This window comes from Ranitomeya variabilis, chromosome 6 (assembly GCF_051348905.1).
Source record: "Ranitomeya variabilis isolate aRanVar5 chromosome 6, aRanVar5.hap1, whole genome shotgun sequence".
Classification (NCBI taxonomy): domain Eukaryota; kingdom Metazoa; phylum Chordata; class Amphibia; order Anura; family Dendrobatidae; genus Ranitomeya; species Ranitomeya variabilis.
In genome coordinates, this window is record NC_135237.1 from 475,970,618 (window position 1) to 476,258,975 (window position 288,358).

At 42.3% G+C, this 288,358-nt stretch overlaps 1 protein-coding gene and 1 pseudogene across 2 annotated transcripts; one reads left to right on the forward strand and one right to left on the reverse strand.

Moving 5' to 3' along the window:
- Positions 1-39,776: 39,776 nt before the first annotated feature.
- On the reverse strand, positions 39,777-211,572 carry EYA1 (EYA transcriptional coactivator and phosphatase 1). 2 transcript variants are annotated; one of them, XM_077270648.1, is made up of 18 exons: positions 211,175-211,572; positions 206,086-206,143; positions 204,126-204,253; positions 174,811-174,888; positions 168,853-168,919; positions 167,895-168,037; positions 166,061-166,183; positions 157,808-157,890; positions 157,161-157,347; positions 130,726-130,865; positions 130,166-130,249; positions 104,184-104,273; positions 49,834-49,892; positions 46,559-46,719; positions 45,180-45,294; positions 44,948-45,069; positions 44,171-44,271; positions 39,777-41,856 (listed from the first exon to the last, which is right to left on the reverse strand). In XM_077270648.1, the coding sequence occupies exons 3-18, from the start codon at positions 204,247-204,249 to the stop codon at positions 41,776-41,778; spliced, it is 1,758 nt and encodes a 585-aa protein (XP_077126763.1). In that variant the 5' UTR covers positions 204,250-204,253; positions 206,086-206,143; positions 211,175-211,572; the 3' UTR covers positions 39,777-41,775. The 2 variants fall into 2 exon arrangements, with proteins under 2 accessions (XP_077126763.1, XP_077126761.1); XM_077270646.1 differs by having other exon boundaries at positions 167,895-168,040.
- On the forward strand, positions 53,969-55,355 carry LOC143781309 (ribosome biogenesis protein NOP53 pseudogene; annotated as a pseudogene).
- Positions 211,573-288,358: the final 76,786 nt, after the last annotated feature.

The window sequence follows — 288,358 nt, forward strand, 5'->3', positions numbered from 1 at the left end:
ATGGCTGCCAATCATAAAAATCCGCTAAAAAACCCGCTATAAAAGTAAATCAAACCCCCCTTCATCACCCCCTTAGTTAGGGAAAAAAAAAAAAAAATTAAAAATGTATTTATTTCCATTTTCCCATTAGGGCTAGGGTTAGGGTTAGGGTTAAGGCTAGGGTTAGGGTTAGGGCTAGGGTTAGGGCTAGGGTTAGGGTTAGGGTTAGGGTTAGGGCTAGGGTTAGGGTTAAGGTTGGGGCTAGGGTTAAGGCTACAGTTAGGGTTGGGCAAAAGTTAGGGTTAGGGTTGGGGCTAAAGTTAGGGTTAGGCTTTGGATTACATTTACGGTTGGGAATAGGGTTGGGATTAGGGTTAGGGGTGTGTCTGGGTTAGAGGTGTGGTTAGGGTTACCGTTGGGATTAGGTTTAGGGGTGTGTTTGGATTAGGGTTTCACTTATAATTGGGGGGTTTCCACTTTTTAGGCACATCAGGGGCTCTCCAAACGCGACATGGCGTCCGATCTCAATTCCAGCCAATTCTGCGTTGAAAAAGTAAAACAGTGCTCCTTCCCTTCCGAGCTCTCCCGTGCACCCAAACAGGGGTTTACCCCAACATATGGGGTATCAGCGTACTCAGAACACTGTTATGGACCTGGTGGTTAGGAGCACCCGAAATGACCTGATGGTTAAAATGGAAAACCTGGGACAAGCTCTGAGGAAGTGGTAACTCTACTGACCGCAATCCCTAATCCTATCACACACAGTAGAAATAGCCGTGGAGCATGCCTAACTCTCCCTAGACGCCTCTTCACAGCCTAAGAGCTAACTACCAATAAAGATAGAAATAGCAGCCTACAACCTTGCCTCAGAGAAATTCCCCAAAGTAAAGGTAGGCCCCCACAAATATTGACTGTGAGTTAAGAGGGAAGTAACAAACACAGGAATGAAACAGATTTTAGCAAAGGAGGCCGAATCTTCGCTAGAAAGACAGAGGATAGGAAAGGGAACTATGCGGTCAGTAGGGTTGAGCGAAACGGGTCGTTCATTTTCAAAAGTCGCCGACTTTTGGCAAAGTCGGGTTTCATGAAACCCGATCCGACCCCTGTGCGTGGTCGGCCATGCGGTACGCGACTTTCGCGCCAAAGTCGCGTTTCAATGACGCGAAAAGCGCCATTTCTCAGCCAATGAAGGTGAACGCAGAGTGTGGGCAGCGTGATGACATAGGTCCTGGTCCCCACCATCTTAGAGAAGGGCATTGCAGTGATTGGCTTGCTTTCTGCAGCGTCACAGGGGCTATAAAGGGGCGTTCCCGCCGACCGCCATCTTACTGCTGATGATCTGAGCGTAGGGAGAGGTTGCTGCCGCTTCTTCAGAAGCAGGGAAAGTGATAGGCAGGGTACATAAAGCTGCAAACCGCTTGTGCTGTAGCGATTTCCACTGTCCAACACCACCTTTTGTTTGCAGGGACAGTGGAAGCTACATTTTTTTTTCCTCAGAGCTGTCGCTCATTGGGCTGCCCTAGAAGGCTCCCTGACCCTGATAGCTGCATTGCTGTGCCTGTGTGTGTACGACGCTGTGCAAACCAACTGCTTTTTTCAAAGCACAAATCCTCTTGTTCCTTCCTTTCTGCACAGCTATCTTTTTTGTTTGTCCACACTTTTTATTTAATTTGTGCATCAGTCCACTCCTTATTGCTGCCTGCCATACCTGGCTGAGATTACTGCAGGGAGATAGTAATTGTAGGACAGTCCCTATTTTTATTTTTTTTTTGTGGGAGATTAAGATTGGCATTTCTGCTAGAGTGCCATCCCTGTGTGTGCCATCTCTCACTCAGTGGGCCATAGAAAGCCTATTAATTTTTTTGCTTGATTTGGGTACTAAAATCTACCTGAAAAAAAAATCACTACATCAATCAGTGGGAGAAAAATATTGGCCTCAGGGCTTGTGTGCCACTCCTGACTCCTGTGTGTGCCATCTCTCACTCAGTGGGCCATAGAAAGCCTATTAATTTTTTTGCTTGATTTGGGTTCTAAAATCTACCTGAAAAAAAATCACTACATCAATCAGTGGGAGAAAAATATTGGCCTCAGGGCTTGTGTGCCACTCCTGACTCCTGTGTGTGCCATCTCTCACTCAGTGGGCCATAGAAAGCCTTTTTTTTAATTATTTGGTTTCTAAAGTCTCCCTGAAAAAAAAAAAAATTCAAACAGTGGGAGATTAATATTGCCCTTTCTGCTTGTGTGCCAGTCTTGACTCCTGGGTGTGCCATCTCTCTCTCTCAAATTGTGGGCCATAGAAAGCCTATTAATCTTTTTGCTTGATTTGGGTTCTAAAATCTACCTGAAATAAAATCACTACATCAATCAGTGGGAGAAAAATATTGGCCTCAGGGCTTGTGTGCCACTCCTGACTCCTGTGTGTGCCATCTCTCACTCAGTGGGCCATAGAAAGCCTATTAATTTTTTTGCTTGATTTGGGTTCTAAAATCTACCTGAAATAAAATCACTACATCAATCAGTGGGAGAAAAATATTGGCCTCAGGGCTTGTGTGCCACTCCTGACTCCTGTGTGTGCCATCTGTCACTCAGTGGGCCATAGAAAGCCTATTAATTTTTTTGCTTGATTTGGGTACTAAAATCTACCTGAAAAAAAAAAAAATTCAAACAGTGGGAGATTAATATTGCCCTTTCTGCTTGTGTGCCAGTCTTGACTCCTGGGTGTGCCATCTCTCTCTCTCAAATTGTGGGCCATAGAAAGCCTATTAATTTTTTTGCTTGATTTGGGTTCTAAAATCTACCTGAAATAAAATCACTACATCAATCAGTGGGAGAAAAATATTGGCCTCAGGGCTTGTGTGCCACTCCTGACTCCTGTGTGTGCCATCTCTCACTCAGTGGGCCATAGAAAGCCTATTAATTTTTTTGCTTGATTTGGGTTCTAAAATCTACCTGAAATAAAATCACTACATCAATCAGTGGGAGAAAAATATTGGCCTCAGGGCTTGTGTGCCACTCCTGACTCCTGTGTGTGCCATCTCTCACTCAGTGGGCCATAGAAAGCCTATTAATTTTTTTGCTTGATTTGGGTTCTAAAATCTACCTGAAATAAAATCACTACATCAATCAGTGGGAGAAAAATTTTGGCCTCAGGGCTTGTGTGCCACTCCTGACTCCTGTGTGTGCCGTCTCTCACTCAGTGGGCCATAGAAAGCCTATCAATTTTTTTGCTTGATTTGGGTACTAAAATCTACCTGAAAAAAAAAAAAAATTCAAACAGTGGGAGATTAATATTGCCCTTTCTGCTTGTGTGCCAGTCTTGACACCTGGGTGTGCCATCTCTCTCTCTCAAATTGTGGGCCATAGAAAGCCTATTAATTTTTTTGCTTGATTTGGGTTCTAAAATCTACCTGAAATAAAATCACTACATCTATCAGTGGGAGACAAATATTGGCCTCAGGGCTTGTGTGCCACTCCTGACTCCTGTGTGTGCCATCTCTCACTCAGTGGGCCATAGAAAGCCTATTATTTTTTTTGCTTGATTTGGGTTCTAAAATCTACCTGAAATAAAATCACTACATCAATCAGTGGGAGAAAAATATTGGCCTCAGGGCTTGTGTGCCACTCCTCACTCCTGTGTGTGCCATCTCTCACTCAGTGGGCCATAGAAAGCCTATTAACATTTTTGCTTGATTTGGGTTCTAAAATCTACCTGAAATAAAATCACTACATCAATCAGTGGGAGAAAAATATTGGCCTCAGGGCTTGTGTGCCACTCCTGACTCCTGTGTGTGCCATCTCTCACTCAGTGGGCCATAGAAAGCCTATTCATTTTTTTGCTTGATTTGGGTTCTAAAATCTACCTGAAATAAAATCACTACATCAATCAGTGGGAGAAAAATATTGGCCTCAGGGCTTGTGTGCCACTCCTGACTCCTGTGTGTGCCATCTCTCACTCAGTGGGCCATAGAAAGCCTATTAATTTTTTTGCTTGATTTGGGTACTAAAATCTACCTGAAAAAAAAAAATTCAAACAGTGGGAGATTATTATTGCCCTTTCTGCTTGTTTGCCACTCTTGACTCCTGGGTGTGCTATCTCTCTCTCTCAAATTGTGGGCCATAGAAAGCCTATTAATTTTTTTGCTTGATTTGGGTTCTAAAATCTAACTGAAATAAAATCACTACATCAATCAGTGGGAGAAAAATATTGGCCTCAGGGCTTGTGTGCCACTCCTGACTCCTGTGTGTGCCGTCTCTCACTCAGTGGGCCATAGAAAGCCTATTAATTTTTTTGCTTGATTTGGGTACTAAAATCTACCTGAAAAAAAAAAAATATTCAAACAGTGGGAAATTAATATTGCCCTTTCTGCTTGTGTGCCAGTCTTGACTCCTGGGTGTGCCATCTCTCTCTCTCAAATTGTGGGCCATAGAAAGCCTATTAATTTTTTTGCTTGATTTGGGTTCTAAAATCTACCTGAAATAAAATCACTACATCAATCAGTGGGAGACAAATATTGGCCTCAGGGCTTGTGTGCCACTCCTGACTCCTGTGTGTGCCATCTCTCACTCAGTGGGCCATAGAAAGCCTATTAATTTTTTTGCTTGATTTGGGTTCTAAAATCTACCTGAAATAAAATCACCACATCAATCAGTGGGAGAAAAATATTGGCCTCAGGGCTTGTGTGCCACTCCTGACTCCTGTGTGTGCCATCTCTCACTCAGTGGGCCATAGAAAGCCTATTAATTTTTTTGCTTGATTTGGGTTCTAAAATCTACCTGAAATAAAATCACTACATCAATCAGTGGGAGAAAAATTTTGGCCTCAGGGCTTGTGTGCCACTCCTGACTCCTGTGTGTGCCGTCTCTCACTCAGTGGGCCATAGAAAGCCTATTAATTTTTTTGCTTGATTTGGGTACTAAAATCTACCTGAAAAAAAAAAAAAAAATTCAAACAGTGGGAGATTAATATTGCCCTTTCTGCTTGTGTGCCAGTCTTGACACCTGGGTGTGCCATCTCTCTCTCAAATTGTGGGCCATAGAAAGCCTATTAATTTTTTTGCTTGATTTGGGTTCTAAAATCTACCTGAAATAAAATCACTACATCTATCAGTGGGAGACAAATATTGGCCTCAGGGCTTGTGTGCCACTCCTGACTCCTGTGTGTGCCATCTCTCACTCAGTGGGCCATAGAAAGCCTATTAATTTTTTTGCTTGATTTGGGTTCTAAAATCTACCTGAAATAAAATCACTACATCAATCAGTGGGAGAAAAATATTGGCCTCAGGGCTTGTGTGCCACTCCTCACTCCTGTGTGTGCCATCTCTCACTCAGTGGGCCATAGAAAGCCTATTAATATTTTTGCTTGATTTGGGTTCTAAAATCTACCTGAAATAAAATCACTACATCAATCAGTGGGAGAAAAATATTGGCCTCAGGGCTTGTGTGCCACTCCTGACTCCTGTGTGTGCCATCTCTCACTCAGTGGGCCATAGAAAGCCTATTCATTTTTTTGCTTGATTTGGGTTCTAAAATCTACCTGAAATAAAATCACTACATCAATCAGTGGGAGAAAAATATTGGCCTCAGGGCTTGTGTGCCACTCCTGACTCCTGTGTGTGCCATCTCTCACTCAGTGGGCCATAGAAAGCCTATTCATTTTTTTGCTTGATTTGGGTTCTAAAATCTACCTGAAATAAAATCACTACATCAATCAGTGGGAGAAAAATATTGGCCTCAGGGCTTGTGTGCCACTCCTGACTCCTGTGTGTGCCATCTCTCACTCAGTGGGCCATAGAAAGCCTATTAATTTTTTTGCTTGATTTGGGTACTAAAATCTACCTGAAAAAAAAAAATTCAAACAGTGGGAGATTATTATTGCCCTTTCTGCTTGTTTGCCACTCTTGACTCCTGGGTGTGCTATCTCTCTCTCTCAAATTGTGGGCCATAGAAAGCCTATTAATTTTTTTGCTTGATTTGGGTTCTAAAATCTTCCTGAAATAAAATCACTACATCAATCAGTGGGAGAAAAATATTGGCCTCAGGGCTTGTGTGCCACTCCTGACTCCTGTGTGTGCCGTCTCTCACTCAGTGGGCCATAGAAAGCCTATTAATTTTTTTGCTTGATTTGGGTACTAAAATCTACCTGAAAAAAAAAAAATATTCAAACAGTGGGAAATTAATATTGCCCTTTCTGCTTGTGTGCCAGTCTTGACTCCTGGGTGTGCCATCTCTCTCTCTCAAATTGTGGGCCATAGAAAGCCTATTAATTTTTTTGCTTGATTTGGGTTCTAAAATCTACCTGAAATAAAATCACTACATCAATCAGTGGGAGACAAATATTGGCCTCAGGGCTTGTGTGCCACTCCTGACTCCTGTGTGTGCCATCTCTCACTCAGTGGGCCATAGAAAGCCTCTTATTTTTTTTTGCTTGATTTGGGTTCTAAAATCTACCTGAAATAAAATCACTACATCAATCAGTCGGAGAAAAATATTGGCCTCAGGGCTTGTGTGCCACTCCTGACTCCTGTGTGTGCCATCTCTCACTCAGTGGGCCATAGAAAGCCTATTAATTTTTTTTGCTTGATTTGGGTACTAAAATCTACCTGAAAAAAAAAAAAATTCAAACAGTGGGAGATTAATATTGCCCTTTCTGCTTGTGTGCCAGTTTTGACTCCTGGGTGTGCCATCTCTCTCTCTCAAATTGTGGGCCATAGAAAGCCTATTATTTTTTTGCTTGATTTGGATTCTAAAATCTACCTGAAATAAAATCACTACATCAATCAGTGGGAGAAAAATATTGGCCTCAGGGCTTGTGTGCCACTCCTGACTCCTGTGTGTGCCATCTCTCACTCAGTGGGCTGTTGTGAATTTGGATTCTGGGCTCCCCCGGTGGCTACTGGTGGAATTGAACTTGTGACATCATCTTCCCTGTTCACCTGTTCTGATTAGATCTGGGTGTCGCTATATAACCTGGCTTCTCTGTTAGATGCTTGCCGGTCAACAATGTTATCAGAAGCCTCTCTGTGCTTGTTCCTGCTCCCAGACATCTACTAGATAAGTTGGACATTCGTCCATGTTTTGTTTTTGTATTTTGGTTCCAGTTCACAGCTGCAGTTTCGTTACTGTGTCTGGAAAGCTCTTGTTGATCAGGAATTGCCACTCTGGTATTATGAGTTAATGCCAGAGTCCTAAAGTAATTTCTGGATGTGTTTTGTTAGGGTTTTCTACTGACCATGAAAGTATGCTTTCTGTCTTCTGCTATCTAGAAAGCGGACCTCAAATTTGCTAAAACTATTTTCCTGCTGCGTTTGTTGTTTCATCTCATATCACCGCCAATATATGTGGGGGGCCTCTGTCTCCTTTTTGGGTATTCCTCTAGAGGTGAGTCAGGTCTTATATTTCCCTCTGCTAGCATTATTTAGTTCTCCGGCCGGCGCTGGGCATATAGGGATAAAAAGTAGGACATGCTACCTGGCTACTTCTAGATGATGCGGTAGGTTTAGTTCATGGTCAGTACAGTTACATCTTCCAAGAGCTTGTTCCTATAGAGGCTTATGCTAGTTCTCTGGCCATGGAGATCATGACAGTTTGACCGGCCCACTAAAGGGTTAAAATCCTTGGCTGAGAAAGGAGAGAAATAAGAAGTCTGCTGAAAATTTTTTTTTTTTTTTTTCTCTAGTAGTTAGTGTGCTCTTAATTGGATCACTTGCCAGTCTGTCTATGCTGCAGTCTTTCTTTTTTTTCTCTCTCCTTCTAATCTCTGAATGGCTCTATGTTCACCTGTCTATAATGGATCTACAGAGTGTAACTGCAGGTTTGAATAATCTCGCCACGAAAGTACAAAGTTTGCAAGATTTTATTATTCATGCTCCGGTATCAGAGCCGAGAATTCCTTTGCCGGAATTCTTCTCAGGGAATAGATCTAGCTTTCAGAATTTTAGAAATAATTGTAAGTTATTTTTGTCCCTGAAATCTCGTTCTGCTGGAGACCCTGCACAGCAGGTTGGGATTGTGATTTCCTTGCTCCGCGGCGACCCTCAAGATTGGGCTTTTGCATTGGCACCAGGGGATCCTGCGTTGCGCAATGTGGATGCGTTTTTTCTGGCCTTGGGCTTGCTGTATGAGGAACCTCATTTGGAACTTCAGGCAGAAAAAACTTTGATGTCCCTATCGCAGGGGCAAGATGAAGCTGAAATTTACTGCCAAAAATTCCGTAAATGGTCTGTGCTTACTCAGTGGAATGAGTGTGCCTTGGCGGCTACTTTCAGAGAGGGTCTTTCTGATGCCATTAAGGATGTTATGGTGGGGTTCCCTGTGCCTGCAAGTCTGAATGAGTCCATGACAATGGCCATTCAGATCGATAGGCGTCTGCGGGAGCGCAAACCAGTGCACCATCTGGCGGTGTCCACTGAGAAGACGCCAGAAAACATGCAGTGTGATAGAATTCTGTCCAGAAGCGAGCGGCAGAATTTTAGACGGAAAAATGGGTTGTGTTTCTATTGTGGGGATTCTACTCATGTTATATCAGCGTGCTTTAAGCGTACTAAGAAGCTTGATAAATCCGTTCCCATTGGCACTTTACAGTCTAGGTTTGTTTTGTCTGTGACCCTGATTTGCTCTTTGTCATCTATTACTACGGACGCCTATGTCGACTCTGGCGCCGCTTTGAGTCTTATGGATTGGTCCTTTGCCAATCGTTGTGGGTATGATTTAGAGCCTTTGGAGACTCTTATTCCTCTGAAGGGGATTGACTCCACCCCATTGGCTAATAATAAACCACAATACTGGACACAAGTTACTATGTGTATTAATCCGGATCACCAGGAGACTATTCGTTTTCTGGTCCTGTATAATCTACATGATGATTTGGTGCTGGGATTGCCATGGCTGCAGTCTCACAACCCAGTCCTTGACTGGAGAGCTATGTCTGTGTTGAGCTGGGGATGTAAGGGGACTCATGGGGACGTACCTTTGGTGTCCATTTCATCATCTATTCCCTCTGAAATCCCTGAGTTCCTGTCTGATTATCGTGACGTCTTTGAAGAACCCAAGCTGGGTTCACTACCTCCGCACCGTGAGTGCGATTGTGCTATAGATTTAATTCCGGGTAGTAAATACCCAAAGGGTCGTTTATTTAATCTGTCTGTGCCTGAACATACTGCTATGCGAGAATATATAAAGGAGTCCTTGGAAAAGGGACATATTCGTCCATCGTCATCTCCCTTAGGAGCCGGTTTTTTCTTTGTGTCAAAAAAAGACGGCTCTTTGAGACCATGTATTGATTATCGGCTTTTGAATAAAATCACGGTTAAATATCAATACCCATTGCCGTTGCTGACTGATTTGTTTGCTCGCATAAAGGGGGCCAAGTGGTTCTCTAAGATTGATCTCCGTGGGGCGTATAATTTGGTGCGGATCAGGCAGGGGGATGAGTGGAAAACCGCTTTTAATACGCCCGAGGGCCACTTTGAGTATTTGGTGATGCCTTTTGGTCTTTCTAATGCCCCTTCAGTCTTCCAGTCCTTTATGCATGATATTTTCCGCGATTTTTTGGATAAATTTATGATAGTGTATCTGGATGATATTCTGATTTTTTCGGATGATTGGGACTCTCATGTCCGGCAAGTTAAGAGGGTTTTTCAGGTTTTGCGGTCTAATTCTCTGTGTGTCAAGGGTTCTAAGTGCGTTTTTGGGGTTCAGAGAATTTCCTTTTTGGGATATATTTTTTCTCCCTCTTCCATTGAGATGGATCCTGTCAAGGTTCAAGCTATTTGTGATTGGACGCAGCCCTCTTCTCTTAAAAGTCTTCAGAAATTTTTGGGCTTTGCCAACTTTTATCGTCGATTTATTTCTGGTTCTTCGGATATCGTTAAGCCATTGACCGATTTGACTAGACAGGGTGCTGATGTTGCTAATTGGTCCCCTGATGCTGTGGAGGCCTTTCAGGAGCTTAAGCGCCGTTTTTCTTCTGCCCCTGTGTTGCGTCAGCCTGATGTGACTCTTCCTTTTCAGGTTGAGGTCGACGCTTCTGAGATCGGGGCTGGGGCAGTGTTGTCGCAGAAAAGTTCTGACTGCGCCGTGATGAGGCCTTGTGCCTTCTTTTCCCGTAAATTTTCGCCCGCTGAGCGGAATTATGATGTTGGGAATCGGGAGCTTTTGGCCATGAAGTGGGCGTTTGAGGAGTGGCGCCATTGGCTCGAGGGGGCCAGACATCAGGTGGTGGTATTGACTGACCACAAAAATTTGATCTATCTTGAGACCGCCAGGCGCCTGAATCCTAGACAGGCGCGCTGGTCATTATTTTTCTCTCGGTTTAATTTTGTGGTATCGTACCTACCGGGTTCTAAGAATGTTAAGGCGGATGCCCTTTCTAGGAGTTTTGAGCCTGATTCACCCGGCAACTCTGACCCCACAGGTATTCTTAAGGAGGGAGTTATCTTGTCAGCCGTTTCTCCAGACCTGCGGCGGGCCTTGCAGGAGTTTCAGGCGGATAGACCGGATCGTTGTCCGCCTGATAGGTTGTTTGTTCCTGATGATTGGACCAGTAGAGTCATCTCTGAGGTACATTCTTCTGCATTGGCAGGTCATCCTGGAATTTTTGGTACCAGGGATTTGGTGGCAAGATCCTTCTGGTGGCCTTCCCTGTCACGAGATGTGCGAGGCTTTGTGCAGTCTTGTGACGTTTGTGCTCGGGCCAAGCCTTGTTGTTCTCGGGCTAGTGGATTATTGTTGCCCTTGCCTATTCCTAAGAGGCCTTGGACGCACATCTCGATGGATTTTATTTCAGATCTGCCTGTTTCTCAGAAGATGTCTGTCATCTGGGTGGTGTGTGACCGTTTTTCTAAGATGGTCCATTTGGTTCCCCTGCCCAAATTGCCTTCTTCTTCCGAGTTGGTGCCCCTGTTTTTTCAAAATGTTGTTCGTTTGCATGGTATTCCTGAGAATATCGTTTCTGACAGAGGAACCCAATTTGTGTCTAGATTTTGGCGGGCATTCTGTGCTAGGATGGGCATAGATTTGTCTTTTTCGTCTGCTTTTCACCCTCAGACTAATGGCCAGACCGAGCGGACTAATCAGACCCTGGAGACATATCTGAGGTGTTTTGTGTCTGCTGACCAGGATGATTGGGTTGCTTTTTTGCCATTGGCGGAGTTCGCCCTCAATAATCGGGCCAGCTCTGCCACTTTGGTGTCCCCGTTTTTCTGTAATTCGGGGTTCCACCCTCGATTTTCCTCCGGTCAGATGGAATCCTCGGATTGTCCTGGAGTGGATGCGGTGGTGGAGAGATTGCATCATATCTGGGGGCAGGTGATGGACAATTTAAAGTTGTCCCAGGAGAAGACTCAGCTTTTTGCCAACCGTCACCGTCGTGTTGGTCCTCGGCTTTGTGTTGGAGATTTGGTGTGGTTGTCTTCTCGTTTTGTCCCTATGAGGGTCTCATCTCCTAAGTTTAAGCCTCGGTTCATCGGTCCGTATAAAATATTGGAGATTCTTAACCCTGTTTCCTTCCGTTTGGACCTCCCTGCATCCTTTTCTATTCATAACGTTTTTCATCGGTCGTTATTGCGCAGGTATGAGGCACCGGTTGTGCCTTCCGTTGAGCCTCCTGCTCCGGTGTTGGTTGAGGGTGAGTTGGAGTACGTTGTGGAAAAAATCCTAGACTCCCGTGTTTCCAGACGGAGACTCCAGTATCTGGTCAAGTGGAAGGGATACGGCCAGGAGGATAATTCTTGGGTCACTGCATCTGATGTTCATGCCTCTGATCTGGTTCGTGCCTTTCATAGGGCCCATCCTGATCGCCCTGGTGGTTCTGGTGAGGGTTCGGTGCCCCCTCCTTGAGGGGGGGGTACTGTTGTGAATTTGGATTCTGGGCTCCCCCGGTGGCTACTGGTGGAATTGAACTTGTGACATCATCTTCCCTGTTCACCTGTTCTGATTAGATCTGGGTGTCGCTATATAACCTGGCTTCTCTGTTAGATGCTTGCCGGTCAACAATGTTATCAGAAGCCTCTCTGTGCTTGTTCCTGCTCCCAGACATCTACTAGATAAGTTGGACATTCGTCCATGTTTTGTTTTTGTATTTTGGTTCCAGTTCACAGCTGCAGTTTCGTTACTGTGTCTGGAAAGCTCTTGTTGATCAGGAATTGCCACTCTGGTATTATGAGTTAATGCCAGAGTCCTAAAGTAATTTCTGGATGTGTTTTGTTAGGGTTTTCTACTGACCATGAAAGTATGCTTTCTGTCTTCTGCTATCTAGAAAGCGGACCTCAAATTTGCTAAAACTATTTTCCTGCTGCGTTTGTTGTTTCATCTCATATCACCGCCAATATATGTGGGGGGCCTCTGTCTCCTTTTTGGGTATTCCTCTAGAGGTGAGTCAGGTCTTATATTTCCCTCTGCTAGCATTATTTAGTTCTCCGGCCGGCGCTGGGCATATAGGGATAAAAAGTAGGACATGCTACCTGGCTACTTCTAGATGATGCGGTAGGTTTAGTTCATGGTCAGTACAGTTACATCTTCCAAGAGCTTGTTCCTATAGAGGCTTATGCTAGTTCTCTGGCCATGGAGATCATGACAGTGGGCCATAGAAAGCCTATTAATTTTTTTGCTTGATTTGGGTTCTAAAATCTACCTGAAATAAAATCGCTACATCAATCAGTGGGAGAAAAATATTGGCCTCAGGGCTTGTGTGCCACTCCTGACTCCTGTGTGTGCCATCTCTCACTCAGTGGGCCATAGAAAGCCTATTAATTTTTTGCTTGATTTGGGTACTAAAATCTACCTGAAAAAAAAAAAAAATTCAAACAGTGGGAGATTATTATTGCCCTTTCTGCTTGTTTGCCAGTCTTGACTCCTGGGTGTGCCATCTCTCTCTCTCAAATTGTGGGCCATAGAAAGCCTATTAATTTTTTTGCTTGATTTGTGTTCTAAAATCTACCTGAAATAAAATCACTACATCAATCAGTGGGAGAAAAATATTGGACTCAGGGCTTGTGTGCCACTCCTGACTCCTGTGTGTGCCATCTCTCACTCAGTGGGCCATAGAAAGCCTATTAATTTTTTTGCTTGATTTGGGTTCTAAAATCTACCTGAAATAAAATCACTACATCAATCAGTGGGAGAAAAATATTGGCCTCAGGGCTTGTGTGCCACTCATGACTCCTGTGTGTGCCATCTCTCACTCAGTGGGCCATAGAAAGCCTATTAATTTTTTTGCTTGATTTGGGTTCTAAAATCTACCTGAAATAAAATCACTACATCAATCAGTGGGAGAAAAATATTGGCCTCAGGGCTTGTGTGCCACTCCTGACTCCTGTGTGTGCCATCTCTCACTCAGTGGGCCATAGAAAGCCTATTAATTTTTTTGCTTGATTTGGGTTCTAAAATCTACCTGAAATAAAATCGCTACATCAATCAGTGGGAGAAAAATATTGGCCTCAGGGCTTGTGTGCCACTCCTGACTCCTGTGTGTGCCGTCTCTCACTCAGTGGGCCATAGAAAGCCTATTAATTTTTTTGCTTGATTTGGGTACTAAAATCTACCTGAAAAAAAAAAAAAATTCAAACAGTGGGAGATTAATATTGCCCTTTCTGCTTGTGTGCCAGGCTTGACTCCTGGGTGTGCCATCTCTCTCTCTCAAATTGTGGGCCATAGAAAGCCTATTATTTTTTTGCTTGATTTGGGTTCTAAAATCTACCTGAAATAAAATCACTACATCAATCAGTGGGAGAAAAATATTGGCCTCAGGGCTTGTGTGCCACTCCTGACTCCTGTGTGTGCCATCTCTCACTCAGTGGGCCATAGAAAGCCTATTAATTTTTTTGCTTGATTTGGGTTCTAAAATCTACCTGAAATAAAATCGCTACATCAATCAGTGGGAGAAAAATATTGGCCTCAGGGCTTGTGTGCCACTCCTGACTCCTGTGTGTGCCATCTCTCACTCAGTGGGCCATAGAAAGCCTATTAATTTTTTGCTTGATTTGGGTACTAAAATCTACCTGAAAAAAAAAAAAATTCAAACAGTGGGAGATTATTATTGCCCTTTCTGCTTGTTTGCCAGTCTTGACTCCTGGGTGTGCCATCTCTCTCTCTCAAATTGTGGGCCATAGAAAGCCTATTAATTTTTTTGCTTGATTTGGGTTCTAAAATCTACCTGAAATAAAATCACTACATCAATCAGTGGGAGAAAAATATTGGACTCAGGGCTTGTGTGCCACTCCTGACTCCTGTGTGTGCCATCTCTCACTCAGTGGGCCATAGAAAGCCTATTAATTTTTTTGCTTGATTTGGGTTCTAAAATCTACCTGAAATAAAATCACTACATCAATCAGTGGGAGAAAAATATTGGCCTCAGGGCTTGTGTGCCACTCATGACTCCTGTGTGTGCCATCTCTCACTCAGTGGGCCATAGAAAGCCTATTAATTTTTTTGCTTGATTTGGGTTCTAAAATCTACCTGAAATAAAATCGCTACATCAATCAGTGGGAGAAAAATATTGGCCTCAGGGCTTGTGTGCCACTCCTGACTCCTGTGTGTGCCATCTCTCACTCAGTGGGCCATAGAAAGCCTATTAATTTTTTTGCTTGATTTGGGTTCTAAAATCTACCTGAAATAAAATCGCTACATCAATCAGTGGGAGAAAAATATTGGCCTCAGGGCTTGTGTGCCACTCCTGACTCCTGTGTGTGCCATCTCTCACTCAGTGGGCCATAGAAAGCCTATTAATTTTTTTGCTTGATTTGGGTTCTAAAATCTACCTGAAATAAAATCGCTACATCAATCAGTGGGAGAAAAATATTGGCCTCAGGGCTTGTGTGCCACTCCTGACTCCTGTGTGTGCCATCTCTCACTCAGTGGGCCATAGAAAGCCTATTAATTTTTTTGCTTGATTTGGGTACTAAAATCTACCTGAAAAAAAAAAAATTCAAACAGTGGGAGATTATTATTGCCCTTTCTGCTTGTTTGCCAGTCTTGACTCCTGGGTGTGCCATCTCTCTCTCAAATTGTGGGCCATAGAAAGCCTATTAATTTTTTTGCTTGATTTGTGTTCTAAAATCTACCTGAAATAAAATCACTACATCAATCAGTGGGAGAAAAATATTGGACTCAGGGCTTGTGTGCCACTCCTGACTCCTGTGTGTGCCATCTCTCACTCAGTGGGCCATAGAAAGCCTATTAATTTTTTTGCTTGATTTGGGTTCTAAAATCTACCTGAAATAAAATCACTACATCAATCAGTGGGAGAAAAATATTGGCCTCAGGGCTTGTGTGCCACTCATGACTCCTGTGTGTGCCATCTCTCACTCAGTGGGCCATAGAAAGCCTATTAATTTTTTTTGCTTGATTTGGGTTCTAAAATCTACCTGAAATAAAATCACTACATCAATCAGTGGGAGAAAAATATTGGCCTCAGGGCTTGTGTGCCACTCCTGACTCCTGTGTGTGCCATCTCTCACTCAGTGGGCCATAGAAAGCCTATTAATTTTTTTCCTTGATTTGGGTTCTAAAATCTACCTGAAATAAAATCGCTACATCAATCAGTGGGAGAAAAATATTGGCCTCAGGGCTTGTGTGCCACTCCTGACTCCTGTGTGTGCCATCTCTCACTCAGTGGGCCATAGAAAGCCTATTAATTTTTTTGCTTGATTTGGGTACTAAAATCTACCTGAAAAAAAAAAAAAATTCAAACCGTGGGAGATTATTATTGCCCTTTCTGCTTGTTTGCCAGTCTTGACTCCTGGGTGTGCCATCTCTCTCTCTCAAATTGTGGGCCATAGAAAGCCTATTAATTTTTTTGCTTGATTTGGGTTCTAAAATCTACGTGAAATAAAATCACTACATCAATCAGTGGGAGAAAAATATTGGCCTCAGGGCTTGTGTGCCACTCCTGACTCCTGTGTGTGCCATCTCTCACTCAGTGGGCCATAGAAAGCCTATTAATTTTTTTGCTTGATTTGGGTTCTAAAATCTACCTGAAATAAAATCACTACATCAATCAGTGGGAGAAAAATATTGGCCTCAGGGCTTGTGTGCCACTCCTGACTCCTGTGTGTGCCATCTCTCACTCAGTGGGCCATAGAAAGCCTATTAATTTTTTTGCTTGATTTGGGTACTAAAATCTACCTGAAAAAAAAAAATATTCAAACAGTGGGAGATTATTATTGCCCTTTCTGCTTGTTTGCCAGTCTTGACTCCTGGGTGTGCCATCTCTCTCTCTCAAATTGTGGGCCATAGAAAGCCTATTAATTTTTTTGCTTGATTTGGGTTCTAAAATCTACCTGAAATAAAATCACTACATCAATCAGTGGGAGAAAAATATTGGCCTCAGGGCTTGTGTGCCACTCATGACTCCTGTGTGTGCCATCTCTCACTCAGTGGGCCATAGAAAGCCTATTAATTTTTTTTGCTTGATTTGGGTTCTAAAATCTACCTGAAATAAAATCACTACATCAATCAGTGGGAGAAAAATATTGGCCTCAGGGCTTGTGTGCCACTCCTGACTCCTGTGTGTGCCATCTCTCACTCAGTGGGCCATAGAAAGCCTATTAATTTTTTTCCTTGATTTGGGTTCTAAAATCTACCTGAAATAAAATCGCTACATCAATCAGTGGGAGAAAAATATTGGCCTCAGGGCTTGTGTGCCACTCCTGACTCCTGTGTGTGCCATCTCTCACTCAGTGGGCCATAGAAAGCCTATTAATTTTTTTGCTTGATTTGGGTACTAAAATCTACCTGAAAAAAAAAAAAAATTCAAACCGTGGGAGATTATTATTGCCCTTTCTGCTTGTTTGCCAGTCTTGACTCCTGGGTGTGCCATCTCTCTCTCTCAAATTGTGGGCCATAGAAAGCCTATTAATTTTTTTGCTTGATTTGGGTTCTAAAATCTACGTGAAATAAAATCACTACATCAATCAGTGGGAGAAAAATATTGGCCTCAGGGCTTGTGTGCCACTCCTGACTCCTGTGTGTGCCATCTCTCACTCAGTGGGCCATAGAAAGCCTATTAATTTTTTTGCTTGATTTGGGTTCTAAAATCTACCTGAAATAAAATCACTACATCAATCAGTGGGAGAAAAATATTGGCCTCAGGGCTTGTGTGCCACTCCTGACTCCTGTGTGTGCCATCTCTCACTCAGTGGGCCATAGAAAGCCTATTAATTTTTTTCCTTGATTTGGGTTCTAAAATCTACCTGAAATAAAATCACTACATCAATCAGTGGGAGAAAAATATTGGCCTCAGGGCTTGTGTGCCACTCCTGACTCCTGTGTGTGCCATCTCACACTCAGTGGACCATGGAAAGCCTATTAATTTTTTTGCTTGATTTGGGTACTAAAATCTACCTGAAAAAAAAAAAAATTCAAACAGTGGGAGATTAATATTGCCCTTTCTGCTTGTGTGCCAGTCTTGACTCCTGGATGTGCCATCTCTCTCTCTCAAATTGTGGGCCATAGAAAGCCTATTAATTTTTTTGCTTGATTTGGGTTCTAAAATCTACCTGAAATAAAATCACTACATCAATCAGTGGGAGAAAAATATAGGCCTCAGGGCTTGTGTGCCACTCCTGACTCCTGTGTGTGCCATCTCTCACTCAGTGGGCCATAGAAAGCCTATTAATTTTTTTGCTTGATTTGGGTACTAAAATCTACCTGAAAAAAAAAAAAAATTCAAACAGTGGGAGATTATTATTGCCCTTTCTGCTTGTTTGCCAGTCTTGACTCCTGGGTGTGCCATCTCTCTCTCTCAAATTGTGGGCCATAGAAAGCCTATTAATTTTTTTGCTTGATTTGGGTTCTAAAATCTACCTGAAATAAAATCACTACATCAATCAGTGGGAGAAAAATATTGGCCTCAGGGCTTGTGTGCCACTCCTGACTCCTGTGTGTGCCATCTCTCACTCAGTGGGCCATAGAAAGCCTATTAATTTTTTTGCTTGATTTGGGTACTAAAATCTACCTGAAAAAAAAAAATTCAAACAGTGGGAGATTATTATTGCCCTTTCTGCTTGTTTGCCAGTCTTGACTCCTGGGTGTGCCATCTCTCTCTCTCAAATTGTGGGCCATAGAAAGCCTATTAATTTTTTTGCTTGATTTAGGTTCTAAAATCTACCTGAAATAAAATCACTACATCAATCAGTGGGAGAAAAATATTGGACTCAGGGCTTGTGTGCCACTCCTGACTCCTGTGTGTGCCATCTCTCACTCAGTGGGCAATAGAAAGCCTATTAATTTTTTTGCTTGATTTGGGTTCTAAAATCTACCTGAAATAAAATCACTACATCAATCAGTGGGAGAAAAATATTGGCCTCAGGGCTTGTGCGCCACTCCTGACTCCTGTGTGTGCCATCTCTCACTCAGTGGGCCATAGAAAGCCTATTATTTTTTTTTGCTTGATTTGGGTTCTAAAATCTACCTGAAATAAAATCACTACATCAATCAGTGGGAGAAAAATATTGGCCTCAGGGCTTGTGTGCCACTCCTGACTCCTGTGTGTGCCATCTCTCACTCAGTGGGCCATAGAAAGCCTATAAAAATTTTTTGCTTGATTTGGGTACTAAAATCTACCTGAAAAAAAAAAAAATTCAAACAGTGGGAGATTATTATTGCCCTTTCTGCTTGTTTGCCAGTCTTGACTCCTGGGTGTGCCATCTCTCTCTCTCAAATTGTGGGCCATAGAAAGCCTATTCATTTTTTTTGCTTGATTTGGGTTCTAAAATCTACCTGAAATAAAATCACTACATCAATCAGTGGGAGAAAAATATTGGCCTCAGGGCTTGTGTGCCACTCCTGACTCCTGTGTGTGCCATCTCTCACTCAGTGGGCCATAGAAAGCCTATTAATTTTTTTGCTTGATTTGGGTTCTAAAATCTACCTGAAATAAAATCACTACATCAATCAGTGGGAGAAAAATATTGGCCTCAGGGCTTGTGTGTCACTCCTGACTCCTGTGTGTGCCATCTCTCACTCAGTGGACCATGGAAAGCCTATTAATTTTTTTGCTTGATTTGGGTACTAAAATCTACCTGAAAAAAAAAAAAAAATTCAAACAGTGGGAGATTAATATTGCCCTTTCTGCTTGTGTGCCAGTCTTGACTCCTGGATGTGCCATCTCTCTCTCAAATTGTGGGCCATAGAAAGCCTATTAATTTTTTTGCTTGATTTGGGTTCTAAAATCTACCTGAAATAAAATCACTACATCATTCAGTGGGAGAAAAATATTGGACTCAGGGCTTGTGTTCCACTCCTGACTCCTGTGTGTGCCATCTCTCACTCAGTGGGCAATAGAAAGCCTATTAATTTTTTTGCTTGATTTGGGTTCTAAAATCTACCTGAAATAAAATCACTACATCAATCAGTGGGAGAAAAATATTGGCCTCAGGGCTTGTGTGCCACTCCTGACTCCTGTGTGTTCCATCTCTCACTCAGTGGGCCATAGAAAGCCTATTATTTTTTTTTGCTTGATTTGGGTTCTAAAATCTACCTGAAATAAAATCACTACATCAATCAGTGGGAGAAAAATATTGGCCTCAGGGCTTGTGTGCCACTCCTGACTCCTGTGTGTGCCATCTCTCACTCAGTGGGCCATAGAAAGCCTATAAAATATTTTTGCTTGATTTGGGTACTAAAATCTACCTGAAAAAAAAAAAATTCAAATAGTGGGAGATTATTATTGCCCTTTCTGCTTGTTTGCCAGTCTTGACTCCTGGGTGTGCCATCTCTCTCTCTCAAATTGTGGGCCATAGAAAGCCTATTCATTTTTTTTGCTTGATTTGGGTTCTAAAATCTACCTGAAATAAAATCACTACATCAATCAGTGGGAGAAAAATATTGGCCTCAGGGCTTGTGTGCCACTCCTGACTCCTGTGTGTGCCATCTCTCACTCAGTGGGCCATAGAAAGCCTATTAATTTTTTTGCTTGATTTGGGTTCTAAAATCTACCTGAAATAAAATCACTACATCAATCAGTGGGAGAAAAATATTGGCCTCAGGGCTTGTGTGTCACTCCTGACTCCTGTGTGTGCCATCTCTCACTCAGTGGACCATGGAAAGCCTATTAATTTTTTTGCTTGATTTGGGTACTAAAATCTACCTGAAAAAAAAATAAAAATTCAAACAGTGGGAGATTAATATTGCCCTTTCTGCTTGTGTGCCTGTCTTGACTCCTGGATGTGCCATCTCCCTCTCTCAAATTGTGGGCCATAGAAAGCCTATTAATTTTTTTGCTTGATTTGGGTTCTAAAATCTACCTGAAATAAAATCACTACATCAATCAGTGGGAGAAAAATATTGGCCTCAGGGCTTGTGTGCCACTCCTGACTCCTGTGTGTGCCATCTCTCACTCAGTGGGCCATAGAAAGCCTATTCATTTTTTTGCTTGATTTGGGTTCTAAAATCTACCTGAAATAAAATCACTACATCAATCAGTGGGAGAAAAATATTGGCCTCAGGGCTTGTGTGCCACTCCTGACTCCTGTGTGTGCCATCTCTCACTCAGTGGGCCATAGAAAGCCTATTAATTTTTTTTCTTGATTTGGGTACTAAAATCTACCTGAAGAAAAAAAAATTCAAACAGTGGGAGATTATTATTGCCCTTTCTGCTTGTTTGCCAGTCTTGACTCCTGGGTGTGCCATCTCTCTCTCTCAAATTTTGGGCCATAGAAAGCCTATTAATTTTTTTGCTTGATTTGGGTTCTAAAATCTACCTGAAATAAAATCACTACATCAATCAGTGGGAGAAAAATATTGGCCTCAGGGCTTGTGTGCCACTCCTGACTCCTGTGTGTGCCATCTCTCACTCAGTGGGCCATAGAAAGCCTATTAATTTTTTTGCTTGATTTGGGTTCTAAAATCTACCTGAAATAAAATCACTACATCAATCAGTGGGAGAAAAATATTGGCCTCAGGGCTTGTGTGCCACTCCTGACTACTGTGTGTGCCATCTCTCACTCAGTGGGCCATAGAAAGCCTATTAATTTTTTTGCTTGATTTGGGTACTAAAATCTACCTGAAAAAAAAAAAAATTCAAACAGTGGGAGATTAATATTGCCCTTTCTGCTTGTGTGCCAGTCTTGACTCCTGGGTGTGCCATCTCTCTCTCTCAAATTGTGGGCCATAGAAAGCCTATTAATTTTTTTGCTTGATTTGGGTTCTAAAATCTACCTGAAATAAAATCACTACATCAATCAGTGGGAGAAAAATATTGGCCTCAGGGCTTGTGTGCCACTCCTGACTCCTGTGTGTGCCATCTCTCACTCAGTGGGCCATAGAAAGCCTATTAATTTTTTTGCTTGATTTGGGTTCTAAAATCTACCTGAAATAAAATCACTACATCAATCAGTGGGAGAAAAATATTGGCCTCAGGGCTTGTGTGCCACTCCTGACTCCTGTGTGTGCCATCTCTCACTCAGTGGGCCATTGAAAGCCTATTAATTTTTTTGCTTGATTTGGGTTCTAAAATCTACCTGAAATAAAATTACTACATCAATCAGTGGGAGAAAAATATTGGCCTCAGGGCTTGTGTGCCACTCCTGACTCCTGTGTGTGCCATCTCTCACTCAGTGGGCCATAGAAAGCCTATTAATATTTTTGCTTGATTTGGGTTCTAAAATCTACCTGAAATAAAAACACTACATCAATCAGTGTGAGAAAAATATTGACCTCAGGGATTGTGTGCCACTCCTGACTCCTGTGTGTGCCATCTCTCACTCAGTGGGCCATAGAAAGCCTATTAATTTTTTTGCTTGATTTGGGTTCTAAAATCTACCTGAAATAAAATCACTACATCAATCAGTGGGAGAAAAATATTGGCCTCAGGGCTTGTGTGCCACTCCTGACTCCTGTGTGTGCCATCTCTCACTCAGTGGGCCATAGAAAGCCTATTAATTTTTTTGCTTGATTTGGGTTCTAAAATCTACCTGAAATAAAATCACTACATCAATCAGTGGGGGAAAAATATTGGCCTCAGGGCTTGTGTGCCACTCCTGACTCCTGTGTGTGCCATCTCTCACTCAGTGGGCCATAGAAAGCCTATTAATTTTTTTGCTTGATTTGGGTTCTAAAATCTACCTGAAATAAAATCACTACATCAATCAGTGGGAGAAAAATATTGGCCTCAGGGCTTGTGTGCCACTCCTGACTCCTGTGTGTGCCATCTCTCACTCAGTGGGCCATATAAAGCCTATTAATTTTTTTGCTTGATTTGGGTTCTAAAATCTACCTGAAATAAAATCACTACATCAATCAGTGGGAGAAAAATATTGGCCTCAGGGCTTGTGTGCCACTCCTGACTCCTGTGTGTGCCATCTCTCACTCAGTGGGCCATAGAAAGCCTATTAATTTTTTTGCTTGATTTGGGTTCTAAAATCTACCTGAAATATAATCACTACATCAATCAGTGGGAGAAAAATATTGGCCTCAGGGCTTGTGTGCCACTCCTGACTCCTGTGTGTGCCATCTCTCACTCAGTGGGCCATAGAAAGCCTATTAATTTTTTTGCTTGATTTGGGTTCTAAAATCTACCTGAAATAAAATCACTACATCAATCAGTGGGAGAAAAATATTGGCCTCAGGGCTTGTGTGCCACTCCTGACTCCTGTGTGTGCCATCTCTCACTCAGTGGGCCATAGAAAGCCTATTAATTTTTTTGCTTGATTTGGGTTCTAAAATCTACCTGAAATAAAATCACTACATCAATCAGTGGGAGAAAAATATTGGCCTCAGGGCTTGTGTGCCACTCCTGACTCCTGTGTGTGCCATCTCTCACTCAGTGGGCCATAGAAAGCCTATTAATTTTTTTGCTTGATTTGGGTTCTAAAATCTACCTGAAATAAAATCACTACATCAATCAGTGGGAGAAAAATATTGGCCTCAGGGCTTGTGTGCCACTCCTGACTCCTGTGTGTGCCATCTCTCACTCAGTGGGCCATAAAAAGCCTATTAATTTTTTTGCTTGATTTGGGTTCTAAAATCTACCTGAAATAAAATCACTACATCAATCAGTGGGAGAAAAATATTGGCCTCAGGGCTTGTGTGCCACTCCTGACTCCTGTGTGTGCCATCTCTCACTCAGTGGGCCATAGAAAGCCTTTTTTATTATTATTATTTGGTTTCTAAAGTCTCCCTGAAAAAAAAAAAAATAGGTGGGAGATTAATATTGACATTTGTGCTTGAGTGACAGTCCTGCGTGTGTGGCATCTCTGTGATTTGGTGCCACAGAAAACAGAGTGTGTAACATTGGGCCTGATTTTCCTTGTGGTCTCACCAACCTGTAAAGGGATATTGAAATCAGACTGAAGTTATAGCTCACCGTGTAAGTTGTTTGACAGCAACAAATAAAGTTACTTTGGTTAAGTTTTTAAAACAATGAGGAAGTCTTGTGCAAGAAGTCGTGGCCGTGGGCGTTCATTGTCAGCTGGTAATGATGGTAGTGTTAGTGGAGCATCAGGTGGTCGTGGGGATAAAAATATTCCACCTAAGTCAGGAGCTGTGGAGCCAGGTTCGTTGTCTGGCTACACAAGGCCTCGAACGCTCTCTTTTCTGGGAGTAGGAAAACCGCTTTTAAAGCCGGAGCAGCAACAGCAAGTTTTGGCTTACCTTGCAGACTCAGCCTCTAGCTCTTTTGCCTCCTCTTCTGAAACTGGTAAATGTAAAAACAGCGCGTCGCTTGTGGATGTTCACGGTCAGGGACAAGTCGCTTCCTTGTCCTCTTCAGCAAAAACAACAACAAGAGAGAAGGATGCAGCAGGCGACACAACGGGTTACTCCATGGAGCTCTTTACACATACCGTCCCTGGCTTAGAAAGTGAAACACTTAACAGGCCATGCCCATTACAAGTAGATTCTGACATGGAGTGCACTGATGCACAGCCACAGCCAGAGTACTATGCTGCTCCTTTGACTCAGACCACAACATTGCCCTCTCAGGGTACTGATCCACAATCAGACCCTGATGAGACTATGTTGCCCCGCCACGAACGCTATACCACCGACCGACACGGTGACACAGACGAAGTTGCACACGAGCTCGAAGAGGAGGTTATAGATGACCCAGTTGTTGATCCCGATTGGCAGCCATTGGGGGAACAGGGTGCAGGTGGCAGTAGTTCAGAAGCGGAGGTGGAGGAGGGGCCGCAGCAGGCATCAACATCGCAACAGGTTCCATCTGCCGGTCCCGTATCTGGGCCAAAACGCATGTCAAAGCCAAAACCTGTTGGAGGACAGCGTGGCCATCCGGTTAAAGCTCAGTCTGCAATCCCTGAAAAGGGATCCGATGCTAGGAAGAGTGCAGTCTGGCATTTTTTTAAACAACATCCAATTGATCAGCGCAAAGTCATCTGTCAAAAATGTTCAACTAGCTTAAGCAGAGGTCAGAATCTGAAAAGTCTCAATACTAGTTGCATGCATAGACACTTAACCACCATGCATTTTCAAGCCTGGAGTAACTACCAAACGTCCCTTAAGGTTGTAGCACCCTCGGCCAATGAAGCTAGTCAGCAACGCAACATCCCTTCCGTCACTGTAAGGCCACCATTTTCCGCACCACCGGCAGTATCTGTGCAGGTTTCTTTGCCAGCCAAAAGCAGTCAGGGTCAGGGAATCACCAGTTTTGTAGGAGGAAATATTGCATCTAGGGCACCGGCGGAAACAATACCGTCTCCAAACGTCTCTCAGTCTGCCATGTCCACCGGCACACCCGAAAGTTCCACGATCTCCATCTCTCCAGTCCAGCTCACCCTACATGAGACTCTGGTTAGAAAAAGGAAGTACTTATCCTCGCATCCGCGTACACAGGATTTTAACGCCCACATAGCTAGACTAATCTCATTAGAGATGATGCCCTACCGGTTAGTTGAAAGCGAAGCTTTCAAAGCCCTGATGGAGTACGCTGAACCACGATACGAGCTACCCAGTCGACACTTTTTTTCCAGAAAAGCCATCCCAGCCCTGCACCAGCATGTTAAACAGCGCATCATCCATGCACTCAGGCAATGTGTGAGTACAAAGGTGCACCTGACTATAGATGCATGGACCAGTAGGCATGGCCAGGGACGTTATGTGTCCATCACGGCACACTGGGTGAATGTGGTGGATGCAGGGTCCACAGGGGACATCAATTTCGGGACAGTTGTGCCTAGCCCACGGTCTAGGAAACAGTTGGCTGTAGGCGTTCGCACCCCCTCCTCCTCCTCCTCGTCCTCCTGCAGAAGCTACAGCTCTTCCACAGACCGCAGTCAGCCAACCACTCCATCGGCAGATGACACTGTTGCATACCAGTTGTCCCATTATGGGCCAGCTACTGGCAAGCGTCAGCAGGCTGTATTGGCTATGAAGTGTTTGGGCGACAACAGACTCACCGCGGAAGTTCTGTCCGAGTTCTTGCAACAAGAAACGCAGTCGTGGCTGGGCACAGTAGATCTTGAGGCAGGCAAGGTAGTGAGTGATAACGGAAGGAATTTCATGGCTGCCATCTCCCTTTCCCAACTGAAACACATTCCTTGCCTGGCTCACACCTTAAACCTGGTGGTGCAGTGCTTATTGAAAACTTATCCTGGGTTCTCCGACCTGCTCCTCAAAGTGCGTGGACTTTGCTCACATATCCGACGTTCGCCTGTACACTCCAGCCGTATGCAGACCTATCAGCGGTCTTTGAACCTTCCTCAGCATCGCCTAATCATAGACATTGCAACAAGGTGGAACTCAACACTGCACATGCTTCAGAGACTGTGCCAACACAGGCGGGCTGTTATGTTTTTGTGGGAGGATACACATACACGGGCAGGCAGTAGGATGGCAGACATGGAGTTGTCAGGTGTGCAGTGGTCGAAGATACAAGACATGTGTCAAGTCCTTCAGTGTTTTGAGGAATGCACATGGCTGTTTAGTGCAGACAACGCCATAATAAGCATGAGCATCCCCCTAATGTGTCTGCTGATGCAAAGTTTGACGCACATAAAGGATCAGGCGTCTGCACCAGAGGAAGAGGAAAGCCTTGATGACAGTCAGCCATTGTCTGGTCAGGGCAGTGTACAGGACGAGGTAGCGGGCGAAGAGGAGGTGGAGGATAAGGAGGATGATGGGGATGAGTATATTTTTAATGCGGAAGCTTTCCCGGGGGCACTGGAAATTGGTTGCGTGGCAAGGTCGGGTTCTGGTTTTTTGAGGGACACAAGTGACGTAGATTTGCCTGAAACTGCCCCTCAACCAATCACAACCGTAGATTTGACAACTGGAACTTTGGCCCACATGGCGGATTATGCCTTACGTATCCTAAAAAGGGACACACGCATTACGAAAATGATGAACGATGACGATTACTGGTTGGCCTGCCTCCTTGATCCACGCTATAAAGGCAAATTGCAAAATATTATGCCACATGAGAACTTGGAACTAATATTAGCAACCAAACAATCAACTCTTGTTGACCGTTTGCTTCAGGCATTCCCAGCACACAGCGCACGTGATCGTTCTCACACGAGCTCCAGGGGGCAGCAGACTAGGAGTGTTAGGGGTGCACAGATCAGAAGTGGCGTTGGACAGAGGGGTTTTCTGACCAGGTTGTGGAGTGATTTTGCTATGACCGCAGACAGGACAGGTACTGCTGCATCAATTGAAAGTGACAGGAGACAACATTTGTCCAGTATGGTTACTAACTATTTTTCATCCCTTATCAATGTTCTCCCTCAACCGTCATTCCCATTTGATTACTGGGCATCAAAATTAGACACCTGGCCAGAATTGGCAGAATATGCATTGCAGGAGCTTGCTTGCCCGGCAGCAAGTGTCCTATCAGAAAGAGTATTCAGTGCTGCAGGTTCAATATTAACCGAAAAAAGGACTCGTCTGGCTACCCAAAATGTTGATGATCTAACATTCATTAAAATGAACCACAATTGGATTTCGAAATCTTTTGCCCCACCTTGCCCGGCCGACACCTAGCTTTCCTATGAAAAGCTCTTGCCTGTGGACTACTGTGAATTACTTTTCTAATGTCTAATTTGCTGCAGCTTATTGTCCAGCATACGACATGTTTACACCTCCCTAAATGGCCAAAGTCCCCACACGGGGCCGTGGTATCGCGACTTGGCGCAAGCACCCATGAGACTGCTGTTTGTCTGAAGAGGTGGGTGTGCTCGCTTTTGGTCGACGGCATTGCTACTGGGTCCCTCATAGTACAATAAAGTGTCTCTGGCGGTGGTGGTGCACACCCAACGTCAGACACACTGTTGTAACATGAGGGGCCCTGGGCCTGTACCGCCGGCCACAAGAGAGTTCACCCACCCCCAGGTCAAACATTGCTCTACCACTTCCACAGTTATCTCTCACACTTCCACCAATGTTTAGTCTATGCGCTGATATCCTTCCATACCTGCCACTGACAATACCATTGTGTTGACATGTATGATGGTACTTAACATAGTCAGGGGCAGTGTCCTCTATTTACCACAGTAAATACTTTGCGCTAAATTAGTAGGTCTGAATGCAGAGGATCCCACCCCTGAACCTAATGATTGCACCCTTTAGTGTTTTTGTTTTGTTTTAATGCGAGACATTCACATTTATTTGTTGTTTTGGACTACTAACTGGCAGACACTCATTACAATCGGCCTCCGTTGACCAGACCACTGCTGCCCGTGTACCCCTGGAACCAATTATAAAGTGCCTACAGCCAGCCCATTTTAGTATGTTAGGCCTTGGAAGCCTGTCTGTGGTCCCTCCTTCCACTAGGCCTCCACTCACCTGACCACTGCTGCCCGTGTACCCCTGGAACCAATTTTAAAGTGCCTACAGCCAGCCCATTTTAGTATGTTAGGCCTTGGAAGCCTGTCTGCGGTCCCTCCTTCCACTAGGCCTCCACTCACCTGACCACTGCTGCCCGTGTACCCCTGGAACCAATTATAAAGTGCCTACAGCCAGCCCATTTTAGTATGTTAGGCCTTGGAAGCCTGTCTGCGGTCCCTCCTTCCACTAGGCCTCCACTCACCTGACCACTGCTGCCCGTGTACCCCGGAACCAATTTTACAGTGCATAGAGCCTATTTTTTTATTTTATTTAATATTAATAAAGCCATGATGGACTACGCTGTACCACGCTATGAGCTACCCAGTTGACAATTCTTTTGCGAGAAAAGCCATCCCACCCCTCCACCAGCATCTTAAAGACCACATTGTCCTTTCATTCTGTCAATCTGTGAGTCCAAAGGTACACCTGACAACAGACACATGGAGCGGTAGGCATGGCCACGGAAGGTTACGTGTCCTTTGTGGCGCAATGGGTTAATGTATTGGATGCATGGTCCACACAGGGGACAGCCTGGTAAGTCTGTCTGCAGTCCCTAATTCAAGTTGTCCTCAAATGAATAAAGCTGAGCTTCTACCTTCTGGCTCTGATTAAGCTTTTTTTTTTTTTTAATTGCTGGATGGGGCCTAATACCTCTGTTTGCTGCTCCCTGGTGTTTGTCCTCAACTGAATAAAGCTGAGCTTCTACCTTCTGTCTCTCATTAAGTGCTGTTTTTTAAAAGATTGGTGGTTCCGGCCTACTAACGGTGTCTGCCCCTGCCTGGTGTTGTCCTCAACTGAATAAAGCTGAGCTTCTACCTTCTGGCTCTCATTAAGTGCTGTTTTTTAAAAGATTGGTGGTTCCGGCCTACTAACGGTGTCTGCCCCTGCCTGGTGTTGTCCTCAACTGAATAAAGCTGAGCTTCTACCTTCTGGCTCTCATTAAGTGCTGTTTTTTAAAAGATTGGTGGTTCCGGCCTACTAACGGGGTCTGCCCCTGCCTGGTGTTGTCCTCAACTGAATAAAGCTGAGCTTCTACCTTCTGGCTCTCATTAAGTGCTGTTTTTTAAAAGATTGGTGGTTCCGGCCTACTAACGGTGTCTGCCCCTGCCTGGTGTTGTCCTCAACTGAATAAAGCTGAGCTTCTACCTTCTGGCTCTCATTAAGTGCTGTTTTTTAAAAGATTGGTGGTTCCGGCCTACTAATGGTGTCTGCCCCTGCCTGGTGTTGTCCTCAACTGAATAAAGCTGTGCTTCAACCTTCTGGCTCTCATTAAGTGCTGTGTTTTTAAAAATTGGTGGTTAGGGCCTACTAACGGTGTCTGCCCCTCCCTGGTGTTGCCCTCAACTGAATACAGCTGAGCTTCTACCTTCTGGCTTTCGGCCTATAGTATCAGATATTAAACTGCATTTGGCCTACTAGTGTGGTTGGGCCCTTAAAACAGTGTCTGCTGCTCTTGGGTTTGCTACTCCACTGAACAAAGCAGTGCCGCCTGTTTAGTCCTGTTACCAATTTTGAACGGCATTTAGCCTACTTTATTCTTTGGCCCTATATCTGTTTCCTCCTCATCCTGCCCATTGCCCAGCCACTGCTAGATGAGTCTGCTGGTGGGAGGCGCCCCCGCCGTGCAAACACACCGCTGTACTTTGAGGGGCCCTGTGCCAGTGCCAATGCCAACGAGTGGGCCCCCCTGCTTGCTTAGGATCACAGCACTTGCAAACTTGACATACTTACCTCTCACTGCTCCACCGCCGTGACGTAGTCCACGTTTCCTGTGCCCACTAAAACCTTGAACCAGCCCTACCCCCCACAACTTTTGCCAAATGACCCCCAATTTCCAATGCCCAACTATTATTATAAAGTTAATTAAGATTGACAAGCTTCAGAAACAAGAATGGATGTTTTTGGCATTAAAATGGGCACTGTAGGTGGTTTCCTGGCCTCCACTCACTGCCGACTATGCTTCCCCATTGACTTGCATTGGGTTTCGTGTTTCGGTCGATCCCCGACTTTTAGCGATAGTCGGCCGACTGCACTCGACTCGACTCTGGACAAAGTCGGGTTTCACAAAACCCGACTCGACCTTAAAAAAATGAAAGTCGCTCAACCCTAGCGGTCAGTATAAAAAACTACAAAAACCACCCAGAGTGTGCAAAAAGACCTCCACACCAACTCACGGTGTGGAGGTGCAGCTCTGCACACCCAGAGCTTCCAGCTAGCAAGGAAATATCATAATAGCAAGCTGGAAAAAAAACATAGCATGTACTGAGAAATATATTCAAAAACCAATGAACAGCAAATGGACTAGCAAGGACTTAGCTTCTGCTGGAGTAGACAGGTCATCAGAGAAATCCAAGAGAGATCTGAACCAGTACTGAGACATTGACAGCTGGCATGGACTAACGACCTGGGCAGAGTTAAATAGGGAAGCCAGCAGCAGCAATAAACGAGGGCAGCTGAGAAAGCCAACCTCAAAGATCAGCAGTTCCACTCAAAGCCACCAGAGGGTGTCCAAGGACAGAACTCACCAAAGTACCATTCACGACCACAGGAGGGAGCCCGAGAATGGAATTCACAACAGAACACATTGGAGAACAACTTTTGGGGTCCAATTTCTCCTGTTACCCTTGGGAAAATACAAAACTGGGGGCTAAAAAATAATTTTTGGGGAAAAAAAAATATTTTTTATTTGCATGGCTCTGCGTTATAAACTGTAGTGAAACACTTGGGGGTTCAAAGCTCTCACAACACATCTAGATGAGTTCCTTAGGGGGTCTACTTTCCAAAATGGTGTCACGTGTGAGGGGTTTCTACTGTTTAGGTACATTAGGGGCTCTGCAAACGCAATGTGACGCCTGCAGAAAATTCCATCTAAGTCTGCATTCCAAATGGCGCTCCTTCCCTTCCGAGCCCTCCCATGCACCCAAACGGTGGTTCCCCCCACATATGGGGTATCAGCATACTCAGGAGAAATTGGACCCCAAAATTTGTTGTCCAATTTGTCCTGTTACCCTCGGGAAAATACAAAACTGGGGGCTAAAAAATAATTTTTGTGGGAAAAAATTTTTGTTTCATTTTTACGGCTCTGCATTATAAACTTCTGTGAAGCACTTGGTGGGTCAAAGTGCTCACCACTAGGGTTGAGCGACTTTTATTTTTATAGGATCGGGTCGGGTTTCACGAAACCCGACTTTCTCAAAAGTCGGGTCGAGTGAAATCGGCCGATCCTATAAAAAAGTCGGGGTCGGGGTTGGCCGAAACACAAAACCCAATGCAGTGCAATGGGATACTATGGTTCCCAGGGTCTGAAGGAGAGGAAACTCTCCTTCAGGCCCTGGGATCCATATTAATGTGTAAAATAAAGAATTAAAGTAAAAAATATTGATATACTCACCTCTCCGACGCAGCCTGGACCTTACCGCTGGTAACCGGCAGCCTTCTTTGCTTAAAATGAGCGCGTTCAGGGCCTTCCATGACGTCACGGCTTCTGATTGGTCGCGGCCGCCCATGTGACCGCCACGCAACCAATCACAAGCCGTGACGTAATTCTCAGGTCCTAAATTCCTAATTCTAGGAATTTAGGACCTGAGAATTACGTCACGGCTTGTGATTGGTCGCGTGGCGGTCACATGGGTGGCCTCGACCAATCACAAGCCGTGACGTCATCTAAGGCCCTGAACGCACTCATTCTTAGGAAGGAAGGCTGCCGGAAAGAAGCCGAGGGTGAGTATATTCCTATTAGGTATATACTCACCCTCGGACGCGCCCTGCTTCTTTCCGGCAGCCTTCCTTCTTAAGAATGAGCGCGTTCAGGGCCTTAGATGACGTCACGGCTTGTGATTGGTCGCGGCCGCCCATGTGACCACCACGCGACCAATCACAAGCTGTGACGTAATTCTCAGGTCCTAAATTCCTAGAATTAGGAATTTAGGACCTGAGAATTACGTCACGGCTTGTGATTGGTCGCGTGGCGGTCACATGGGCAGCCGCGACCAATCAGAAGCCATGATGTCATGGAAGGCCCTGAACGCGCTCATTTTAAGCAAAGAAGGCTGCCGGTTTCCAGCGGCGATGTCCAGGGGCCTCCGGAGAGGTGAGTATATCAATATTTTTTATTTTAATTCTTTATTTTACACTTAAATGTGGATTCCGATACCGATTTCCGATATCGCAAACATATCGGAACTCGGTATCGGAATTCCGATACCAGATTCAGAAGATCGCCGACCTCATGGCCGACCCCACACAGGGGTCGGGTCGGGTTTCATGAAACCCGACTTTGCCAAAAGTCGGCGACTTCTGAAAATGGCCGACCCGTTTCGCTCAACCCTACTCACCACACATCTAGATAAGTTCCTTAGGGGGTCTACTTTCCAAAATGGTGTCACTTGTGGGGGGTTTCAATGTTTAGGCACATCAGTGGCTCTCCAAACGCAACATGGCATCCCATCTCAATTCCTGTCAATTTTGCATTGAAAAGTCAAACGGTGCTCCTTCCCTTCCAAGCTCTCCCATGCACCCAAACAGTGGTTTACCCCCACATATGGGGTATCAGCGTACTCAGGACAAATTGGACAACAACTTTTGGGGTCCAATTTCTTCTCTTACCCTTGGGAAAATAAAAAATTGGGGGCAAAATATAATTTTTGTGAAAAAATATGATTTTTTATTTTTACGGTTCTGCATTATAAACTTCTGTGAAGCACTTGGTGGGTCAAAGTGCTCACCACACCTCTAGATAAGTTCCTTAGGGGGGTCTACTTTCCAAAATGGTGTCACTTGTGGGGGGTTTCAATGTTTAGACACATCAGGGGCTCTCCAAATGCAACATGGCGTCCCATCTCAATTCCAGGCAATTTTGCATTGAAAAGTCAAATGGCGCTCCTTCGCTTCCGAGCACTGTCATGCGCCCAAACAGTGGTTTACCCCCACATATGGGGTATCGGCATACTCAGGATAAATTGTACAACATCTTTTGGGGTCCATTTTCTCCTGTTACCCTTGGTAAAATAAAACAAATTGGAGCTGAAGTAAATTTTGTGTGAAAAAAAGTTAAATGTTCATTTAAATTTAAACATTCCAAAAATTCCAGTGAAACACCTGAAGGGTTAATAAACTTTTTGAATGTGGTTTTGAGCACCTTGAGGGGTGCAGTTTTTAGAATGGTGTCACACTTGGTTATTTTCTATCATATAGACCCCTCAAAACTACTTCAAATGAGATGTGATCCCTAAAAAAAAATGGTGTTGTAAAAATGAGAAATGCTGGTCAACTTTTAACCCTTATAACTCCATAACAAAAAAAAAATTGTGGTTCCAAAATTGTGCTGATGTAAAGTAGACATGTGGGAAATGTTACTTATTAAATATTTTGTGTGACATATCACTGTGATTTAATTGCATAAAAATTTAAAGTTGGAAAATTGCGAAATTTTCAAAATTTTCGCCAAATTTCCATTTTTTTCACAAATAAACGCAGGTAATATCAAATAAATTTTACCACTATCATGAAGTACAATATGTCATGAGAAAACAATGTCAGAATCACCAGGATCTGTTGAAGCATTCCACAGTTATAACCTCAAAGGGACAGTGGTCAGAATTGTAAAAATTGGCCTGGTCATTAACGTGCAAACCACCCTTGGGGGTGAAGGGGTTAATATGCAAATGAAGCGGAATAGCTAATGTGGATCTGAATTCTCTGTTGCTCCAGCTTTATACCTCATCTAGTGCTACCTCCTCTTGCTTAACTGACAGCCTCAATGCAGTGTGACTTCAGGTAAATGAGCTGTCATTCAGGCAGGAGTAGGTGGCAATGGAAGAGTATAGAGCTGGAATGACAGTCTTTAGATTGATAAATAGCTCTTTATTCTCATTTACATATAAATTTAAGTGCTTATTTCTCAGTAATGGAGGAAGAGACCAGTTATTTAAAAGTATTGCTTGACTTGTTTTTGAAAGAAGTAGATGAACATATAAATAGTTTTAAGAGGTTAAATTCTGTGGACAGATTCCCTTTAAGCAATGCAAAAATGTGCCTAAAAAGCTTGACAAAAGTGGGTGTGACTCGAGTTCCCAATTCTTTCAATAGAAAACTACTTTGGACTATGTAGCTCCACTTTAACGCCTTCACCCCCAAGCCTGTTATCACCTTCATGACCAGGCCAAATTTTACTATTCTGATCAGCGTCACTTAGTGAATGTCAACAAATTCCACTGATTCTGAGAATGTTTTTTGTGACATACTGTACTTCATGATAGTGGTAAAATTTCTTCCATATGAGTTGGATTTACTCGTAGAAATAACAGAAATCTGGCGAAAAGTTGGAAAATGTTGCAATTTTCTAATTTTTAATTCGTATGCCCTCAAATCAGATAGATATGTCATGCAAAATAGTTTATAAATAATATTTACCACATGTCTACTATATATCAGCACAATTTTTTATGTTATAGGGGTTAAAAGTTGACCAGCGATTCTAAATTTTCCAGCAAAATTTACAGAATTATATTTTAGGGACTGCCTCACATTTGAAGTGACTTTGAGGGGTCTCTATGACAGATATGACAGAAACACCCAAAAGTTACACCATTCTAAAAACTGCACCCCTCAAGGTGCTCAAAGCCACATTTAAGAAATGTATTAACCCTTCAGGTGCTTCACAGGAATTAATGGAATGTTATAGAAAAAAATGAATATTTAACTTTTTTCACTAAAATTTTACTTTAGACCCGATTTTTTTTTTTTTTTCTCAAAGGGAACAAAAAAAATAGTCTCTAAAAGTTGTTATGCAATTTCTTCTGAGCATGTCGATACCCAATATGTGTGGGGAAACCACTATTTGGGCGCACAGCAAGTCTCTGAAGGGAAGGAGCACCACAAAAATGATCATACAGCCACCATTTTTTATTTTCACTAGAGTAACAGGAAAAATTGGACTGCAAAAGTTGTTGTACAATTTCTCATCAGTATGCTGATACCCATATGTGGGGAAAAAACACTGTTTGGGCACAGGACAGAGCTCGGAATGAAAGGAGCAGTGATTGAATTTTTCAATGCAAAATTGGCTAAAATTGAGAGCGGACACCATGTTGCATTTGGAGAGCCCTTAATATGCCTAAACAAGGAAAAAACCACAAGTGACCCCATTTTGGAAACTAGATTCCCCAAGGAATTTATCTAAATGTGTGATGAGCACTTTGAACCCCCAGGTGCTTCACAAAAAATTATAATGTTGAGTTGTGAAAATAAAAAAATAACTTTTTTCCACAAAAATGATGTTTTAGCCCCAATTTTTAATAGTCACAACATGAGAAAATGGATCCCCAAATCTCTTGGTCAATTTATCGGGAGTATGGTGATACACCATATGTGGCGGAAAACCACTGTTTAGGCACATGTCAGGGCTCGGAAGGGCAGAAGCGAAGTTTTGGAGTGTAGAGTTCGACGGCATGGTCTTTGGGCATCATGTCGCTTTTGGAGAGACCCGGATGTGCCTAAAAAGTGGAAACAACCACAAGTGACCCTATTTTAGAAATTAGAGCCCTCAAAGAATTTATCTAAATGTGTGGTCAGTACCTTGAACCTCCAGGTTCTTTACAAAAAATGATAATGTTGTGAAAATAAAAAAATACATTGTTTTCCAACAAAAATGATCTTTTAGCCCAACAATGTTTTATTTTCACAAAGGTAATAGGAGAAAATGGACCCACACATCTATTGTGCAATTACTCATAAGTATGCTTTATACCCCATAAGTGGTGGAAAACCATGGTAGGGCATGGAAGGGAAGGAGTGATGTTTTGGAATGCAGACTTTGATGTAATTGTCTGCAGGTGTCATGTTGTGTTTGGAGAGCCACTGATGGGCCAAAACAATGGAATCCCCCCACTAGTGACCCTATATTGGAATTGATTGATTGTTTTCCTGGTATGTGAATTTTTTAATGTGGTGGCACATGTGAATTATGTCAGTTTGACATATGTGAGTAGTGTAGAGTGCATCAGGTTGGCAAATGAGTTGTGTGGTGTACATCATGTTGGCATATATGCATTGTGGTAAATCAGAAATAAATTTATTAGTCCACAGATGAGTGGTAGACTCTGAAACAGTCTTTCATCCAGAGACCAGGTTTGTCAGGGCAGGTTTTACACTGAAAAATGGTGTCCTTTTGTATCTCCCTTCTGTAACAAGCTTTGCACCTTTTTTGCGTCTTTCCTCTCTTTCCAGTTTCAGAGACATCACCAGGGAAATGTTGCCCTGGTACAACACAGGCACTTTCAGTTCTGGAACTACTGGGGAGTACTCATTCCTGACTGTCTAATATTAGGGCCTTGATCACTACTTCCTGGAACTGAAGGAAGGTGAAAATCATGATAGCACAAAATCATTGTTCATTGCCATCAGTACGATGTGCACGGCCAGCTTCTTGTTCCACACCTTGTTTTTTCTCATAGCACTGTACAGCTGGAGGACATGATCAGAGAGATCTCCTTCCCCCATATTCTTCTTGTACCCCAGTACACAGAGTTAAAAGGAGAGAAAAATATCAAAATATCAGCTCACCTTCTCAATGGATACCACACAAGGAAACCTGCAGTGCTGATGTTAGGAAACCATTTGTAGAAAATAGAAAAATATCCAGAGTGTTGAATAAAATTCAGAAGTCTTTATTGAAGAATTAAAGTTGCACTAGTGTACATGGGCAGTAAAAATGTGCAAATCTAGCATATGCATTTTGGAATTTAATCCTTATTCGTTGCATATCCAAAGGAGCTCTGCTCAAGTCCAGTATGCAGAGGGGTTTGTGGACATGGCAGAGCTCCTCATACAGTGGTGGGGTGCTGCCATCACCATGTATGGTGGTCCTTGTACTTGACCACCAGCATGTTGTTGCTACATTGGGCTCTGCTCTCACCCTTTCTGAGCAGCTGCCCAACTATTGTGATGGGAGACCTCTCTTAGTGTTGCAAACAGTAGAGAGAGACTTGAACAGTGGGATGCTGGTATAAAATAGATGATAACCTTGATCCAGCAGTGGTTGCACTAAATACCTCACAATTTTCCCACTCACTCCCAGGACAGGGGGGCATGCAGAGGGTACAATCTGTTTGTCCTTCCTTTCATAAACTCTAAACCTGTGGATGTATCGTGAGATACTCTCACACAGCTTATAGAGTTTAATTTTGTATCTGGCCCTCCTGCTGGGCAGGTAATGCTGGAATATGAACCTCCCCTTAAAAATGGATTAGGGACGCCACCCCCATATTCCCTGCTTAGTCATGGTGGTTGCATGATTGACATGACATATACATATTGCATTGAGGACTTTCCAACCATGAAGTATATATTCTGCAAATGTCGGGAAGGGGTTAAGGGATCTTGAAGATGACCGTAGTTTTAGTCCGTGTGCGGCCTGATAAAACATTGGCTCTCACTTCGACCAAAGTTACCAATGGACCAATACTGTGGCCAACATGTCTGATTTTCTTCCTCAGATAGACTCTATCTGAGGAAAATATTGCGGTATCTCCAATTTGGATCTGATATATTCGGATCGCTCATGACTGATGAGGGCATGGAAAAAATCCGACTAAACTCGGATGTCATCCAAATGTGGTCCAATTTTCATAGGCTGACAGAATGGAGAAGGAAAATTGTATTTTTTCCCATCTTCTCCTCATGCGGGAAAATTGAATCACATTATGATCAAACTATAAACAGAGTGTGATCAGACTGTGACTAGCATAATCAGACAGATTTTTTCAGCCCACAGAAAATATGGTCATGTGAACCTAGTCTAAGACCTTTTTTTAGTTAAGTTAGTGATGTATGCAGCAAGTTTTTAATAATTCCCGAATATTGGAAATAAATTGTACTTTATGAATTATTATTAGTTTTCATAGTTTTAATTAGACAACTATATTCAAATAAATACAAAATATATAATTTCATTCACACAAAAAAATAAATAGCATAATTCCTTAATTGTAGTCTTCTGATTTTATTTAAAATGATTCACTCTTTTCCAAAGTTTCTAATTTTTTTCATTGTTTTCCAGAATTAAAAATAACAAAAGTAATACAATAATAATTACAATAGGTACATGTAAAAATAAAATTAAGCACAATTTAATTATTATTTCACAAATTAAATTTAATTAATTTAACACAAAATTGAATTGAGAAGAAAAAAAACCTGTACATATCTGTGGGTACAACATGCTATTTTTATACAATACAGCTCAAATATTCATTGCTATTTAAACTGTTAAAAAATATAATAATCCCTGTGTATTTTTATTAAGAAAAAGATGCAATGTGATTGTAAGATCCAAAGTCACTAATTCTAGCAGCAGTGTGAGTTTATAGTTTAGGAGGATTTGTCATATTTGTCAATGTAGAGAATCAATTCATATACAACAATTTTCAGGTAGATCTCAAGCAGGTAAATGGAGTTTAAGAAAAATCTCTTTAAAAAAATGTCAACCTGATACAGTGGTATTTTATACATTTATTTATTCTTCCATGGAACAATGTGTCAAAGACACATGTGCTTGAAATTTAGTAGATAGACTTTTTTTGTTTGTTTTGTTTAGAGTCACCAAAATTAAGCTCTTAGGCCATGTGCACACGTTCAGGATTGTTAGCGTTTTTTTCGCGTTTTTTTCGCTATAAAAACGTGATAAAAACGCGAAAAAAACGCTAACATATGCCTCCTATTATTTACAAGGTATTCCGCATTTTTTGTGCAAATGTTGCGATTTTTTCCGCGAAAAAATCGCATAGCGGAAAAAAAAGCAACATGTTCATTAAAAATGCGGAATTGCGGGGATTCCGCACACCTAGGGGTCCATTGATCTGCTTACTTCCCGCACGGGGCTGTGCCCACGATGCGGGAAGTAAGCAGATTATGTGCGGTTGGTACCCAGGGTGGAGGAGAGGAAACTCTCCTCCACGCACTGGGCACCATATAATTGGTAAAAAAATAAGAAATAAAATAAAAAACAGTCCTATACTCACCCTCGATGTCCGGCGCTGTGTTCCCGCCTCTGTGCTGCACGCTGGCTGGTTCCTGTAGCTGGTGTGCGCTGAAGGACCTCGCCGAATGACGTCACTGTCCTGTGATTGGTCGTGAGCGGTCATGTGACCGCTCACGTGACCGGACCGTGACGTCACGGAAGGTCCTGTGCGCACACGCCAGCTAGAGAAAGAGGAACGGACGCCGCTGAGGAGATGTCTGGGTGAGTATAAGCATTTTTTTATTTTTTTTATTATTTTTAACATTCTATCTTTTACTATAGATGCTGCATAAGCTGCATCTATAGTAAAAAGTTGGTCACACTTGTCAAACGCTATGTTTGACAAGTGTGACCAACCTGTCAGTCAGTTTTCCAAGCGATGCTACAGATCGCTTGGAAAACTTTAGCATTCTGCAAGCTAATTACGCTTGCAGAATGCTAAAAAAACGCGAAAAAAACGGAAAAAAAACGCAAAAAAAAAAATGCGGATTTCTTGCAGAAAATTTCAGGTTTTCTTCAGGAATTTTCTGCAAGAAATCCGCAACGTGTGCACATACCCTTAGGTTTCCAGATGATTTAACAATGCTAAGTTATTGCTATTCTAATTTGGTATTCATTAGCACCCACTGTATGTAAAACAGCACATTTCTTTTACTGATTGGTCCAAAAGGATCACCTGACCTACGCTTTTGCTGCAGTACATTACAAGTAGAGTAAATTGGGCCAAGGTGAATATGCTGTCTTATATTCAGTATGTGCTAAAGTCAAGGTGAGGTCTGATAGACCCATGAATAAATGGAATAGAGGTGAACATGTGTGACCACTAGTTGTATAGACAATGAGTGAAGCAGCGGTCACAAATGCTAGTTACCATTCCATTACATAGGGGACTTAGTGATCTTCATTCTCATGAATGGTGAGGGACCGAGCAGTCAGACCCCTCAGCATTCATGTATCTATCACCTACTCTGTGTGTGTGTGTGTGTGTATATATATATATATATATATATATATATATATATATATATTATTGGATGCTGTGTTTGACGCATACCTCCACCTTGAAACTTAAAAATGACTATACATTTGTCAAGCATAGTCAGTCTACCTGGTGCCCTGTGCTTGACTTCTGCTGCCTACTTCACTCAGATCAGCTTTCCATTAATTCTGCCTCCAAGATTGCGATGGTCAATGGCACAGGGAACACAGTGGTAAATCTAAACCATGCATTTCCTGATTTTCCTATCCCTTAGCACAGGGAAGTTTTTGAAAGGAGACATAGTTTAGACTTGTCACTGCCCTCTCCTTGCTATTGCTTCAGTCATTTTAGATGCAGGAGAAATGGAACATTTGTCTGAGCTGAGGGACAGAAGGAGCCATTAGAGTGTGCCAGGTACGGACACTAGCTATAGGTGAGAAATGTATTGTTATGTTACGGAGTCAGACTAGGGTCACTTTAATAGGAACCTGTCATGTAAGAAAAGCAATTAACCTGCACATGTGGGGTTAATCTGCATGCTAAAAGCATTCTGAAGCTGCCTGGCACCTGTACGGTGAGCCACTCTACCAGGATGAAATTATCTTTATTCCTCCTGGCAGCCTTGGGCTTTCAGTGATAAGGGTGGGCCGGCATGGCTTTAGTCACCACTTAGTGCATAGTGAGTGGAGGCTGCAACTACATCCCAGCACTACTGACAGTTGGCTCAGCAGTGCATCAGTACATTACCTGCTGTCAGTCAGTGCAGAGGGTGCGGTTACAACCATCACTCAATAAAGCCACGCTGGCCTGCCCCTATGACTGAAAGCCCGAGGCTGCCAAGGAGAATAAAGTTAATTTCCTCTCAGCAGCGGGACACCAGGCAGTAGCAAAACACTATTAACCTGCAGATTAACCCCATATCTGCTGGTTAATTGCGATTTTTTTTTTTTACATGACAGGTTCCCTTTAAAGCTTCCCCTTTTGTATAACTTCATAACTGATTAATCTGTTGTATATGTTATTATAGATTACTTCATTGATTCTGTGATTGTGCAGTGACAAATAACTATTGCTGTGGTTTGAAGAATTGAACCGTTTCATATAACTCAAAAAATAAAACTTTGTAAGATGTTATTGACACTTGACATCCAATATTTGGTCTTAACAAATGTAACTAAAAAAAACCTTTATCTACATATTTATAGCTAACACTTTGATAAGGCACTGCACAACAGTTTGTACACACGCCGTCCTGCGCATCTCATATACCGAGGCTTTGCTATCTCAACAATATTTACCTAAACGATATGTAAAAGAATCCATTATTACAAATTTACACACAAAAATCTCTCTGTACATAATTGTAATTTGATCTACATATTTCTATTTTAAATTACAGTATACATATTTTAGATCAAACATAGGTAACCTATTGATTACCTGATTGAGCAAAAGCAGTCCCAGAAACCTCGGCTGCAATTCAAAGTTTCCCGACAGCAAGACATCCTAGATTTCCTACCTCTACTTTTGCCTTTTTTGTCCAAAGTAGTTTCTGAGTCACAAAGATGGGTCTTTACTATTACCTTTGTTCTTCTATATCTCTGTACGTCAATCTGAAGTGTCCATCCATAAATAAGACGTAGAAACTTTCTAGGGCACTACACTAAAAAACATTAGCATAGCTGTTTAATGTGCAGTAAAACCTGCCATTCCACAATCAACTTTCCTTACGTGGAAATCATGAAGCCTATAAAGTTGTTTGTAATGTCTTATTTTCCATATTCTTCACAGGTATGAACCCATTATTTTGCCTGTGGAGCTATAGTGAAAGCTCGTGTTCTTTCATTTATTAGGTTTTTTTCATTTAAAGTCATATTGCTTAAATTATCAGCAGTGTATCAAACAGAAAATATGCGCTTCCGGTTGAAATTCCAGATCAACAATGTTGCACAGGGACACCGGAACATATGTTTCATGTAACCCATCAGCAGGGTTTGTTTGTCTTCGGAAACAAAGTGCTGTTTTCCTGCTACAAGTATTCAAGTTCCAATGCATGGTGTAGTGCCATTAAATCTGAGTGGCTTGTTATTCTCCAGAATGGCATCGAATGCTGAAACAATAACAAACACAGAATTAAAATTTCATCATGGGGCAAACTTTTTTATTTTGAAAAAATGAGTCTCCAATTTTCCTGAAAATGCAACTACCAAGCTAATCTATGATATAATCAACATGCAGCCTTTTACTTACCTAGGCCAAAATGTAAAATGAACCCCAACTCCCTTTTAAAACATGTAGGAATTGGATAAATATTTGCTAAATTACTGCCCCCTGAGAATCTTATCTTGCTTTGATGATAGAGCAAACCTAAATTAAGTCCAGGTTCAAATCACGTTTTAGCAATATGTCAGTGGCTCCATCTAGGCTTCCACCAGAAACCGTAAAAAACAGAATTCAAGTGGATCCACTAATGGAACCATCGAGTTAATGAAGCAGATGAAATCACCTAGTAGTTTATTTGATCTCACTCTCAGCAGCATCGACTTTTTTCAGGTAGGCACAAAAACGTTGTTGCCCATGCTTTTATGCCCACTTCAAAAAGACTGACACTATCAAAAGAGAAGTCAGATAGAGCACAAAGTGACTCTGTCTGCTTCATTAAACTCAATGGCCTCATCAGCAGATTTACCCAAATCCCATTTTTAGGGCTTTATTTGGAAGGCCTGACGGTGCCACTGACATATGGCTAAATTATGATCTGAGCAAAGCCAAATATAGAGAAGTGTCCTTTGGAGGTTTGTATTTAGATGGGAGGATCAATATACACAAAACGTGATAGCTAAAAAACACATCTATAGTTTTCTAAATGTAAAAACAGTTAAAGCCCCTTGGCATATCCAGACATATTTGCATGAAAAGTTCTAACCTTGTGGGGAGATGACTGGTATAGAAAGAATTGAAAATCTGTCACATGAAATCTATTTAGGCTAAGAGAATAGTCTTCTCAAAGAGGTGGCCTTTTGAAAATGTTTCTCTGAGTTTTGTAATAGAATCATTATAGAGAGCAGCACTGTATATTTCCCTGCTATATCCTCTGTATAAAATCTTAGGTCTTGTGTGTTGTAGCAGAAGGATACAATGCTGACAGATGTTTTAGATTTATAAGGGTGTCCCTTGGGTTTTCATTGTAGATGTGATTATTTTAGTATATAAAAAAACTCTTGAATAAAAGTGGAATAAGGAAGTTAAAAGGGGTTTTCAAGCTTGTTTAAAAAACCTACAGTGGTAAGTCATTGACATAAAAGAAGATATACTCATCCCTAGAATCAGCTTCCCATTGGAGTCCTGCTATTCCAATAATTTCTGCCAGACAGGAAGTGATGATCTTTAAACCATCAGTACACTGAGCCTGCAGCCAATCAGTGGCCAAAGTTGTCATGTCATGTGACTGGAGGTTGCTACACCATAGTTATTGGTCTGGCGGATACTATCAGAACAACATAGAAGTGGGGGAATAGGTGGAAGTGGGTGAGTATAACTTCTTTGCAGTTTATTGAACAAACCTAAAACCCCTTTAAAGAGTATCTAAGCTTTACTGATTTTAATAATTGTGTCCCACATCTAAAGTTAATAAAATTCAAATTCACTACACCAGTCAATTTGGTTTGTTTTTTTTTCTGGTTAAAATTAACCCTAAAGTGGCCTGTACATTTCTGCCTTTCCTCAGTCTACTTGCTTTGATTCAGTGTGCTCACTCTCTAGCAAGGTACTGCATTCACGATTAATCTGCTGTCGCATGCCTCCCCCAAGCCTTCAGTGTTCCTCTTTTTTGCTGTGTCAGCATTTCTTATTGCTCCTATGGTCCCCGCAAGAGAGGACTAACACAACAAATGCCACACAGCAACTAGAGTGTAACCCTTAATGGCCCTCGGGAAGCATGGTACAACAGAAGTCAAAATGCAGAAGACCAAATGAGTGCACTCCTATAGGTCCGCCCGCTCCAAATAGAGACTGTACTCTCAGTACACAAAGACACAGAATGGATAATGAATAAAAACAACTCAGGCCAGACAAGTAGCATGGGGTATAGAAGGGGTTTAGAGGCCACTTTAGAGTAAATTTTGACCTAGGAAGGAAGACAAATTGGCTAATGAAGTGAACTGGAAACTTAACTAACTTTACATGTTGGATACAATTATTTGTTTGTTTGTTTTTAAATCAAAGTTTAGGTACTCTTTAAACATTTTTTTGTTTTTCGTATAGTTTACTTATCCCCTCTAATAATGTATATAATATAAACGCATTATAAATTGCATACCCTTTTATAAAGAAAAACAACAAAAATGTTTTTTTTCTCTTGCTATATCATGTACAAACATGAAATACTCCTAAATGTAGTAACAACATATCATATTCTTAGTTACCTTTTTGGCTCCTTGCTCTTCCTCTACACCATCTCCAACTACAACATATACTACTTTTCTTCCAAACCTCTGAACTATCCTTTCAAAGCAGCTTTCTTTACCTGTGAAAAATAAAAATAAAAGAAATGTTATAAAAAACAACATCAAATATGTTCATCATCCAATTTATTAAATTAGAAATATATATACGATATTTACTTTAAAAATGTGTTATGAGTATCTGTAATCTACAAAATAACTTTGTAATTGTAATTTGCTTCAGTTCATTACAATGTTCAATATCTAGGTTTTCTATTAATAAATAAAAACTGCAAAAATCAAAGGCAAAGACAGCCGTGAAAAATAAATTATTAATTTTTCTGTGTTTGAATTATTAACTGTAAAGATTAGGATATCTTTACACATAATGGATTGCTGTGGAAATTTTTTCTGGAGTTCTCCAAAATTCCACAAGGTCAATTTTCACCAAAGTTCACTATGTAAAACAGCAGGATGAAAAAAGTGATGTCGTGTCCGTGTGTCGTGATGTCATGCCTTATGATGCCCTGAATAATTTTTGGGATAAATCATATTTAGAGTAATATAAAAAGTGGAGTATATAGTGATATTAGCTGTATTGTTAGAGATTATTTATTTATATCATTATTTAGTAAATAGTAATTCAGTATATTTGGAAAATCAATTAACTTTCAATATAAATTATATCTCTCTGTACCGCTGTGCTCCAATGAGCTCGCACAGAGTAAATACGTGCATCGTACTTTATATTGTACTCACCGATTTTAGTTGCACTATAGATATTTTCTATTGGAAACACAACTCCTAATCCATATAACAAGACTTTCGCTAGTGCTGGTATAAGTTGAGTAGTTGTGACTAGTATATTTACACAGTTTGTCCTATAAGACAGTAAACACAGCAAATGAATCATTATATTTAATTTAAAAAAAATCATATGTATCAAGCACATTTCTCACTTGGTTATGTGTATTTAGCAAAAGAAAGTTACCTGGAGTGAATTAATGTAAGGGCTTTCAGTGCAAGAGTTAACCATGAGTCTGTCAGAGCTTCAATTTCAGCCCTTAGCTGTAACCAGGCTTCCCTTTTAGCCGGGCCAAGCAAACCTGTGAATAGGCAAAGAATTCGGTTTATGCATCATTACAATTTTTCCTATTCATTTAAAATTAACATACAATGAAAAGGACTGTAGGAAAAATCTGTAAGAAAAAAATGCTTAGCTTTTATTTAAAGGGAGAGGTTGTCCCATCAGAGAAAAAAGCCCTGTGTTTGTTTGTAATATTATGGCATATGGACACTGCTTTGCTGATTTCTGCTGTCCATGTATCGCATGGATAGCTATTCAACCAAATGGCTATCAATGTTATACTATAAGGGCCCCCAAAATTTGCTTAATGCAAGAAATCTTAGGAATCATACCCAAAGCGATTATCTGGACTATTGAGTAACTATCGGATTAAAGCGAGTGTCTGTTATTAGACAACCCATTTATTTCACTTCAATTCACTGAAAAGTTGTATATATTATATCATTTTGAGAAAAAAATTGGACAGTAGCCATAGTGTTGTGGAATGAAGGTATCTTCTAATTCAGACATGAATACGCAAGTCTAAGGGTGGCCATGCACATTAAAGGGGAACTTAACAGCTGATACTTGCTGCCTGTGGATCAGGCAGCATGTGTCAGACACTAGCTGCATGATTTCAGCCATATACTATATGTTTAACTCTCAAACGCAACAGGATATCAGAAAAAAACATACATTAATAACCACCAGGGGCAGAAAAACATGGGAGACTAGTCGAACATGCAGGTCCCTGCTGGCTTCTCTCCGCCTACTGCTCTTGAGTGATAGGTCTCTCCATATACAGACATTCAGGGAGAGACCTATCACTCCTCCAGGAGAAGCTGCCAGGGACCAGTCCATCTAGTCTCGTGTGCAGCTCGGTCTCTGGCAATGATTAAACTATTCTTTTCTCTGAAATGTTGCAGCATTTGAAATCGAGCAGACTGTGTCTGAAACATGCTGCCTGTAGATGTTCCCTTTAAATACAAATGGATTCATGGTTCAGCTCTAAACAAATAATCATCTGGTGAAAACTCGAGAGATAAATTACAATATTTCCAAGACACCAAAGTAGTTGTTACTTTTCTATATTGTCCAGAGGGCATAATGAATCAACATTTCAGCTGATAAAAGGCCTTTTTCAAGCCAAAACAAGTGACAAATAAAGTCGATGGGAAGCTGTCCCAAAAAAAGCAAAAAGCACCAAGATTGTGGTATGGTGTAAAGGATAAATTATATTTTTGAGAATGTTCTTATCATGAAAAAAGTTAACTCTTTCAGATGTTGACAATCTATGAACTTACCTCCAACATTATTTTTATAGGTGTTGTAGATTTCTTTTACTCTTCTATAACGAAAAGCTAATTTTCTCATCCAGTCTACACCACCGCGGACCCCAGTTGCAAGGCAAAGGTTTGCACTAGTTGCCGCTGCTGGAAAGCCATCTGTCCCGAAGTTATATGTGCTATATTAGTGGAAAGATTAACTTGTTAAAGATGAGATAGGAAATATTTACACAGTATTTTGGATACTAATATATCACAAAAAGTTTACACAACACAAAAATTGGGCAAAAATGTTGCTTTTTGTCGTTTTTAGTCTAGTTTTGTTGCCTAAGTGGGTGCAACTCTTGGGAAACGAGGAATGGTAAAGCCCACCTGAAAAATTCATCAACAATTTGACATAACTTATGGTAGTAATTAGTGATGAGCGAATTTACTCATTACTCGAGATTTCCCGAGCATGCTCGTCCTCCGAGTATTTGTAAATGCTCGGAGATTTAGTTTTCCTTGCAGCAGCTGAATGATTTACATCTGTTAGCCAGCATAAGTACATGTGGGGTTCCCTAGCAACCAGGCAACCCCCACATGTACTTATGCTGGCTAGTAGCTGTAAATCATTCAGCTGCGGAGATGAAAACTAAATCTCAGAGCACTTACAAATACTCGGAGGACACGCGAGCGTACTCGGGAAATCTCGAGTAACGAGTATATTCGCTCATCACTAGTAGTAATGTTACTTCAATCCTTGACTGGAATAACATTTTTGTTTGGAAGCTCACGCCAGTTTTAAGATGCCAGTAGCAGTAGGGTTCCTTTATCAATAATGTCTTACCCAAATTGGTTATGTGGAAACAAAATCTTAACTTCTATAAGACTATCTGGTGACATGATGCCATTGGCAAATTAAACAGACAACTATCACTATCAATTAAGACTGACTCTCGTGAAAATTTTAATTGAGCAAAAATTAGAGTACCCACTAAGATGTGGGGGTGCCAATATTAGCCAGTCAGATATCCTAATATCATGGATATTAGATTAAAGCAAACCTGTAATCTTAGGTACATTTTCAGAATAAGTTGTCTTAGATGTACATGAGGAATAACATTGTTTCTAGCCTTTATATAACTTGTATCCTATAGTTTTCCCCTCTACAGTCTTTCTCTCTCTTTTTCAGTTCTCTACAGACTATTGGGTGGAGATTAAAAGCTATATTGTCTTCCATACAACGTACGCAGTAGCAAAGAGATTCTTGCTCTTCTTTCTCTGTTTAAGACACGTCCTGAATTAGTAGAAGCAATATAAAGCATATCATACAGTTGTACTGTGCTGTGTGGATGTGAATCCTGCTCTGGGATAAGCTAAATCACTCACTAACTGCAGCAAAATTCTCTCTGACTGTCTTCTCACTATGCTCCTTATTTATCCTCCCCTGCTTTCCTTTCCATAGGCTGTAATATCTAGTTGTAGCTGTTTGCTTAACCAACATGAATTTTAGCTGTTTTTTCAGAGTGAATGATGACTTCAGAATTCAGAGAGATAGAGAATAAGTGGATAAAGAAGCAGATTTCACGGATAAGATATATTATATTTTTACTTTTGGTTTTTACTACTGATTTAGGCAAAGCTTTCTGAAACATTTACTATCAACCACTATGTGGTAAATAGTATATGAGATCATTTTCACCATACAATGTTAATTGTCAGATAAGAGACATGGCTTGAAATAATATGTATGTACAGCATATTAACCCCTTACCGACATCCGCCGTATATGCATTGCGCGAGTCGATTTCAAATGTATGTAACCGGCAGGTAATGGCTGTGTGCTACAGTCAGGACCTGCCTCTTACCATTGTGGGTGGTATGAGGCACCGCCTGGGATTGTTAACATGTTAAATGCTGCTGTCAAACTGGCATCGGCATACACAACATGCCGGCTGGGGGGCAAGTCATTTAATGCGATCATCGGCGTTCCTGTGAAGTGATCACCTGTCGCTGATGCATTACTATGGAAGCAGATGGTCTGGTGAAGACCTCCGTGCTTGTCTTTAAGGAGCTTGAAACCCAGTCTGTGGCCAGACTGTTTTTTAAAACATACAGCAATACTAAAGCGTTGCTGTATTTAGCGCAAGAGATCAGAGGGCCAGAGGTTCAAGTCCCCCAAAGGGACTAACAAGAGCAATGAAAAGTTAAAAAAAAGTTTTAAAAAATAAGAAAATAAATAAAAAAAATGAAAAAAAAGTTGAAATCATCTACCTTTTCCACCATTAAAAATAAAGACAATAAAATTAAAAAAACACATATGTGGTATCACTGCATCCAGAAAAGGTTAACAAAAAATATAAGCATAATTAACCCAACCATAAACAGAAAAAAATTCAAGAACACCAAAAGAATGTTGCTTTTTTGTTGCTGCAATACTATAAAAAATGCTCTAAGAAGCTATCAAAATGTCATATCTAGCCAAAGATGGTATCAATAAATACGTTCCAACACCATGCAAAAAATAAGTCATCACAGCTCCATCGACCGAAAAACGGAAAGGTAATGAGTCTCTGAAAATGACCACACAACCCCAAAAATATAAAAAAATTTCAGCACCAAAATAATAAAAAAAACTTGACATGCTTGAAATCGCCATAACCGTACTGATGAGCAGAATCTTATTGCAGGGTCATTTTCATCACAAAATATATGCCGTGTAAACAATTCTCAAAAGCAATGTCAGAACTGATTTTTTTTTCACAATTTCACATCACTTGGAATTTTTTCCCGTTTTTCAGTACATTATGTGTTAAAATGAATGGAGTCATTAAAAAGTACAACTTGTTCTGTAAAAATTAAGATCTCAAAAATTTCTGTGGACAGAAGACGAAAAAAGTTATGGCTCTGGGAATAAGGGGTGGAAAAAAATGCAAAAATGCAAAAACTGAAAAAGACCACGTTGGTCAGGGGTCAAACAATAGAATATGCAGACATTGGTCAGTCATTGACTACAGTATTTGTTACTATGTATCTTTCATCTAGGAGAATATAGCAGTGACTTTAGCCAATCTTCATAAATTAGGCCTCATGAGAAATTGTTAACCCAATCCGTACTTTGTATAATTTCATTAGAAAAATGAACCCTTAGCATCTGACGCTATGGACAACACCCCCACTAACTTTAATGTCTACTAAAGGGGGGATCTGAATACACAACACAAACTATTTTAAGACATTGTAATCACTAGTTAGATTTTCTGATAATGATCATAGTGGGACCTCAATTTATTCCAAAAATTTAAACGCACCTTAGATCTTGTCCATTGTCATCTGATGATACATCATCTATATGAACTTGGTCACATTCCTGCAGAAAGACAGATATATTGAATATTTATTGTGTCTGCCACTTAAAACAAATAAGTAGACAATTAATAACTTCATCCTGAAATGTTATTGCATGTCTTTTAAAGCAGTAGGTGGTGGTCTTGTAAAATATCCACTTTATGCTTTAAGTGCCTTCCAAAACGTTAGCTGTCATTACTTTTTACTGACCTCCAACTCATTCTCAATATTTACTAAGCTGCTAAGAACAATTAGTATATGCACTTCATAACGGTCTCCTTACTTTTTAAGGTACTTTAAATATCGTACTGTTTAAAGCTGACACAGCCAGTACTTAGCTTAACTGAAACCAGACATTTTCAGTAATGTAACATGCTACAAAAATTAAACCCGATGGAAACCGCCAATGAAATTATGACCTCTGATTGCTGTTGAGCCACACACTAACACAGCCTGGGGCCAATGTTTCTGAACAGTGTACACCAAAAAATCTGTTACTAGTTTTCCATTTATTTGAGACTTGTGAGTTTTATTTATTTTGCCTTGGTTAAAAAGAAAAAAAAAATAAGAGTGTTCAGATTCTGAAAATATGAAATTCGAAAGGAGCAGATCAGACATACTTTTTTTTTTTTTAGGTTTAAAGGTATTTGCTACTTGTGCTGCCTACACAAAGGAGCCTTGTTACTAACCTTTTTAAAATAGAAAGTACGTGAATTATAATTAGAGCAATTTACTGGAAGAAATTCTCATTAATTTGTACTAAGGTTCACATGATTGAATAAAAGCTCATAGGCGCGATCATTAAGGTGTTTACAAGTCCTCAGCCAAATACTTCTATTACACAGCTCCTTACAGTGCACGCTGAACGTGAATTTGGGGTTTTGCGATCCAATGCTATTGTGGAATGACTGACAATAAAACCTTATGCTGACATTCCACATACAGGAAACCAAGGAATGCTTAGCATCCAGGCATACCGAGAGAGCCAACAATCGCAAATGACACACTCAATTCTCAAATATCACAATGGCTTAGAGAACAAAAATCTCACATTGATCGGAGTTTAATATCAGTTATCATGCTTGTAGAATACTTTTCTCTTATTAAAATATGTAACAAACCAGCTAATGAGCACCAAGCTATGACTTGCTTACTTTGGACACATCATACAAAAAGAACAATCACTAGAGAAGGACATCATGGTCAGAAGAATAGAAGGAGCAAGGATAAGAAGTCCCTCAACAGATGTTTTTTTTTTTAATTGTTTCATTTTCTATGCAGCAAATGGAGTGTGATTTGAACTTTTGCATCTTTTTTCATATTTTTAGAAACTTTTTTCTAAATTTTTGCTGTACTTGTTAGTCCCCTCACAGACATGTCATGGGCAAACCGATGGGGGTATGGAATGATAAGCACCCCTGACGGCGCATGTAAAATGCCAATATCAGAAATTTGACAGCAGCACTTAACAGGTTAACAGCCTCAGGTGAAGCTCCAGTCCACCTGAAACTGTCAGCCATCATCAGCTAATGGAGATGCGGGCTTGGCTTGCGAGCCTGAATCAAAGGCAGGGACACGACACATGATATAACTGTCCTCATGGACCCCAATGTAAATCCTCAACAGGGTTTCCAAATATCACAGAACATTAATAGTAATGGCCTTTTAATATTGGACACAGCGACCTTTTGTGCCCCTTAGGTTTCAGAGCCCGAATGTGGTTGCAACCTCTGCACCTTCCATAGTTACGCTCCAGGATCTAACTGTACAATAACTGCTCATTAAATGATGCACCGAGGCACCTAGCTACTAAATTTCACTGTGAGCGGAACCATGAACTTTTGGTATCTCACTCTTCAAGTCGGGATTCCACAGACATGACTTTTGCTACAAACTCAGGTCACTTAGCCTGGAATTAGAACATTTTTGTTGATAAGTCATATTTAGTAAAATCATCTGTCTATAGCTGACCATTGTTTTCAAAAATAACATGGGCAGCCACAGACAGGAGATAGGTACTCTGTAAGTAAATTATTTCCAGAAATTTTTATTTACACATTACTTTACAGCAAGTTCCCAAAACCCAGTTTTATGGAACTAAACTTACATTATAATAAACAATATGGTTATCTGAGGGAATTCAAGTACTTTATCTCTGATTTGGAAGTTTAAAAGTGCCCTTAATGGTCATGTATGTCCCAAAACATCATTTTAAGAGATATATTTATTTTTTTTTTAAAAAAGAACACATTAGACAATTGATGTAGTTTTATATAAAAATTGAAAAAAATAGCTACCAATCTGTTCCACTAAATCCAGCCTTGAAATACTTTATTTATTTTTTTTCATTTATTCTTAATTTTCAAAAGCCAAGGTTGGATTAGACTCTTTTTTTATGTTCCTTATGAACCTGCTCAAGATCATCAAACATTATGATGATGTTCACTCTCTAGTAGAAGGGTAATGTTAATATTTAAGCCGCTCTTCTCTTTTACTAGGTACAGGAAGAAATGGAAAAAAGTTTTTGGCTATCCTGCCATTGTATGGTAGCATATTATCCTATATAAAAGGGAAGTAACAAATGGGTAGAGGTACGAAGAATAATAAATGCATTTTATTTACCAGAAAATACACACAATAAAAATACACTAAAACTAAAAACTCTGTGATCCATATTAATGTGTAAAATAAAGAATTAAAATAAAAAATATTGATATACTCACCTCTCCGACGCAGCCTGGACCTTACCGCTGTGAACCGGCAGCCTTCTTTGCTTAAAATGAGCGCGTTCAGTACCTTCCATGACGTCACGGCTTCTGATTGGTCGCGTGCCGCTCATGTGACCGCCACGCTACCAATCAGAAGCCGTGACGTCATCCCTCAGGTCCTAAATTCCTAGAAGGGAATTTAGGACCTGAGGGATGACGTCGCGGCTTGTGATTGGTCGCGTGGCGGTCACATGGGCGGCACGCGACCAATCAGAAGCCGTGACATCGTGGAAGGTGCTGAACGCGCTCATTTTAAGCAAAGAAGGCTGCCGGTTACTACCAGGGCGCGTCCGAGGGTGAGTATATCCCTATTTTTTATTTTAATTCTTTATTTTTTACATGGATATGGATCCCAGGGCCTGAAGGAGAGTTTCCTCTCCTTCAGACCCTGGGAACCATACACTGGGAACTTCCGATTCCGATTCCCGATACCACAAAAGTATCGGATCTCGGTATCGGAATTCCGATACAGCAAATATCGGACGATACCCGATACTTGCGATATCGGAATGCTCAACACTACACACAGCACCAGGGTACCGGTAAAGTAACCACACAAATGATGGTATGTAATAATAGATAAATCAGACAACAAAAAATAAGTAACAAGCACTCACAGATAAAGTGCTATGTGCATAGGAAGGTCAGAATCACAGGGAAACTCTCATATATTGGTGATCACAAAGGTAAAAATGTATATATTCAATGCTTAGTCATATTGGGAGAGTTCCCAGAATGTAGCAAAGGGCAATATCACTGCAACCACAGAGTCCATAGTAAATTCACCTTGTCATAATATCTGTAAGAAATACATATAGAGGTCCCTAGGAGTAGCAGGACTCAAAACAGACCTATAAGCATTACCTGATGCTGGGAGGTGACAGACCCCTTTGCGCATTTTGCATCCGTTTCTTCGGGGGAGAAACACTCGTTGGGGTCTTTCACCTCCCAGAATCAGATAATACTTATTAATCTATTTTGTGTCCTGATACTCCTAGTGACCTCTACATGCTTTTCTTACAGATATCATGACAGGGTGAATTTAATATGGACTTTGTGTTTGTTGCAGTGATATTACACTTTGCTACATTCTGGGAACTCTCCCAATATGACTAAGCATTGCATATATATGTGATCCTGACCCTCCTATGCACATATCACTTTATCTGTGAGTGCTTGCTATTTATTGCTGGTTGTCTGATTTATCTGTTTTTATATACCATCATTTGTGTGGTTATAATACCGGTACCCTGGTGCTGTGTGTACTCTTGACACTTCTTGTTTTTAGTCTTTTAATTCCAAGACTAATGTTTAGTCTTTTAATTCCAAGATGGCGGAAGCCACAAGGCAAGATAGCGGCATGGGGCAGTACTCAGATTTTTGGGGGTTCACTCCTTTTTCCAAGAGCGGGGAGAAGAAGGACGGACCGAAGAGGAAGAATGTGAACAGGAACAAGAAGAAGAACTGGAAGAAGCACAGCGATGTCCGCAACGTGGAGGAATTCTTGGATGACGTGCGGCTGCAGGAGAGGACGGTCAGGGGTTTGCTATCGGAAAGGCCAACAAAAATCTGTTCTTTGTGGACAACGGCAAAAAGAAGAGAGGCCCTAGAACTGATCCCGAAAGGCTGAAGAGACGCACCAAACCTTTAAGGATTGACCTCAATCTACAACCAGAATCCAAAGTACCTTCACCTAAAGACATTTTATCTCACCAGGTGCCCAATGGACGGAAGCTGAAAAGGAAACGGGAGTGTGAGGGGACGCTAGAGAAGAAGGGCATTCTGCCGCATACGGACAGACTTCTCCTGGCCCAACTGGACAGACCTAGCCCAGAACACGTGGACGAGGCCAACAATAACCCAGGCAGAGGCTTCTATGACCTGTGGGGAGAGAGGAATTCCTTGAATTCTGCATCTCAAGGTAAAGACCCCTGGTATTTGGAACAGACCAATAATAGTCATGTGAAGTGTCCGGACAGACTGAACAAAAAGCCGTCTGAGCTTCCAGGCATTGAAATTGCTGCTGCCGGGGCCTCCTATAACCCGACCTACGAATCGCACAAGGATCTGATGCTGAAGGCTCACGAGGTCGAAGTGAAGAAGCTGAAGAAGGCAAGAAAGCTGTCGAGGAAGCTGAAATTTCCCACCCAGGATAAAGCTCCCACCCAGGAAATCCAGTTACGGGAGCTGTGTGAGGGGCTAGTGGAGGAGTCTGAAGACAACAATCCTACAGGGGATGAAGGGGAACTCGAGGAGCAGAAGGCAACATCCCTACATCAGAGGAAAATGAAACCACAATCCTGAAAGCCATACAAGATCCCGAGAAAGCCGAGCATCTTTGGCGGCAGAGTTTGTTCCAGCTGAAATCCATCCAGACGTCTCTGAAGTCCAGAGAAGAGGAACTGGTGAATCGCAAGAAGCTGTGTGGGGAGAAGCAGAAAGCCAAAGCCTTACAGCCCAAGAGGCTCGGCCGTCTGAAGTATCAGGAACCAGACATAGATGTCCTGCTGAGCGAAGAGCTGACCGATTCCCTGAGGAGACTGAAGCTGGAGGGGAGCGTTACCAAAGACAGGTTTAAGAGTTTCCAGAAGAGAAACCTCATTGAACCAAAGGAGTGTGCAAAATTCAAGATAAAGTTGAAGGTGAAATACGTGGAGAAACGTGCATTCAGAGAAATCTCGGCCTAATGTGGACAGGAGCGTCTCACCCCGGACTGCATCCTCGGGGGGGCTTTCATCTGGACAGACCCCCACAGTCTCCAGTCACTTCAGCCAGCTCCTTGTTTTTAGTGTATTTTTATTGTGCATATTGTCTGGTTAATAAAGTACATTTTTATTATTTATTCCTCTATGCATTTATTGCTTCACTTTTATATAGGATATTATACTATTGGAAGTGCGTAATATAGCTGACCATTTATATTGGGTTACATTGTATGGTAGCATATGAAAGCTTGAACCAACACCAGCAGAGATGGATGACTTTATTATTTTCTAGGGGATATTCTCTATTTTATGTATGTAATGTTGTAAGAAATTATAATATTTTTTTCCTGGAGACTTTATTCATGTTTAGGTACATAGAAATCCCATTCACTAATATTAATAACACTGAAGTCAAAACAAAGAGCCACCTACAATTGTCAGATTTCTTTCAACCATGACATCAACAACACTAAGCTCATTCTTACTACACTTTTGTTCTCGTATCCATTAATACAGAATAGATATTTAGCTTGCATTTAGTTTGCCTTCTGTGTACAATAACTATCACTTTATAACATAGGGTTTGACTTCTTTACAGAAACAGTGAGTTCAGACTCAAGTGTTTCCCAAAAGTAGCATGAAATGTCTACAAATATTGAATCAAAATGTGAACATAAAATACAAAATTTAAATATTGCTTCAAAGATTTTACAAGCAGATATTTTGTATTACCAACGCCTTCCGAATATTTTGCTTTTTTCAGTAGATTTTAAGATAGGGGGAGGGAGGTTGGAGTTGAAGAAAAACTCAAACCAGCTGTTCTGTAACCGAATTAAACAGTGACCCTCAACCTCACTTTTAAAACATCTATTTTCCAGCCACCCTTCTCTCAGCGAGCAGCAAGACCCAAGGAGGAAAAAACTTTGACCCTATAACCTTTTACTCCTCTCTTGAGGTCAGCTGTTCTAGATAAGGGAAAAAAGGATGATGAGGCCTAAACGAAAGCTGAAAAGGTAGATTGTGAATAAATTACTGGTGGCAGTGTGTCCGAAGACTTCTGAAATATACTTAACATACATTTTTTACATTTTTTCATAAACAGTTTAGTTCTGTTTTATTAATTTATTCTGGTTCATATTTGTATCAAATAGCTGTATTAGTGAATGCAAGGGCCCAGTCATCGGTGATAATGTTCAGCAGAAACAGAATTGGTCAACTTATCTATTTATGGTGGAATAATTTAAATTCTGTAACCACACCTTTTGTGCCAGATAAAATCACTCATTAACATATGGATTATTCAATTTTAGATCTAAGATTGCTCTCATACTTTGCCTAAGGAAGAGGGATATAAGAAGTCTCAAAAGTTTGCTTTTGTAGCATCATTTGTAGCCATTAAAAAATATCATAACTACAAGGCTATCTTGTTTTTGCCACTGAAAGCATTCTTTTTTCAACTGGGTACCAAACCCTTTTTTTCTTTTAACCCAATTTTAGATCTATAATGGGGTTCCCGTGGTGGGTGCATCTGTGCCCACCAATTACTGTAATTAAAGACTCTTAAGGAAACAGCAGTCTCTTAAAATGGTCTTCTTTAGTGAAGGAATCTCTATATAGAGACACTAATAGTTCCTTTAGATGAGCAAACAATCCACAAAGAAGCACTAAAAGGAAACCTTGTTTAAGATTATACACCCATCTAAACAAGCACTACTCTGACAAACCAGTAAAAGTGCCAGATTTATTGTATTAAATTGTTTAGGCCAGCAAAAAACATATTATTATTGGTAGCACATTGTGCAATGTTACCAGAAGGTGTGCTGCCAATTACATGATGCTCTAGGGGGACAGAATAATCATTTAAAGGCACCCATACACCTTAGGGTACCGTCACACAGTACCATTTTGATCGCTACGACGGTACGATTCATGACGTTCTAGCGATATCGTTACGATATCGCAGTGTCTGACACGCAGCAGCGATCAGGGATCCTGCTGAGAATCGTACGTCGTAGCAGATCGTATGGAACTTTCTTTCGTCGCTTGATCACCCGCTGTCATCGCTGGATCGTTGTGTGTGACAGCGATCCAGCGATGCGTTCGCTTGTAACCAGGGTAAACATCGGGTAACTAAGCGCAGGGCCGCGCTTAGTAACCCGATGTTTACCGTGGTTACCAGCGTAAACGTAAAAAAAACAAACAGTACATACTTACATTCCGCTGTCTGTCCTCCGGCGTCTCAGCTTCTCTGCAGTGTGAGCGCCGGCCAGCCAGAAAGCGAGCACAGCGGTGACGTCTGACGTCACCGCTCTGCTTTCCGGCCGCTGTGCTTACACAGTGGAGAGAAGCAGAACGCCGGGGACAGACACCGGAATGTAAGTATGTACTGTTTGTTTTTTTTACATTTACGCTGGTAACCAGGGTAAACATCGGGTTACTAAGCGCGGCCCTGCGCTTAGTTACCCGATGTTTACCCTGGTTACCGGGGACTTCGGCATCGCTCCAGCGCCGTGATTGCAACGTGTGACCGCAGTCTACGACGCTGGAGCGATAATCATACGATCGCTGCGACGTCACGGATCGTGCCGTCGTAGCGATTAAAATGGTACTGTGTGACGGTACCCTTAGACTAATGTTGACTGAACACTCTGATTTTGACAGGCTCAGCCAATGATCTAATGTGTATGGTGGCGCCAGCCAACTGATAGTCGGAAGAAATGTCAATTGGACATATCTGATTTCAAATTGCCATTTACATTGTTCTCCAGCAGGCTAAAGTATTAGTTGGTGGCATAGTCATAGAGAACAAAGGAGCGCTCGGCCAAGCAGGCGCTCCTGTGTACGGGAGAGTCGGCTGAAGGCAGCCATCCAGTATGTATGGCCAGCCTTAGCCATTATTCTGTCCTCATCATTGTTCATCACTCGGTGTAACTAGATTCGTAAACTAGTGACTTCCTAAAAAGTCAAAAGGGAACCAATCATGTCAAAAACTGCTCTTAAGTTGCAGATATGTGGTTAATATGCAGATTCATGGGCGTACCCTCCGTGGGGCAGGGGAGGAAGCGCCCCCCTAGAAGCAGGGGCACGCAGCTTTCATGATGAGGCCACCTGTTTTTCCTGACACTGGCCTTTTAAATCTTCGGGCATGGGGCTTTACAGGTGCGCGTGCTCGCTCAGGCATCAGTGAGTCAGTGGCCGGGTGCCCTGCACATAGGGGTTAAGAACGCCTAACATTGAAGATCAGGATGTTCTTTGTGGGTGGAGAGAGAGCGCTCTGCTTTCCCCATCTCCCGCCCCATGCTGCAGCGTGTCGCTGAACGTATCAGGATCAGGTCAGGCATCCGGAGGAGCTCCTAGTACCTGCGCGCTCCTGAGGCAATTGCTGTTATTCCAATCTATTCAGTCAGTGACGTCACGCTAGGTCTGGGTGAGTGAGTGAGTGAGTGAGTGAGTGAGAGTGCAATACTCCAGACTCGAGCCACTCTCAGAAGAGACACATTTAAATTACAATACATCCAGCACCTGGTCCTCTAATGCTTACAGGTGCTGAGCTGGGGCCTGGGCTGGGCTGATGTATATACAGGTGCTGTGGGCTGGCTGTGGCTGGGCTGATGTATGTGTATACAGGGGCTGGGGGCTGGCTGGGCTGATGTATATACAGGGGCTGGGGCAGGCTGGGCTGATGTATATAAAGGGGCTGGGAGCTGGCTGGGCTGATGTATATACAGGGGCTGGGGGCTGGCTGTGGCTGGGCTGATGTATATACAGGGGCTGGGGGCTGGCTGGGGCTGGGCTGATGTATATACAGGTGGTGCTGGACTCAGTAGGCTGGGGCTGGTGATGATATATACAGGTGGTGCTAGGTTCAGTGGGCTAGGGCTGGTGATGATATATATATAGGTGATGGGCTCCGTGGGCTAGGGTTGATGATGATGTATATACAGGTATGTTGCTCATTATTCTGTATGGAGTAATATATGGGGCTCATTATATTGTATGGAGCACTATATGGTACCCAAATTCTGTGTGAAGCAATATATGGGGCTGAATATACTTTATGGAGCAATATATGGGGCATGTTATTCTGTATGGAGCACTATGCTGTACCCACAATACTGTATGAAGAACTATGTGGTGCCCAGAATACTGTATGGAGCAATATATGGAGCTCATTATACTGTATGGAGCACTATGTGGTGCCCAGAATACTGTATGGAGGACTATACTGTCTGATTTATGACCTATTGTAGAATGTATAATAGTTATCACTCATGTAATGTATGGGGGGACTGTGTATGAGATGGGAGCCCTATGTGGGGATGTATATGTGTTTGTGGGGGGGTACCGTTTTGAAGTTCACCTCAGGCAGCAGTGTGGCTAGGTTCACCCCCGCCTATAAGCAAAAAAATAATATTATTATTCTTCCTGTGCTTTATAGTTACCTTGCAGTGCTCCCCTGGTGACCACCGGTGTCTTCTGATCCCCCTGAGCTGGGGCCGCAGCGAGTGCGGGCTCTAGGACCTGGAAGCACCATGTGACCGGTGACGTCGCCTGGTGCTGTTTAAGGTCCTGTGCCAGGTGCTACGGTGCCGGGATGAGGAGCGATCATTGTGGGAACCCAGAGAGCGAGGTGAGTAAAAAGCACGACCATGGCTTGCCCCCCACCCTAGTTTTGATCCTGGGTACGCCCATGTGCAGGTTCACAGAATTCTAAAGCTGTGTGGCCACCGCACTGAAAGCCTGGAGAAAATTAAATATATTTCTCTTGGCAGCCTTAGGCTTTTATTTATAGAGGTGCAGCCAGCATGGCCAAAATCTGTACATCTAAGTGCACATAAGGGCAAAATTTCAGAGAATCAGTTTTACATACTGCGTCAAAGGGGTTGTCTAATGAAGATGTTCCATGCCCATATGCCCCCTTTAGGTCACACAGAAATAATAAAGAAGCATATTCCAAAAAATCATAACGGAGAGCCAATCTGTATGAGTAGCTCCCATTTTCACGGGCTTTGGCTGTCCATGTATTACATGGATGCTTATTTATCTAAATGGCCACTAGTTAACACTACATTTCTCCTGCTTTTGACTCTGCAGAGAAAATACCTGCCAAGAAGTTTCTGTAGCAAAAGTCGCTCTTGCTGTGTGTGGCTGTACATGGCGTGAACCATTGATTGCCTACGTGGCTGCATTTTGAAAGTTGTTTCCCTAACATTATTACTGGAAAGGGACTAGAGATGGGATTGTAATGGTGGTCTAGGGTGTCAGACAAAATCAATTATTGCCACTTTCAAAAATATTTTTTTTTATGTAGCTAGTACTAATGACTTATAGAACTGCAAATTAATTCTCAAATAATTTGACATTGTATTTACATAATTTGCAAAAACTTTACTCATATGGCAATTAGCTTCCAATCTGTCATCTTCAAATTGGGCACAATGTAACAATTCCTTTGAAATATTTATTTCTTTCTAATATTATTATTAAATAATGAATCTTTATGTAGCGCACCATAGAATAAATGGAGTTATAATAATAAATAATAATAATAATAATAATGATCTTTTCCATTTGCCATATTTCCATCACTATCATAAAAAAGTGACCATGTACTGATTACTGTTCAACTGAGTGGTAAGACAGTAATAAAACATGTATGGTCCAGCAGGAAATATTACATGGCCTGATTTTAGTAAAGATATAACTTGCCAGTACATTACAATTAGGTAGCAACCTTTGCTTAAGGGAGATTTCTTGGCATATGGGTACTCTGACTGCCTCTGAGATGTTAAGATATCATTCAGCCAGTTGACATTCCCCCATTGCCATTGAAGATAACTCTGCACATATTTACCTTTAACTACTGTGTGACCTCCTTATCTCTTAGCTGATAATGAGGCTATTATGGAAATTTCCTGATTTGCTTCCTATTGTGAAGGTGCTGCCACTTGTGTTTGCTCACAGTGAGATACTGAAGAATCTCAAGCAGCTCTGATTGTCAACAGCTTGCAATTTTCAATTAGCGGACACAGCTCATTGAGATCTGGTTAAATGTTTAGGGAGGAGGGCTGAGATATTTCTTGAGGTGATGATGGCAATTTCTTCCATATCTATGGTGCATTGCTAGAGTATATGCCTGGAAAATCTACTTACAAATAGATTGTTGAACTTGATATGCCTATAGTCAATAATGGGCAAATGTCAAAAAGGTGACCATTTTGCATATTCTTTTCCACAGGCAGGAGAGGGTCCCTGAGCAAAGAATATAGATACGGGCCCCCTACCCTCTTACAAGTTAAATCAATGGTATGTCCGTTCTTGCTTTGCCGAGATCATGCAACCTCCATGGTATTGAGCTACGCACTCTTCTCAATGCAACTATTTGCAAAACATAATAAACACATTGGCAATATACAGTATATATCTAATGTCGTAATTGTTATATATGTATAGCCAAACATAATTTTTTTTTGCATTAAAGCAAAATTTATTCAGAATTGCAAAGAATATTGCTACTGGTCTATGTCTGAGAATATGCTACAATAATTATTCAAATAAATGCAAAATTAACAATACGTCTTTCTAGCTGGGAAAATGAGTATTGCGAATGGAATTTTTTTTTTCAATCCAAATACAATCATCCCCCCTAACAAAGAAAAAATATTAAAATAAGTTATTAGGAAAAATTTGCTAAAACTGGTATTTTATACACTCCTAAAAGGGTTAATTCATCAGGATGTGCAGAATTATTAAATGTATAATGGCTGCTGCTGGGTATTACTGCAGAGCAGCAGCTATTTGAGATCTCAGGAGCCGAGATCTCTAGAGCCAAGATCTCAATCTGCGGTGGCCATTTTACCGAAGCTCACCACAGTGAAAAGGATAGAAAGCACAGGGACTCACAAAATTTCTTAAGGCCGAAGCCCGCCAAACACCCCCATCCTCCCAATCCGGTGACAACATAGCATCAACCCACCCCTGCGCGGTCGCCAACTACCTGCAGCAGCACCCCTGCTTCCTGGTACCCCGCTCCTGGCTCTACTATAGCTAATCCCCTCTCCGGTAAGCTACATTTAGTTTATAAGATGCAATCCCATTTTACCCCATAGTCTGAGGGAAATAAAGTGTATCTTATAATCTGAAAAATACGGTATTTATTTAAAATATGACACAGATTGAATAGCGAAAAAATAGGAGCTGTTCTGCAGGACCTGGCTATTGCCACTACATATTGTATGGTGCAGCTCTGCTCTGTGTTTATATCCCAGTGATGCTGAAGCTGGTAATAGACGATTGGTGGGGGCACCAGGTGTCGGTCCCCACCGATCTGATATTGATGACCCTTCTTAAGGATAGTTTAGCAATACATTTTGACCAGACAACCCCTTTAAATAAAGTGCACTGGAGTAAGATGCACATAGTTTATTAAAATGCACCGAAAAATAACATCTACCTCATAATTTTGGCTAATACAGTATCTGATGAAAATAATGTAAAAAGTTCAGACAGGGAAAGGCACTATATCTTTCCACTAAGGGTACCGTCACACAGTGGCATTTTCATCGCTACGACGGCACGATTCGTGACGTTCTAGCGATATAGTTACGATCTCGCAGTGTCTGACATGCAGCAGCGATCAGGGACCCTGCTGAGAATCGTACGTCGTAGCAGATCGTTTGAAACTTTCTTTCGTCGCTGGATCTCCCGCTGTCATCGCTGGATCGTTGTGTGTGACAGCGATCCAGCGATGCGTTCGCTGGTAACCAGGGTAAACATCAGGTTACTAAGCGCAGGGCCGCGCTTAGTAACCCGATGTTTACCGTGGTTACCAGCGTAAAAGTAAAAAAAAAAAACCGTACATACTCACCATCTGATGTCCTTCAGGTCCCTTGCTGTCTGCTTCCCGCTCTGACTGACTGCCGGCCGGAAAGTGAGAGCAGATCACAGCGGTGACGTCACCGCTGCACTCTGCTCTCACTGTACGGCGGCACTCAGTCAGAGCGGGAAGCAGACGGCAAGGGACCTGACGGACATCAGATGGTGAGTATGTGCGGGTTTTTTTTTTACTTTTACGCTGGTAACCACGGTAAACATCGGGTTACTAAGCGCGGCCCTGCGCTTAGTAACCCGATGTTTACCCTGGTTACCAGCGAACCTCGGCATCGTTGGTCGCTGGAGAGCGGTCTGTGTGACAGCTCCCCAGCGACCACACAACGACTTACCAATGATCACGGCCAGGTCGTATCGCAGGTCGAGATCATTGGTAAATCGTATAGTGAGACTGTACCCTAAGATCTATAAAGTCAAATGTCAAGACCAGAGCATTTTAACAAAAAGCAAGTTTTGCCAAATGGGAAGCGCATAAAAATATTCCGATTTGTACTGCCACTATTCATGGTTTTTAAAAAATCCCCCTGATTATCCCTGATGGCCAGTTAAAAAAAGTCCCCCAGTTAAAATACAAAGAGACAGGAGAAGCTTCTGCACAAAAACTACAACATCAGTTGTGGAATGTCAGGATTTTGGTCAGTCACATACCATAGTACTTAACCGTAAGGAAATTGCTTTTTTTTTTCCATCATCTGCATAAAGAACACAAAAATGTTTTTTGATAAATAACTTCAAGCCTAGATAAAGCTATCCTATAGTTAGAGCTTTTTTGTTAAATGGTTACAGATGAAGGTTTTTATGTGATGTTTTTATGTCTTTATTTTACTATGGGTTTAGGGAGTGATTATGAATGTTGACCTAGAGAGGCACAAATTCCAACAATGATTGTGTGTTAAGGTGAAAATATAACACCGTTTATGATGTAAAAACAAGTTCTATGAAAGGGCTTAACAGCGTTACGATCCTCTAAGTATTATTATTATGGCAAAAATAACACACTTCCACATTTGCTCAGAATTCCCAGTTTATCGTGAGAAAACTAACACCGTCGCGAAGCTTAATTGTTTCAATGCTGAATTCTGAAGGGTAAAGCAGAAAGAAAATTCCCTCTAGAAGCTGCAATTTTCGTTTTCTTTTTACATCAGCGAGCCCATTGAGACGTGCTGGAAACAGGCCAGCATACAGGAAATGATCAGTGCATTCTCTGTTCTCTTCATATCTGTCATTAGGCAATTACTTCAACTCCTTCCTCGTCCGTGTTGAATAATAAAAATCCCTGGCTGTATCTGTGAGAACCTGCATTACATTAAAATGTTCAAACTTCTGTTTTTATAATGTTTGCTTGCCATCTAAAAGTATTAAGAGAAATATATATTCTGCACCTTAGCTTTTCGAAATTACTAGCCAGTGCGATAAATAATGTTCCGATTAAGACGAAACGTGTCAACATGTATCACTGTCCTGCTATGGAGATTTTTTAAATGGATTGTCATTAAAATTATCTAAGATTTTTTAAGAGATACTAAGTATTAATTTGTTTTCTTGAAGTATATTTGTCTGCTCTGGCCGACAGGCTTCCTGGATCTCTGTAACTTTACAAAAAGTGGTGGAGACATCTACTTGGTGAGTTATAATCTTTAGAATAATACTGTACAGTATACAGGCTATAAATTAGATTAATTTCATACTGATTTTTTTCTTTATGTGCAATACATACAGAGAAAAGTTCCCATTGAATATGTTTAACAGAAGCCTGTGTTGGATATCATACAGTGGCATCAATCACCCATGTGACTCCAATGAAGTTGCGAAGGCTTTTCCAAAAGGCAAAAATTATATGAACCTCAATTCATTCCACTAAACAGAGGCCAAATTGGTCTTTGGGTAAATGGGGTCTATGGATGCATTTAAAGAGAATATGTCATTAGGATCAACCCTCCTAAGCCGTCTATATGTTCCTTTTTGGTCAAACGAAGCTGAACAAAATCATACCTTGGACTGGGGTTGTCTTCAACAACAATTTAGCTCCTACAAGAACAAAGGCTGGTAAATCCATGCCACAAAATATATTTGTGCTATTAAAAAAAAAATAGTTGATAGTATCGCTAGTATCAAATAAAGTTGTTTGACAACTACAGAAAAAAAATGTTAGAAAAAAGATTGCATGTGACAAATATAAGTTAAAAAATCAAATTGGGAAGTGCTAAACCCGAGCCAGGACACTAATCAGTATTTAAGATGAAATTTAAAATTGGACAGCTAAACTGGATTATAGTTTTCAGTTCAAGTCAATTAAATCCTTTGATCAGGAATGAGTGTCTTTAGCCCATCATTATTTGCCTACCATTCAGAATGAATGCATGTGAATAATAGGTGTCCTTAGTTCACAGGATTTCAGCACTAACAGTTGGCAGAGCCTGTCACACCTTGCCTTGAGTGTACTCTGTGACCCCCTTCATTTTCTCTACTTTCCCACCACAATTACTGAGGAGAGAAAAGGTACAGATTACCTGTGGATGCAACACAGGATATAGAGAACAAAGACGTCTTCAAATAGCCAGCATTTTGCTTGACAATCCAAGAAGGAACAAGTCTATATTCAGTTTAAGTCACAAAAAAAGACTTTACGTTTTTCAATAATGTTTTGCTTTACGACACCCTATCTTTAATATTAATGCTATTAAACATTTGCACACTTATAATATATATTTATCCTTTACTTCCAAACGTATATATTAACTGCAAGCTACTGATACAATATTTCTCCATGTCAATAATATAAATGACAAAAAAGCAACAACCATGACAATATCAGAAACAGTTCTTTTCGAGTATTAAACACTTTTTTAATAAATTCTGTAATAAGTTTCACGTTAACTAAAAATATTTTTATCTCAGGTGTTGACAAGGACGATATTGATGTAAAATCCACACAATGGACCATATTTCAACATGTCATCTCATGGACATAATGCCATTTCATAGACAAATATTAATAAACCACAATATCTTCTACAGTTTGTACTGTGGATACAGATGATGATTAAATGTATTCATTTTTAGAAATATTTCACATTTCTTCCATGGTATAAAAATATTACTGGACAGAAGGCTAACACATGGGATTCTACAGCTGCCATCATACCATGACTAAGAAATACTTTACTAAAGACTCATGTTCCCTTAGATGAGATAAAAATGAGGTATCTGCATTCAACATCTAAGATACAGTCATAAGTAAAACTTTGATTTTATGCTTTCCATCATGATAAAATAATAAAAAAACACCTAGTCTTTAGAACGTCTTAACATTGAGAAAATATTACCTCAGATGAATAACAACAAATTAAAAATTACACTATGTTATTATTTGAAAAAAAAAAACTAGGCCAAAGAGGGTAAGTAGCATCCAGGTGCTGCTAAACAAATGCTCTTAATTATTGATTCATCGGCAAGTATGACCACCTCTGTATAAGCAAAAATTTTGGCAGTTTGGAGAAATAGGGCATGTGTTAATATAAAACCAAAGAGGAAAGAAATCAGCAATAATCTTTGATAAGTAATTGTTGCTATCAATCAATCTGGAATTGGGTTACAAGGCCATTTCCAAACATTTTGAAATCCATCTTTCTACAATGAGAAAGATCATTCATGAGTGAAAAGATTGAAGAAAGTTGACAATCTTCCCAAGAGTAAACATGCCAGGAAATTCACCCCAAGGTCAAGTCATGCAATGCTCCTAGAAATTGTAAAAAAAAACCCCAAAGAGCTATAGCTCAGGCTCCAAATGTCTGAGTTAGTACGTTAAATGTTCACATTCCTGACAGAACAATTAAAAAAGCAACGAACTATATTCACAATGAGAAAGCTACCAACTGACAGGTCAGTTTGCCAATTATTTCAGGGAGAACAATGTGATCGAACAGAAAAACTTAAAAAGACCCTCCTACTATTTACAAAACTTTTATTTTAATACCATAAAAGGCGGGGCTCAAGAGTCTAATAGCATTACAGAAAAGGGAAGGGGCAGTGGGGTTAGCCCTATAGGGTCTTTTTACGTTTTTCTGTTTGAGTTTTTTGGGACCCCATTTTCTATCTTAATAATCTTGTCTGTAAAGAACAATGTGATCGGCAGTCTGAAATCGGATTTGCTTGATTGACATCTCTACCGACTATCAGTCTTTCAGAGTCACCATGCACATTAGATCGTCACCCGAAACCATCGGTATCAGTGGGTTCGGTGGACATTAGTCTAATGTGAATGGGGACCTTTAGTTTCATTTCATAGTAAAAAGTTTAGATTACATAACTGAAATAATGATTAATAGCGATGAGGGAGCATGCTCGGGTAAGGTGTTATCCAAGCACACTCATGTGCTAAGAGTATCTTTTGCGTGCTCGAATACTATGTTCAAGTTGCCGTGGCTGCATGTCTCACGGCTGTTCAGCAGCCACAACACATGTAGGGATTGCTTAACACACAGGCCAAAAAGACAAACAGCCAAAAGACATGCAGCAACCGTGACTTGAACATAGTATTTGAGCATGTCGAAGATACTCCATTAGCACACGAGCATGCTCGAATAACACCTTATCTGAGCATACTCACTCTCTCATCACTGTTGATTAAGTAGAATTTCATGGCAAGTCCAATCTAAAATGTCAACACATTTAAAAACCTACACAAAACAAGTTTTTTTCAAGTCTAAACCTTCATTTCAACAGGTTGCACCAAAGAGTGTGGTGTTTAATTGATATGTCAGCACCTCCTCTTTGCACTGCTGTTCTTATCTTATCTGTTCACTTAACCTTCTGCCACTGGTCGTTAAAATACTTTCCTAGTTTTCTGAAATCTCTAAAGTGTTTGTCGAAAATAGAGTACAGGCAAACATTTTTTTGCAATCTCTTTTTCTTTGGAATCTCATGAGAAAAGTTTATAAAGAAGCAAAATATAAACAAATGCTGAGAGAAATCGTACAAAAGTCACCTGAATTCTAAAACAGCCTAAAGCAATAACACAATTTATAAAATATACAAAAACATTATAAAAAAATAAAAATGACTTGTGAAAAGGGGATATGACTATATGCAATGGGTATAAATGTATGTACTACTTGTTAATGCGATTGAGCAGTGGTGCAAAAGGTGCAATATCAAAAATTAACTTTTAATTCTTTTTATATTAAAATAACATTTATTATAAAATTTCACCTTAAAAAAAGTTCAACCAAGCAAAACCACACCAAGTTGGCTACATTACCTGAAAATGAGTAAATGCACTATGCTGTTATGATCCCAATGGCAGAGGATCTCTGATATTCCGGCAAGATAACAAAAATATAAATACTGCTCTAGGGAGGTGGAAACTGGGCTAACCGCATACCTGATCCTGACACAAACAACTAAAGGTAGCCGGTGAACGTGCCTACGTTGGTTCTAGACGTCTCGAGCCAGCCGGAGAACTGACTACCCCTAGAGGGAAAAAATAAGACCTCGCTTGCCTCCAGAGAAATTGAACCCCAAAGATATAGAAAGCCCCCAACAAATAATAACGGTGAGGCAAGAGGAAAACACAAACGTAGAGATGAACTAGATTCAGCAAAGTGAGGCCCAATAGTCTAGATAGCAGAAAATAGATAGTGGACTATGCGGTTAGCAGAAAACCCTACAAAACATCCACGCTGAACATTCAAGAACCCCCACACCGACTGACGGTGTGGAGGGAGAATATCAGCCCCCTAGAGCTTCCAGCGAGTCAAAAATCAAATGTAAAGCAAGCTGGACAAAAACACTGAATAATGCAAACGATCCAAATTGTACAAAACAGACTTAGCTTTTCTTGCATGAGGCAGACTGAAAGGAATCCGGAGGAGACCAAATAGGTCTGGATACAACGATGCCAGGCAAGAGACTGAGTCCAGAGGAGACTCAAATAGGAAACACCCGCTGCTTAACGACACAGCTGGAGCTCAGGCCTGCAACAAGACATACCTAACACAATACCGTTAGTGACCACCAGAGGGAGCCCAGAAACACAGTTCACAACAGTACCCCCTCCTTGAGGAGGGGTCACCGAACCCTCACCAAGACCCCCAGGGCGATCAGGATGAGCAGCGTGAAAGGCATGAACCAAATCAGCCGCATGAACATCAGAGGCGACAACCCAGGAATTATCCTCCTGACCATAGCCTTTCCACTTAACTAAATACTGGAGTTTCCGTCTAGAGATACGAGAATCCAGAATCTTCTCCACCACGTACTCCAACTCGCCCTCAACCAAAACCGGGGCAGGAGGCTCAACAGCAGGAACCATAGGCACCACGTACCGCCGCAACAAGGACCTATGGAACACATTATGAATAGCAAAAGACGCTGGAAGGTCCAAGCGAAAAGACACCGGGTTAAGGATTTCCAAAATCTTATAAGGACCGATAAAGCGAGGCTTGAACTTAGGAGAGGAGACTTTCAAAGGAACATGCCGAGAAGACAACCAAACCAAATCCCCAACACGAAGTCGGGGACCCACACCACGGCGGCGGTTGGCAAACTGCTGGGCCTTGTCTTGTGACAATTTCAAATTGTCCACCACATGGTTCCAAATCCGCTGCAACCTATCCACCACAGAATCAACCCCAGGACAGTCGGAAGGTTCAACCTGACCCGAGGAGAAACGAGGATGAAAACCAGAGTTGCAGGAAAAGGGTGAAACCAAGGTGGCAGAACTAGCCCGATTATTAAGGGCAAACTCGGCCAGTGGCAAAAAGGTAACCCAGTCGTCCTGATCAGCAGAAACAAAACATCTCAAATAAGTCTCTAACGTCTGATTAGTTCGCTCGGTCTGGCCATTAGTCTGAGGATGAAAAGCCGACGAAAAAGACAAATCAATACCCATCTTAGCACAAAAGGATCGCCAGAATCTGGACACAAACTGGGATCCTCTGTCAGATACAATATTCTCAGGGATGCCATGCAAACGAACCACATTCTGAAAGAACAAAGGAACCACATCAGAGGAGGAAGGCAAATTAGGCAAGGGCACCAAATGGACCATTTTAGAAAAACGATCGCACACCACCCAGATGACAGACATCTTCCGAGACACCGGAAGATCCGAAATGAAATCCATGGAAATGTGCGTCCAAGGCCTCTTTGGGATAGGCAAGGGCAAAAGCAACCCGCTGGCACGAGAACAGCAAGGCTTAGCCCGAGCACAAATCCCACAGGACTGCACAAAAGAACGCACATCCCATGACAAGGAAGGCCACCAAAAGGACCTGGCCACCAAATCTCTGGTACCAAAAATCCCAGGATGTCCCGCCAACACCGAAGAATGAACCTCAGAAATAACTCTGTTGGTCCATCCATCAGGGACAAACAATCTCTCTGGTGGACAATGATCAGGCCTATCAGCCTGAAATTTTTGCAGCCCTCGTCGCAAATCTGGGGAAATGGCAGACAAAATTACTCCCTCTCTGAGAATACCAGCCGGCTCAGAGACTCCCGGAGAATCAGGCACAAAACTCCTAGAAAGTGCATCAGCCTTCACGTTCTTCGAACCAGGCAGGTACGAGACCACAAAGTCAAAACGGGAGAAAAACAACGACCAACGGGCCTGTCTAGGATTCAGGCGCTTGGCAGACTCGAGGTAAATCAGATTTTTATGATCAGTCAAGACCACCACACGATGTCTAGCTCCCTCGAGCCAATGTCGCCACTCCTCAAATGCCCACTTCATGGCCAACAACTCCCGATTACCAGCATCGTAGTTCCGCTCAGCAGGCGAAAATTTCCTTGAAAAGAAGGCGCATGGCTTCATCACGGAGCCATCAGAACTTTTTTGCGACAAAACAGCCCCTGCACCAATTTCAGAAGCATCAACTTCAACCTGGAAGGGAAGAGAGACATCCGGCTGGCACAAGACTGGCGCTGAAGTAAACCGACGCTTCAGCTCCCGAAAGGCCTCCACGGCCGCAGGAGACCAATTCGCAACATCAGAACCCTTCTTGTTCATATCCGTCAAAGGTTTAACCACACTGGAGAAATTAGCGATAAAACGACGGTAAAAATTAGCAAAGCCCAAGAACTTCTGCAGGCTCTTAACAGACGTGGGCTGAGTCCAGTCATGAATGGCACGGACCTTAACTGGGTCCATCTCCACAGTAGAAGGGGAAAAAATAAAACCCAAAAAAGAAACCTTCTGTACCCCAAAGATACATTTTGAGCCCTTCACAAATAGAGCATTCTCCCGCAAAACCTGAAACACCATCCTGACCTGGTTCACATGGGACTCCCAATCATCAGAAAAAACCAAAATATCATCCAGATAAATAATCATAAATTTATCCAGATATTTCCGGAAGATGTCATGCATGAAGGACTGAAACACAGAAGGAGCATTAGATAATCCGAAAGGCATCACCAGGTACTCAAAATGACCCTCAGGCGTATTAAATGCCGTTTTCCATTCATCTCCCTGCTTTATGCGTACAAGGTTATACGCACCACGAAGATCTATCTTGGTGAACCAACTGGATCCCTTAATCCAAGCAAACAAATCAGACAACAATGGCAAAGGATACTGAAATTTAACAGTGATCTTATTCAGAAGACGATAATCAATACAAGGTCTCAGAGACCCGTCTTTCTTGCCCACAAAAAAGAATCCTGCACCAAGAGGGGACGAGGATGGGCGAATATGTCCCTTCTCCAAAGACTCCTTTATATAACTCCGCATCGCGGCATGCTCTGGCACAGATAAATTAAAGAGTCGTCCCTTAGGAAACTTACTACCAGGAATCAAATCTATAGCACAATCACAGTCCCTATGTGGCCTCATTAAATACATCCTGAAAGTCTGACAAAAACTCAGGGATCTCAGAAGGAGTAGAAGAAGCAATAGACACCAATGGAGAATCGCCATGAATACCCTGACACCCCCAACTAGACACAGTCATAGCTTTCCAATCTAAAACTGGATTATGAGCCTGTAACCATGGCAGACCCAAAACGACAACATCATGCATTTTATGCAGTACCAAAAAACGAATCCCCTCCTGATGTACAGGAGTCATGCACATGGTCACCTGCGTCCAATACTGAGGTTTATTCTCTGCCAATGGCGTAGAATCAATTCCTCTAAGAGGAATAGGATTTTCCAAAGGCTCCAGGACAAAACCGCAGCGCTTGGCAAACGACAAATCCATCAGACTTAAAGCAGCACCAGAATCCACAAAAGCCATAACTGAGTAAGAAGATAATGAACAAATTAAAGTCACAGACAAAATAAACTTAGGCTGAAAAGTACCAACGGCGACAGGATTAACTTTTTTCTTTAAACGTTTAGAGCATGCTGAGATAACATGTGTTGAATCACCACAGTAGAAACACAACCCATTTTGACGTCTATGATTTTGTCGCTCGGCTCTGGTCAGAATTCTGTCACATTGCATAGAATCAGGTGACCGTTCAGACAGCACCGCCAAAGGATTATCAGATTTGTGCTCCCGCAAACGTCGATCAATTTGAATGGCTAGAGCCATTAAATCATTTAGACCTGTAGGGATAGGAAACCCCACCATCACATCTTTAATGGCTTCAGAAAGACCATTTCTGAAATTTGCGGCCAGTGCACACTCATTCCATTGAGTAAGCACGGACCATTTCCGAAATTTTTGGCAATATACCTCAGCTTCATCCTGACCCTGAGAGATAACCAGCAACATTTTTTCAGCCTGATTTTCAAGATTAGGCTCCTCATAAAGCAAACCAAGTGCCAGAAAAAACGCATCAACATTCACCAATGCAGGATCTCCTGGTGCCAGAGAGAAGGCCCAATCCTGAGGGTCGCCGCGCAAGAAGGAAATAACAATCTTAACTTGCTGAGCGGAATCACCAGAGGAACGAGGTTTCAGAGACAGAAACAATTTACAATTATTCCTAAAATTCAGGAATTTAGATCTATCTCCAAAAAACGGCTCAGGAATAGGTATTTTTGGTTCAGACATAGGGCTATGGATAACAAAATCCTGAATGCTTTGCACCCTAGCAGCAAGCTGATCCACACTAGAAGTCAGAGTCTGGACATTCATATCTGCAGCAGAGTTTCAGCCAGTATTAAATTAGCAGCTGCAGTTTGGATATACCAGACTGTTGCACAACTCTTAGGGTAAGTATATCTTAATCAGCAGGAAGAGTATGACCCATAACATAAAACATAACTTTCACTAATATGGTTAAAATAGACAATATTTAAACAATTAAACGTGCTCACGCCGAAAACTGTGCAGAATAAAAACTGGTTCGATCTCACCGATTTGTAGACGTGGTATACCCACACGGATGAAAGCAGGTCCCACGGGGGGGTCCAGTGTAGCACAAAAGTACAATCACTGATTGTGGCGAGTGGCTACATCTATACACTTATCTTAATGGTATACAGCCACTGCTGATACCTGGACCATGATGGACATTTGAGTATACCTCATTCATCTATTTCTCTCAAACTCCCCTGATGAATTTCTGTGACCGGAGAAGAAACGCGTTGGGAGGCGTTGGTTACTAGTTATTGGTGGGGGGTGTCCATAGCAGGGCTTACTTGGGCCTGTCCTTGTCAGGACAGGAGTTATTTGCTGGGGCACGACAGGGGATTGGGGAACCTGTCCCCTACCCCAGTATCTTTTGTGCTACACTGGACCCCCCCGTGGGACCTGCTTTCATCCGTGTGGGTATACCACGTCTACAAATCGGTGAGATCGAACCAGTTTTTATTCTGCACAGTTTTCGGCGTGAGCACGTTTAATTGTTTAAATATTGTCTATTTTAACCATATTAGTAAAAGTTATGTTTTATGTTATGGGTCATACTCTTCCTGCTGATTAAGAGTTTCAGCCACTCAGAGAAAAAGGGGATGGAAGAAGCTAGGCAAACTGCAGCAAAAAAAACCAAAAACTCAGAACTTCTTTTTAATCCCGCTTCTGCGATGCATTAAACATTTTCTTTTGGCCTGGCATTCTGTTATGAACCCAATGGCAGAGGATCTCTGATATTCCGGCAAGATAACAAAAATATAAATACTGCTCTAGGGAGGTGGAAACTGGGCTAACCGCATACCTGATCCTGACACAAACAACTAAAGGTAGCCGGTGAACGTGCCTATGTTGGTTCTAGACGTCTCGAGCCAGCCGGAGAACTGACTACCCCTAGAGGGAAAAAATAAGACCTTGCTTGCCTCCAGAGAAATTGAACCCCAAAGATATAGAAAGCCCCCAACAAATAATAACGGTGAGGCAAGAGGAAAACACAAACGTAGAGATGAACTAGATTCAGCAAAGTGAGGCCCAATAGTCTAGATAGCAGAAAATAGATAGTGGACTATGCGGTTAGCAGAAAACCCTACAAAACATCCACGCTGAACATTCAAGAACCCCCACACCGACTGACGGTGTGGAGGGAGAATATCAGCCCCCTAGAGCTTCCAGCGAGTCAAAAATCAAATGTAAAGCAAGCTGGACAAAAACACTGAATAATGCAAAAGATCCAAATTGTACAAAACAGACTTAGCTTTTCTTGCATGAGGCAGACTGAAAGGAATCCGGAGGAGACCAAATAGGTCTGGATACAATGATGCCAGGCAAGAGACTGAGTCCAGAGGAGACTCAAATAGGAAACACCCGCTGCTTAACGACACAGCTGGAGCTCAGGCCTGCAACAAGACATACCTAACACAATACCGTTAGTGACCACCAGAGGGAGCCCAGAAACACAGTTCATAACACTATGCCCCACTAGGTATTTCACCCAGCATGTATTATGGTAACCGTTAGTACAAAAAAACTCTCTATATCAGGTTTAGCAAATAGTTGGCCATAATGCCTGAAACTGTAAAATTGCACTATGCCCCACCAGGTATCACCCAGTCTGTAACATGGTGGCCATTACTACAGCAAACATCTCTATCAGGTCAGCAACACCAATCTTAGAAAAATGCATTCATGCTATTCAGCATATCAAATTATTAATAGTTTAAGAGGAAAAAACAGATATTCATCTTATAGTGATGTTCAACAGGTAAATAAAACCAGATTGATCTCACCCAGTGTTTTCCAATACAGTCTGGTGTTCCCTATCACCATGGCATGGAGGGTCCTCCTTTTTCTGCTTAAACTCCCATCCATGTCCTTACAAAATTTACATTTTATCATATAGTGTTCTAGGATTGGGAAAAAAAAATCAAAGTTTGGTGAAATTGCAAAAAAAAGTGCAATTCCCAATATTTTTCGGGATTTTCATTTACCGTGTTCACTATATGGTAAAATTGACTTGGCAATATGATTCCCCAGGTCGGTACGAGTATGTTGATACCAAATATGTATAATTTATTTTTTTATTTAAGTGGTGAAAAAAATTCTGAAATTTGCATGAAAAAAAAGTTTTTGCTTTTGTTGCCATTTTCCAAGACACGTAGTGTCTCCATTTTTCTGTATCTGGTGCTGGGTAAGGGCTTATGGTTTGCACCCTGAAATTAAGTTTTCTATTCATAATATTTTGAGATAGATACTATGTTTTATTTGCCTCCTAATGCATTTTATTGCAATGTTGCGTTGGCCAAAAAACGTTATTCTGGATTTTCATTTTTTTTCTCATTACATAGTTTATCAATCGGATTAATTTATTTTATATTTTGAGAGATCGGACATATCTGAGCACAGCGATATCAAAGTGTATTTTTCAAATTGTTTTATTTTCAATGCTGCAAAATAGGGGTGATCTGAACTTTTGTGTTTTTTTTATTTTTTCATATTAAAAAAATGTTTTCACTTTTTACTTTACATAATAGTCCCATTTTCAGCTGTGATCATCTCATTGCCTGTGTTACACATAGCAGTGCTTCAGCCCTGCAGGGTATGTATAGCAGAAATCACAATCTCCAATGAATGCTGGCCATGATCGTAGGAGTTTTGTAATGACAGGCACAGGGGTCTTCTGAAGACCCCTGGCTGTCATAACAAATCATTGGCGCACTCGCATTCATGTGACAGGGGCGCGGATTATGATGCGCTTCCAGCTGGCACATGCTAAATCAGCTGTCAGAGATTGACAAGCAGGGACATTACATATGACTTAAATATGTGTCATGATGTGACATGACCCAACAGGAGCCAGTTAGCGGATGGTGCAACACACACACAACGGGATGGAAATGGGGAGAGGAAGGCCCTACTGATAGGGAAATGGGGGATGCTGTTATGGCTGGACCTGGTGGTTAGGTGCACCGGGAATGACCTGATAGTCAAAACTGCAAAATAGAGCGAGCTCTGGGAAGTGGGAGCTCTGCTGACCGCAGCCCTAATCTATTATCACACACACTAGAATTAGCCGTGGATCGTACCTGACTCTGCCTAGACGACTCTTCACAGCCTGAGAGGTAACTACCCCTAAAGAGAAATATAGCCTCACCTTGCCTTAGAGAAATTCCCCAAAGGAAAAGAGCAGCCCCCCCACATATATTGACTGTGAGTTAAGAGGAAGGCACAAACATAGGAATGAGACAGGTTTCAGCAAAGGAGGCCCGACTTACTAAATAGACAGAAGATAGATAAAGGGATCTTTGCGGTCAGCACAAAAAACTACAAAAATCCACGCAGAGTGAGCAAGAAACCCTCCGCGCCGACTCACGGCGCGGTAGGTGCCACTCTGCAACCCAGAGCTTCCAGCTAGCGAGACAATATCATGATAGCCAGCTGGACAAAACTTAGCAGGTACTCAGAAATATATTCAGCACACAAATGAACAACAAATGAGCTTAACAGGGACTTAGCTTCTGCTGAAGTAGACAGGTCATCAGGAGATCCAAGTGAGATCTGAACCAGTACAGATACATTGACAACTGGCATCAGGTAACGATCTGAGCAGAGTTAAATAGAGGAACCAGCCCAGTCTTAAACAATGCAGCTGAGGAAGCCACCTCCAGACCAGCAGCTCCACTTTCAGCCACCAGAGGGAACCCACGGACAGAACTCACAGAAATACCATTCCTGACCACAGGAGGGAGTTTGAGAACAGAGTTCACAACAGTACCCCCCCCCTTGAGGAGGGGTCACCGAACCCTCACCAGAACCCCCCGGCCGATTAGGAAGAGCCAAATGAAAGGCACGAACCAAATCGGCCGCATGGACATCGGAGGCAAGAACCCAGGAATTATCTTCCTGACCATAGCCCTTCCATTTGACCAGATACTGAAGTTTCCGTCTCGAGATACAAGAATCTAAAATCTTCTCCACCACATACTCCAATTCTCCCTCGACCCACACTGGAGCAGGAGGGTCAACGGAAGGAACCATAGGCGCCACATATCTCTGCAACAACGACCTATGGAACACATTATGGATGGCAAAAGAAGCTGGAAGGTCCAAATGAAATGACACAGGATTGAGGATTTCAGAAATCTTATAAGGCCCAATAAAATGAAGCTTAAACTTAGGAGAAGAAACCTTCATAGGAACATAACGAGATGACAGCCAAACCAGATCCCCAACACGAAGTCGAGAACCAACACGGCGACGGCGGTTAGTGAAACATTGAGCCTTCTCCTGTGACAATGTCAAATTGTCCACTACATGAGTCCAAATTTGCTGCAACCTGTCCACCACAGAATTCACACCAGGACAGTCCGAAGGCTCAACCTGCCCTGAAGAGAAACGAGGATGGAAGCCAGAATTACAATAAAAAGGTGAAACCAAAGTAGCTGAACTGGCCCGATTATTAAGGGCGAACTCAGCCAATGGCAAGAAGGTCACCCAATCATCCTGATCAGCAGAAACAAAGCATCTCAGATAGGTCTCCAAAGTCTGATTGGTTCGCTCAGTTTGGCCATTTGTCTGAGGATGGAAAGCAGAAGAAAAAGACAAATCAATGCCCATCTTAGCACAAAAGGACCGCCAAAACCTCGAAACAAACTGGGAACCTCTGTCCGACACAATGTTCTCCGGAATGCCATGCAAACGAACCACATGCTGGAAAAACAACGGAACCAAATCAGAGGATGAAGGCAACTTAGGCAAGGGTACCAAATGGACCATCTTAGAGAAGCGATCACAAACCACCCAGATGACCGACATCTTTTGAGAGACAGGGAGATCTGAAATAAAATCCATGGAAACAGGGCCTCTTTGGGACCGGCAAGGGCAAAAGTAACCTACTGGCACGAGAACAGCAGGGCTTCGCCCGAGCACAAGTCCCACAGGACTGCACAAAAGCACGCACATCCCGGGACAAGGAAGGCCACCAAAAGGACCTGGCCACCAAATCTCTGGTACCAAAAATTCCAGGATGACCAGCCAACACCGAACAATGAACCTCCGAGATAACCCTACTAGTCCATCTATCAGGGACAAACAGTCTCTCTGCAGGACAGCGGTCAGGTCTATTCGCCTGAAACTCCTGCAGAACCCGCCGCAAATCAGGGGAGATGGCAGACAAAATCACCCCCTCTTTGAGAATACCAGCCGGCTCAGAAACTCCCGGAGAATCAGACACAAAACTCCTTGAAAGGGCATCAGCCTTCACATTCTTAGAATCCGGAAGGTACGAAACCACGAAATCGAAACGGGAGAAAAACAGTGACCATCGAGCCTGTCTAGGGTTCAACCGCTTGGCAGACTCGAGATAAGTCAAATTCTTGTGATCCGTCAAGACCACCACGCGATGCTTGGCGCCCTCAAGCCAATGTTGCCACTTCTCGAATGCTCACTTCATGGCCAACAACTCCCGATTGCCAACATCATAATTACGCTCAGCAGGCGAAAACTTTCTAGAAAAGAAAGCACATGGCTTCATCACAGAGCCATCAGAACTTCTCTGAGACAAAACAGCCCCTGCTCCAATCTCAGAAGCATCAACCTCGACCTGAAAAGGGAGCGAAACATCTGGCTGACACAACACAGGAGCCGAAGAAAAACGACGTTTCAGCTCCTGAAACGCCTCAACAGCCGCAGAGGACCAATTCACCACATCCGGACCTTTCTTGGTCAAATCAGTCAGTGGTTTGACAACACTTGAAAAATTAGCGATAAAGCGACGGTAAAAATTCGCAAAGCCCAGGAATTTATGAAGGCTCTTTACAGATGTAGGCTGAGTCCAATCATAAATGGCCTGGACTTTAACTGGGTCCATCTCGATAGTAGAAGGGGAAAAAATGAAGCCCAAAAAGGAAACCTTCTGAACTCCGAAGAGACACTTAGACCCCTTCACAAACAAGGAATTAGCACGAAGGACTTGGAACACCATTCTGACCTGCTTCACATGAGACTCCCAATCATCCGAAAAGACCAAAATATCATCCAAATATACTATCATGAATCTATCCAGATACTTTCGGAAGATGTCATGCATAAAGGACTGGAATACAGATGGCGCATTAGAAAGCCCGAATGGCATCACCAGATACTCAAAATGGCCCTCGGACGTATTAAATGCGGTTTTCCATTCACCGCCCCGCTTAATACGCACAAGATTATACGCTCCTCGAATATCTATCTTGGTAAACCAACTAGCCCCCTTAATCCGAGCAAACAAATCAGACAATAGAGGCAAAGGGTACTGAAATTTGACCGTGATTTTATTAAGAAGGTGGTAATCTATACAAGGTCTCAGAGAACCATCCTTCTTGGCCACAAAAAAGAACCCTGCTCCCAACGGTGACGACGACGGGCGAATATGCCCTTTCTCCAAGGACTCCTTTATATAGCTCCGCATAGCGGCGTGTTCTGGCACAGATAAATTGAAAAGTCAGCCTTTAGGAAACTTACTACCAGGAATCAAATTAATAGCACAATCACAATCCCTATGAGGAGGCAGGGCACTGGGCTTGGGCTCATCAAATACATCCTGGTAATCCGACAAAAACTCAGGTACTTCAGAAGGAGTGGAAGAAGAAATTGACAATGCTGGAACATCACCATGGGCCCCTTGACAACCCCAACTGGACACAGACATAGATTTAAAGTCCAATACTGGATTATGGACCTGTAGCCATGGCAAACCCAACACGACAACATCATGCAAATTATGCAACACCAAAAAGCGAATATCTTCCCGATGTGCAGGAGCCATGCACATGGTCAACTGGGTCCAGTACTGAGGCTTATTCTTGGCCAAAGGCGTAGCATCAATTCCCCTTAATGGAATAGGATGCTGCAAGGGCTCCAAGAAAAAACCACAGCGCCTGGCATACTCTAAGTCCATCAAATTCAGGGCTGCGCCTGAATCCACAAACGCCATAACAGAGTAGGATGACAAAGAGCAAATCAAAGTAACGGACAAAAGAAATTTAGGCTGTATAGTACCAATGGTGACAGACCTAGTGGACCGCTTAGTGCGCTTAGGACAATCAGAGATAGCATGAGTGGAGTCACCACAGTAAAAACACAGCCCATTCTGACGTCTGTGCTCTTGCCGTTCAGTTCTGGTCAAAGTCCTATCACATTGCATAGGCTCAGGTCTCTTCTCAGAGGACACCGCCATATGGTGCACAACTTTCTGCTCCCGCAAACGCCGATCGATCTGAATAGCCAAGGACATTGATTCATTCAGACCAGCAGGCGTGGGGAACCCCACCATAACATCCTTAAGGCCCTCAGAAAGACCCTTTCTGAAAATCGCTGCCAGAGCACACTCATTCCATTGAGTAAGCACAGACCACTTTCTAAACTTCTGACAATACATTTCAGCATCATCCTGACCCTGACATAGAGCCAGCAAGATTTTCTCTGCCTGATCCACAGAATTTGGTTCGTCATAGAGCAATCCAAGCGCCAGAAAAAACGCATCTACATTAAGCAATGCAGGATCTCCTGGCGCAAGGGAGAATGCCCAGTCTTGAGGGTCACCAAAGGAGCGAGGTTTCAGGGCAAGAAACAGTTTACAATTATTCTTGAAATTCAGAAACTTTGATCTATCCCCAGAAAACAAATCAGGAATTGGGATTCTAGGCTCTAACATAGGATTCTGAACTATATAATCCTGAATGCCTTGTACCCTTGCAGTGAGATTATCCACACAAGAGGACAGACCTTGAATGTCCATATCTACACCTGAGTCTTGAACCACCCAGAGGTTTAGGGGAAAAAAAGACTAAACACACTGCAGAGAAAAAAAAATGGTCTCAGAACTTCTCTTAACCCTCTATTAAGATGTATTAACACTTTTTGGCCAGTTGTACTGTTATGGCTGGACCTGGTGGTTAGGTGCACCGGAATGACCTGATAGTCAAAACTGCAAAATAGAGCGAGCTCTGGGAAGTGGGAGCTCTGCTGACCGCAGCCCTAATCTATTATCACACACACTAGAATTAGCCGTGGATCGTACCTGACTCTGCCTAGACGACTCTTCACAGCCTGAAGAGAAATATAGCCTCACCTTGCCTCAGAGAAATTCCCCAAAGGAAAAGAGCAGCCCCCCCACATATATTGACTGTGAGTTAAGAGGAAGGCACAAACATAGGAATGAGACAGGTTTCAGCAAAGGAGGCCCGACTTACTAAATAGACAGAAGATAGTTAAAGGGATCTTTGTGGTCAGCACAAAAAACTACAAAAAGCCACGCAGAGTGAGCAAGAAACTCCCCTCGCCGACTCACGGCACGGTAGGTGCCACTCTGCAACCCAGAGCTTCCAGCTAGCGAGACAATATCATGATAGCCAGCTGGAAAAAACTTAGCAGGTACTCAGAAATATATTCAGCACACAAATGAACAACAAATGAGCTTAACAGGGATTTAGCTTCTGCTGAAGTAGACAGGTCATCAGGAGATCCAAGTGAGATCTGAACCAGTACAGATACATTGACAACTGGCATCAGGTAACGATCTGAGCAGAGTTAAATAGAGGAACCAGCCCAGTCTTAAACGATGCAGCTGAGGAAGCCACCTCCAGACCAGCAGCTCCACTTTCAGCCACCAGAGGGAACCCACGGACAGAACTCACAGAAATACCATTCCTGACCACAGGAGGGAGTTCGAGAACACAGTTCACAACAGGATGCACTCCCCTAATGCCCTAAGTGAGTCTTTCCCCCAACAGCTGTCTGGAACCTTGTCACTCTCTGTCACCTAGCTCTGCCCAGGCTAGTGCACTGGCCAGCAAGGGGAGCTATCCTCACCACTGCAGATAGTAACACACAGGAGACAGTGAAAAACACGAAAGTGGCAAGGAATAAAACACAGCACTTAGCTTCCAGACACCGCTGCCAATCTCCACACCACAGATGAAAGAGAAACAGGACTCCAAAAACCAGAAGTGGCTGACACCAGAGAGCTGCAACTGGAGGGCTGATCTCCAAAGAGAAACTCTATCACCAACAGTCAGCTGATGCATCAGTTGACCATTTAAAGGATGGTGGGGTGGTCAACACCCACATCAGCTAACCCAGCAACTCTGCAGTTACAGCAGATTGCCAGTGAGGAAAAACGAACATTAAAACATTAACCCTCGCTGGTCCTAAAAGGAAAAAGGCTACATTTAAAACAAAGTGGAACCAGAGCAGCCACGAATCCAAAAATGAATTGTGACAATATGACATATGTAGTGAAGGGGTTAACTAGATATAAAAAGAACAGAAGTGTGGAGAAAACAGATTACAATTGCAAAACTGTAGCTGATTGATGGCACCATAACCACTCTTGTTCCCACCTCTTCAATTCTTTATTAGTGATGAGCTAATATACTGGTTACTCGAGATTTCTCGATCATGCTTGGGGGTCCTCTGAGTATTTTTTAGTGCTCGTAGATTTAGTTTGTCTTGCCGCAGCTGAATGATTTACATCTGTTAGCCAGCATAAGTACATGTGGGGATTCCCTAGCAACCAGGCTAGGTTATGCTGATGACACTCAGATCTACCTTTCTGGCCCAGACGTCACATCTCTGCTGTCTAGAATCCCGGAGTGTCTATCAGCAATATTCTCCTACTTCTCCTCTCGCTTCCTCAAACTAAATGTGGACAAATCTGAACTCATCATCTTTCCTCCATCCCAGATCTTCCTTACCTGACTTATCTATCGCAATTAGTGACACCATGCTTTAACCTGTACCAGAAGTCTGCTGCCTCAGAGTAACCCTTGACTCTGCCCTGTCCTTCAAACCGCACATCCAAGCTCTTTCCACCTCCTGTCGCCTCCAGCTCAAAATTATCTCCAGAATCTGTCCTTTCATCAACCGTCAATCTACTAAAATGCTTGTGCATGCCCTCATCATCTCCCGCCTTGACTATTGCAACATCCTTTTCTGTGACCTCCCTGGTAGCACCCTTTCACCTCTCCAGTTCATCCTTAACTCTGCTGCCTGACTAAGGGTACTGTCACACAGTCACACTTTGATCGCTACGACGGTACGATTCGTGACGTTCTAGCGATATCCATACGATATCGCAGTGTCTGACACGCAGCAGCGATCAGGGACCCTGCTGAGAATCGTACGTCGTAGCAGATCGTATGGAACTTTCTTTCGTCGCTTGATCACCCGCTGACATCGCTGGATCGTTGTGTGTGACAGCGATCCAGCGATGTGTTCGCTTGTAACCAGGGTAAACATAGGGTAACTAAGCGCAGGGCCGCGCTTAGTAACCCGATGTTTACCGTGGTTACCAGCGTAAACGTAAAAAAACCAAACATTACATACTCACATTCCGGTGTCTGTCCTCCGGCGTCTCAGCTTCTCTGCACTGTGAGCGCCGGCCAGCCAGAAAGTGAGCACAGCGGTGACGTCTGACGTCACCGCTCTGCTTTCCGGCCGCTGTGCTTACACAGTGCAGAGAAGCTGAGACGCCGGGGGACAGACACCGGAATGTGAGTATGTACTGTTTGTTTTTTTTACGTTTACGCTGGTAACCAGGGTAAACATCGGGTTACTAAGCGCGGCCCTGCGCTTAGTAACCCGATGTTTACCCTGGTTACCCGGGGACTTCGGCATCGCTCCAGCGCCGTGATTGCAATGTGTGACCGCAGTCTACGACGCTGGAGCGATAATCATACGATCGCTGCGACGTCACGGATCGTGCCGTTGTAGCGATCAAAATGGCACTGTGTGACGGTACCCTTATTCATCTCTCTCCTCCCTCGCTACTCCTCCGCTTCCCCCCCTCTGCAAATCTCATCACTGGCTCCCATTCCCTTAGCATATCCAGTTCAAATTACTAATACTGATCTACAAAGCCATCCATAATCTGTCTCCTCCTTATATCTCTGAACTAATCTCCCAATATCTTCCCTAACGTAATCTCCAAGCCTCCCAAGACCTCCTTCTCTTCTCCACACTTATTCGCTCCTCACCCAACCGCCTCCACGACTTCTCCAGAATATCACCCATCCTCTGGAATTCTTTGCCCAAACACGTCCGACTATCAACCACATTCGGATCCTTCAGACGGAACCTGAAAACCCACTTCTTCAGGAAAGCCTACAGCCTGCACTGACCCCGCTGCCTCCTCACCACTACCGCAGCTACTGCCTAACCAACACCGGAGCTCCTGCAAGCTTCATCCTACTGTCTCCTTTCCCACCATCCTGTAGAATGTAAGCCCGCAAGGGAAGGGTCTCTGCCCCCCTGTATCAGTCTTTAATTGTTAGTTCACTTACTGTAAGGGATATCTGTAATTTGTATGTAACCCCTTCTCATGTACAGCACCATGGAATCAATGGTGCTATATAAATAAATAATAATAATAATCATTTGGAGAGATGGAATTGTGCTCTGCTTCACAACATGAATTTGGAAAGGTGATAATGTCAACAAGTGTTAATGCGCTTATTGGCTCCTTATTTGCTAAGGGTCTACTTCAATATCTTTTTATAATATTATTTTATATAATTATAATTTTTAGTTTTCATAATTATTATTTTTTATAATATTATTTTGTATAAACTTGACAATGTTTTGTTAATTGGTTTTCAATTATTTGTTTTGATTGCATTTTATAATAATAGTTTATCTTTCACTTTAAAGAAATCACAGTTTTTGTAGTACATTATTTACTTTGCTATTTGCCAAGTAAAAAGAAAGCTGTAAAATAACATCAGTCAGAGACAAAATGTGTATGAAGAGCCAGCAGAACGCGAGAAATGTGGCCCCGTGCACATGTGGTTTCATGAGAACACTGATCTTCGTTCCAATTATTGGGATCCTGGACCAGGTTTATGAGGAAATAAAAGAAAATCAGCCCTAACTTCCATTAAGACACATCTGCATTATTCTACTTTGATGAAAGAAAGCATCTAAAAGCAGCTCAGGCTGTCAACAGCTATAGTTCAGTTCACTTATAGATTGCCAAACAGCAGGTTTTTGAGACCCCGTATGGCGTTGTCTTGCAATATATCAAAAATATCAAAATGTTTGTAATTTTTACATTCACTATTACTGTCTACATAACTCTTATCTACAAACATAGATACATTTTTTTCTAATGTGCAATTGCCAAATCACAGTTTTCTCTCCCAACTTCTACCATAAGCACATACAGTTTGTTGTGTGCAACAATTGGTTTGACTTATCTCCTGTGTAACAAAAAATCCAGCATGCTAAAATCCAAAATGACAGATACTTTATTGCACAGGCATTTTCTCATGGGGGACTTGTCAGCTACATTTTAGATTTAATGTACAAAATGTTGGCTTTTCTGGTTGAAATAGTTTTGGCCAACTACACTAGTGTAGCCAGCACTACAGGTATACACAATCTAGCTTTAGCATAAAGCACCTAACACATGTTATATAAATTGTTTGTTACTAACAAATAGATATATTGCTCCAAATTCTAGGGTCACCCAGACAATTTTGTATTTTCCATGAAAACTCATACTTTTATTAATCAAATGAGTTTAACACCAAAAAAATAAAATAAAGCCAGAACAAAATACAAAGAATGCTTTATTTCAGTGATAATGAAAACATATTTAGATAATAAACCTGTAAGCACCGCAAGCAAACAACAAGAGGTGGGGCACCTGGACTGAGCAAAAATACATAGTGTATATATCTGACCCAACACAGTAACAAAAATGATAATGATTAGTCATGAGTGAATATACTCGTTACTCGAGATTTCCCGAGCACGCTCGGGTGTCCTCCGAGTATTTTTAGTGCTCGGAGATTTAGTTTTCATCACCTCAGCTGAATGATTCAAATCTGTTAGTCAGCTTGATTACATGTGGGGATTACCTAGAAACCAGGCAACCCCCACATGTACTTATGATGGCTAACAGAAGTAAATCATTCAGCTGCGGCGATGAAAACTAAATCCCCGATCACAAAAAAATACTCGGAGGTCACCCGAGCGTGCTCGGAAAATCTCGAGTAACGAGTATATTCACTCATTACTAATAATGATAATAGACAATCTATATAGTAGTATAAGTAGGGGCAAAAATACCTGATGTAAATAATTAGACAGAGGTTGACCTAGAAGTATGTATAACAAAGATACTATATATCATAACACCCCAAATGTCCAAGACAGTAATTGGCAAAACCCCATGTTAAGAGAGTCATACATCTTACGTAAAATGGCGATAACAGTCCAGGCACCCACCACACCCGACACGCTTTTTGCATTGCATTTGCATATATATAAATTATCAAATCTACTGTGAGCGTTTCTACAAAAGGCAAGGATGGGCATCTTGCAGGGATGTGGGGAATCTCAACGCTGTCATACACATTTAATAAACTCAACCATTTTGGTTGGGAATGACTGACCATTTAGTAGGTAAAGGGCCTCCCAACTTTAGTCTGGCAGAGGATGTCAGCGGACGTAAAGAACTGGACAGTTTTACTTTAAATGTCCAATTTTGCTCATCTGGGAGAAAAGCTGCCTTCAAAGGTGAAGAGCAGCAACATTCTCTGCTCTGTCAATCAAAAAACATGCATGCTTGGTTGAGTTGAGTGACCATGTATATGGAAGAGTTAGTGGAGTTAGCTGTTGGTTGAATAGTCAACTTAGGTATATGGCACCACAAGTGCTTTTCCCTGCAGATCTTCAGCAGAATTCAGGGTGCCAATTTTGCAGCAGCACACTGACTGCATATTCTTTGCCTATCATGCCTGAAGATATTGATATAGTTGCCCAATACATGATTCAAAATTCAACAAAATCTCTTTAAGGGTATGTGCCCACGATCAATAAACGCTGCAGGTTGGATGCTGCGTACTTGTGCAGCGTCCAACTCGCATCGACCGACTATTACAGCATAGTAGATGGGATTTCAAGAAATCACATGCCCTCTATGCGTCCAGAGACATCCGTGGCTCACCTGTGGAGATGGATATGCGGCGAGTCTCTCCAGATCGCAACATGTAAATTTCTCTTGTGGAGACACAAATTCACTCATACAATGTATTGGACCAGGTTGATCTGCATGGTTCAGTAAACACATGAGGATTCACCTGCATTGAATAGACAGCAGCGCTTTGGACGCAGCGAACATGCATTGCATCCAAAGCGCTGACAGTTCCGGATCATTGGCACATAGCCTTAGTTGTGGTCATATCCTACATAAAGTACTTAGAGTGCAGTCCTTTATATGTATGTAAGTGTAATAAAGATTAGAAAATTGATTCACAAGACTTTGGAAAACCATCATATCAATACTCCATTGCTATTGGATCGGTGTCCTGCAAATCTATGTGCTCATTTGTAGCAAAAACATCCAAGAAAAGGGGAAACTGACAACTAGAGCTCTACTTTGGGTTAACTTAAAAAAAAAATACTAGTTGTGAAATTACTTAAAAAATGGTTCTGAATATATAATTTTATTATTACAAGTGCCGTTCAACATGAAGCTACCTGTAAAAAACAAAATGTTTACTTAGTAATATGCAAAATCAATAAAAAAGATATCAGAAATTTGCCACTTTAGGAACAAAATCAGAAGTAAAGTCTGTAAAAACCAGTGACGTTTGCTATATCACTCTGTGGTTTTCATCACTTTGTGCTTTATTTTCATTTCCCTTTCTATCTTTGTTGAATGTAAAAGAATTCCTTTCACTCCTGTCATGGTTATGCAAATCATTAATGAGATGACCTGCTGATGTATTTATTATCTTAGTCATAACTGTGGAAAGGAGATATATCTGCAAGACACTTAACCGGCTAATTGGAAAAATGAAGTGTGAGAACTCAGCACCAAAAAATAATGCCACAATGTTAGCAAAAATGATCCATCATTCAAATGAAGCAGAAGAGACAATGTGTTTGTATTATTTCCTTATACTATTGGTTGGCTGTAAAGTTCTTATAGTGCATCACTCTACAGATCTTCTTAAAAATATAACTCTTTGGTCCCTCAGATAACCATTATATTGACAGGGATTTTAAAGCCACCAAAAACTAGGTTCCATATCTACAAACATATGGCTATATAAAATACAGTAAAAAACAACAACTCTTGTCTATATAATAGGCTTCACCAACTTCGGACAGGTTTTAGCACATTTTCTTAATATGACATTTATTATTCACAATGAGAAAAATGTAGAAACTGTCTACGTGCTTCCCCCATACTCTGGAACTCTCTACCCCAGCACATCAGACTCTCGCCTACCATAGAAACTTTCAAAAAGAACCTGAAGACTCACCTCTTCCGACAAGCCTACAGCCTGCAGTGATCCTGAACCTACTGAACCGCCGCACAACCAGCTCTGCCCTCTCCTAGTGTATCATCACCCATCCCCTGCAGATTGTGAGCCCTCGCGGGCAGTGTCCTCCCTCCTTATGTACCCGTGTGCCTTGTTTTTTGCTCATGTTTAATGTATTTGTCTATATTTGCCCCGTATTTCACATGTAAAGCGCCATGGAATAAATGGCGCTATAAAAATGAATAATAATAATAATAATACAAGAGAAACTGTTTGTGTTGCCCATAGCAAGAAAAAACAAAGCAGCTCTTTTAACCTTTTAATGACACAAACATTTTTTTTGCCCTCTTTTCTTTTTCTGCCATAGCCGTACAGAGGATTGTTTTTTGTGGGTCGAATTGTAGTTTTCAATCACACCATTTATTTTAACACATAATGTACTGAAAAACAGGAAAAAAAATCCAAATGGAAAGAAAGAAAATGGAATTCTGCCCTTACTTTAAGAGTTTTATTTTTGCGGCATTCCGTCTGCAAAAAAAAAAAATAACGTACAACTATGGCGATACCAAATGTATATTTTTAGATACCAAATGTATATTTTTATTTTATATATTTTAGTGATTAAACAAATCAGAAGCTTGTAAAAAATTGTATTTGGCATCATTCCTTGAGACATACAAGTTATTTAGGTAAGTGAGCTCACATTTTCATATATTACCATTTTTGGGGTACATATGTTTAGAATTTTTTTTGGGGGGGAGCGAAGGGAGGAGTGTGACAACAGAAAAATCTGATCAATTATGGTATTTCAACTTTTTTCATATTTATCATAGAGTTTAAACAATTTTCATAGTTGAATAGTTCAGACTTTTTCAAGAACAATAATACTAAATAAATATATATATATATATATATTTTTTTTTAAAATATTAAATTTTTTAGTTGTTGAAGGGGAAATGGTGCAGTTTAATTTTTTTACTTTTTAAAAAATATGTTTAGTACCCCTATGGGACTTCAATCTGTAAGCATTCAATCAAATAAACTATATACTGCAGTATCACAGTATTTTTTGTATAGTAGTATAGAATTGCTGTTTTCCTATGTAGCTCAGCCTGTGGCTTAGCTTCAGATTAAAACAAAGATGGGTTTTCAGCAGACCAAAGGCTACCATGGAAACCCATTTATTCCTCAAGATCACGTCGTGGGGCACTAATTGCAGCTGATGTACGTGTGCACCAGTAATGGCATCATTTAAATGCTGTTGTCAACTGTCAGAGATATAATCTAAAAATAAAAGCAGAAAATCACATTATATGATTTTTAAATAATTTATTTGCATTTTATTGCATGAAATAAGTATTTGACATAAGCAAGAATTCTGGCTTTCACAGTTAGTTAGTGTTTATTTAAGAAGATATCCTACCCTGCACTTATTACCTGTATTAATTGCACCTGTTTGATCTTGTTACCTGCATAAAAGACACCTGTCCATACACTTAAAGGGAACCTGTCACCACGTTTTTGGAAGATGGGATAAAAATAGCGTTAAATAGGGGCAGAGGTGGGCATTACATTAGTGTGTTTGTTATGCGTTTATTACCCACCTAAGTTGCCGAAATACCTTTGCAAAGTCTCCGTTTTCGCCTGTCAATCAGGCTGGTCTGGTCAAAAGGGCGTCTTGTCTTCCGCCAGATTTTGCGTAGTTTTCCGTTGGTGGCGTAGTGGTGTGCGCATGCCCAAGGTCCCGAATCCTCTGCCAGGGGATTTAAAAAAGCGCGCTGTTCGTGATTTCATTGGTGATCGGTGGGCGCGGCCATCTTCCTTTGGCCGCGCGTGCGCAGAAGCGGCGCTCTGCTGGCCGCGGCTTCAGGAAAATGGCTGCGGGATGCCGCGCGTGCGCAGATGGATATCGCGGCGGCCATTTTCCTGAAGCCGCGGCCAGCAGAGCGCCGCTTCTGCGCACGCGTGGCCAAAGGAAGATGGCCGCGCCCACCGATCACCAAGGAAATAACGAACAGCGCGCTCTTTTAAATCCCCTGGCAGTGGATTTGGGACCTTGGGCATGCGCACACCACTACGCCACCAACGGAAAACTACGCAAAATCTGGGGGAAGACAACGCCCTTTTGACCAGACCAGCCTGATTGACAGGCGAAAACGGAGACTTTGCAAAGGTATTTCGGCAACTTAGGTGGGTAATAAACGCATAACAAACACACTAATGTAACGCTCACCTCTGCCCCTATTTAACGCTATTTTTATCCCATCTTCCAAAAACGTGGTGACAGGTTCCCTTTAATCAATCACACTCGAACCTCTCTACCATGGTCAAGACCAAAGAACTGTTCAAGGACACCAGGGACAAGATTGTAGATCTGCACAAGGCTGTGATGAGCTACAGGACAATAGGCAAGCAGCTTTGTGAGAAGGCAACAACTGATGCAGCAATTATTAGAAAATGGAAGAAAAGAAGATGGCTGTCAATCTTCCTTGGTCTGGGATTCCATGCAATATCTTAGTTCATGGGGTAAGGATGATTATGAGAAAGGTCAGGAATCAGCCAAAAACTACACGGCAGGACCTGGTCAATGATCTGAGGAGAGCTGGGAGCACAAATTACAGTTAGGAACTCTCTATGGTGTCCTGGATTTAAATCCTGCAGGGCACACAAGGTCCAACTGCTCACACCAGAACATGTCCAGACCCGTTTGAAGTTTGCCAATGACCATCTGGATGATCCAGAGGAGGCATGGAAGAAGGTCATGTGGTTAGATGAGATCAAAATAGAATTTCAACTCCACTTGCCATGTTTGGAGGAAGACGTATGAGTACAACCCCAAGAACACCATCTCAACTGTGAAGCAATGTGGGGTAAACATCGTATTTTTGAGGTGCGTGTCTGCAAAGGAGACAGGATGACTAGACCATATTTAAGGTTGGATGGATGTGGTCATGTATTGCAAGATTTTGACTAACAACCTCCTTTCCTAAGTAAGAACATTAGGCTACTTTCACACTTCCGTCTTATGGCATATATCGCAATGCATCGTTTTGGAGAAAAAACGCATCCTGCAAAGTTGCCCGCAGGATTTTTTCTCCATAGCCTTGCATTAGCGACGAATTGCGATGTATGGCCACACGTCACATCCGTCGTGCAACGGATGCGTCGTGTTTTGGAGGCCGCGACGTACAAAAAAAGTTCAATGTAACGTTTTTTTGTGCGTCACATCCGCCATTTTCGACCGCGCATGCGCGGCCAAAACTCCGCCCCCTCCTCCCTGGACTGCAGAATGGGCAGCGGATGCGTTGTAAAACTGCATCCGCTGCCCACGTCTTGCAGTTATTTCACAGAGTCCGTCCATACGTCGGCCCGACGCATTGCGACGGGCCCGTACTGACAGAAGTGTGAAAGTAGCCTTAAAGTTCGGTGTGGCTAGATCTTCCAGCATGACAATGACCCGAAACACACAGCCAGGGCAACTAAGGAGTGGCTCCATAAGAAGCATTTCAAGATCCTGGAGAGGCTTAGCCAGTCTCCAGACCTGAACCCAATGGAAAATCTTTGGAGGGAGCTGAAATTCAATATTGCCCAGCGACAGCCCCAAAACCTGAAAGATCTGGAGATGATCTGTATAGAGAAGCCAAATATTAAATTCTGTTTTTCTACTGTATCAAATACTTATTTAATGCAATAAAATGAAAATTAGTTACCGTATATACTCGAGTATAAGCCGACCCGAGTATAAGCCAACCCCCCTAATTTTGCCACAAAAAACAGGGAAAACTTATTGACTCGAGTATAAGCCTAGGGTGGAAAATGCAGCAGCTACCGGTGAATTTCAAAAATAAAAATAGATGCTCCATACCGTTCATTATGGCCCCATAGCTGTGCCATATAGTGCTCTGCACCATTCATTATTGCCCCATAGCTGTACCATAGAAAGCTGTGCCATATAGTGCTCTGCACCGTTCATTATTGCCCCATAGCTGTGCCATATAGTGCTCTGCACCGTTCATAATTGCCCCATAGCTGTGCCATAGAAAGCTGTGCACCGTTCATAATTGCCCCATAGCGCTCTGCACCGTTCATAATTGCCCCATAGCTGTGCCATATAGTGCTCTGCACCGTTCATTATTGCCCCATAGATGTGCCATAGAAAGCTGTGCCATAGAAAGCTGTGCACCTTTCATAATTGCCCCATAGCGCTCTGCACCATTCATAATTGCCCCATAGCTGTGCCATATAGTGCTCTGCACCGTTCATAATTGCCCCATAGCTGTGCCATATAGTGCTCTGCACCGTTCCTTGTTGCCCCATAGCTGTGCCATATAGTGCTCTGCACCGTTCATTACTGCCCCATAGATGTGCCATAGAAAGCTGTACCATAGAAAGCTGTGCTGCTGCAATAAAAATAATAAAACACATACTCACCTCTCTTGCTTGCAGCTCCTCAGCGTCCCGTCCCGGCGTCTCTTCGCACTGACTGATCAGGCAGAGGGCGGCGCGCACACTATATGCGTCATCGCGCCCTCTGACCTACACAGCCAGAGCAAGAGGAGGCGAAGACAGAGCGGCGCCCGGCGTGTGGAACGCGGACAGGTGAATATGTAATACTTACCTGCTCCCGGCGTCCCGCTCCTTCCCCCGGACAGCTGGTCTTCGGTGCCGCAGCCTCTTCCTCTATCAGCGGTCACTGTTACCGCTGATTAGAGAAATGAATAGGCGGCTCCGCCCCTATGGGAGTGGAGTCCATATTCATTTCTCTAATGAGCGGTCCCACGTGACCGATGAACAGGGGAAGAGCTGCGGCACCCGGAGATCGTGGGACGGGCAGGGGGAGCGCCAGGAGCGCCGGAAGCTGGTAAGTATGCCTCACAGCCCTCTCCCCCTCACCGTGACTCGAGTATAAGCCGAGAGGGGCACTTTCAGCCCAAAAATTTGGGCTGAAAATCTCAGCTTATACTCGAGTATATACGGTATGTAAAAATCATACAATGTGATTTTCTGGATTATCTTTTTAGATTCTGTCTCTCACAGTTGAATTGTACCTGAGATAAAAATTACAGACCTCTCCATTGTTTTATAGGTGGGAAAACTTGCAAAATCGGCAGTGTGTCAAATTTTCCCCACTGTGAATCTCTAAATGAAATAAAAAAAAATTCTGAATTACATTTGATGAATAATTGTTATGACACTTATAGGCAACTGAAGTCCAAAATCTGCAACATTAAAAAAACTAAAATCTTGTTCATGTTGTCTGTAAGTTTTAGAAAAATATCTAAAAAGGGATGTACAATATAATAGAATTTAGGTTTTCCAGAATTAAAGGGGTATTCCAATCCAACATATACCAAAAATATATTTCCAAAGAAAATGTGGCCCCATTAATGGGACACAACTTTTTCAAGAACAGAGCCCCATTGCTCACTGATTTCATTGGTGATGTGAAATCCTATTCACATTGATGAAAACTCGGACAATCTTTCCACTGACTATGAGGTGTGCAAGTAACTTACATTTACCACATTTTTGTCTATTTATAAATCTACGAGATTGGAATACACCTTTAAGTAAAAAGGAGCAGTGACTGGTCACTGTGCTTCAGGGTATTCTGCTACTTTCAGTGCACAAATACAGTAAACTACTGGTAATTCACAAGATGCAAACTTGAATGTTTTTAGATATGAAACGTTGAGCAGAACCATGGTCAGCTGCTATTACATTGAAAATGCCTCCATCCTTTGTAGGCGTAAATGTGGGAAAGTATTTACATCTGAAATGAGTATCCAGAAAATTTCAATAGATCAAACACAAGTTTAAAGCAAATTACTCCAATATTATCAGTTTTATGACAGGGATATCAGCTGGAGGATGTAGAAAAGAATTAGACTTGGCATGGACTGTCGGCAATGCTTATAACAGGTATGTAAAGAATGTTTTATTATGACCCTTACTTGTTTTGACTTGTCAGGCTACCCAGTGCATCAAGATCATTTTGGCAAGTAATTTATTGTAATTTTTTTTTTTAATCATGACCTTGTTATAGACAGAACAAGAATATCCCAGGAGTCAGTTTGACGCTGCACCAAAAATTTACTGCAGACACCTCCTGAAGACAATTTCTATAAATGCGTCCTGACAGTTCTAAATCAGAAGTTGTCTCCTTGATGAAACCAACAAACACATAAATTCCACATTAATTTATATTCAATGCTAATTCTAATACAATTCTATGCATGTAAAGAATATTTATGCATATGTGCTGTTCTCCACTGTCACTGTTTCCGGCATATTTGCAGTTCTAAACTGTTGACTTAATTTCGCAGAATTCTTCAACATTGATAATTGTGAACAAAGTGGTACTGTATATCTACTAGAGATGAGTGAATCAAGTCAATGCAAATCAAATTCCAGTGAATCTGATAAATTTGAGATTTCATTCACGCAAATCATCAAGAGAGCCTGCTGAATTTTTTACAACTTGCAGAATATCGCATCATTTACAAAAGTCTGACATGACCTGGCATGGCTTCCTCATAATGCCTTTCACATATCACATGAAATGGTCCAGCACAGTAGTAGGGATTATCAGAGTCTGTAAAGAAGGGAAGAGGTGGAATATATGACACATCAGTAGTTTAAGTTCCAACAGAATGATGTTACCTCTTACAGTGACACCATCATTTTGAGTCAGTGTTCTGCACAGAGTCTGCCTGATTACAAATGACCAAAAGGGATAGTTTTTGGACTATTTTTGAATTAAAAGAACATGAAAAATCTGTCAGTACATTGTGTTATGAAATAGGATTGTGGGTACTATAGGGTCAGCATCCGTTTCTATGGCATGGTTACATTGACATTACTAAGGCTGTGTTTATTTTAAGCAGCTTCAAGAGGGTTGAAAACAGCAATAGGAGTCCTCTGAGTGTTGCAAAGGTTTTGTTAGGGCAATTTGAGCTTTTGCAGTATTGATATTCGCAGCGAAACGATTAGCTCCAAATTAAAACATTTTTAAAAGATTGTTGAACCTGGCAAATTTGATTTTGAAACGATCTGATCATCTTTAGTGTTTACTAGCATAAAGCCAAGTTTATTAACTAGCTTTAGGCTGGAACCATGCAGGAAATTTGGCTGTGACTTTATTCTACTTCTACATATGAGCATAGGGTAACATTGCAACTAGTGTTGAGCGATACCGTCCGATACTTGAAAGTATCGGTATCGGAAAGTATCGGCCGATACCGGTAAAGTATCGGATCTAATCCGATACCGATACCAATACAAGTCAATGGGACTCATGTATCGGACGGTATTCCTGATGGTTCCCAGGGTCTGAAGGAGAGGAAACTCTCCTTCAGGCCCTGGGAACCATATTAATGTGTAAAATAAAGAATTAAAATAAAAAATATTGCTATACTCACCTCTCCGACGCAGCCTGCACCTTACCGAGGGAACCGGCAGCGTTGTTTGCTTAAAATTCACGCTTTAACTTCCTTACGTGAAGTCCCGGCTTGTGATTGGTCGCGCGCCGCCCATGTGGCCGCGACGCAACCAATCACAGCAAGCCGTGACGTAATTTTAGGTCCTTCAGTATTTTAAAATTACGTTCCGGCGTTGTGATTGGTCGCGTCGCGGTCACATGGGCGACGCGACCAATCACAAGCCGTGACGTCACGGGAGGCAGGAGACGCGCGCATTTTAAAATGCGCGCGTGTCCAGCCTCCCGTGACGTCACGGCTTGTGATTGGTCGCGTCGCCCATGTGGCCGCGACGCAACCAATCACAGCAAGCCGTGACGTAATTTCAGGTCCTTCAGGATTTTAAAATTACGTTCCGGCGTTGTGATTGGTCGCGTCGCGGTCACATGGGCGACACGACCAATCACAAGCCGTGACGTCACGGGAGGCTGGACACGCGCGCATTTTAAAATGCGCGCGTCTCCTGCCTCCCGTGACGTCACGGCTTGTGATTGGTCGCGTCGCCCATGTGACCGCGACGCGACCAATCACAACGCCGGAACGTAATTTTAAAATACTGAAGGACCTAAAATTACGTCACGGCTTGCTGTGATTGGTTGCGTCGCGGCCACATGGGCGGCACGCGACCAATCAGAAGCCGTGACGTCACGGAAGAAGGAAAAGCGCAAATTTTAAGCAAAGAACGCTGCCGGTTCCCTCGGTAAGGTGCAGGCTGCGTCGGAGAGGTGAGTATAGCAATATTTTTTATTTTAATTCTTTCTTTTACACATTAATGTTGTTTCGATACCGATACCCGATACCACAAAAGTATCGGATCTCGGTATCGGAATTCCGATACCCGCAAGTATCGGCCAATACCCGATACTTGCGGTATCGGAATGCTCAACACTAATTGCAACACACAATGTGTCAAAATTGCAACAAGCAAATCGCAAAAAAATCCAACTGTTTCTGACTTTTTCAGACTTGCTTGTTGCAATACCTTGCAAATCGCAATGTCATATACAAAGATCTTTGGCAAACTGTGTTACTGCCTATCTCATTGTACAGCCCCAGACTTAGGACTTTTGGTCTTTTGGTCTTACTATGGATCCATAGTGGGTAGGACCATTAAAATGGCAATCATAATATTCTATGAGGCCATAGTATCTTAGGAGTTGGGATTCCAGATCATGCATTCTACAAAATCATATTTCACTTTATGAGACCTCTATATTGCTCCATAATATAGAGATAATCTCCCCAAAAAGTAATACTTCTATTGAAGGAAATGTTCAATTAAACATTTAACACCTTTTTTTTCTGTTGAATTTATAGGGAAATCTTATTTTACAGATACTTCCATTTAGTATTACATGTGTGGTATAGCCCCATAGATTATTATTTATTATTATTATTATTATTATTATTATTAATTTTTATAGCGCCATTTATTCCATGGCGCTTTACATGTGAAGTACGGGGCAAATATAGACAAACACATTAAACATGAGCAAAAACAAGGCACATGGGTACATAAGGAGGGAGGACTTTTTATGGGTGCAGTATTTTAGGTTTTACATGGAAGTAATTGCATTGTATGTATGAAGACTTGCATGCAGTAGGCTTGGTTTTCCAGAAGCAATTTTGACTTCAGACAGATTATCCTGTCATCAGAAAAATCAGCAAAAAACAATCAAATTGCCACAAAAAATGTCCTACTTGAAAAGGCACAAAAAAAACTAACACATTTTTATTTAATGTATATTAGTTAACAAGGACGCTACCATTGTCAATATTTGGGTATTCCTTAAATTATAAGTGACAAGATAATTTTTTGAATAATTACTAAAAATCAAGTTAACTCTTTAATTGGACCTTTTACTTTTTCTTTAACTCATACTGGCAGGTAGATTATAGATTTAAGTATAGTAATTAAAAATTAAATAGACATTTAAGAAATAGACTAATATAGTAATACCAGACCTAAGGTACGGGAGTTTATATTTCCTTAGATAAACACAGGAAAAAAAATGAATGTGACATAAAATAATTCCTAATAATTCTGACTCTGGAGTGGAAGAAATATTTTACCCCAGAATGTAAGAAAAACAAAGTACATGTAAATTATTTGATTGCGATATAATTTGCCAGTTCATCCACGAGGAGTTTCTCTCCAGATGAAAAGGAGTCAAAATACAGGACAGATGTTGGAGAAACCACACTGGGAGCCTGTCACATACTGGCATTTTTAAATGATTTTGGCTCATCCATTAAATAAGGTGCATTTCATCTGATTTTGAAAAAGGAAACATGAGGGAATATTTAAAGGCCAATTGCTGCCAATTAACTTTGATCAGGAGAAGATGTATTCAAAACCTTTCAGATTCCTTCTTCTGTCTGAAATAACATACATTTTCAAAATCCAGTGAAACAGCATCTTGATGATTAATGCCTGTTGGCAGCCGTGCCACAAGCTTGCTTAACAGTCGGGCTTTAAATAAACAGCTGCCTATATCCTGGTGAAACTGAATGTGGCTTGTATAATGCGCTCCAGTTAAAGTATGGGAGAAAGCAGTTTCCTTAATTAAATAAGCTTGTTGAGGTAATATGCCCATCATTCTGTACCTACAGGCAAGTATGAAATCCCTGAGTGGGCAAATCTCACTCTAAAAAAAAAAAGTGTTTTCTTTTTTACAACTCAATTACCTATGCCTTAGCTCAACTCTTGACATGTTGCTCAGATGGCTATATAGTTATGCAAATATCAAAAATGTGCTTGTTTACTTAGGAAAAATCAAACGAAAATACCGTGCTGCTCAGGTATAGATTTAAAGCTTTGAAATTAACTTTTTTTTTTTTTTAAAGTAGATTGATTCATTAACAGAAGTCAGGATGGGCATCTCTTCACACATCCGTGTGATGCCCTATTGAAGCTGAAAATATTTTTGGCTCAAGAAGGGCAAAAGGAATAGCACCAGTCATACCACCTCTTAAGGGGTTATTTCCATTTTTTCAAGTTATCACCCATTGACAGGAAGAACCCTTTAACAAATGGGACTCTTTTGTCTCTTGTCAAGGCTGTAACGAAATGTGACATATTCCCTCCTTATTTCTGCTGTGTGCAAAACCAGCAAAGCATCATATGTGGTCAACTGTTTTCTATGAAGCCAATGATAGTAGTTGTGAGGCTTAGATCAGTTTATTTGTACTATCCATTTATATAACTGCCTTGTAATGTTTTCATTTCCTGTTCTGTCCAGTTATCACCATATCCCAGAATTCCAAGCTGAGGAAGTTCACCTACCGCCATATTGGGACACCCAAGTAATGGGTGTCTCAATATGGAAACTGCTGCTGGTACCAACCTATTGAGGAGTACCACCAGCGGAAAACCGTTGCACAACACACTCTATATGCCGTATGCACCACACTCTCACACAGCCTCTTGCGTGGTACCACCGGCGGAACACCGTCGCGAACACACTGCTGCCGCCGAGATCAGCTGAATGATTCACTGACTACCGCCACCTTTGTACAGAAGGAGCGCATGCACAGTTTTAATGTGACCACCGCTATCTGTCTGCACAAAGACGGTGGCAGTCTGATTTACTGCGCCTGCTTAATTACCCTAAGGTTCAGTGAGTTATTCAGCTAATTCCAGAGGCAGATGCACGACGTGTCTGCAGGCAGAGGAAGCCGGTCACATTAAAGGGGTTTTCCCATGAACGAAAGTTCATTTAAAAAATTGCCTGTGTCTGACCGTTTACGGATCATACCACATCTCCTGGGCAGGGGAGAAAGCAAAAGATAATACTGACATTACTGATCACAGTGAATTCATTTTTGTGAGGTAAAATATTTCACTGACTGTTTTTAAAAAATATTTTACCTCACAAAATGTATCCTCTGCGATCTCCTGCTGTAATGTCAGTATTGTCTTTTGCTTCCTCCCTTGCCCAGGACTTGTGGTATGTTCTGTACACGGTCAGACACAGGGCTGAGTGTGTCTGACTGATCCCTTAGAGCAAGGGATCACAGTGGATTCACTTTGTGAGGTAAAACATTTCACTAACTGTTTTTAAAAAATATTTTACCTCACAAAATGTATTCTATGCAATCTCCTGCTGTAATGTCAGTATTGTCTTTTTCTTTCTCCCCTGCCCAGGTGGTATGTTCGGTACATGGTCAGACACAGGCAATTTTTAAAATGAACTTTTGTTCGTGGGAAAACCCCTTTAAAAAGCAAATATCAATGCGAACATGGCTCCTCCTAAAAAGTACGCCAATGGCAATGAAAGGAAAGCACCAAAGGCAAAACATCGAAGAAAACAAAGAGCAAATGAGAGTCTTGAAGAGCAACAGCATTGCTGGGACAAAAACAATGCATATAATCGTAGGCGTCAAGCACATATGTCTCCTGATGCAAAAGTCATTAGATTGTCACAGAATTCCATTAGACAACAACAGCACTGCATGCCGGCCCCCATCGTGACATTACCGCACTCCCGATGAGATAGCATCAGGCCTCCTTCTAATCATTCTATAAAGGAGATGTAATATTTGCATACTTTTTTGCATAAAGCATTGCTAATTAGACCTACATAGCAGAGATGAGATAATCATTTTGGAGGACTATGGTCCAGCAGCCACAGATTAATGTGGCCAATAGATGGAGACCCTGTAAATTTCCCCCTACCCAGTGGCATCTAGGGCACCTCTTCTGATTCGTATACCCATCACAATATCATGCGTGAATTATGCCACAATAATGACGCCATGTTAAGCATACAATTCAGAAGATGCGCCAAGGATTCTGGTAGTTAGGAGGTGGATTGCAGAGTTCCCACATAGTGGCCATAAAATACTGAAATGGCCACTGGACCAGGGTACAGCAATTTGATTTACTCATATCTAATACACAGTTGGTCTTCTTAAGCAGAACCTGTATATTCTAAAGTTTTTTTTACTGTCGGCCAATTTTAGTACTCATTTTAATATCACCTGGGAAATCACTGTTAATAACAATATCAATTGTTTAACAAGTAACTAAACTTTTTCATTTAACCCCTTTACGACTTTGGATGTATACACATGTCCAAGGTCGTGTCCCTGCATTTGATGCAGGCTCCAGCACTGAACCTGCATCTTTCTCTGCACTTAACAGCTAATTTGACCAGCTGTCATCTGTGCCTAACAGCCACGTCTGGATTTGCCATCAACCTGCGGCTGTTAACAAGTTAAATGCTGCTGTCAATCTCTGACAGCAGCATAACACATGCTAACTGTAAGTGCGTCATAAGACACGCCCATCAGCATGCTTGCCATGTGATCATGGGGTGCCGATGGGTTGTCATGACAGGTGGGGGTCTGAAAAAGACCCCCATGCCTGTCATTGTAAATCATTATTTCTTCTACACATAGCAGGGCTGAGTATTAAAAAAAATTCAATAAAAATGTAAAAGTTCAAATCACTCCCCTTTTGCCCAATTCAAAATAAAACAATTAAAAAAATACACGTTTGGTATCGTTGCATTCTGAAATGTCTGATCTATTAAAATATAATGTGTGTTAATCAGATTGGTAAACAGTGTGACGAGAAAGAAAAACAAAATGCTAGAATTAAATTTTTTTGGTCACCGCAAAATTGCAATAAAATGCAATATCAGGAACTCAAAATAGTATCAATAAAAACGTCAGCTCGGTGCACAAAAAAAAATCAGCCCTCACCCCGCCCCAGATCATGAAAAATGGAGATGATGCAGGTCTGGAAAAATGTCGTCATTATTTTTTTTGTTACAAATTCTAAAACTTTTTTCACCATTTAAATAAAAAGAACCTACCGTATATATGTTTGGTATCTGCGTAATCATAATGAGCTGGAGAATCATATTACTAGGTCAGTTTTAGCATTTAGTGAACATGGTAAATAAAAACCCAAAATACATAATTGTGGAATTGCACCTTTTTGGCAAGTTCGCCATACTTGAAACATTTTTCCTGTTTTCCAGTACACTATAGGGTTGAATCAATGGAGTCACTCAAAAGTGCAACTTGTCTCACAAAAAGCAAGCCCTCATACGGCTTTATTGATGGAAAAATAAAAAAAAGTTATGGCTCTGAGAAGAAGAGGAGCAAAAAACTAAAATGCAAAAATGAAAACTCACAAGGTCGTGAAGAGGTTAAAGAGTAACAGTTGTTTTAATTCTTTTCATAAATCAATTATACACATGAAAATAAACAATTTTGTAACATATCTTATGAGAAATCTGCTTCCTTCTCTGACAAAATTGATTAGTTATTATTATTGAAATTCTCAATTCTGAGCTAAAATGTATATTCAACAACAGACTTTCCCATTACTGAGATAGGAGATGGCAGTTAGTGATGATAAGATTCTGCATAAATGGGAGGAGCTCTGCCTCTAGCTCCTCCCATCTATATAGAATTGTATCTGCAGTAACTGCCATCTCCTTTCTCATATTGAAATATAAAAGTTTAAATCCCCCCCTTTCGCTCCATTCAAAATAAAATGAACAAAAATCAAACCTACACATATTTGGTATCGCCGTGTTCAAAATCACCCGATCAATAAAAAAAAGGATTAACCTGATCGCTAAAGAGAAAAAAAGTCAAAATGCCAGAATAACATTTTTTTGGTCGCCGCGACATTGAATTAAAATGTAATAACGTGCGATCAAAAGAATGTATCTGCAACTAAATGGTATAATAAAAAAAACGTCAGCTCGGCGTGCAAAAAATACGCCATCACTCAACCACAGATCTCGAAAAATGGAGACACTACGAGTTTCGGAAAATTTCACAATTTTTTTTTTTTTTAGCAAAGTTGGAATTTTTTTGCACCACTTAGATAAAAAAGAACCTAGACATGTTTGGTGTCTATGAACTCGTAATGACCTGGAGAATCATAATGGCAGGTCAGTTTTAGCATTTAGTGAACCTAGCAAAAAAGCCAAACAAAAAACAAGGGTGGAATTGCACTTTTTTTGCAATTTCACCGCACTTGGAATTTTCTTTTCCCGTTTTCTCGTACACAACATGGTAAAATCAATGATGTCTTTCAAAAGTACAACTCGTCCCGCAAAAAAAAAGCCCTCATATTGCCATATTGATGGAAAAATAAAAAAGTTATGGCTCTGGAAAGGTGGGGAGCAAAAAACGAAAACGCAAAGCCGATAAACGCTTCGGGGTTAAGGGGATAAAGAAGCCTGGGGGAAAATGCCATAAAAACATTAAACACAGTTCATGGTGCAATTAAAAAGAAAAAAATCTAAAATCCAAAAGTATCATAAAAACACAAAGTAAAACTGCTTTGTAACTTGACATCTCAATAATTTTCTAGAGACTTTAAAGAGACATGTTAAACATTGCAAGTCCAAAACGCTAAGTGCAAATACATACTTAATCCCACTTTATAGATTAAACAAATGAACTCATTATTCTAGTGTAACATTGATATAAGTTCACAAAAAGAACTTTAGAACAATATTTGAAAGTTCAGGTGAACATAAAACTAAATAAAAAATAATATGGTAATACAAAAGAGCATCAGCTATCTTTGTACCGTCAACCTTGTCCACTGTTGAAAAGGACCTAAATGCAATCTGACAGAATAAGGTTTTGTCATGTATGAATTTGTGTGATCGATTTTCCTTTACCCATTTTATCAGGACTGAAAATAATTAGTTTTTCTCTGTGAAAAAAATTGAGTGATAGGAAATATCATCAATGGAGGACAGTCTAAAATCCCTGGTTTGGGTAACAAGGGAGGGAGCTTCTCAACTCCATGCTACATAATGTAACACAAAACCACCATAACTTGACTAAAATGTTTAAATCAAATGGAGTACTTACTTCTAAATCATTGAAGAACAAATGTGTATCCGCCAAGTTGAAAATCATTTCCTCCATGCGAAGTCCAAGAGACACAGATGATGGTGGATCCTTATGGGATAAAAATAAATATTAAGCCTGGGTTTATGAATTAAATATTCCTCAAATATGCATACATTAAATAAATCATTAAATTGGTTATCCATTTTCCTAAAATTAATGGCTTATTATCCTTTTCTTGCAATAAGCCATAAATAATAGACTGGTATTGACCAACTCTCAACAATTCCACAGATCACCTGTTTGATTGGGCCCAGGTGCTCCTTTTACTATTTTCTAGGCACAGTTAAATGCATTTGATAGTAGATGTGTCCAGAAGTAAAACTCAGTCCTATTCACTTGAATAGAATGAAGTTGTAATAAATTGCAATACTAAGTAAGTAAATAAGTAATAAGTAAGTAAACTTCTAAAAGTATTGATCTCTGTCTGGTAAGCAATGAAATGCCTTCGACCCTTCAAATGGGTGATCCGCAAAGGGGCAATTAATACCTATAAACTGAATACAGTATAAATATATATGGCCATAAAAATAATGTTTATTTACATAACAACAACATTTTGCAGCGCTTTACAATTCAACAGGTTCATATACAACAGTCATAGGTAACAACATTAAAGATAATACAATAATTAAAGCAAAAATAATGACAACAGTGCTTACAATCTACAATGAGGTGGGGGAGACACAGTGTACAGGGGCTTATTTACAGTGATGGCCCAGCCATCTTGAGGAAATGGGAGATAAAGGCTGCATGAGCTAGTCACCAGCCAATATTTATAGTGCTTTTGGTTACAGCGGAGTTTGATGAAGAATTATGTTCAGAGAAATAGTGAAAGGACTATATATAAAAAGGAATTTGATTAGGGATATTTATAGGCTGCCATAAACAGATGTGTTTTTAGGGAGCACCTAAAACTGTGTAAGTTGTGGTTAGTTCTAATTTCTTGGTGTAGAGCATTCCAGAGGATTAGTGCAAGTCAGGAGAAGTTTTGGAGCATGTAGTGGAAGGTACAGATTAGTGCAGTTGCAAGAAGAAAGTCACTTGCAAAGCATAACGAGCGGGTAGGCCTATAAACAGAAATGAGGGAGGAGATGTAGGGGGCTTCCGCACTGTGGAGAGTTCTGTGGGTGAAAACAAGCAATTTAAATTGGATCCTATAATGCATTGGCAGCCAGTGTAATGAGTGGCACAGAGCGGACGCATCTGAGTACCGATTAGCCAGATAGGTGACCCTGGCTGCTGCATTAAGGATAGACTGGAGAGGGGAAAGTTGATTGAGGGGGAGGTCAATTAATAGAGAATTACAGTAGTCAAGGCAAGAATGGATCAGGGCAACAGTGAGGGTTTTTTTGTTTCCGTGCTGATAAAGGGGCAGATTCTGGAGATGTTCTTCACGTGCAACCGACAAGAGCGGGCAAGAGATTGTATATAGGAGGTGAATGAAAGATTGGTGTCAAACATACCATCCAGACTGCTCGTTTGCTGCCTGGGCGTTATTGTGGTGCCACACACAGAGAGGGAAATGTCAGATTTAGGGAGTTTAGCAGATGGCGGGTGCAGAAGTCCAGTTTTAGAATGGCTGAGTTTCAGATAGAGAGCAGACATGATGTTGGAAACTGCAGACACGCTGTCACCAGTGTTGTTTACTGTAGCAGGGATGAAGTCTATAGTTGTCTGTCATCAGCATAAAGATGGTTCTGAAAGCCAGGTTTGCTGAAGTTCTGACCAACTGTGTCCATGTAGAAGGAGAAGAAAAGAGGGTTAAGGACTGGACCCTGAGGTACCCAATAGTGAGAAGAAGAGGAGACTAATCGCTACGATGGCACGATTCGTGACGTTCTAGCGATATCGTTACGATATCGTTGTGTCTGACACGCTACTGCGATCAGACATCACGCTGAGAATCGTACGTCGTAGCTGATCGTTTGGAACTTTCTTTCGTCGCTTGATCACCCGCTGACATCGCTGGATCATTGTGTGTGACACCGATCCAGCGATGTGTTCGCTTGTAACCAGGGTAAACATCGGGTAACTAAGCGCAGGGCCGCGCTTAGTAACCCGATGTTTACCCTGGTTAGCAGCGTAAACGTAAAAAAAACAAACAGTACATACTTACATTCCGGTGTCTGTCCTCCGGCGTCTCAGCTTCTCTGCACTGTGAGCGCCTGCCGGCCGGAAAGCGAGCACAGCGGTGACGTCACCGCTCTGCTTTCCGGCTATGGTGCTTACACAGTGCAGAGAAGCAGAATGCCGGGGACAGACACCGGAATGTAAGTATGTACTGTTTTTTTTTTTATGTTTACGCTGGTAAGCAGGGTAAACATTGGGTTACTAAGCACGGCCCTGCGCTTAGTAACCCGATGTTTACCCTGGTTACCCGGGGACTTCGGCATCGCTCCAGCGCCGTGATTGCAAAGTGTGACCGCAGTCTACGACGCTGGAGCGATAATCATACGACGCTGCGACGTCACGGATCGTGCCGTCGTAGCGATGAAAATGGCACTGTGTGACGGTACCCTTAGTAGAGCCAGCTAATGATACACTGAAGGAGTGATCAGAAAGATAGGAAGAGAACCAGTAGTGAGCAGTGTCCTTTATGCCTATTGAATGGAGCATAGAGAGTAGAAGGTGGTGATCAACAGTGTTGAAAAGAATGAGGTCAAGAAGAATGAGCAGAGAGTAGTCACCGTTAAGTTTTGCTGTCAAAAGGCCATGGGTCACTTTGATGAGTGCAGTTTCTGTAGAATGTAAGGGGCGGAAGCCGGACTGTGATGGATCTAGGAGAGAGTGAGTCGTGAGTCGAGAGGTAACGAGAAAGGTGGGAGTAGACCAGGTGCTCCAAGAGTTTAGAGATGAAAGGGCCATACTACATATTGAGCATAAAGCACTAATATATTATCATGCATTGATTTATATGTAAATAAATGTTATCCTGTTCTAGTAATGTTATATTCACAAGTCACTGATTTGTAGTAAATCTTGGTGTTTTTTATGTTTGTGTACTGAATGCATATGAGCTCTGAAACGAAACCTTTGAATTGAAAATGTTTGCCGTAAACAGATGGAATCTGTTAGAAAATGAGAGACCTCATCTTATAGATTTCAATAGACAATTGTTCTATCACTTTACTGGTACTAATTTTTATTAAAGGATTTTTCCAGCCTTAGGTCACAAGTCAGCAGTTACTCTATGTGACTTCAGACTTGCGAATCCTCATAGCGTGTGCACTGCAAGTATTCTCCGGTGCCATCGGCGGGAGTGAACGCTCATGTGACCATAAGTATGCGATTTGCATACTCCCAGCCACATTCTGACTAGACTGTGTGACCTTGTTAACTACATTTGCATTGAACAAAGCCATGCCCACCTAGATGACACGTGACCACATTTAGGCAAATCGCATACTTGCAGCCATTTGGCCCCACTGGGAATGGAGAATTCTCACAGCGTGCAATGTCAGTATTTACATACTATGAATGCAGACTTGTAGCCTAAGGCCGGTCAACCCTTTTAAGTTCTAAATAGAGTGCACAAAATGTTTTTCTTAAATTGATCCTCCGACTTAAAAATATTCCCATATGTTCCATTATTAGGAACCTCAATGTTATACTGTTTTATGAGAGGGAACCTGTCAGCTTTGATTTCCATTAAAATCAGTTTGCTGTCTATTTAACGGGATTGCCCAGTAGTTTAACATTGACGGTCTTTCTTTAGGTAGGTCATCAATATCAATTTGGTGGGGGTGCAACACCCAGCGCCTTTGTCGATTTGCTGGCACCCAGACATGCTTGGTTGCTGTTATAGAACTGTACATCTCCATCAACTGTGTAGTGGCCACGGGAAAGTATATATGGCCACCAGCAGAACTGGGAACAAGTGTTGCTCTCCTGTCAACCTGGTATTGATAACCTATCCTAACAAGAGGCGATCAATATTAAAGTACTAGACATCCTCATTAATGCATAAAAGTACTCATCCACCAAAGTGGGATGGTTGCCTCTCTTACTCTAATAGATGAGAGTCATGATGGTGGACCCCCTATTATTTAGAACTTCCATTGTTAAAGATTTGCAAATGGATTATCTTTCACAAATATTTGTCTCTGTTTACTTTATTAAAAGCATGCATTTTAAAGATATTTTTAAAGTCTAAAAAAGAGAAGCCTACCTGAAAAAAAGAAAGAAAACCTAATACCCCAGTGCATTATTTTTTTTTAATGAAAAGACCACAAACGCCAAAAATGCTGCAAACCAAAACACCAAATACAAAAAACACTGTGATGGATATTCATCAAGCTAAAGACTCCAGAAATCTGACGCAACTCATGCCAAAGAACTGTCATTCATAAGTTACAGTGTATTTATTATATGTTCTAGACACTGTCCAATTTTTCCAAAAATGGGTGCAGCTTCACTGAAAGAGAAGTAGTTTATTGAGAAATGGGAGTGCCCTGATGTGTCACACTGATAAAGATTTGGTGCAAACTTTTATCACAAAGTAAGTCAACTATGCCAACTATTAATGGGTGACTTAGACTACACAGTCCAAAGATGTGCCAAAATTATCAAAAAGCATGAACCATAAGACTGTTTAACGTAAGTTTATACTGTCTAAGAATTAGCCATCATTAATAAATATGCCCCAATGTACTTAAGAGTTTGCAATAATTTGCCATACACTTTATAATAATATTTGGATGCAAAACACTGTGAATGCTGAGTGTGAATCCAGTCCAGAGTTTATACCAGGACTGCTGAAATGTTTATTACCATGGAATTTATTTATATTTAGTAGACTGATACCATCGTAATCAAATTCACCTCATACTGCTGGTTCCTGATATTCCAAGTAAATCAGTGATCTACAAAATATCTGTAGAGAATCACTGATGTTATATGAGTCAGGCCACCCACAAAGACTTAAGGTCTTTTATTTGCGATTAACGTATAACACACTTTATGTTCTCTGAAGAAATTACCGTATCAACTGGCTTCTTGCTGAGCTAATAAAATAAAACACAGTGTCCAAAAGCCGCGGTTTCTAAATATAATGCAGATGTCTGTCTTGTTTTCATTTGTATAACATTTTCACGATTTTATACATGGAACGTATGCATTGATCACTGTATATATTTGTGAAATTATGTATTTGGCAAAAGCTTCCAGTTTGTTTAAAAAACATAAATTTTATGATGGGTAAAAATTAGCTCATGTGAATGTGTTCTTGTACTTTACATACTAAAGATAACACATCAGTTTTAAAGAATTTATGCTAAAGTCTTATATTTTCTTACATTGTTATAGGTCATCTAAGCCTATATGTAGGATAGGCAGTTTGTTTCCGTTTTATTTTTGACTGTTGCATTTTGTTGATTGCATTGCTGTCAATAACACAAATCTTTTATAACAGCCATGAATATTTATCAATTCTAAGCAGGGGTGTAACTACAACAGGTGCAGGGGTTGCAATCACACCCGGGCCCTGGAGCCTAGGGGGCCCTAAAAGTTCTTTTGGCATATAGAAAAAGACTATTGTTTTTAGAGATTTAAAATATTTGGGTGCCCCTTTGGCGCTTTCGCATCGGGGCCGATGAGTTTCAAGTTACGCCACTGATTCTATGTGATAAATGTTATACTGGTAAGGGTCTGATTCCTGAGACATTCATCAGTAGAGTTGGTGACCTCCTACCTACAGTATCAATAGTAGTAAGGAGGAATTGTGTATGGTTGTGGTTGGAGGCTGTATATATGTGATGCCTCTCAATTCAACTCTATAGGAGGTATGAAAACAACCTATTGGCTGGAGTCACGGAAATCGGTTTTCTGTGGATAGATGATAAATGTTCATGATTGAATTATACTTTAGCACCAATATTTCTAAAATTGATTATTCTGAAATTATGCTTGCAGGCTATTTGTAAGGTAACTGTTTAGGAACGTTCACTAATAATCCTTTTTAGAGTTGTCCAAGCTTAGGGTATTGATGAGCCACCCATTCATCATCATCAATATCAGAGCAGTGGGAATCCGATACCTCCACTGATCACTCGTTTTTAGTAAGGTGGTGGCTGGATGTAAACATTTAAAAGCACCAAAAAGAACAGCTCTGTTCACTGTCTAGTGGCTGTTCTCAGGTGTTGCTGCTCTGTTCCTATTCAATTGGATAGAATCTGAGGAGTTGCAGTTCTCGGTAATGGCTTCTATATAGTCTATAGAGATGTGCAGTTTCGGCTCTGTTCACTGTTTACATCTTATCATTTCTAGAGGAGAAGAATATAATTGGTGAGGGGTATGTGTGCTGGACCCCACTAAATTGATATTGATGACCCATTGTGAGAATAGATCATCAATACATAAGCCTGGATAATCCTTTCAATTCCTTGGTACACATGGTTTTACTTGTACTCCCACATCAGGGTTTGCATGTGTGAAGGTGACCCAGGAGTCAAGCCCACTCCACACGCAGCAGATATCAGCTACAAAAAACCTCCTCCAAAAACTCTGAAAGAAGGAGAGTTTCCTGAACGCAGTTTCCACTTGAAAAATGTGTTGTTTTCAACCACCATAAAAGTCTGCACATGGCTAAAAAATTCTCCACATCCAAATAACTGACCTGGTAAAAGTTCACCATTAGTAACAAATAAATGGTCTAATCAGCAGACTCATATTTTTGGTAAAATTTAGAATCTTACCCGAATAATGTAATTTAATTAAACTGAGTTCCAAAAACAATCAACAACAGAAAGCAAGAAAAGTATCACTGATTCACTGCTCATTAGGAGCATAAATGTTTGTCCACCTGTCTCTAGATATCTAACTTCTAAATGAGTTGTCGACATAATTCATCTCCCAAAACTAGACTGCAAGCAGCAGCTGGTGTATTACATCAGAATGAGCAGTCTGAAATGTGAAAAGCTCAGATTTCATTAAAAGGAAACCTGTTATCAGATTTGTGCTGTGCGAACCACTGGCAGCATGAATTAGACTGGCTGCGGAGGTATGTTTTACGCTAAAATGCTGCGATATATCAGAGTAAACAAACTTAGAAAGCTGTTCTGAACTGTGGGACTGATTCATCAAAGCTTCCATGCATAAAAAGCTTTGAAAAGTCACAACATTTGGGAGCAAATCAAATCTGCGCTAAAGTTTTGCGGGTTTTGTCATTCTTACGCCATTTTTTCCAACTCTGACAAAATGGGCAGAGCTGGGGAAGGACAGAGGTGCACACCATCTCTCACCAAATTTATGACGAGAGGCAGCATTTACCACATAACAAATCTTATTCCAGCAGGGACTGGAGTGGGATTTGTGGTTAGGTGTGCACATGGGTGTGCACCACTCGACAGACACTCCTGATTCAAGAAGAATCAGAATCTCACTCGGGCACATCTCCTCATTAAAACTGGCTTGAACAACATTGGTCTTGATGAATCAGGCTCTGTGTCTCGGTTGACCAGTCTGATGTGGGCCGACCAGCCAGCTTCGATTTTGCTCCACTGCAGATGACTTGCAGGTCCCTCCCTATGTGTGCACTTCTATAATAAAGATTTGGTACTACTATTTTTACAATGGTTCATTCTCTTACAACAGTTTATCACTGACAGGAGAGTTCTGGAGCTCACCTGTAGGAAGCCAGATGGGTGCTTATTTTGTAGGATGTTTGCGCAGTGGTTAGCACAGTAGCCTTGGAGTCCTGGGTTCAAACCCCACCAAGGACAACATCTGCAAAGAGTTTGTATGTTCTCTCCGTGTTTGCATGGGTTTCCTCCCACTTTCCAAAGACATACTGATAGGGAATTTAGATTGTGAGCCCCAATGGGGACAGCGATGGCAATGTGTGCAACCTGTAAAGCGCTGTGGAATATGTTAGCGCTATATGAAAATAAAGAGTATTATTATTATTATGTTTGACACTCAATGTGTTCACATTACTATGTACACAATGTCCTCAATGTACTTCATCAAGATAGAGGTGCTCCCAAGAACTACACAGACTCTTTGTCCAGTATGACATCATTATAACGCTTCTAATTGTCAATCATATTGATTTGGTATTAATTGGTTTATGTGCACATGCTCCTTAGGTATGGTGAAGATGCTTTTTATTTTTGACTGGTGATTATACCTAATCAGGTAATCAGGTATCTCGCTTGTATTATGTATTGATGTGTTGCAAATTTTATTATTATGCTTGATTTAGGCTATTTTGCCAGCTTAAACATTGTTATCCTTTTTCTGTTTTATATGTTGGTAAATAAAGAGTACATCGCTGGTTGGAGCATGATGAGATCCATTCATATTTATTATAGTGAGAAACCTGTCAGGCATAGGAAGCAGTTGGACAGTAACCATTTTGGACTAGTTGGCCAAGACACATAGTCCCTGGCTGGCTTTTCAAAATGTCTTTACTCTGAAATGTCAGAGTTAGGGCACATTCAGATGGCCATATATTCTCTCGGATGAGGGGAAGATGGGGAAAAATTCTCCATCTTCTTCATTTCCTCATTCTGTCAGTTTACGGAAATTGGACTGCACTCAGATGTCATTCAAGTCCACTTCAATCATTTCCACAGACTCATTGACTAAGTGCGATCTATCAGAGTAAACTCGATCATGCAGCGATTTTTCTCTCAGACTGTCTCGGTCCAAGTAAAAAGTCTGACATTTGCAAGGCCTCATAGACTAACAGACATTTGCAAGGCCCCATAGACTAACACTGGTCCGAATGCGATCTGATGTTTTGTCGGATCGCACTCAGACCAAAAATAGGTCAGCAGAAGAGCCCCATCCCTGTCATTATGATACACTTGTGAACGCCAGCTCAAGATTGCCATTACTGCTATACATAGCACTGCTGAAGCCCTGTTATGTATAGCAGAGGGAATCAGACTATTGCAGCTTCAAGTCTCCCAAGTGGACTTTTGAATAGAGTAAAAAAAAGTTTTTGAAAATATGAAAATAATTAAAATAACAGAAAAGTTCAAATCACCCCCTTTTGCTTTATTGTAAATGAAACAATTAAAAAAATAGTTCAGAAATATCCGATCTATGAAAATATAAAGTAAATTAATCAGATTGGTAAACGGCATAACGAAAAAAAAATAGAAACACCTTAATTAACATTTTTTTTTGGTCCTGCAACATTGCAATAGATTCCAATAAAAGGCGATCAAAACATTGTATCTACACCAAAAAGGTATCAATTAAAATGTCATCTCAGGGCTCAAAAAATAAGCCATCAACCTGCTAAAGATCCAAAAAAATGAAAGCTCTATGGGATTTCGAAAAATGGTGACAAATGCAAAAGCTTTTTTTACATACAAATTTCGGAATTTTATTCACCACTTAAACAAAAAATAAACTATAGATTTTTGACATCTCCATATACGTACTGACCTTGAGAATCATATTGACAGGTCAGATTTGCCATATAGTGAACATGGTAAATAATAAAATAACGAAAGAATTGTGGAATTGCATTTTTTTTTTTTGCAATTTCCCCAACACTTGGAATTTTTTGCCTGGTTTCCAGTACACTATATGATACAATCAAAAGTACCAATCAAAAGTGCAACTGATCTTGCAAAAAAGAAGCCCTCATATGGCTATATTGATGGAAAAATAAAAAAGTTATGGTTTTTGGAAGAAGGGGAGGAAAACACTAAAATAAAAAACTAAAAATGGCCCAGTGGTGAAGGGGTTGAATAATGACTAGAAGAATGGCAACATATTTACGCAAATTCCTTATTCTTAAAGTGAAAAGTGTCAGGGAAGCATTGTTAGTATATATGTTATCTTTAGGGAAAATACCACTAACCTTAGATGACTAATCAAAAACTAAAGCATTGGTGACAGTGATAAACTGAGACAGATTCAATTTGGTCTAATGGGTTACTTCATTAATTCACTCATATGAAATAAAACTATCTGCCTGTGAATAAAGTTCGCTTTAAAGATGTTTTCTATTGTATCAGTGCTTTGACTGACCCGGGGTCGGATTTAGACAAAGTGGGGCCCTGAACAAAAGTTTAAATGCTAACATATTGCACCATCACACAGAAACATTTTGGTTGTATTTACATGAGTTCAGGCTGTTAAATGAGAGTGATTGACAATATTGAAGTAATTTGACGCTTGTTCCCGAGTTTTTTATACCGGCTGAGGATCAGTGATGGAGACAGATATTCCACGATACAGTATAATACAGGCCTCATATAGTACATATAATATAATGCACTTCCCATGATCCTTGATAGAGTATACTGCAGCCCCTCAGGGTATACTGCATCCACAATCAGAGAATATCATGAATCCCCCCTCATAGAGTATACTGCAGCCCCCCTCAGAGTATAATGCAGCCCCCCTTATAAAGTATAATGTAGCCCCCTCATACAGTATATTGCAGCCCCCCACACACACTGTATAATGTAGTCCCATCATAAAATATAATGCAGCCCCTTCAGAGTATAATGCAGCCCCTCATAGAGTATAATACAGCCCCCCACACACAGAGTATAATGCAGCCCCCTCATAGAGTATAATACAGCCCCCCACACACAGAGTATAATGCAGCCCCCTCATAGAGTATAATGCAACCCCCTCAGAGTATAATGTAGCCCCCTCATAGAGTATAATGCAGCCCCCTCATACAGTATAATGCAGTCCCACACACAGACAGTATAATGAAGCCCCCTCATAGAGTATAATAGAGCCCCCTCACAGTGTATAATGTAGCCCCATCAGAGTATAATGCAGCCCCCTCAGAGTATAATGCAGCCCCCCACACACAGTATAATGCAGCCCCCCACACAGAAAAATGCAGCCCCACACATATAGTATAATGCAGCTCACACACACAGTAGAATGCATCCGCCCCACACACAGTATAATGCATACACATATATACACATGCATAAATACAAAGTATAATACAGCCCCACACACATACACAGTATAATGCAGCTCCCTCCCACACACAGTAGAATACATACACATATATACACATGAATACATACACAGTGTAGTGCATACATGCACACACCGTATAATGCACACATATACACACATGCATACACACAGTATAATGCATATACATACACATAGTATAATGCATGCATACATGCACAGTATAATGCACAGAGATATATACACATTAACAATGCTCACCTCTCTTCCTCGTTCCCTGCGCTGCTGCCAAGCTCTGCTCCAGTCTCATCAGCTCCACTGCTGGCACAGCATAGCACACAATGAAGTGACATCAGTGCGCACCCGCTGAGTCACAAGCAGAGGGGAATGATGGGGGAGGGAGCATCATTCGACCCTCTGTCCTCCATCACTGCTTTCAACTTATTGGTAACTATGATGCCGATAAGTTGAATGCGTGATGCAGGAGGGGTGGTAGGCCGTCCCCCTCTTACTCACAGGCCCCTTAGTGGCCCCATGGTGTGCTGTTATTAGTGGCTGGTGGCCCCTGGAGGAGCGGAGACCCTAGCAAGCTGCCTGGTCTGTCTGCCCCTAACACTGGCCCTGGACTGACCAGATGATCCTCTGCTACTCTGATGGGCCTGTTGAAACCAAACTGGGAACAAAAAATGAATGAGATTTAGGGTATCGATACACAGAGGGCCAGAATTCCGATGTAAAAGAATTGAAAAGTCAAAAAATTTAGGCAAAACTTTTGGCATTCTTACATTAGTTTCAAACAAAATTGACAGAGCTTAGGAGTGAAGAGGGCATGGTGACTGCCACTTGTCAATTTCATGACAAGAATTGGCATTTGCTATGTCACAAATCTTACTCCAGCAGAGTCTGGAGTAGGATTTCTGATAAGGTGCAGACTGAGGTGTATGCCACTTGTTCGACATTCCCGATTCATGAAGAGGTGTATGTCTTTTCATGAATCAGGAGCATCTGACTCCAGCATGCCCCCCATCTAAACTGGCTTTTCACACCTGTCCACGCCAGTCTTGATGAATTGGGCCACAGTCTTTTTGCAGAATCTTTGAAGCAAAAACTTAGCTGTATCTCCACATTTTTTGAAGAGTTTTGAGATTATGAAGATTTAGAAAGTTTGTGGTCAGTTTCTGCTCCAAAAGTGCAGCAAAAAACTCAGTGTGCACATACCATGTCCACACAATCTTTTTTCTCAGTTTTTGGATCCAAAAACGACTTTTAAACTCAATCAAACATGATGAGTTTTTCAAGCAGAAGATTCTTCGGGAAACTCAGGAATCTTTTTTTCCTGAAACAACTTTTGTTTTGTTTTTCTTTCTTTTCTTTTCTTTATTTCCCGAATGCTTTTTCAAATATTTTTTATTCCGCTGGCAATTTTTTGGAGGGTTTTCCTATGGTCTTTCTGAAATCTTTTTAATGATATTTTAAAGTGTGCTGAAATGGTGTAAAAAAGTCACAATTTTGCCAGTGTTTATTTGGTTTATTTTTATGGTCCAAATCGTGCAATGACCACATAATTCTCAAGGTCATTACGATTACAGTGATACTAAAGATTAATTTTTTTTTTTTATATATATATATATTTTCATGACTAAAAAAATTCTTAACTTTGTTACAAAATAAATAAACAGAAAAAAATGTGTTTCGATGCCTATATTTTTTCCTGCTAGTAGAGCAGTGAAAGGCCTTATTTTTTACATCTTGAGCTGACCTTTTTACTCATACCATTTTGGGGTAGATACAACGTTTTATTCACTTCTTTTTGCATATTTTTGCAGTCTTGAGGCAACCACAAAACAAAAAATTCTAGCATTTTTATTTTTCACCCTTTACAGCATTTACAGATTGGGTTAATTTTCTTTTTTGATAGATTGGTCTTTTACGGGTGCTAGAATATCAAACATCTAGTTTTTTATTTATTTTTTTATATATCTTTATTTTTAACTGCGGAAAAATAGGAATGCTTATCTGAATTTTTTTTATTTGTTTAAATTTTTTTTAAACATTTTATTTTTAAATTCTCACTTAATCTTTTTAGTCTTCTTAGGGAACTGGAACTTGGATTATTGGATCTCTTTTACTATATACAACAAACCTTAAACATTTCTACAAGTAAGAATCAGTGTCTCCTATGACACCCAGTCTGTGGTGGAAAGTCACAGGAAAAATTACATGATAGGTGCGGAGACTTTCAGCTGGTCCCAGTGTTGTTGGATGCCCAAAGGAATAATCGGGTCTGATTGCGCACTTAGTTGCCTCTGTCATTGATAGCAGCATTCAAGATTATATATATATATATATATATATATATATATATATATATATATATATATATATATACACTCACCGGCCACTTTATTAGGTACACCATGCTAGTAACGGGTTGGACCCCTTTTGCCTTCAGAACTGCCTCAATTCTTCGTGGCATAGATTCAACAAGGTGCTGGAAGCATTCCTCAGAGATTTTGGTCCATATTGACATGATGGCATCACACAGTTGCCGCAGATTTGTCGGCTGCACATCCCAAAGATGCTCCATACAAGGCAGGATGGATCCATGCTTTCATGTTGTTTACGCCAAATTCTGACCCTACCATCCGAATGTCGCAGCAGAAATCGAGACTCATCAGACCAAGCAACGGTTTTCCAATCTTCTACTGTCCAATTTCGATGAGCTTGTACAAATTGTAGCCTCAGTTTCCTGTTCTTAGCTGAAAAGAGTGGTACCCAGTGTGGTCTTCTGCTGCTGTAGCCCATCTGCCTCAAAGTTCGACGCACTGTGCGTTCAGAGATGCTCTTAGGCCTACCTTGGTTGTAACGGGTGGCGATTTGAGTCACTGTTGCCTTTCTATCAGCTCGAACCAGTCTGCCCATTCTCCTCTGACCTCTGGCATCAACAAGGCATTTCTGCCCACAGAACTGCCGCTCACTGGATTTTTTTTCTTTTTCGGACCATTCTCTGTAAACCCTAGAGATGGTTGTGTGTGAAAATCCCAGTAGATCAGCAGTTTCTGAAATACTCAGACCAGCCCTTCTGGCACCAACAACCATGCCACGTTCAAAGGCACTCAAATCACCTTTCTTCCCCATACTGATGCTCGGTTTGAACTGCAGGAGATTGTCTTGACCATGTCTACATGCCTAAATGCACTGAGTTGCCGCCATGTGATTGGCTGATTAGAAATTAAGTGTTAACAAGAAGTTGGACAGGTGTACCTAATAAAGTGGCCAGTGAGTGTATATACACATATACATATATATATAGTACAGACCAAAAGTTTGGACACACCTTCTCATTTAAAGATTTTTCTGTATTTTCATGAATATGAAAATTGTACATTCACACTGAAGGCATCAAAACTATGAATTAACACGTGGAATTATATACTTAACAAAAAGTGTGAAACTACTGAAATTATGTCTTATATTCTAGGTTCTTCTAAGTAGCCTCCTTTTGCTTTGATGACTGCTTTGCACACTCTTGGCATTCTCTTGATGATCTCCAAGAGGTAGTCACCGGGAATGGTTTTCACTTCACAGGTATGCCCTGTCAGGTTTAATAAGTGGGATTTCTTGCCTTATAAATGGGGTTGGGACCATCAGTTGTGTTGTGCAGAAGTCTGGTGGATACACAGTTGATAGTCCTACTGAATAGACTGTTAGAATTTATATTATGGCATTATATTATGGCAAGAAAAAAACAGCTATGTAAAGAAAAATGAGTGGTCATCATTACTTTAAGAAATGAAGGTCAGTCAGTCGGAAAAATTGGGAAAGCTTTGAAAGTGTCCCCAAGCGCAGTGGCAAAAACCATCAAGCGCTACAAAGAAACTGGCTCACACGAGGACCGCCCCAGGAAAGGAAGACCAAGAGTCACCTCTGTTTCTGTGGATAAGTTTATCCGAGTCACCAGCCTCAGAAATCACAGGTTAACAGCAGCTCAGATTAGATTCCAGGTCAATGCCACACAGAGTTCTAGCAGCAGACACATCTCTACAGCAACTGTTAAGAGGAGACTTTGTGCAGCAGGCCTTCATGGTAAAATAGCTGCTAGGAAACCACTGCTAAGGACAGGCAACAAGCATAAGAGACTTGCTTGGGTTAAAGAACACAAGGAATGGACATTAGACCAGTGGAAATCTGTGCTGTGTTCTGATGAGTCCAAATTTGAGATCTTTGGTTCCAGCCACTTTGTGTCTTTGTGCGATGCAGAAAAGGTGAACGGATGGACTATACATGCCTGGTTCCCACCATGAAGCATGGAGGAGGAGGTGTGATGGTGTAGGGGTGCTTTGCTGGTGACACTGTTGGGGATTTATTCAAAATTGAAGGCATACTGAACCAGCATGGCTACTACAGCATCTTGCAGCGGCATGCTATTCCATCCGGTTTGCGTTTAGTTGGACCATCATTTATTTTTCAACAGGACAATGACCCCCAACACATCTCCAGGCTGTGTAAGGGCTATTTGACCAAGAAGGAGAGTGATGGGGTGCTACGCCAGATGACCTGGCCTCCACAGTCATCAGACCTGAACCCAATCGAGATGGCCAAAGGGCCAACAAGTGCTAAGCATCTCTGGGATCTCCTTCAAGATTGATGGAAGACAATTTGTGGTGACTACCTCTTGAAGCTCATCAAGAGAATGCCAAGAGTGTGCAAAGCAGTCATCAAAGCAAAAGGTGGCTACTTTGAAGAACCTAGAATATAAGACATAATTTCAGTTGTTTCACACTTTTTTGTTAAGTATATAATTCCACATGTGTTAATTCATAGTTTTGATGTCTTCAGTATGAATGTACAATTTTCATAGTCATGAAAATACAGAAAAATCTTTAAATGAGAAGGTGTGTCCAAATTTTTGGTCTTTACTGTGTATATACATATATATATATATATATATATATATATATATATAGTAGGCTTTCAGCCCTGGTAGCCGCGTGCATACACAACAGCATAAGGTTTATGGTCCATTATAAACTTTACAGCTCCAAATTAAAATTGCTGCTTTTCTCCAGTACAAATGCATAACATTAACAATTCTTTCGTCAGATACAATGAACAAAGTAATTTTGTCAGGCCCACCTATCTCAATATTCCGGGCAGAAGTAACCCAGGTAATATTAAATGTGTTCACCAGACAAACACTTCTGTTCAGTTCCAGCTGCTGTTATTAGGCCTGTAAGTCCCAGGTTGGGTTAGGGAGATGACCTTTCCCACCTAGACTCTTTTGGTTGATCCTAAATCTCGTACCCCAAAAACAATCAAATTAAAACTCTCTCAGTAACGTAGTATAACCGGTATAGACCAAAATTACAGCGCTTTCATAGAATCCGCAATTTATCAATCGGAATTTTCACATTGTAGTAATTAAAACGGAATCAGTTTGCTGGAGTCAAAACAATGTGAATGTCATGCTTTTAAATCAGTAGAGAATTTTTGAAGATTTGTTAGTCTCTACTTAAAATTTGTGATTTCCAGTTGTAAGTTAGCATAGATCAGACAATACAGTGTATACAGTACGGACCAACAGTTTGGACACACCTTCTCATTTAAAGATTTTTCTGTCTAAAAAAACAGATTAAAACTCTTTCAGTATCCTAGTGTTACCGGTATAGACTTTTATATTATTGAAGACAACCACATCGATGACACATATCTGCCAGTCAGGATCTTACCTCCTGCTTTCTTACATTATATATATATATATATATATATATATATATATATATATATATATATATATATATATATATATATATATATATATATATATATATATATATATATATATATATATATATATATATATATTATCAGATCCTTATCTTTCCCAGATTATCTGTTCGGGGATGACTTAAACACACTAGGTGGTCATCCGGTACCATGAAAGTTGGTATGTTTGACTGACTTTATTCATGTGTATGGGAGTTATATGATAGTTATAGGTCAAATGCTTATTTAGGTGGGAGTAATTTCAGTTACCCCCTCATAAACATGCATGCATGGTTTGGCTAAGTGGTCCTGTTTATTCAATAATGGAAATACAAGACCAAGACATTGCCAATTAAAGTCTTAATTTACACTGTTCAGTGATGGGATCTATTGGGATTTGGCTGCTTATGGAGTCTCCCACAAAGTAGATTTTTCCTAGTAAGATCAGTTTCACAACTACAATTCCTATTTTACTCATTTTACCTAGGCTGTTGCCAAGACAACTACATTTATACAATAAAGATTTCATTCAGTGTAATGAGAAATGTATTGTCCCCAGGAAATCAAGTAAAGAACCCGGACTTATTTTGTCATGGCAACTACACATATATCTAGCGACTAAAAATTGCTATCTTTCATCTACTCTGGCTGTAGAACAGTAGCAATTACCTCTAATGTGAAGATTGCTGATGCATTAGGTAAAGTAAGTACTGCCTAATAAGATAAGAAGAGAATCACCTTCCCATCTCCGCCCTCCTTTCACTAAAAGCACACATTATTATTGGTAGGCTAATTGACCTTTTGTGCCATTCATTCCACAGCCCTGGGCTATTGTTCTTTACAGACAAGTATAGAGTCATGTCCTGTCTGAAATGTGTAGGCATCGCCTATTACAAATGAGCTCCAGCATCTAAATTACTGCCTTTTTTTAAAAAACTATGGCTTTAATATGTGATCCCAGCCTCTATTACAGGAAAATTGCAGGACAAAAACCCTAGATCAATTCAAGCTTTTTCACTCCAATTACTGTATAAATGCTATTTGATAACAGAAAATACCAACTTTGATGAACAGCAGTCTACCAAAGTTATAGTGCTCGCATAGAATCTGTATTTCATCAACCGGAATTTTCACATTGTAGGAATTATAGCGGAATCAGTTTGCTGAAGTCAAAACAAAGTGAATGTCATGCATTAAAATCAGTAGGGAATTTTTGAAGATTTGTTAGTCTCTACTTATAATTATATATATATAATATATATTATATAATATGTATACTAGGGGTAAATGTGTTTATAATATTGAATTCAGAAGAGTTAAATATTTTTTAGCGAACTAAAGCTGTAAAGGAAACCTCCACCCAAAGACTAAGAATGACATCAGTCATGCTTTTGGGAAAATGTTTGAGAAAATAAATTTTTCCTGGTATATTTTTTTTTGCCCAAAAGAAACTCCATTTGTAAGGTAAGAAGTATGATATCTTTGCAAGTGGATTTTTTTTAGATGATGTTAAAAAATGCTACTATTGTAAAATTGATCCTGAAAATTGTAAAACAATTTTTCAACTGATAGCACAAATTTCAATAAGTCATGATAACTATTTATTTTGGTAGAATAGATATCCGCTGGTCATAGCTATGTATGTAGGTACCATAGATTTTCATTTGGAAATGGCCACATATATTCTGAATAATGTTAACTAAACATCAAAAAGTTTTATGCCAAGGGTGTACAGAGTGCCCATACTTGGTTTGAACAGTCATTCTGTGCTTTCAGTCTCCTTTTAACACATATAGGAGGGGGCAGGAATAGGCGGAGCTGTATGTAGGCCCCCCATGACTGTGCTTGGGCATGGGCTCTTTTTAAATAAAATTGAGTAAATTTTATTGGTTGTTAGGTGCTGTGGGAGGGGTTTGTGAGTGGGGGTGGTGGTGGGGGGCTATATAGGCAGAAAGTGCGGGAAAACGGGGCACACTGGCAGTTAGGAAGTTCCGAAAGTGACAGAACAGCACACCCCTCCATATCTGCCTTACCTCAGGAACATGGAATCGGTGGATGCGTTGGTGAGTCGTCTCCGGGAGGCAGCCAGGTCCAGGAGAGGCGGTTGGCTGGAGGAGCAGCTGACGGCACTGCTCGGTACAGCCGGAGCTCAGGAGGCAAGCAGCAGGAGAGGCTGGCGCACGAGGCCCCTGCAACGACTCTCACCATAGGTGAGCGCGCGGTCGGCGCAGGCCTAGGAGCCCCTCCGGGGACCCTGCGGAGGCTGGGTGCAGCGGTGTGGCGTCCCCCCGCTGTGTCCCCTCCGGCAGGAATCCTCCATGCCGGCCGGCTGGCGCTTGCAGCAGGAGTGGAGCGCAACGAGGAGGAGCGGCGCCGGATGTTACCGCTGCAGCTGCGCGGTCCCCGGCACAGAGGACCAGAAGATCAGCAGTGGCAGGACTGGAGCCCCGGGGGAACACCATGGCGGCCAGAGCAAGTGGCAGCGCTTCTATGGCAGCAGGCTCCAGCGGTATGGATGATCGTTCCAGCAGCAGTGGACAGGGTACGGCAGGAGCAGGAATGTCCAGAGGGCACACAGGACATCAGCTGGCGGGGGAAGCTGTGTTGCAGGCGGCGTCTGAGCAGAGGACAATGACAGATGGGCACAGGACAGGAAGAGCGGCAGGCAGTGATGGACCCCTGCCTGGCAGGAGGAGTGGTCAGGTGCCAGAGGGGGAGCTGAGGCCTTCAGGACAAGTACGGTCCAGGTCTGGGAGAAGGTCGGTCGAGCGAGGAGCAGCTGACGCTCCGGTCCCCCCTGGTGATGTGGAGGCCAGGGGCGCGGGCCGGGAGCAGCACGACGGTGCTGAAGAATCTCTTTCTGACGGCGATCAGGATGTTGGTGATGACCGGCAGGATGCAGGACGAACGGCTGGCAGGGACACAGCACCTGTGCAGCTCGGTGAGTATCACTCTTTGTCTGGTTTGTCGCCCAGAGGGGCTTTTGATGGGGAGGTTAGAGTTGATCAGGCGTCGGGGAGGCGGGCGCCTTCTATTGGGGGGAGCAGTGGTTTGTCGGAGCCCGCACTGCGGGATGTATTGGCGAGTGTTTCGCAACTTTTGAGCAGCTTGCAGAGCGGGGCAGGAAGAGAGGCGGGGGTATCACCAGCCAGGGCATGGACCCCTGGGTCTGGGGTGGTGGAGCCATCTGTAATTGATACGGGGTGTTTGTTAACGGGTGAGCAGTCGCCATCGGTGTCTGGTGTGTCAGTGTCCGTGCAAACGGAAAAGAATAAAGGAGACTCGGTGAAGTTGGATGATAGAGCTAAAGGCGAGGTTTACGTCTGTTTTGAAGGGCCGTTGGGGGCTCATTTGAAGAAGGAGGTTAAGGAAAAGATCTGGCGCGATGATTATGTGGAGATATTTTCATTACTCCCGCTAGAGAAATTTAATCTTGAAAAAGGAAAAAAGGATGATAGTAAGAAAGAGGAAGAGGAGAAGAGGAGGTGGCGACTTATACCGCAGACGTTTGTTAACTGGTTACAAGCGTTTGCTATACTAGCGAGTGTAATAGGTGAGAAGGTTCCTGAGAATTGTTCTGGTTTATTTTGTTATCTGGATGCGATTGGGGAGGCGCAACGTACATATGGTGGACAGGCGTGGTTGCGCTATGATGAACAGTTCAGGTAGAGGAAGGCGGTTCGGCCTGAGATACGTTGGGATCAGAAGGACATAGGGCTCTGGTTAAAAGTGATGGCTCCAAGTAGGTACGGGCAGTCCTTTCATGGGAGCGGAAGCAATGCCGGCCAGTAGGCGGGACCCAGCAGCAGTGGTCAGGGAGGACAGGGAGCTAAGGAAAAAACGGGAACTTGCTGGCAATTTAATGAGGGCCAGTGTAAATTCGGTAACACCTGCAAGTTTAAACATGTGTGTTCCCATTGCAACGGAGGTTCGCACGGGGCTTCCAAATGCTTCAAGAAAGCAAGAGGCAAGCCGGCAGTGGGTACCGGTCAAGGGGGTGACTCCAGTGAGGTTGGAAAAGATGGCCCCCTTTCTAAGTAGGTATACAGATCGGGAAAAGGCTAGTGTTATTACACAGGGTTTTGCGGACGGTTTTCGTATTCCTCCCCCGGAACATGTTGTTCCATTTGCGCTTAAAAACTTGAGGTCAGCTATGGTTCATGCAGGTGTGGTGAGTGACAAGTTGAATAAGGAGGTGGAGTTAGGGTGAATTGCTGGGCCGTTTCCTTGTTTACCGATTGACGGGATGATCATTTCTCCGTTGGGGGTGGTTCCCAAAAAAGAGCCGAATAAATTTCGCCTAATTCATCATTTGTCATACCCGTAGGGGTTGTCTGTGAATGATGGCATTTCTCAGGAGTTGTGTTCGGTTGTTTATACATCATTTGATATGGCAGTTCACTGGGTGCGTTTGTATGGGCCGGGAGCTATGTTGGCAAAGATGGACGTGGAGTCTGCTTTTCGTTTGCTTCCTATTCATCCGGACAGTATACCGTTGTTGGGTATGTTTTGGAATGATAGTTATTACGCGGACAGATGTCTCCCGATGGGTTGTGCCATTTCGTGTTCCTTGTTCGAGACGTTTAGTACCTTTCTGGAATGGGTTGTTAGAGAGGTGGCTGGTGTCTCATCTGTCATTCATTATTTGGATGACTTTTTGTTCATAGGTCCTCCGGATTCGAATGTGTGTAGGAATTTACTGGCTGCTATGGAGTGGGTGGCGGATCATTTTGGCGTTCCCCTTGCTAAGGCAAAAACCGAGGGCCCTTGTACGGTTTTGTGTTTTCTTGGGATCTTGATAGACTCAGAAAACATGGAATGCCGGTTGCCTGATGATAAATTGTTGCCTCTGAAGCAGGAGGTGGGTCGCGTGGTTAGGCTCAAGAAGGTCACATTGAAAGAGTTGCAGTCTTTGCTTGGTTGGCTGAACTTTGCGTGCAGGATCCTGCCCATGGGACGTATATTTTGTCGGAGGTTGTCCAGGGCGACGGCGGGGGTGCGTGCTCTGCATCACTTCATTCGACTTGGTCAGGAGCATAAGGACGACTTGTTGGTATGGCATAATTTTTTGGTGCACTATAACGGTCGCTCTTTGATGCAGCAGCAGGTGGTTAACAATTTTGACAGCGAAATTTACACGGATGCAGCAGGCAGTGTAGGTTACGGGGCCTATTGCGCTGGTCATTGGAGTGTTGGAGCGTGGCCGGATTCCTGGCACACGAGCGGTTTCACGAAGAATCTTGCTTTGTTGGAGTTGTTTCCCATTGTGGTGGCAGTGTTCATTTGGGGGGACACGTTTGCGAATCGCAGGATTAGATTTCATTGTGACAACATGAGTGTGGTGGCGGTGATCAATTCGCTATTGGCATAGTCTCCGCCAGTGATAAAGTTGGTAAGAGAGCTGGTCTTAAGATGTTTGAGGATCAATACTTGGATTTCGGCGGTGCATGTTCCGGGCGTTCAAAATTCGTTAGCAGATGCATTATCTCGTTTACAGTGGGAGCGTTTCCGGGAGCTGGCACCAGAAGCGGACGCAGCAGGAGCGGTATGCCCTTCGCACTTGTGGCGGATTCCTATGGAGGAGCGGGACGGTTGATTCGGGCTTCAGTTACGAATCAGACTTGGGTGGCATATGAAGCTTCCTGGCAGGTTTGGCGTAGTTCGGTGTTGGACAGGTGGGACTTGGAGTCCGAAGAGGACAAGTTGTTAGCTGTTTTGTTTTTGGTCGGTAGGGCAGCTGAGGCAGGTTGGTCGGTTTCCAAAGTTAATAAGTTTGTGACTGGGTTAGCATTTGGTTTTAAGTTGGAGGGCTCGGTAGACGTGATGAAGAATTTTTTAGTGCGGCAGGCATTAAAAGGTTATCGTAGGGATATTAGAAGGGTTGATGGGCGCAGGCCTATATCGTTTCAGGTTCTTGAACGTTTGGGTGTTGTTTTGGTTGATTTGTGTTGCTCTCATTTCGAAGCAGTGTTGTTTCGGTTGGCTTTTTCCCTGGCCTTTTTTGGGGCATTACGAGTGGGGGAGTTGGTGTCACGCAGCAGGGTTACTGCGGGTGGTTTATTGGCTCAGGATGTGGATTTTTGGACGGGGGCATCGTGTTTTGGATCCGGCGTTCCAAGACAGATCAAATGGGGGTTGGTAAAAGGGTTGTTTTAGGTAAGGTTACGGGGTCAGTTATGTGCCCTGAACAATGCTTACGGGTGTACTGGAGTTTATGGGCTGGTCGTGTTGGCCCACTGTTGTGCCACCAGGATGGGGTGTTCTTGTCCCGTTTCCAATTCATTGCAGTTATGCATAGATGCTTGAGGGCCTTGGTTTTTTCGCGGGACGAATTTGGATCGCATTCCTTCAGGATTGGGGCAGCGTCGGAGGTGGATAGCCTAGGCTTGGGGCCTGAGGTCATAAAGCGTATTGGACGCGGGAGTTCAAGCTGTTATTTGTCTTATATTCGGCATTAAAGGTTTGTTTTTTGTAACTGGCTTTATTTTAACGGTTACTGTTATTGTATATTGCAGGTCTGGATCCTTATCTTGTCTGGATTTTCGGACATTCATTTGCTTATTGGGGGGCGCTTCGGGCGGATGCCAGGCCTGACGGTAGGCAATTGGATTTCAGCCGTACGGATGCTTTAGTTCGGTGGCTCGGTTTTCCGGATAGTGTGGTGTTTCATTTGGGTGGGAATGATTTAGGCGCCAAACCGGTGAAGGATTTCATAAGGGATATTCGTTCTGATTTTCTCCGGTTGTGGGTGTCCTTCCCTGGGGTATTAACGGTATGGTCAGATATTGTCCCCCGTAAAAAATGGAGGGGTGCACGGTCCGTAAAGGGGATCAACAGGGCTCGTGTGAAGTTAAATAGAGCTATTAGCAAGTTTGTATCCAGAAATGGAGGTATTTGTGTGTGGCATTTCGATTTAGAGTCAGGTGTTGGTGAATTTTGGAAGGAAGACGGGGTGCACCTGAACGAGATTGGCATTGATTTATGGGCCTTGTCCATTCAGGAAGGAATTGAAAAAGCGTTGGTGGCTTTGGGGCACTCACAGGCCTGAGGTGTTCAGGGCTGCGAGTTTGTGGCGGGGGGTTGGGGTTCTTGGAGTTTATGCGGATTCAGCGGCGAAGGAATTTGAAGGAAATTCCGGACAGTCAAACGGGTTTGGTGTTCTGGCATTTTGGTTACAGGCTCTGGACGGGGTGTTTACCCTGGGAGCTGGTGGTGGTTAATTTTTTCCCAAAAATGGGAATTATGGTGCCTTCGAGCTGGTGGTACAGCTGGGGGTAAAATTGAGGTGTTTTATGTTTTTTGGTTTTGCCAAAATAATTTAAGCCAGAATTTTTCCCGGTGGGCTCCAAGAACCCTCCCCTCTAATTTGCATAAATTATGCTAATGTTGAATACAATGTTTTTTGTTTGTTTGTTAATAAACTGGCCGCTGTGGCCATAATTATTCAAAAGAATTTTGGTGTCATGTTTTTATTTGTTTTGTGATTGGGTTTATCACAATTGGTGGGTGGTGGTTGTATAATAATGGGAGCCATATTGGCCATGCACGGTCATGAAACATAACATTGACATGATAAAATCAATCGACAATATATTATCAGTCATTTTAAATAAAGTTGGTAGGTATGGCCAATTTAGTCTTTTGGCAAGAGGTTGTCCAATTTTGGACGTTTATGATATACTTACAGGAAATGTTAGATACAGTCGCTACAGGTACCACTTATGGGATTCGCATTTGTCTTAAAAACTGTGCCTGTCTTGTTTAACTAGTAATGAAGTGGCCATGCAAATACTGATCTCTTTGTTCCAAAAATAACTGTGCATCCTTGTTTGACTATTTTATGAACTTTCTTAGGCCTCTTTCACACTAGCGTCGTGCACTGCACGTCGCTATTCGTCGTTTTGCAGAAAAAACGCATCCTGCAAAATTGCTTGCAGGATGCGTTTTTTCTCCATAGACTTTTATTAGTGATGCAGTGCGACGCATTGCCACACGTTGCAACCGTCGTGCGACGGTTGCGTCGTGTTGCGTCGGACCGTCGCCACCAAAAAACATTGCATGTAATGTTTTTTGGTGCATCGTCTGCAGCATTTCCGACTGCGCATGCGTGGCCAGAACTCCACCCCCGCCTCCCCGCACCTCACAATGGGGCAGCGGATGCGTTGAAAAACAGCATCCGCTGCCCCCGTTGTGCGGCGCTTGCACAGTATGCGTCAGTGCGCCGCAACGTCGCATTGCGACGTGCAGGGCACGACGCTAATGGGAAAGTAGCCTAAGAAGTCAGAGAAGAGTACAGTGTATTAGCACTTCTGCTCTGACAATGATACAAGATGAACTCTCTTCTCAAGTTTGATGCAGGTTCCAGAGATGCAAAACCAAAGAAATGAGGAGGAGAATAAGTTAGCAGTGCAGTGTGCAAGAGCATGGTCAGACTGTGGCCATTTCACAGACAAACCTCTCCCCCGGAAAAAAAAACAAACTAAATGAGTATATACCCTATCGTAAGTAAATAGATAAATAACATAGAGTGCTTGGTTAACATTATTTTGATCAAAAAGCATAAAGCCATACCACTGCAAAAATGTGTACCCAACCAGGGCAGTCCTATCCTGTCTCTAGTATTAAAACTCCATCATGTGTCAGCCAACGTTAATGTTAGGGCAGAGACAGACGGCCGTATTTCTCGTGCGAGAATCGCATTGCACTTCACGGACTGGCCGGCACCTCTCCTGACCTGAGCTAGACAGCGTGATGGATTACTATGCAGCTGTCAAGCTCAGGTCAGGAGAGCCGACAGCCAGTACGAGGTTTACTATGCGATTATCGCATGAGAAATACGGCAGTCTGTCTCTGCCCTTATTAAGAGCAGAGCAGGGCAGGGGCCTGACTGAGCAGGACAGGGGCCCAACTGTTCAGACATCTGTCCAGGGGAAGCCATATAGAGGAAATGCCTAGCTCAGAAGGTTCCACCAATGGTACTATATGTACGAGACATTTATAAATTCTTTAGATAAACCATAAATGTCCATGATGACGGATATACCCCTGTAAAGATTGATGCTGCACAAAGATTTTTGTAGTTCTACAGAAAATGAGGCTTATAATTCTAATATAATTTTTACATAATTACATAAAAAATCTCAAAAAAGGTGATTGTGCGACAGAAACTGAATGGACTGCAGCTGTCATGCTATACAAAGTCTGAGGGTAACCCCAACATTTCTCAGGTCAAATAAAAGGAAAGAAATGTTCTGCTTTTTTTCACTCACCCTTCCATATCTGTTTGCATAGGATCCTGTCAATAATGAGTGGAAAACAATGATTGTCTCATCCAAATCCCAAATAAATACTCTCTAAAAAAATCAATGAAGAAATAGTAATATTTAGATAATTAAAAAGAGAAAAAAAATTGTATATTATTATTTATTATTATTATTTATTTAAATAGCACCATTGATTCCATGGTGCTGTACATGAGAAGGTGATACATACAAATTACAGATATCACTTACAGTATATATTATCGATGTCCAAAAATTCAATGGAATTAAATTAATAATTTACTATGCAGGATAGTAATAATAAAATAGGAATTCATTTAATAGGTGCATTTTCTTCTGACCTACATATTCTGCATACTCTTGCACATGTAGGCTGCAATGAATTATTAATCTCTGCAAAAATTAAATAAACAATAAAAAAATTAAAACTGCAAACACCTTAACTAGCTATGTTATTTTTCTAAGAAACATCCAACGTGACTAATGTTTAATGGATTCTACTGGGAAATAAGTTATTTCTCTTGGGCTCAGGTTACTGTATTACATACTTCAAGGTCAGAGTCTGGAGGTGGGGATGGGTTGTTGTTTCTGCGTCCTCGTCCCCTTGATTTTCCCTCCGATGCTCGCTGTAATCGATCAGAATCTGAATCTTTAATGGGTGTTGATGGACTATGGATAATGCTATATTCTGTAAAAGAAAAAGAAAGGGAACAGTACTCATTTGGATTACATTCATTGAAAGCTGATTTTTTATTTGTCCCAAACATAAATCCTCCAAATTGGTTTATCAAAGAAATGTTCATAAATTATTTTTCTTACGGCTCTAAATCAAGAACAATTTAGTTTTATTTTTGTGTCTAACAATATTAGGAATTCATAATACTTAAAATTATTCAGAGAGAAATAGGTTTTCATCAAATTAGTTATGAAGCTAAAATTCTTAAAAATGTAATAAATTCTGAATGATTTCCTATTAGACTAGATCTTTATTGTGGTTTCCCTGAGGAAGAGGTCCGTTAGCTCTAGAAATGCATTTGGGAATAAACTACAATCTATTTCTATTCTTACGTGAATTAACTACGTGAAGGTAACTTCAGCGATCCATCACTATATATGGGATTAGTATTCATGCAAGAATATGTTGAAGTTCCAGACCTAATAGCCAAATGTTTGACCTTGATGTATGCAACTGTTTGCCATGCAGATACATTGGCTCCCACTGTGAGGCCAAGTTTAGAGGACCATATTTTCGGTCTGAGCGTTGACCATGACAAAAATGGACAGCACGCAGACCAATGTCATACAATCGGGCAGTACAGATGAGCGCTTTTTTTCATGAACCAATTTGTCATTGAAAAAAAAGCAGCATGCATTAGTTTCTCCCGCCTGTTGGATGAAACTCTCTTATTCAAGTCTTTGGGCGCACCAAAAAATCGGATGCCATACGGAGCCACCATATAGCATCCATTTTCTAATAATACATTGCAATTCTTTAACAAATGACACTGTATTTAGTCTTTTTGGTATATTTTTAATAACTGCTGATGTATAAAATGGATTATACACAAATTGAATAGAAGTAACAAATGAGAAAAAAATTATACATATTTTCTGGGTGAAACTTAGACAACATGTTTATATGTTTGTGTGAAGTTAGCCCCCAAAATACTATGTGCTAGACATTTCTGTGATCTTCTGTATTGGTTCCCTAGGCTTTTTTTAGCACATTCCTAAATATATGGAAAAAAGACTATAGACATTTTCGCATTGCAGGTCAAGAGCATTTATGGCACAACATGCACCATGCACACGGTGCAAATAAGGTGGATTGTCACTTTAATGACTGGCAGCTACAAATGACAAAAATGGCTGTACTACTGGCTACTAATCTCTACTGGTATGTTTTTCTCGAGTTCTTTTAAAAATCAGTTTGGTCTTAAAATTAGTCTGTCTCTTAAATGCTATGCGACTTTGTCAGTATTAATAATATGGAATTTTGCAGTGAGGACTCAGAATGCCAGGTTTCCTGTTGTCGTCAGTTGATTGCTTCTGAATATTCATGAGAGGCACAGTAAGCGCTCCCTTCCTTCTGCTAAGTTCAGACTATCACATTACAGGAGAAAAGAACAGAGAAATGCCAAAACCCTTTACTAATACAAAGAAAGCTTGACACAGGAGAATTATCAGAGAAGTAAAAATCGCTAAAAGAAAGGAAAATGCTACAACTGCAGACCAAAACTAACTAAACTTGCAAAACATGGCAAAATAGAGTCTCTAAATATCACAGCATGTTTCCTAGGAAAAGACTTACAGTATTTATTATTATACATTTCATAAGAGAGAATACAGTACAAACAGTAGAGTTAACCATAAGACAATGAGAATTGACTAGGGGTATGCACAATTTCTATAAAAGGAAAACTTAGCTACAGAAAACAATATAAGTGGTATATAGCGGCTTAGAATTAATCTTTACAAATTAATTGCAAAAATAAATTTGATAAAAATTTACTTTTTTTCTGACAGTGTAATGCACATACCAATCTGTTAAGATACCATAATAATTTTTAGATACACTATTATTCCCTGTACTATTGTGTTCTAGAAAACTTGTTAAAGCTATGAGCAGTGTTTTTCGAAGACCTTTCAAAGCAGAAACTGAGCTGAAACTTGGCAGAAAGGCTACTCATCCTCAAAACTCAAAACTCCTTAAAATGTCTCGTTTTGGATCTTCTACCCAGTTTGTGCTCCAAAATGTCTGCAAAAAGACTGTGTGCACTGGTTATGCTGAAACTAAATGTGGACTTTGTGCACACAAATTGTACATCTGAAATTGACAATTAGGGTTCGTGTAGACGACCATAGTTTTAGTCAGAGTGCGATCAGTCAAAACATCAGTCTACACCTGGATGGTCAGAGGAAAAAAATAACAGCATCCATGATTTGCCTCTGATAATCATATTGCACTTAGCAATTCAAGTGTATGAGTCCATGGAAAAAATCCCACCACAGTCAGATGTTATCCGAGTGTTGTCCGATTTTCACAGACTGACAGAATGGAGTAGAAGGAGACATTTTTTTTTTATCTTTTTCTTTTTAAATTCTCCACATCCGACAAAATCTGAGTAAACTCTAATCACACACTGATAAAACTCTGAACAGTGTGATTAGCATAATTTCACCTATTTTCTCAAGTGGAGAACATTATTATTATTATTATTATTATTTATTGTTATAGCGCCATTTATTCCATGGCGCTTTACATGTGAGGAGGGGTATACATAATAAAAACAAGTACAGTAATCTTAAACAATACAAGTCATAACTGGTACAGGAGGAGAGAGGACCCTGCCCGCGAAGGCTCACAATCTACAAGGGATGGGTGAGAATACAGTAGGTGAGGATAGAGCTGGTCATGCAGCGGTTTGGTTGATCGGTGGTTACTGCAGGTTGTAGGCTTGTCGGAAGAGGTGGGTCTTCAGGCTCTTTTTGAAGGTTTCGATGGTAGGAGAGAGTCTGATGTGTTGTGGTAGAGGGTTCCAGAGTAGGGGTGATACGCGAGAGAAATCTTGTATACGATTGTGGGAAGAGGAGATAAGAGGGGAGTAGAGAAGGAGATCTTGTGAGGATCGGAGGTTGCCTGTAGGTAAGCACCGGGAGACGAGGTCACAGATGTATGGAGGAGACAGGTTGTGGATGGCTTTGTACGTCATGGTTAGGGTTTTGTAGTGGAGTCTCTGGGCAATGGGGAGCCAGTGAAGGGATTGACAGAGGGGAGAGACCGGGGAATAGCGGGGGGACAGGTGGATTAGTCGGGCAGCAGAGTTTAGAATAGATTGGAGGGGAGCGAGAGTGTTAGAGGGGAGGACACAGAGCAGGAGGTTGCAGTAGTCAAGGTGAGAGATGATGAGGGCATGGACTAGGGTTTTTGCAGATTCTTGGTTGAGGAATGTACGGATTCGTGAAATATTTTTGAGTTGAAGTTGGCAGGAAGTGGAAAGGGCTTGGATATGTGGTTTGAAGGAGAGATCAGCGTTAAGGATTACCCCGAGGCAGCAAGCTTGTGGGACTGGGGAGAGTGGGCAGCCATGTACTGTAATGGATAGGTTCATTGGGGGGGTCGCGTGAGATGGGGGAAAGATGATGAATTCTGTTTTGTCCATGTTAAGTTTCAGAAATCTAGCGGAGAAGAAGGATGAAATAGTGGACAGACATTGAGGGATTCTGGTTAGTAGGGAGGTGATATCTGGTCCAGAGATGTAGATCTGTGTGTCATCAGCATAGAGGTGATACTGAACATACAGTCATCTGCACCTGCCCTAATGGTGAATTTACAAATGAGTTAGTTAATATAGAAATTAGTTCTATATTAGTAGATTTGCAGCATTAAATGACAACTGATCGGTAAATATTTATTATTCATTTATCACCCAAAATGTTTTTACACAGGACCGATATAGTCCACGTTCCACGATGTCTTGGGCGTCTGTGAATAGCAGGAAAGTGAGCACTATTCACAGGCACCAGGAAGTGACTACGATGTTCATCAGAGAAGCTGGGTCTCAATGCGCTTGGCTAGACCCAGCGACGATGATGAGCATTGATGTCCCGCCAGAGACATCAGGGAACATGGACTACATCAGACCTGCGTGGCAACATTTTGAGTAACAAATTGGTTGAACCAGGGCGTTGTCTTTATGTCTGTCTTTTTATGTCTTTCAGGTATCCTTTTCTGGAATACTTCAGATTTGTTGGATTACTTTGAACCTGCATGGGATTTTTTTTTCTTTTTTTTCTTGATAAATTGGTGAACAAGAGATCGTGTGAGGGAGTCTTTATTTAGATTAAGTATTTTTTTCTGTGTGTAAATTTTTATTTTTTTATTACCGAGTTAGTATTGGAGGTATCTGATCGACTAACCCCAAGGCTTGATGCCAGCTGTGATTTTTGACAAATCACAGCTGTCATCAACCCCAGCTACCATTACCCAGATTGCCACCATACCGGGTCATTCAGGAATAGACAGGAAAAGCATCAGCATTGGGGCATCTCATGTGATGCATCAATTCTGGTGCCGCTGTGGGCTTGTATTTTCTGGCCCAATAACCATAAACCTTCCAGGCCTCTGCTTCATCTTGGCTGGCTATCAATAGGGGGGACCCTGCGTTATTTTTCTAAATTATTTATTTATTAAACCAGGCTAAAAACACCTGCATAAATGCACTTACAGCACATGTGCTATTTGTGGATTTACCGCATCTAATGCAAGTTTATGGGGAAATTCGGCACAGAAGACTGAGCGTTTCCGCAAGAGACATTGACATGCTGTAGTTCAGAAATCCGCACAATTGTGAGTTTACGCAGAGTAAAAAAGAAGTACAGTGGACATGGGATTTTTGGTAATCCCATCCACAGTGCTTGTACTTTACAATGCAGCATTTTGGACTCAGTGAAAATATGCTGCATCCAGATAGTATTACTAATTGTGGGCACGCAGCCTAAGGGATGGAGAAGGCTTTTTTTTCTCTTTATAATTGTGCCTTATATACAAGTAATAATACAGGAAAGAATGTTTCTAAACATGTTTTCCTGTAAAATCCATTTTTTCTTCGGTTTTGTATGTTTAATTGTCAGCCCATAAAGGTGGAGTAATACTCTGACAACATTGTTCCCAGCAGCGACCTGGGACTCAGTGACGCACCCAGGCGTCTACTCCATGCTTTTCCCATTCCATTTGAGTGCTATTTCACATCCATTTCCACGATTTTCCTGCTTCCCCAGCTCTCCTGTTATGGTCTTCCAAAAAAATGCTCCAGTTTACTATTGATTTCCATTATACTTGGTACTCAAGTCAAGCCCATCTGTGACTCCGAACAGCTCGATTCAAGTACTGAGCACTCGAGCATTTTAGTGCTCGATCATCACTATTCGGGATCACATTCATGATATCAAGAATTACACCTTATATTAACCTTCATCAGAACTGACTGCAGTGTTTACTGGGGTTATCCAGGACTTTTATTATTTGTGTATATAGGGCTAAGAACTAACAGGTAGATAGTTGCTAGATGCTTTGCATGACAACGGTGTCTGCCAGCCTTGCTGGTGATTCCCTGGCTTCATTTCACCCATGGTAACAGAGCAGCACCTTCTCTTCCTGTCTGCTCTGTTGACAGGGCATCACAACCTACATCTTACTGATTGAAAGCTGAATCCCCACAGTCGGGCATTCGGGAGTCGGATATTAATCACCATAAGATCATCAATGTCAATAGAGCAGAGTGGTAGAGAAGACACTGCTCTGTCAATGTGACATCAGCAAAAGTTACAGAATAGCCAGCAAAAGTCATCTGTCACCACTCTAAGGTGGCAGAAATCGGCTACAGGCAGAACAGGCAGGTACTGTAGTTAGCAATTACCTGACTGTTAGTTATTAGCCCTATAGCAAAAAATAACAAAGGTTCTAGATAACCCCCTTAAGTGACAGCATCATGTATATCAGTGAAACATGGAAGACAAGTATGCTGTTATACTTCAAGATATACTAACAATGCCCCTATGCAAACAGCAGGGCACCTGTGATGTTTAGCTGGAAAAGCCAGCTTTCACAAAAGTGCTCTTTTCCAATGAATATCACGCAAGTATCACAGGATCTTGCCACAAGATCTGGCTTTCCAGGTAAATAATTTTCTGATATATTCATCAAAATGAATACATAAATAAATATCAAACAGATAGTAGTACTGTTAAAAATAAGATCTAGAGTTGAATCAACTGTTTTGTGCAGTCCCAAATAAAAGAAAACACCAATATTCTTTTAAAGGGACTGTGTAATAAAAAAAAAATACTTTTTTTAAATTAGGCTTAGCGTTACATGAATTTTCTTAAAAATATTTTGCAAAGTTATTTTTTCATATCATGATCTTAAAGGAGCTTTCCATTACTATTTGATCCCCTTTAAAATGTTCTCATAACTTCTCATAACAATGGCTTTTTAATATATTACTTCACCTGCACTTCTTCGATGAGCGCATCTGATGTGACTCTTTGTTAACATGCTGACACTTCTACCAGCCTTTTACATTGGATCCAGGCTTCTTCTGGGCACAGGATTTGGAAGAAATGCAAATAGCACGTCACTCTGCTCCTGATGGGAGAGGAGCTGCCTATAAATGATTGACAGCATGTCTGAGCATGTAAGCTCAGATCAGTCTCCATGGATCCTGTATAATGAGTCTTCAGATACACTGTCAATCATTTCAGCACATCCACCCACATTCTTATTCTGTCTGAATCCGGTGCCCAGATGAGGGGCAGATTGGATATAACAGACAGAAAGTAACGCCTGCATGTCAACAGAGGACTAGGTGATCCACACCGGATGCACACAGAGCCAAAGTGCATGTAATGAAAGTATATTAACCTCTTCATGCCACAGCCTATTTTTGTTTTTGTGTTTCTGACTTTTGCTCCCCTTCTTCCCAGAGCCATAACTTTCTTTATTTTTCCATCAATATGGCCATGTGAGGGCTTGTTTTTTGTGGGACGAGTTGTACTTTTGAAAAACACCATTGCTTTACCATATTGTGTACTGGAAAACAGTAAAAAAAAATTCCAAGTGCAGTGAAATTGCCAAAAGAGTGCAATTGCACAGCTGTTTTTTGAGGGTTTTTTTTTTACAATGTTGACCAAATGCTGAATCTGACCTGCCATTATGATTCTCCAGGTCATTACTAGTCCATAGACACCAAACATGTATAGTTTTTTTTTTATCTAAGTGGTAAAAAAAAATAAAAGTATTAAAAAAAATTGCTTCATTTTCCAATACCCTTAGCATCTCACCTTTTTGGATCAGGGGCTGGGTGCAGACTTATTTTTTGCATGCTGAGCTGATGTTTTTATTGATACCATTTTGCTGTAGATATGAACTTTTGATCGCCCGTTATTGCATTTTAATTTAAAGTTACAGCAAACAAAAAAAACTAATTCTGGCATTATTAATTTTTTTTTTTGGCTACATTGTTTACTGATCGGATTAATTCTTTTTATATCTTGATAGATTGGTGTATTCTGAATGCGGCCATACCAAATATGTGTATTTTTTTATTGTTTTATCTTGAATGGGGTGAATGGGGGGTGATTTGAACTATTAAATTTTTAAAAACTTTTTTACTTTAATTTACATTTGCTTCAATAGTCTCCGTGGGAGACTTGAAGCTGCGATCAAACGATCACTTGTGCTACACACAGCAGGGCTTCAGCCTTGCTCTATGTAGCAGAAATGCTCACTTGCTATGAGCACCGACCGCTGAGCGGTGCTAATGGCAATCTGGCAATGACAACCACAGAGGTCTGCTGCAGACCTTGGGTTGTCATGCCAACCCAACAGTGACACGGGCACCGATGGGCAAGATTAGTTATGCGCTTCCAGCACGATCACATTAAATGTCTCTGTCAGATATTGACAGCGGGATTTAACAGGTTAACAGCCACGGGTGGATTGTTCTTCCACCCGCAGCTGTTAGGGACAGATGTCAGCTGTTCAAATCAGACAAGATGTGGCCTTGACGCCGAAGCCCACATCAAAGGGAGAGGCACGACATGCGCTGTACATGTACGGCGCATGTTGTGAAGGGGTTAAAAGTACCAACACCATCATGCACCCGCAGAAAAAAAGCCATCTATGAAAATATATTAGAAAAGTGATTGCTGTGAAGAGTAAGGAAATAATAGCAAAGGAAACCTCCTTTATTTAAAAAATGAAATTAGTAGTCTTTCAATTTTTGCACTGGCCACTGGGGTTAATTTAGACATTTACTTGCTCTCTATTTTCAAGAAGACATTTCAGCAGGCTCTTTAACAATAAAGACTGGATTAAAGCGACAGGTAACACCTCGATTCATTGCTAACAGTACAAGAGCCATGGCTCCCATTAAATAATGTCACAGCTCCCACTGATCCCCTCCCTTCACATTGACTTCATTATATATTTCAATACAAAAGACATGGACTGAGTCTATTGCTGCTAATATACATGCTGAGTTACTGAAAGAACATGAAGTCTAACAATAGCCAATCTGAAAGTGCCAAGATTTCTATTTTTTATTTTTAACAAAGACTGTAAGATGGAAGAAAATAAGTGTATTTATTTTTTTTTTGCATTAACACAAAAACCTGATTTAAATGATGAGTTTCTGATGACACCTTGGATTTAAATGAGAATTAGACACAGTAAATGGTTTACCTAGAAAAGAATGGCCAAGGCAATGGATCACCCATGGTCCATATTTTGCAATGTCCTAACGGTTGTTACATTATAACCAAAATGCTAGATTCTAGCGCCATTCAATGAAATAGAGCTAATAGTGGCAGACCACATGGCCACCCTCTGCCCGGGATCTTAATTTCAAGGGTAATGCATCCTCAGGTCACAAATGCAAAGGAGTAAAATGACGGAACAGGGAGCTGTTGGCTCCCTACTGCACCATTCAGCTTGTGCGTCTGAGTCTCAGTGCAGCAATTGTGATGACATGACTAGATCGTGCCCGCTGCATGGATCCTCAGTCGACACACACACTCAACAGACAAGAGCAGCACATTGGTGGAACTAGGCTAGGTGAGTATTTTTTCTTTATTATTTTGTTAGTCAGTACTTTTGAGAGTAAAGTGGGGTGGTATGGGAGGGCATTACAATGTTAAAGGCTGCTGTGGTTGTTTTATACTGTGTAAGGAGCTATGTGACAATATATTGTGTAGAGGGCTGTGGGCCCATCATGTTGTATTCAGACTAGATGGCTATCATAGTATGTGTAGACTGTTGGGGCAATATACTGTGTGTGAAGGTTCTTTGGAAATGGCATATTGAGTTGGGTGCTTAGGGAGCCATCATGCTGTGTGAGGGCATCTTACTGTGGGGGGAGTCACTCTGGAGGCCTCATAATGTGTGTGAAAGCAACATGAGGGTGTCATACGTTGCGGGGGCACTGTGAGGATTATCATACTGTAGACGTGGGAGGTAATGACAGGAAACTTTTGTGGTGGAATTCACATATCATAATATGTGCGTGTGTGGGTGGGGGGGGCAATTTTGTGGCCATAATGTTCTATAAGAGCTATAAAAGCGGGTTTCATAGTGAGACTACATCTCAATCACTGTGTACCTCCCGCAATACATTGTCCCTCTCCCTCACTTTAAAGTTGTGAGGTATACCCTTGTGTGACTGTACATATGTGCAGAGACCCAGCAGCATATTTTTTTGGGGGGAGTGAGAGTGAGGGGAAGGGTCCAATTAGAAATGTTGTTATTAGTCCCCATGATTTCTATGTACGTGCCTGGTGCCAGCCGCCAGGAATAAACCACTATTAATAATTATTGGATGCCTTACAATCACACCTGCACATTGTACGATCCACATTAACATTTCCCAAACAAAATAAAAACATTGTAAAATTTGCTAAATTTTATAATTTCAACCACATACTGCATGTGAGTGACATCACTGATGGATTTGCTCCACCCTGAGACCAGAGATAAATATGCCCATTTGACCAGAGAATAAATGCGTCACACTCATATATTTCTCACAGTTGTTCTCTTCCAAATCCACCTGTGGCTCAAATGTTATGTAAAATAAGCTTTGGGTCGTGTTTTTCACTTCAGAAGTTCAAAGTGTCCTCTTTTTCTTAACATAACTTTATATTTAAGATCTTGCAAAACAGAATAAAAAAAAAACTTTCAGCCCACAAGAGTCTTATTCCCAGACTACCTCCTGACTACTTATCAAGGAATGTACGTTTTTCACAGCCAACTGGACCACAAACATGAACCGTCCTGTGCAAAGACTGCTTCAAGCATTGCTCACAAGGAATGATAACATTCAACTGGTTTGCTTCAATTGCAAAAAATGACTGCAGGTCTTTAGAAAAATTCATGACAAAGCCATACTTATGGGCCCTTTATAAACGCTGTATATCACACCAACAAATGCTACATATTTCTGTCATATTTGTTTTTTTATTAGATTAAACTCATAGGTGAACAACTGACAGGTGCTGTCCATGTTTATTACCCTTATTCAAAAAATAAACCAAACATGGAGAGATTCAACAAATATTCTGGAGCTGAAAATTAAAATCAGAGATCAAATATATGACACCTAACAAAACTGTGGTGATAGATATATTTGCAAATAATGCAAAAAGAGAATAATTAGAAGGAAAAGCTAGGAAATAATGCCAAAAATTATTCTCTAGAAAAATATCAGATGTTGAATAATACAGCCTAAGTAAATGAAAAAATCACAAAAAACTGATTCAATCCTTAAAGGGGTTTTGCATGAATATAAAAAAATATATATAACTAAAGGACATTTCATTATAAGTTCCAAAATACAGTTAATTAGCAAATCACAATAGTTTTGTCTAGGGAGGTCATCACTATAGAAACCTGAGAGAAACCATTCCTAGAATGTTAGAACATGAATTTGTGAACATGTGCAGAAGGAAGCTCTGCCTACCTTTATATGTTGTGGATGTGCTCCACTAATATTATTGGGAATACCCGATGTGCTGAGGTAATAAGAGGCTGCTCACACTGCTGTCTGCCCTGTCTGTCTGTTCTAATACTGGAGATACCAGGGGTGCTGAGGTAAGAAGAGGCTGCTCACACTGCTGTCCACCCTGTCTGTCTGATCTACTACTGGAGATACCAAGGTGCTGAGGTAAGAAGAGGCTGCTCACACTGCTATCCACCCTGTCTGTCTGATCTAATACTGGAGATACCAGAGGTGCTGAGGTAAGAAGAGGCTGCTCACACAGCTGTCCACCCTGTCTGTCTGATCTAATACTGGAGATACCAGAGGTGCTGAGGTAAGAAGAGGCTGCTCACACTGCTATCCACCCTGTCTGTCTGATCTAATACTGGAGATACCAGAGGTGCTGAGGTAAGAAGAGGCTGCTCACACAGCTGTCCACCCTGTCTGTCTGATCTAATACTGGCGATACCAAAGGTGCTGAGATAAGAAGAGGCTGCTCACACTGCTATCCACCCTGTCTGTCTGATCTAATACTGGAGATACCAGAGGTGCTGAGGTAAGAAGAGGCTGCTCACACAGCTGTCCACCCTGTCTGTCTGATCTAATACTGGCGAGGGCGATACCAAAGGTGCTGAGATAAGAAGAGGCTGCTCACCCTACTATCCACTTTGTCTATATGATCCAATACTTGAAATACCAAGAGTGCTGAGGTAAGAAGAGGTCGCTCACACTTTTGTATGCCCTGTCTTCCTGAATAACAATATAAGTATCTCCAGGTCACAGCACCGAAGCTTCCTACTGCACATGCTCACAGGCATCAGTTCTTACATCCTTGGACATGGTTCTACCAGTGCAATAAGGTGGAGGTCATTTCAATTTGCTAACTAAATGTATTTAGGAATTTTATTTATAATAATATCTCTTTTAGGTTTTTTCTATTCCCGTAGAGCTCCTTTAAACAGTTATGTCAGATATTCCATAGATATTACCCAAAGATTACTTAACTATTTGCTTTCAAGAAAAAAAAGAGAACCTAAATTATAGGGATGATCAAATTAATTCAATTTGAATCAAATTTGAGTAAAATTTTATGAAATTTGGTGATTTCATACTACTTTCATTTCAATCTATGCCAATTGACAAAAAATGCCTACCAAATCAGTTCTCATGCTTCGCACTGACGAGGGCCAACAGCCCGAAACACCGTGTCTGCGAATTGAGATACTGATTTGGCTTTTATCCTAAGTCATATTGTACGACTCGTTAAAGGGTTGATTGTGACTTGTAGGATCGCTACTTCCAATAGGTGGCGCTGTAGAGTTTAAGTCCTCTTTTTCTCAGAAGAGGCAATTTGCATATTTAAATTCCCAGAGGAGCATTGTACGGCAAATAAGCCTCCTTACCTTGACAAGCCAGAGATGGTATGTCACTCTCCATAAGGAGAAACGATACCCCTTAGACCCCATGTCCAGAGCCTCTCACCTAGCCAAATCAGTTCTCATGCTTCGCACTGACGAGGGCCAACAGCCCGAAACACCGTGTCTGCGAATTGAGATACTGATTTGGCTTTTATCCTAAGTCATATTGTACGACTCGTTAAAGGGTTGATTGTGACTTGTAGGATCGCTACTTCCAATAGGTGGCGCTGTAGAGTTTAAGTCCTCTTTTTCTCAGAAGAGGCAATTTGCATATTTAAATTCCCAGAGGAGCATTGTACGGCAAATAAGCCTCCTTACCTTGACAAGCCAGAGATGGTATGTCACTCTCCATAAGGAGAAACGATACCCCTTAGACCCCATGTCCAGAGCCTCTCACCTAGCCAAATCAGTTCTCATGCTTCGCACTGACGAGGGCCAACAGCCCGAAACACCGTGTCTGCGAATTGAGATACTGATTTGGCTTTTATCCTAAGTCATATTGTACGACTCGTTAAAGGGTTGATTGTGACTTGTAGGATCGCTACTTCCAATAGGTGGCGCTGTAGAGTTTAAGTCCTCTTTTTCTCAGAAGAGGCAATTTGCATATTTAAATTCCCAGAGGAGCATTGTACGGCAAATAAGCCTCCTTACCTTGACAAGCCAGAGATGGTATGTCACTCTCCATAAGGAGAAACGATACTCCTTAGACCCCATGTCCAGAGCCTCTCACCTAGCCAAATCAGTTCTCATGCTTCGCACTGACGAGGGCCAACAGCCCGAAACACCGTGTCTGCGAATTGAGATACTGATTTGGCTTTTATCCTAAGTCATATTGTACGACTCGTTAAAGGGTTGATTGTGACTTGTAGGATCGCTACTTCCAATAGGTGGCGCTGTAGAGTTTAAGTCCTCTTTTTCTCAGAAGAGGCAATTTGCATATTTAAATTCCCAGAGGAGCATTGTACGGCAAATAAGCCTCCTTACCTTGACAAGCCAGAGATGGTATGTCACTCTCCATAAGGAGAAACGATACCCCTTAGACCCCATGTCCAGAGCCTCTCACCTAGCCAAATCAGTTCTCATGCTTCGCACTGACGAGGGCCAACAGCCCGAAACACCGTGTCTGCGAATTGAGATACTGATTTGGCTTTTATCCTAAGTCATATTGTACGACTCGTTAAAGGGTTGATTGTGACTTGTAGGATCGCTACTTCCAATAGGTGGCGCTGTAGAGTTTAAGTCCTCTTTTTCTCAGAAGAGGCAATTTGCATATTTAAATTCCCAGAGGAGCATTGTACGGCAAATAAGCCTCCTTACCTTGACAAGCCAGAGATGGTATGTCACTCTCCATAAGGAGAAACGATACCCCTTAGACCCCATGTCCAGAGCCTCTCACCTAGCCAAATCAGTTCTCATGCTTCGCACTGACGAGGGCCAACAGCCCGAAACACCGTGTCTGCGAATTGAGATACTGATTTGGCTTTTATCCTAAGTCATATTGTACGACTCGTTAAAGGGTTGATTGTGACTTGTAGGATCGCTACTTCCAATAGGTGGCGCTGTAGAGTTTAAGTCCTCTTTTTCTCAGAAGAGGCAATTTGCATATTTAAATTCCCAGAGGAGCATTGTACGGCAAATAAGCCTCCTTACCTTGACAAGCCAGAGATGGTATGTCACTCTCCATAAGGAGAAACGATACCCCTTAGACCCCATGTCCAGAGCCTCTCACCTAGCCAAATCAGTTCTCATGCTTCGCACTGACGAGGGCCAACAGCCCGAAACACCGTGTCTGCGAATTGAGATACTGATTTGGCTTTTATCCTAAGTCATATTGTATGACTCGTTAAAGGGTTGATTGTGACTTGTAGGATCGCTACTTCCAATAGGTGGCGCTGTAGAGTTTAAGTCCTCTTTTTCTCAGAAGAGGCAATTTGCATACTGCCTTTTTACACATTACAGAAGATTGCATCACTTAGAGAAGGCTGACATGACCTCAAGTACAACTGTGTGAGATTACCGCTAATGTCTTCCAGCTTCACATCACATACTATATCTCAGCCAATAAGGATGACTTTCATAAAAGCCTGAGTTGGGAATGCAGCAGCAATTTTCGGATGATTTTAGGATAGTGAGAATCTGTCTCACAGCTCAACAATAGAGACAGAGAAGCCCTAAAACATTGGACAAATACGCCGAACAGTAAAATGTTGTATAAATGCAGATATGAAGATGATGATTGGAGTAGTCTGCAAATTATACATTTATTTTGATGTTATATAGCACTCTGGTATGCCCAGCACCATCATCGCTGGCTATAGTCACAAATTGATAGGATCACTTGTTCTCTGTGCAGCCTGTGTGGCTTCTTTTCTCCCTCCCTTGCTATGAGCCATGCCTCCTATGACATCACTGTTCAGAGGACACTGCTGTGAGAGCTGCTGACTGAGTCTTTCCTCCTGCTGAGCAGGAATGTCAAGCTACATTTCATTTGAAGCACAGACAGGACATTTTTGTACTCTGTGCTTGAATGAATAGGATCAGGAAGTAAAGAGCTGCAGGACGCATCACCACATGTGACTACTCAGAACCAACAATCAAGCAGAATGTTAACAGCAAGTATGATAAATTATGAAGTTTCTTCATTTTCCATGGGTTTTGCAATGTTTAATCATTTGCGCGCCTGGGAAACCATTTAAAGTTTTTCTTTGACAAGGGGAGTTAAAGGGAACCTGTCACCCCGTTTTTTCAGTATGAGATAAAAATACCGTTAAATAGGGCCTGAGCTGTGCTTTACAATAGTGTATTTTTTGTCCCCTGATTCCCCACCTATGCTGCCGAAATACCTTACAAAAGTCACCGTTTTCGCCTGTCAATCACGCTGGTCTGGTCAAAAGGGCGTGGTGAAATGGCTGTTTCTCCCCCACCTCTTGCTTATCTTCCCGGCGTTGGCGTAGTGTTTTGCGCATGCGCAACAGCCGAATGCACTGCGCAACGGCAAAAAAAGTGCGTGATCTGTGTTATTCAGAGGGTTATCAGTGGGGGTGGCCATCTTCCTGAGGCCGCACGTGCGCAGATGGAGTGCTCTGCTTCCTGGGGCTTCAGGAAAATGGCCGCCGCGATCTCCATCTGCGCACGCGCGGCATCCCGCGGCCATTTTCCTGGAGCCCCGGGAAGCAGAGCACTCCATCTGCGCACGCGCGGCCTCAGAAAGATGGCCGCCCCCACCAATAACCCTCTGAATAACACAGATCGCGCACTTTTTTTGCCGTTGCGCAGTGCATTCGGCTGTTGCGCATGCGCAAAACACTACGCCAACGCCGGGAAGATAAGCAAGAGGTGGGGGAGAAACAGCCATTTCACCACGCCCTTTTGACCAGACCACCATGATTGACAGGCGAAAACGGCGACTTTTGTAAGGTATTTCGGCAGCATAGGTGGGGAATCAGGGGACAAAAAATACACTATTGTAAAGCACAGCTCAGGCCCTATTTAACGGTATTTTTATCTCATACTGAAAAAACGGGGTGACAGGTTCCCTTTAATAACATTGATTATCTAGTAGAAGTGACATCTGTCAAGAGTAACATATATCAAGGAGCATGTAAATAGTCACTTCTTGAAGTTGATGTTTTGAAAAAAAGAAAAATGAGTACATGTAAGGATCTAAATGACTTTGACAATGGCCAATTTGGGCAGTGAGCATCAGAATAAAATTATGGAACAATGAAAGAGGGTGGTCTTGGCTGATGAATCAATCAATTTTGATTGACGTCATTTGCGGGGACGGCACTGGTGTCTGTTCGCTCTTTTTCTCCTTACAATGCACAATGACAGTGCACTCTGTTGCTGGCTCATCCCTTCTGATCAGAGCTGGTGAGAGAGTGCATTGCCACTGTGCATTGAAAATAACAAAGCACAGTAACAAGATCCTGCTGAGCATCCATCGGAATTGACAACCGATGCATGCTCAGTAAAGCAGGGACTAGCTCAGCACCTGAGACAGGCATCAATGAGGGCACTTCATTTTAGTGGGCGGCAGAGGCTACTGTAATGGGATTCTCAAATGAAGCATCATCTTAAAGGTAGTAGTAACAAAATATAAAGGAGTTAGAATTTTCAATTAAACTTGATTTATTATTAGAAAATAATAGATTATGAAATGAACTAGATAGAAATTTAGAAATAAAACAAAATTTAGTTTCAGACCAACCCTTTAAAATTGAAAGCTCTGCTAGATTTTCAGCAGAGAATACTGTTATTCTGGCACAAGTGCCATTAAACTAAGAGATACATCACTGGAATCAGGGTCTCTGTCCCATACCTCATGCTGCAGTCAGATTACATAACGAAAACCTGCTGTATATATGGGTTAGGAATAGTGATGGGCGAATATACTCGTTTTCCCGAGCACGCTTGGGTGTCCTCCGAGTATTTGTGACTGCTCGGAGATTTAGTATTTGTTGACGCCACTGCATGATTTACAGCTGCTAGCCAGCCTGAGTACATGTAATCAAGCTGTCTAGTAGCCGCAAATCATGCAGCTGCAGCAAGGAAACTAAATCTCCGAGCAGTCACAAATACTCGGAGGACACCCGAGCAACGAGTATACTCGCTCATCACTAGTTAGGAGAGCTGATACATGGGAAGCATGTATTAGCCACTGGCTGTACGATCACAGCCATGTATGTTTGTCTCTGAGATGCTGCGGCATTTCAGAAAAAATGTACTTTAATTAGCCGCCGGGTACCAAGGTGTAGGTGACTAGTCATACAGGCGGGTCTATAGTGGCTTCTCCATGACCGAAAGTGCCAGTCTCTGTCAGTGGGCGGAGAGAAGTAGCGGTGTACCTGCCTGCATGACTAGTCACCTTAAAAAGCAAAAATGACACAGACACATGATCCAAATTACCTGCCAAATATTAACCCATATCATGTGTCTGTTAGGACTACCAGACCCATCATCATAAACTATACAAGAATACAACCAAAAAAAGATGATCAAATGGTCAAATTTCCAAAAAGATATATAAACTTTATTAGCAAAACATTAAAATTACATCACACCAAATTGGGACAGAAGGTAACCATGGAACAATACATCCGCTCTGTGTGATACATAAGTGACCGACGTCATCACCCGACAAAGCAGCAGAACTATGTTGAAAAAGGAAAAAGGTCCGAAACGCGCTTTGGGGCGGACGCATCTACCCGGACTGCAGCTGTACTCCCATTTCTCTATAACAGCAGGTAATACAGTTAACCGGTTTATCCGGTCCTTGCTGGATAGTAATAGTTTGATATGTGGATGTGATTTTTTTATTTTGCACCAGCTGGTAGCTGCAGGATATTGGCAGACTGGGTATTAGCTATGAAACTATGCGGTTACCATAACTGGTAGTGGTCCATATAAAGGACTCATACTAAACATGTGTATATATATCACGTAGTTCTGCTGCTTTGTCGGGTGATGACGTCAGTCACTTATGTATCACACAGAGCGCATGTATTGTTCCATGGTTACCTTCTGTCCCAATTTGGTGTGATGTAATTTTAATGTTTTGCTAATAAAGTTTATATATCTTTTTGGAAATTTGACCATTTGATAATCTTTTTTTGGTTGTATTCATGACTAGTCACCTGCGTAGCTCAGTCCCCCGCGGCTATTAAAAGTATGTTTCTCTCTGGCTGTGATCATACACTAAGTGTCTAATACATACTGGCCACGGTTTGGGAAGCATGTATCAGCTGACAAGTTCCCTTTAATGATGGCTTACATTAGTTATAACTAAAGTGTTTTAACTCTTCTCCAAATTTCCTATTTTCATCTAAAATCTGAATTTATTTTGAGAGGAATCATTTTAATGAACAGCAGACTCTAAGGGCAGAGACCGACGGCCGTATTTCTCATGCGAGAATTGCATTGCACTGCATGGACTGGCCGGCACCCCTCCTGACCTAAGCAAGACAGCGTGATGGATTACTATGCAGCTGTCAAGCTCAGGTCAGGAGAGGCGACAGCCAGTACGAGGTTTACGATGCGATTCTTGCGCGAGAAATACGGCAGTCTGTCTCTGCCCTGAGGCGTAATTACTGAATTTGATTATTGAGATCGTATATTGCGCATCTATAAAAATGAAGGCAGCCCTATCATCACACACAAGAACGTTATTTGCTTTGTATGAAACACAACATTGCTAGACTAAAACAAATATCTGAGGTTCACCAATCGGTGGATAAAATTGTAACCGAGCCACTAGCATTTGATCAAAAATGTTATAAACATTGAACAGGGGTCCGAATTTTATTTGATCACTATAGTTTTATATCGGAACTAGTGGAAATTTGTAGCAGATGTCACTATTATCTACATTTTTCCTATTACTATATTATTATATACTGCACTTTAGTTAGAAGGCTTTATCACATAAAACAATAGCCTTCTTCTGCGTGTCATGGAACAAATAAAAAGTGCCTGCAAAAAAAGAGAAAACCGGCCTGTCCTACACGTGGTCACTTTTACTAGGAGAGAGAGCTTTCAAACACCTACCATCACCTAAACGAGCGAACAAAGACTTAGTTTCTCCCCTGCTGTGTTTGGAATCACATCGAGTATAATATACTTACCACCAGCTCCTCAGAAAAGAGCTAAGCCAGCTTTTAAGACTCCCTGCTATAAGGGATAGCACAGTTACAAGTGGCAGCCAGCATGGTGTCGGGAACTTAAAACCAGGACCAACTCAGCTGTTCCCCGTGACTTGAAGCCGGGTGTTAACCTCCTTTTACAAGCTCTGTTTCCTGATAAAACGGCCAATCTGGGCACCAAAACCCAGCGCACTTGTATCTTAATAGCAGCACTGCAGCTGTGTTCACATTTACAAGTAGAATGAACACAGATCCCTGCTGAGCACCAACACATATTATTCACATAGTATACCTGCAAAGCAAATTCACCATCAGATAGACCCTTTCCTTTTTCACTAAGGACTGGAATCTCAAGCAGTATTTTTGTAAGAGACCAAAAGCCTGAGAAGCACGTACAGTCTCTAAGCAATGCCTGAATGTTCTCCTAATAGACGCCAACCCACAGTCAACCTCCGGCACTAATAATAGTTTGCATACATGATCACACCGAGATAAGGCATCTAACAACCCTTACCACTCAAAATATCGCTAGGAAAATGATGAGATGATCCATTTTATAACATATTTTTGAAATAGTTTGATACTTTTAGCCAGTGGAACAGCACTATTCTGGGTTTTGCTATTTTAGATACATCATATACAAAAAACAGCTCTATGGAAGAAACAGTGACCTTTAGAAAAGGGAAAAGAAGGAGCACAAGACTAGGAACATTACAAAAATAGCTGAAATCATGGACAGGTTTACTGAGACACCTGAGAACACAATCAGATGAGAATATGGTTTGAAGAAACATTAAAATATTCTCACAGTTTTCAGAGCTGGAACCAATTTACAGGAGTATTTCAGTATAAAGAAGGTATTACCTATTCACATGTCTAAGGGTACCGTTACACTAAACGATTTACCAACGATCACGACCAGCGATACGACCTGGCCGTGATCGTTGGTAAGTCGTTGTGTGGTCGCTGGGGAGCTGTCACACAGACAGCTCTCCAGCGACCAACGATGCCGAAGTCCCTGGGTAACCAGGGTAAACATCGGGTTACTAAGGCAGGGCCGCACTTAGTAACCCGATGTTTACCCTGGTTACCATCGTAAATGTAAAAAAAACCAAACAGTACATACTCACATTCCGGTGTCCGTCAGGTCCCTCGCCGTCTGCTTCCCGCACTGACTGTGAGTGCCGGCCGTAAAGTAAAAGCAGAGCACAGCGGTGACGTCACCGCTGTGCCCTGCTTTCTGGCCGGCACTCACAGTCAGTGCGGGAAGCAGACGGCGAGGGACCTGACGGACACCGGAATGTGAGTATGTAGTGTTTGTTTTTTTTACATTTACGATGGTAACCAGGGTAAACATCGGGTTACTAAGCGCGGTCCTGCGCTTAGTAACCCGATGTTTACCCTGGTTACAAGCGAACGCATCGCTGGATCGGTGTCACACACACCGATCCAGCGATGACAGCGGGAGATCCAGCGACGAAATAAAGTTCCAAACGATCTGCTATGACGTACGATTCTCAGCGGGGTCCCTGATCGCTGCTGCGTGTCAGACACAGCGATATCATATGGATATCGCTGGAACGTCACGGATCGTACCGTCGTAGCGACCAAAGTGCCACTGTGTGACAGTACCCTAACTGCTAAAGCCAATGAAGAAAGGAGCAGCATCCATGTCCAGGTGAAAAAATTCAAGATTCTTTATTCTGCCATTACAAACATGCAACGTTTCGGCTGGAAATCAGCCTTTTTCAAGCAAAAAAAGGCTGATTTCCAGCCGAAACGTTGCATGTTTGTAATGGCAGAATAAAGAATCTTGAATTTTTTCACCTGGACATGGATGCTGCTCCTTTCTTCATTGGCTTTGTGAGTATTGGTCCAGTTGGATTCATGGACTGTGGAGCGTGCACCATGGATATCTGAGTGCTGTTGGTTAAACCAGCTTTTGTGTGAGTACCCTAACTGCTGAGACACCATATTCTGTTCCAAAAGGTGAACCTACAGCAATCTAAGGTATAGCTTATCCTGTGGATAGGTGATAACGTTGTTTCATGGGAAAACCCTTTCATATGCACTGAGAACACAGATGTCATGATCCAGAAGAAAGAATGAAACAGAGAGAGAAATAAAGAACAAAAGAGAGATAAAGAGAGAAACAGAAAGAGAAAGAGAGATAGAGAAAAAAAGAAAGAGAATGAAAGAATGAGAGAGAAAAATAAAGAACAAAAAAGAGAAACAAAAAGAGAAACAGTGATAGAGAAGAAAGAAAGAAAGACATGATGGGAGAAAGCGAAAGAAAGAAACAAAGAAAGAAAGATAGGATGAGAAAGAGAGAAAAACAGAGAAAGAAGCAGAAAAAAAATAAAGAGAAAGAAAGACAGGATGGGAGAGAAAGAAAGACAGGAAGGGAGATAGTGAGAGAAAGAAAGAAGGAAAGAAAGGCAGGATGGGAGAGAAAGAAAGACAGGAAGGGAGATAGTGAAAGAAAGAAGGAAAGAAAGGCAGGATGGGAGAGAGAGAAAGAAAGAAAGAAAGAAAGAAAGAAAGAAAGAAAGAAAGAAAGAAAGAAAGAAAGAAAGAAAGAAAGAAAGAGAAAGAAAGGATGGGAGAGAGAGAAAGAAAGATAGAAAGAAAGGAAGGAAGATGGAAAGAAAGAGAATTAAAGCAGCACTAGTCTCATGTGCAAGGTGGGTGCAATCCCATCAGCCACAACCCAATGATCTCAATAAACAAATTTGTAACAGACTCAGCTTTCCAAAGATTGTGCAAAGATCCCATCTGTCTATGTATCTAATGTGCAGCAATGTTTCCATACGACGTGCTAGGACCTTTCTCATGTCCAGATCTAGTTTGTGACTAGTGTTGAGCATTCCGATACCGCAAGTATCGGGTATCGTCCGATACTTGCGGGTATCGGAATTCCGATACCGAGATCCGATACTTTTGTGGTATCGGGTATCGGTATCGAAACAACATTAATGTGTAAAATACAACATTAATGTGTAAAATAAAGAATTAAAATAAAAAATATTGCTATACTCACCTCTCCGACGCAGCCTGGACCTCACCGAGGGAACCGGCAGCGTTGTTTGCTTAAAATGCGCGCTTTTCCTGCCTCCCGCGACGTCACGGCTTCTGATTGGTCGCGTGCCGCCCATGTGGCCGCGACGCGACCAATCACAGCAAGCCGTGACGTAATTTTGAATGCCTATTTCTGCATTCAGGACCTGAAATTACGTCACGGCTTGCTGTGATTGGTCGCGTCGCGGCCACATGGGCGGCACGCAACCAATCACAAGCCGTGACGTAATTTTAAAATGCGCGCGTGTCCTGCCTCCCGTGACGTCACGGCTTGTGATTGGTCGCGTCGCCCATGTGACCGCGACTCGACCAATCACAAGCCGGAACGTAATTTTAAAATTCTGAATGCCTAGAATTAAGCTTCCAGGACCTCAAAATTACGTCACGGCTTGCTGTGATTGGTCGCGTCGCGGCCACATGGGCGGCACGCGACCAATCAGAAGCCGTGACGTCGTGGGAGGCAGTAAACGCGCGCATTTTAAGCAAACAACGCTGCCGGTTCCCTCGGTGAGGTCCAGGCTGCGTCGGAGAGGTGAGTATAGCAATATTTTTTATTTTAATTCTTTATTTTACACATTAATATGGATCCCAGGGCCTGAAGGAGAGTTTCCTCTCCTTCAGACCCTGGGAACCATCAGGAATACCATCCGATACTTGAGTCCCATTGACTTGTATTGGTATCGGGTATCGGTATCGGATTAGATCCGATACTTTGCCGGTATCGGCTCATACTTTCCGATACCGATACTTTCAAGTATCGGACGGTATCGCTCAACACTATTTGTGACCAATTCTTACAGCTTCAACCTTTAAACAATCATGGGACAGTATTTAAATGACTGATATAGAAAAAAGTATAGAAAACCGCATGTCATACATTTATAGCACCACTACATATTTCTCACAAAATGAATGCCATATGACGTATTAACCCTTAGTGACCACTGACCACCAATACGACTTAAAACTGACCTGAGATATAAGTGAATAGCTTTTCTCAATGGGTGAAAATGCAGCAGCTGTCGGCTGTACACCACAGCTGACACCCTGCTGAACCAGTCACAATCAGTGTTGACAACGACCATGGCCGTTTTACCCCTTAGATGCTGTTGTGAATAGTGACTACAGCATCTAGTTGGTTAACAGAGTTTGGGGGCTCCCTTTTTAACCCCATTGGCACCCTGAGATCATGACTTTGTGGTTCTGATGTTTGTCAAGACAATTCATGGTCAAATAACGGCCTTAGAGTCTGTAAGCTACATTTTTAACATTTTTAGCATTCTAACAGAATAACAGAACACTTTACAGTTGAGGCTGATGTAAAGCAGGCATGATGGAAATGTTATTTATTAACTATTTTGTGTAGTGTGACTATCTGGATTAAAGGGAGAGATAATCATTCAAAGTTTGAAAATTGCAATCTTTTGAAAATTAGATATTTTTGTCAAACTTCTGATATTTTTATAAATAAACACAAAACTGGGAAATGTTGAAACATTCCAGAGTTATTGCCCCATAAAATGACACGTCATATTTGAAAAATTTGGCCCGGTCACTGAGGTGTTAATCACACATAGGTCAATCCCTATTTAAGCATAAATCAGGATATAATCAGCATTTACTGCCCCCACAGATGATGCCTGAGCATATCTGCAAGTCCCTTATGGGGCAGAGGGGCCTCAGTTATGTGTCTACAAGAGCCGATGTCTTTCCACGCTCAGTGCGCGCTCAGTCGCCAATAGTGCCATCTTTAGTTAGGCGAAGGTCAATGTGCCTAGTACAGCACCTGGACTCTATACCAGTATCTACAGAAAGGGAACCAACTATGGAAGGTTAATGCTAAGGGTACTGTCACACAGTGCAATTTTGATCGCTACGACGGCACGATCCGTGACGTCGCAGCGTCGTATGATTATCGCTCCAGCGTCGTAGACTGCGGTCACACGTTGCAATCACGGCGCTGGAGCAATGCCGAAGTCCCCGGGTAACCAGGGTAAACATTGGGTTACTAAGCGCAGGGCCGCGCTTAGTAACCCGATGTTTACCCTGGTTACCAGCGTAAACTTAAAAAAAACAAACAGTACATACTCACATTCCGGTGTCTGTCCCCGGCGTCTCAGCTTCTCTGCACTGTGTAAGCACCATAGCCGGAAAGCACAGCGGTGACGTCAGACGTCACCGCTGTGCTCGCTTTCCGGCCGGCGCTCACAGTGCAGAGAAGCTGAGACGCCGGAGGACAGACACCGGAATGTAAGTATGTACTGTTTGTTTTTTTTAAGTTTACGCTGGTAACCAGGGTAAACATCGGGTTACTAAGCGCGGCCCTGCGCTTAGTTACCCGATGTTTACCCTGGTTACAAGCGAACACATCGCTGGATCGCTGTCACACACAACGATCCAGCGATGTCAGCGGGTGATCAAGCGACGAAAGAAAGTTCCAAACGATCTGCTACGACGTACGATTCTCAGCAGGGTCCCTGATCGCTGCTGCGTGTCAGACACTGCGATATCGTAACGATATCGCTAGAACGTCACGAAACGTACCGTCGTAGCGATCAAAGTGTGACTGTGTGACAGTACCCTAAAAAGTGCATGCCTATCCTCAAATCACTGCTTAGAGCCTAAGTGGACAAAAATATCAAATAAAGAATGTTAAGTACAGGCCATGCTAAAAGCTAAACTATCTAAATTGGTTGGGGAGTGCCCCATTCAATTAGAAGTAAAATAATTATTTTTATTGAATAAACAACATATAAAAAAAAAATAAAAACAAGATAAAAAAAACCTCCAAAAAGGTGGGAAACTCTACAGCCAAAATAAAGAATGCAGGTAAAATGGAAAATAAAAAGGTAATATGAAGGGGGAATTCAGTGGAGGTGGGGGGCCAGATTCAAAAGGAAGGAAATACAAACACTGCTGATAATATCTCCTGGGAATCCAATGGTAATACTGCACCTAGGTGCAGTCCATGCTAAAGGCTTTGCATTGGTGAATACTTAATATAATCCACATAGGAGTTTAGCATTCAGCATGTGTCCTCAAACCACAAAGAATCAATTGCTCCATAACTGGAAAATGATTTTATGCAAAATAGCCATCATTTTTAAAAAAGAAGCGAGCAGCGAAACGGCGTACGTCGGGTGTGAGCGGAATGCATAGAAAAATAGAAAAAAGAGGCAGCTCTCCAGTATTTATCAAGATACAAAAAAGACTTTAATAGCCCTGGTGGTGTGGCAATGTTTTGGGCTACAATGAGCCTTTGTTGCAGACCTCTGGTTGTCATGCCAACCTATCGATGAGCCATGATCACGTGACGGGGTCACCGATGGGCGAGATTTCTGGTGTGCTTCCTGAAAGAGTGAGTTATATTTCGCTCTCAGAGATTGACAGAGGCATTTAATGGGGTAACGGCCGTGGGTGGATAGCGATTCCACCCCCGGCTGTTAGAGGCACATGTCAGCTGTTCAAAACAGCTGACATGTGCCAGGAAAGAGTGGGCTCAACGCCGGAGCCCACATCAAAGGGATGAAGTCCTTTTTGTGCTTTAATAAATACTGCCTCTTTTTTCTATTTTTATATTGAACAGCAAGGAAGGGATTCCAAGCCTGAGAGGCCTTGCACCCGAAGTATTATTTTATTTTTGCTGTTCCAATTTTTTGTCTTAGATAGATAGATAGATAGATAGATAGATAGATAAAATAGAAGCAAAAAAAGTGTAGACTTTATTCAGCCCAAAGGCCAATGTTTCAGTTCACAGAACCTTTTTCAAGCTCTATGTATATAGCAATTCAGCATTAGGGTCTGCTGTCAGTCAGTGCCGGGGGTGCGGTTACAGCCATCATTCTCTATACACAGAGAGGTGACTAAATCCACACTGGCACCGCCTCTATGACTGGAAGCCGACACTGATGGGGAGAATAAAGTTCAGCAGGGCTCTCAGTGCCAGCACCACATAATGTCAGAACTCTATTTACCTGCAGATTAACCCAATATCTGCAAGTTATCAGTGTTATTTTACATGACAGTTCCCTTTAATATGAGGCATGTGGAGTTGCGCTATAAGACTCTATACTATATTGATTCTCAGGATAGAGGAGCAGATAGCCCCTCGTTAGGACTCACACAGATTGGTTCTTTATATTGAACCATCTAAAGATGAATAGATAAATATGACAGATTCATGCAAACTTAGTAAAGTCTCAAAATATAAGAACCAAATTTGCAGACATAACCAATCACAGAGAGATAGCAGAAATTCATAGGAACTTAGATGAAAATGACCACAGCGCAGTGACAAATGGCGGCTAATTACCTGTGGACGGATCTGTTACTGCTTGACTGGTGATGCCAGATGGTGGTTCTTGCAGCTGGTATGTTGCAGTAGTCGAGGGAATAGTGGGACTTGTGTTGCTGCTTGTCATGTAGTGTGATGGATATGGAGAATTGTTGTAATACTGCGCATATTGACCTTGACCAAAGTTGGGATATGATGGATATTCCTAAAACCCAAAACAAGTAACTAAATCAAACATGTTGCTACTTTAGAGAAAATATTGCCAAATATAAGTGCAAACATATGTTGATGATACTTCCCACATGGAATTTATTGACCGGCTTGTTTGCACATGGTAACAGATAAGTGCAGGGCTTGAAAGAGTTTAAGTGTGCCACAAATGTATCTTTTTAACATGACCTAATATACAAATGCAACACAAATGTCTGAAGGGTGGTCGAACACATGGTACCCCTCCATCGCATTACAAGCCCATTACTGCAGCACATCTGTCAGCGATGGAATTAAGTCCGGATTTATAACACAGCATGGAGAAACACTCGGAGGTTGGAAGGACAACGTCACAGCCTCGGAGTCAAGGTAAGAACACAGAAGAAAAGGGAATCGGGGGGAAAAAAAAGTCTTTTTGTGTACAAATGAAATATCCCTTCTTCCCCAACATTTACCTGCTGGGAGCTATTAAATCCTGTTGAATTTGTGAGTGAATTGCTTCCTGCATAGATTACTGATGCTGTGGTGAAACTGCTCCCTGAAATGAAAGGAGAAAATGCTTCAAATTACCAAAACGTGTATACACTCAGACCTCCCAGACTGTGGCATCAATAGGCTCCATGTGTCGGCAAGGTTTGCTACGTTCATGACGTGCCCAAGCAGAGGAGCGATCCTGATGACTGAGATCATCTGGAAGGAAAACCCACCTAATATGATGCATTTTTACTGACGAAAGACTGAGCCTGGATCATTGTGTAATTGCTTTGGGACCATCTCGTACATATGTTTTAATGGTGGTCAATAATTGCATAATTTCATTATGTAGCTGTACACGTTAGTTTATGATTACTACAAGCCCAGGCATTTATACACATCCATGAGAGGCGTATATGACATTTGGCTGCCTCTCCCTTCCATCATCTTAGCTGCAAACACTGTGGAAGCCACAGGCTTTACGTTAGAATTCATGGAATGTGAAATGGTCACAAATAGATGGGGGAAGATTGTGGAACGGCTTCCATGTATTGGATCGGTTAATGACTCCTAACACTGTTCTATCTGGAGAATGATATCAAATAGCATTTAAATAATTGATAAAAGTTGCCAGATTGCATCAAATTAAGATGGTAATAAACAGACAATAATGATATAATGTCAACTTTTATCATGTAGCTTCATCTGTGAAGGAAAGTTTAAAGCGCCATTTCAGAGTTTGTTTTTTTTAAGTGCTGGAGCGGTGTTACTAAACTAAGGTGCCTGCCCCTGTCTTATACTTACATGCCGCCATCTTTACCTTTTTTCGATGCCACTTTGGTCCCACAACCTCATCTTGTGACCGCAACTTTTGACTGGTCGGAATTCAGAAGCTACATGCAAGTCTACGAAGGCTGGAACAAGACTCTAATAGACTTGTATTAAGTTGTGTCCTCCGGCTCGCCCAGCAAACACTGGAGCGATTGAGCAGGTCACAAACTGCTGGAGACAGGCAGGAGCATCAATGATAAAATGTGAAGACGGCGACAGCTGGGTATCAGACTGGGGCAGGGAACTTAGATTAGGAGCACCATTCCAGCGCTACAATAAAAAAAAATGCTGGAGTGGTGGTTTAAGAAAAAAGTCCATGTATGTCTATTATTGCGCATTATGGGAAAACCTTAAAGTGTTTGTTCACTACTGGACAACCCCTTTTTAAGGCTATATTTACACTTTGCTTTTTTGCAGCTCTTTTTGTACAGGCAAAATCTCCTCTCTTGACAGTAAAAAAGCTGCTTACAAAAAGCAGGTTTTGCTGGGGTTTTTTAGCATTTTTTGGTGCAGATTATATGTGTCATTTGTCTACAGTACATGTCTAATAAATGTAGTTTTATTCACCAAAAACGCAGCAAAAATGCTGAAAGAAGTGACATACTGCAGTTTTCAAAAATGCAGCAGTTTTCCAATTCAGTCAGGGAAAAAAACAATCATATGCATGAGATTTTAAATTGCATAAAAATGTAGCAAAATGTGAACATAGGTGAGAAAAAGTATTGATACTCATCTCCCAGTCCAATGCTGCACAATGCCTTCGTGGCCTGTACCCCAGTGACACAGTGGTCAACACTGCATTCTGCAGATATCAACATCAGGCAGAGGTGTGAAGTGAGTGCTGCAGCCAATCAGTGGCCACTGATTGTTTGCAGTGTTCACAGTTTATCTGAGAGGTTGCTCTGTTATCTCTTTAAAAGGGTTTAAAAAATGATTTGCTTTCTCCATAAACAGTATCAATAATGGAGGAAAGTTGTAATACCAGATTCAGTACATGAATGCACAATATATGGGTAATCCCTGACAACTCCTAATCTCACTTATCTTATCCTTTGGACTGCCTAGATTAGGGGGAAATTCTTGATGCCCACAAAAATCTTATTGGCTGAAAATATTATAATCCATAGGAATGATCTTGGAATTTGGATAGGATTTTGATCTAATGGCCACCTCCATTTTTCTACGTCAGATTGCTGGACAGAGTCTGTTATAAATAATACACATTCTACAATTCTCATCAATAGACTTAAAGGGGTGTTCAACTTGGATGTTTATATCTAAGGTGGGAATACACCTTTATCTTGGACCAGCAATGAATTGCGGGGAGATTTCCACTGTGAAGACTGCAGTACGGTGAGTGCAGCAGTGGACTATAATAACTATAACGTATAACTTATAATCACAATGCTATTTATTTATTAAGTTAATCAACATTTTTTAATTTTAAAGTCTTTAGTTTTGAATGTTCAGCAAGGCAGTAAGAATATAAAGCAGCCATTATAATACGTAACAACATTGATTTTATATAAAGGAGTTTATCAACATTTTTATGTAGTTTTAAATATTAGGAATACAATTTAGAGCTGAGATAAACAACCTAATAAATTCTCCCAATCACCATAGAAAAATATTTAGAATTGAGAGTCCTCGGTGGTTGATACCTTTTAATGGCGAACTGAAAAGATGGCAACAAATTGCAAGCTTTCAAGACTACTCAGTTCTCTTCATCAAGCAAGAGACCTGAGTAGTCTCGAAAGCTTGTAATTTGTTACCATTTTTTCAGTTAGCTATCAAAAGGTATCAACTAGGGTTGAGCGAAACGGGCCGGCCATTTTCAGAAGTCGACGACTTTTGGCAAAGTCGGGTTTCATGAAACCCGACCCGACCCCTGTGAGGGGTCGGCCATGAGGTCGGTGATCTTCTGAATCTGGTATCGGAATTCCGATACCGAGTTCCGATATGTTTGCGATATCGGGAATCGGTATAGGAATCCATATTTAAGTGTAAAATAAAGAATCAAAATAAAAAATATTGATATACTCACCCTCGGACGCGCCCTGGTACTAACCGGCAGCCTTCCTTCCTAAGAATGAGCACGTGAAGGACCTTAGATGACGTCGCGGCTTGTGATTGGTCGTGTGACCGCCCATGTGACCGCTCACGTGACCAATCACAAGCTGCGACGTCACCGCAGGTCATTCACGCCCTCATTCTTAGGAAGGAAGGCTGCCGGTTAGTACCAGGGCGCGTCCGAGGGTGAGTATATCAATATTTTTTATTTTGATTCTTTATTTTACACATTAATATGGATCTCAGGGCCTGAAGGAGAGTTTCCTCTCCTTCAGACCCTGGGAACCATAGTATCCCATTGCACTGCATTGGGTTTTGTGTTTCGGCCGACCCCGACCCCGACTTTTTTATAGGATCGGCCGATTTCACTCGACCCGACTTTTGAGAAAGTCGGGTTTCGTGAAACCCGACCCGATCCTATAAAAATAAAAGTCACTCAACCCTAGTATCAACCACTGAGGACTCTCAATTCTAAATATTTTTCTATCTACTGGCTAACACGGTACCAAGTTATATCTATCTTTGCTGTACCCAATCACCATAAAAATGCACATTCAGACCAGTGAGCCTGTGTGTTTATCTCAGTGAAAAGAGGGAAATTTGGCACTAGCTGACATTTCTGCCAACAAATTGACTCTCAAGGAAAACGAAGGTTGTCTGGCATTGTGTTTGGTCAATTTTATATTAATTTATAGAGTTACTGTACAGTATAGGTCCAACTGAGGGAGCAGTGTGTGAAACCTGCGTCAGGGTGCAAGTGTCCTATGGTTGGTTTGCCTATTTATTCACTATGGTATTCATTTGATACACTTATATAATCATGTATAAATATATTCATGCATTTTAATTTACATGAGCTTAACACTTTCTTGACTATGTCTGATATTTTAATGGCTATCTGCATGATTTACCAATTACCTTATTAATTACATGATCTTAATTATTACTATACCACTACCTTTAAATACCTAGTTGATATGCTCAATATTCCCCTGTAACACGTGTATATATAATTTTTATTTTGATATGATGAAATATGTGTTTTAAATTCTTTAATACATTTATTCATTTTACTCCGTTTTAAAGCGCCATTAATTCCACAGTGCTTTACAGACATGGCTGTCCCCATGGGGGCTCACAATTTAAATTCCCTATCAGTAGTGGCGTAACTACAAAGTTATGGGCCCCGGTGCGAACTTCCAAATGGGGCCCCCCCTGCAGCCCTGCCATACAACTCAATGTAACCCCCATAAAATACAACGCAGCCCCCCTCATAGTATAATGCAGCCCCTCCATACAGGGGCAGTGAGAAAGACACAAGCAAATGGTGACGAGGGGGCAGGGGAGAGGGCACAAGGGGGCTAGAGGAGACAGGCACAAGGGTAACATAGGGGGGCTAGGAGGCAGGGGAGAAGGTTACAAGGGGACTAGTGGGCAAGGGAGACTGACACAAGGGGACAAGGGAGACTGACACAAGGGGACTAGTGGGCAAGGGAGACTGACACAAGGGGCACACGGGGAATAGTGGACAAGGGATACAGGCACAAGGGGACACAGGGACAAGTGGGAAAGGGAGACTGACACACAGGGACTAGTGGGCAAGGGAGACTGACACAAGCACAAGGGGACAAAGGAGACAGGCACATGGGGACACACAGGGACTAATGGGCAAGGGAGACTGGCACATGAGGACAATGGACACAAGCATAAGGGGACAAGGGAGACAAGCTCAAGGGGACACACGGGCCCCTGACCTGCCAGAGCCACTTGCAACGGCGACCGCTGCAACTGTGGTAATTATGCCCCTGCCTCACACACACACACACACACACTACAGATATCACACACATCACACACTACGATATCACACACACACACACACACACACTACAGATATCACACACATCACACACTACGATATCACACACACACACACACACTACAGATATCACACACACACACACTACAGATATCACACACACACACATACTACAGATATCTCACACACACACACACACACTACAGATATCACACACACACACCAGAGATACCAGCTCATATACACAACTCACAATCTCCTCTCTGGTACAGGGATGGCTGATGTAAATCGACTGCAGCTCTTCAGCTTCTCCTGACTAAGCGGCTCTGTCCCGCACCTCCCCCCTTCTCTCACCTTCTGTCCCGGGGCTGCAGAGCAGAAGCTGACAGTCTCACCATGATGACTGGAGCTGCTTCCTGTCTCTCACGTGCCCCGGCTGCCCCCTCCCCCTAGATACGCCTCGGACTGTTGCCGTGCAGGAGGAATCTCCTGCACTGCAACATGGTGTTGGGTGCCTCTGACCTGCTGGGCCCGGGCCCCTGACCTGCCGGGCCCGGTCGCACTGGTGACCACTGCGACTGCGGTAGTTACGCCCCTGCCTATCAGTATGTCTTTGGAGTGTGGAATGAATCTATCAGCAATCCATTAATGCTACTGTGCAGGCTCCGTTGGTGCCATCTTGGTGGAGACACATATTTTTCCTCTAGCAAAGTGGTGTTGGCTCTGGCGCTTAAGCAGTAGCATCTATCGGCGTTCTGAATTATGCTAATACGCAGGAGCGGCTGATGCCATTTTGAGGAAGAATTTTTTTTTCCTCAACAAATTTATATTACTAAATTAAATTAATATATGGAGATTATAGATCCAATCATTCTACTGCCACCGGTGCCTGCATGATGAATGTTTTTTTTTCTCTAAACAATAAGATATAAAGTATGTAAAATAAGGGGCAGTGACCTGTCATAAACCATACACATAAATATGTAAGCAGAGCACCACATAAAGACCCCATGAGAAACTCATTAACTAAAACCTACAAGTAAAGGCTAAACAACAACAACCACAAGACGGATTTCATCACCAGGTTTCATTGTAATCAGTATAACGGAGCCAATCTGACACTGTCTGTAGGTTACTGTGCACAGTCCTGCTGACAGGTTCCCTTTAAAGAAGTTTAGAAAAAGTATTTTGCAGTAATAAACTATGCTAAACCAATGTATCATAGAGCTGAACTCCCATTGGACAGTATGTAAAAGAAGAAAACAAACAATTCTTTAGATATAACACATGTACTGTATATGTATATAGATAGATCTCTATAATGTTTTTTCTTTCACTTTTTATTTCCTTTCTCCCTTTTTTTCCCTTTATATGTACTTCTGTGCTTCTAGTAAAAGTTTTGGTCCCGGGATGTAAAAATTCCCCTCAAAACAACACATTTCAGTCCTAGGAAATCCTGGATTTTTGGGTCTGTTTGGATGGTTAGAACATAGGTCTTAGTTTGAGACTTTGAACAGAAGTTCATTTGCTTCCTATAATCAGCCTTCTTGCCATGGGCTATGTCTATCATCAGTGTACAATATACGAGGCAGAAGTTAGTGCCGTCCTCTGGGGAAAGCTCTATGAAGGCCAGATGGGCTCTTTAATCCCAGATCTTTTCCCTTTTTACATTTGCTGCTGTTCAGACATCATTTGCACTGTTTTTAAAATGTCTCTCTTGGTTCCTGGCCATTAGACACAAACATAAAGTACTTTCCCGAAAATCTGTTTTCATTATAGACCATACAGAGAACAGTTGGTCTTTACAATGACTGCCTGCATTACATTTCTGTGAGAAAACACTATTTCAACACAGGTTACTAAATACCATATAAATATATCTTTATACTTATAACAACTTTTAATTTTTTTTACATCCCCCAACACACATTAAATCTTCATTTCAAATAATAATTTACATAAATGCAAATACTTGTTACTATTTACGTGAACAGCTTTAGAAACAGAAATTTCCTGTTCTGTGTGTGTGTGTATATATATATATATATATATATATATATATATATATATATATATATATATATATATATATATTAATATATATGAATACATATAGATAGATAGATAGATAGATAGATAGATAGATAGATAGATAGATAGATAGATAGATAGATAGATTTTTTGCATTAGATAGATATCTATAAATCTCATATAGATATATAGAAATATCCACATATATAGTTATATATATATATATATATATATATATATATATATTTGTGTGTATATATATATATATATATATATATATATATATATAATTATGCCTAATTCTATTAGTATTATATTTTATTATACTCGTAGTTATATTTATATGATATATATACAGTTTTATATTTGATAATAAATATTATTATCATTATTAATAATAATAATAATAATAAATACATATACATTTTTATATATTTTATTATATGTTTTTATTATCATATATAATTATATTTATATAATGATATATTTAATACATTTATTGATTACTAATGTTTAAATACATTTTATGGAAATCAATTTCACAAATCTTTAGCAAGGCAATCAAGAGGCATAATAAAATATTCTTTTTCAATAGCTTTTTATTTATTAAAAAAAATAACAACGAAAATATAAACGTGCATTTGGTATTATATTACTTCTATCTTTTGAAAGGCATAATGAAATACTGATATTTAATTTCAGTAGTGTATGAACCTATGTTCTCAAAAGGACTGATTAAAAGAATGTCTATAGCATATAGCCTGCTGAATGGCACCTTTACAAATGGCGTCAAATGTTTGCATTTCAACCATCTGTAAAGCAGATCAAGCAGAGTGACCTCACTTAAGGGACTTTGTATCAGATGGTCAGTCCAGCAGAACTGTGGATACTCAGCCAACAGTTCAAAGGTACAGAGACCTCACCAGATTCTGACATGCCCAGGATCAATATGCATTAAGACAACGAGACAGAAGTGTTATTTCTAGAACATCAAACACCATCAGAAAAAGCTTTCGAGTCTTCAATCCAAATGTTATTAGACATTATGCCAGGCTTGTATAGAACAGTGATGCAAACAATGTAGAAATTACAAAAGACAATATGCCATATGAAACAGCCAAACAACAGGAATATTTAAAGGGACACTGTCACCTGAATTTGGAGGGAACAATCTTTAGCCATAGGGGAGGGGTTTTCGGGTGTTTGATTCACCCTTTCCTTACCCGCTGGCTGCATGCTGGCTGCAATATGGGATTGAAGTTCATTCTCTGTCCTCCGTAGTACATGCCTGCACAAGGCAATCTTGCCTTGCGCAGGCGTGTACTATGGGGAACAGAGAATGAACTTCAATCTCATATTGCAGCCAGCATGCAGCCAGCGGGTAAGGAAAGGGTAAATCAAACACCCGAAAACCCCGCCCCTATGGCTAAAGATTGTTCCCTCCAAATTCAGGTGACAGTGTCCCTTTAAGGAAAATCCCTACCTTGCATTTGGTAGCTATATGGAGCTTGGCCTGGCTGTGGTGCACTGAAGCTTGAACTGTAGCTTTGAAATCCTGCTTGTCCCGGGGATTGAGACTGCGGTAATCCTCCTTCTGTCTTGATGCCTGCCCATAATGCACCTAAACCAGTTAGTGACATCAGATTTGTGTGTCCAAATGCAGTAGAAGACTACATGTTAATCTGCACTAATATGATACACTTCAACAATTGGCATAGGCTGAAGATGAAATTGAATAAAAAATCAAAACATAGACATAGGCTTGAATCCTGGAATGATACTCACAGAATGTATGTCAGAAGGGTCGTACCAAACATTGTCATAACTCGAAGCTCAAGGTCCCTAATTGCAATATCTACAATTGTGGAGTGCCCAACTATTGCAATATCTATAACAGAGTACCCAACTATAACGGGGAAATTATAGTGTTGATCTTCTCCTAAAGGCCAAAGTGACCTTTTGGGCAATGTTTGTTTCCAGGGCACAGGTGTAAAGGCAACCCCTGCACCAATTATAGTTATGTCCGTGGTACCATGTGAATGTCTTATATTATCTCCTGATACTGCACCATTCCAGCAGAGATTTATTACAGCCAATCTTGGCAATTGTCTCTCCATCCACCCTAACATAAGAGAAGGTACAAGTCGGTCCTCCCAAGACCTCCTTTTCTCCTCCACACTTATTTAGTCCTCCCCAACCGCCTCTAAAACTTCTCCCGAATATCCCCATCCTCTGGAATTCTTTTGCCCCAACACATCCTACTATCAACCACATTCGGATCCTTCAGATCGAACCTGAAAACCCACCTCTTCAGGAAAGCCTACAGCCTGCACTAACCCCGCTGCCTCCTCACCAACATGGGAGCTGCTGCAACCCTCAACCTAGTGTCTCCTTCCCCTCCATCCTGTAGAATGTAAGCCCGCAAGGACAGGGTCCTCGCCCCTCTGCATCACTCTGTAATTGTTAGTTTGCTTGCTGTAAGTGATATCTGTAATTTGTATGCAACCCCTTCTCATGTACAGAATCATGGAATCAATGGTGCCATATAAATAAATAATAATAATAAAAGTCTCCCACACCATAACCCTGTTCATATGGAAAGAAGGGGACTTCAAAAAGAAAGATGTTTCACCATGGACCCCCAGCAGCTACAAGGCCATCTCTATGGTTTTAATGTCCTTGTGTGATGCTTTTTTAAGTAATAAAAACTTAATCTTAGGGCATGCAGAGTCTCCAGAGTCATTCAGGTCCATCAACTGCGTAAGCTTCACTACCAAAAGTAAACTATTTCAGTGACTCTTGAGACAAGTGACATACATTGCAAACGTTAGAACTTCTCAGCCAGTTCTGAAAACCTCAAATGATAATAAATTTATTTGAGGACCAGGTGTTAGTGATAAGTACTGAAATCCATTGCATTTCTTGTAAAGTACTTTGGGAAATGTGACTGCAACAGCTGGAATGCTACAGATGACCTACAGTGCATAGTTCTTACCTCTTGATACTTCAGATATTCACAGCAAAAGTTAAAAACATCGCTTTTAGAAATACAACCTTTCCATATTTCCAAGATTACTGATAGGTCTGTGTGTATATATATATATATATATATATATATATATATATATATATATATATATATATATACAGTATATATATATATATATACAGTATATATATATATATATATATATATATATATATATATATATATATATATATATAAACGTTTGCTGAAAGGGTCTTCTTGTGTCTGTCACAAAGAAAAGTAAGGTAAAATGGAAAGAGTGACATGTAATTAATGACAGACTGCCTACCGTAAGGAGGAATTCCATAGGGCTGTCCCGGTTGGGGGTATGTAGCATATGCTGTGGCTTGTTGCATTCCTGTGGGGAATGGAGTCTGCCCATATGCAGCCATCGTTTGTGAGGAAGGGGTGGGCAGGATATGTGGGTAAGCTCTGCTATTAAAAAAACAGAAACAAGAAGAAAAATACTTTACTAAAAATAATGACTTGTCAACATCTTCATCAACATTACTTCTCTGGTGAATTAAAAACCCTAAAAAGTATGCCGAGCTGACATGTCTACTTCGGATTCCAGGAAATGAGTGGAGTAGTGAATTAAAAAAAAGCAACAAAAAAACCCCTTAGCTTTAAAGTCAAGTACGGGGTCCAGGAAATGAGCGGAATAGTAAAGTGAATATACTCAGTCACAGAAAGGATACATGAAGTGTAGAAAAACTACTGTAATACATTAGGGAACAGTATAAACAGCAATAACAGGGGTACATTTACTAGAAAAGGTTCATGCACAATTTAAAGGAACTTTCTATGATCTCATTTATGTATGGGTTGTCAGCAGCTCTCATTAAAATTGAGTCTGGAATGTCCTAATTTTCAGTATCAGAGGTGTCTCATGGTTTTCAGACGCCGTCAATGCGCACACACATTGATATATTATTGCCCTTAGTAATTTCAGAAAAAAAGAGGTCAGAGAGAAAAGAGAAAATGGAAAAGGGAACACAATGTTACCTTTAGAGGAAAATAGAGGAGAAGATTAGGAAAGTTCAAGAGACAGCAGGAGACAGGACAGAGAACGTAAGAGCAAGTAAAAGTGGTAACCCAACGCCTTCGCTGTCTCTTAGAGCACAGCAGTACAATATGTCAGAAAGAGGCTGCAATGAACTGGCAGGTATACACAAAAAAAACACGCAATGACAGGTTTATGGATGCCATGTGTTTATTTCATTAGTGCATAAGGAATGAACGCTTACTTGGATGGGTAGATTTGTGGGGAAAACTGGTGCGTTTGTCCGGGGCTAAATCCACTGCTTCCAATTACTGCACGTAAAAAAAGTGAAAAAACAAAATGAATTATCCGTACTAAGGAAATACAACAGTAAGTGTATAATGATCATAAAACATTATAATAACTGTTCCATAGATTAAATACAGTAATATGAAATTAGAAAATAAATTATTACATTGGTGCACCTTTTCTTAGCGACACTCAATGTGCTCAAATCTTTTCATCTAGCGCCATTTTCAGAATAAATGATTGTACCACGAATACGTATATTAAGTGAAATCAATGGGACACGTTTGTATGCTAAGGATACAAACACATGGAGGGAGGTTAGGGGGTGGCAAGACTTGTTTTTTTAACTTATCATTTAAAAAAATTTTTTTCTTTTATTGTAAAAGATCTCTCTGTTTTTCAGGTCAACCTTCTTGTATTTGAAAATGTAGATGGCGTGCATGTTTCTGGCTGCATCAGTGTGTTTTTACCCTGAGACCGGGGTCACACTTGCGAGTGCCATGCGAGAAACTTGCATCAATACCCGGTACTGCCGCCGGCACTCGGGACTGGAGTGTGCGGCTGCTTAGAAATACATGCAGCCGCATCCTCCGGTCCCAAGTGCCGGCGGCAGTGCCGGGTATTGATGCAAGAGACTCGCGCAAGTTTCTCGCATGGCACTCACAAGTGTGACCTTGTTCTAAGAGTGGGTTCACACGTTATACCATAGGCATTAGAATGTATTATTTTTAACATACTTATATAGATGAGTCTCCCTATAGGCCATGCTTTTAGGTAATCTGTGATCATTACATCTGAGTGAAACTATAATAAGCAAGGTATGACCTAAATTGTTGCATTCGTGACAGTTTTACAGATACATTGCCATTATTAATCTAGGAAACTGTATTTGATATTGTACATTTTAAAATGTCGATCTATAAAAATGAATGGCACAATGATGGCAAAACAGATGATAATTGTCCAAGTTTTCTCCATGAAAATTAGACGATCTTTCATATTCTCATCTAACCGTGGCCTTAAAATGATGTATACATGTTTATTTGACAAGGTCCCTTTTATTATTTCTAGAGGGCTGAGAAGATGTAAGTGCTTCCAGGCTTGCAAACATACAGAACTTCCCTGCCAAATCCCTTGTTTTTAGAACTCCCATTCGCTTAAAGAAAATACAGAGTGAAATAAAGGATTACTGAGCCTTGCAATGATTCCACACTCCTGTCCTATGACATAGGAGGGAATGATTTGGGTATGCCTTGTAAGAATGTACTTAAAATAATATTTATAATAATTGTTTTTCCCATCATTCTACAATAGTCATGGCTTTTACACACAGTTGTATATGCATCATTAGGGAGAAAAATGCAAGCAGTGGTCATCATGAGATGTAATACAGCCTGCACTTAAAATTGAGCTATTTTTTAAAGTATTATCTATAGAGATCTTTTTTTATTCATGTACATGCTCACTCGGTCCTTCTGAGCATACATGTACTTCCAAATATGAGAGGGGAGTAAACCACTGCAAAATGCTTCTGGTGGTGATTTGTTGGGAGTTGTGAATTGAAAGGAAGAGGAGCCTTGTAAAATGTCATCATCTATCAGGAAAGAGCTCTGGATGCCTCCATGAACATTAGATGGTCAGCTGATCCAATCAAAATTATTAGGCTAGACCAGGCCTAGGCAAAGTGCATTGCTGCCATATTCGGTCTTACCCATAAAGACAGCTGAAACGAAGAGATCCAGAATAGATCAACAAAACTTTATTAAGAAGTAATTAAAATGTACAATAGTGCAATTTAGTGCACAAGCGCCCTAACACAAGATGGGAAGCTGAATAGTAGCAGTAGATCTTATTGTTGATATAGGTCTTTACATTCCATAATACTATTCAGCTTCCCATCTTGTGTTAGGGCGCTTGTGCGCTATATTGCACTATTGTACATTTTAATAACTTCTTGATAAAGTTTTGTGGATTTGACCTCATTCTGGATCTCTTCATTTCAGCTGCCTTTATGGGTAAGACCGAATATGGTAACAATGTATTATGAAGTGCCAGCTATATGATTTGGACATTGGTGAAAACTAGGCTAAGTGCAGCCTGTGGGCCACATCTGGCCCTGTAGCTATATCTGTCTGTCTAGTGGACCGACACAGTCAAAAAGCTCAAAACATTTTACCACGGACCATATCATGTGGTCACTCTCGCCCGTGTCCCAAATTCACAGCTATATGCATCCTTGAGAATACAATGGTGAAGGAGGTTGCCGCCGACTCCTCCTTCCACTATTCAGTGTGGGCGACTGAGAGGACATCAGACACAATTACATCAATACATCATATCAGCTGTGGGGAACCTCAGTACACACAGCAAAGACTGGAGCAGAGCATCGGGGAAATGGGAGAGCAGGAATGAGGTGTGTGTCAGGGTTCTTACTGTGTATAGGGGAGTTGTGAGATCCATCATACAGCGTGAGGATCATACAGTGTATCAGGGGCCTTTGAGAACATAATGTCTGTGTAGGAGGGCTTTGGGGGCAATCATGCTATCTGTGCGGGAGGGCTGTGGGAGCCCATCATGCTGTTAGTGCCGGAAGGCTGAGGGGCCATCATGCTGTCTGTTTGGCAGGGCTCTGAGGGCCATCGTACTATCTGTATGGGAGGTCTTTTGAGGCCATCATACTCTTTGTGTGGGAGAGCTTTAAGGGCCATCAAACAATATGCAGGTTTGTGGGGGCCACCATACAGTGTGCAGGAGGGCAGTGTGGGCCATCGTAAAGTGTACGGGAAGGCTGTGGGGGCCAGGGGAGCAATCATACAGTTTGCAGGAGGTCGGTGGGGGTCATCATACAGTGTGTGGGAGGACTGTGAGGACATGATACTATTTGGGGGACTGCGGAGACATCATACTGTGTTAGAGCTGTGGGGACATCACACTGTGAGGATATCATACTGTATGGTAGGAGCTGTTAATCAAGGTACAAGGACTGAATAACAGGAGCAGTCTGATTTATAAACTGCTATAAAAAGCAGTAAATTGTATGATGTTGATTAGCTGTCACTGATAAGATACATGTTACAATCAGCCCTATTGTATCATGTATTAGTAGTATCAGCAATGAAGGTACAGATGATTGACCTCGTGGAGACCAAAACATCCAACACCGCAGAGACACCATCACGTGTTTCTCAACGCAGTGATTCAGAACACTGCCCCAATATGCAAATGCATGTAGAGTAGCTGCGGAGACACCATCACGTGTTTCTCAATGCAAGCAGTGAATAGCCAGGCCTTTCCCCGGGAAGGAACAACCACGGGAAGGGCAGCATCCGATAAAGGAAAACATCCAATAAAGAAAACCACCTATGCCACGCATGGTATCCATCCGCAGACAGCTGTTTCGGGTTCATTGCTTGCGTTGAGAAACACGTGATGGTGTCTCCACAGCTACTCTACATGAATTTGCATATTGGGGCAGTGTTCTGAATCACTGCGTTGAGAAACACGTGATGGTGTCTCCGCAGCTACTCTACATGCATTTGCATATTTCCTATAAGGGATGGGGGCAGTGTTCTGAATCACTGCGTTGAGAAACACGTGATGGTGTCTCTGCGGTGTTGGATGTTTTGGTCTCCACGAGGTCAATCATCTGTACCTTCATAGCCTTTTTACTAGGCACTGCTCCTAACAGCCAGTTTCCTACTCCACACTGATGAGGGGCAAATACCCGAAACAGCTGTCTGTGGATGGATACCATGCTTGGCATAGGTGGTTTTCCTTTATTGGATGTTTTCCATTATTGGATGCTGCCCTTCCTGTGGTTGTTCCTTCCCGGGGAAAGGCCTGGCTATTCACTGCTTGCGTTGAGAAACACGTGATGGTGTCTCCGCAGCTACTCTACATGCAGTAGTATCAGCAAGGGGTATTCCCATCTTCAAAATCCTATCCAATGTGTAGTAGGCATAAAAATAATAATATTAAAAAATACCTCCACTTAGAAATGTAGCATATATTTTCTAATTTGCTGTGTCTCATTCCTCATGTGCAGGTATCGCAGGACCTTAGGTATCCATGGTTATGACCATTAGCAACTAGCTAACTAACTGTCACTACATCAGTGGTCATAACCATGGAATCAGAAGAATCAGAAGAACTATATTACATTTCTAAATGAAGGTTTTTGATATCATTATTATTCTAACACCTACTACATTTTGGGATATGATGGAAATGCCCCTTTAAATCTGTACAATATTAAGTGATGCAATTAGTATTAATATGAATAATGAATATGTTAATAGTAATATTTAGCATAATTAGTTTCAGTGTATTGTTTGGCCCTCCACAATAGTCACAGAGTTTCATGTGGGCCTTTGGGAAAGTTAATTGCCCACCCCAGGGTTTAATATGAAACTCATGTGCAATATGAACTTAAAACAATTAAAAAAAAATTACAGGTTGATTAATACACATTTTTCATTATCATGATTGGTTTAATGAATTTAGTTTTCCAATACTCTATTAGGAAATTAATAAATGAAAGTCCTCAATAATTTATCTTGTAGCCAGAGCAAAGGGCAACTGAAAAAAAGGCTTTAGGACCAATGTAGCACATCCATGCTTTACCCACACTCCCCAATGATTTCTATGGGCATTCTGCACTGCTTCCTTTTCCTGTACTGGCGAATCAGGGCAATTTAACATTTGCTGTTGGGTTCCCTTTCATATTCCAGCAATGGGACACTCTGTGAACAGCCTATAGTCAAAGACTCTAACAATAGCCTTTAAAGTGAGCTCCAGTGAGGAACTTCATCATTCATTAATTATTAGGGAAATGCTTTTAAAACAATTTGTACAATCAATTTACAATTCATTGAAATATACACATGCTTTATGAAATATGATGTTTTATAAACAGACTGAAGTCTTCTTGCAGAGCAAATCCTACTGTAAATTGCGGTACATTTCTATTTTCTAATGGTTAAAGTGCAAGTAGAAGTACAGAAAAGTGTAAAAAAGTGTGCTTAGCATTGCATGGCCTATATGTCTCCTTACACTGGCATGTCAGACATGTCCCTCTCCACATGAAGAAACGATACCCTTTAGACTGTAATTTACCCCAAGAATTCACACTTAGCTCCACTTAAATTCTATGCAGTGGTGGGTTACTGCACAACAGTAACAGTTTTCCACGTTGTAAAAACATTATATCCAATAGAATAAATGAAGCACATGAAGAAACACACCAACTACAAAGAAATGGACCACTAAAATTGACATTGTTTGCACCTCTTTAGAAAGTTTCGAAAGTGTACAAAAACCAAGCATCACCCAGAGAGAGAAAAAGAGAGAACTTAGAACAATATGATTAAATCTGCGACTGTGCGTGTATTCCCATATTCTAGGTCACCCGTTTCACTTAATAACCAGGTCAATTTTTGTATGATTCAAAAATCACTAATTAACCTAACTAACTAATAGTGCTCTTACTAAATCTCACAGCTATTATGCTTTACCAAAGGTATAAGAAATAAATCTGTTGTGTTTTCATTGCGTTATTGCAGCTCACGCCATATACCTGAACTAACTGTAATACATCCCAGTAGAATGTGTAGACTGATCCCGTAATCCAATTGACCTTCATAGATTTTTCAGGACTTGATGCTTCCATATCCTTTTAATATAGAATTCTATTTATTGAAAATGTCGAAAGTAAAGTCACTATGAAACCTCTGGTCTTTTTGCAGCCTGGTAGGACGTAATATAATGTATATTCAATAATTTGGTTAGACAGAACTGTATAACTTGTGAACTAACGTGACTACAGAGCAAAATAAATAGCTGTCATTTTGTCACCGTATTGTAATGCAAACACTTAAGGAGAAACATCGCCACCCTGTCATTACGCCTTACTTACCTGACCCTGAGTAGTTGTCTAAAGATCCGTCTGCAGTCGTTGCAGTGAGGTCACTGCCGCTCATTGGCTCTGTTTTAACTAGGAATATAACAGCAATTATTACAACCTTATCATTAATGGAATATGGTAAGAATACTTAAAACTAATTCATGCATGCAAATATAGAAACTGGAAGCAGACCTATGATATTCATAGGCTTGAAAAATAAGACTATATTCAAAAGAATTTACACTAGTGGATTTACCTAAAGAAGCCCCACCGCTACTTTTTAATTCCCTGATTCCTTCTAAATATGTATATAAAAACACTCCCACAGAAATAACACGGATCCCACACACTAAATGTGCAAGTGTGGACAAATAGTCACTTATACCCATGTATATATAAGAGGACAGTAGCGTATACTCCGGAAACTTGAAACCCAACAAAAAATGGAGTTCTATACGAAAATTAAAATAATAATTTTATTATCATAATAGATAAAAGGACATGATAGTCCACAATTTATACACAAAATTAACAATCAAAGAAGAAAAGGAGACCCTAGTACAAAAAACATCCGAGTTACAGGCAATAAAAGTGAGGAACACCATGGTATAGGCAAAGGCATAAACAAGCACCCATACTAGCACAAAAAGATGTAAGCCGGGTAATCAAATTAATTATACCAAAGTCCAAGTGGACATATGTGCCATATACAAAAAGAGCGCTAATTATGGTGCAGCTATAACACAAGTGTATTGCTGAATTCCTTACCCATGGTAAAAGTAGTTGTTGCCTGGGACTCCGAGTACCCCCTGACGCGCGTTTCGCGTTGCTTTCTCTTTGAGAAAGCAACGCGAAACGCGCGTCAGGGGGTACTCGGAGTCCCAGGCAACAACTACTTTTACCATGGGTAAGGAATTCAGCAATACACTTGTGTTATAGCTGCACCATAATTAGCGCTCTTTTTGTATATGGCACATATGTCCACTTGGACTTTGGTATAATTAATTTGATTACCCGGCTTACATCTTTTTGTGCTAGTATGGGTGCTTGTTTATGCCTTTGCCTATACCATGGTGTTCCTCACTTTTATTGCCTGTAACTCGGATGTTTTTTGTACTAGGGTCTCCTTTTCTTCTTTGATTGTTAATTTTGTGTATAAATTGTGGACTATCATGTCCTTTTATCTATTATGATAATAAAATTATTATTTTAAATATGTATATGTAGTGGGTTAGGATGCATAACGATCGCTGTCTTCTCCAGTTTCCAGAGTTGCTCCGGTCCTCTTCTGGATCATGTGTTATCAAATCAGATGAGCCGGGTCACGTTGGGGGGTTTAGATGTGGACTGGAAGACACTTTCTAAATGGAGACTCGTAACGAGTCTTACATTGCAAAAACAGGACCATGCCCATGTTGTAAGACCCGCATGAGTGGGAAAAGCTGAAATGAGGTCACATGGTCCAAAAGGGGATTGTGGAGGTGCAGGAAATCAGAGAAGACAGTGATTATTAAGTGTTGTAATACAATTCTGCCATATTTCGAAACTTAAGGGAAATATAGTTGGGGGTCCTTCTCTAAATGATTCAACTGAGTTTATTTTGGTTGACCTCTGCATGATACCATATTATAAGGACTTTTGCTGTAAAACATCTAGATTATATGCTTTCTCCTTAATTTGTTTAAGGGTAAAAAAAGTTGCTATATGTTAAGGAAAGTCTCTAGAACTCTGAATGCATACGTAGAACCCTTTATCTTATGACATTTTAATCCATATGACAATCTTCACAGTCCAACTAAAAACCATGAGACATTCTGAAATTATCCAGGTAGGAAGGAACATGGCAGCTGTCATGGTAATAAGTTTCAGAATCAAAATTCGAGAGTAGAATTGACATTAGACATAGTCTTCAGCAATCTTTTTAAAGGGAATCTGTCACCAGGTTTTTACCACCAAATATGAGAACTGAGACCCTGTTTCTAGTGATGCGCCACTTAGTGCGCTGCTTGCTATAGTTTTAGTATTGATTAGCAGCTTTCTGCTTACGCACAGCCTATTGAGAAAGCTATCAATCAGTGGTGTGGGAAGGGAACTGATACAACTGTAGCAAAAAAAATACACTGCTCAAAAAAATAAAGGGAACACTTAAACAACAGAATATAACTCCAAGTAAATCAAACTTCTGTGAAATTAAACTGTCCACTTAGGAAGCAACACTGTTTGACAATCAATTTCACATGCTGTTGTGCAAATGGAATAGACAACAGATGGAAATAATTGCCAATTATCAAGACACACTCAATAAAGGAGTGGTTCTGCAGGTGGGGACCACAGACCACATCTCAGTACCAATGCTTTCTGGCTGATGTTTTGGTCACTTTTGAATGTTGGTTGTGCTTTCACACTCGTGGTAGCAGGAAACGGACTCTACAACCCACACAAGTGGCTCAGGTAGTGCAGCTCATCCAGGATGGCACAAGAAGCTGTGGCAAGAAGGTTTGCTGTGTCTGTCAGAGTAGTGTCCAGAGACTGGAGGCACTACCAGGAGACAGGCCAGTACAACAGGAGGCATGAAGGGGGCAATAGAAGGGCAACAACCCAGCAGCAGGACCACTACCTTGTGCAAAGAGGAACAGGAGGAGCACTGCCAGAGCCCTGCAAAATGACCTCCAGCAGGCCACAAATGTGCATATGTCTGCACAAACGGTTAGAAAGCGACAAACCAACTCAATGAGGATGGTCTGAGTGCCCAACATCCACAGATGGGGGTTGTGCTCACAGCCCAACACCGTGTAGGACGCTTGGCATTTGCATTTGCCACAGAACACCAGGATTGGCAAATTCGCCACTGGCGCCCTGTGCTCTTCACAGATGAAAGTAGGTTCACACTGAGCACATGTGACAAACGTGACAGAGTCTGGAGATGCCGTTGAGAGTGATCTGCTGCCGGCAACATTCTTCCGCATGATGGGTTTGACAGTGGGTCAGTAATGGTGTGGGGTGGCATTTCTTTGGAGGCTGCACAGCCTTCTATGTGCTCGCCAGAGGTAGCCTGACTGCCATTAGGTACCGAGATGAGATGCTCATACCCCTTGTGAGACCATATGCTGATGCGGTTGGTCCTGGGTTCCTCCTAAAGCAGGACAATGCCAGACCTCATGTGGCTGGAGTATGTTAGCAGTTCCCGCAAGATGAAGGCATTGAAGCTATGGACTGGCCCGCCCATTCCCCAGACTTGAATCCGATTGAGCACATCTGGGACATAATGTCTCGCTCCATCCACCAATGTCATGTTGCACCACAGACTGTCCAGGAGTTGGCAGAAGTTTAGTCCAGGTCTGGGAGGAGATCCCTCAGGAGACCATCCACCGCCTCATCAGGAGCATGCCCAGGTGTTTTACAGTAGGGAGGTCATGCAGGCACTTGGAGGCCCACACAATACTGAGCATCTTTTACTTGTCAAGAAGCATTTCCACTGAAGTTGGATCAGCCCGTAATTTGATTTTCCACTTTGATTTTGAGTATCATTCCAAATCCAGATCTCCATCCTTCATTTTTATTTACATTGATAATTGTTATGTTTTATTGTTCTGAACACATTCCACTAAGCAATGAATAAAAATTTGCAACTGGAATATTTCATTCAGAGATATCTAGGTTGTGGTATTTTAGTGTTCCTTTTATTTTTTTGAGCAGTGTAGTTTAATCAAAACTGAAGCAAGAAACCCAGTAAGTGATAAATTGATGAAATCAGGATCTCTGCTCTTACAATACACTGCTCTTCAAATGGGGTCACAAAATCCTGGTGACAGATTCCCTTTAAGAATGTTATAAATTAATACACATACATGCATTCTCAGTGAATATGCAGGTATTGTAACTGTGAAGGGGGAAGGAAACCAAAGGCAGATAGCTTTGGTGGTGGTTTATCTCCCTTAAGAAGTATACTAATATACTCGCCTACCACTACCTTCTCCAGGATCCAGTGCTGATCTGCTCCTCTTCTCTGTAATCTCACCGCTCTTCAGACTCTCCGGCTCACTCTATGCTCTATGTGCGAGCCAAAAGTCAATTTTACAATGTAATTCCATGGTGGCTCGTTCCGACACTCCAAGGGCATACAGTGCAAAAGCAACTTCCAGGTCATGCAAGCGCAGCATGACCCGAAGAGTCTGCAGAGCGGTGACGTCACTGAGAAGCAGAGTATAATGGTGCTGGATCCCAGAGAAAATGGAAGTAGGAATATTTAATGAGCAAATATATATGGCTTCTTTAAATGGTTACTGGTCCTGCCAAAAGTGGCAGCTTTGGCCAAAATAAACATAATGTGTGTGGTCAGCACTAGATATTTGTTGGCACATCCAGGTAATTTCTATGGAAATTGTTGACAATTTAATGTCTATGATGGGACTGCCAAAGTTATCTGGAACTGCCAATAAATATTAAATGCTTACAGCAATCATAACTTTTCAAAAGTGATTGCTGAAAATAACATTTTTACTGCCCATTTTGTGGCTGTATAGACATGTTGCCGGCAGGGCCGGTTTTAGGCAAAGTGGGGCCCTAGGCAAAAGTTTAAAATGGGGCCCCAAATGCTAACATATTGCACCAACAGAAACATTTTGGTTGTAGCTACATGCGCTGATTTCAGGCCACTAAACGAGCGTGATCAACAATATTGAAGTCATTCGCCACTTGTTTCCAGCCTCTTTACACTGGCTGGGGACAGAATGATCACTAGTAAATCAATCTGTCCCCATACAGTATCATCTTAGCAGAATATCTGCAGTTTTAACTGGGCGATGTGCTGATGAGAACAATGATTTTTGTTCCGGCATATACTGTACATACATACACCGTACATACACATACCGTACATACACAGACATACACCTTACATGCATACACACATACAGTTATATACACAGATAGTATACACATACCGTACATACATATACCATACATACACACAAATACACATACATACACCGTACGTACACACAGATACACATACAAATACAGTATATGCAAACACATACATATACCATACATACACACAGATACACATACATATACCATCATACATACACATACCGTACATACACACATGCATATACCGTACATTCACACAAATGCCGTACACACATATACCGTACATACACACAGATACACACACATATACCGTACAGACACAGATACAGTTATATACATATAGTACACACATACCGTACATACATATAAAATACACCCAAATGCACATACCGTACATACATACATATACCATACATGCATACACACACATATACCGAACATACAGATACACATACACGTACCGTACATACACACATACAGTATATACACATACCGTACACACATATACATACACATATACTGTATGTACATGCACATAAACATACATATATACCATATATCTATACAAATTTATTTCACATACACACATAATGTACATGCATACACACACAGCCATACGACTATACCATACATACACACATATACTGTACATACACAGATACACACACACAGATAGAAACATACACATAGATACACACAGATGCACACATACATATACAAGCATATACATACATACATACTAATCTTGTATAGGTGATCAGATGAGCCCTGCAGGTCAGTTCAGCTGGAGAAGGCTGCAGACCCCACTGTGGGGGATGGGGCACAGAGCAGGCAGCACCTGATGATAAATTCCCAGTAAGGGAGGAAAAGACTCAAATTCAAAAAGTTCCATGACTAAAATTATAAAGAGATAAGTTATAAAGAGCACTATAACTGCACATTACTTTTCAGGTCACTTCACAGCATACATTTTGCTGCCGTGCTGCCCCTGCAGTGAGCTCCTCCCCCATCTCTTCTCTGTGAGGAGACGCTGCAGCCTGCTCTGAACAGAACAGTGGAGGGAGCAGAAGACCCCCTGTAAGTCCTGCTCTTCCTCCACTGATGTCTCTATGTGCTGTGCCCTGGGGCCCCTGACTGTAGGTGAGCACTCACCATTGGGACGCTCCATGCAGGGGGACAGACGGCAGCCAGTGAGCGCTCTCCTCAGTCTGGTCACTGTGAGGTAAGGAAAGCGTTCATTGGCCAGCGTCTCTCCCTGCATGACACGCCCCCTTTTTGATCTCCTGCACTTCGCGCCCCGCTCTCTCCCCGACACTCGGTGTTCCATGATTACAGGAGGGAGTGAGAGGGGCCCGACCCTGCATGATACCGGGCCTGCCTGCAGGGGCCCCCCTCCACCTCTGGGCCCTGGAGCAGTGCCATCAACAGTATGTCTGCCCCTGGCTGGGGGCCCCTAGGGCAGCGGGGGCCCCAGGCAGCTGCCTAGTCTGCCTGCCCCTAACGCCGGCCCTGGTTGCCGGCTGTATAGAATGTGCTAAAAACAGTACACAGTACAGCAACAATATTTTTCTCAAAACCCCTATAAGATTTCTAGGATTAATACACATTTGCAGATAATTCGCTTATTACTAAAACCTATGTAGATTTCTATTACTACACTAAAAATGTTGCATTGAGCAATTCCATGTTGTAGTATGATGTAATAAAAGGACATGTTGTAGAATGATGTAATAAAAGTACATGTAGTATGATGCAATAAAGGGACATGTTGTTTTAGGATGTAATAAAGGGACATGTAGTATGATGCAATAAAAGGACAGGTAGTATTATGTCATTAAAAGACATGTAGTATGACGTAATAAAAGTACATTGAGGAGTTTAGGGCCTGCGATGACGTCGCGGCCTGTGATTGGTCGCGTGAGCGGTCACATGAGCGGCACGCGACCAATCACAAGCCGCGACGTCATCGAAGGTCTTAAACTGCTCATTCTTAGGAACGGAGGCTGCCGGTTACAATCGGTAAGGTCCAGGGGCCCCGGACGGGTGAGTATATCCATATTTTTTATTTTAATTCTTTATTTTTTACATGAATATGGATCCCATGGCCTGAAGGAGAGTTTCCTCTCCTTCAGACTCTGGGAACCATCCAGGATACCTTCCGATACTTGAGTCCCATTGACTTGTATTGGTATCGGGTATCGGTATCGCTCAACACTACTAGTAGGAGCTAGGTAGCAAAGCCATGTTTCATTTCAATGCGTAGCAGAAGCCCGTCCGGATCCGATGGCACAAAACCGCCTCCCTAGGACCACCTATTAAGGAGTGATGACCCATCTTAGATTTTTCAGATTTTTGCTGCTAGAGGTGATGGAAGGGTATTCAGGTTCAGCCCAAGGGGGCAGCAGGGGAGTGACCCAAAGTGGTTAAATGCTCGTGTAAAGCATGGCCTATTGCTTTTCTCTGTGGACGTATGTCGCAACAACATATCGTGTGGGGAGAAGTCAAGGCACAGAGGGGACCACCAGCCTCCCATGTGGCAGCCCTTCCCCCACAAGCCAAGCCTTTCATCTGACTGGTAACTAACCCTTATATTCTGCATACTTTTGTACTACCACTATTTGTGTTTGCATATCTGATGATAGTTTATGTATAATCACTGTGTATTCAATGATTTGTCTACTGTGCCTTTTAGGGGATTAAATATATAATTTAACCTTGGGTTGCTCTTTTATCTCGATCCATGAATCCACATGTCCGTGTTCTCGGTTGAACATTCCATGTTACCGGGGCTGGTTTCTGGCCCAAAATAATTATGTTAATGGACCATGCTTATATCTAACAAAGAACTGATGGTAGTCCTACTGGGCTGGCAGCCATCTGTTTCACTGGTGCTAGTGAAAAGGACCTCTCAGCCTGTCAGGGTTGTGAGCTAGTGTGGTGCCACGGTAGCCGCTGCGTAGGCCACCCTCCTTAACTCTCCATGTCTTCCTGGGCCCGTGTGGACAGTGGATGTTTGGGTAAAACTCTGCTAAGCTGACCTTACGTGTCCCCAGGGGGTGGGAAGCATTACGTTGGTGCAAGTGAGGAGAATGCTCCACGTGATCCTTCTGACGGAAAAGTGACATCAGGCAGGGTGGCAAGGTGTGGGTTAATCACATGTCGTGGCAGCAGTGGGATTCTGCATGATCTCTCCAGTGTCATCGTTCACAGGCATGCTTTTTTATGATATAATAACGGGATATGGTGCAGTAAGATGTAATAAAGGGACATGTGGCAGTATGATGGAATAAATATATATGTAGAATGATATAATAACCATATATGTAGTATGATGGAATAAAAGGACATGTAGTATAATATAATAAATGGGCATGCTGTAGTATGAAGTAATAAAGGTACATGTTGCATAATGTAATAAAGGGTTATGCTGCAGTTTGAAGTAATAAAGGGAGATGCAGTATAATGTACTAAAGAGGCATGTTGTAGTATGAAGTAATAGAGTTACATATAGTGTAATGTAACAAGGATGCATGTATTATGATGTAATAAAGAGAAATGTAGTATGATGGAATAAAGGGACATGTAGTGTGGTGTAATAAATAGACATGTAATATAATGTAATAAAGGGACATGTAGTATGATATTGATCTAATAAAGAGATGTGTAGCATGATGCAATACAAAGACATGTTGTAGTATGATGTAATAAAGGAACATGTTGTAGTAAGATGTAATAAAGGTATACTTTGTGGTATGATGTAGTAAAGTAACATGATATAGTATGATGTAACAAAGTTTTTGATTAAAGTTTTTGAAGCTTTTCATTAATATTTGCTTTATGTGGATGTATTCATTTTTGTAGATCTTACTGTTAAATGGACCTTTCAAGTTTTCACTTGCAAAAGTTCTAGAAAAGACAAGTTGATTCCCAGTGCTAAGTTCTCCTTTCTAAGGAAAAGTAACATCCTCCTGTCCATCCGTGTTAGGTTTCTTCTGCATTAATAATACTGTTGTAGGTCTCATTGTTACTAGCTCTAACAAGGAATCTGTTCTCCTTGTCAAGCTCATAATGGGGTTAATTATCCTTGCAGAAGGCAGCTTGAAGACTTTATAAAGGTCTATGTTAAAACAATACAAATAGAATAACAGAGGAATTAATTATTTATTTTACATCTCAGCACACAAAGTCCAAGCAGATGCAGATTTATAGACAGATAGCTGTGTTAGAAGTTTAGGGCCCCTCTGCCACATAAGGTGGCAGTAGTATAAATGACAAATGGTAGACAAGGGTCCCTGGTTCAAATGTTGTGTTGGAGCTCTTGGCAATATTTCTACATTTTGTCTGCAGTAGAAATTTATGGTCAGACATACCACAGCTTTCCCTGGTGATAAAGGTTTAATGTCTGTCCACTGGAAGGCTGAAGTTTGATGGAGTTTTCCAGTCAGTTAAAACAGGAGTTAAATATAATATAATGAGATTGTAAAAAGTATATTTAATTTGCTCAATAAATGAAAGTTCTAGAGAGAGTTATTTTTTTTCCTGTTTCCAGTCAATGGACACAGTTTGACTACAAAGTTGATATGTACCCATGGCCTGTGATATATAGAAAAATTAGCTCGGAAATGTAATCCCTTAGTGAGTAAGCCTAATTTTTCAAATCTTACATGTGTCACTTTATGTGGCAATAACTCTGGAATGTTACAACTTATCCTTGTGATTTTGAGATTGTTTATTTCGTGACACATTATACTTTATGTTAGTGGTAAAATTAGCTTGATAAGTTTTGCATTTATTTATAAAAATATCATAAATTTGACAAAAATAAATAAATAGCAAACTTCAAATTTGAATGATTATCCCTTAAATCCAGATAGTCGTACCACACAAAAAGTTAATAAACAACATTTTCCTCATGCCTGCTTTAAATCACCAACATGTTTCATTTTAGAAAGTATAAAATGTAGCATAATTCTTATTTTTCCAAGGAAATTTACTATTTTTTTAGGGTATAATTCACCTTTGAAGTGACTTTGGGGACCTATTCATTGGAACTCCCTCCAAAAAATGATACCATTTTAAAACATCACCTCTCTCAAGATATAATTTGGCCATGAGTTGCCATTGAAACCATCAGGACCACATAGTTATAATGACAGGGTGTCAAAGTAGTTAAAGAGTGTGCCCACACACTATGTTAGCCATCTAAATGCCGTGGTAACCAATGACAGCAACATCTAAGGTTTTAAATGGACCCACAGTATGTTAACCACATAGTTGCAGCATCTAAGGTGTTAAATGGTTAATGCCAACACCGATCATGGCTGATGCAGCAGGATATAGTCGGCTATAGTGGGAAGTTGAGAGCTGCTGCATATTCACCCGTCGAGTGATGCTATATCTGTGCATGTATTTGTGGTCACTAAGTGGTTAAAACTAAAAAGGGTAAACCTAATAAGTATGGTTACTTTGGACTAAGAAAATGGTATAGAATGCTTGTTGGATCTGTTTGATGTAATGTAGCGATATTTTTACTAGAATTTCATCTACATTTAGCCTCAATTCTGTAATTGCACTATGCTTTATACAAGCCTTCCTCCATTCCTCTTCACATATCTGTACCTGTCTCACGTATCATTCGAGCAGACAACCATAATGCCAGATGTTGGAAACTGAACACCGCCCCAACAATTTGAACGTATTTCTGGTATATTTCTCACAAAAAATGGAAGGAATGGCTGCCTCGTAATCCAACAGAATCATTCTCTTCCTAAATCTTTGGCCAGTTTGACCATCGCTATATCTTATCTGTTGCTTATACTTCTTCTCCTCTTTTACCTCCTGCCTTGGTCTGATGGCTCATTACCATAAAATTTTACCAATTCTCCTTTTATTCCCTCCTGTGAGCATTATTAGAATTATAGGTTCCTACATGCTTTATTCGATAGCCGAAAAAGGTAAATCCAGCTTCAGAAATCCGATGTATATAAAAGTATCAAATGTATTAGGTAACTTAAAAATAAGTTGACAGCATGGTAACCGCAACCCCGGATTGAGGAGATGATAGGCAGATGCATTTTAGACCCTGAGCAATCATTGCAATGTCTTATTTTTAATTTACCTAATAATTTTGATACTTTTATATACATCAGATTTCTGAAGCTGGATTTACCTTTTTTTGGCCATCGATTGATCTTCCTGCGGCACTGCTGGATTTTTCTTGCTCCAGACTCCGCTATGGGTGAACTGGCATAATCCCCTTTCTTGTCTTTACCTACATGCTTCATGTTTTGCAATAATACAGAGATATATATACATATATATGCATACATATATATGTATATATATATATATATAGTATGTATTGCATTCCTGTGAGTTTCCTTATTTTTTGCTTTTTGTTTACACTTGTTTCTCCATTATTGTATTTTCATGCTAGAACTTGTTGCACCTCATTTACCCACACTTTCATATAAATGTTTAAATGAATTATCGCTGAAAAATGGTGCTTTCAATAAAATCTCTAAAACCCTTACAACAATTTAATGGATAGGGGTAAAGCAGAAAAGGTTGATGGCATTTAGCCATTGTCCATCAGGTAGACATGTGATCAGGTTACAGGCTCCAGCAGTGGGAATGCTCTGATGAAAATACCAACTCAGGGGTTATTTCTAATAGATCACATGGGAGGAATTTGAGTTGATAGTTTGTTCTACTTTTTATTTAGAAGGAATTTGGTACATATGTATTGCCTTTACTGTGTTTACTGTGTTTCTAATGCAGATATGCATGCAGTCTAATTGTTGCTCACAAAAAAACAACCTAAGCAATGAATAACCGCAATAACTTGTTTTGAGAATTGGAATTTACCCCCTTTGGAATATATTGGCTGAATAGATGCAACCTGTTAGACATTCACTTTTGATATCTGTAGCCTTTTACATTGTATTCTATATTTGAATAGATCTAGCTAATTATCATCTAATTAATAAAAAATCTATAGCTCTAATTTATAAAGCAAGCAAAATTAACAGTAGATAAAGGAAGCAAGCAAACAAGCAGATCAATGAAATTCAATCTATACTTTTCTGTCTGTAAAGCACACCTGACTGCAGGCGGCCCCCAGATTTAAACACCAGAAAAATTATTCATAATAATGTCATAAAAAAAATCTCACAATGAATACATGATATATCTCATCTATAGATAAAAATTCATATGTGGTAGTAGCACAGTGGCTCAGTGGTTGGCATCTGGCTCAGTGGTTAGCATAGTTGCCTTGAAGCATTGTCGCTCTAGATGCAGCGGCTTCCTCTCTCAATCAAAAAACTATTTAGGGAATTTAGATTTTGAGCCCTGATGGGGACCTTGATGTATGTAAAGCACTGTGGAATAATAAACTAAACATATATAATAGCCCTATTGCTACATAAAGTATTTTATTTTGTTAGGTTAAACACTGCATGTAAAGCGTAACTGAAGGGAAAGGAGAACCATTGGTCCCCACGTCCTGTCAAGACCCCATTTTGCTCACTAAATATCAGATAGTAACTAGCTTAATGTGACTGTTTAATATATAACCTTAATGATAAGTTATAACTTCAAAAATTATTTGCAGCTACAATCCCTTAAAGGAGATAATTAAAAGCCTCCTGTCCATATAGTTGATAATAACCAAAACAAAAATGAAACGGAAAAGACAGACAAATAACTATTTCGAAAATCAAACAAAACTACTCATAGCAGGACACATAGGTCATAATTCTTACTGACAGTGGTCAGTTTTTTTAAAAGCGGTTCGTAAACCCTAAGACCCACCTCAATTATTCATGGGATAAATCCACACTTTATATCATCCTTCAAAACATAGAAGCATATATCCTTTCATGAGTAGAAAGATAAAGAGAAGTAAAAATGGAAACAATCTCACCCATCTCAAGGTCCAGTAAAGTCATTGCATAACAGCTTAAGTCTAAGTGACTCCTGTTCACCAAAAGTAGTAGTCCTAGTTTTAACCATAAAAGGCTCTTGCCTTGACAAGGACAGTCCATAATTATCCCTTACAACAAAGATGCCCTAGACTGTTCTTCCGTGCTTCCAAACATATTTTCTTCATTTAGATTCATCAAGGGAATTAGCATGCACGTGTCAGTTTGTCCAAGATATAGGGCTATGGTGCTATCATTCCTAATTGGATAGTGCAATTAACAAAATGGCACAATGGTCTTTAATTATCTCCTGTAAGGCATTGCAGCAGCAAATAATTTTTTAAGTTATCATTAAAGGTTATATATTAAATCGAACCTTTTCACCAGGTTTGACCGATATGAGATACTGCTAGCACCTTTCAGGGCTGGTATACAACATTCTATAATGCTCTATATAAACCCCCATCCCGACCTGTAACTGAAGAAAAATAACTTATATTATGGGACGGTCCAGTCAGAGGGGTGTTGATGTTTTTGGTCCAGCGCCTCCCATCTTCTTACGATCGCGATCCTTCTTGCTTCATGTGGATGATGCGTCCCAACGTCATCCACAGTCTCCTCAGCATTCCACTCCTGTGCAGGTGTGCTTCTCTGCTGGGGCAGGGCAAAATACTGCAGTGTGCATGTGCCGGGGCTCTTTGACCTTTTCCTTGCACCTGCGCACTGTATTACATTGCACTGCCATCAACAGGTCAGAGAAGTACGCCTGTGTGGGAGCGTGATGCTGAAGAGACTGTGTGGACGACACAGTGGCGCATCATCATGAAACAAGAAGGAGAACGGCGATTGTAAGAAGAAGGGAGGCACCGGACTGAGAACATTGACACCCCTCGGACTGGACTGCCCCGCAGGTGAGTATAATAAAATGTATTTTTCTTCTTTTTCAGGTCAGGTTGGGGGCCGATATACAGCATTATAGAATGCTGTATGTCACCCCTGAAAGGTGGAGGCTGTATCTCATATTGGCCAAATCTGGTGTCAGGTTCCCTTTAAACACTCACGTTATGCTAGTTACTACTAGGTTAAGCACAACTATACTTTTCACATTGCACTTTTGCTTATCAATAGATACATTTATGCACATAACAAAATGCTCCTGTGAGATTGGTGCTGTGACAATATGAAATTGCAGAGCCAGCAGAATCTGTTAAGTTGACCATAGATATTAGATACTTGTGAAATCTTTTGCCAACCTGATGTACTTGGTAGACCACATTAACATATTAAGTTGGTGATCTGCCAAATTTCTCTATTGCCTCTGATTACTTGAAAACTGGCCTGTAATTGAGATGATTGTCTGCAAATGCACGTATCTCTCCCAACTCCATGATACACGTACATGATCGCCAAAGTGCCAGCCTATCGCTATCTCCCTCAACTTCCTGAGTACGATCACTGCCATAATGAGAAAAGGACAACCTGCCATCGCACAGAATAACCAAATATCCAGATAGCCATGACAGCAGTTATGGAATCAGACTGAACCAATGCACATTAGATTTGTCACTAAGGTACAGGACCTGTTTTATTTATTCTATCTTCTTCGCCAGTTGTGTCTACAGTTTTTAAACAACTGAGGAAAAATAGGTTGATCTTAATCCCTTGCTAAAGTGTTGAACAGGAAGATTTCAATTAATCTAAAGAATACAAATTAGTGGCTAAATTGGATGAAATTTAGCTATTCAAAGCTCAAGCACGGAGGCATAATTATCTCATCTGCATTTTATACTACCGCTATCCTCTTCTGTTTTGAGCAGCCATTGGACCATCAGGCACCCTGACCTGGCTGTGACTGCATTATATTGGCTCCACATGGTTAGACTCCTGATCAGGTAGAGAGATTACATCCCTATAGTACTTATGCTGGTCATACACATCAGATAGGAGTCTGTCGTCAGTGATCCCTGCTGATCCCCCCATCGAATTTATGTTTGGCTCCACCAAGCATGCATGTGCTCTGCTTGGGAGGAGTAGAGTAAGCCAATGCCATGCTCATCTGGCAGCACCAAATCTCCAGGGAAAATGTTCAAATCCCTGATCTTTCTTCTTCCATTACAATTAGCTGTTGAAACAGAGTCAAAGCACTCATACAAATTACATAGTCAAAATAAGTGGGTTTGCTAACTTTAGAGGGGTTGTCTAGTCCTATCCTACAAGTCTACAGTCACTCTGCATAACTACAGACTTATGAATCCTCACATCGTGCAGTGCTCCGATGCCGGCATCAGATGTGGCCTGTCATTTGTTCACATGTATGAGATTTGTATGCTTCTGGCCACATTCTGACTAGACTACATCTGGCCTCACTCAATACACTTGTATTGAGCAAGGCTGCACACATCTAGTCGGCACATGACCACATGTATGCAGATAACATACTCACAGTCACATACTTGTCGCTCCCGTCATCTGCATCGGAGAATCCTCACAGCAAGCAGTGCTCACCATGTGAGGATTCATAAATCTGAAATAACATTGAATGACTGAAAATTATCATGAATTACCAGGCACTCATTTGATCCAAATGGTATACTGTTTATTGATGCAGCATAAGTCTGTAGAGAAAAGGCCAATGTTTCGCTTTGCAGACCTTTTTCACGGTCAGACATATGCCTCATCAATAAACATCATATTATTTGGATCTAATTCATGGTAATTTATACTTCTACTACCACTGATCACCATAACCTACTGTTAGGTTCCTGCCATATTTCCCTCATAAAATGACTGCAGACTTAAGATCTTTGAATAATAATAAGTTCCAAAATTGTATGTGCTTAAAAAATCTTCCTGTGCTAAGATAATCGTATTAATGTGCCCCAGCTGTGTACTGTGTAATGGCTGTGTCTGACGACATGGTCTGATCATACCACAGGTCCTGGGCAGGGGAGGATGCAAAAGAGTATACAGACATTACAGCATGGGATCACAGCTGATTCTTTTTGTGAGGCAAAACTTTTCCCTGCCTGTTTTTAAGCAGTGTTTTACCTCAAAGAAAGAATCATCTGTGATCCTCTGCTCTAATGTCTATGTACTCTCTTTTGCTTCCTCCCCTGCCCAAGAGCTGTGGTATGGTCAGACCATGTTCCTGTACGGTCAGACACAGCTATTACACAGTACACAGCAGGGGCACATTTATAAGATTATCTCATAGTAACATAGTTATTAAGGTTGAAAGAAGACTTTTAGTCCATCTAATTCAACCCATAGCCTAAGGGTACTGTCACACAGTACCATTTTGATCGCTATGACGGTACGATTCGTGACGTTCTAGCGATATCGTTACGATATCGCAGTGTCTGACACGCAGCAGCGATCAGGGATCCTGCTGAGAATCGTACGTCGTAGCAGATCGTATGGAACTTTCTTTCGTCGCTTGATCACCCGCTGACATCGCTGGATCGTTGTGTGTGACAGCGATCCAGCGATGTGTTCGCTTGTAACCAGGGTAAACATCGGGTAACTAAGCGCAGGGCCGCGCTTAGTAACCCGATGTTTACCGTGGTTACCAGCGTAAACGTAAAAAAACCAAACAGTACATACTTACATTCCGGTGTCAGTCCTCCGGCGTCTCAGCTTCTCTCCACTGTGTGAGCGTCTGCCAGCCGGAAAGCGAGCACAGCGGTGACGTCTGACGTCACCGCTGTGCTTTCCGGCTATGGCGCTTACACAGTGGAGAGAAGCAGAACGCCGGGGACAGACACCGGAATGTAAGTATGTACTGTTTGGTTTTTTTACGTTTACGCTGGTAACCAGGGTAAACATCGGGTTACTAAGCGCGGTCCTGCGCTTAGTTACCCGATGTTTACCCTGGTTACCGGGGACTTCGGCATCGCTCCAGCGCCGTGATTGCAACGTGTGACCGCAGTCTACGACGCTGGAGCGATAATCATACGATCGCTGCGACGTCACGGATCGTGCCGTCGTAGCGATGTAAATGGTACTGTGTGACGATACCCTAACCTAACATGCCCTAACATGTTGATCCAGAGGAAAGCAAAAAAAAAATCCATGTGGCAAAGAGTAAGCTCCACATTGGGGCAAAAATTTCCTTCCCAACTCCACATACGGCAATCAGACTAGTTCCCTGGATCAACGCCCAATCAAGGAATCTAGTGTATATAACCTGTAACATTATACTTTTCAAGAAAGGCATCAAATCCCCTCTTACATTTTAGTAATGAATCACTCATTACAACATCATACGGCAGAGAGTTCCATAGTCTCACTGCTCTTAGGGTACTGTCACACTCTGCAACTTTCCAACGATCACGACCAGCGATACGACCTGGCCGTGATTGTTGGAAAGTCGTTGTGTGGTCGCTGGAGAGCTGTCACACAGACCGCTCTCCAGCGACCAACGATGCCGAGGGCCCCGGGTAACCAGGGTAAACATCGGGTTACTAAGCGCAGGGCTGCGCTTAGTAACCCGATGTTTACCCTGGTTACCATCGTAAAAGTAAAAAAACAAACAGTACATACTCACATTCCGGTGTCCGTCATGTCCCTTGCCGTCTGCTTCCCGCTCTGACTGAGTGCCGCCGTAAAGTGAAAGCAGAGCACAGCGGTGACGTCACCGCTGTGCTCTGCTCTTACTTTACGGCCAGCAGTCAGTCAGAGCGGGAAGCAGACTGCGAGGGACCTGACGGACACCGGAATGTGAGTACGTACTGTTTGTTTTTTTTTACTTTTACGATGGTAACCAGGGTAAACATTGGGTTACTAAGCGCGGCCCTGCGCTTAGTAACCCGATGTTTACCCTGGTTACAAGCGAACGCATCGTTGGATCGGTGTCACACACACCGATCCAACGATGACAGCGGGAGATCCAGCGACGAAAGAAAGTTCCAAACGATCTGCTACGACATACGATTCTCAGCGGGGTCCCTGATCGCTGATGCATGTCAGACACAGCGATATCGTATGGATATCGCTGGAACGTCACGGATCATACCGTCGTAGCGACAAAAGTGCCACTGTGATACAGTACCCTTACAGTAAAGAATCCACGTCTGTTATTATGCTTAAACCTTCTTTTCTCCAGACGTAGAGGATGCCACTTTTTCCCCTCTTTCAGGTCTATGATAAGCACAGGAACATTTTTTAAAACACATCCAATTGTGGAAGTTATTTTTATTCCAAGCTCTATTAATCGAAATGGACATAGTTTGTGGAAAAAACCCTTTAAATAGTATTGGGTTTCATTTATCTGTTACATCAGAATCAGTTTTCTTGCACAAAAACTCATCATCAGTGTCAAGACTCCCCCAGTTGTCATCTGGTTGTTTGTACAAGAGTCAAAAAAAGAAGCATGCAGCATTTTTGGATCTGGCTCCTTGAAGAGTCAATCGCAACAATTAATGAGTTAGAATGCTTCTGTAGAAGAAAGAAAACTATTAAATAAGTTCCCAAATCAGTTTCCCTCCTGCATTATTACATCTTGAGAAAAAAACTACAGTACATACTCAAGTGTAAGCCGACCTGAGTATAAGCTGAGGCACCTACTTTTGCCATGAAAAACTGGGTAAGCTTATTGACTCCAGTATAAGCCAGGTATGCATTGTCCCCTCATCCCTGTCATTGTTTGCGTGGCTCCCAAGTCCCTGTCATTGTATGCATAGCTCCCCAATCCCAGTCCCTGTCATTGTATACATGGCTTCCCAGCCCTGTCATTGTATGCATGGCTCCTCTGTCCCTGTCATTGTATGCATGGCTCACCAGTCCCTGTCATTATATTCATGGCTCCCCAGTCCCTGTCCTTGCATTCATAGCTCCCCAGTCCCTGTCATTGTATACATGGCTTCCCAGCCCTGTCATTGTATGCATGGCTCCTCCGTCCCTGTCATTGTATGCATGGCTCACCAGTCCCTGTCATTATAATCATGGCTCCCCAGTCCCTGTCCTTGCATTCATAGCTCCCCAGTCCCTGTCATTGTATTCATGGCTCCGCAGTCCCTGTCATTGTATGCATGGCTCCCCAGTACCTGTCCTTGCATGCATAGCTCCCCAGTCCCTGTCATTGTATGCATGGCTCCCCAGTCCCTGTCATTGTATACATGGCTTCCCAGTCCCTGTCATTGTATGCATGGCTCCACTGTCCCTGTCATTGTATTCATGGCTCACCAGTCCCTGTCATTGTATTCATGGCTCCCCAGTCCCTGTCATTGTATACATGGCTTCCCAGTCCCTGTCATTGTATGCATGGCTTTACTGTCCCTGTCATTGCATTCATGGCTCCCCAGTCCCTGTCCTTGCATGCATAGCTCCCCAGTCCCTGTCATTGCAATCATGGCTCCCCAGTCCCTGTCATTGTATGAATTGCTCCTCAGCACCTGTCCTGGTATGCATGTCTCCCCAGCCCTGTCCTTGTGTGCCTGGCTCCTGCTGTGCATGGCTCCTTATCCCCTATCACTATGTATGATTCCTGTTATTTAAAAAAACAAACATCTTATTTACCTGCCTGCGCGCCCTCGGTGGCACTGCATCTTGTTCCGACTTCCAGCAGCTCTTCCTGTACTAAGCAATCACTTGGCCCCGCTCATTAAGGTAATGTATACGCGCACCACGCCTATGGGAGTGGAGAAGCGTGCATATTCATTACCTTAATGAGCGGTGCCACGTGACCGCTCAGCTGGATGAGCTACAGGCGCCAGCAGCCAGAACAAGATGCAGTGCCTACTTCGAGGGTGCTCCGGTAGCTGAGTATGATGAGTGCTGGGAGCTGGCGGCTGTGGCTGGCACTGTGTGCTATTACAGAAGTAGCACAGGCTTTAGCCTCAGCTGCCATCTCCTGCCTCTGTGACCCACTACTCAACTTCTTCCTCTCCCCTGCCGGCTTTCTAGGACCATGACTCGTGTATAAGCCGAGGGGGATGTTTTCAGCACAAAAAAAATGTGCTGAAAAACTCGGCTTATACACGAGTATATACGGTAAGAAGGATGGCTAAATAGAAACAAAGCATGACAGGCTTCTGAACTCTTAAAGGTGTATTCTCAATTTTGGAAGTTGTCTTTTAACCATGGGATAGAGGATAACTTCCCAATCTGACTCCAGGAACCCTCGCTGATCCTGAGAGCCAGTGCAAATGGAGTGGTAGTTGATTATCCACATTGTCAATCTATCCCCAGTAGTCCTATTAAGATTGAATGCAGCACTATTCCAAGTCCTAGTTCTACTGATTGTGATTTTCCCCTATCCCATGGATAAGGGATAGCTTACAAATGTGAGAATACCCCTTTGATTTTGTTCGCTTGTGACTTATTACTGTAGGGGATTCTAACATATATACACTCTATCAGGACAGAATACTGAAATTCTGTATCACATACAGGCAAATACTTCCATAATGCTTCTCTCCATGCTATTAATATTACATTTCTTCAGAAAACTTATGGAAACCTGCAGTGGTCTGTGTACTAGCACATAGCAACCAGTCAGGATAGCCATGCTGTCCCCTGAAGGTGAAAGACAAACAAAAAAAAACTACTGGGCATCATTTCATGCAGATCTTCCTTTAATAATATTTTTTTGTGTAAATAATTTATGATTTGGACTTGGTAGGAGCCGGCTGCCCTACTGATTTCTGTAGATGCCCAGATGTACAGTTTGAGAAAATCTCTCTACAAGGAATGTAATATATGAGAAATAGAAAACAAACCAAAGCTTTGTAATTTCCATGTAAGCAAATATGTAAAAAAAAGTGTAATGCAAACAATTTCTTTACAGCTTTTTATTTATTTGTAATGCTAAGGACTGAACATATTGAGCTAATGAGTTAACTGTGGATACACATGGAAAAAATGTAACAATTTTAGCCTATTTTTATAATGTCATTTTTTAGGGCTTTTATTTATTTAGTTATTTATTACTTTTATTTATTACTATTACTTGTATACTTTTTTATACAATTGATTAAAGAGTCTGACAAAATATATGTTTTTTTTTCAAAAGTGGAAAATCTATTTTTTAAGATAATTCATTTTTATTGCATACTGATGTTTCATTGAAATTAATTGTCCACCCTTTTACCTGTTGATCTAAATGACGAAAAAAAATCAGAGCAGATCTACTTTTCTTATATTTTAATCCTTTTTGAGTCCTGAAAAAATTCTAATTAGGATACATTTTTTGGCCTCCATTCAAATCATACTAATCAATAAGAACTACTTATAGGCCAATAATGAAATCCATTTAGTTTTTTTTACCAGACATACCAGTCAAAGAATATAAACAAAGAATTCAGTGTGAATGACACCTAAGTAATTAATACATCTGCATAATTAATTACTATGGTGTTGAAAGTAAACCTTAATATTGCAGTTGCATGTTGCAGCAAGGAAATGGTTAACTGCAATAAAAAGGAAAATAGTAGTAAAAATTCAACTTTGACTGAACTACGTTTTCTTGTATCTCTCTTTGTAACAATGAAGAACAGTGAAATGCTGGCAAGGGTTTCCCATCCTAGCAGCGCAGAACACTACTAAGATATAATCTGAAGCATTTTTATATAAAAAGTCCCACATAAAATCTCATTGTAAAAATCAAGGATTTCAAAATGGAGATAATTGCGCTTTTACATCAGATTTATATCTATTTATAACACATCTCTTAAGTGGTAAAAATCATGTAAGATGAGACATTTTCTACATGTCTGGAACAGGGAAGAAATCACAGTAACCTTATACATATCAGGGGCTGGTTTTATGCTGCAAGATAATTTTAAGAAAAATCTTGTTATTAATGCTACCTTGCATGTAATGCTAGAATGTAGCCAGTAGTCAATAAAATATTGGGGATAAATTAACTTAAACGCCATAAAGATATAACTGGGGCAATAAAATCTTAATAAAATTCTAAAGTAATTTAAACTATTACAAGAAAATATATAAATATAGTTCAGGAAGTTAAAAAACTTAGCAACTCAGAAAAGGGACATAATTAAAAAAGGGAGTTTCATTTAGGAAGTGTACATATCAACGTATTTTTCCTAAGAAGTGGCAATGGCACTTTTTCCAATTACCGGTATGTACAAGAAATAAGCCATAAAATATTAGCATAAGATGTTTCCTACTTGAATAATTCCTTAAGTGCTCAATCATGAAGCAATTGTATGAGTAAGACTACTCAAACAGCGAATAATCTACCACTATACAATGAAAAATCAGTGTGTCAAAAAGTGAATTATTTCGAAGACCATTAACCACTAGGTTACTTATGTAATCCTGATCCATTTTTGTAGAAAGAACTACAGTTTAATAAACATAATCAGTGATCTTCTACTGGGATAGTAATAGTAAAAGTAGTAGTAATACTAGCTGCAGCAATAGTACTGTAGTATAAGTAGTAGCTGGTGTTGTAGTACCAGTGATGTGGCACCCATAGTAAGTAGTGATGAGCGAGTGTGCTCGTTTCTCGAGTTTTCTGAGCATGCTCGGGTGTTGTCAGAGTATCTTGGGTGTGCTCGTAGATTATATTTGAGTCCCCGCAGCTGCATGATTTGTGGCTGCTAGACAGCCTGAATACATGTGGGGATTCCCTAACAAGCAGGCAATCCCTTCATGTGTTCAGGTTGTCTAACATCCGCAAATCATGCAGCGGGGACACAAACATAATCTACGAGCATGATCAAAATACTCGGAGAACACCTGAGCATCCTCGGTAAACTCAAGTAATGAGCACACTAGCTCATCACTAATAGTAAAGGAATACTTCAGATTAAAAGTAACAAAAGAGGCCAGAAATGAGAAAAAGTTTGAAAAAACCCCAGCTTACCATTTTAAAGGTTTATTGATACATTAACTAAGGCCTCCATCATATGTGATACAATATTATCTTTATTATTATTATTATTATACATTTTTATAGCGCCATTTATTCCATAGCGCTTTACATGTGAAATACGGGGCATATATAGACAAATACATTAAACATGAGCAAAAACAGGGCACACAGGTACATAAGGAGGGAGGACCCTGTCCGCAAGAGCTCACAGTCTGCAGGGGATGGGTGATGATACACTAGGAGAGGGTAGAGCTGGTTGTGCGGCAGTTCAATAGGTTCAGGATCACTGCAGGCTGTAGGCTTGTCGGAAGAGGTGAGTCTTCAGGTTCTTTTTGAAAGTTTCTATGGTAGGCGAGAGTCTGATGTGCTGGGGTAGAGAGTTCCAGAGTATGGGGGAAGCACGGGAGAAGTCTTGGATGCGGTTGTGGGAAGAGGAGATGAGAGGGGAGTAGAGAAGGAGGTCTTGAGAGGATCGGAGGTTGCGTGTTGGTAGGTACCGGGAGATCATGTCACAGATGTATGGAGGAGATAGGTTGTGGATGGCTTTGTAGGTCATTGTGAGGGTTTTGAACTGGAGTCTCTGGGCGATAGGAAGCCAGTGAAGGGCTTGGCATAGGGGAGAGGCTGGGGAATAGCGGGGAGACAGGTAGATTAGTCGGGCAGCAGAGTGTAGGATGGATTGGAGTGGTGCCAGAGTGTTAGAGGGGAGTCCAGAGAGTAGGAGGTTGCAGTAGTCGAGGCGGGAGATAATAAGGGCATGCACTAGTGTTTTTGCGGTGTCGCGGTCAAGGAATGCGCGGATCTGGGAAATGTTTTTGAGTTTGAGGCAGCAGGAGGAGGCAAGGGCTTGGATATGTGGCTTGAAAGAGAGGGCAGAGTCGAGGATCACCCCGAGGCACCGGGCGTGTGGGACTGGGGAAAGTGAGCAGCGATTGACATTGATGGATAGGTCTGGTGGAGGGGTAGAGTGAGATGGGGGAAAGATGATGAATTCTGTTTTGCCCATGTTCAGTTGTAGAAAGCGAGCAGAAAAGAAGGCTGAAATAGCAGACAGACAGTGCGGGATTTTTGTAAGTAAGGAGGTGAGGTCAGGTCCGGATAGGTAGATCTGCGTGTCATCAGCATAGAGATGGTACTGCATACCGTGGGATTCTATGAGCTGTCCCAGACTGAAGGTGTAGATGGAGAAGAGTAGGGGTCCTAGAACAGAGCCTTGAGGAACACCGACTGACAAGGGGCGAGGTGAGGAGGTGGTGTGGGGGAGGGAGACACTGAATGTCCGATCTGTCAGATATGACGAGATCCAGGAAAGGGCCAAGTCTGTGATGCCAAGAGATGAGAGGATTTGTAGCAGAAGAGAGTGGTCCACAGTGTCAAAGGCAGAAGACAGGTCCAGGAGAAGAAGAACAGAGTAGTGACACTTGCTCCTGGCAGTTAGTAGGTAATTGGTGACTTTAGTTAGGGCAGTTTCAGTTGAGTGATGGGAACGGAAGCCAGATTGTAACCAATCAAAGAGGGAGCAGGAGGAGAGGTGGGAGGACAGTTCAAGATGGACGTGTTGCTCCAGCAATTTGGAGGCACGAGGAAGAAGAAATATCGGGCAATAGCTAGACACAGAGGATGGGTCAAGGGAGGGCTTTTTGAGGATGGGTGTGATCTTGGCATGCTTGAAGGATGAGGGGAAGACACCTGTTGTGAGTAAGAGGTTGAAGAGGTGCGTTAGGGTTGGGATGAAGACCGTGGAAAGGTTAGGGATGAGGTGGGATGGGAGCGGGTCGAGCGTGCAGGTGGTGAGGTGTGATCTTGACAGGAGGGTGGAGAGCTGATCTTCTGTCATGGTGGAGAAGCTGGTTTTGGAGGAGCAGGGGTGAGCAGCTAAGAGGGGCAGTGGGCGCTGTGGGCCAAAGCTTTCTCTGATCGTATTGATCTTTTTAAAGAAAGAGGCGAAGTCTTCAGCAGAAATGAGAGGGGAGGGAGGGGGTGCAGGGGGACGGAGTAGAGAATTGAAAGTGTTGAAAAGCTATTTAGGGTTGTGAGACAGGGAGGATATGAGAGATGAGAAGTAAGTTTGTTTTGCGGCAGTGAGCGCGGACTTGAAGCTGGCGAGGGACTGCTTGTATGCGGTGAAGTGGTCAGCAGAGTGGGATCGCTTCCATCTCCACTCAGCGATCCTGGAAGCCCATCTCAGTTCTTTAGTCAGGCTGGTCAGCCAAGGCTGCCTGTTGATTGTACGAGTTTTGCTATGCATGAGCGGGGCGGCCGAATTGAGTGTTGCTGTTATTGTGATGTTATAAAAAGCAGCAGCAGCATCTGTGTCATGAAGGGAGGCTATGTCGGTGAGAGGGAGAAGGGACTCAGAGAGTGATTGTAAGTTGAGATGTTTGAGATTTCTGCAAGGAAGTTTGTGGAGTGGGGGTTGCACAATAGGAGAGAAGAGGGAAGAGAATGTCAGTAGGTTGTGGTCAGACAGGGGGAGGGGTGTGTTAGTGAGATTAGTAAGGGAGCAGAGGCGGGTGAAGATGAGGTCCAGCGTGTGGCCATCTTTGTGAGTGGCCTCAGAGGACCATTGAGTGAGGCCAAAGGAGGCAGTCAGTGATAAAAGTTTAGAGGCAGCTGAGGTGGAAGTGTCAATCGGGATGTTGAAATCACCCATGATGATTTATTATTATTTATTATTATATCACCATTTATTCCATGTGCTTTACATGTGAAAAGGGATATGCTAACAAAAACAAATACAATCATCTTAACCAAAACTGGTCACTGACTGGGACAGGAAGAGAGAGGACCCTGCCAACAAGGACTCACAATCTACAAAATTAAACAATGGAAGGGGCAGTACTGTAGTCAGCACATTAATTAAATCTGACCTGGGCAACATCTACATGGAGCGTGTGTAAAGGCCCCGTCTCACATAGCGAGATCGCTAGCGAGATCGCTGCTGAGTCACTAGTTTTGTGACGCAACAGCGACCTCCATAGCGATCTCGCTATGTGTGACACGTACCAGCGATCAGGCCCCTGCTGCGAGATCGCTGGTCGTGTCAGAATGGCCTGGACCTTTTTTTGGTCGTTGAGGCCCCGCTGACATCGCTGAATCGGTGTGTGTGACACCGATCCAGCGATGTCTTCACTGGTAACCAGGGTAAACATCGGGTTATTAAGCGCAGGGCCGCGCTTAGTAACCCGATGTTTACCCTGGTTACCAGCGTAAATGTACAAAAAAACAAACAGTACATACTCGCCTTCTGATGTCCGTCAGGTCCCTTGCCGTCTGCTTCCTGCTCTCACTGACTCCCGGCCGTACAGTGAGAAGTGAGAGCACAGCAGTGACGTCACCGCTGCGCTCTGCTCTCACTGTACGGCCGGATCTCAGTCAGAGCAGGAAGCAGACGGCAAGGGACCTGGACACCGAAAGGCGAGTATGTACTGTTTGTTTTTTTTGGTAACCAGGGTAAACATCGGGTTACTAAGCGCGGCCCTGCGCTTAGTAACCCGATGTTTACCCTGGTTACCCGGGTGCTGCAGGGGGACTTCGGCATCGTTGAAGACAGTTTCAACGATGCCGAAGTCGTTCCCCTGATCGTTGGTCGCTGGGGAGAGCGGTCTGTGTGACAGCTCCCCAGCGACCACACAGCGACTTACCAACGATCACGGCCAGGTCATATCGCTGGTCGTGATCGTTGGTAAATCGCTTAGTGAGACGGGGCCTTAAGTTCATCCTTGCTTATTTGGGTTTCCTTTGGGTCCTCTAATTTTCACCCATGCCCTAAAAATATACTGATGGGTCAAATGGATTCCAATAAAATTTTCTATAGTGTGATAAGAAAAGAAGACCAAGATTGATGTAAATTATTAGAAACTGATCCGGGTGCTGAGATAAACAGGAGCATCAAGTCAAAAGATAATTCTCAATGAATATACCCATTAACGAATAACTTTAAACATGTTTTTATCAATTCTTATTTCTGAAATATCTCTAAGTAATAACCTCTATTAGGTTAACGAATGTCGGAAATTGACTCTATAGATGAGTCTAAAATGTGATTGTTAAATATTTACGTAGGTTGAAAAAAAGGCATAAGTCCATCTATTTGAACCTTTTTGTGTTTTGATTTTTATGTATTTTATTATATCATACTACCAAAACATTTAAGTCCCTATTCGTCACATGTTCTCTTTTTAAGTGACTTTTCTTTATTGTTTTTTGGTATTTGTATCTGTTTATTTGTGCCCAATTTTTAAAATGGTGCACATGGGTTGATGATGCTCAAAATCGAAGAGGCTTTTTTTTAATTTTTTTTTACCTTTTTTTGTGCCTTTGAAAAGCAAAAAGTCGCATGATACTTTAAAATGTCACTTGTTAGTCTTCAACTGCACAAAAATAAAATTTGACAGATTTTGCACTCCAGTACGGTACTGCAATACTTTATGCAAAAATGTTGCAAGAAAGTCACAAAAGATGAATTCACCTAAAATATTTGCATAAGAAAAAACACACCCGCATTGTTGAAAAAAAGAACAAATCAAGTAAAGTTAATTTAAAAAAGGTGCAAAATTAATAGTGGAAAAAGTGTGAATATAAAGATTGCTATTACTCCAGAAAAAAAGGCGCTAAGGTAATGATGGATTGGGGTCTCTAAAACATCACATCTCTGTGATGACGTTACCAGATTTGGCCTATCAGGCATTAATGGGATCTCTGACAGGCTGAATTGAAAATTCAGATGTTTTCTGTCCAGCTCTGTCAACATGCTAAAGATGGCAGTGTGTAGTCTGAAAGTGGGATCCACATTACCATCTTCTAGTGACATGGTGGGAGGGATTTTGGAGGGATTTATATCTCACCAGATCACTTCTGTAACCAAAGAGAACAGTTGTGATCGTAATATTATATGATGTAATTGTTACATAAGTAGATTGCATATAATTTCAGAATAATTGGTTTATAGCACATATAAATCAATATCCAGCTAAAAAGAACTGTCACAATAAGGTAAAAAATATGGAAAACTGTCATTTACATTGATAGTAGTGAATGTACTTAGCAATATCCAAGAAAGTCTTTAATAAAACTCAGATTTTAACAATGTATTTTAGTTTATAGTCACAGACAAAACCTATAGGCCTCAGTCCAGACCCAGACAAACCAAATCATTCCAATCATCCAAATCCACTTACAGTTATAAACATTGGTTTTTTATGTCCCTTGCTATAGCTTATTTAGGACCAGTTTATAACTGTAAAGTTCTATATGCTGATTACATTACTAAATCCAGTAACATCAGTGGCATGTAAAGACTACTTATGAGCCAAAGCTTAAAACAATCTGCTCCTTGGGTCATCGTAGTTGACCATTTGGCTCATGAAAAGTTGGAGAGACAATGAAAATAAAATGTTTAATAGTCAACACTGTACACTTTGAGTTTATATTCAGTGATCAAAAAACTCTCAATAATCAGAACAAAGAAAATCTAATTCTATATTTTATATTGCTCTGTTTTATTTTTCTACTAATTTCTAAAAGCCAGTCTGCCGAAATGATTCATGAAAAGAAATCATGTTCTCTACAACTTGCGCTAATTGTTGATCGAACCCTTAACAGAAACTTTTTGAAGTTTCTGATACCTTACTTGCTCCCCCGCGAGATATGACATGAACAAATATTAACTCTTACTGTCATTTATTTCAAAAGATGTTGTAAAAGACATTGTAAAATAATATTCACCCATTAGTAGCAAGAAAAGACTAATAATAGACGGCAATGCTTATCCAACAACCACTGCACATCTGGGAGTTGGGTAACATTTGGCCGACCAACTGAAGTGAAGGTTTTGCAAACTTATGGCTATCAAAGTAACAAAAGAGAGGGAATCATATAATCAGCCTAATAAAAGGGTCACACAACATCTACTACCTGTGCAAAGGATATTACGCTTTTCTGGTTGCTGTGAAATACTTGTGTATGTACATATAGACAGCTTTTGACTACATATAGGCCATCTGCTCCATAAGATTTTTTAAGATTTTTATAACAACTAGAATCAAAAAAGTAGAAAGCTTATATATGAGGCAAGTCACAAAACAAGTAATGAGAATGCAACAAATAGCTTATCGAGGGATACTTATAGCACTTTTTGATTGACACTGACAAGATACAAGTCAAAGGACATTACAATAAACAGGTTGAAGATTTGAACACATCTAGTCTAGCCAATCATGTTCATCAATGGCATCCACCAAAGACGGGAACAACACCAACTCCATTTATCATATCTATTTCTAAGATCCTATTCCAAAGGTCATCACATAATAACCCACCTAATGTCATTGTAGTCAAACGACTACTCAACGAACCTCGACATGAGACTCCTTATAGCATCCTATCAACTATTTTTGTGATATTCCTGGGAAATAAAGTGTTTGATTTAATAGATCTTAATCTAACTGTACATTTTTGATGTGTTATGCTTCAGGGATATTGGTTGGATTCATTTATTGCAATTTCATCTAATAAATTATGATTATTTTTATTAAGTTTTTATAATGTGCACATTTTAATATCTTCCAAACGTTTTAGTCCGTCTTTGACATTTTTCACATTTTACACAAAAGAACTTTCAGATTCAATAAAATGAACTTTGAAAAAGAAATGCCATTGTTGGAGACCACTTGTTTCATGCCACTTACCTTCTGTGCCATTTGGTGTCATGGAATTGTTGTTTATGTGAGAGTTATCAAGGCTTATCCCACTGGGAGAATCACTACTGCCACTAAGTCGACTATGAGGACTAGCTAGATCCTGCATTTCCATAGACCTGAAATGAAGCCAATTTCAGCCATGAATACAATGGACAGCTATCATAGCTAATCCTCCCACCCCCCTCTGCTCTACCACAGAAACAATCTATTAGTGCAATTCTGTACCATATGTTCAAGTCTCCATGGCATAAAAAAACACAGCCTGTTGCCTGTTCTTTAATAATAATTAAGTAAGATTTTGCCATTGCGACGTCTGAAAACTTAAAAGCAGATGGTGAAACCTAAAACATAGCTAACTATATTAATGCAAAAATAATAATATTACAAGAGTCAACATCACCATAGTATTATTATTATTATTATACCGTATTATTATTTATTATTATACCGTATTATTATTCCATGCACTTTACATGTGAGGAGCGGTATAGTATAACAATTATTACTGACTTATTGTATGAATTATATTATTATTATTAATATTATTTATGTTATTATTTATACAACCCAGCTACAAGGAAATACTGTACAATGTACAAAAAAATCTGTAGTCAAACTTTCCTTGTATTTCTGTTTCAATAGATTTTTTTATTAATTTCTCCAAAAACGTTCCTTGTGTTTCCGTACCGTCTCTGTTGCAATAATATAACTATGACTGTATACTCTTTGTTCCAACCTTACACTATGGCCTATTATATTTGTTCTTTCTAAACACCGATATTAATACAGATGATCAGCTGCTCCCTAAAGGTAGAGAATAGATCATTAGCCTGTGGCCAACGTGACTGTGCACATTCAATATGGCATTGTATTAACCCTCCCCCTGCCTTCTGATATAGATCATTATCTGCATTATCAGTCTATTAGTGCAAACAGCCTACTGTCATTGAATTAGCCCTCAGCACTCACAAGCTGCCATGATTTATCATCCAATTGTGTTTTTTAAAGGGTCTACAAACACTTGAAGCAATTGATGTAGCCTGCAGTCCTGTGACAGCAAATGGGGTATTCATGATGCACGTGTTTACTCTGGCAAACGACTTAATTGTTCCTCTGTTTCCGTTGAAACAAATGCAGCATTAAAACATTATTATGTCTGCTTAGTTGTTTGCTTTGTGGATTATATAAAGCGTGCCCAATTGAAAAGGGATAAGGCCGACCATACAGTGGATCCATACAACTATTTTACTACAGGGCGGGAGCTCAGCTGTCACTAAGGCAATGAGACTCCATCACAATAAGTTCCAGCACAAAGAGTTTAATACTTTCTGTACATATTGGTTATAATATAATGGTAAGAAAAGAAATCAAAGTTCAGTTTCTAGAAAAGGTATCATCATTTTATGAACAGAAATTCTAGTGTTTCCAAATGTGTGTATATTTAACCAAACTGTAGTAGTAAAAATAATAATAATAATAATAATAGCTGTGTAATATCTATCACATAGCAGATCATTGCAACTAAAATTATTTTTACAAGGTGATTATTCATTTCTAATTATAGACAGTTTCATTATATTTAGTGCCAAGTTGTGCTTGTGATATCAAAAATAAGTTACACAACATTTTATGAAAATTATAGAAAGTAAATGTTAGTACTTAATAATGACTCAGATCATTTAAAACATAAAGAAGACATAGAAATGTGGCTTTTATATAAGATAACCAATGAGTTAACATAATAATCAACTATCTATCCATCTATCTGTCTATCTATCTATTATCTATCTATCACATCCATCCATAAACATTAAAGCAATAATAAATCAAAGCAAGTTTCATACAATTATCTTCTCATTATCTTCAAGCAGATCATGTATTACAATCAGATCACTCAATTAGTTTACGGTAAAGTTTTTAAAAGAAAGAAAAACAAAATCATTCCTACCTTTGATAAGGAGAAACCGCAACATCTGACCTGATCTAATAGTTGTTTTCTTTTATACCTAGAAGTCACAACATACAAGCAGCGTTATTATTATATCCAATGCTCCAGCCTGAATTGGTGGCCACAGTGGAGCCTCGCTAGACTGATACTAGACAGACGCTACACAGAAGAAGACACTGGCAAGTAGAGTCATTTTGTCTTCATGTTAGAAGTCTGAAGTGTGGATTCTCCCTGCTGTTCCCCTCCTCTTTCTCTCCATCAGGGGGAAGGCGGCCAAATGGCAGGGATAGTGATTCATCATTGGTCTATGACAGCTGCAAAATGGATTACCCCTCCCCCAATCAACATGCAAAGCAGTTTTTCTAAGGTAGCCGATACAAGGTGCATGGATAAGGTAGCTATTAACAATAATCATGCTGAACAGAAGTAGATGAGGCAGTAAACTGAGGGCATCATCCTTGAAGAATCTCTGATCTCTTGTGATCACTGCCATCTATATCCCCCTCAGACATTTTTACTCCTGACAGTATCATAATTTTGTCTTCCAACTTTTTTCTTACAGCTTATTTAAAAATATACTGCCCAATTTACAGGTTTTCTAAGGGGAAAAATGGAGGAACGAGGCTGTAATTTGTAAGGTGATTGTACAGTCCTTCTATTTTTCTCGACCTAATTGGGCAAACCTAAAAACCGCACACGAGGTAAACACCGAAAATGCAATGTAAACAAGTGTAAATTTCTACGTTGTTTAATCAGGACTTGCCATAGAAAACCCACGCACTATGATTTCTTTCATAAAGAGGATGACTCAATTTCTGTGTATTTGTATAAGTGAGTTTGCAATTTGTATGTATATAATGGAGCGGCGAGGACTGCTTTCTCCCTTTTGTGCGCGACGTTGTGGATCTCACGCATATTGCCTTTATCTTGGATAGAGACGGACTCAGAGATTGGATCTCCGGTAAGTTTGGTGAGAAGGTTTCCAAGATCAGTCACTTGTTGATGATGTGCATTAATGCAGGCAGCGTATACAGAAAACAGGTGATAAGGACCAAGGTGTAGAAAGACCTCAGGTTTAGGAAGCACAAACAAACTTTTCATTGGCAACAGGAACATATTGTCTCTAGACCAGCGCCCGGAAACTTTGATGTGTGCCTCCATTCATTCTCTACTGATGGCTCTTTGATGCTTTCAGCACAAAAGATAGAGATGAGGTATTTTAAGTGCAATCTGGTCTGTTGAGAAAAATTCACTTTTTGGGGGGCCTTTTACTAATGCCTATTGTTTCCAAAACATTCCTGTTTTACACAAGAATTGCCAATTTAAAGATATATCTTTCTACTCCACCTACACTATGCATAAGCTCCGTCTCATAAATCCTTACGTAGCATATAGTAACTGAATCAACTCACCTCTGACATTGATTTTCTTATACATGTACATAATATATGTGTATAGTAAAGTGTGTATAGTGGTAAAGAGACCGAATCTGTTGTATTTTTATTAAAAAGGAGGACTTATTTTTTTATGTTAATATTTATGTAATAATGTGTATTGTTATGACAAATGGATATATAGAGAGATCGATACATAGATACATAGAGAGATAGATACATAGATAGATTATAAATAGATAGATAGATAGATAGATATTAGATAGATAGATATTAGATAGATAGATTATAGACAGAGATAGATAGACAGACAGATAGATAGATAGATAGATAGATAGATAGATAGATATTAGAACGATAGATTATAGACAGATAGATAGATAGATAGATAGATAGATAGATAGATAGATAGATAGATAGATAGATACTGTAGATTCAGATAGCTGAACAGGTAAGCAGATCAGCTAGGCCTGTTAAGTCATTTAGCCTATGTATTCAAAAATTGTAAGTAAGAAAGAAATAAAGAAAGAAAGAAAACAAGCCTGCAGGCTGTATAGATTTAGGCTGTGTGCACATGTTGCTGATTTTTTGCGTTTTTTTCGTGATAAAAATGCTATAAAACCGTAAAAAAAAGCATACACTATGCATCCCATCATTTAGAATGAATTCCGCATGTTTTGTGCACATGATGCGTTTTTTTCCGCGAAAAAAACGCATCGCGGTAAAAAATGCAGCATGTTCATTAATTTTGCTGGTTTTTTTGTGGATTTCCCACTATAAAATGCATTGGGAAATGTCCGGAAAAAAACGCACCAAAAACGCATCAAAAATGCGTCAAAACCGCGGCAAAAACGCATGCAGATTTCTTGCAGAAAATTTCAGGTTTTTCTCAGGAATTTTCTGCAAGAAATCCTGACGTGTGCACATAGCCATAGATGGTTGGATGGCGAGAGGGGGGATCAATGGATACATAGACAAGCAGGAAAGTAGCAGATAGATATATAGATAGATAAATAGATAGATAAATAAATAGATAAATACTGTATGTGGAATAAAAAGATAGATACCATAATAGATAGATCTATAGATAAATAGATAGATCAGATTATTGAACAGGTAAGCTGATCAGCTAGGCCCATAAATTTATTTATCCTATTTATGAATAAATAATGTGAGAAAAAAAGAAAGAAAGTGAGAAATAAAGAGAGACAGAAACAACAAAAACAAGCATGTATGCTGTATATATATATAGATTTTTGGATGATGAGATGAGCAGATCAATGAATGGATGAATGGATGGACGGACAATGTAAATTAAATAATTTATGCAAATTTACTAAACTATGGCAAATCTGTAAACACGAGTTCACCAATACAAAACACACTGAGCCCTTCATATATATGTATATATATTTTTTAAAGAAAACAAGATATCCGAGTGTATTTAAATGAGTATTTAAACCATGTGTTCTGTGTTACCAGATTAAGAAGAAATGACTCCTTAATCAAAATAACTTTAAGACAACTAATCCTCACTTAGGCTGGTCAGCTGAATCCACATAGTGGCCCAGAGAAAATAAATGGACTCTTAAGAATGTGAAGGCAGACAACAATTAGACACAGATGTGAGCAAAATTAGTTACAGTTTACAAAATGCTACACTTCACATGCTCACACCCCCCATCCCTCATACGCTCTCCGTCCGTCCGTCCGTGGTAAAAAATTATGATGTTGAAGAGGGGGGTAGAAAGCCAGACAGGGAAAATTCATCTCTGGGTAGTGCTGACATGTATTTTTTCACCACTGTATGTGTTATTCTAAAGTGATCCCACACTTATTACTTGATAAGTGATAGACACGTTGACCGTTTCCATTCTACAGGAAATCTATGTGAACTTGCAACATACAGAGAAAAGTACAGAAGAAAAAATATCAAAGTCCCGCTCCTCTATATGGGGACTGCATTTTGTGCTAGCGTCAGCAATCTGCCTCTGACACCGGGCATCAGGGACAGGATCCTCGGATGTAAATTTAGGAGCAGCAAAATTCAAGTACTGATTAGTTAATGAGGTAGTTAAGCCGCCTGTTTTTACTAATTAAACACATAATTCTTCACAGATGGAAATTTCTCTGATTGGCTGACAGAAGCATTTTTGTTAACCTCTGTAAGGCTGGGAAGAATTATAGGGGTGTTTCAAGGCCCTGTGGGGATGGAGGGGTTAAACTTTGCCTGGTATCCCACCAATCCATTGAATAGCCACATTAAATCTGTTAATACCATGCACTTCAACCTCCAAAAATTATTTCCAGAAGGCAGACTTGCTACGCGAGATCATCAAACAAGGCTTTAGGTTCACATTTTCTCACATTTTCCCTACCACAGAGCTCAGGATGCGGAGCAGAATTCATGACTTTTACAGTGTTTATTATACTTTGTAAAATTACAAAATCAAAAGCGTCTGACAGCAAAACTCCGGATCAGGCCAAAAAAGTTAATAACGTTCTATGAAACGTAAACTGTAAATGGGAAAAGGATTGGAAATTTCAAAGCAAAAGCAGAATCTACACAAATTATGGGTTTTGAAGCCCTGTATTTTTGCTTACTTGAAGCATTTTTTTTTTATTATAAAATGACTATAATTTGAAATATTTTTTTTTTCCTAAAGCTTGGAGATTTTCATAATGGAAGCAGCCGTCTTATCAAAATAAATGCAGCTGACATAAAAGTAAGTGATTTTTGTTGAGTTGTGTTTTTAGTCTTTCCAAAGAAAACAGGAGATTTTGTACACTCTGCATTTATTTAATAATCATATCACGAAAAAAGAATCTGCTTACATGGATTTTTGTTATTAAGAAGGGGCATTCATGGGACGTTAATTTTGCATAAAATATTTTTTTTTATTTAAATTTAATTTTTTTATTGAATGCAAATTGTAATATATTTAGTTTATTTGTCTTGATATACAACTATTAAATAAATGTTATGTAAACAAAATAAAAATGTCATTTTTTATCATATGTATTATTGCAAAAATAAAATTGCTATGATCAATATTCTTGTATTTGACTATGAGTTATGAATCTACCCTGACTTTGGTCTTACTAAAATAAGATAAAAATGTCCAAGGTAGAACTAATTCATGCCTTATCTATTGTAAAGCATTTACATATATATATGTATATATATATATATATATATATATATATATATATATATACAATAAGTACATAATAATAATAATTTTAAGAGGGAACTATAATAATAACATTAATTATAGCAATTTTAAGAGGAAACTAAAGAAACTATAATAATAACATTAGCTAAGAGGATATTGTAATAATAACAATTTTAAGATGAAATAATAATAATAATAATAATAATAACAATACAATAATAATAATTATTATTGTTATTATTATTATTTGTATTATTATTATTATTATTATTATTCCTATGAAGCTTTCAGGGCGACATAAATATTTAGATAAAATGCTACTAAATGTATTACAACAATCTGTATTCTATATGTCCTCATTTGGTTTAGGTTGCTCTACAAATTATAAAAAATAAAAAAATAATTTGAAACATAGATAAGCTTTGCCTATACGTACACAATAGCTAAGGAATTAAATTGGATATTTTTCATGTAAAATTGGTGAAAATGTTGGTGTTTGGTGCATAAATCTATACTCACAGTAGTTTTGGAAGTCACTCTGGATTGTCTTCAGCCTTCCTCCCACACAATTCCTATAAAAGGAGATTCCAGGATAAAATAGAGCAGAGTTTTACTTTGCACCGTCCTGCAGTGAACATCAGAGCTCAGAGTTCCTTTTTCCAGAGAGAGAAACCAGAAGAAAATAGTTAAAAATCTTGATTAAAGTCCCAGGATCTGAAGCCGAGCTGCTGCGAGAGGGAGAACTAGGGAATGGAGCTTCCAAATGGAGGCTAGAAGCATGAGCTGGCAGCCTGCTTGTTGCACTGCAGCACTGAGCCCCTGGCCATCACTCTGTACACCCAAGTCAGTTTCTTCCTCTGTAAATAAGATAAAATCTAGGATCCCAAGACAAAGAATCGTCTTCCCTCCTATTTGTTTGGTTTCTCAAGTAGATCTGCCCATATAGCCACAGGGCTTTTTTTTTCTTCTTTCGGAAAGCAAACCACACCAATTCCCTTGTTCAGATCTTAGTGGTTGAAATCTAACAATTGGAAGGAGTGATGGTGTGCTGGAGCTCTCTGAGTCAACCTTGGAGCTTCAGAAAATTGTGTTATGTAAATGAATCCATAGCTGTGTCTCAGTATACAGCTGTGTGTAAAAAAAAAACTTCTAGGCAAAGCCGTCTGTCAACAAGTTGTGAACTTCTTCTGTGGCTACCACTTGATATTCTAAGGTTGCATTGAGAAACTACATCTCATCAGATGCAAGCCCTATTCAACTGAGCAGAAGACATTTAACTTGTTGTAGCCTAAAGTAAACATAGATAGATGGATAGATAGATAGATAGTTAGATAGATAGATAGATAGATAGATAGATAGATAGATAGATAGATAGATAGAGCATCTGTCATTGTCATCAGTCCTTTCCCTGTAATTGCAATCTATTAGCCAACCAATAAAACACCCCATTATTACCATTTTTCCAAGTAAACACTACCGATGGACCCTCACTTCCTCCTCCTCCTCTGTGCACATCGTCACTGTGTAAAAAGTATGGTGATGCTTGTTTGTTCACGAAAACAATTGAACTGATCTGTGCAACGTGTTGGCACGTTATAAATACATTACAATGATAAAATTTGCAAGGAAAAAAAATGAAGTGAGAATGTATGACAGATGTGGTTGTGAAATATGACTCTGCACTATGGCTGTCTGGTTGTGTGTGTGTTTTTTTTTCTTTCTTGCCCTCAAAACAGAACACTATTCTAAATAGAACATATACATGGATTTATGCATATATCTATGTATATGTATACACTAAGTATAAGTAGTTAACAGCAACAAAAACATTGGTAAAGAAAATATCACACCTAGAATATAAACGCACAATCAATGTACCGTATATATGATTATTAATGTATGCTATGTTAAGTACCAGTATGAATATTAATGTAAGTTACAATGTAATTACTAGGATGGTTATTACAGTAAGTTATAAAAATTACATGTATGAATATTATTATATATTATTTTGGTAAAAGTAGTGATGAGCGAGTATACTTGGTACTCGAGATTTCCCGAGCACGCTCGGGTGTCTTCCGAGTGTTTGTAAGTATTCGGAGATTTAGTTTTCTTTGCCGCAGCTGAATGATTTACATCTGTTAGCCAGCTTGATTACATGTGGGGATTCCCTAGCAACCAGGCAACCTCCACATGTACTTATGCTGGCTAACAGATGTAAATCATTCGGCTGTGGTGATGAAAACTAAATCTCCGAGCACTAAAAAATACTCGGAGGACACCCGAGCGTGCTCGGGAAATCTGGGGTACCGAGTATACTCGCTCATCACTAGTTACAAGTTAAATTACCGTATGTGATTCTATTATTATTATGCTTTGCTTATATAGCGCTATCATATTCCGCGTCATTATCGCTGTCCCCAGTGGGGCTCACAATCTAGATTACCTACCAGTATGTCTTGTGGAGTGTGGGAGGAAACCGGAGTACCCGAAGGAAACTCACACAATATATCAATACAACCTACAAACATCACATACAGTAATTTAACTTGTAAATTCCATAATATATAATGTCATTTTCATAACATACTATGATAATTATATTAGTAATTACCCAACACTCTATCTATGCAACTAATAAACATCAGATTTTATTTTTTATTTTAACGGCCTTCACCTCTATCTCGAGCCATGGCGGCTTGATCGATGAACGATCTATAGGAAGATAGATCTTGTGCAATCCGAGATAGGTCCACCAGGGTCTTCTCTGCGGTCATCTTGATAGTATCAATCCATTGGGTTGCCTTGTTTTTTCTATTCTTCTGTCCATGATGTCCTTCTCCAATGATTGCTGTCTTCATATGATGTGTCCAAAGTAGGCAAGTCATAGCTTTGTGATAATTGCCTAGTATGGACACATCATACAAAGAGAGCAATCAATGGAGAAGGACATCATGGTCGAAAGAATAGAAGGAACAAGGCAAGTAGGAAGACCAGTAACCTGATGGCTTGATACAACCAAGACAACGGCGGAGAAGACCCTGGTGGACCTATCTAGGCTTGCACAAGATTGATCTTCCTGCAGATCATACATTCATCAAGTCACCATGGCTTGAGATCGAGCCAAAGGCTATTAAAATACTAAATAAAATGTGTTTATTAGTTGTATAGTATACCGTATAGTATGCGTCTGGGTAATTACCATATTTATTACTGTATGTGACAGCAATTACTTGTATGAATGTTAATGTTTGTTATGGTAGTTACATTTATGAATATTACTATATTTTATAGTAGTTACATTTTACTATAAATTACTATATAGATATTATTGTATGTTAAGGCAACTAATTGTATGAATATTAATGTATATTATGGTAGTTACTTTTATGAATATTACTATTCTTTATTGTAGTTACATTTTACTATAAGTTACTATGTAGATAATACTATATGTTATGGCAATTATTTGTATGAATATTAATGTATCTTATGGTAATCACATTTATGAATATTCCTATGCTTTATGGAAGTTACATGTATGAATATTACTATAAGTAATTGCAATTCCCTATATAGATATTAGTGTATGTTATGGTTATTACTTACTCAATTTCGTTAAATACATGAGAAAAGAGGACACTAGGAAAACACACACAGCCAGCAGTCCCATGCATACAATCACAAATGCCTCTTTCCTGTACTGTTCCAGACTACTCCCTCCTCTATCTTTGCACAGGAGCAGCCAGCTTGTGTCACTGCCCCTTTCCCAGTCATTCTTTGCTAGTGTTTTGGTGCCTGTATAGAGAGAAGATGTGCCATGGGTAGGAAAGGTGGATGGCATGCTGTAAAGCTGTAGCTGGGTCCTCCTTTCTTCAGATTTCCCTATTTATATTTGATATGGATATAAACATATTCAAGCATTCAAAAATCATTGGAAGTAAACAAGATAATATTTACAAACTATAATACTCCATGATAATTATTTCCAACAATGAAGAATGGTTCACGACTTGTCCTACCTCAGACTTGGTCCAAGTGGTGAAAGGGTTATGTAACGCTCTGCAGCTTGCCTGCTCTTTCCACTCTACCCCCATAGGAGTCTCTGAGTATCTACTGATATGTTTTAGTTTAGCCACCTCCAGAGAGAATAGAAAGCAGCGAGGGAGGTGAAAAGTCACTACTCATTCTGAGCTCCAGGAAGACAGAATGCAGTGTAAACGGAAAGCCAAAGAAAATGAACTGTATTTTTAGCTTCAGGTTCACAATAATAGTTATAGGGAAAGAATTTTTCAATAAATACTCTCTTATGTCTGAGATCTGTCCAATATTAAATGTCTTTAAGGGAGATAAATGTACATTATTATCTTTGTTTAGGCAAGGTATTATTTTGCTTTAAGGAAAATAGAAAAAATTGGAGTCCGGGTCAACAGGACTGGATTTTCCTTTTCTTTCTATTTTTAAAAAAAATTATAGTGCATACAAAAGAAAAATGTGCATGGTCGACAGTCGAAACACAACAACTGGGTCATGTCGACCATGTAAATTTTTTTGAAAAATAGAAAGAAAAGGAAAATCCAGTCCTGTTGAGCCGGACTCCAATTTGTTTCTATTTTCCTTGATGTGAGTCCAGGGCAAGGCCGGTGTCTAAGCCCCAGGTGGATGAGCATAGACCAACTGGGTTAGCTAGAATCAATTTTCTATAATTATTTTGCTTACACTGTTTTCTTCAGACTATGTTCACATAATGTCACATCTTCTAACATAAAAGGTGAGCATGTCCATAGATTATTATGGGCCGAATGTATGAGATCGGAAGATTTTTTTTCTGTAGTACATAATGGCATAATCTTTTCTCTACACTGAAAAGTGCTGCTGACTTTCCTTAGCACAGTGAGTGGTAAAAGCTGTCAATCAGTGATAAATGAATGGAATTAATTTGTCGCTCATGAATACCAGGGAATTAGCAGCATCTGTATTAGGCCTCATTCCGACGTCCGATTTCTTTGCATATGAGAAAATCAGATCAATTATTCTGATCAGACTTTGATCAAAGTTTGGCAAGAGTGTGACACGAGTGTCATCAGACTGATGTCATCTTCACCTTCTCAATTCGGTTCAATCTGTGAAAATCAGACCGCACTTGGATTTAGTCCGATTTTTTGACTGACACATAGACTTGCATTGCTGAGTTTGATCCAACCCTCAGATAAAATCAGACATGTCTCTGATATTTTCCACAGACCATTCGACCTGAGGAAAACCAATTGGACGTGTGAATGGCCCCATAGATTGTCAAAGGTTTGAGTGTGATCTCGGTAAAACTGGGATAGCACTCATATGCAAAATCAGATGTCTGAATGAGACCCTAGAGCTTTCTCGCACCACTATTAGTGTTGAGTGATACCTTCTGATATCCAAAAGTATCGGTATCGGATTGGATCGGCCGATATTCAAAAAATATAGGATATCTACGATACCGATACCCGATACCAATGCAAGTCAATGGGACAAAAATATCGGAATTAAAAAAAAACCCCATTCTTTCCTTGCAGGTTAATTCTACATGAAGGAAAACAACTAAGAATAATGTAGGATGTATTGGGTGAGGTGGAGGAGACATTAAAGGCATAGAGGTTTAGCCCAATCAAATGGAATAGCATGAATTAAATTTTCTTTTTAAGACGTTCGGAGTTACAAAGCTATTGACTATGTTAAGATTTTTTATATTTAGTCAGATATTTATGTTGCACTACTTCCATGCTGTTCACCTCCTTTTTAACTTCTCCCACACTTTCTTCTTCATCATCCTCAGCAGCAGCATCTTTTTCATCAACTTCTCCTTCACCTTATTCATCTTCTTCTTCTTTACCTTCTTCATATTATTCTTTTTTTTTACATTCTTCATATTCTTTTTATTCAACTACTATTCTTCTTCATAATCAACTTCTTCATTTTCTTCATATTCTTCTTCTTCATCATATTCTTATTTGTGTCAGGCCTTCCTGTAGTTGTTATCTATAAAAGTTTGAAGATTACACCTTCCGTTCTGCCTGTCACAAAAGATTTACAACAGGATTTGTCCGCGTTCAGTTTGGCCTGCAGCAGCAGGTTTTTTCCAGGGGCACCACGAGGAGGAACGGACTCACCCTCATACACTGCTTAGTCTTCTTCTGCTTATAATTTAGATAATATTTTTGCTCTGATTTTTAGTCTTATGCTTAATGTAATTCTGCTTTTTGTTCTGCAGCTTCTTGTTCTTCTGCTTCTCGGTCTTCAGGGTCATCGTCTCCAGGGTCGTCGTCTCCAGGTTCATCGTCTCCGGGATCGTTGTCTTCTTTGGGGTGGTCTTCAGGGTCGTCATCTCCAGGGTCATCATCTCCGGGGTCGTCGTCATCGGGGTGGTCTTCATGGTCGTCGTCTTTAGGGTCTTGAACTTGGAAATGTAGCAGAAGGTACAAGAAGGCTGAGGAACTGCCGAGAACCAGCTGACGGTACTGGAACCCGGATGGCTACCCAAAGGTACAAGAGCAAATGGAACTACTGAGGACCAGCTGATGGTACTGGAACCCGGTTACTAAGCAGGAGGTACCCGTGCCAGAAAGCACTACCAAGGACCACCAGACGTTGGTGGAACTCGGATACCCGGAAGGAGGCTCCTAAGCCAAAGGCTCTGCCCAGAACCAGCTGACGGTACTGAAACCTGGATGGGGAGCAGAAGGTACAAGAGCAAAAGACACTGCCAAGAACCAGGTGATGGTACTGGAACCCAGATGGAGGCCTGAACTCGAGGCAGTTTAATATCTGTTGTAGTGTCAGCATGGAGGTAGCAAGACACATTGCCGGATACACAGCAGGGGAGCAGCTGACGTTACTGAACCCCACTAACACAGGAGCTAGTGCTTTTCTCTGTGCAGACAGCACTTCTGAGCAGCAACTGGCGGTGTTGGAGCCAAGGGTCAATCAGGGTGTAAGCCGAGGCCTAATTTGAGGCAGTTTAATATCTGTTGTAGTGTCAGCGTGGAGGTAGCAGGACACATTTCCGGATACACAGCAGGGGAGCAGCTGGTGTTACTGAGCCCCACTAACACAGGAGCGAGTGTTTTTCTCTGTGCAGACGGCACTTCCGAGCAGCAACTGGCGGTGTTGAAGCCCAGAGAATCCAGGAGAAGCAGAGTGTAGGCCGAGGCCTGCACTCGAGGCAGTTTAATATCTGTTGTAGTGTAAGCGTGGAGGTAGCAGGACACACTGCCGGATACACAGCAGGGGAGCAGCTGGCGTTACTGAACCCTACTAACACAGGAGCGAGTGTTTTTCTCTGTGCAGATGGCACTTCCGAGCAGCAACTGGCGGTGTTGAAGCCCAGGGAATCCAGGAGAAGCAGAGTGTAGGCTGAGGCCTGCACTCGAGGCAGTTTAATATCTGTTGTAGTGTCAGCGTGGAGGCAGCAGGACACATTGCCGGATACACATCAGGGGAGCAGCTGGCATTACTGAACCCCACTAACACAGGAGTGAGTGTTTTTCTCTGTGCAGACGGCACTTCCGAACATCAACTGGCGGTGTTGAAGCCCAGGGAATCCAGGAGAAGCAGAGTGTAGGCTGAGGCCTGCACTCGAGGCAGATTAATATCTGTTGTAGTGTCAGCGTGGAGGCAGCAGGACACATTGCCGGATACACATCAGGGGAGCAGCTGGCATTACTGAACCCCACTAACACAGGAGTGAGTGTTTTTCTCTGTGCAGACGGCACTTCCGAACATCAACTGGTGGTGTTGAAGCCCAGGGAATCCAGGAGAAGCAGAGTGTAGGCCGAGGCCTGCACTCGAGGCAGTTTAATATCTGTTGTAGTGTCAGCGTGGAGGTAGCAGGACACATTGCCGTATACACAGCAAGGGAGCAGCTGGTGTTACTGAACCCCACTAACACAGGAGCGAGTGTTTTTCTCTGTGCAGACGGCACTTCCGAGCAGCAACTGGCGGTGTTGAAGCCCAGGGAATCCAGGAGAAGCAGAGTGTAGGCCGAGGCCTGCACTCGAGGCAGTTTAATATCTGTTGTAGTGTCAGCGTGGAGGTAGCAAGACACATTGCCAGATACACAGCAGGGGAGCAGCTGACATTACTGAACCCCACTAACACAGGAGCAAGTGTTTTTCTCTGTGCAGATGGCACTTCCGAGCAGCAACTGGTGGTGTTGCAGCCCAGGGAATCCAGGAGAAGCAGAGTGTAGGCCGAGGCCTGCACTCGAGGCAGTTTAATTTATGTTGTAGTGTCAGCGTGGAGGTAGCAGGACACATTGATTTATTCACACTGCGGGGCTGGGATTCATGGGCATGCACAGTGCATATCTTCGCCTCTCACTCATCTCCTTCTGCCTTCTTCAGACTGTGCAGCATCACGGCCGTGGTATGCGATTAGGGATCAGCTGACGGCGCACAGTCTGAAGAAGGAGGAGGGAGATGAGTGAGAGCCTGAGGTGAAGATGTGCACTGCGCATGCCCATGAATCCCAGCCCCGCAGTGTGAATAAATCAGAAGACACTGCGAGGCGGGATCTCGGTCAGCGTGGCCGCACAGGTGCAGTCAGCCAGACACCAAATGATGTCAAAAGACGGGCAGCGCGAAGTGCGCATGTCCAAGGTTTAAAATAACAGCACAGGCTCTGGCACAGATTCAAACAACGCTGAGTATGCAGCTCCCGGCGCCAAGGGGGTAGGAATGACAGCTGTGTTGCATCTCATTACGAAGGAAAGTCCCACCTCCGGGACAGTTTCACGGTATGAGGGGACACATTTTATAAGTCTTAGGTTCAGCGTGTGCAAGGAGCATAACTAAAAGAGCCACATTTTCCTTGTGCAGCATTACTGCTGCACAAGGTGTCTCTTTCAGTTACAAATGCCTGGGGGGGACAGGTTCCCTTTAATTTCTGTAGTAGTGTGAGTGTGGAGGTAGCAGGAGCAATTGCCGGATACACAGTGGGGATCAGCTGACGTTACTGAAACCCAATAACACTGGGTCATGTGTTGACTGTGCAGACGGCACTTCTAAGCAGCAACTGGCGGTGTTGGAGCCCAGAGATTACAGTTCAGGTGGTATAAACATGAACACAACAGGAGACGTGGATACTGTAGCCAAGCAATGATTTAATCTGGAAGAGGAGTGGCAAATTCCTGCGAGATCCAGGCCTTGTTCATTTTCAGAAAAGTAAGCCGGTCAACGTTATCGGAGGATAGTCACATGCGACGGTCTGTTAGTACATCACCTGCAGCACTAAAGACGCGTTCCAATAATATACTAGCAGCAGGGCAAGCCAGCACCTCCAATGCATACTGGCTAAGCTCTGGCCATGTATCCAGCTTAGAGACTCAAAACTTGAAGGGGGAAGAGCCGTCTGGGAGTACACTGAGAGGGCAAGACATGTAACATAGTAACATAGTAACATAGTTAGTAAGGCCGAAAAAAGACATTTGTCCATCCAGTTCAGCCTATATTCCTATATTCCATCATAATAAATCCCCAGATCTACATCCTTCTACAGAACCTAATAATTGTATGATACAATATTGTTCTGCTCCAGGAAGACATCCAGGCCTCTCTTGAACCCCTCGACTGAGTTCGCCATCACCACCTCCTCAGGCAAGCAATTCCAGATTCTCACTGCCCTAACAGTAAAGAATCCTCTTCTATGTTGGTGGAAAAACCTTCTCTCCTCCAGACGCAAAGAATGCCCCCTTGTGCCCGTCACCTTCCTTGGTATAAACAGATCCTCAGCGAGATATTTGTATTGTCCCCTTATATACTTATACATGGTTATTAGATCGCCCCTCAGTCGTCTTTTTTCTAGACTAAATAATCCTAATTTCGCTAATCTATCTGGGTATTGTAGTTCTCCCATCCCCTTTATTAACTTTGTTGCCCTCCTTTGTACTCTCTCTAGTTCCATTATATCCTTCCTGAGCACCGGTGCCCAAAACTGGACACAGTACTCCATGTGCGGTCTAACTAGGGATTTGTACAGAGGCAGTATAATGCTCTCATCATGTGTATCCAGACCTCTTTTAATTCACCCCATGATCCTGTTTGCCTTGGCAGCTGCTGCCTGGCACTGGCTGCTCCAGGTAAGTTTATCATTAACTAGGATCCCCAAGTCCTTCTCCCTGTCAGATTTACCCAGTGGTTTCCCGTTCAGTGTGTAATGGTGATATTGATTCCTTCTTCCCATGTGTATAACCTTACATTTATCATTGTTAAACCTCATCTGCCACCTTTCAGCCCAAGTTTCCAACTCGTAGTCTGTCACCATCTGATGGAAACGTTGCATCTTGCTGACTGGAGCCATCTGTGATGGTGTAGACATTTGTGGCGGGCACACAAAACTTTGCCACTGTTGGGCCATACTGGTCTTGCCTTGTGCTGAGGCACTTCTTCTGCTCCCTCTTTGTGCAGAGCTTCCTCCACTGCCTCGATGCACTGAGCTGCTTTGTAAAGCACTAGCAGCACTGCTCTCGATTGGACTGGAGAAGATGATGGACTGCACCAGTGTGTCTTGGTACTCCTGCATTTTACGCTCCCGGTTCAACGGTGTTATGAGGCTTTAAAAGTTGTCCCAGTAGCGAGGATCTAGGAGGGTGTACACCCAATAATCAGCCGTGTTAAGAATGTGGGCGATGCGGCGGTCGTTTCTCAGGCACTGTAGCATGAAATCAACCATGTGCTGCAGACTGCCAACTGGCCAAGAAACGCTGTCCCCTGCTTGAGGCGTGATCTCTGCCTGCTCTGCATCACCCCACCCTCGCTTTACATACTGACTACTGGAGATTTGTGTAACTCCCTCCTCTGGACAGATGTCTTCCTCCTGCAATGACTCCTCCTCATCCTCCTCACAAAGTGTCCCCTGCCTAGGCCTTTGTGAAGAACCACGTGGCGCAGACTGTCCAGAAGCAGATGGCGTTTGTGACTCCTCATCCTCCACCTCTTCCACAACCTCCTCCATTAGCACTTGCAGTGTTCTTTCAAGAAGGCAGATAAGGGGGATAGCCATGCTGACTAGTGCATCATCTGCACTCGCCATCCGCGTGGAATCATCGAAGGCACGCAAAACCTGGCAGATGTCCTTCATCGTGGCCCACTCAGTGGTTGTGAACTTGTGACGTCTTAACGGCGTGCAGTGTGACTTCTTTGCGCCTGATGCAGCTGGTACTCCATTACTGCTGGCTGCTGCTCACACAACCGCTCCAACATATGTAACATAGAATTCCACCTGGTGGGTAGGTCACATATGATACGAAGTTCCGGATGGCGGAATCGGCGCTGCAGAGCTGCAATGCGCGATCTTGCCATGCTGGAACGCCTCAAGTGAGCACAATCTAGGCGGACCTTGTGCAGCAGTGCTTCAAGATCCGGATAGTCCCTCAAAAAACTCTGCACGACCAAGTTGAGCACATGTGCCAGACATGGGATGTGAGTGAGGTTGCCTAGGGCCAGAGCTGCCACCAGATTTCGGCCATTGTCACACACTACCATGCCTGGCTGGAGATTCGCTGGCACAAACCACATGTTGCTCTCCTGCTTGATGGCATTCCAGAGCTCCTGCGCTGTGTGGCTTCGATTCCCCAAAGAAATTAATTTCAATACGGCCTGCTGACGTTTGGCCACAGCTGTGCTCATATCGGTCGCAACAGGTAAGCGTTCATGAGTCCATGTGGAGGTGGACTGTGACGGCTCCTGCAGCGCTGATTCAGAGGAACTTGAGTAAGAGGAGGAGTCAATGTGTACAGACTGGATGCCTGCAATCCTTGGAGATGGCAGAACACGTACAGCTCCACTTTCACGATCTGTACCCGGCTCAACAACATTTACCCAATGGGCAGTGAGGGAAAGGTATCGACCGTGTCCATGGTGAATGCTCCATGCATCGGTGGTCAGGTGGACCTTGAACGGCGTTCAGTAGCGCGTGTTTTATGTTTCCCTCCACATGCTTTTGCAGGGCAGGGATGGCTTGTCTGATAAAATAAAAGCGGCTGGGCACTTTGTATTGTGGGACTGCCAATGCCATCAAGATATGGAAAGTGTCAGTCTCCACCAGCCTGAATGACAGCATTTCAAGGGACAGTAGTTTTGCAATGGCAGCATTCAGAGCCTGTGCTTGGGGGTGGTTTGCCGAGAATGGCCGCCTTTTCTTCCATGCCTGTGCTACTGATGGCTGTAGACTGGGCTGGGAGTGTGAGGATGACTGGGAACGTGGTGCTTTGGATGGAATTACACTGGGTCTCTGGACAACAGTGTCAGAGGTTCTTCCATGGCGATCCTGTGAGGAAGCCGAACCAGCTGTGTGTGAGCTGAGGAAGAGGCTACAACACGAGCTGAAGAGGAGGTAGGTGCCGCTGTAGGTTGGCCTAGGTCTTCAGTGTGTTTCTGTAACTCCATTGCATGCTTGGTCCACACATGTTTCCATATATTTGTGGTATTGAGGTTGCTGACACTTTTCCCTCTTTTGACTTTCTGATGACACACCTTGCATTTGACTAAGCAAATGTCATCTACAACTGTGTCAAAAAAGGACCAGGCACTGCAAGTCTTGGGAGCGCCCATTTTGGCTTTTGGAAGAGGCATGCTCCTAATGGGTCCCGAAGTGGAGGCTACAGGCACAGTCTTCCCCCTCCCTCTCCCTCCTTTTTTGGCCATTCGGGGAATCTCTTCCTCAGAGGTGCTCCCACCACCTTCCTGTACCTCACGCCATGAGGGGTCAAGGACCTCATCATCTACACTACCCTCTTCCACCAACTGCTTCTCCTGGGTAGTCTCGGCAGCACAGTATGCACCTGAAAGTGGCACCTGAGTCTCATCATCATATGCGTACTGAGGTGTGCTTACTGGAGGCACTGGCCCACCCGTCTCTTCAGATTCAGAGAGACAAAGCTGTTGGGCATCACTGCATACTGCCTCTTCTTCCATTTCTCCAATGATGCTTAGCTGGCCCCCTCTTTCCAAGCCAAGAGATTCAGAGAACAGAAGTAGAGATGGCTCCTGTCCTGGGCTCTCTGACTGCCTGGGCAATTTGGCAGGTGGTGAAGAGACAGATGGGTGCTCTTCAGTGCTCTGTGCCTGAGAGGATGTGGCACTAATTGAAGTTGATGTGTTAGCTGCCATCTATCCGACAATGGCTTCAATTTGTTCATCCCGCTGCAGCGGGGTATGGTGAGCTCCAACAAAGCTGCGCATGAAGGACAGTTCCCTGCTAAAACTGGGGGATGATGAGTCACTGGTGCCCGCAGCAGGAACAGAATCCCACGTCCTCTCCCTGCTCCACCTCCACGCCCACGCCCACGTGCCTTACTCCCTGCCTTCTTCATCTTGGTAGACTGATAAAGATAGGCAGAAAAGTACTAAGGGCTTAGTGTGCTTATTCCTGAATAGCTGCTAACAGGTATAAGAAACACTAATTTTATCAAGTGTGGACTAGACTTTAATATGAACTAATGTGGCCTACACAACTGTAAAGGGGAGTGTTTGGTGAACTTTATAAACTTTTTGTTTTTTCCGCAGCACAGACTACAGAGTGAGCTGCACTCATACAGAGAATGTGCAGACAGCCGTGAACGGCGCTGCAAGGCCAAAGAAAGCTCCTCTATGTAATCCTATATAGTGTTTTTCCACAATCTAGCAGGATACGGATGGAAAGCCACCAATAGGATAAATTTTAAAAAATGTGCAGCAGGCTGCACTAATTGCAAAAAGGACAGTGGAATGGTATGAGGCAGGGACGCACCCTGAGCTGACTACAACCAGCGGTGGCTGCAGACCAGACTACAGAGTGAGCTACACACACACAGACACCTTGCAGACAGCTGTGAACGGTGCTGCAGGGCCAAAAAAAGCTCCTCTATGTAATCCTATATAGTGTTTTTCCACAATCTAGCAGGTTACGGATGGAAAGCCACTAATAGGATAAATTTGAAAAAATGTGCAGCAGGCTGCACTAACTGCAAAAAGGACAATGGAATGCTATGAGGCAGTGACGCACCCTGAGCTGACTACAACCGGCTGTGGCGGCAGAACAGACTACAGAGTGAGCTGCACTCATACAGAGACCATGCAGACAGCCGTGAACGGCGCTGCAAGGCCAAAAAAGCTCCTCTATGTAATCCTATATAGTGTTTTTCCACAATCTAGCAGGACACGGATGGAAAGCCACTAATAGGATAAATTTGAAAAAATGTGCAGCAGGCTGCACTAACTGCAAAAAGGACAATGGAATGCTATGAGGCAGTGACGCACCCTGAGCTGACTACAACCGGCTTTGGCGGCAGAACAGACTACAGAGTGAGCTGCACTCATACAGAGACCATGCAGACAGCCGTGAACGGCGCTGCAAGGCCAAAAAAAGCTCCTCTATGTAATCCTATATAGTGTTTTTCCACAATCTAGCAGGACACGGATGGAAAGCCACTAATAGGATAAATTTGAAAAAATGTGCAGCAGGCTGCACTAACTGCAAAAAGGACAATGGAATGCTATGAGGCAGTGACGCACCCTGAGCTGACTACAACCGGCTTTGGCGGCAGAACAGACTACAGAGTGAGCTGCACTCATACAGAGACCATGCAGACAGCCGTGAACGGTGCTGCAAGGCCAAAAAAAGCTCCTCTATGTAATCCTATATAGTGTTTTTCCACAATCTAGCAGGATACAGATGGAAAGCCACCAATAGGATAAATTTGAAAAAATGTGCAGCAGGCTGCACTAATTGCAAAAAGGACAATGGAACGGTATGAGGCAGTGATGCACCCTGAGCTGACTACAACCAGCGGTGGCTGCAGACCAGACTACAGAGTGAGCTGCACACACACAGACACCTTGCAGACAGCCGTGAACAGCGCTGCAAGGCAAAAACAAGGTTCTCACACAGCGGTTGCTAAATTAGCCTGGGTAAAGCACAATGAAGCAAATCGCTATCTCAAAACTGGCCCTCAGTCAGAACACAGCGTCCTGTCCCTAACTGAATTCACAGCAGAGTGTACCCAAAGTGGCGGCGGTGACTTTTATAGTGCATCATGACATCATTTCAGCAGCCAATCACAGCCATGCCAGTAGTTACATGACTAACATGCAGAACAGGATGTGCCCACACTTCTAATGATTCCTCATTGGCTGAATTCTGGCTCTTTGAATAATGGGAACTTCCGATTCCGGTATCCGATATACTGAAAGTATCGAAACTCAGTATCGGAATTCCGATACCGCAAATATCGGCCGATACCCGAATCTTGCGGTATCGGAATGCTCAACACTAAAAGCTATATAAAATCAGATGAGTTCTATCTGTGTTTTTATCAGATAGCACTCTGTTTAATGTTATACAATGAGGCAGTGATGATGATAGATTTTTTTCACCGACAGAATCTGTCGGTGAAAAATATCGCATCATGCAGCGATTTCACTCCGAAATCACATGGGTGTGTGAGAAAAAGTGCAGATGTCATAAAGAGCTACAGTATAACATCCAATTTTTACATGTACATTACAGTTCTATAACATAGGTAATGGTAATGTAAATGATGAATAGCTGCTGAGTAAAAAAAATGGATTGCGTGACAAGTGAGGAAAAAAATCAACACTTTTCTGGATAAAAATTGGACCGATTTTTAATACACTCATGTGACTCTAGTCTTACAGTGAAAAGGCACCTTTACTATAGCTAATAAAGAGTGATTTTAAGAAAACACTGCACAACTAAAGTTAGTGACGAAGTGCTGGAATCGGGATCTGTCACTACGTTACAGGTATGGTTCACTTGCTCTTATTATTTTTCGTTGCATTTGATTTTGCTTTCTATTTTGGTAAACCACATTGTTACATCCAAAACACTTGAGCCCCTGAAACTGAACTTATAAATCCTTTGGTAGATTGGCAAACTCGGCTACACATTGAGGTAGAAACAGGAATGCTGTTTCTTTAAATCTTCCACTGGTTTATTAAAGGTAATGCATAAACCAGTGCAGTGTTAGCAAAACAAATGGCATTTGTTGACTAACTGAAAAACAAAACATAACATATGGCACAATCTGTGTTGCTGTGGGGATCCATCTGCTTAGGAATAAACAACAAAAAATTCAACTTTCCTTACCATAACACAGCTCTGAAGCTTGCACTCCAGGTGTACCCAACACTGAATGATCCAGAAAGCTGTGTATTTATCCTCTCGACTACAACCACTCTTCAGCTGTTCACTCAACCTAGCCCTAACCTGGCCAATTATCGTCTTTCAGCACTTAGTGTGCTGGAGCATTTTCGTAGGTTCATATCACTGACGCTAAAAACTGCAGTGGTAGATATCTCCCCTCCAGTATTTTGCCAGTGACTTCGTCACATATACCCCCCTCTGCTCAAAACCGGAGTTTTGGCACCTTAGGCCACCAAACAGGGAAGTCTAGATAGGGCATCTGCATTACCGTACAGCTTCCCAGGCCTGTGCACCACATGAAAGTTAAAGTCCTGTAGCCCTAGTAACCATTTAGTCACCCAGGCATTCTTCCCCTTCCTTTCCCACATCCATCTCAGGGGCACACGATCTGACACTAGCCTGAATTTCGGGCCTAAAAGGGTGTCAATTGCCCATTTGATGGCCAAGCATTTTTGTCTATAATGGCACAGTTTTTCACATAGGAGGAGAGTTTCCTACTTAAATACAAATTGCCTCTTCAGAGAAAAAGAGGACTTGAACTCTATAGCGCCACCTATCGGAATTAGCGATCCTACAAGTCACAATAAACCCTTTAACGAGTCTTGCAATATGATTTAGGATAAGAGCCAAATCAGTATCTCAATTCGTAGACACGGTGTTTCGGGCTGTTGGCCCTTGTCAGTTTGAAGCATGAGTACTGATTTGGCTAGGTGAGAGGCTCTGGACTGAGGTCTAAGAGGTAAGGTTTCTCCTTGTAGAGAGTGACAAACCAGCTCTGGCTTGTCAAGGTAAGGAGGCTTATTCGCTGTGTAATGCTCCTCTGGGAATTTTAATATGCAAATTGCCTCTTCAGAGAAAAAGAGGACTTGAACTCTATAGTGCCACCTATTGGAAGTAGCGATCCTACAAGTCACAATCAACCCTTTAACGAGTCGTGCAATATGACTTAGGATAAGACCCAAATCAGTATCTCAATTCACAGACACGGCGTTTCTGGCTGTTGGTCTTCGTCAGTGCGAAGCATGAGTACTGATTTGGCTAGGTGAGAGGCTCTGGACTGAGGTCTAAGAGGTAAGGTTTCTCCTTGTGGAGAGTGACATGCCAGCTCTGGCTTGTCAAGGTAAGGAGGCTTATTTGTGTGCAATGCTTAACATAACTTGATGGACTCCACAATAAACAATGGAGTCTCTCTGTTTCCGTTTGCATTAGTTCTGCAATTGTTCCATTGTTTACATTATTCTGATTATTCTGTGAACTGGAACAACCAAACGGAATGTAAAAATGTATGTGTGAATAGAGTGTTATATTAACAGTTCACCACTGAGGAAAAATTCAAGACAGCATTTCCAGTACTTGCTGCTTTGTTGACACTTATTTTTGTGACAATTGACTCGATGTGTGACTGAAGGAGTTGTCTGATTGCTTATTTCAATGACTAAGATGGGCTCCTTCTCTGTCACAGTAAATGCAGAGACAGAGAACGGTTAATTTAGGTATTGCCATAAGCAGTCAGACAGCTCCCTTCACCTTCACTCACAGTCACCAGCCAATGGAAACACTTTTTGGTCTCGAGCACAGCAACAAGTGCAAAGCTGCCAGGACTGGCATCTAGAAGCTGCATGATTTACTTGAAATATATTGGTAAAATATAAAACATACATTTTATAGCTGATTTATGCCTGGAAAACTCACTTGAAGGAGTTGTCCAAGTGCCTTAACCCTTTTACTCCCCAAGGTGGTCTGCACGTTAATGACCAGGCCAATTTTTACATTTCTGACCAATGTCCCTTTATGAGGTAATAAATCTGGAATGCTTTAATGGATCCCAGTGATTCTGAGATTTTTTTGTGATATATTGTACTTCATGATAATGGTAAATATTCTTTGATATAACTTGAAAATGGAAACTTGGAAAAAATGTAGCAATTTTTTATTTTAATTCTTATGCCCTTAAATCAGAGAGATATGGCACACAAAATATTTAATAAATAACATGTCTACTTTACATCAGCACAATTTTTGGAACTTTTTATTGTTAGTTTTTTTCTCATTTTTCCAGCAAAATTTACAAAGCCATTTTTATAGGAACCATGTCACATTTGAAGTGACTTTGAGGGGTCTATATGATAGAAAAGTGACACCATTCTACAGGATGGATCTCTCAGGGTATGTGCACACGTTCAGGTTTTTTCGCGTTTTTTTCGCAATAAAAACTCATTAAAATGCATACATTATGTATCCTATCATTTAGAATGCATTCTGCATGTTTTGTGCACATGGTGCGCTTTTTTCCACGAAAAAAACGCATTGCTGTAAAAAAAGCAGCATGTTCATTAATTTTGCGGATTTTCCGCGTTTTTCCCGCAATTCTATGCATTTGGAAAAAAACGCACAAAAACGCATCAAAACGCGTCAAAAACGCATGAAAAAACGCGAAAAAAACGCATGCAGATTTCTGGCAGAAATGTCCGTTTTTTGTCAGGAAATATTTCTGCTAGAAATCCTGACGTGTGCACATAGCCTTAAGGTGCTCAAAACCACATTCAGGAAGTATATTAACTATTCAGGTGCTTCACAGGAATTTTTGGAATGCGAAATTTTTTTTAACATTTATCTTTTTTCACAAAAAAATTATTATAGGCCCATTTTTTTTATTTTGACAAGGGTAACAGGACAAAATAGACCACAAAATTTGTTGTGCAATTTCTCCAGAGCATGCCGATACCCCATATGTGTGGGAAAAACACTGTTTGAGTGCATGGCAGAGCTCGGAAGGGAATGGAACACCTTTTGACTTTTTGAATGCAAAATTTTGAGGAATACTTAGTGGATGCCATGTCGCGTTTGGAGAGCCCCTGATGTACCTAAACAGTAAAAATGACCCACAAATGACACCGCTTTGGAAACTAGACTCTTCAGGAAACTTATCTGTATGGTGAGCACATTAAATCCCCAGGTGCTTCACAGAAGTTTATTACATTGAAAATAAAAAATCACATTTTCCCCACAAAAATGTTTTTGTTAGCCCCAAAGTTTTTGCATTTTTATAAGGGTAGAAGGAGAAGTTGCATCATACAATTTGTTGGGCAAGTTGTCCTGAGTATGGGGACACTTAATATATGGGCGATAACTACCGTTTGGGTGCATGGCATGGCTCAGAAGTGAAGGAGCTTCATTTGACTTTTTGAATGTAAAGTTTGCTTGAATCATTAAGGGATGCCATATCCCATTTGAAGAGCCCCCTAATGTGCCTAAGCTATGGAAACCCCTCACAAGTGACCCCATTTTGGAAACTAGACCCCTCAAGGAATGTATTTAGATGTTTGGTGAGCACCTTGAACCCCAGGTGCTTTACAGAAGTTTACAATATTAAGCAATGAAAATAAAAATCACATTTTCCCCATAAAAATGATTTTAGCTTCAAATTTTGCATTTTCATAAGGGTATCAGGAGAAATTGTGCCATACAATTTGTTGTGCAATTTCTCCAGACTACGCTGATATCCCTTATGTACTAGAACAACCAAGAAGAAAAAGACCATGCCCACATGAATGAGAACACCCAAACTATGTGTAAATTATATATGCTTTATTGAAAAAATAACACTTGAACAGGACACAACAACAGATAAAAACAATTAAAAACTGCAAAAAGTGCATTAACTAGCCATGCCTTAATATAGAGGCAATGGCTACCGACAGAATAATCTTCAAAGCATAAAATGAATTCAATATGGCTCAAAAACAAGTCAATACAGTACCAACCATATGTTATCAGAAATATAGGGCATAATTAGATGAATATATCTAGGACCATACTCATTCACAGTACCATAAAGGTGAGCCAAATGGCAGCCACAATGTATAAGAAACCTAGCATGTACAACCCCTGGCAAAAATTATGTAATCACCGGCCTTGGAGGATGTTCATTCAGTTGTTTAATTTTGTAGAAAAAAAAAGCAGATCACAGACATGGCACAAAACTAAAGTCAGTTCAAATGGCAACTTTCTGGCTTTAAGAAACACTAAAAGAAATCAAGAACAAAAAATGTGGTAGTCAGTAATGGTTACTTTTTTAACCAAGCATAGGGTCAAATTTATGGAGTCACTCAATTATTAGGGAACAATTATGGAATCATGAAAAACAAACAAAAAAACACTCCATCACATCACTAATATTTTATTGCACCACCTCTGGCTTTTGTAACAGCTTGCAGTCTCTGAGGCATGGACTTAATAAGTGCCAAACAGTACTCTTCATCAATCTGGCTCCAACTTTCTCGGATTGCTGTTACCAGATCAGCTTTGCAGGTTGGATCCTTGTCATGGACCATTTTCTTCAACTTCCACCAAAGATTTTCAATTGGATTGAGATCCAGATTATTTGCAGGCCATTACATTACTCTTGTGTCTTTTTTCAAGGAATGTTTTCACAGTTTTTGCTCTATGGCAGGATTATCGCTCCAGCGTCGTAGACTGCGGTCACACGTTGCAATCACGGCGCTGGAGCGATGCCGAAGTCCCCGGGTAACCAGGGTAAACATCGGGTTACTAAGCGCAGATGGTTACCAGCGTAAACGTAAAAAAAACAAACAGTACATACTTACATTCCGGTGTCTGTCCCCCGGCGTCTCAGCTTCTCTGCACTGTGTAAGCACAGCGGCCGGAAAGCACAGCGGTGATGTCAGACGTCACCGCTGTGCTCGCTTTCTGGCTGGCCGGCGCTCACAGTGCAGAGAAGCTGAGACGCCGGAGGACAGACACCGGAATGTAAGTATGTACTGTTTGTTTTTTTTACGTTTACGCTGGTAACCAGGGTAAACATCGGGTTACTAAGCGCGGCACTGCGCTTAGTTACCCGATGTTTACCCTGGTTACAAGCGAACACATCGCTGGATCGCTGTCACACACAATGATCCAGCGATGTCAGCGGGTGTGGAGCGCCCCCACACTGCCGCAGGGCCGAGGGGTACCCGGAGCCAGGCCTCTGGGATCTCAGTCCTGGGGTTGTCACGGTGGCTAGACCCGGTCCGTGGCCCTGTCTGTCAGTGGGGGACGTCCGGTGCAATAAGTGGTGTTGTAACGGTGCAGTTGTGAGGTGCAGGTCGCGGTAAATAACGAGGACACCAGGTTGCAGTCTCTTTACCTCTTTACTGAAGATCTCTGAGTCCTCAATCCAGAATACGGCTCACCAGGCTACGCAAGTCCGGCCGGTCCAATGACACTTCCAGAGTTCTCTTCACAGGAGGAAATCTGTGCCTTCCCCCTAGCGCTATGTGTTGTAGTCCTTCCCTGCTGTGCTTACGGAAAGTACCCCACAACTGTTGTGTCTGTTTCTGATGTTCCCTCACAACTCGACTAGATGATGTTCTGCTAATCCTCCGTCCCTCCCTGAGGTTCGGGTAGGAACGGCACCCGTTTGTCGGGTAGGCCTGGAGTTCTTCCGGGACCCTAGAGACGCCCCTCTCCCGCAATTGCCTCCCAAGACTTCATAGGTGATTTGAGTTAGACAGCCCGCCTGAGACTGACTGCCCTGCCGCTGTTTGGAGTATTGCTTGAAGCTGAATGTTATTCTACTCCCTCGGCGTTCCGGCCACCGGTAGTGCGCCTCAGTAGGATGTTGCTTCGGTCTTACAGCACGACTCCTACTGGTATTTCTCCTTTGCGTGATCCCGTTTCTCACTCAGCACAATCTATCTCGCTTCTAATCCTTTCTTGGGTCCCGCCGCTTCCCGGAGCTGGCGCGGACCTGTTACGTTCTTTTCAATGCCAAGCCTCTGTCAGGATCCCACCCCTGACAGAGACCCTACTGTCTCTTCCTCCACAACACCCTCTGCCACTAGGTGTTGCTTCGTCCAATCCAGTCAGCTTTCTGATCTAACTTCCTGCCTGACCCCCAGTTTACCCACTTTGGTGGGGAGTGGCCTAATGAATAGCATCCTTAGCTCCCCCCGGAGGCCCAGCTGTGAAATGTATTGGTGTCTGTGATACCTGATCAGATGAACTCCTTCAGTGCCATCGGACGCACCGCAGCTCCCCATAGTGGCGGAGCCACAGTACTGCAACGACCAGGACTCTGGGGCGCTGCACTCCCCCCTGGTTAAACACAGTACTCCGGGACTGGGAAGAAAACAACAATACAAGTTAGCAAAATGACATACAATTTTGTTCAGTGCAATAACAATAAGCATATTTGAACAGAGCTTCCCTTTATGGGAGGTGAGGACACTTGAACGTTACAAACATGGTTAACATTATAAATTACAGGCTATAAATAACTCCTGTTACCCAACCGGGCATTCTACTTAAGTGCAAAATTGTTGAACAATAATTTAACATTGCCTTTAAGGACTCACACTCTAAATCCACTAAAGACCTTCCTATAATCACATTATAAGGCACTTTAACTTTCTCATTCTCCTTCTTTAATTCTGCAGGACCGCCTGTCCTATCGGCACCAGACCTACTGCCTCTCCTTTCTGTTACAGGACCGCCCCGTACAGCCAGGGCCTACTGCCTTTTCAACTACTATACACAGTATAGAACATAACATTACTTTCCGTTTAAGAGCACTGAGTCATCCCTACATAACTCCTATCAGGACTCAGGGTTTACCTTCTATCCTAACTTTCTGTCAGCATTATCTAAACATTGTCTATCGAACATTAAGCCTTCTCATTATCTTTCTTCCTTTCTTGCATGCTGGACACCACATCTATTTCTACGGGCCCACTGCATCCTTCTTCTATCTTTCACCTTTTACTTCTCAGAGCACATCATCAGTATTCCTTCACATTTAACTAATTAAACACATATAACTCTCTTGTACAAACATTATCATCACTTTTCTCTCATTGACATTATTGCTATTTATCTTAAGCAATTTTACTATTGAAATGCGATAAATGAACATCCCCTTTAAGAGAGGACCAAGTCTCTGTGAGGTAGCGTATTTTCTCAAGCTACCAGTCCATACTCAGCAAAGGTTCCAGTGCGGTATCTTCGCAAAGAGTCTCTTTCTAAGTAAAACCAGTAGGAAACACCCTTAAGAAGGTGTGAACTATGTACAAAAAGTTTGTATCATGCACTGTTCATGATTCCAGCAGTTCCTTTCAACAATGAGGAAACAGGAAACAAGAGCAAAAGCAGAGGAAGGGATCCCGGGTAAACAAAGGGATCCCTTTAAGAGTTAACCCTAGTCGGGTTTAAAGCAGCAAAAAGCAGGGAAACAAACAGTTAACTATTTACAGTTTCAGGTTTCCGAGGCTTAGTTGGACGGCTTCCAGGGCTGCACCTGGCACTTAACCCTTCTTGGCCTGGGCAAAGTGAGGTCCAGGGTTACACCCAGTGCTGAACAAACGCCGTTAATCCGTCTTGCATGTACTGTTAAATCGTGCGCAGCGATGGAGATCTGCGCAGCTTGAGTATGGACATTTGCTGCAGCAGAGGTAGCGGCTGCTGCAAGATCAGTCACGGGAACGGAGTCAGCAGCTGTGGCACTAGCAGTCGCGGGAGTGGTGTCAGTTGTCAGGGCAGGGTCGTCCTTCATACCTGCTTCAGACGTGGTCCCTCCGGTGCCGGTCTGCTCCGTTTCCGCTGGGGTCTGGAACGCTGGTTGCAGGGCCTTGTGCTGCGACGTTGTCATCTCTGCTCGCAGCATCTCGCTTTTCGGCAGGGCCTTGCTTTCCAGCTTCGGAGCGCTGGGACTTCTTTCCTGCTCCGGACCAGATGAGGCTGCCGACAGATGTCTGGTGAGGCTCCTGATGATGGCCTTCTTCCACCCGGCCTCAGTGCTCAGCTGCGTCCGCCGGGGTCGGTCGCTGAGCTCGTCCACTCCGGCCTGCAGGAATTCAGCATCAGTGGTGGAGGCCTGGTTGCGGTGCCCCTCCGGGTGGCTGGGGGAGTCCTCTGCTCCGACCCCACGCTCCGGCTCCGGGCGGCTCGCCATGGCGTCCTCCATGTCGCTCACTTCTTCTTCCTGGTCCTTTTCCCGCTCTCTCCTTCGTGGGCGGTTTCGTTTTCTTAGTCTCTGCCCACCATTGAGGATCAGGAGGCGGACCTCGGCTGCTGACGGACACGTCCTCAAGGGGCAGAAATACTTAGACTGGGCGGCCATTGTCTTTCGCGCTCTTCAGCTTGTTTACGCCCACTTCCACGCCCTTCTTCTTCTCCTGCGCTCTCCTTAGCGCTATAATGGCGGCGGTTTTGGCGGGAACTTCTGGCGGCAAGTGGCAACACACAGTCCTTGTAATAAAGCACAGTCCAAGCACAATAAATCACAGTTCCAAGGCACACATGACCTGATTCTTCAGGCTTTAAGTAGATCCTGTTCATGACGCCAAGTTTGGAGCGCCCCCACACCGCCGCAGGGCCGAGGGGTACCCGGAGCCGGGCCTCTGGGATCTCAGTCCTGGGGTTGTCACGGTGGCTAGACCCGGTCCGTGGCCCTGTCTGTCAGTGGGGGACGTCCGGTGCAATAAGTGGTGTTGTAACGGTGCAGTTGTGAGGTGCAGGTCGTGGTAAATAACGAGGACACCAGGTTGCAGTCTCTTTACCTCTTTACTGAAGATCTCTGAGTCCTCAATCCAGAATACGGCTCACCAGGCTACGCAAGTCCGGCCGGTCCAATGACACTTCCAGAGTTCTCTTCACAGGAGGAAATCTGTGCCTTCCCCCTAGCGCTATGTGTTGTAGTCCTTCCCTGCTGTGCTTACGGAAAGTACCCCACAACTGTTGTGTCTGTTTCTGATGTTCCCTCACAACTCGACTAGATGATGTTCTGCTAATCCTCCGTCCCTCCCTGAGGTTCGGGTAGGAACGGCACCCGTTTGTCGGGTAGGCCTGGAGTTCTTCCAGGACCCTAGAGACGCCCCTCTCCCGCAATTGCCTCCCAAGACTTCATAGGTGATTTGAGTTAGACAGCCCGCCTGAGACTGACTGCCCTGCCGCTGTTTGGAGTATTGCTTGAAGCTGAATGTTATTCTACTCCCTCGGCGTTCCGGCCACCGGTAGTGCGCCTCAGTAGGATGTTGCTTCGGTCTTACAGCACGACTCCTACTGGTATTTCTCCTTTGCGTGATCCCATTTCTCACTCAGCACAATCTATCTCACTTCTAATCCTTTCTTGGGTCCCGCCGCTTCCCAGAGCTGGCGCGGACCCATTACGTTCTTTTCAATGCCAAGCCTCTGTCAGGATCCCACCCCTGACAGAGACCCTACTGTCTCTTCCTCCACAACACCCTCTGCCACTAGGTGTTGCTTCGTCCAATCCAGTCAGCTTTCTGATCTAACTTCCTGCCTGACCCCCAGTTTACCCACTATGGTGGGGAGTGGCCTAATGAATAGCACCCTTAGCTCCCCCCGGAGGCCCAGCTGTGAAATGTATTGGTGTCTGTGATACCTGATCAGATGAACTCCTTCAGTGCAATCGGACGCACCGCAGCTCCCCATAGTGGCGGAGCCACAGTACTGCAACAACCAGGACTCTGGGGCGCTGCAGGTGATCAAGCGACAAAAGAAAGTTCCATACGATCTGCTACGACGTACGATTCTCAGCAGGATCCCTGATCGCTGCTGCGTGTCAGACACTGCGATATCGTATGGATATCGCTGGAATGTCACGAATCGTACCGTCGTAGCGATGAAAGTGTGACTGTGTGACAGTACCCTTAGCCCATTGTAACCTTGTTTTTTTCTGTTCAGGTGTTAGTGATGGCTTTCATTTAGCTTTTCTGTATGTAAATCCCATTTCCTTTAGGCGGTTTCTTACAGTTCGGTCACAAACGTTGACTCCAGTTTCCACCCATTTGTTCCTCATTTGTTTTGTTGTGCATTTCCTGATTTGGAGACATATTGCTTTCAGTTTCTGGTCTTGACGCTTTGATGTCTTCCTTGGTCTACCAGTATGTTTGCCTTTAAAAACCTTCCCATGTTGTTTGTATTTGATCCAGATTTTAGACACAGCTGACATGGGGTACTCGGTACCGGGTCTGGTACTTAAAGGGCTGTTTCACAGCGGCGTCGACCCGGTCCGTGGCCCTGGGCGCCCATGTTAAAGGAAAGGTCTTTAAAGGGGTTTTTGAAATAAAGAAAGTTTGTGATGCCACCTGTGGTATTCGGTCAGGGATGACCAACGCTGCTTAACCCCTTAAGCCCCGAGGGTGGTTTGCACGTTAATGACCGGGCAAATTTTTACAATTCTGACCACTGTCCCTTTATGAGGTTATAACTAGTGTTGAGCATTCCGATACCGCAAGTATCGGGTATCGGCCGATACTTGCGGTATCGGAATTCCGATACCGAGATCCGATACTTTTGTGGTATCGGGAATCGGAATCGGAAGTTTCCAGTGTATGGTTCCCAGGGTCTGAAGGAGAGGAAACTCTCCTTCAGGCCCTGGGATCCATATGAATGTGTAAAATAAAGAATTAAAATAAAAAATATTGATATACTACTCACCTGTCCGGAGGCCCCTGGACATCACCGCTGGTAACCGGCAGCCTTCTTTGTTTAAAATGAGCGCGTTCAGCACCTTCCATGATGTCACGGCTTCTGATTGGTCACGTGCCGCTCATGTGACCGCCACGCGACCAATCACAAGCTGCGACGTCATCCCTCAGGTCCTAAATTCCCTTCTAGGAATTTAGGACCTGAGGGATGACGTCACGGCTTCTGATTGGTCGCGTGGCGGTCACATGAGCGGCACGCGACCAATCAGAAGCCGTGACGTCATGGAAGGTGCTGAATGCACTCATTTTAAGCAAAGAAGGCTGCCGGTTCACAGCGGTAAGGTCCAGGCTGCGTCGGAGAGGTGAGTATATCAATATTTTTTATTTTAATTCTTTATTTTACACATTAATATGGATCCCAGGGCCTGAAGGAGAGTTTCCTCTCCTTCAGACCCTGGGAACCATCAGGGATACCTTTCAATACTTGAGTCCCATTGACTTGTATTGGTATCGGGTATCGGATCAGATCCGATACTTTGCCGGTATCGGCCGATACTTTCCGATACCGATACTTTCAAGTATCGGATGGTATCGCTCAACACTAGTTATAACTCTGGAACGCTTGAACGGATCTTGGCGATTCTGACACTGTTTTCTCATGACATATTGTACTTTATGATACTGGTAACATTTATTTGATATAACTTGCATTTATTTGTGAAAAAATGGAAATTTGGCGAAAATTTTGAAAATTTTGCAATTTTCCAACTTTGAATTTTTATGCCCTTAAATCACAGAGATATGTCACGCAAAATACTTAATAAGTAACATTTCCCACAAGTCTACTTTACATCAGCACAATTTTGGAACCCAAATTTTTTTTGTTAGGGAGTTATAAGGGTTAAAAGTTGACTAGCAATTTCTCATTTTTACAACACCATTTTTTTTAGGGACCACATCTCATTTGAAGTCATTTTGAGGGGTCTATATGATAGAAAATACCCAAGTGTGACACCATTCTAAAAACTGCACCCCTCAAGGTGCTCAAAACCACATTCAAAAAGTTTATTAACCCTTCAGTAGTGTTGAGCGATACCTTCCGATACTTGAAAGTATCGGTATCGGATAGTATCGGCCGATACCCGAAAAATATCGGATATCGACGATACCCGATACCAATACAAGTCAATGGGACACAAGTATCGGAAGCTATCCTGGAAGGTTCCCAGGATCTGAAGGAGAGGAAACTCTCCTTCAGGCCCTGGGATCCATATTCATGTAAAAAAAAAAGAATTAAAATAAAAAATTTGGATATACTCACCCCTCCGGCGGCCCCTGGACCTTACCGATTGTAACCGGCAGCCTCCGTTCCTAAGAATGAGGAGTTTAGGACCTGCGATGATGTCGCGGCTTGTGATTGGTCGCGTGAGCGGTCACATGAGCAGCACGTGACCAATCACAAGCCGCGACGTCATTGAGGGTCCTTAACTCCTCATTCTTAGGAACGGAGGCTGCCGGTTACAATCGGTAAGGTCCAAGGGCCACCGGAGGGGTGAGTATATCCATATTTTTTATTTGAATTCTTTATTTTTTACATGAATATGGATCCCAGGGCCTGAAGGAGAGTCTCCTCTCCTCCAGACCCTGGAAACCATACACTGGAAACTTCCAATTCCGATTTCCGATACCACAAAAATATCGGAACTCGGTATCGGAATTCCGATACCGCAAGTATCGGCCGATACCCGATACTTTCGGTATCAGAATGCTCAACACTACCCTTCAGGTGTTTCACAGGAATTTTTGGAATGTTTAAATAAAAATGAACATTTAACTTTTTTTCACACAAAATTTAATTCAGCTCCAATTTGTCTTATTTTACCAAGGGTAACAGGAGAAAATGAACCGCAAAAGTTGTTGTACAATTTATCCTGAGTACACTGATACCCCATATGTGGGGGTAAACCACTGTTTGAGCACATGGCAGAGCTCGGAAGGAAAGTAGCGCCATTTTACTTTTCAATGCAAAATTGACTGGAATTGAGATGGGATGCCATGTTGCGTTTGGAGAGCCCCTGATGTGCGTAAACATTGAAACCCCCCACAAGTGACACCATTTTGGAACGTAGACCCCATAAGGAACTTATCTAGATGTGTGGTGAGCACTTTGACCCACCAAGTGCTTCACAGAAGTTTATAATGCAGAGCCGTAAAAATAAAAAATCATATTTTTTCACAAAAATGATCTTTTGGCCCCCAATTTTTTATTTTCCCAAGGGTAAGAAAAGAAATTGGACCCCAAAAATTGTTGTGCTATTTGTCCTGAGTATGCTGATACCCCATATGTGGGTGTACACCATTGTTTGGGCGCATGACAGAGCTCGGAAGGGAAGGAGCGCCATTTGACTTTTCAATGCAAAATTGACTGGAATTGAGATGGGACGCCATGTTGGGTTTGGAGAGCCCCTGATGTGCCTAAACATTGAAACCCCCCACAAGTGACATCATTTTGGAAAGTAGACCCCCTAAGGAACTTATCTAGATGTGTGGTGAGCACTTTGACCCAACAAGTGCTTCACAGAAGTTTATAATGCAGAGCCACAAAAAAATCATATTTTTTCATAAAAATGATTTTTTGCCCCCAATTTTTTATTTTCCCAAGGGTAAGAGAAGAAATTAGACCCCAAAAGTTGTTGTGCAATTTGTCCTGACTACGACGATACCCCATATGTGGGGGTAAACCACTGTTTGGGCGCATAGCAGAGCTCGGAAGGGAAGGAGCGCCATTTTACTTTTCAATGCAAAATTAACTGGAATTAAGATGGGGCGCCATGTTGCGTTTGGAGAGCCCCTGATGTGCCTAAACATTGAAACCCCCCCACAAGTGACACCATTTTGGAAAGTAGACCCCTTAAGGAACTTATCTAGATGTGTGGTGAGCACTTTGACCCAACAAGTGCTTCAAAGAAGTTTATAATGCAGAGCCGTAAAAATAAAAAATCATATTTTTTCACAAAAATGATTTTTTGCCCCCAATTTTTTTTCCCAAGGGTAAGAGAAGAAATTGGACACCAAAAGTTGTTGTCAATTTGTCCTGCATATGCTGATACCCCATATGTGGGGGTAAACGACTGTTTGGGCGCATGGCAGAGCTTGGAAGGGAAGGAGCGCCGTTTGACTTTCCAATGCAAAATTGACTGGAATTGAGATGGGACACCATGTCGCGTTTGGAGAGCCCCTGATGTGCCTAAACATTAAACCATCCCCACAAGTGACACCATTTTGGAAAGTAGACCCCCTAAGGAACTTATCTAGATGTGTTTTGAGAGCTTTGAACCCCCAAGTGTTTTACTACAGTTTATAACGCAGAGCCGTGAAAATAAAAATTCTTTTTTTTTTCAGAAAAATGATTTTTAGCCCCCAGATGTGTATTTTCCCAAGGGTAACAGGAGAAATTGGACCCCAAACGTTGTTGTCCGATTTGTCCTGAGTACGCTGATACCCCGTATGTGGGGGGGAACCACTGTTTGGGTGCATGGCAGAGCTCAGAAGGGATGGAGCGCCATTTGGAATGCAGACTTAGATGGATTGGTCTGCAGGCGTCACGTTGCATTTTTATAGCCCCTGATGTACCCAAACAGTAGAAACCCCCCACAAGTGACCCCATATTGGAAACTAGACCTCCCAAGGAACTTATCTAGATATGTTGTGAGAACTTTGAACCCCCAAGTGTTTCACTACAGTTTACAACACAGAGCCGTGAAAATAAAAAATCTTTTTTTTCCCTCAAAAATGATTTTTAGCCCCCCAAATTTTTATTTTCCCAAGGATAACAAGAGAACTTGGATGCCAAAAGTTGTTGTCCAATTTGTCCTGAGTACAATGATACCCCACATGTTGGGGTAAACCCCTGTTTGGGCGCACGGGAGAGCTCGGAAGGGAAGGAGCACTGTTTTACTTTTTCAATGCAGAATTGGCTGGAATTGAGATCGGACGCCATGTCGCGTTTGGAGAGCCCCTGATGTGCCTGAACAGTGGAAACTCCCCAATTCTACCTGAAACCCTAATCCAAACACACCCCTAACCCTAATCCCAATAGTAACCATAACCACACCCCTAACCCTGACACACCCCTAACCCTAATCCCAACCATAAATGTAATCCAAACCCTAACCCTAACTTTAGCCCCAACCTTAACCCTAACTTTAGCCCCAACCCGAACCCTAACTTTAGCCCCAACCCAAACTTTAGCTCCAACCCTAGACCTAACCCTAGCCCTAACCCTAGCCCTAACCCTAACCCTAGCCCTAACCCTTGCCCTAACCCTAGCCCTAACCCTAGCCCTAACCCTAGCCCTAACCCTAACCCTAGCCCTAATCCTAATGGGAAAATGAAAATAACTACATTTTTTTTATTTTATTATTTTTCCCTAACTAAGGGGGTGATGAAGGGAGGTTTGATTTACTTTTATAGCATTTTTTTATATCAGATTTTTATGATTGGCAGCTGTCACACACTAAAAGACGCTTTTTATAGCAAAAAAGATTTTGCGTTTCCACATTTTGAGACCTATAATTTTTCCATATTTTGGTCCACAGAGTCATGTGAGGTCTTGTTTTTTGCGGGACGAGTTGACATTTTTATTGGTAACATTTTCGGGCACATGACATTTTTTTATCACTTTTTATTCTGATTTTTGTGAGGCAGAATGACCAAAAATCAGCTATTCATGAATTTCTTTTGGGGGAGGCGTTTATACCGTTCCACGTTTGGTAAAATTGATAAAGCAGTTTTATTCGTCGGGTCAGTACGATTACAGCGATATCTCATTTCTATCATTTTTTATGTTTTGGCGCTTTTATACGATAAAAGCTATTTTATAGAAAAAATAATTATTTTGGCATCACTTTATTCTGAGGACTATAACTTTTTTATTTTTTTGCTTATGATGCTGTGTGGCAGCTTGTTTTTTGTGGGACAAGATGATGTTTTCAGCAGTACCATGGTTATTTATATCCATCTTTTTGATCGCGTGTTATTCCACATTTTGTTCAGCAGTATGATAATAAAGCGTTGTTTTTTGGCTCGTTTTTTTTTTCTTTCGGTGTTCACTGAAGGGGTTAACTAGTGGGACAGTTTTATAGGTTGGGTCGTTACGGACGCGGCAATACTAAATATTTGTACTTTTATTGTTTTTTTTATTATTTAGATAAAGAAATGTATTTATGGGAATAATATTTTTTTTTTCTTTATTTAGGAATTTTTTTTTTTTTTTACACATGTGGATTTTTTTTTTTTTACTTTGTCCCAGGGGGGTACATCACAGATCGCTGATCTGACAGTTTGCACAGCACTCTGTCAGATCAGCCATCTGACTGACAGGGCTGCAGGCTTACCAGCGCCTGCTGTTGACCTGGAAGTACTCCCTGCAGTACCCAGATGCAGCCCCGCGGCCATTTTGGATCCGGGGACTGCAGGGAAGAGACGCTCAGTACGAGGTGAGTACATCGCCTTGCACCGATCGTCTCAGGGAAGCATGCAGGGAGCCCCTCCCTGCGCGATGCTTCCCTGTACCACCGGTACACTGCGATCATGTTTGATCGCAGTGTGCCGTGGGGGTTAACGTGCCAGGGGCGGTCCGTGACCGCTCCTGGCACATAGTGCCGGATGTCAGCTGTGATAGTCAGCTGACACCCGGCCGCGATCGGCCGCGCTCCCCCCGTGAGCACGGCCGATCGCATATGACGTACTATCCCGTCACTGGGAATTAAGTCCCAGGTCACCTTGACGGGATAGTACGTCATATGGGATTAAGGGCTTAAAGGGGTCCTCTAGGGTGATGTTATGGCAGCCAGATGGTATAACTTCCCACAGGTGAAGTAGGTCCCCAGGACTCCCGGTGAATAGATGGAAGATGGTGAGTGGTGCAGTAAAGAATGAAGGATGCAGTTGTGCAGTCTTTTACCGGGTTTACTGATGGTACCAGGCAGCCACAGTCTAGGGCACCAGATCACAGGTACAGGCAGGGTCCATCCGGCCTGGAAGCGAGTTCAGAGTCCAGCTATACCAGGTGGAATTAAAAGCCTTCCTCTTAGTGTGGTAGCATTATAGTCCCTTACTGCCTTTGGCTTCTTAGCAAGGTCCTCTCAGTTATCTCTGTCCTTCATTGAAGTGGGACACAAACCCGTATGACAGGTGACTCGGGCCTTTTTACAGGGTCTCTATCATGACCTGGGCTCTATGTGTCACTTTGTCTCCTGGGCATTAGGGTGGACAGGTTACGTGTAGTCTAGCTGTCCTACCGGTTTCTGCTGTGCCTCCTAGAGTATGACACAACCTCAGTCTTCCGGTTACCGGTATCTGCACTCTATCAGGGAGGTAGCCCAGTCTCAGCTATTATCCTTTGTTGTCACTCTCCTGTGCTTTGCTCTCCGGCACGTTAGCTAAATGCTGTTCTTCCTTCTGTATCTCGCTATCTAGAAGCTACAGCACCTCAGGCTGTATGGCCCCTCACCTGTCCTTTTGCCTCAGACTGCTCCAGTCTGCTGTCCGGCACCAACTGTCTGCATTTTTCTAACTGCCTAGCAACTGCCTAGCAACTAAAGGTACCTTCACACTAAGCGACGCTGCAGCGATACAGACAATGATGCCAATCGCTGCAGCGTCGCTGTTTAGTCGCTGTGTGGTCGCTGGAGAGCTGTCACACAGACGGCTCTCCAGCGACCAACGATGCCGAAGTCCCCTGGTAACCAGGGTAAACATCGGGTTACTAAGCGCAGGGCCGCGCTTAGTAACCCGATGTTTACCCTGGTTACCAGCGTAAATGTAAAAAAAAAAACACATACTCACATTCCGGTGCCCGGCGTCCGCTTCCCTGCACTCCTCCTGCATCCTGTGTCAGCGCTGAACATCTCCGGCATCTCCCACAGAGCAGAGTGGTGACGTCACCGCTCTGCTTTACGGCCGGCACTTACACAGGATGCAGGAGGAGTGCAAGGAAGCGGATGCCAGGCACCGGAATGTGAGTATGTGTTTTTTTTTTTACGTTTACCCTGGTTACCAGTGAAGACATCGCTGGATCGGTGTCACACACACCGATCCAGCAATGTCTACGGGTGATCCAGTGACGAAATAAAGTTCTGGCCTTTCTTCTCCGACCAACGATGTCACAGCAGGATCCTGATCGCTGCTGCCTGTCAAACACAACAATATCGCTAGCCAGGACGCTGCAACGTCACGGATCGCTAGCGATATCGTTTAGTGTGAAGGTACCTTAACCCATCCAGAGAGAGCAGCTCCCCTGAAGTCCCCTGCAGAGCTCCCCTTTCTGGCCTGGAGTCAGAACGGTGTTGTATGTGCTAATTACCTGTCAAAAGGAATCATCCATCGCTTCCAAGCGTGACATCACTCTCCTCGTGAGGAAAGCTATGCCACTGTGACAACCAGAACCCTGGGACGTCACACTTGCAGACTAACGATCACATCTAATTTGATGCAGGTGTTAGTTTTGGGAATTAAAATTTACTGGGTGATTCCATAATTTTTTCCCTCATAATTGAGTGACTCCATAATTTTTAACCTATGCTTGGTTAAAAAAAGTAACAATTACTGACTACCACATTTTTTGTTCTTGATTTCTTTTAGTGTTTCTTAAAGCCAGAAAGTTGCCATTTGAAATGACTTTAGTTTTATGCCATGTCTGTGATCTGCTTTTTTTCTACAAAATTAAACAACTGAATGAACATCCTCCAAGGTCAGTGTGAGGGGTCGAGTTCCCGCCTCTGCACAGGGGGAATCTCGGGCCATCTCCCATTCTTCTCCTGCCGCAGTGGAGCCTGCTCAGCAGAGACGTCGGTGCCAGCATCTCACTCAGTCTGACTCTGTACAAAGAGTTACTGCTGCCTTTCCTGCTTCTGCCATTGAAGTCAGTGCTGGGCAGCGGTGAGCAGACGCTTCTGGGACTAAGTCCTGCTTTTCTCTTTCTGAGCATGCCCAGAGTAAGATCTCTCAGTGGAGATTGAGGGTCAGATGACATGATCAGATACTGCAGCTAAGGCCATTGGTCCTTCAGGAAAGTCCTGTAGGTGCTCACGCTCTGTGGCAGCCTCTCATTGGTCCTTCTAGGAAGGTCCTGTATGTGCTGCAACTATTTAAGGCTTGCATGGCCGCACGGCCATGCGCTAGTATTGTTGTTTGTTATGTGCTTTGCGCCAGTGTGGTCATGTGAGAGTGTGTTCAGGGACCCGGCTGAAATAAGCCCCTAGAATGCTGGCACCTCTGGCAAGGAGTTTGTGTTTGTATGTATTCAGGGACCTGGCTGAAATAAGCCCCTAGAATGCTGGCACCTCCAGCGAGGAGTTTTGTGTGCATGTGTGACCACTGACTGCTCTCTGTTTGGGCAGTTAGCCTGTGCCTCTGTGAAGTCTAACAGGGTACAGTGCTTTGCTTTCACGGCTACTCAGTGAATTATCTGAGTTAGTCCATACCTCCATATAGTGCTGCCGTTTGCTAGCAGCAGGTACTCCTGCACAGTGGAGACCGGGCTGCGAACGCACCAATATCAACAAAAACATCTCTATTTACTCTATGCATTCCGCTAGCCCTAACAGAATATTAGCGCCAGGGTCTGGCTAGTAAATGGCGGACATTCAGCAATCCTTGCGGTATATCCAGCAGCTGGAAGGTAGGTTGGCGGCTCTCGAGAGCTCAACCTCAGCTGTGGATGTTACCGCAGTTGCTGTACAGGCTGCTAGTGTGGCTGCAGCAACCTTGTCCACTACCACCCCTGTTCCGACATTATTTTGCCTCCCGCTGCCAGAAAAATTTTCTGGAGATAGCAAATCTTGTAGGGGATTCGTGAGTCAGTGCTCTATTCACCTCGAGCTCCTGGCTGCACGTTTTCCCACTGAGCGGGCTAAGGTGGGATTTATTCTGTCTCTCTTGTCGGACAGGGCGTTGGAATGGGCTACGCTGCTGTGGGAGCGGGGCGATCATGTGGTGCGGAGTGCTCAGCTGTTCCTGAGCACTCTGAAACAGGTCTTTTTAGGACCTCAAGTCACCCATGACGCGGCGCTCCAACTGCTGGCATTAACTCAGGGTGAGTCCTTGGTCAGCCATTTTGCCGTCCGCTTTCGTACTTTAGCTTCTGAGCTGGAGTGGTCGGATGAAGCCCTTATCCCATATTTTGAAGGGGCCTGGCTGATCACGTTAAGGACGCTCTGGCCACTAGGGAGATTCCTGCCACACTGGAGGAGTTAATAACTGTCTCTACTCGAATTGACCTCCGTTTTAACGAGCAGAGGTTAGAGCGAGCCCAGTGTAGGCAGAGGTTTTGGCTGGCTCCCACCTTCGCCACACCTCTGGAATCTCCGGTCCTGGTTCCTGAGTCACATGAGGCCATGGGAGTGTCACGAGCGGGATCTAAGTCCCGGACCGCTTGTGCACTCAAGGTCTGTCATGCTTGCCAGCAGTCAGGACATCTTGCCACCAAATATCCCCAGCGGTCGAGGAAACGTCAGCGTCTAGTGGTAGTAGGTGGAGGTACACTAGACACGGCAACGTTTGCCTCCAAATTGTCCTTTAAGTGGACAATTATTACTGGCTCTTCCTCCCACTCGGTAGAGCTCTGCGTGGATTCTGGGGTGGAGGGCAATTTTATGTCTTCTGCCTTCGCCCAACATCACGCAATACCCCTGGTTATGCTAGCTCAACCAGTAACGGTACGAGTGGTGAATGGGTCGACACTGCCCTCACAGATAACACACCAGACCATCCCTCTTACTCTGTCCATGTCGCCATCCCATCAGGAGATTATATCTCTGCTCGTCATTCTTGAGGGAATTGATGAGGTCCTGTTGGGGATACCTTGGCTACGGTACCACTCTCCTCATATCAAGTGGTCCTCAGGCAGAATTCTGGGATGGGGTGAATCTTGTGGGGGTAGGTGTCAGAGGGAGTGCATTCAGGTTGCGACTACAGAGGTACCCGCAGATCTATCCTCTCTCCCCAAGCAATATTGGTCTTATGCAGACGTGTTCTCCAAAAAGGCGGCAGAGACTCTTCCGCCCCATCGCCCCTATGACTGTCCTATTGATCTCTTGCCTGGTGCTGAGCCTCCCCAGGGTTGAGTTTATCCGTTATCTCTCCCAGAGATGGAGGCAATGTCTGAGTACATTCAAGAGAATCTAGCAAGAGGGTTCATCAGGAAGTCAGTGTCACCTGTTGGGGCTGGGTTCTTCTTCGTGCAGAAGATGAATGGGGAACTGCATCAATGCATAGACTACAGGGGTCTTAAAGCCATCACCCTTAAGAATAAGTATCCTTTGCCCTTGATATCTGAGCTCTTCGATAGGCTTCAGGGAGCAAGGGTGTTTACTAAACTAGATCTGCAGGGTGCTTACAACCTGATTCACATCCGTGAGGGGGACGAATGGAAGACGGCTTTTAACACCAGGGATGGGCACTATGAATATCTGGTGATGCCCTTCGGGCTCTGTAATGCCCCGGCCGTTTTCCAAGACTTTGTGAACGACATCTTCCGGGATATGCTCACCACCTCGGTCGTAGTCTATCTGGATGATATTCTCATCTACTCTCCAGATATTGACTCCCACCGGAGAGATGTTTGCAAAGTCTTCGACCTCCTACGGGCAAACTCCCTCTATGCCAAGTTGGAGAAGTGTATGTTCGAACAGGATTCCTTACCTTTCCTAGGCTATATCATCTCTGCCCAGGGATTGGCTATGGATCCTGCCAAACTACAGGCTGTGATGGACTGGCAGGAACCCCATTCTCTTAAAACAGTGCAGCGCTTTACGGGGTTCATTAATTATTATCGCCAGTTCATTCCGCACTTCTCAACTTTGGTAGCTCCCTTGATTGCCCTCACCAAGAAGGGGGCAAATCCCAAATTGTGGTCTGAGGAGGTCTCCAAGGCCTTTAACTCCATAAAGTCACACTTCGCTAGCGCTCCCATCCTACATCTCCCCAATGTAGATAAGCCATTTATCATGGAGGTGGATGCCTCATCTGTTGGTGCAGGAGCAGTCCTCTTCCAAAAGGATGCTCAAGGTCGGAAGCATCCTTGCTTCTTCTTCATTTCTAAGACCTTCTCACCAGCAGAGAGGAATTATTCCATCGGGGACAGGGAGTTGCTAGCCATGAAGTTGGCATTCTCGGAGTGGAGACATCTCTTGGAAGGAGCTCGTTTTCCCTTCCAAGTCTTCACAGATCATAAAAAATTGGTGTACCTGCAGACAGCCCAGCGGTTAAATTCTCGCCAGGCCAGATGGTCCTTGTTCTTCTCCCAGTTTCATTTCACCCTCCATTTTCTTTCTGAGGAGAAGAACATTCGTGCCGACGCTCTCTCTCGCTCCGTTGTGTCATCTGTGGAGGAGGAAGAGGAGCCTCAGCTTATTGTCCCCACCGAGAGCCTGAGAACTGTGGCCCCGGTTTCGCTAGAGTTTGTGCCTCTGAGCAAGACTTTTGTACCATCCAGTTTGCGACCGGAGGTTCTCTCTTGGGCACACTCGTCCAGGGTGGGTGGACATTTTGGTTCCAAAAGGACATCTGAGTTACTGGCGAGGACATACTGGTGGCCGCATATGGCTCGTGATGTCGCAGACTATGTTCGGGCGTGTGTCTCTTGAGCCAAGAACAAGTCCCCTTGGCAACGGCCAGCTGGGTTGTTTAACCCTCTGCCGGTGGCGGACAGGCCTTGGGAGATGGTCGGGATGGACTTTGTGGTGGGCTTACCCAAGTCTCGTAGTTGCACCATTATCTGGGTGATCACCGACCATTTTTCCAAAATGGTTCATTTGGTGCCTCTTCCACGGCTACCTTCTGCACGGGCTCTGGCAGCCTTGTTCATCAAGCATATCTTTCGCTTACACGGTATGCCGGACAAGATTGTCAGTGACCGGGGTCCCCATTTTGCATCTCGATTCTGGAGGGAGCTTTGTCGTCTACTCAGTATTGAGTAAAATCTCTCCTCGGCTTATCATCGCGAGACGAATGGGTTGGTTGAGAGAGCCAATCAGACTCTGGTCACTTATTTATGACATTTTGTTTCTGCCAGGCAGGATGACTGGGCATCCTTGTTGCCGTGGGCAGAGTTTGCCCTTAACAATGCTGTAGCCGACTCCACTGGTCAGAATCCTTTCCTCCTTAATTACGGCCAGCATCCGCTGGTTCCTGTGCCTATGCCCGTGTCTTCTGCTGACTCCAGGGTGGCAGACTGGGCAGTGGAGGCACGAGACATTTGGAACCACACTCAGGATGCAATCCGGGCCTCCAAGGAGAGAATGAGGTACTCCGCCGATGCACATCGGCGTCCTGCCCCGACCTTTGCTCCTGGTGACTTAGTGTGGCTCTCTGCTCGTAACATCAGGCTGCGTGTTGAGTCCACTAAGTTTGCTCCTCGCTACTTGGGTCCCTTCAAGGTCCTCGAACAGGTTAATCCTGTGGTCTACCGTCTAGCCCTTCCTCCATGCCTAGGTATCACCGACACCTTTCATGTGTCCCTCCTTAAGCCCGTATACATGTCCCGGTTTTCTGAGTCATCTTCCGGGACATCGGGTTCGTCTACGGACGATTACGAGGTGAACGCTATTTTGGGGTGCAAGATGGTTCGTGGCAAAAAATTTTATTTGGTGGACTGGAAGGGTTACGGTCCTGAGGATAGCTCCTGGGAGCCTGCTGAGCACATTCGGGCTCCGCAGCTCATTGCTGCCTTCGAATGTTGCGAGGCCCAAGGAGGGGGGCCCTAGGGGGGGGTAATGTTAGGGGTCGAGTTCCCGCCTCTGCACAGGGGGAATCTCGGGCCATCTCCGCTATGGTCTCCCATTCTTCTCCTGCCGCAGTGGAGCCTGCTCAGCGGAGACGTCGGTCCCAGCGTCTCGCTCAGTCTGACTCTGTACAAAGAGTTACTGCTGCCTTTCCTGCTTCTGCCATTGAAGTCAGTGCTGAGCAGCAGCGAGCAGATGCTTCTGGGACTAAGTCCTGCTTTTCTCGTTCTGAGCATGCCCAGAGTAAGATCTCTCAGTGGAGATCGAGGGTCACATGATCAGATTCTGCAGCTAAGGCCATTGGTCCTTCAGGAAGGTCCTGTAGGTGCTCACGCTCTGTGGCAGCCTCTCATTGTTCCTTCTAGGAAGGTCCTGTACGTGCTGCAACTATTTAAGGCTCGCATGGCCGCACGGCCATGCGCTAGTATTGTTCTTTGTTATATGCTTTGCACCAGTGTGGTCACGTGAGAGTGTGTTCAGGGACCCGGCCGAAATAAGCCATTAGAATGCTGGCACCTCCGGCGAGGAGTTTGTGTTTGTATGCATTCAGGGACCTGGCTGAAATAAGCCCCTAGAATGCTGGCACCTCCGGCGAGGAGTTTTGTGTGCATGCATGACCACTGACTGCTCTCTGTTTGGGCTGTTAGCCTGTGCCTCTGTGAAGTCTAACAGGGCACAGTGCTTTGCTTTCACGGCTACTCGGTGAATTAACCGAGTTAGTCCATACCGCCATATAGTGCCGCCGTTTGCTAGCAGCAGGTACTCCTGCACGGTGGATCCCGGGCTGCGAATGCACCACTATCAATAAAAACATCTCCATTTACTCGGTGCGTTCCGCTAGCCCTAACAGCCGGTGATTACATAATTTTTGCCAGAGGTTGCATAGACAAATGTACAAGCATTAGTACATGAACCAGGTAACAAACCAGATAACTCAATAGGGCACCAAATTAGGTTCAAGGTAGCATAGTCTAAATAGCACAAGTGTTTAGGAAGTTACCAGATTCTCTCTTGAAATGAGGGAGAGGAGGGGAAAAGGGCCCAATAGCCCAAACCGAGAGATACAAGAGTCCTCAGGTTCTGGATAGAGCCATAAATGCTGAGAGGAAAATAATATGGGATGAAACCCACGCGTATCACCACAATAAGTGTGGCTTCCTCAGGAAAAGTAGCATGCTGTGTCCCATAATTGCGATATATATATATATTTACATATATATATATATATATATATACACACACACACACACAGTATATACACACAAGAAACAGGATGTTTACAAAATTGTTAAAACTAATCAACTGGAAGATAAGAGAGCCGGCCGGATGAGGAGCAAAGAGGTGCACATGGCTGCCGCCATCTTGTTAATGTCCGTCTATAATCACTAGTTAATAAAGTCTGTTGAAGGTCAATCTGAGCATGCGCCAGGCATGCAGGATCGCGCGTGCATAAACAATGGCCGGGGTTAATGCCTCTCAACGCGCATGTCTGAAAAAAATCAGGTGTGCGTGCGCACTAGCTCTGCAGAGCTGGAATCGTTTAAACCGCAAGCCTGAAAATGTCCAATTGTGCATGCGCAACAGCTAAATAGAGCTGGAAGTGCTCGGAGGATGCAGTCACACAGGTGCTCAGGTACACTGTATAACACGCACATTGGTTAGGATACACTGAATAAGCAGAAAAATACACATATGTGTGTGTAAAAAAATGTCTACACAGAGCTAATGTGTGTTAAATGAATCATAACACACACAAGTCCAAAGCTAGGAAAAAAAGAAGGAAGAAGAAAAAGTGTAGAAGGGAAAAAAGGGGAGGGGAAAAAAGGGTGAGAGGAGGGAGGAGGAGAAAAAAGGGGGGAGGGGGAGGAAAGGGGGAGATGGAAGGAAGGGAAGGGGAAAGAGGGAGGGAAAAGAAAAAAATGAAAAAATAATAAAAAATAAAAATAAGTATAAAAATAAATATGAATAATGAAAATAAAAAATGAAAATGATGGGTTATAAAATGGAAAAAATGAAAAAAATAAAAATTTAAAAATGGAAAAAATGAAAACATATATATAATTAAACCAAATAACCATGAAAGTACAAGAATACAAAAGTGTTGCACAAAGCATACAGAAAAACTTTATTAACCCAATAGATGAAATGCATGATTACCATCAAACAAACCTCAACAATTAGTGAATATCTGATATATTTTCTTCAACAGTTGCCACCAAGTGGGCACTGCTTTGGTCCCAACATGAGATTGTAGCCCCAAATATGAATTTAGCAGTATTCCATGATATTGAAAGATGAATGTAGGAATGTATGTCTGGACTCATGCAGGACTCCTTGGTTCTTTTATAATGAAGTGATTGAAAATCATAAGAAACAGGTAATTATTAAATAATCAACGAACCTAGCTGGTAAATTGGAGTATAGAGTCACCAAGAAACTTGCACAAAGGTGCAGTATGGTAGCAAATATAAAGATACCATGGAAGCGTTATTGGGTTAAAAACACCGTCCAACAATGGTAAAGATAGATACAACCTATAAATGGTACTGTGTATAAATTCTTCCAATAACAGGAAAGCCCAATAAATACATGCATATTCCCAAGAAGACAACATAGTACTGTAACCACAACCATACACAGTATACAAACTACAAAATATAGTGGCCACACTACAGTTACAAAACATAATTCAAGGAAAAGTGTGTTAGGGATAGCGGAAAGCACCAAGTAATAGAGAGATTGGTACGAGGTGTGTTCGCAGCCCGGGGTCCACCGTGCAGAGATACCTGCTGCAAAGTAATGGCGGATGGACACTGAGCTCACACGTGGGTTAACCTTCTCCCCGTGTGAAATGAAAGCAAGCTCTGTTACCTCACAGAGTCATGCTGTACACAGGAAATAATACCCTAACTAAGGTTGTGCTTGCTCTGGAACTCTTCTGTGCTAACCACGCACATGAAGAAACCAGATGCTAAGCCAAGGCTAATTGCCCTCACTGACACTAGCTGCCTGCCTGAGTGCACAGCCCCAAAGCTAAACAGACTCACACCACATATAGACTGAGTGGTAGAGTATTCACTGGCAACAGCCAAACACAAATGATACTAGCGCGCAGCCATGCAAACCTTTTATAGTTATAGCTCTCCAGGACCTTCCTAGTGGACAAATAGGAGCTGTTAGAGGACCTGAGCATGTGACCCCCGACCTCCAATGAGAAGTCTTCCCTTGGGCATGCTCAGAAGGAGAAAAGCAGGACTTAGTCAAAGGAGCGCCTGCTCGCCGCCAAACAGTACTGGTTATAATGGCTGAACCTGGAAGGACAGCAGTACCCAAACGTGCAGTATCTGTCTGAGCCAGGCGTTGGAATTAACATCTCAGCTGAGCAGGCTCCTCTGAGGCTGGAGAAGAATGGGAGACCGAGCGGACATGGTTCGAGATTCCTTATAACCCAAAGAAAAAAATAATAATAATAATAATAATAATAATTTTATTTATATAGCGCCAACATATTCCGCAGCGCTTTACAACTTATAGAGGGGACTTATACAGACAATAGACATTACAGCATAACAGAAATCACAGTTCAAAACAGATACCAGTAGGAATGAGGGCCCTGCTCGCAAGCTTACAATCTATGAGGAAAAGGGGAGACACGAGAGGTGGATGGTAACAATTGCTTTAGTTATTTGGACCAGCCATAGTGTAAGGCTCGGGTGTTCATGTAAAGCTGCATGAACCAGTTAACTACCTAAGTATGTAACAGTACAGACACAGAGGCTATTAACTGCATAAAGTGTATGAGAACATGATGGAGGAACGTGATTATGTTGTTGTTTTTTTATTAATAGGCCACACAGGGATAATTAGGTTAATGCGTTGAGGCGGTAGGCCAATCTGAACAAATGAGTTTTTAGGGCACGCTTAAAACTGTGGGGATTGGGGATTAATTGTATTAACCTAGGTAGTGCATTCCAAAGAATCGGCGCCGCACGTGTAAAGTCTTGGAGACGGGAGTGGGAGGTTCTGATTATTGAGGATGCTAACCTGAGGTCATTAGCAGAGCGGAGGGCACGGGTAGGTTGGTAGACTGAGACCAGAGAGGAGATGTAGGGTGGTGCTGAGCCATGGAGTGCTTTGTGGATGAGGGTAGTAGTTTTGTACTGGATTCTGGATTGGATGGGTAGCCAGTGTAATGACTGGCACAAGGTAGAGGCATCGGTGTAACGGTTGGCGAGGAATATGATCCTGGCAGCAGCATTCAGGACAGATTGGAGCGGGGAGAGTCTGGTAAAAGGTAGGCCAATTAGTAGAGAGTTACAATAGTCCAGACGAGAATGAATAAGTGAGACAGTAAGAGTTTTTGCAGAGTCGAAAGTAAGAAAAGGGCGAATTCTGGAAATGTTTTTGAGATGCAGATAAGAAGAGCGAGCCAGTGATCGGATGTGGGGGGTGAATGAAAGCTCGGAATCAAGGATGACTCCAAGGCAGCGGGCATGTTGCTTTGGAGTAATGGTGGAACCGCACACAGAGATGGCAATGTCGGGCAAAGGTAGGTTTGTAGAGGGAGAGAACACGAGGAGTTCAGTTTTTGACAGGTTCAGTTTCAGATAGAGGGAGGACATGATGTTAGAGACAGCGGTAAGACAATCACTGGTGTTTTCTAAAAAGGTCGGCGTGATAACAGGAGAAGAGGTATATAATTGGGTGTCGTCAGCATAGAGATGGTACTGGAAACCAAATCTACTGATTGTTTGTCCAATAGGGGCAGTATACAAAGAGAAGAGGAGGGGGCCTAGGACTGATCCTTGAGGAACCCCAACAGTAAGGGGAAGGTGAGAGGAGGAGGAACCAGCAAAACAAACAGTGAAGGATCGGCCAGAGAGATAGGAGGAGAACCAAGAGAGAACGGTGTCCTTGAGGCCGATGGAGCGGAGCATAGTGAGGAGGAGCTGATGATCCACAGTGTCGAATGCTGCGGAGAGATCCAAGAGAATGAGCATGGAATAGTGACCATTAGATTTAGCTGTTAGTAGGTCATTAGAGACTTTAGTGAGGGCAGTTTCGGTAGAGTGTAAAGAGCGGAAACCAGATTGAAGAGGGTCGAGAAGAGAATTATCTGAGAGATAGCAGGTAAGACGGGAGTGGACCAGGCGTTCCAGGAGTTTAGAGATGAAGGGAAGATTAGAGACAGGTCTATAATTAGCGGCACAATTTTGATCGAGGGAGGACTTTTTAAGTAGTGGATGTATGATGGCATGCTTAAATGAGGAGGGAAAAATACCGGAAGTGAGGGAAAGGTTGAATATTTTTGTTAGGTGAGAGGTGACAGCCGGGGAAAGGGACTGGAGGAGATGCGACGGAATGGGGTCGCTGGTGCAAGTGGTCGGGCGAGAAGATGCAAGGAGCCTGCTTACTTCTTCTTCTGTAACTGGTTCAAAGTCAGAGAGTGAACTAGATGCAGTGGGGGAGGGAGGACAGTGCTTGGTATGAAGAGATTGGGAAATGATTTCCTGTCGAATGTGGTCAATTTTTTCTTTGAAGTAATTGGCCAGATCGTCAGCGCGGAGATCTGTGGTTGGGGCCTGCTCTCTTGGGTTGAGTAGGGACCGGAAAGTGTCAAAGAGACGTTTAGGGTTATTGGACAGCGAGGTGATGAGGGTGTTGAAATAGGTTTGTTTGGAGAGGTGAAGGGCAGAGTTGTATGTTTTTGGAGTTCAAGTCCAGAAAGTTTTTTTATAAAAAAAAGATATAGATTTATTACAATATAACATATCAAATACATAACAGTGAATAATATTACATTAAAAGTACTATAAACATGGAGTCACAGCAAGAGAAACAGGTGGAAAAATGGTCGGTGGATGAGCCAGATATCACAGCATAACACATAAAAAGAAGTAAAGTGCACAGTGCTTTGTTATATGTGTGGGAAAGATACCCAGGAAGGAGGGATGGTAGATAGACCTAAAGCGCAATTGCCCATTAGTATAGGGATCAGTGCCCTAAATGTATCAAAACCCTCCATATCTCCCGAATTTTACCCATAATGCGGCATCCACTGGCGCACCAACATGGTTCGAGATTCCCACTGTGCAGAGGCAGGAACTCGACACCTAACATTACCCCCATCTTAGGGCCCCCCTCCTTGGGCCTCGCTACATTGAAAGGATGTAATGAGCAGCGGAGCCCGAATGTGCTCCACAGGTTCCCAGGTTCTGTCCTCTGGGTCGTGGCCCTTCCAGTCCACCAGATAGAATTTTTTGCCACGTACCACCTTGCACCCCAAGATACAGTTCAACTCATACTCATCCGTGGACAAACCCAATGTCCCGGCAGATGACTCAGAAAACCGGGACATATAGACGGGCTTTAAGGGAGATACATGAAAAGTGTCGGTGATACCTAGGCGCGGAGGAATAGCCAAACGGTAGACCACAGGGTTAACCTGTTCCAGAACCTTGAAAGGGCCTATGTAGCGAGGTGCAAACTTAGTGGACTCAACTCGCAGCCTGATGTTATGGGCGGAAAGCCACACTAAGTCGCCAGGAGCAAAGGTCGGAGCGGGGTGCCGGTGTGCATCGACAGAAACCCTCATTCTCTCCTTGGAGGCTCAGATGGCATCCTGTGTGCGGTTCCAAATGTCACGTGCCTCCACCGCCCAGTCTGCCACCATAGAATCGGTGGATGACACGGGCATGGGCACAGGGACACTCGGATGCTGGCCGTAATTAAGGAGAAATGGAGTCTGCCCGATGGAGTCAGCTACAGCGTTGTTCAAAGCAAACTTCACCCAAGGTAACAAAGATGCCCAGTAATCCTGCCTGGCGGAGACAAAATGTCGCAGGTATGTGACCAGAGTCAAGTTGGCCCGCTCTACCAACCCATTCGACTCGGGATGGTATGCAGAAGAGAGATTCAGCTTAATGCTGAGTAAATGACAGAGCTCTCTCCAAAACCTAGACACAAACTGGGGACCCCGGTCACTGACAATTTTGTCAGGCATGCCATGTAGACGGAAAACATGTTTAATGGACAACGCCGCCAAGGCCCGTGCAGAAGGTAACCGTGGAAGCGGCACCAAGTGCACCATTTTAGAAAAATGGTCGGTGACTACCCAGATAACGGTGCAGCTACGAGACTTGGGTAAGCCCACCACGAAGTCCATCCCGACCATCTCCCAGGGCCTGTCTGCCACCGGCAGGGGGTAAAGTAACCCAGCAGGCCATTGCCGAAGAGACCAATTCTTGGCGCAGGAGACACATGCCCGAATATAATCCCCGACATCTCGGGCCATATGCGGCCACCAGTATGTCCTCGCCAGAAGCTCAAATGTCCTCTTGGTCACAAAATGTCCACCCACCCTGGACGAGTGAGCCAAAGAGAGAACCTCCCGTCGCAAATTAGATGGCACAAAAGTCTTGCCCAGGTTCACAGACTCTAGTGAATTCGGGGCCACGGTCCTCAGGCTTTCAGAAGGGACAATTAGCCGAGGCTCCTCCTCCTCTACTGAAAACACCATGGAGCGAGAGAGAACATCGGCACGGATGTTCTTCTCCCCGGAAAGATATTAGAGAGTAAAGTGGAACCGGGAGAAGAAGGGGGACCATCTAACCTGATGAGAGTTTAGCCGCTGGGCAGTCTGCAAGTAAACCAAATTTTTGTGGTCCGTAAACACTTGGAAGGGAAAAAGAGCCCCCTCCAGGAGGTGTCTCCACTCCGAGAAGGCAAATTTCATAGCTGGCAACTCCCTGTCCCCGATGGAGTAATTCCTCTCCGTGGGTGTAAAGGTCTTGGAGAAAAAGAAGCAAGGATGCTTCCGACCTTGAGCATCCTTTTGGAAGAGGACTGCTTCTTCACCGACAGATGAGGCTTCCACCTCCTTTATAAACGGCTTATCTACATCGGGGCAATGTAGAATGGGAGTGCTAGCAAAATGGGACGTAATAGAGAGGAAGGCCTTGGTGACCTCCTCCGACCACAATTTGGGATTTGCTCCCTTCTTGGTGAGGACAACCAGGGGAGCTACCAAAGTTGAGAAGTGAGGAATGAACTGGCAATAATAGTTGGTGAACCCCATAAAGCGCTGCACCGCTTTGAGAGAATGGGGTTCCTGCCAGTTCATAACAGCCTGTAGCTTGGCGGGATCCATAGCCAATCCTTGGGCTGAGATGATATAGCCCAGGAAAGGCAGAGACTCCTGCTCAAACACACACTTCTCCAACTTGGCATAGAGGGAGTTTGCCAGTAGGAGGTCGAAGACTTTGTAAACATCTCTGGAGAGTAGATGCGAATATCATCCAGATAGACTACAACTGAGGTGGAGAGCATATCCCAGAAGATATCATTCACAAACTCTTGGAAAATGGTTGGGGCATTACAGAGCCCGAAGAGCATCACCAGGTATTCATAGTGCCCATCCCTGGTGTTAAAAGCCATTTTCCATTCGTCCCCCTCACAGATGCGAATCAGGTTGTAACTAGCCTGTAAGTTGTAGACTCGACCCCGGGGAGGCTCAGCACCAGGCAAAAGGTCAATAGGACAGTCATAGGGGCAGTGAGGCAGAAGGGTCTCCCCAGCCCTTTCGGAGAACACGTCCGCATAGGGCCAATATTGCTTGGGGAGAGAGGAAAGATCTGCGGGTACCTCAGTAGTAGCAACCTGAATGCACTCCCTCAGACATCTACCCTCACAAGATTCACTCCATCCCAAAATTCTGCCTGTGGACCACTCTATATGAGGGGAGTGGTACCGTAGTCAAGGTATCCCTAACAGGACTTCATCAATTCCCTCAGAAATGACGATTAAAGAAATAATCTCACGATGAGATGGCAACATAGATAGAGTAAATGGGATGGTCTGGTGTGTTATCTGTGAGGGCAGTGTCGACCCATTCACCACTCGTACGGTCACTGGTTTGGCAAGCATCACCAGGGGTATTGCGTGTCATTGGGCGAAAATTGACATATAATTGCCTTCCACCCTGGAATCCACGCAAAGCTCTACCAAATGAGTGGATGAGCCTATTGTAATTGTCCCCTTTAAGGACAGTTTGCAGGAAAAGGTCGCCGTGTCTAGTGTACCTCGTCCTACAACCACTAGAAGCTGACGTTTTCCTGACCGCTGGGAACATCTGGAGGCAAGATGTCATGACTTCTGGCAGACATGACAGACCTTGAGTGCACAAGTGGTCCGGGACTTAGATCCTGCCCATGACACCTCCGTGGCCTCATATGACTCGGGCACCTGGACCGGAGATTCCAAAGGTTTGGCGAAGGTGGGAGCCAGCCGAAACCTCTGCCTACACTGGGCTCGCTCCTACCTTCATTTATTAAAACGAAGATCTATGCGAGTAGATATGGCTATTAGCTCCTCCAGTGCGACGGGAATCTCCCTAGTGGCAAAAGCGTCCTTCACATGGTCAGCCAGCCCCCTCCAAAATACAGGGATGAGGGCTTTATCAAGCCACTCCAGCTCAGATGCTAAAGTCCAGAAGTGGACGCAAAATGGCTGACCATGGATGAGCCCTGAGTCAATGCCAACAGTTAGAGCGCTGTATCATGGGTGACTCGAGGTCCCATAAAGACCTGTTTCAGAGTGCTCAAGAACAGCGCAGCACTCTGCACCACATGATCGCCACGCTCCCACAGCGGCATAGCCCACTCCAACGCCCTGTCTGACAGGAGAGATATAATGAATCCTACCATTGCCCACTCTGTGGGAAAACGTGCAGCCAGGAGCTCGAGGTGTATTGCGCACTGGCTCACGAAACCCCTACAAGATTTACTATCACCAGAATATTTATCTGGCAGTGGGAGGCGAGATAAGGTCGGAACAGGGGTGGCAGTGGACAAACTTGCTGCAGCCACACTATCAGCCTGAACAGCTACGGCAGTAGCATCCACAGCTGAGGTTGTGCACTCAAGAGCCGCCAACCTGCCCTCCCGCTGCTGGATGTACTGCAGCAGTTTCTGTTTGTCCGCCATTACTAGCCAGACCCTGGCGCTAGTATACTATTAGGGCTAGCAGAACTCACCAAGTAATAGAGAGATTGGTACGAGGTGCGTTCGCAGCCCGGGGTCCACCATGCAGAGATACCTGCTGCAAAGTAATGGTGGATGGACACTGAGCTCACACGTGGGTTAAACTTCACCCCGTGTGAAATGAAAGTAAGCTCTGTTGCCTCATATAGTCGCGCTGTACACACAGAATAATACCCTAACTAGGGTTGTGCTCTGAAACTCTTCTGTGCTAACAACACACATGAAGGAACCAAATGCTAAGCAAAGGCTAATTGCCCCCACTGACACTAGCTGCCTGCCTGAGTGTACAGCCTCAAAGCTAAACAGACTCACACCACATATAAACTGAGTGGTAGAGTTTCCACTGACAACAGCCAAACACAAATGATACTAGCGCATGGCCGTGCGAACCTTTTATAGTTGTAGCTCTCCAGGACCTTCCTAGTGGACCGATAGTAGCTGCTGCAGGACCTGAGCATGTGACCCCTGACCTCCAATGAGAGGTCTTCCTTTGGGCATGCTCAGAGGAGAAAAGCAGGACTTAGTCCCAGGCGTGCCTGCTTGTAGCCGAACAGTACTGATTACAATGGCTGAACCTGAAGGGCAGCAGTAACCAAACGTGCAGTATCTGTCCGAGCCAAGCATTGAGACCGACGTCTCTGCTGAGCAGGCTCCACTGCAGCTGGAGAAAAATGGGAGACAGCAGCAGACATGGTTCGAGATTCCCCCTGTGCAGTGGCAGGAACTCGACGCCCAACAAAGTGTATACGTTAAAGCAATTAATGCATTATCCAATAGGGTCCGGACAAACTAAACAATTCCAAAGCAACATTAAAGTCTACTCTAAGCAGATGTAGAAGAAATAATATGGATATGGTTCCATCTTGAGACATCTGGAGCCAATGTCTAGTTGTTCGTAGTGATGTAGACAAGATTTGATTATTAAGTGATACAAATCGATGTCCATTAGTATGAAGTCATCAAAGTGTGGGGCCCAAGAAAATCAGAGGCCTAAGGGAGGAAGAAAAGAAAGCCACAAAGTAATCAGTGAGTGGAAAAGCCAACCCAAAACTAACCATAGAACCCTGAGAACCCCTTGTTCAGACCATTAGGTGACAAACTATTTAAATTAAAGATCCAGCGGGATTACCAGCGAAGAAGTTCCTTTGTTGGGTTGCCACCCCGAATGCTGCCAAAGACCTGGTCCACCCCCTTTATGCATATTCCTTGATGTCTACTCTCATGATATTCCAGAAAGTGTGATGCAACTGAGGAAAAGGGCTTACCCTTTTCTTTGTCGCTCTTTGCCATGCCAATATTCTAGATGTGCTGCTGTATTCTTCGTCTAACTTACGGTTATGCATATGGTGCTACTATAGCACCTGAATACCAATCTTTGTGACCCTGCATTAGTTATCATTGTTTGCGTTGGCTATGAGTGGTTTGGTATGTCTGACTGTCCCTTTATTCTCCATATCTACATATTTTTGATCTCGGCCGGTTGAATTTTTTATATCAGTGCATATATCACCTTAGCTATTTCTATCATATAAACCAAAACAGGCCATCTGGCCCTCTGTTTCTGACTGAAGTCTTATAGGGTGTAGTAGGAGAATAGGGACAGCCATAGCACGAGCGGGGGGGGGGCCTTTCTCGTGTTCTTAGGGTGCCAACCTCCGCACCTAAGTAGGCATCCAGACAGATTGGTATATAAGGGCAGATCACTATTTTCTGCACATCGGCTGAGTGAGACTGTTGCTATATGCAAGCACAATTGTATCACCTTATATAAGGGTTACTGTGCTTTGGTGCTATTTTTCTTGTGAGGTTTATTAATAATGGGCTCACATTTGCTTCTACTCCATTTTTTGAGCGGAGGTAGGTATTAGTTTGACTCGCATTGGCCAGCTAGATTAAAAAGACTAGAGGTTTTCTATCAGTCTGTAGCCCATTTTTTAGGCATGTTTTTGTATTTAAGGGATATCTAGATGTTGTATTTCATTTTTTAATATATTCATTAAAGTTTATATTTTAAATAGGGTTCTTTTCTAGTGAGCTGGTGCATGGCATGGCTGAGCGTCATTTGACTTTTTGAATGTAAAATTTGCTGGAATCATTAGGGGATGCCATGTCTTATTTGAAGAGCCCCCTAATGTACCTAAACTATAGAAACCCCCCACAAGGGAGACATTTGGTAATCTAGACCCCTCAAGGAATGTATTTAGATGTTTGGCGAGCACCTTGAACCCCAGGTGCTTCACAGAAGTTTACAACATTAAGCCATGAAAATAAAAAAAATCAATTTTCCCCATAAAAATTATTTTAGCTCCAAATTTTGCATTTTCATAAGGGTAACAGGAGAAATTGTGCCATACAATTTGTTGTGCAATTTCTCCAGACTACGTCAATATCCCATATGTGGGAGAATGTTACTTTTGAGGGACAGTGCAAAGCTCAAAAGGGAAGCAGCGCCATATTGGAGTTCAGCTTTTGCTTGAATGGTTTGAGGGTGCCATGTGACATTAACAGAGCCCCTGAGGTGCAGAGCAACAGAAACCACTCATATATGAACTCACTTTACAAACTACACTCCCCAGTGAATTAAATAAGGGGTGCAGTGATCATATTGACACCACATGTGCCTCACAAAATTTTATACCACTGAGCGGTGAAGAAAGAATAAATTAAATTTTTACCACTGAAATGTTGTTTTAGCCCCAAGGTAATAAAACACTTATTACAACAAATATTTTTCCTGAGTGCGCCAATACCCTACATGTAATCAGGAAATATTTTTCAGGCACAGCTCAGAAGAGAAGGAGCGCCACACTCTAGTGCAGATTATACTGTTATGGTTTGCGGGTGCCATGCCCCTATGGATACGTATCGAGTGGGAAAGGGATTAAATGAAACAGGGACACATTGAAAACAACAACAACTTATATTTACCTCCTGGACCAGCGGTGTTCTAACAATGTCAGCGACACATCTGAAAGTACTTTTATGACATTAGCTGCAGCGTTCAAGTGACATACCAATCAGCAGCTGCTAATAAACTGCTTTTCTCAAACTTTTTTTGGACATCTGAGGTTAGTTGTAAGCACTGCAGCCATCTAGTAGGTGCAGAATTTCCTCAGTGATTATATGACATTACCATGACCAGTGAGAGCTGGTAAACGTGTCGTCAATATTTCTTGAATGACTCTACTCCAGTAAGGGAGTTAAGTTTTTTTTTTCAACGGGCCCCTGTTTCATTTAAGAAGAAGTTCTCCAAGTAGTGAACAACCCCTTTAAAACTTTGGAAAGCAGATGGGAAAAAAAATTAGATCACTATGGGACTGTATGATGACTAGTAGTCATCTCAGCAATTTCACCTTAAGTGGGCCAGTGCACATGACCATATTATCAGTCCAAGTGCGATCCGACAAAACACTGGATAGCACTTGGATCATTGTTTTACTATGGGGTCATGCACATGTCTGATTTTTTCCTCAGACCGAGTGGTTCCAAGGAAAAAAATTGCAGTATGTTCGAATTGGATCCAATTATCGTATCGCACTTGGCCATGCAGCTCAGTGAGCCTTAGATTCCTAAAAAAGGTCACAGAAGTCTTGAAAATTTCAAAAAGTGTCCTGTCTCTCACATTTTTACATTTCTGCCTTGAAATATTTATTTGAGAACTTATTTTGTACACTTGTCATACATTTTAACCATCATTATTTAGAAAAATTAAACTGATAAAAACAAGTTGTCTTCATGGACTACAAGTCATTTTCCAGGGACACGTAGGTTTGAAGATCGCCATATGATCCAAACTCTTAAAGTCAAGCAGAATGTTGTGATCACTTCTGCTTTTTCCAGCAAGGTCATAGGTCATCTCTCACACAGGGCCAGCATTTTTTAGGGCCTTTGTTTTCTTACTTTAATATACGCCTATATGTGAATATATTGTTAATGATATAACGTACGTCAACATCATAATAATATGTTCTTCAACAATTAAATGGGAGTATAAGATAGGCACAACCAGCAAGTGAAATACTATTTAATTTGAAATTAACTTTTAAGATTTAAATGAGTATTTTTTGTATAATTTATAATAACAACATTGTACATAAAGAGGACCCAAAGATCAATATATTTACACAAAATAATTTTTAAGTAAAACAACATTTTATGTGTACTTGATAAAAATTTGTAAATTGTCAAGTTAGCATGACATTTTATACCGTATAATAAATTATGTCTTATTTATTTTTGCAGATTAATGAATATGAATATCTGCATCTTTTTATAGGCAAACTATCAAGATGCACAAATGAAAACTTTCATGAATTCCAAGAATTTTTCTTCTTATATTTTGTGTAAACAAAGATAGTAATTTGGAGCATAAAAGTAGTAAAATAATACAAAACGAATTAATAACATAAAAATAATTGCTTATGGTATAAAACACAAACACTCCTGGCAGGGTTGCCAACTTGACTTTTTATTTTCCCTGGGCAGCTTAACAAATTTCATGGACAGGCAATATTTTTACAGACACATTGGAAAACCATAATAAATCATTACGATTATAAGAGATCGGTGTCTACAGCCAATAATTCTGATAAGAAGAATCAGCTGCATTCACTATAAACTGTAAAATAAGTTAATTAGAGTCAAAATAATCTGTAGAAGTTTCCTCAGCTTAAAAAATTCAAGGACACCTCAAATTATATTTACGGCCAGGGAAAAAAGTGCCCTATTTACGGACTGTCCAGGAATGTCTGGATAGTTGGCACACTTAATTCCTAGATAGGACCAATAGTACTACCTCTGACATTATTTTAGGACTGCAGAGGGACAACACTAAATCTTACATATCTGGTATCTTTGCTCACAGATCTCTTTGACAAATTTTAAACCTTAAAAAGATGTTTGTACTCAACTAATAATGGCTGCTTAACTGCTAATACTCAGTTCTGAGCACTGCTGCATTGCAGCACTGACATATAGGGGTCAAATCCCATCAAGGAAAACTACAGAAAAGAGTTTGTATGTTCTTCCCGTGTTTGCGTGGATTTCCTCCCACAAGACATAGATACTGATAGAAAATTTAGATTGTGAGTCCCAATGGAGTTAGTGATGAGAATGTTTGTAAAGCTGCTGGGTTACGTTAGTAAGAATAATAAAGAAATAAATAATACCTCCACTATGTGATGATATAGACATAAAGAGGTGCCTTCAAGCTTCATGCACCACTATGGATTTTAATTAGAAATAAGCAAATATATCGGAGAATAAAATTCTCCTCAAATTTTACAAAAACTTGAGATTCTGCTGAAACCAACGTGTTTGCAATACAACACAATAATTTGTGAACAACTGGCTGCCATTTTGCTATTTTTTAAAGATATGGGAAACTGTTAAAAAAAATTGTATACTCACCATGCTGCTTACTTGTCCCACCACTGACTACTTCTACTTCTGCCACTTCTTTCTCATATTCCCCAGCACACATCATACTACTCAGTCTTCTTAATTCAAATCCAGGGTTTATGGTGCTAACTAGACCTTAGATCTTGCATGTTGTGAAGTCACATGTGATGGAAAAACTAAGGCCTAGTCCGAGCCAGAAACACTTGTGTTAGTGAGCGAGGACACAGAAAAAATCAGAATGCCTGATTTCCAAGTAAAAATCATTAGGCCTAATATTGTGGTGCAGCCACGAGTCCCAAATAGCTACTCCAAATTGTTTGTGCTAAAACTGTGTTTCAATGGCAAATTAGAAAGCCAGACAACCAATTAAAAATTGTTAGGCCTAATATAGTGTTGCAGCCATGAGGCCCAATTAGATCCTTCAAATCATTTGCGCTAAAACTGTGTTTCAGTGGCAAATTAGAAGGCCAGATGTTAGGAGTCGAGTTCCCACCGCTGCACAGGGGGAATCTCGAATCATGTCCGCTGCGGTCTCCCATTCTCCTCCAGCTGCAGTAGAGCCTGCTCAGCGGAGACATCGGTCCCAGCATCTGGCTCTAGCTGATACTTTGCACTTGGTTACTGCTGCCTTTCCAGGCTCTGCCTTTGTAGCCAGTGCTGATCAGCAGCGAGCAGGAGTTTCAGGGACTAATTCATGCTTTTCCCATACTGAGCATGCCTGCAGGACGGCCTCCCATTAGAGGTTGGGGGTCACATGCTAAGGTCCTGAAGCAGCTTCTATTGGACCTTTAGGAAGGTCCTTGAGAGCTACAGCTATAAAAGGTTTGCATGGCCGCAAAGCCATGCACTAGTATAAACTTGATAATGTGTGTGTGTAGATGAATGTCGGTTGATGGATGAAAGCTCCTTAATCATTCCCGTTCCTAGTGATGATGACTGCTCATGAATGGTGGAAGCTACCTAGTGCCCAACAGTGCTATCTGCACACTTAGCACACGTTTCTGCGTCTATTCACAGCGCCCGCCTGTACAGCACCATGCACAATCAGTGAACTTTCTTGACAGCCGGTCAGTGTAGGGTGGGAACTCCCACTTGTACTCTACACCTGACTCAGGGCGTCCTCAGGCACAGACTCAAAAGCCACCGAGGATCAGAGCGAGTCCAATCACCAGTTTAGTGGGGGTGATTCATAGGGATCCCACTAGTGTCTTTCAGCTGCACCCTGTGACTGCTAACAGGGCGCAGCGTATTTACGGCGAGTCTGTGAAGCAACAGAGTTTGCTTCCATTCACACTGGGTGAGGTCAAACCCACATGTGAGCAAGCATCCATCCGCCATTTCTCAGCTGCAGGTGTCATCTCTGCACGGTGGACCCTGGACTGCGAACGCACCTCATATTCTCTAATATTATTATTTGGTGTGTTCCACCAGTTCTAACACCAGATTTCCATGTATACATTTTTAGGCCTAATATAGTGTTGCAGCCACAAGGCTCAATTAGCTAATCCAAATTGTTTGTGCTAAAACTGTGTTCCAGTGGCAAATCAGAAGGCCAGATTTCCACTTAAAAATTGTTAAACATAAAAGTGTTGATCACGACCACTATCTATGAAAATAAATAGTGATTGTTCATGTAGTGACAGGTGACTGACAGCTGTGGGCCTAAGGTTGTGAAACAGTAGGATACAAGAGGGGAAGGCTACTTACAACATGAGTGGGAAAAAGTGAGGTCATGGTAGAAGGGGGATAGGCATGGTGTTCGACATGTGCTTGGGTTAGGTGTTAATATGAATGAAAGCTTAGCTGAACAAACACCACCTCATCCTATTCAAAGACCACTGCCAACATCAGTTACTGGCTGGCATACTCGACTCTCTTTCTTTGGCAGACGCACAGCTGTAAGCCTTGTATATGAGGCTGAGAAAGGACATGTGCTCCAGTGGATGGCAAGCACTGTTAGGGCTAGCGGAAGTCACCAAGCAATAGAGAGATTGATACGAGGTGCGTTTGCAGCCCGGGGTCCACCGTGCAGAGATACCTGCTGCAAAGTAATGGCGGATGGACACTGAGCTCACAAGTGGGTTAACCTTCACCCCGTGTAAAATGAAAGCGAGCTCTGTTGCCTCACAGAGTCGCGCTGTACACAGAGAATAATACCCAAATTAGGCTTATGCTTGCTCTGGAACTCTTCTGTGCTAACCGCACACATGAAGGAACCAGATGCTAAGCCAAGGCTAATTGCCCCCACTAATGCTAGCAGCCTGCCTGAGGGTACAGCCCCAAAACTAAACAGACTCAGACCACATATAAACTGATTGGTAGAGTATCCACTGGCAACAGACAAACACAAATGATACTAGCGCATGGCCATGGCCATGACCTTCCTAGTGGACCAATAGGAGCTGCTACAGGACCTGAGCATGTGACCCCGACCTCCAATGAGAGGTCTTCCCTTGGGCATGCTCAGAAGGAGAAAAGCAGGACCCAGTTGAGGAGTGCCTGCTCTCCACCGAACAGTACTGGTTATAATGGCTGAATCTGGAGGGGCAGCAGTAACAAAACGTGCAGTATCTGTCCGAGTAAGGCACTGGGAACGATGTCTCCACTGAGCAGGTTCCACTGTGGCTGGAGAAGAATGGGGACATGGTTCGAGATTCCCCCTGTGCAGTGGCAGGAACTCGACACCTAACATTACCCCCCTACCTTGGGCCGCGCTAAGTTCAAAAGCTGCAATGAGCAGCGGAGCCTGCTCCACAGGTTCCCAGGTTCTGTCCTCTGGGCCGTGGCCCTTCCAGTCCACCAGATAGTATTTTTTGCCACGTACGACCTTGCACCCCAAGATGGTGTTCACCTCGTACTCATCCGAGGATGAACCCGATGTCCCGGCAGATGAAAACCAGGACATATAGATGGGCTTTAAGAGAGTTACATGAAAAGTGCCGGTGATACCTAGGCGCGGAGGAAAAGCCAAATGGTAGACCACAGGGTTAACCTGTTCCAGAACCTTGAAAGGGCCTATGTAGCGAGGCACAAACTTTGTGGACTCAACTCACAGCCTGATGTTACGGGTGGAGAGCCACACTAAGTCACCAGGAGCAAAGGTGGGAGCAGGGCGCCGGTGTTCATCAGCAGAAACCCTCACTATCTCCTTGGAGGCCCAGATGGCATCCTGTGTGCTGTCCCAAATGTCACATGCCTCCAATGCCCAGTCTGCCACCATAGAATCAGTGGATGACATGGGCATGGGCACAGGGACACATGGATGCTGGCCGTAATTAAGGAGAAATGGGGTCTGCCCTGTGAAGTCAGCTACGGCATTGTTCAAAGCAAATTCCGCCCAAGGTAACAAATATGCCCAGTCATCCTGCCTGGCAGAGACAAAATGTCGCAGGTATGTACCCAGAGTCTGGATATCCCTCTCTACCAACCCATTCGTCTCAGGATGGTACGAAGAAGAGAGATTCAGCTCAATGCTGAGTAAACGACAGAGCTCTCTCCAAAACTGAGATGCAAACTGGGGACCCCAGTCATTGACAATTTTGTCAGGCATGCCATGTAGATGGAAAACATGTTTAATGAACAACGCCGCCAAGGCCTGTGCTATGACGCAGGCGCAGGGTGAAACGCTTTTGAGGTCCATGAGTGACACTAAGGGGAGGCGCCTTGTGTATGATGAATCGGGTAGGGGCGAGGTATCGGCAGCCCGATGAGTGTCTATTGTATACCTGTAAATGGCTAGGGGGCATGCGTGGAGTGGAACGCATTTGCGCTCCATGAGAGAGGTGCCTGATTTGTTTACTTAGCGCCAGCGCACTATAGAGCGTTCGGCAATGGGTTAGGTGACCCGGAAGTGTTTGAAACCGGCGTGGGTCACAAAGCGCTGACAGGCACCATGGGGATGTGAGTGCAAGTATATTTAAAGCACATTGGGGATACCATGTGCAAGGCTGACCTGAACCTGTGGTTTTGGGATGGATATTGTTCCCCACCACTGTACCGCACGTTGCTTCCAAGCGGTTTATCTTCTCACACTTCATTCAGATAAGTGATATCGTTCTAGTATGTCTCCTGACCTCAGAGAAACGTGTCGAGATGAACATACTGTTAGAATATATGTTTATATACTAGATTGGGGATTTACACTTATTTTGTGTTGTTTTATTTTTTGACTAGGAGCTATAGCTTATACTTATTAGCCTTTGCACGTTCTGCCTTTATTAGCAACCTCTCTGCAATTTTGCGGTGGTTGTTAGCCTGTTTGCAATTTTGCAGTGGTTATTATCTGGCAGTGTTAGGGCGTACCAGGGCCAGCCGATGAGAGCGGGGGCGCCATTTGTGCAGGAATTTGTAGGGTGCCAACCCCCGCAAATAGGCAGTGCGAATATACAGTGCCTACAAGTAGTATTCAACCCCCTGCAGATTTAGCAGGTTTACACATTTGGAATTAACTTGGCATTGTGACATTTGGACTGTAGATCAGCCTGGAAGTGTGAAATGCACTGCAGCAAAAAAGAATGTTATTTCTTTGTTTATTTTTTTTTTTTAAATTGGGAAAAGTTTTTTCAGAGGGTCATTTATTATTCAACCCCTCAACCCACCAGAATTCAGTTTGGTTCCCCTAAAGTATTAAGAATTAGTTCAGGCACAAAGAACAATGAGCTTCACATGTTTGGATTAATTATCTCTTTTTCCAGCCTTTTCTGACTATTTAAGACCCTCCCCAAACTTGTGAACAGCACTCATACATGGTCAACATGGGGAAGACAAAGGAGCATTCCAAGGCCATCAGAGACAAGATCGTGGAGGGTCACAAGGCTGGCAAGGGGTACAAAACCCGTTCCAAGGAGTTCGGCCTACCTGTCTCCACTGTTGGGAGCATCATCCGGAAGTGGAAGGCTTATGGAACTACTGTTAGCCTTCCACGGCCTGGACAGCCTTTGAAAGTTTCCTCCCATGTCGAGGCCAGGCTTGTCCGAAGAGTCAAGGCTAACCCAAGGACAACAAGGAAGGAGCTCCGGGAAGATCTCATGGCAGTGGGGACATTGGTTTCAGTCAATACCATAAGTAACGTACTCCACCGCAATGGTCTCCCTTCCAGACAAGCCCGTAAGGTACCTTTACTTTCAAAGCGTCATGTCAAGGCTCGTCTACAGTTTGCTCATGATCACTTGGAGGACTCTGAGACTGACTGGTTCAAGGTTCTCTGGTCTGATGAGACCAAGATCGAGATCTTTGGTGCCAACCACACACGTGACGTTTGGAGACTGGATGGCACTGCATACGACCCCAAGAATACCATCCCTACAGTCCAGCATGGTGGTGGCAGCAGCATGCTGTGGGGCTGTTTCTCAGCCAAGGGGCCTGGCCATCTGGTCCGCATCCATGGGAAGATGGATAGCACGGCCTACCTGGAGATTTTGGCCAAGAACCTCCGCTCCTCCATCAAGGATCTTAAGATGGGTCGTCATTTCATCTTCCAACAAGACAACGACCCAAAGCACACAGCCAAGAAAACCAAGGCCTGATTCAAGAGACAAAAAATCAAGGTGTTGCAGTGGCCTAGTCAGTCTCCTGACCTTAACCCAATTGAAAACTTGTGGAAGGAGCTCAATATTAAAGTCCACATGAGACACCCAAAGAACCTAGATAAGTTGGAGAAGATCTGCATGGAGGAGTGGGCCAAGATAACTCCAGAGACCTGTGCTGGCCTGATCAGGTCTTATAAAAGACGATTATTAGCTGTAATTGCAAACAAAGGTTATTCCACAAAATATTAAACCTAGGGGTTGAATAATAATTGACCCACACTTTTATGTTTAAAATTTATAAAAATTTAACTGAGCAACAAAACTTTTTGGTTTGTAAGATTTATGCATCTGTTAATAAATCCTGCTCTTGTTTGAAGTTTGAAGGCTCTAACTTATTTGCATCTTATTAAACCTGCTAAATCTGCAGGGGGTTGAATACTACTTGTAGGCACTGTAGGTACAGATAATCCCATAGGGAGTCTACAGGCTATATAGGGTTATGTGCAATTATGTACTAGTGTGTGTTACTGTTAATTTAAAAAGAACACACGTACACATTATTTTTATGTGCGTTAAGCCATAAGGCACACTGTTGTAAACTCTGTTTCCGGGCTCCCTCCTGTGGTCATGAGTGGTACTGTGTGAGTTCTCTCTTTGGGCTCCTCCTGGTGGCTCTTTTTGTTATTTTGCAGGTTTCTGGCAGGATCAGCTGTCTCGTCATCTGCTAGTTAGGTTTCCTATTTAATCCACCTGGTCCTTCATTCCTTGCCTGTTGCCGTTGTATTCAGTGCTATTCTGATTGTTCCTGTCTACATCCGTTATCAGTCTCTCCAGGAGAAGCTAAGTTCTGTTTGCTTATTTTTGCTCATCTGTGTTCAAGATGTTTCCTAGTATATGATGAGTTTTTGTCCAGCTTGCTAATATGTGATTTCCCTGCTTGCTGGTGCTCCGGGGTGCTGAGTTGCTCCCCCCACATCGTTAGTTGGTGTGGGGGTTCTCGCATTCTCTGCGTGGATATTTTTGCATAGGGTTTTTTACTGACCGCACAGATCCCTTGCTATTTTCTGCTATCTAGCGTTAGCGGGCCTCATTTGCTTAACCTGTTTCATCTCTGCGTTTGTCTTTTCCTCTTAACTCACCGTTATTATTTGTGGGGGGCATCTATATCTCTGGGGGATTTCTCTGAGGCAAGTGAGGTCTTTACTTTCTCTTTAGGGGTAGTCAGTTTCTCTGGCCGTGAAGAGACGTCTAGGATTTCAGGAAACGTTCCACGGCTGCCTATAGTGTGTGCGGTTAGGATCAGGTTTGCGGTTAGTCCAGTTACCACATCCCCAGAGCTTGTCCTATTATTTTCTACTTAGCTGATTATATTTGTGATCCTAAGCCACTAGGATCATAACAGCACACTAGTCAATGTTATCTGTTTGTCTGTTTGTATGGTCTGCTGTTTGTCTATCTATTCCTCACTTGAGGGCTGTTGAGGGTGAGTCAGGGTGAGTCCACGTTGAGCGGGGGCGCCATTGCGCAGGTTTCATAGGGTGCCAACCTCCGCAGCAAGGTAGGGCATAGATAGCCTACTTACTAGGGACTGAGAGCACCCTGTATCTTTACTTAGCCAAACAGTAGCCTTTTTAGGTCGTGATTGTTGTATATTTTATCTTCAATATTAGTAAATGTTACGTTTTATTGTGTATTGGAATTATTTGTGAATTTAGTCGGTGAGAATATCATCCAGACAGACTACAGCCGAGGTGGAGAGCATATCCCGGAAGATATCATTCACAAAGTTTTGGAAAATGGCAGGGGCATTACAGAGTCCGAAGGGCATCACCAGGTATTCATAGTGCCCTTCCCTGGTGTTAAAAGCAGTCTTCCATTCGTCCCCTTCACGGATACAAATCAGGTTGTAAGCACCACGCAGATCTCATTTAGTAAATACCCTTGCTCGCCGAAGCCTATCAAAGAGCTCAGATATCAGGGGCAGTGGGTACTTGTACTTAATAGTGATGGCATTAAGACCCCTGTAATTTATGCATGATGTAATTCTCCGTTCTTCTTCTGCACGAAGAAGAACCCAGCCCCTGGAGGTGACAATGACTTCCTAATGAATCCTCTTGCCCAATTCTCCTGGATGTACTGAGACATAGCCTCGACTCGACCCCGGGGAGGCTCAGCACCAAGCAAGAGGTCAATAGGACAGTCATAGGGGCGGCGAGGCGGAAGGGTCTCCGCAGCCCTTTTGGAGAACACATCCGCATAAGGCCAATATTGCTTGGGTAGAGAGGAAAGATCTGCGGGTACCTCAGTAGTAGCAACCTGAACGCACCCCTCAAACATCTACCCTCACAAGATTCACTCCATCACAAAATTCTGCCTGTGGACCACTCTATATGAGGGGAGTGGTACCGTAGCCAAGGTATCCCTAACAGGATCTCATCAATTCCCTCAGGAATGATGAGTAAATAAATAATCTCCCAATGAGATGGCGACATAGATAGAGTAAATTGGATGGTCTGGTGTGTTATCTGTGGGGGCAGTGTCGACCCATTCACCACTCGTACGTTCACTGGTTTGGCGAGCAACACCAGAGGTATTGCGTGTCGTTGGACGAAGGCAGATGACATAAAATTATCTCTACCCCAGAATCCACGCAAATCTCTACTGATTGAGTGGATGAGCCTAAGGTAATTGTCCCCATAAAGGACAGTTTGGAGGAAAACATCTCTGTGTCTAGTTTACCTCCTACTACAACCACAGACTTTGATGTTTTCCCGACCGCTGGGAACATCTGGAGGCAAGATGTCCTGACTGCCGGCAGACATGACAGACCTTGAGTGCACGAGCGGTCCGGTACTTAGATCCCGCTCATGACACCTCCAAGGCCTCATGTGACTCGAGTACCTGGACCGGAGATTCCAAAGATTTTCGAAGGTGGGAGCCAGTCGAAACCTCTGCCTACACTGGGCTCGCTCCAACCTTTGTTCGTTAAAATGAAGATCTATGCGAGTAGATACGGCTATTAGCTCCTCTAGTGTGGCAGGAATCTCCCTAGTAGCCAAAGCATCCTTCACATGGTCAGCCAGCCCCCTCCAAAATACAGGGATGAGGGCTTTATCCAACCACTCCAGCTCAGATGATAAAGTCCGGAAGTGGACAGCAAAATGGCTGACCATGGACGAGCCCTGAGTCAATGCTCGTTGGAGCGCTGTATCATGGATGACTCGAGGTCCTATAAAGACCTCTTTCAGAGTGCTCAGTGATCAAGAACAGCGGAGCACTCTGCACCACATGATCGCCATGCTCCCACAGCGGCGATCATGTAGAGATATAATGAATCCCACCTTTGCCCGTTCTGTGGGAAAACGTGTAGCGAGGAGCTCAAGGTGTATTGCGCACTGGCTCACGAAACCCCTACAAGATTTACTATCACCAGAGTATTTATCTGGCAGCGGGTGGCAAGATAAGGTCAGAACAGGGGTGGCAGTGTACAAACTTGCTGCAGCCACGCTAGCAACCCGAACAGCTACGGCAGTAGCATCCACAGCTGAGGTTGTGCACTTGAGACCCCCCAACCTTCCTTCCAGCTGCTGGATGTACCGCAGCAGTTGCTGTTTGTCCGCCATTACTAGCCAGATCCTGGTGCTAGTATACTGTTAGGGCTAGCGGATCGCACCAAGTAATAGAGAGATTGGTACGAGGTGTGTTCGCAGCCCGGGGTCCACCGTGCAGAGATACCTGCTGTAAAGTAGTGGCGGATGGACACTGAGCTCACACGTGGGTTAACTTTTACCCTACCCCGTGTAAAATGAAAGCGAGCTCTGTTGCCTCAGAGTCATGCTGTACACAGAGAATAACACCCTAACTAGGGTTGTGCTTGCTCTGGAACTCTTCTGTGCTTACTGCACACATGAAGGAATCAGATGCTAAGCCAAGGCTAATTTCCCCCACTGATGCTAGCTGCCTGCCTGAGTGTACAGCCCCAAAGCTAAACAGACTGACACCACATATAAACTGAGTGGAAGAGTATCCACTACCAACAGCTAAACACAAATGATACTAGTGCATGGCCCTTCGGCCATGCAAACCTTTTATAGTTGTAGCTCTCCAGGACCTTCCCAGTGGATTAATAGGAGCTGCTACAGGACCTGAGCGTGTGACCCCCACCCTCCATTGAGAGGTCTTCCCTTGGGCCTGCTCAGAAGGAGAAAAGCAGGACTTAGTCCCAGGAGCACTTGCTCGCCACCGAACAGTACTAGTTATAATGGCTGAACCTGGAAGAGCAGCAGTAACCAAACGTGCAGTATCTGTCCTAGCCAGGCGCTGGGACCAACATATCCACTGATCAGGTTCCACTGTGGCTGGAGAAAAAAGGGAGACTGCAGCGGACATGGTTCGAGATTCTCCCTGTGCAGCGGCAGGAACTCGACACCTAACTGGCTCTGCATTAAGTGGCCTCTTCTTCTCTTCCTCCACCTTAACATCACACACAGTATAATCCTCAGAGGTGGCACCCCAGTCCCCCTTGTTTCTCCCCACCCTAATGCCCAACTAACTCTGGGGAACCTCAGATGGGCCATTCTAGAGAGCTGTTCACATATTGCATTTCATGGACATCAGAGGTCTGCTCTGTAGAGTCACAGAATTCAGAGTAGGAAATCAACTGCACCGATATCCACATTTTTCCATGTTGGATCTGGGGCTGGACAAAGTAAGGTCTGAGCAGAATCCAGACCCTTGTCACCAGACATTAACTAACAAGGGTGGGGGTGATCCTAGTGTGACTCAGATACCAGAGGCACAAGCATACTGTATTGCGGTTTCAGGGCAGGAAGAGAAGGAGGGTGACTCTGAGGGTGAGGAGTGTGAGAACAGAGAGAATGACGATGAGGTTGTAGATCAAACTTGGTGTGAACCCAGAGGTACACAGCTGAGTAGCTCAGCATAGAAGGTGAAGGAGGAATGCGATGAGGTTACATTGCTTCTTCCCACACAGTCACAAAGTAATGCAACAATGACAAGCACTGCATCCTCAGCCTAAACTCTGGCTGTGGCCAGCACCAGTCTCAAGTGTGCAGTTCACAGGGGTGGCAAGGGTTGCCGAGCCTGGGCATTTTTTGAGACCACCAAGGATGACTCAACGAACAATATCTGTCAAATTTGCAAAAAAAACTCAGTAGAGGCAAAAATTGCAATAATTTGACAACACGCATGAACCAGCACATGAGCAATCAATGTGTCTTAGTGTGGGAATCTCAATGCACTAAAATGCAGACTAGCGGGCCTCATCAACCACCGGCTGTCCCATCAACCTCATCTCCTGCTACTTCCTCCTCCATCACCATTCCAAGTCTTCTCACACAGATCTCCAGCCGCAGAAACTATAATTGTTTACTGATCACAGTCAGGGTGAATTTGAGTCGGTCAGCTGTTACAGAAGTAGACATAACTGCTGCTTTTGTGTCACCTAGCACAACACATCTTTCTCAATCCACCATAATGTCTCTTCCTGCACCTCACTCACATGACAGCTATTTATTCTGTTCCCCATACTCCACCCTCTCTCAGCACTGCAGTCACCTCTTGGTCCTGCAGTTATGGTCACATAAAAGAATGTTTCCTCCTACATATGGCAAATTTAAGAGCTTGAACTCCACCATCTCCAATCTTTTGGCCACGGAAATGCTGCCTTTTTGCCTGGTGGATACAGACAGTTTCTGAAAGTTGATGGCCAAGGCAGTCCTCCAGTACCAGTTGCCCAGTCACCATTACTTCTCAAGGAAAGTTGTGCCTGCACTACACCAGCACATCACTGACAACTAGTGTTGAGCATTCCGATGCTGCAAGTATCGGGTATCGGCCGATACTTGCTGTATCGGAATTCCGATACCGGGATTCCGATACTCTTGTGGTATCGGGTATCGGGTATCGGAACAACATTAATGTTAAAATGTGTAAAATAGAGAATTAAAATAAAAAATATCGCTATACTCACCTGTCCGACGCAGCCGGGACCTCAGCGCAGGAACCGGCAGCGTTGTTTGTTTAAAATTCCCGCTTTTACATGGTTACGCGAAGTCCCGGCTTGTGATTGGTCAGGGCGGCCATGTTGCCGGGCCGCGGACCAATCACAGCAAGCCGTGACGAAAATACGTCACGGCTTGCTGTGATTGGTCCGCGTCCCGGCAACATGGCCGCCATTAACCAATCACAAGCCGTGACGTCACGGGAGGCTGGAAACGCGCTCATTTTAAAAAGGGCGCGTGTCCAGCCTCCCGTGACGTCACGGCTTGTGATTGGTTGCGTCGCGGTCAACCAATCACAAGCCGGGAGGCTGGACACGCGCCCATTTCAAAATGAGCGCGTCCAGCCTCCCGGCTTGTGATTGGTTGATCGCGGCGCAACCAATCACAAGCCGTGACGTCACGGGAGGCTGGACACGCGCCCATTTCAAAATGAGCGCGTCAAGCCTCCCGGCTTGTGATTGGTTGATCGCGGCGCAACCAATCACAAGCCGTGACGTCACGGGAGGCTGGACACGCGCCCATTTTAAAATGAGCGCGTGTCCAGCCTCCCGTGACGTCCCGGCTTGTGATTGGTCAGGGCGGCCATATTGCCGGGACGCGGACCAATCACAGCAAGCCGTGACGTAATTTCGTCACGGCTTGCTGTGATTGGTCCGCGTCCCGGCAACATGGCCGACCTGACCAATCACAAGCCGGGAATTCACGTAACCAAGTAATAGCGCGATTTTTAAACAAACAACGCTGCCGGTTCCCTCGCTGAAGTCCCGGCTGCGTCGGACAGGTGAGTATAGCGATATTTTTTATTTTAATTCTTTCTTTTACACATTTATATGGTTCCCAGGGCCTGAAGGAGAGTTTCCTCTCCTTCAGACCCTGGGAACCATCAGGGATACCGTCCGATACATGAGTCCCATTGACTTGTATTGGTATCGGGTATCGGTATCGGATTGGATTCCGATACTGTGACGGTATCGGCCGATACTTTCCGATACCGATACTTTCAAGTATCGGACGGTATCGCTCAACACTACTGACAACATCATCCATTCCCTGAAAATAATCTATGTCTGCCAGGGTGCATTTCACCACTCACACCTGGATGAGCAAACATGGCCAGGGGTGTTACATCTATCTGATGGAGCACTGGGTGAATATGGCGCTGTGGGGCAGGTGGTCAAGGAACTGCTCCACAAGTCTTTGAATCCCCAAGGCTTTTGGGCAAACCTCTGTATCTAACAGTTCCTCCACTGCTTCTGCCTCCTCAATCTCCTCTCGGGTCTCAACCTGTGCCGTCAACCTCTCCCTTAATCAGGCATGCATTTCAGCAGTGCAGATAGAATCTCCCCCACCTACATACTATGCAGCCATGGCTCACCATAATCAGGCAGTGTTTAAATTAATATGCCTTGGAGATCGCAGTCAAACAGCTCAAAAGTTGTGGATAGGCATCCAGGCCGAATTAGAGCAATTGTAGTCTCCACTATACCTGTACCCTGGGAAGGAAGTGTGCGATATCAGTGCAAGCCTGGTGGTGGCCCTATGCCATGTCAACCTCACACAGGTGCCTTGCATGGCTTACATCCTTAACCTGGTGGTACAACAATTTCTCTGCTGCTATCCCGGTCTGTATGCACTGCTGCAGAAAGCAAGGTTGCTTTATGCTCACTTCCAACGATCGCAACCCGCAGGTCATTGACTTGCATGACTACAGAGGTCTTTTGGCCTACCGGTCACCCATTTGATTAGTAATGTTCCGACACAATGGAATTCCACTCTGCACATGTTGCAGTGGCAGTAGCGATGAGCCCTGGTTTAGTGTGTCTTTTTGCATAGCCTGGGCCAACGCAGTCCTGACGTGGTGAAAATCATGCTTGTGGAGTGAACACAGGTAAAGGATCTTCACCCTTCTGCATTGATTGGGAATGGCTTCTAAGATGGTTAGAACTGATGATGTCATCATCAGCATTGCTTTTCCTGTCATCTACATGCTGGAGCCCACTTTAAATAATGCGGATATGATGGTCCCAGAGGAAGAGATGGAAACAGAGGAGGATGTGGAAAAGACAACAATATCTCAAATTTCTGGACTGTCATCACACAGGCAGGTGCATATGGAGGGCGGCTTTCAGCGATCAAGGGCGGTTTATGGTACCAGACAAACTGTTAGTGAGGATGCAGGAACTGAGGAATAAATTGAAGAGGACAAGGTGATGGACATGCAACAGTCAGGAGATGTAGAGGATAATGATAAGCTCTCTGTTGTCCGTAGTTGGCGGGAGGGTGACAGAGGAAGCAACCTTGAGTGTTACCCCACCACCAACACAGCATGGACTTGGATTGAATGGAAACACCTGACACATGAGCGCCTTCTTGCTGCACTATCTTCAACACGATGCCAGTATTATTAGGATTAGAAATAGTGCTGACTACTGGTTGCCATTCTGTTAGATCCATGGTACCAGAGTAAATTTAGCCAAATGCTTCCCCCCTGGAAAGGGATGCACACATGCTGGACTATTAAAATACGCTTGTAGATAATCTTAAGAGGGAATCTCCCCAAGACAGAAGAGAGGCACACAGTGTGCATCCCAGTTGTAGACGTCCAACCCCAGGAATGTCAAGGCGTCATTGCCAAAACATTAGCAGCAGAAGCAGTGTAAGAGGCATAAGCAATTTCTGTGAGTCATTTAACACGTTTTTTAGACCAGCACGAGCACCAGCAGAAGAGAGTAGAAGGCTCACACATTGTGAACGACTGGAGAGGATGGTGCAGAAGTATCTGGAGCTCAATATCAATGCCATTAGGGGAGGTTTGGACCCTTTTACATTTTGGTCTTGAAAGATGGTGGAAGGTATGTCAAAGGCCTATTGTACTGTTTCTACTCTGTGGAAATTGATGGCACTTTAGTGCTGTGTAACAATTATTTTTTTGATATATAGAGACTCAATGTTGGGTCTCCATCTGGTGGGTTGCCCGTGTCAAATACTTGTGTTACAATTCTTACATTTTTTGATAAATAGTAGTCTATAAAATTGATGTTTATGTAATCTGAGTATGGCTGGAATAAAAAAAATTGGAGGTGTTGCATGAGGTGTGAGGTCTTACAGCTATGAAGGCTTTTACTGCTCCCTTAACCACCAAGTTCTCATTACAACTTCAATTCCAAGTTGTAAATGCTGGGCCAGACCCTGATACCTCATGCATGGCCCATGGCTGACTGCTCGTGTGTAGTGTTGAGCATTCCGATACTGCAAATATCGGGTATAGGCCGATATTCGCTGTATTGGAATTCCGATACTGAGTTCCAATATTTTTGTGATATCGGAAATCGGAATCGGAAGTTCCTATAAGTTCCCAGGTGTGTGCGGTGCGTATGGTTCCCAGGGTCTGGAGGAGAGGAGACTCTCCTTCAGGCCCTGGGATCCATATTCATGTAAAAAATAAAGAATACAAATTAAAAATATGGATATACTCACCCCTCCGACGGACCCTGGACCTCAGCGGTGCAACCGGCAGCCTCCGTTCCTAAGAATGCAGTGAGTGTAGGACCTGCGATTACGTCGCGGTCTTGTGATTGGTCGCGTGACCGCTCATGTAACTGCGACGTCATCGAAGGTCCTTCACTCACTGCATTCTTAGGAACGGAGGCAGACGCTTGCACCGGTGAGAGCCAGGGTCCGTCGGAGGGGTGAGTATATCCATATTTTTTATTTTTATTCTTTATTTTTTACATGAATATGGATCCCAGGGCCTGAAGGAGAGTTTCCTCTCCTTCAGACCCTGGGAACCATCCAGGATAGCTTCCGATATTTGTGTCCCATTGACTTGTATTGGTATCGGGTATCGGTATCGGCGATATCTGATATTTTTTGGAAATCGGCCAATCCAATCCGATACCGATACTTTTGAATATCGGAAGGTATCGCTCAACACTACTCATGTGCCATTATAACCAGTTCTACTATGGGTCAATTGATCAATCAACTATCTGTGTTACTATTCTTACATTTTTCTATTAATAGTAGTCTATGAAACTGATATCTGTGCCATCTCAGTGTGGCTGGAATAAGAAAACAAACTTGGAGTTGTTGCATGAGGTGTGAGGTCTCGAAGCTAAGAAGGCCTACTCTGCTCTCTTAACCACCAGGTCCTCATTAAAACTTCAATTTCAAGCTGTAAATGCTGGGCCTGAACCTGATACCTCGCGCATAGCCCATGGCTGACTGCTGCTGTGCCATTTGCAAATTTCTACTGTGGGTCAATTAATGCTACTTTTCATGATGTTTGCCCCTAATTTTAGCTGTTTGGGAAGCTTTTTGTCAACCCTTAAGGTGTTGACTATGTGTTTGGTTTTGCCTCCAATTCAATCTAATGGTGTTCGGGTACCTTCGTTGAACCGTTTGGCGAACTGTTCAGCAAACAGCGAATCCAAACAGAACCGAACCTTGAAAGGTTTGCTTATATCTCTAGGATGGCTTCTTAAGGAAAAACTAACAAGTCTGTGAGAGACAGAATACTTTCTGGCTTGTTGGTGATCAAATACTTATTTCATGCAAAAAAAATTAATGCAATTTAATTAGTTAAAAATCATACAATGTAATTTTCTGGTTTTCATTTTTAGATCCTGTCTCTCATAGTTGAAGTGTACCTACGATAGCAATTACAGACCTCCCCATTCTTTGCAGGTGGGAAAACTTACAAAATCAGCAGTGTTTCAAACATTTATTTTCCCACTGTATATCATAAATATTATTGGTATTGTCTAATAAAGATTACATCTTTATATTTGCTTTTTTTAGGCAGGCTCATTTTTTTTTAAACCTTTGCAAGAGTGTAAAGCATATAACTTTGTGTTGCACTTTTGAACAGTTTTTTTTTAACAGATTTTGTATATAAAAAATGTATGTATAGAAAAAATAAAATTAATACAAATAAAAAAGTGATATTTTTGCTAAAAGTTTGTTTTTATTATGTTTATAGTTGTTTACAGTAAGTCAATTTATATCCAAATCCAGTATACTATTGTACTTTGTAAGTTGTCCATGAATTAAAAGATCTTGCAAAAAAAAAAGAGTAAGTTGCATCTGAGTATAAATGAGGTAGTCTTTTGTTCTTTTGGAAATGGATACCATAGTAATATTGTGTTTTGTATACTAGAAACCAAAGCCCAGCATTGCCTTGAGCATTAGGTAGTTAAAACGGCCTAAAAGGGTGGGGTATGGATGAGACAATACTGAGCCGAGACAATAATTATTCTTTTGTTTATACTACAGTATAATATATGTAGCAGGGTTGTAAGTGTAGGGTTTCATTTTAAATACCATAAGCCTCAGGTTGTAACCCTATAAAAAATAGTTTTCTATGGTTGGATTATGGGAAATTGTATTAGACCAGTCATTATTCTACGTAAACTAACCACAGCACATCTATGAGTTTTTTTTCCCATGGTTGCAGTGTAATAGATATGAACAAAACCCTTGAGTTTCGATCAACTGACAAAGGAGTTCTTTTAAGGATTACTAAAAGAGAAATGTAGCATTTCAAAAAAGTTCTATCTAGTTAACTGTCATAGAGAAAAATTAAAATCCATAAGACATCTCCAGGGAGGGGACATGTCCCCCTCACATTGAGCATATGGGATTAGTTGTAGCTGGGAAGAAAAAAGGCTAATCATATCTAGGGTAGAGAAAATTGAATTAAAACAGATAAAGTAAGAGAGAGCTGATACTTCAACTTGAACTGAAGTAGGAGCCCCTTGTGGTGACCAGTTAATTACAATAGAGAAATGCTTTGAGAAAAAGACAGCAAGTCTGAGATTATTGTATTATAGAGGCAGATAAGAGCAAACTCTAACACCTTCAGACTAGTGTTGAGCGATACCGTCCGATACTTGAAAGTATCGGTATCGGAAAGTATCGGCCGATACCGGCAAAATATCGGATCCAATCCGATACCGATACCCGATACCAATACAAGTCAATGGGACTCAAGTATCGGACGGTATTCCTGATGGTTCCCAGGGTCTGAAGGAGAGGAAACTCTCCTTCAGGCCCTGGGAACCATATAAATGTGTAAAATAAAGAATTAAAATAAAAAATATCGCTATACTCACCTGTCCGACGCAGCCGGGACCTCGGCGATTGTAAGCGGCAGCGTTGTTTCTTTAAAATTCGCGCTTTTACTTGCTTACGTGAATTCCCGGCTTCTGATTGGTCAGGGCGGCCATGTTGCCGGGACTCGGACCAATCACAGCAAGCCGTGACGAAATTACGTCACGGCTTGCTGTGATTGGTCCGCGTCCCGGCAATATGGCGCCGTGACCAATCACAAGCCGTGACGTCACGGGAGGCTGGACACGCGCGCTTTTCAAAATAAGCGCGTGTCCAGCCTCCCGTGACGTCACGGCTTGTGATTGGTTAATGGCGGCCATGTTCCTGGGACGCGGACCAATCACAGCAAGCCGTGACGTAATTTCGTCACGGCTTGCTGTGATTGGTCCGCATCCCGGCAATATGGCGCCGTGACCAATCACAAGCCGTGACGTCACGGGAGGCTGGACACGCGCGCTTTTCAAAATAAGCGCGTGTCCAGCCTCCCGTGACGTCACGGCTTGTGATTGGTTAATGGCGGCCATGTTGCCGGGACGCGGACCAATCACAGCAAGCCGTGACGTAATTTCGTCACGGCTTGCTGTGATTGGTCCGAGTCCCGGCAACATGGCCGCCCTGACCAATCAGAAGCCGGGAATTCACGTAAGCAAGTAAAAGCGCGAATTTTAAAGAAACAACGCTGCCGCTTACAATCGCCGAGGTCCCGGCTGCGTCGGACAGGTGAGTATAGCGATTTTTTTTATTTTAATTCTTTCTTTTACACCTTTTTACATTAATGTTGTTTCGATACCGATATCCGATATTACAAAAATATCGGATCTCGGTATCGGAAATTCCGATACAGCAAGTATCGGCCGATACCCGATACTTGCAGCATCGGAATGCTCAACACTACTTCAGACATAACTTCTTGTTATATTTAATGAAAAACTGGACAGTTGCATTTGTACACTTTGTCTCCAGTGTCCAGATGTGAATTTTGGGGTTCTGCATCAATCTAATATTTATGGGGATTTATGAGGGATGCATTCCCTCACATAACCATGAGGCAATTAGAACCCCTCCAACTTAATAACGGTCCGATAGATGGTGCTTTCCAGGACATATTAGTTTCAATAGGCAGATAAAATTGCGATAATAAACATGGCGACTATATTTACTGTCTGGGACCTCCAGGGTCAAAGATATCCTGTTAATTGGGGATCTCATAAAAGACCCACAATCAGGCACCACATGAGTTCATCAAGGGGAGGTATGTGGGCATAGCATTGAGCTAATAAAAATGAAAGTTGGTGTCTCTATCTCTGTTCATTCTGGAAGTCATAGTTTGCTGTGATTGTGGTTCATTTTCCCAATCCGAGTGCTTCTCTCAGCTAAGTTCTGAGGCATATCCATGACATCAGGTTTAGTAATTTCCTTTTGTTATTCTTTTTTATTTTATGTAGTTGTATACTGTATATCATTTTATTTTGTTCACATGTTGTAACAGCTTTGTATGTTGTGTCTACTTTTCATGTTTAAATATATAAAATTGAATAGCTCTGCTCCTCTTGCTCTGTAAACCGCACACCTGAAGCCATATGCTGCCTGTCCAATTGGCCTGTATAAATGATTGGTGATGGCAACCAGTAGCTACTTTTCTTATTGTGGAGTTGGCATGAGTTGGAATCAAAGGTGGGTATATTATATGCTCACTGTGAGTTCCCCAATAACTGGCCTAGTAGTGGTGGCCTCGTCTATCCCTCACCACTCAATTGTGTAATTGTCTTGATGATTGTAAGCAGCAGAGTTGCATTCCACTGACAAAGTGGTGGCAGCGATGGGATCTGGGTGATCTCTCTGGTGTCATCTGCGTCAAAATGTTAACAGCGGCAGTATCTGTGTGACCCCCCCAGGCTATTGTCCCTGACAAACTGTTAGCAGGGTTGGGATCTGTATGACTCCCCAGCTGTTATCCTTGACATTACCTATATTATGTTTATAGGATGTATAACCATCACCTTCAATCAGGTGTTTGAAGAGGATGCAGAACTGGTACAAGCAACGCTAAAACATTTTTAATAAAATGCAAAAAAAGCAAAAAAGAGATGCAAACTTCTGGACTTCAAAAAATCTCAGTGGTGATGAGTGGAGGTGTCTCTGTTTGAGCTACAGATAACAGTGCATGAGCCAGTCAGCTGTGAGCTGTATTAACCTTATGAAGTTCACCACAGTTCACATCTGGCGGCTCACACAAAGGTTACCGTGAGAACTGCTGGCTGTGACCAGCGGTAACCTTAATGACAGCACGCCTCGTCACTGCCTCTGGTTCTCACGCTACTCTCAGTGTGTTTGGCAGACGTGGTGAGCGGTAACGTTACTGATGTCACCGCTCACCATAGCCTCTCGATATCATGGATTTCATTGGACCCTGTGAATTGCTTTTTTTTCGCTAATACCATAAAAGGGTAAAAGAAGGTAATTGTTGGGAGGGTGTTTATTTATTTTACGGGGTTAGTAATCCCTGGGCTTGATGTCAGCAGACATTACACAGCTGACATCAACTCCAAAACCATTACCCCAACTGCCACCACACCAAGGCAATCAGGAAGAGCTGAGGCTAAGTACCATAATTAGCACATCTAATAGATGCGCCAATCTGGGGAGGCTGAGGTCTGGCTCTTCCCAGCATATTAATGTCAACCTGCAGCTGTCTGCTTAGCCTTTACTGGTTATTAAAAATAGAGGGGACCTCATGTGACTTTTTTGGATCCCTCCTTTTTAATGCACAGTAAAGGATAAGCAGACAGCTTTGAGCTGTTATTAAAAGACAGGGAAGCTCCATGGATATTGGCTACTTCCCAGAATAATAATACCAACTCATAGTTAGCTGGTTTTTAAAAAAGGTGAACCCCACATCATTTTTTTAAATTAATTATTTATTTAATAAGTTAAACAAGGCAAAACACCCTTTAGTGAAAGGAACTAAAGGGTGCTAGTTTAATATATATAGGGGACATAAAATATCCTATTTATTCTATCTATCTATTTATCTATCTATTTATTTATCTGTCTACTAGCTGTACCCGGCCATACATTGCTGTGGCTCAGTCTGGTTAAATGGAAAAAAAAAGAAAAGCAAAAATGTACATATCTAATTTGTTTAATTTTATATATCTAATATATTAATATCTGCATATAAGATTGCTTTATTAATTTGTAAAATAGCTTTAAATGACAGACAACTACAGTACGTAAAAGATGATGTTAAAAGCGCATTGCATATAGATGTCATAACCATGCTATATGGATTTCATATAGATGCTTCTCTTCGAAAAAATTGCACACTCGCACAGTATGCACATGACAAAAGATGAAACATATGGATTCCACTCATCCAACTTTTCAGGAGCAACATCAGAGCTATTTATTATATTCTAATGTCATCGAGCACTAATGAATAAAAGAGGAAGTGTCACGACTCTGTTGAGGGTGTTCCGGGACAGGAGCTCTTTCCTTGTCCCTAATGCTAGGTGCGCCCTAGCTCACCCTGTTCACAGGATTAATTCTGATGGTGAAGATGCCAGGGCCACGTACCATTCCATAGCTCTTGAATCCACCCTAAGCTTGTACCCTTTCCCTACCCAGGGAAGAGGGAAGTAGTAGTATACCGTAATACACCAACTAGGCTAACAAGATAATACGAACAGAGATAACCAAAAATAGCAAACATGCCAACATAGTCAGTGATCACGCAAACAACAGAGGAGTGCACCAAGAGGTGGAGGATGGGGTTAAACCAAAGTAGGAGAAGAAGGAGAATTATCACACACTCAAAATCTAGCAACAGTCACACCAAATACCTTCTCAAATAACAGCCACCAACTACCTCCAGCCATGCCGCAAAAGCTAGCTCTGATAATGAGTGCTACCCAGGGCCCAGATTACATAAAAGATGAGAGCAGCTAACAGTGCACAGCTGAACCTTATTGCAGGAAAGTTTCCAGGAGCTCTGAATTGAGCAGGTTAAACGCTGCACTGCTAAAAGAAACTTGCACCATTTAATATGAAGGTGAAGTGCTGCTAATCCATGCAGAAGTAGGAGGAATCAGATACTTCGGTCTTCTGGCTCCTCTCTTTTGTGGCAAACCTGTAACAGGAAGGACTTACACTTTTCATTCCATGTGGTTACAATTTTGTCTTTGACTCTAAAAACTTCATTAAAACTGCTGAAAAAAAAACCCCTCAGTCTATGTGCACATGACGCATTTTAAATTCTGGCAAACTCGTTGAGTTTTTCAAGCAGAAAATGTTTCAAAAATCTCTTGCATCATTTTTCTCGAGGCATCTTTTTTGTCTTTTTTTTCTATAATTTCAAACATTTTAGGCTGCTGAATTGGTCATGGTTTTTTAAGATATAACTGCAGGGAAAAAAGTGCACCAGATAACAGGTTGATATTTTTGTAAAAAGATATATTAGATCCAGGTAATGGGCTCACCTGAGAGAGTTGTGTTAGCAGAATTGTCAAATTTTTGTTGCTGCTGTTCCATGGCTAGGGATGAACTCTACCAAGATTTTTGAAGATGTTTGAAGGAAAAGACAATTCACTGTTTGGGATGCATTAACCACATGAAGATCCTTGATCCAATAATATAGAGAAGCGGTATTTATTCCACAACACCTTTCCACATTAGACAGGTGCCTATGCGCAAAAGTTTTTCTGAAAGTTTTTTCAAGCGGTTTCTGTGGCAGAATCTGCCTGAAATAGACATTATGTACGCATACCCTCAATTCAGTTTTGAGGAACACATGGCGGTAAAGAAGCAAGAGGACATATTAGTAAAGTTGTTGATTCTATAGTGGCATGCATTTTAAAGCCATAATTGCAATTTTCAGACATGGTTTTTAATGCTTGATTTCACTCCATTGAAATCAGCAACACATAAAGCATACTACTTTAATAAAAGGTATCCGAGCCAAAGAATATATTCTCCCATCACATTACCAAAATGTTTATGAGTCTGCATAATCACATGCAAGTATTTTATACAGATTGTATTAATTTTGTTTATTAATGATGCATATAGAAAGCACTGTCTGAATTTGTCAGTAAAATTGCTTCAGTCACAAGAACAAGCTTTAGCAGTGTAAGGGAGAACTTTTAAAGGCACTTAGTGACTAGTAAAATAAGAAATGAAAACTGGCAGAA

Bases quoted from the DNA above. Each gene is read 5' to 3' on its own strand.
- EYA1 (XM_077270646.1), bottom strand. From the start codon at position 204,249: ATGGAAATGCAGGATCTAGCTAGTCCTCATAGTCGACTTAGTGGCAGT. The intron at 157,348-157,807 runs GTAAATGTTGGG...TTTGGGTTTTAG, and splicing joins GATTTAATAGCTCCCAGCAG to GAATATCCATCATATCCCAA. The intron at 41,857-44,170 runs GTAACTAAGAAT...TTATTGTTTCAG, and splicing joins AAGAGCAAGGAGCCAAAAAG to CATTCGATGCCATTCTGGAG.